Source organism: Sinohyriopsis cumingii, chromosome 10 (assembly GCF_028554795.1).
Source record: "Sinohyriopsis cumingii isolate HCF-2022 chromosome 10, ASM2855479v2, whole genome shotgun sequence".
In the NCBI taxonomy this organism is placed as follows: domain Eukaryota; kingdom Metazoa; phylum Mollusca; class Bivalvia; order Unionida; family Unionidae; genus Sinohyriopsis; species Sinohyriopsis cumingii.
The window spans coordinates 82,678,830-82,967,187 of record NC_142970.1 but is presented as its reverse complement, the minus strand read 5'-3'; the positions used below and the strand labels follow the sequence as shown (position 1 = coordinate 82,967,187).

At 32.7% G+C, this 288,358-nt stretch overlaps 1 protein-coding gene and 1 long non-coding RNA gene across 2 annotated transcripts; one reads left to right on the top strand and one right to left on the bottom strand.

Moving 5' to 3' along the window:
- The first annotated feature begins 163,287 nt into the window (after positions 1–163,287).
- LOC149790481 (uncharacterized) lies at positions 163,288–227,300 on the top strand. The gene is made up of 10 exons (XM_089972531.1): positions 163,288–163,600; positions 186,411–186,899; positions 190,222–190,328; positions 194,678–194,929; positions 202,180–202,301; positions 209,227–209,384; positions 215,722–215,849; positions 216,723–217,292; positions 218,433–218,457; positions 222,598–227,300. The coding sequence occupies exons 1-10, from the start codon at positions 163,363–163,365 to the stop codon at positions 222,891–222,893; spliced, it is 2,385 nt and encodes a 794-aa protein (XP_089828657.1). The 5' UTR covers positions 163,288–163,362; the 3' UTR covers positions 222,894–227,300.
- Positions 227,301–243,347: 16,047 nt separating this feature from the next.
- LOC149790480 (uncharacterized) lies at positions 243,348–275,775 on the bottom strand. Its single transcript, XR_016423620.1, has 5 exons — positions 275,471–275,775; positions 273,666–273,802; positions 262,641–262,768; positions 248,819–248,968; positions 243,348–243,663 (listed from the first exon to the last, which is right to left on the bottom strand). It is a non-coding gene; the product is annotated as an uncharacterized LOC149790480 (long non-coding RNA).
- Between the last annotated feature and the right edge of the window lie 12,583 nt (positions 275,776–288,358).

Here is a 288,358-nt window from a genome sequence, read left to right as displayed (position 1 = left end):
TTTCTTTTATTACATATTTACACATCTTTAGAAATAGAAGTAAAGCCAGTCATTGCCTGGTCGTCGCTACTGTGACATTGGGCTTGAATATTTTGTCGTTACAAACAGAAGAGCTGCTGACATAAGTTATAAGTAGTGAAGAGAATGGTTTACTTGAAATTTAAAGATTGATTGTATAATTTAATTTCTTTGTCTATTTTGACAACTTTGAAATAATTTCCAAACCTTGAATGCTTTCCAGCAGTATAACAAGTCACTACAAATATATCGATTCATTTGCGATTAATATCCAACATTAACCATATAAACTTGCTGAAAGTGATTAATATCCAAAGCACTTACCTGAACACGTTTGGTTTTGAAAAAATCCACAAATGAATACCAAAACGAGTATCGAATTGTCGATTTCAACGTTCGTGTTATGATACATAGAGACATATATGTTGTATGAGATATATAGCCATAGATAGTTTGTTAATAAATGCAGTGGACATTTGTTTTTTGCACAGTTAAAAAACCCAAAAAGGAATTTTGAAATACCTTCCAAAGAAGAATATATTATTTCATCATTTTTCTTTTATGTAGTCATATTGATTGCTTCTATCGAATTAATTAGTTTTACTTTCCTTTCCTTCCATTATCACCTTCGCCATAACAGGTCGTAAGTATTATGAATCCACATTTTCTAATACTTTCTATAGCCATCAGAGACACACAAAAAAAAAATCGATAATTTGATCAATGTCTCTTGTAATTCCCTGTTTAATATTTTGGAACTCTCTCTCTCTCTCGCTCGTGTAGCGGTCGAAAGTTGAAATGATAGAAAAGCAATAGATGAAAAACAAATCATAGATAACGTTTTGGGCTATACTGTTCCAATTACCATTTGTTTGCTGGTGTAAAGGCATTAATGTAATTATTTTCAATAATAGTCAAGCAAAGTAATAACGGTATCGTCCACTGAATTGGTTGTTAGTGTCTGACAATATGACGTAAAGATGATCCGAATGAGGCAGTGCAATTTCACCCGAATAATGTATAAGGATTTTGTTTACTTGTTGCTCTCATTTTGTTTGTATCTATCTACGGAATGATTTGGTATGCAGCACAAATAAGAACACTTTGTTCACATATGACGATTCTTTGCAAAATGCAATTTGCCCTTTCATTTTTCTAACTTTGAACCAATTTCCAAACCGAGAGTGCTATAGGGCAGAATATGAAATCCTTGCAAATGTAGTGATTCATGTCTGAATAATTTTACATACTTATATCATCAGTAAGTTAGATAAAATAAGGTAAAATAAAGATCTCACAATACATATATTTTGGGTACAATAATTCATAAATACGGTTAAGATATAGGAAGATCCCAGTGTATGGTAATCAGTTTCTTTTATTACATATTTACACATCTTTAGAAATAGAAATAAAGCCAGTCATTGCTTGGTCGTCGCTACTGTGATATTGTGCTTGAATATTTTATCGTTACGAACAGGAGAGCTGCTGACATAAGTTATAAGTAGTGAAGAGAATGGTTTACTTGAAATTTAAAGATTGATTGTATAATTTAATTTCTTTTTCTATTTTGATAACTTTGAAATCATTTCCATATCTTGAATGCTTTCCAGCAGTATAACAAGTCACTACAAATATATCGAATCATTTGCGATTCATATCCAACATTAACCATATAAACTTGCTGAAAGTGACTAATGTCCAAAGCACTTACCTCAACACATTTAGTTTTGAATAAATCCACAAATGCATACTGAAACGAGTATCGAATTGTCGATTTCAACGTTCGTGTTATGATACGTAGAGACATCTATCTTGTATGAGATATATAGCCATAGATAGTTTGTTAATACATGCAGTGGACATTTGCTTTTTGTATAGTCAAAAAATTCAATAAGGAATTTTGAAATACCTTCCAAAGAACAATATATTATTTCATCATTTTTCTTTTATGTAGTCATATTGATTGCTTCTATCGAATTAATTAGTTTTACTTTCCTTTCCTTCCATTATCACCTTCACCATAACAGGTCGTAAGTATTATGAATCCACATTTTCTAATACTTTATATAGCCATCAGAGACACACAAAAAAAAATTGAAAATTTGATCAATGTCTCTTGTAATTCCCTGTTTAATATTTTGGAACTCTCTCTCTCTCGCTCGTGTAGCGGTCAAAAGTTGAAATGATAGAAAAGCAATAGATGAAAAACAAATCATAGATAACTTTTTGGGCAATACTGTTGCAATTAGAATTTTAAGCAGGTGTACAGGCATTAATGTAATTATTTTCAATAATAGTCAAGTAAAGTAATAACGGTATCGTCCACTGAATTGGAAATCAGTGTCTGACTATATGATGTAAAGATGATCCGAATGAGGCAGTGCAATTTCACCCGAATAATGTATAAGGTTTTTGTTTTCTTGTTGGTCTAATTTTGTTTGTATCTATCTGCGGAATGATTTGGTATGCAGCACAAATAAGAACACTTTGTTCACATATGACGATCCTTTGCAAAATGCAATTTGCCCTTTCATTTTTCTAACTTTGAACCAATTTCCAAAACGAGAGTGCTATAGGGCAGTATATGAAATCCTTGCAAATGTAGTGATTCATGTCTGAATAATTTTGCATACTTATATCATCAGTAAGTTAGATAAAATAAGGTAAAATAAAGATCTCACAATACATATATTTTGGGTACAAGAATACATAAATACGGTTAAGGTATGGGAAGATCCCAGTGTATGGTAATCAGTTTCTTTTATTACATATTTGCACATCTTTAGAAATAGAAATAAAGCCAGTCATTGCTTGGTCGTCGCTACTGTGACATTGTGCTTGAATATTTTGTCGTTACGAACAGGAGAGCTGCTGACATAAGTTATAAGTGGTGATCAGAATGGTTTACTTGAAATTTAAAGATTGATTGTATAATTTAATTTGTTTGTCTATTTTGATAACTTTGAAATAATTTCCAAACCTTGAATGCTTTCCAGCAGTATAACAAGTCACTACAAATATATCGATTCATTTGCGATTAATATCCAACATTAACCATATAAACTTGCTGAAAGTGACTAATATCCAAAGCACTTACCTCAACGCATTTAGTTTTGAATAAATCCACAAATGCATACCGAAACGAGTCTCGAATTGTCGATTTCAACTTTCGTGTTATGATACATAGAGACATATATGTTGTATGAGATATATAACCATAGATAGGTTGTCAATACATGCAGTGGACATTTGTTTTTTGTATAGTCAAAAAAGTCAATAAGGAATTTTGAAATACATTCCAAAGAACAATATATTATTTCATCCTTATTCTTTCATGCATTCATATTAATTGGTTCTATCGTATTAATTATTTTTACTTTTCTCTCTTTGCATTACCACTTTTACAAAAACAGAACGTAAGTATTATGAATCCACATTTTCTAACACTTTATATAGCCTTCAGAGACACACTCAAAAAAAATTAAAAATTTGATCAATGGCTCTTGTTATTCACTGTTTAATATTTGGAACTCTCTCTCTCTCTCTCTCTCTCTCTCTCTCTCTCTATCTATCTATCTATCTATCTCTGTCTCGTGTAGCGGTCGAAAGTTGAAATGATAGAAAAGCAATAGATGAAAAACAAATCATAGGTAACTTTTGGGGCAATACTGTTGCAATTAACCTTTTTTGCCGGTGTAAAGGCATTAATGTAATTATTTTCAATAATAGTGAAGCAAAGTAATAACGGCATCATCCACTGAATTGGATGTCACTGTCTGACAATGTGACGTAAAGATGATCCGAATGAGGCAGTGAAATTTCACCCGAATAATGCATAAGGATTTTGTTTTCTTGTTGCTCTAATTTTGTTTCTATCAATCTGCGGAATGATTCGGTATGCAGCACAAATAAGAACACTTTGCTCACATATGACGATTCTTTGCAAAATGCAATTTGCCCTTTCATTTTTCTAACTTTGAACTAATTTCCAAACCGAGAGTGCTATAGGGCAGTATATGAAATCCTTGCAAATGTAGTGATTCATGTCTGAACAATATTACATATTTATATGATAGGGATGTTAGATAAAATAAGATAAAAAAAGATCCCACAATACATATATTTTGGGTACAAGAATATATAAATACCGTTAAGATATAGGAAGATCGCAGTGTTTGATAATCAGTTTCTTTTATTACATATTTACACATCTTTAGAAATAGAACTAAAGCCAGTCATTGCTTGGTCGTCGCTACTGTGACATTGTGCTTGAATATTTTGTTGTTACAAACAGAAGAACTGCTGACATAAGTTATAAGTAGTGATCAGATTGGTTTACTTGAAATTTTAAGATTGATTGTATAATTTAATTTGTTTGTCTATTTTGATAACTTTGAAATAATTTCCAAACCTTGAATTCTTTCCAGCAGTATAACAAGTCACTACAAATATATCGATTCATTTGCTATTAACATCCAACATTAACCATATAAACTTGCTTAAAGTGACTAATATCCAAAGCACTTACCTCAACACATTTAGTTTTGAATAAATCCACAAATGCATACCTAAACGAGTTTCGAACGGCCGATTTCAACGTTCGTGTTATGATACATAGAGACATATATTTTGTATGAGATATATAGCCATAGATAGTTTCTCAATACATGCAATGGACATTTGTATTTTGTATAGTCAAAAAATTCAGTAAGGAATTTTGAAATACATTCCAAAGAACAATATATAATTTCATCATTTTTCTTTTATGTAGTCATATTAATTGCTTCTATCAAATTAATTATTTTTACTTTTCATTCTTTCCATTATCACCTTCACAAAAACAGAACGTAAGTATTATGAACCCACATTTTCTAATACTTTATATAGCCATCAGGGACACACTCAAAAAAAATTGAAAATTTGATCAATGTCTCCTTTCACTCCCTGTTAAATATTTTGGAAGTCTCTCTCTCTCTCTCTCTCTCTCTCTCTCTCTCTCTCTTTTGGAACTCTCTCTCTCGCTCATGTAGCGGTCGAAAGTTGAAGTGATAGAAAAGCAATAGATGAAATACAAATCATAGATAACTTTTTGGGCAATACTGTTGCAATTAACCTTTCTTGCTGGTGTAAACGCATTAATGTAATTATTTTCAATAATAGTCAAGTAAAGTAATAACGGTATCGTCCACTGAATTGGATGTCAGTGTCTGACAATATGACGTAAAGATGATCCGAATGAGGCAGTGAAATTTCACCCGACCAATGTATAAGTATTTTGTTTTCGTGTTGCTCTAATTTTCTTTCTATCTATCTGCGGAATGATTTGGTATGCAGCACAAAGAAGAACACTTTGTTCACATATGACGATTCTTTGCAAAATGCAATTTGCCCTTTCAGTTTTCTAACTTTGAACCAATTTCCAAAACGAGAGTGCTATAGGGCAGTATATGAAATCCTTGCAAATGTAGTGATTCATGTCTGAATAATATTACATATTTATACCATAAGGAAGTGAGATAAAATAAGATAAAATAAAGATCTCACAATACATATATTTTGGGTACAAGAATTCATAAATACGGTTAAGGTATGGGAAGATCCCAGTGTATGGTAATCAGTTTGTTTTATTACATATTTGCACATCTTTAGAAATAGAAATAAAGCCAGTCATTGCTTGGTCGTCGCTACTGTGACATTGTGCTTGAATGTTTTGTCGTTACGAACAGGAGAGCTGCTGACATAAGTTATAAGTAGTGATCAGAATGGTTTACTTGAAATTTAAAGATTGATTGTATAATTTAATTTGTTTGTCTATTTTGATAACTTTGAAATAATTTCCAAACCTTGAATGCTTTCCAGCAGTATAACAAGTCACTACAAATATATCGATTCATTTGCGATTAATATCCAACATTAACCATATAAACTTGCTGAAAGTGACTAATATCCAAAGCACTTACCTCAACACATTTAGTTTTGAATAAATCCACAAATGCATACCGAAACGAGTCTCGAATTGTCGATTTCAACGTTCGTGTTATGATACATAGAGACATATATGTTGTATGAGATATATAGCCATAGATAGTTTGTTAATACATGCAGTGGACATTTGTTTTTTGTACAGTCAAAAAATTCAATAAGGAATTTTGAAATAACTTCCAAAGAACAATATATTATTTCATCATTTTTCTTTTATGTAGTCATATTGATTGCTTCTATCGAATTAATTAGTTTTACTTTCCTTTCATTAAATTATCACCTTCACCATAACAGGTCGTAAGTATTATGAATCCACATTTTCTAATACTTTCTATAGCCATCAGAGACACACAAAAAAAAATTGAAAATTTGATCAATGTCTCTTGTAATTCCCTGTTTAATATTTTGGAACTCTCTCTCTCGCTCATGTAGCGGTCGAAAGTTGAAATGATAGAAAAGCAATAGATGAAAAACAAATCATAGATAACTTTTTGGGCAATACTGTTGCAATTAGAATTTTAAGCTGGTGTAAAGGCATTAATGTAATTATTTTCAATAATAGTCAAGTAAAGTAATAACGGTATAGTCCACTGAATTGGAAATCAGTGTCTGACTATATGATGTAAAGATGATCCGAATGAGGCAGTGAAATTTCACCCGAATAATGTATAAGGTTTTTGTTTTCTTGTTGCTCTAATTTTGTTTGTATCTATCTGCGGAATGATTTGGTATGCAGCACAAATAAGAACACTTTGTTCACATATGACGATTCTTTGCAAAATGCAATTTGCCCTTTCATTTTTCTAACTTTGAACCAATTTCCAAACCGAGAGTGCTATATGAGAGTATATGAAATCCTTGGAAATGTAGTGATTCATGTCTGAAGAATATTACATATTTATATCATAAGTAAGTTAGATAAAATAAGATAAAATAAAGATCCCACAATACATATATTTTGGGTACAAGAATACATAAATATGGTTAAGATATAGGAAGAAACCAGTGTATGGTAATCAGTTTCTTTTATTACATATTTACACATCTTTAGAAATAGAAATAAAGCCAGTCATTGCTTGGTCGTCGCTACTGTGACATTGTGCTTGAATATTTTGTATTTTCTAACAGGAGAGATGCTGTCATAAGTTAAAAGAAGTGAACAGAATGGTTTACTTGAAATTTAAAGATTGATTGTATAATTTAATTTCTTTGTCTATTTTGATAACTTTGAAATAAATTCCAAACCTTGAATCTTTTCCAGCAGTATAACAAGTCACTACAAATATATTGATTCATTTGCGATTAATATCCAACATTAACCATGAAAATTTGCTGAAAGTGACTAATATCCAAGGCACTTACCTCAACACATTTAGTTTTGAATAAATCCACAAATGCATACCGAAACGAGTATCGAACTGTCCATACCAACGTTCGTGTTATGATACATAGAGACATATATGATGTATGAGATATATAGCCATAGATAGTTTGTTAATACATGCAGTGGACATTTGTTTTTTGTATAGTAAAAAAATTCCATAAGGAATTTTGAAATACATTCCAAAGAACAATATATTATTTCATCATTTTTCTTTTATGTAGTCATATTAATTGCTTCTATAGAATTAATTATTTTTATTTTCCTTTCTTTCCATTATCACCTTCACAAAAAACAGTTCGTAAGTATTATGAATCCACAGTTTCTTATACTTTCTATAGTCATCAGAGACACACAAAAAAAATTGAAAATTTGATCAATGTCTCTTGTTTTTCCGTTTAATATTTTGCAAATATATCTCTCTCTCGTGTAGCATTCGAAAGTTGAAATGATAGAAAAGCAATAGATGAAAAACAAATTATAAATAACTTTTTGGGAAATACTGTTGCAATTAACCTTTATTGCTGGTGTAAACGCATTAATGTAATTATTTTCAATAATAGTCAAGTAAAGTAAAAACGGCATCGTCCACTGAATTGGATGTCAGTGTCTGACAATATGACGTAAAGATGATCCGAATGAGGCAGTGAAATTTCAACCGAATAATGTATAAGGATTTTGTTTTCTTGTTGCTCTAATTTTGTTTCTATCTATCTGCGGAATGATTTGGTATGCAGCACAAATAAGAACACTTTGTTCACATATGACGATTCTTTGCAAAATGCAATTTGCCCTTTCAGTTTTCTAACTTTGAACCAATTTCCAAAACGAGAGTGCTATAGGGCAGTATATGAAATCCTTGCAAATGTAGTGATTCATGTCTGAATAATATTACATATTTATATCATAAGGAAGTTAGATAAAATAAGATAAAATAAAGATCTCACAATACATATATTTTGGGTACAAGAATACATAAATACGGTTAAGATATGGGAAGATCCCAGTGTATGGTAATCAGTTTCTTTTATTACATATTTGCACATCTTTAGAAATAGAAATAAAGCCAGTCATTGCTTGGTCGTCGCTACTGTGACATTGTGCTTGAATATTTTGTCGTTAGAAACAGGAGATCTGCTGACATAAGTTATAAGTAGTGAACAGAATGGTTAACTTGAAATTTAAAGATTGATTGTATAATTTAATTTCTTTGTCTATTTTGATAACTTTGAAATAATTTCCAAACCTTGAATGCTTTCCAGCAGTATAACAAGTCACTACAAATATATCGATTCATTTGCGATTAATATCCAACATTAAATATATAAACTTGCTGAAAGTGAGTAATATCCAAAGCACTTACCTCGACACATTTAGTTTTGAATAAATCCACAAATGCATACCGAAACGAGTATCGAACTGTCCATATCAACGTTCGTGTTATGATACATAGAGACATATATGATGTATGAGATATATAGCCATATATAGTTTATCAATACATGAAATGGACATTTGTTTTTTGTATAGTCAAAAAATTCAGTAAGGAATTTTGAAATACATTCCAAAGAACAATATATTATTTCATCATTTTTCTTTTATGTAGTCATATTAATTGCTTGTAACGTATTAATTATTTTTACTTTTCTTTCTTTCCTTTATCACCCGCACAAAATCAGTGGGTAAGTGTTATGAATCCACATTTTCTAATACTTTATATAGCTAACAGAGACACACTCAAAAGAAATTGACAATTTGATCAATGTCTCTTGTTATTCCCTGTTTTAATATTTTGGAACTCTCTCTCTCTCTCTCTCTGTCTCTATCTATCTCTCTCGTGTAGCATTCGAAAGTTGAAATGATAGAAAAGCAATAGATGAAATACAAATCATAGATAACTTTTGGTGAAATACTGTTGCAATTAACCTATTTTTGCTGGTGTAAAGGCATTAATGTAATTATTTTCAATAATAGTCAAGTAAAGTAATAACGGCATCGTCCACTGAATTGGATGTCACTGTCTGACAATATGACGTAAAGATGATCCGAATGAGGCAGTGAAATTTCACCCGAACAATGTATAAGTATTTTGTTTTCGTGTTGCTCTAATTTTCTTTCTATCTATCTGCGGAATGATTTGGTATGCAGCACAAATAAGAACACTTTGTTCACATATGACGATTCTTTGCAAAATGCAATTTGCCCTTTCAGTTTTCTAACTTTGAACCAATTTCCAAAACGAGAGTGCTATAGGGCAGTATATGAAATCCTTGCAAATGTAGTGATTCATGTCTGAATAATATTACATATTTATATCATAAGGAAGTTAGATAAAATAAGATAAAATAAAGATCTCACAATACATATATTTTGGGTACAAGAATACATAAATACGGTTAAGATATGGGAAGATCCCAGTGTATGGTAATCAGTTTCTTTTATTACATATTTGCACATCTTTAGAAATAGAAATCAAGCCAGTCGTTGCTTGGTCGTCGCTACTGTGACATTGTGCTTGAATATTTTGTCGTTACAAACAGGAGAGCTGCTGACATAAGTTATAAGTAGTGAACAGAATGGTTTACTTGAAATTTAAAGATTGATTGTATAATTTAATTTCTTTGTCTATTTTGATAACTTTGAAATAATTTCCAAACCTTGAATGCTTTCCAGCAGTATAACAAGTCACTACAAATATATCGATTCATTTGCGATTAATATCCAACATTAAACATATAAACTTGCTGAAAGTGACTAATATACAAAGCACTTACCTCGACACATTTAGTTTTGAATAAATCCACAAATGCATACCGAAACGAGTATCGAACTGTCCATATCAACGTTCGTGTTATGATACATAGAGACATATATGATGTATGAGATATATAGCCATAGATAGTTTGTCAATACATGCAATGGACATTTGTTTTTTGTATAGTCAAAAAATTCAGTAAGGAATTTTGAAATACATTCCAAAGAACAATATATTATTTCATCATTTTTCTTTCAATGTAGTCATATTAATTGCTTCTATCGTATTAATTATTTTTACTTTTCATTCTTTCCATTATCACCTTCATAAAAACAGAACGTAAGTATTATGAATCCACATTTTCGAATAGTTTATATAGCCATCAGAGACACACTCAAAAAAAATTGAAAATTTGATCAATGTCTCTTGTTATTCCCTGTTTGATATTTTGGATCACTATCTGTCTCTCTCTCTCTCTCTCTCTCTCTCTGGCTCTCTTGTAGCATTCGAAAGTTGAAATGATAGAAAAGCAATAGATGAAATACAAATCATAGATAACTTTTTGGGCAATACTGTTGCAATTAACCTTTTTTTGCTGGTGTAAAGGCATTAATGTAATTATTTTCAATAATAGTCAAGTAAAGTAATAACGGCATCGTCCACTGAATTGGATGTCAGTGTCTGACAATATGACGTAAAGATGATCCGAATGAGGCAGTGAAATTTCACCCGAATAATGTATAAGGATTTTCTTTTCTTGTTGCTCTAATTTTGTTTGTATCTATCTGCGGAATGATTTGGTATGCAGCACAAATAAGAACACTTTGTTCACATATGACGATTCTTTGCAAAATGCAATTTGCCCTTTCAGTTTTCTAACTTTGAACCAATTTCCAGAACGAGAGTGCTATAGGGCAGTATATGAAATCCTTGCAAATGTAGTGATTCATGTCTAAATCATATTAGATATTTATATGATAAGTAAGTTAGATAAAATAAGATAAAACAAAGGTCTCACAATACAAATATTTTGGGTACAAGAATACATAAATACGGATAAGATATAGCAAGATCCCAGTGTTTGGTAATCAGTTTCTTTTATTACATATTTACACATCTTTAGAAATAGAAATAAAGCCAGTCATTGCTTGGTCGTCGCTACTGTGACATTGTGCTTGAATATTTTCGCGTTACGAACAGGAGAGCTGCTGACATAAGTTATAAGTAGCGAAAAGAATGGTTTACTTGAAATTTAAAGATTGATTGTATAATTTAATTTCTTTGTCTATTTTCATAACTTTGAAATAATTTCCAAACCTTGAATGCTTTCCAGCAGTATAACAAGTCACTACAAATATATCGATTCATTTGCGATTAATATCCAACATTAAACATATAAACTTGCTGAAAGTGACTAATATCCAAAGCACTTACCTCGACACATTTAGTTTTGAATAAATCCACAAATGCATACCGAAACGAGTATCGAACTGTCCATATCAACGTTCGTGTTATGATACGTAGAGACATATATGATGTATGAGATATATAGCCATAGATAGTTTGTTAATACATGCAGTGGACATTTGTTTTTTGTATAGTCAAAAAATTCAATAAGGAATTTTGAAATACATTCCAAAGAACAATATATTATTTCATCATTTTTCTTTTATGTAGTCATATTAATTGCTTCTATCGTATTAATTATTTTTACTTTTCATTCTTTCCATTATCACCTTCACAAAAACAGAACGTAAGTATTATGAATCCACATTTTCGAATAGTTTATATAGCCATCAGAGACACACTCAAAAAAAAATTGAAAATTTGATCAATGTCTCTTGTTATTCCTTGTTTAATATTTCGGAACTCTCTCTCTCTCTCTCTCTATCTCTCTCTCTCTCTCTCTCTCTCTCTCTCTCTGGTGTAGCATTCGACAGTTGAAACGATATAAATGCAATAGATGAAATACAAATCATAGATAACTTTTTGGGCAATACTGTTGCAATTAAGCTTTTTTTGCTGGTGTAAAGGCATTAATGTAATTATTTTCAATAATAGTCAAGTAAAGTAATAACGGCATCGTCCACTGAATTGGATGTCAGTGTCTGACAATATGACGTAAAGATGATCCGAATGAGGCAGTGAAATTTCACCCTAACAATGTATAAGTATTTTGTTTTCGTGTTGCTCTAATTTTCTTTCTATCTATCTGCGGAATGATTTAGTATGCAGCACAAATAAGAACACTTTGTTCACATATGACGATTCTTTGCAAAATGCAATTTGCCCTTTCAGTTTTCTAACTTTGAACCAATTTCCAAAACGAGAGTGCTATAGGGCAGTATATGAAATCCTTGCAAATGTAGTGATTCATGTCTGAATAATATTACATATTTATATCATAAGGAAGTTAGATAAAATAAGATAAAATAAAGATCTCACAATACATATATTTTGGGTACAAGAATACATAAATACGGTTAAGATATAGGAAGATCCCAGTGTATGCTAATCAGTTTCTTTTATTACATATTTGCACATCTTTAGAAATAGAAATAAAGCCAGTCATTGTTTGGTCGTCGCTACTGTGACATTGTGCTTGAATATTTTGTCGTTACAAACAGGAGAGCTGCTGCCATAAGTTATAAGTAGTGAACAGAATGGTTTACTTGAAATTTAAAGATTGATTGTATAATTTAATTTCTTTGTCTATTTTGATAACTTTGAAATAATTTCCAAACCTTGAATGATTTCCAGCAGTATAACAAGTCACTACAAATATATCGATTCATTTGCGATTAATATCCAACATTAATCATATAAACTTGCTGAAAGTGACTAATATCTAAAGCACTTACCTCAACACATTTGTTTTGAATAAATCCACAAACGCATACCGAAACGAGTATCGAATTGTCGATTTCAACGTTCGTGTTATGGTACATAGAGACATATATGTTGTATGAGATATATAACCATAGATAGGTTGTCAATACATGCAGTGGACATTTGTTTTTTGTATAGTCAAAAAAGTCAATAAGGAATTTTGAAATACATTCCAAAGAACAATATATTATTTCATCCTTATTCTTTCATGCATTCATATTAATTGGTTCTATCGTATTAATTATTTTTACTTTTCTCTCTTTGCATTACCACTTTTACAAAAACAGAACGTAAGTATTATGAATCCACATTTTCTAACACTTTATATAGCCTTCAGAGACACACTCAAAAAAAATTAAAAATTTGATCTATGTCTCTTGTTATTCACTGTTTAATATTTGGAACTCTCTCTCTGTCTCTCTCTCTCTCTCTCTCTCTCTCTCTCTCTCTCTCTCTCTCTCTCTATCTATCTATCTATCTCTGTCTCGTGTAGCGGTCGAAAGTTGAAATGATAGAAAAGCAATAGATGAAAAACAAATCATAGGTAACTTTTGGGGCAATACTGTTGCAATTAACCTTTTTTGCCGGTGTAAAGGCATTAATGTAATTATTTTCAATAATAGTGAAGCAAAGTAATAACGGCATCATCCACTGAATTGGATGTCACTGTCTGACAATGTGACGTAAAGATGATCCGAATGAGGCAGTGAAATTTCACCCGAATAATGCATAAGGATTTTGTTTTCTTGTTGCTCTAATTTTGTTTCTATCAATCTGCGGAATGATTCGGTATGCAGCACAAATAAGAACACTTTGCTCACATATGACGATTCTTTGCAAAATGCAATTTGCCCTTTCATTTTTCTAACTTTGAACTAATTTCCAAACCGAGAGTGCTATAGGGCAGTATATGAAATCCTTGCAAATGTAGTGATTCATGTCTGAACAATATTACATATTTATATGATAGGGATGTTAGATAAAATAAGATAAAAAAAGATCCCACAATACATATATTTTGGGTACAAGAATATATAAATACCGTTAAGATATAGGAAGATCGCAGTGTTTGATAATCAGTTTCTTTTATTACATATTTACACATCTTTAGAAATAGAACTAAAGCCAGTCATTGCTTGGTCGTCGCTACTGTGACATTGTGCTTGAATATTTTGTTGTTACAAACAGAAGAACTGCTGACATAAGTTATAAGTAGTGATCAGATTGGTTTACTTGAAATTTTAAGATTGATTGTATAATTTAATTTGTTTGTCTATTTTGATAACTTTGAAATAATTTCCAAACCTTGAATTCTTTCCAGCAGTATAACAAGTCACTACAAATATATCGATTCATTTGCTATTAACATCCAACATTAACCATATAAACTTGCTTAAAGTGACTAATATCCAAAGCACTTACCTCAACACATTTAGTTTTGAATAAATCCACAAATGCATACCTAAACGAGTTTCGAACGGTCGATTTCAACGTTCGTGTTATGATACATAGAGACATATATTTTGTATGAGATATATAGCCATAGATAGTTTGTCAATACATGCAATGGACATTTGTATTTTGTATAGTCAAAAAATTCAGTAAGGAATTTTGAAATACATTCCAAAGAACAATATATTATTTCATCATTTTTCTTTTATGTAGTCATATTAATTGCTTCTATCAAATTAATTATTTTTACTTTTCATTCTTTCCATTATCACCTTCACAAAAACAGAACGTAAGTATTATGAACCCACATTTTCTAATACTTTATATAGCCATCAGGGACACACTCAAAAAAAATTGAAAATTTGATCAATGTCTCCTTTCACTCCCTGTTAAATATTTTGGAAGTCTCTCTCTCTCTCTCTCTCTCTCTCTCTCTCTCTCTCTCTCTCGTGTAGCATTAGAAAGTTGAAGTGATAGAAAAGCAATAGATGAAATACAAATCATAGATAACTTTTTGGGCAATACTGTTGCAATTAAGCTTTTTTTGCTGGTGTAAAGGCATTAATGTAATTATTTTCAATAATAGTCAAGTAAAGTAATAACGGCATCGTCCACTGAATTGGATGTCAGTGTCTGACAATGTGACGTAAAGATGATCCGAATGAGGCAGTGAAATTTCACCCGAACAGTGTATAAGTATTTTGTTTTCGTGTTGCTCTAATTTTCTTTCCATCTATCTGCGGAATGATTTGGTATGCAGCACAAATAAGAACAATTTGTTCACATATGACGATTCTTTGCAAAATGCAATTTGCCCTTTCAGTTTTCTAACTTTGAACCAATTTCCAAAACGAGAGTGCTATAGGGCAGTATATGAAATCCTTGCAAATGTAGTGATTCATGTCTGAATAATATTACATATTTATATCATAAGGAAGTTAGATAAAATAAGATAAAATAAAGATCTCACAATACAAATATTTTGGGTACAAGAATACATAAATACGGTTAAGATATGGGAAGATCCCAGTGTATGCTAATCAGTTTCTTTTATTACATATTTGCACATCTTTAGAAATAGAAATAAAGCCAGTCATTGCTTGGTCGTCGCTACTGTGACATTGTGCTTGAATATTTCGTCGTTACAAACAGGAGAGCTGCTGACATAAGTTATAAGTAGTGAACAGAATGGTTTACTTGAAATTTAAAGATTGATTGTATAATTTAATTTCTTTGTCTATTTTGATAACTTTGAAATAATTTCCAAACCTTGAATGCTTTCCAGCAGTATAACAAGTCACTACAAATATATCGATTCATTTGCGATTAATATCCAACATTAAACATATAAACTTGCTGAAAGTGACTAATATCCAGAGCACTTACCTCAACACATTTAGTTTTGAATAAATCCACAAATGCATACCGAGACGAGTATCGAATTGTCCATTTCAACGTTCGTGTTATGATACATAGAGACATATATGTTTTATGAGATATATAGCCATAGATAGTTTGTCAATACATGCAGTGGACATTTGTATTTTGTATAGTTAAAAATTTAAGAAGGAATTCTGAAATACATTCCAAAGAACAATACATTATTTCATCATTTTTCTTTTATGTAGTCATATTAATTGCTTCTATCGAATTAATTTTTTTTACTTTTCTTTCTTTCCATTATCACTTTCACAAAAACAGATGGTAAGTATTATTAATCCACATTTTCTAATAGTTTATATAGCCATCAGAGACACACTCAAAAAAAATTGAAAATTTGATCAATGTCTCTTGTAATTCCCTGTTTAATATTTTGGAACTCTCTCTCTCTCTCTCTCTCTCTCTCTCTCTCTGTCTCTCGTGTAGCGGTCGAAAGTTGAAATGATAGAAAAGCAATAGATGAAAAGAAATCATAGATAACGTTTTGGCCATACTGTTGCAATTAACATTTTTTGCTGGTGTAAAGGCATTAATGTAATTGTTTTTAATATTTGTCAAGTACATTAATATCGGCATCGTCCGCTGAATTGGATGTCACTGTCTGATAATATGACATAAAGATGATCCGAATGAAGCAGTGAAATTTCACCCGAATAATGTATAAGGATTTTGTTTTCTTGTTGCTCTAATTTTGTTTCTATCTATCTGCGGAATGATTTGGTATGCAGCACAAATAAGAACACTTTGTTCACATATGACGATTCTTTGCAAAATGCAATTTGCCCTTTCAGTTTTCTAACTTTGAACCAATTTCCAAAACGACAGTGCTATAGGGCAGTATATGAAATCCTTGCAAATGCAGTGATTCATGTCTGAATCATATTACATACTTATATCATAAGGAAGTTAGATAAAATAAGATAAAAGAAAGATCTCACAATACATATATTTTGGGTACAAGAATACATAAATACGGTTAAGATATAGGAAGATCCCAGTGTATGGTAATTAGTTTCTTTTATTACATATTTACACATCTTTAGAAATAGGAAAAAAGCCAGTCATTGCTTGGTCGTCTCAACTGTGATATTGTGCTTGAATATTTTGTTGTTACGAACAGGAGAGCTGCTGACATAAGTTATAAGTAGTGAAGAGAATGGTTTACTTGAAATTTAAAGATTGATTGTATAATTTAATTTCTTTGTCTATTTTGACAACTTTGAAATAATTTCCAAACCTTGAATGCTTTCCAGCAATATAACAAGTCACTACAAATATATCGATTCATTTGCGATTAATATCCAACATTAACCATATAAACTTGCTGATAGTGACTAATGTCAAAAGCACTTACCTCGACACATTTAGTTTTGAATAAATCCACAAATGCATACCGAAACGAGTATCGAACTGTCCATATCAACTTTCGTGTTATGATACGTAGAGACATATATGATGTATGAGATATATAGCCATAGATAGTTTGTTAATACATGCAGTGGACATTTGTTTTTTGTATAGTCAAAAAATTCAATAAGGAAGTTTGAAATACATTCCAAAGAACAAGATATTATTTCATCATTTTTCTTTTATGTAGTCATATTAATTGCTTCAATCGAATGAATCATTTTTACTTTCCTTTCTTTCCATTATCACCTTCACAAAAAACAGGTCGTAAGTATTATGAATCCACATTTTCTAATACTTTCTATAGTCATCAGAGACACACAAAAAAAATTGAAAATTTGATCAATATCTCTTGTTATTCCGTTTAATATTTTGCAACTATATCTCTCTCTCTCTCGTGTAGCGGTCGAGAGTTGAAATGATAGAAATGCAACAGATGAAAAACAAATCATACATAACTTTTTGGGAAATACTGTTTCAATTAACCTTTTTTGCTGGTGTAAAGGCATTAATGTAATTATTTTCAATAATAGTCAAGTAAAGTAACAACGGCATCGTCCACTGAACTGGATGTCACTGTCTGACATTATGAGGTGAAGATGATCCGAATAAGGCAGTGAAATTTCACCCGAATAATGTATAAGGATTTTGTTTTCTTGTTGCTCTAATTTTGTTTGTATCTATCTACGGAATGATTTGGTATGCAGGACAAATAAGAACACTTTGTTCACATATGACGACTCTTTACAAAATGCAATTTGCCCTTTCAGTTTTTTAACTTTGAACCAATTTCCAAAACGAGAGTGCTACAGGGCAGTATATGAAATCCTTGCAAATGTAGTGATTCATGTCTAAATAATATTAGATATTTATATGATAAGTAAGTTAGATAAAATAAGATAAAATAAAGGTCTCACAATACATATATTTTGGGTACAAGAATACATAAATACGGTTAAGATATAGGAAGATCCCAGTGTTTGGTAATCAGTTTCTTTTATTACATATTTACACATCTTTAGAAATAGAAATAAAGCCCGTCATTGCTTGGTCGTCGCTACTGTGACATTGTGTTTGAATATTTTATCGTTACGAATAGGAGAACTTCTGACATACGTTATAAGTAGTGAAGAGAATGGTTTACTTGAAATTTAAAGATTGATTGTATAATTTAATTTCTTTGTCTATTTTGATAACTTTGAAATAATTTCCAAACCTTGAATGCTTTCCAGCAGTATAACAAGTCACTACAAATATATCGATTCATTTGCGATTAATATCCAACATTAAACATATAAACTTGCTGAAAGTGACTAATATCCAGAGCACTTACCTCAACACATTTAGTTTTGAATAAATCCACAAATGCATACCGAAACGAGTATCGAATTTTCCATTTCAACGGTCGTGTTATGATACGTAGAGACATATACTATGTATGAGATATATAGCCATAGATAGTTTGTTAATACATGCAGTGGACATTTGTTTTTTGTATAGTCAAAAAATGCAATAAGGAATTTAGAAATAAATTCCAAAGAACAATATATTATTTCATCATTTTTCTTTTATGTAGTCATATTAATTGCTTCTATCGAATTAATTATTTTTACTTTCCTTTCTTTCCATTATCACCTTAACAATAACAGCTTGTAAGTATTATGAATCCACATTTTCTAATACTTTCTATAGTCATCAGAGACACACACACAAACATTGAAAATTTGATCAATATCTCTTGTTATTCCGTTTAATATTTTGGAACTATATCTCCCTCTCTCTCTTGTAGCGGTCGAAAGTTGAAATGATAGAAAAGCAATATATGAAAAACAAATCAAAGATAACATTTTGTGAAATACTTTTGCAATTAACCTTTTTTTGCTGGTGTAAAGGCATTAATGTAATTATTTTCAATAATAGTCAAGTAAAGTATTATCGGCATCGTCCAGTGAATTGGATGTCACTGTCTGACAATATGACGTAAAGTTTATCCGAATGAGGCAGTGAAATTTCACCCGAATAATGTATAAGGATTTTGTTTTCTTGTTGCTCTAATTTTGTTTGTATCTATGTGCGGAATGATTTGGTATGCAGCACAAATAAGAACACTTTGTTCACATATGACGATTCTTTGCAATATGCAATTTGCCCTTTCAGTTTTCTAACTTTGAACCAATTTCCAAAACGAGAGTGCTATAGGGCAGTATATGAATTCCTTGCAAATGTAGTGATTCATGTCTAAATAATATTACATATTTATATGATAAGTAAGTTAGATAAAATAAGATAAAATAAAGATCCCACAATACATATATTTTGGGTACAAGAATACATAAACACGGTTAAGATATAGGAAGATCCCAGTGTTTGGTAATCAGTTTCTTTTATTACATATTTACGCATCTTTAGAAATAGAAGCATAGCCAGTCATTGCTTGGTCGTCGCTACTGTGACATTGTGCTTGAATATTTTGTCGTTACAAACAGGAGAGCTGCTGACATAAGTTATAAGTAGCGAACATAATGGTTTACTTGAAATTTCAAGATTTATTGTATAATTTAATTTCTTTGTCTATTTTGATAACTTTGAAATAATTTCCAAGTCTTGAATGCTTTCCAGCAGTATAACAAGTCACTACAAATATATCGATTCATTTGCGATTAATATCCAACATTAACCATATAAACTTGCTGAAAGTGACTAATATCCAAAGCACTTATTTCAACACATTTAATTTTGAATAAATCCACAAATGCATACCGAAACGAGTATCGAATTGTCGATTTCAACGTTCGTGTTATGATACATAGAGACATATATGTTTTATGAGATATATAGCCATAGATAGTTTGTCAATACATGCAGTGGACATTTGTTTTTTGTATAGTTAAAAGATTCAATAAGGAATTTTGAAATACATTCCAAAGAACAATATATTATTTCATCATTTTTCTTTTATGTAGTCATATTAATTGCTTGTAACGTATTAATTATTTTTACTTTTCTCTCTTTCCATTATGACCTGCACAAAAACAGTCGGTAAGTATTATGAATCCACATTTTCTAATAGTTTATAAAGCCATCAGAGGAACACTAAAAAAAAAATGAAAATTTGATCAATGTCTCTTGTTATTCCCTGATTAATATTTTGGAACCCTCTAGATCTCTCTCTCTCTCTCTCTCTCTCTCTCTCTCTCTCTCTGGCTCTCGTGCAGCGGTCGAAAGTTGCAAATGATAGAAAAGCAATAGATGAAAAACAAATCATAGATTACGTTTTGGGCTATACTGTTGCAATTAACCTTTTTTTGCTGGTGTAAAGGCATTAATGTAATTATTTTCAATAATAGTCAAGTAAAATAATAACGGCATCGTCCACTGAATTGGATGTCAGTGTCTGACAATATGACGTAAAGATGATCCGAATGACGCAGTGAAATTTCACCTGAATAATGTGTAAGGATTTTGTTTTCTTGTTCCTCTAATTTTGTTTGTATCTATGTGCGGAATGATTTGGTATGCAGCACAAATAAGAACACTTTGTTCACATATGACGATTCTTTGCAATATGCAATTTGCCCTTTCAGTTTTCTAACTTTGAACCAATTTCCAAAACGAGAGTGCTATAGGGCAGTATATGAATTCCTTGCAAATGTAGTGATTCATGTCTAAATAATATTACATATTTATATGATAAGTAAGTTAGATAAAATAAGATAAAATAAAGATCCCACAATACATATATTTTGGGTACAAGAATACATAAACACGGTTAAGATATAGGAAGATCGCAGTGTTTGGTAATCAGTTTCTTTTATTACATATTTACGCATCTTTAGAAATAGAAGCATAGCCAGACATTGCTTGGTCGTCGCTACTGTGACATTGTGCTTGAATATTTTGTCGTTACAAACAGGAGAGCTGCTGACATAAGTTATAAGTAGCGAACATAATGGTTTACTTGAAATTTCAAGATTTATTGTATAATTTAATTTCTTTGTCTATTTTGATAACTTTGAAATAATTTCCAAGTCTTGAATGCTTTCCAGCAGTATAACAAGTCACTACAAATATATCGATTCATTTGCGATTAATATCCAACATTAACCATATAAACTTGCTGAAAGTGACTAATATCCAAAGCACTTATTTCAACACATTTAATTTTGAATAAATCCACAAATGCATACCGAAACGAGTATCGAATTGTCGATTTCAACGTTCGTGTTATGATACATAGAGACATATATGTTTTATGAGATATATAGCCATAGATAGTTTGTCAATACATGCAGTGGACATTTGTTTTTTGTATAGTTAAAAGATTCAATAAGGAATTTTGAAATACATTCCAAAGAACAATATATTATTTCATCATTTTTCTTTTATGTAGTCATATTAATTGCTTGTAACGTATTAATTATTTTTACTTTTCCCTCTTTCCATTATGACCTGCACAAAAACAGTCGGTAAGTATTATGAATCCACATTTTCTAATAGTTTATAAAGCCATCAGAGGAACACTAAAAAAAAAATGAAAATTTGATCAATGTCTCTTGTTATTCCCTGATTAATATTTTGGAACCCTCTAGATCTCTCTCTCTCTCTCTCTCTCTCTCTCTCTCTCTCTCTGGCTCTCGTGCAGCGGTCGAAAGTTGCAAATGATAGAAAAGCAATAGATGAAAAACAAATCATAGATTACGTTTTGGGCTATACTGTTGCAATTAACCTTTTTTTGCTGGTGTAAAGGCATTAATGTAATTATTTTCAATAATAGTCAAGTAAAATAATAACGGCATCGTCCACTGAATTGGATGTCAGTGTCTGACAATATGACGTAAAGATGATCCGAATGACGCAGTGAAATTTCACCTGAATAATGTGTAAGGATTTTGTTTTCTTGTTCCTCTAATTTTGTTTGTATCTATGTGCGGAATGATTTGGTATGCAGCACAAATAAGAACACTTTGTTCACATATGACGATTTGTTGCAAAATGCAATTTGCCCTTTCAGTTTTCTAACTTTCAACCAATTTCCTAAAAGAGAGTGCTATAGGGCAGTATATGAAATCCTTGCAAATGTTGTGATTCATGACTGAATAATATTACATATTTGTATCATAAGTACGTTAGATAAAATAAGATAAAATAAAGGTCTCACAATACATATATTTTGGGTACAAGAATACATAAATACGGTTAAGATATGGGAAGATCCCAGTGTATGGTAATCAGTTTCTTTTATTACATATTTGCACATCTTTAGAAATAGAAATAAAGCCAGTCATTGCTTGGTCGTCGCTACTGTGACATTGTGCTTGAATATTTTGTCGTTACAAACTGGAGAGCTGCTGATATAAGTCATAAGTAGTGAACAGAATGGTTTACTTGAAATTTAAAGATTGTTTGTATAATTTAATTTCTTTGTCTATTTTGATAACTTTGAAATAATTTCCAAACCTTGAATGCTTTCCAGCAGTATAACAAGTCACTACAAATATATCGATTCATTTGCGATTAATATCGAACATTAAACATATAAACTTGCTGAAAGTGACTAATATCCAAAGCACTTCCCTCGGCACATTTACTTTTGAATAAATCCACAAATGCATACCTAAACGAGTATCGAACTGTCCATACCAACGTTCGTGTTATGATACATAGAGACATATATGATGTATGAGATATATAGCCATAGATAGTTTGTTAATACATGCAGTGGACATTTGTTTTTTGTATAGTAAAAAAATTCCATAAGGAATTTTGAAATACATTCCAAAGAACAATATATTATTTCATCATTTTTCTTTTATGTAGTCATATTAATTGCTTCTATAGAATTAATTATTTTTATTTTCCTTTCTTTCCATTATCACCTTCACAAAAAACAGTTCGTAAGTATTATGAATCCACAGTTTCTTATACTTTCTATAGTCATCAGAGACACACAAAAAAAATTGAAAATTTGATCAATGTCTCTTGTTTTTCCGTTTAATATTTTGCAAATATATCTCTCTCTCGTGTAGCATTCGAAAGTTGAAATGATAGAAAAGCAATAGATGAAAAACAAATTATAAATAACTTTTTGGGAAATACTGTTGCAGTTAACCTTTATTGCTGGTGTAAAGGCATTAATGTAATTATTTTCAAGAATAGTCAAGTAAAGTAAAAACGGCATCGTCCACTGAATTGGATGTCAGTGTCTGACAATATGACGTAAAGATGATCCGAATGAGGCAGTGAAATTTCAACCGAATAATGTATAAGGATTTTGTTTTCGTGTTGCTCTAATTTTGTTTCTATCTATCTGCGGAATGATTTGGTATGCAGCACAAATAAGAACACTTTGTTCACATATGACGATTCTTTGCAAAATGCAATTTGCCCTTTCAGTTTTCTAACTTTGAACCAATTTCCAAAACGAGAGTGCTATAGGGCAGTATATGAAATCCTTGCAAATGTAGTGATTCATTTCTGAATAATATTACATATTTATATCATAAGGAAGTTAGATAAAATAAGATAAAATAAAGATCTCACAATACATATATTTTGGGTACAAGAATACATAAATACGGTTAAGATATGGGAAGATCCCAGTGTATGGTAATCAGTTTCTTTTATTACATATTTGCACATCTTTAGAAATAGAAATAAAGCCAGTCATTGCTTGGTCGTCGCTACTGTGACATTGTGCTTGAATATTTTGTCGTTAGAAACAGGAGATCTGCTGACATAAGTTATAAGTAGTGAACAGAATGGTTAACTTGAAATTTAAAGATTGATTGTATAATTTAATTTCTTTGTCTATTTTGATAACTTTGAAATAATTTCCAAACCTTGAATGCTTTCCAGCAGTATAACAAGTCACTACAAATATATCGATTCATTTGCGATTAATATCCAACATTAAATATATAAACTTGCTGAAAGTGAGTAATATCCAAAGCACTTACCTCGACACATTTAGTTTTGAATAAATCCACAAATGCATACCGAAACGAGTATCGAACTGTCCATATCAACGTTCGTGTTATGATACATAGAGACATATATGATGTATGAGATATATAGCCATATATAGTTTATCAATACATGAAATGGACATTTGTTTTTTGTATAGTCAAAAAATTCAGTAAGGAATTTTGAAATACATTCCAAAGAACAATATATTATTTCATCATTTTTCTTTTATGTAGTCATATTAATTGCTTGTAACGTATTAATTATTTTTACTTTTCTTTCTTTCCTTTATCACCCGCACAAAATCAGTGGGTAAGTGTTATGAATCCACATTTTCTAATACTTTATATAGCTAACAGAGACACACTCAAAAGAAATTGACAATTTGATCAATGTCTCTTGTTATTCCCTGTTTTAATATTTTGGAACTCTCTCTCTCTCTCTCTCTGTCTCTATCTATCTCTCTCGTGTAGCATTCGAAAGTTGAAATGATAGAAAAGCAATAGATGAAATACAAATCATAGATAACTTTTGGTGAAATACTGTTGCAATTAACCTATTTTTGCTGGTGTAAAGGCATTAATGTAATTATTTTCAATAATAGTCAAGTAAAGTAATAACGGCATCGTCCACTGAATTGGATGTCACTGTCTGACAATATGACGTAAAGATGATCCGAATGAGGCAGTGAAATTTCACCCGAACAATGTATAAGTATTTTGTTTTCGTGTTGCTCTAATTTTCTTTCTATCTATCTGCGGAATGATTTGGTATGCAGCACAAATAAGAACACTTTGTTCACATATGACGATTCTTTGCAAAATGCAATTTGCCCTTTCAGTTTTCTAACTTTGAACCAATTTCCAAAACGAGAGTGCTATAGGGCAGTATATGAAATCCTTGCAAATGTAGTGATTCATGTCTGAATAATATTACATATTTATATCATAAGGAAGTTAGATAAAATAAGATAAAATAAAGATCTCACAATACATATATTTTGGGTACAAGAATACATAAATACGGTTAAGATATGGGAAGATCCCAGTGTATGGTAATCAGTTTCTTTTATTACATATTTGCACATCTTTATAAATAGAAATCAAGCCAGTCGTTGCTTGGTCGTCGCTACTGTGACATTGTGCTTGAATATTTTGTCGTTACAAACAGGAGAGCTGCTGACATAAGTTATAAGTAGTGAACAGAATGGTTTACTTGAAATTTAAAGATTGATTGTATAATTTAATTTCTTTGTCTATTTTGATAACTTTGAAATAATTTCCAAACCTTGAATGCTTTCCAGCAGTATAACAAGTCACTACAAATATATCGATTCATTTGCGATTAATATCCAACATTAAACATATAAACTTGCTGAAAGTGACTAATATACAAAGCACTTACCTCGACACATTTAGTTTTGAATAAATCCACAAATGCATACCGAAACGAGTATCGAACTGTCCATATCAACGTTCGTGTTATGATACATAGAGACATATATGATGTATGAGATATATAGCCATAGATAGTTTGTCAATACATGCAATGGACATTTGTTTTTTGTATAGTCAAAAAATTCAGTAAGGAATTTTGAAATACATTCCAAAGAACAATATATTATTTCATCATTTTTCTTTCAATGTAGTCATATTAATTGCTTCTATCGTATTAATTATTTTTACTTTTCATTCTTTCCATTATCACCTTCACAAAAACAGGACGTAAGTATTATGAATCCACATTTTCGAATAGTTTATATAGCCATCAGAGACACACTCAAAAAAAATTGAAAATTTGATCAATGTCTCTTGTTATTCCCTGTTTGATATTTTGGATCACTATCTGTCTCTCTCTCTCTCTCTCTCTCTGGCTCTCTTGTAGCATTCGAAAGTTGAAATGATAGAAAAGCAATAGATGAAATACAAATCATAGATAACTTTTTGGGCAATACTGTTGCAATTAACCTTTTTTTGCTGGTGTAAAGGCATTAATGTAATTATTTTCAATAATAGTCAAGTAAAGTAATAACGGCATCGTCCACTGAATTGGATGTCAGTGTCTGACAATATGACGTAAAGATGATCCGAATGAGGCAGTGAAATTTCACCCGAATAATGTATAAGGATTTTCTTTTCTTGTTGCTCTAATTTTGTTTGTATCTATCTGCGGAATGATTTGGTATGCAGCACAAATAAGAACACTTTGTTCACATATGACGATTCTTTGCAAAATGCAATTTGCCCTTTCAGTTTTCTAACTTTGAACCAATTTCCAGAACGAGAGTGCTATAGGGCAGTATATGAAATCCTTGCAAATGTAGTGATTCATGTCTAAATCATATTAGATATTTATATGATAAGTAAGTTAGATAAAATAAGATAAAACAAAGGTCTCACAATACAAATATTTTGGGTACAAGAATACATAAATACGGATAAGATATAGGAAGATCCCAGTGTTTGGTAATCAGTTTCTTTTATTACATATTTACACATCTTTAGAAATAGAAATAAAGCCAGTCATTGCTTGGTCGTCGCTACTGTGACATTGTGCTTGAATATTTTCGCGTTACGAACAGGAGAGCTGCTGACATAAGTTATAAGTAGCGAACATAATGGTTTACTTGAAATTTCAAGATTTATTGTATAATTTAATTTCTTTGTCTATTTTGATAACTTTGAAATAATTTCCAAGTCTTGAATGCTTTCCAGCAGTATAACAAGTCACTACAAATATATCGATTCATTTGCGATTAATATCCAACATTAACCATATAAACTTGCTGAAAGTGACTAATATCCAAAGCACTTATTTCAACACATTTAATTTTGAATAAATCCACAAATGCATACCGAAACGAGTATCGAATTGTCGATTTCAACGTTCGTGTTATGATACATAGAGACATATATGTTTTATGAGATATATAGCCATAGATAGTTTGTCAATACATGCAGTGGACATTTGTTTTTTGTATAGTTAAAAGATTCAATAAGGAATTTTGAAATACATTCCAAAGAACAATATATTATTTCATCATTTTTCTTTTATGTAGTCATATTAATTGCTTGTAACGTATTAATTATTTTTACTTTTCTCTCTTTCCATTATGACCTGCACAAAAACAGTCGGTAAGTATTATGAATCCACATTTTCTAATAGTTTATAAAGCCATCAGAGGAACACTAAAAAAAAAATGAAAATTTGAACAATGTCTCTTGTTATTCCCTGATTAATATTTTGGAACCCTCTAGATCTCTCTCTCTCTCTCTCTCTCTCTCTCTCTCTCTCTCTCTGGCTCTCGTGCAGCGGTCGAAAGTTGCAAATGATAGAAAAGCAATAGATGAAAAACAAATCATAGATTACGTTTTGGGCTATACTGTTGCAATTAACCTTTTTTTGCTGGTGTAAAGGCATTAATGTAATTATTTTCAATAATAGTCAAGTAAAATAATAACGGCATCGTCCACTGAATTGGATGTCAGTGTCTGACAATATGACGTAAAGATGATCCGAATGACGCAGTGAAATTTCACCTGAATAATGTGTAAGGATTTTGTTTTCTTGTTCCTCTAATTTTGTTTGTATCTATCTGCGGAATGATTTGGTATGCAGCACAAATAAGAACACTTTGTTCACAGATGACGATTCCTTGCAAAATGCAATTTGCCCTTTCAGTTTTCTAACTTTGAACCAATTTCCAAAACGAGAGTGCTATATGGCAGTATATGAAATCCTTGCAAATGTAGTGATTCATGTCTGAATTATATTACATACTTATGTCATAAGTAAGTTAGATAAAATAAGATAAAATAAAGATCTCACAATACATATATTTTGGGTACAAGAATACATAAATACGGTTAAGATATAGGAAGATCCCTGTGTTTGGTAATCAGTTTCTTTTATTACATATTTACACATCTTTATAAATAGAAGCATAGCCAGTCATTGCTTGGTAGTCGCTACTGTGACATTGTACTTGAATATTTTGTCGTTACAAACAGGAGAGCTGCTGACATAAGTTATAAGTAGTGAACAGAATGGTTTACTTGAAATTTAAAGATTGATTGTATAATTTAATTTCTTTGTCTATTTTTATAACTTTGAAATAATTTCCAAGTCTTGAATGCTTTCCAGCAGTACAACAAGTCACTACAAATATATCGATTCATTTGCGATTAATATCCAACATTAACCATATAAACTTGCTGAAAGTGACTAATATCCAAAGCACTTACCTCAACACATTTAGTTTTGAATAAATCCACAAATGCATACCGAAACGAGTATCGAATTGTCCATTTCAACGTTCGTGTTATGATACGTAGAGACATATACGATGTATGAGATATATAGCCATAGATAGTTTGTTAATACATGCAGTGGACATTTGTTTTTTGTATAGTAAAAAAATTCAATAAGGAATTTTGAAATACATTCCAAAGAACAATATATTATTTCATCATTTTTCTTTTATGTAGTCATATTAATTGCTTCTATAGAATTAATTATTTTTATTTTCCTTTCTTTCCATTATCACCTTCACAAAAAACAGGTCGTAAGTATTATAAATCCACATTTTCTTATACTTTCTATAGTCATCAGAGACACACAAAAAAAATTGAAAATTTGATCAATGTCTCTTGTTTTTCCGTTTAATATTTTGCAAAAATATATCTCTCTCTCGTGTAGCATTCGAAAGTTGAAATGATAGAAAAGCAATAGATGAAAAACAAATCATAGATAACTTTTTGGGAAATACTGTTGCAATTAACCTTTTTTTGCTGGTGTAAAGGCATTAATGTAATTATTTTCAAGAATAGTCAAGTAAAGTAAAAACGGCATCGTCCACTGAATTGGATGTCAGTGTCTGACAATATGACGTAAAGATGATCCGAATGAGGCAGTGAAATTTCAACCGAATAATGTATAAGGATTTTGTTTTCTTGTTGCTCTAATTTTGTTTCTATCTATCTGCGGAATGATTTGGTATGCAGCACAAATAAGAACAATTTGTTCACATATGACGATTCTTTGCAAAATGCAATTTGCCCTTTCAGTTTTCTAACTTTGAACCAATTTCCAAAACGAGAGTGCTATATGGCAGTATATGAAATCCTTGCAAATGTAGTGATTCATGTCTGAATTATATTACATACTTATGTCATAAGTAAGTTAGATAAAATAAGACAAAATAAATATCTCACAATACATATATTTTGGGTACAAGAATACATAAATACGGTTAAGATATAGGAAGATCCCTGTGTTTGGTAATCAGTTTCTTTTATTACATATTTACACATCTTTATAAATAGAAGCATAGCCAGTCATTGCTTGGTAGTCGCTACTGTGACATTGTGCTTGAATATTTTGTCGTTACAAACAGGAGAGCTGCTGACATAAGTTATAAGTAGTGAACAGAATGGTTTACTTGAAATTTAAAGATTGATTGTATAATTTAATTTCTTTGTCTATTTTGATAACTTTGAAATAATTTCCAAACCTTGAATGCTTTCCAGCAGTATAATAAGTCACTACAAATATATCGATTCATTTGCGATTGATATCCAATATTAAACATATAAACTTGCTGAAAGTGACTAATATCCAAAGGACTTACCTCGACACATTCAGTTTTGAATAAATCCACAAATGCATACCGAAACGAGTATCGAACTGTCCATATCAACGTTCGTGTTATGATACATAGAGACATATATGATGTATGAGATATATAGCCATAGATAGTTTGTCAATACATGCAATGGACATTTGTTTTTTGTATAGTCAAAAAGTTCAATAAGGAATTTTGAAATACATTCCAAAGAACAATATATTATTTCATCATTTTTCTTTTATGTAGTCATATTAATTGCTTGTAACGTATTAATTATTTTTACTTTTCTTTCTTTCCTTTATCACCCGCACAAAAACAGTGGGTAAGTGTTATGAATCCACATTTTCTAATACTTTATATAGCTAACAGAGACACACTCAAAAGAAATTGACAATTTGATCAATGTCTCTTGTTATTCCCTGTTTTAATATTTTTGAACTCTCTCTCTCTCTCTCCCTGTCTCTATCTATCTCTCTCGTGTAGCATTCGAAAGTTGAAATGATAGAAAAGCAATAGATGAAATACAAATCATAGATAACTTTTGGTGAAATACTGTTGCAATTAACCTATTTTTGCTGGTGTAAAGGCATTAATGTAATTATTTTCAATAATAGTCAAGTAAAGTAATAACGGCATCGTCCACTGAATTGGATGTCAGTGTGTGACAATATGACGTAAAGATGATCCGAATGAGGCAGTGAAATTTCACCCGAACAATGTATAAGTATTTTGTTTTCGTGTTGCTCTAATTTTGTTTGTATCTATCTGCGGAATGATTTGGTATGCAGCACAAATAAGAACACTTTGTTCACATATGACGATTCTTTGCAAAATGCAATTTGCCCTTTCAGTTTTCTAACTTTGAACCAATTTCCAAAACGAGAGTGCTATAGGGCAGTATATGAAATCCTTGCAAATGTAGTGATTCATGTCTGAATAATATTACATATTTATATCATAAGGAAGTTAGATAAAATAAGATAAAATAAAGATCTCACAATACATATATTTTGGGTACAAGAATACATAAATACGGTTAAGATATGGGAAGATCCCAGTGTATCGTAATCAGTTTCTTTTATTTCATATTTGCACATCTTTATAAATATAAATAAAGCCAGTCATTGCTTGGTCGTCGCTACTGTGACATTGTGCTTGAATATTTTGTCGTTACAAACAGGAGAGCTGCTGACATAAGTTATAAGTAGTGAACAGAATGGTTTACTTGAAATTTAAAGATTGACTGTATAATTTAATTTCTTTGTCTATTTTGATAACTTTGAAATAATTTCCAAACCTTGAATGCTTTCCAGCAGTATAACAATTCACTACAAATACATCGATTCATCTGCGATTAATATCCAACATTAAACATATAAACTTGCTGAAAGTGAGTAATATCCAAAGCACTTACCTCGACACATTTAGTTTTGAATAAATCCACAAATGAATACCGAAACGAGTATCGAACTGTCCATATCAACGTTCGTGTTATGATACATAGAGACATATATGATGTATGAGATATATAGCCATAGATAGTTTGTCAATACATGCAGTGGACATTTGTTTTTTGTATAGTCAAAAAATTCAGTAAGGAATTTTGAAATACATTCCAAATAACAATATATTATTTCATCATTTTTCTTGTAATGTAGTCATATTAATTGCTTCTATCGAATTATTATTTTTACTTTCCTTTCTTTCCATTATCACCTTCACAAAAAACAGGTCGTAGTATTATGAATCCACATTTTCTAATACTTTCTATAGTCATCAGAGACACACAAAAAAATTGAATAAAAGTAAAGTAATAACGGCATCGTCCACTGAATTGGATGTCAGTGTCTGACAATATGACGTAAAGATGATCCGAATGAGGCAGTGAAATTTCACCCGAATAATGTATAAGGATTTTCTTTTCTTGTTGCTCTAATTTTGTTTGTATCTATCTGCGGAATGATTTGGTATGCAGCACAAATAAGAACACTTTGTTCACATATGACGATTCTTTGCAAAATGCAATTTGCCCTTTCAGTTTTCTAACTTTGAACCAATTTCCAGAACGAGAGTGCTATAGGGCAGTATATGAAATCCTTGCAAATGTAGTGATTCATGTCTAAATCATATTAGATATTTATATGATAAGTAAGTTAGATAAAATAAGATAAAACAAAGGTCTCACAATACAAATATTTTGGGTACAAGAATACATAAATACGGATAAGATATTGGAAGATCCCAGTGTTTGGTAATCAGTTTCTTTTATTACAAATTTACACATCTTTAGAAATAGCAATAAAGCCCGTCATTGCTTGGTCGTCGCTACTGTGACATTGTGTTTGAATATTTTATCGTTACGAACAGGAGAGCTGCTGACATACGTTATAAGTAGTGAACAGAATGGTTTACTTGAAATTTAAAGATTGATTGTATAATTTAATTTCTTTGTCTATTTTGATAACTTTGAAATAATTTCCAAACCTTGAATGCTTTCCAGCAGTATAACAAGTCACTACAAATATATCGATTCATTTGCGATTAATATCCAACATTAAACATATAAACTTGCTGAAAGTGACTAATATCCAAAGCACTTACCTCAACACATTTAGTTTTGAATAAATCCACAAATGCATACCGAAACGAGTATCGAACGGTTGATTTCAACGTTCGTGTTATGATGCATAGAGACATATATTTTGTATGAGATATTTAGCCATAGATAGTTTGTCAATACATGCAGTGGACATTTGTTTTCTGTATAGTCAAAAAATTCAATAAGGAATTTTGAAATACATTCCAAAGAAAAATATATTATTTCATCATTTTTCTTTTATGTACTCAAATTAATTGCTTGTAACGTATTAATTATTTTTGCTTTTCTCTCTTTCCATTATGACCTGCACAAAAACAGTGGGTAAGTATTATGAATCCACATTTTCTAATATTTTATAAAGCCATCAGAGGAACACTAAAAAAAAATGAAAATTTGATCAATGTCTCTTGTTATTCCCTGATTAATATTTTGGAACCCTCTCTATCTCTCTCTCTCTCTCTCTCTCTCTCTCTCTCTCTCTCTCTCTCTCTCTGTCTCTCTCTCTGGCTCTCGTGTAGCGGTCGAAAGTTGCAAATGATAGAAAAGCAATAGATGAAAAACAAATCATAGATAACTTTTTGGCAAATACTGTTGCAATTAACCTTTTTTTTGCTGGTGTAAAAGCATTAATGTAATTATCTTCAATAGTAGTCAAGTAAAGTAATAACGGCATCGTCCACTGAATTGGATGTCACTGTCTGACAATATTACGAAAAGATGATCCGAATGAGGCAGTGAAATTTCACCCGAATAATGTATAAGGATTTTGTTTTCTTGTTGCTCTAATTTTGTTTCTATCTATCTGCGGAATGATTTGGTATGCAGCACAAATAAGAACACTTTGTTCACATATGACGATTCTTTGCAATATGCAATTTGCACTTTCAGTTTTCTAACTTTGAACCAATTTCCAAAACGAGAGTGCTATAGGGCAGTATATGAAATCCTTGCAAATGTAGTGATTCATGTCTAAATAATATTACATATTTATATGATAAGTAAGTTAGATAAAATAAGATAAAATAAAGATTCAACAATACATATATTTTGGGTACAAGAATACATAAATACGGTTATGATATGGGAAGATCCCAGTGTTTGGTAATCAGTTTCTTTTATTACATATTTACACATCTTTAGAAATTGAAGTATAGCCAGTCATTGCTTGGTCGTCGCTACTGTGACATTGTGCTTGAATATTTTGTCGTTACAAACAGGAGAGCTGCTGACATAAGTTACAAGTAGTGAACAGAATGGTTTACTTGAAATTTAAAGATTGATTGTATAATTTAATTTTTTGTCTATTTTGATAACTTTGAAATAATTTCCAAACCTTGAATGCTTTCCAGCAGTATAACAAGTCACTACAAATATATCGATTCATTTGCGATTAATATCCAACATTAACCATATAAACTTGCTGAAAGTGACTAATATCCAAAGCACTTACCTCGACACATTTAGTTTTGAATAAATCCACAAATGCATACCGAAACGAGTATCGAATTGTCGATTTCAACGTTCGTGTTATGATACATAGAGACAGATATGTTTTATGAGATATATAGCCATAGATAGTTTGTCAATACATGCAGTGGACATTTGTTTTTTGTATAGTCAAAAAATTCAATAAGGAATTTTGAAATACATTCCAAAGAAAAATATATTATTTCATCATTTTTCTTTTATGTAGTCATATTAATTGCTTCTATCGAATTAATTATTTTTACTTTTCTTTCGTTCCATTATCACTTTCACAAATACAGATCGTAAGTATTATGAATCCACATTTTCTAATACTTTATATAGCCATCAGAGACACACCCAAAAAAAATTGAAAATTTGATCAATGTCTCTTGTCATTCCCTGTTTAATATTTTGGAACTCTCTCTCTCTGTCTCGTGTAGCGGTCGAAAGTTGAAATAATAGAAAAGCAATCGATGAAAAACAAATCATAGATTACGTTTTGGGCTATACTGTTGCAATTAACATTTTTTTTGCTGGTGTAAAGGCATTAATGTAATTATTTTCAATAATAGTCAAGTAAAGTAATAACGGCATCGTCCACTGAATTGGATGTCAGTGTCTGACAATATGACGTAAAGATGATCCGAATGAGGCAGTGAAATTTCACCCGAATAATGTGTAAGGATTTTGTTTTCTTGTTGCTATAATTTTGTTTGTATCTATCTGCGGAATGATTTAGTATGCAGCACAAATAAGAACACTTTGTTCACATATGACGATTCTTTGCAAAATGCAATTTGCCCTTTCAGTTTTCTAACTTTGAACCAATTTCCAAAACGAGAGTGCTATAGGGCAGTATATGAAATCCTTGCAAATGTAGTGATTCATGTCTGAATTATATTACATACTTATGTCATAAGTAAGTTAGATAAAATAAGATAAAATAACGATCTCACAATACATATATTTTGAGAACAAGAATACATAAATACGGTTAAGATATAGGAAGATCCCAGTGTTTGGTAATCAGTTTCTTTTATTGCATATTTACACATCTTTAGAAATAGAAATAAAGCCAGTCATTGCTTGGTCGTCGCTACTGTGATATTGTGCATGACTATTTTGTCGTTACGAACAGGATAGCTGCTGACATAAGTTATAAGTAGTGAACAGAATGGTTTACTTGAAATTTAAAGATTGATTGTATAATTCAATTTCTTTGTCTATTTTGATAACTTTGAAATAATTTCCAAGTCTTGAATGCTTTCCAGCAGTACAACAAGTCACTACAAATATATCGATTCATTTGCGATTAATATCCAACATTAACCATATAAACTTGCTGAAAGTGACTAATATTCAAAGCACTTACCTCAACACATTTAGTTTTGAATAAATCCACAAATGCATACCGAAACGAGTATCGAACTGTCCATATCAACGTTCGTGTTATGATACGTAGAGACATATACGATGTATGAGATATATAGCCATAGATAGTTTGTCAATATATGCAGTGGACATTTGTTTTTTGTATAGTCAAAAAATTCAATTAGGAATTTTGAAATACATTCCAAACAAAAATATATTATTTCATCATTTTTCTTTTATGTAGTCATATTAATTGCTTCTATCGAATTAATTATTTTTACTTTTCTTTCGTTCCATTATCACTTTCACAAATACAGATCGTAAGTATTATGAATCCACATTTTCTAATACTTTATATAGCCATCAGAGACACACCCAAAAAAAAATTGAAAATTTGATCAATGTCTCTTGTTATTCCCTGTTTAATATTTTGGAACTCTCTCTCTCTGTCTCGTGCAGCGGTCGAAAGTTGAAATGATAGAAAAGCAATCGATGAAAAACAAATCATAGATTACGTTTTGGGCTATACTGTTGCAATTAACATTTTTTTGCTGGTGTAAAGGCATTAATGTAATTATTTTCAATAATAGTCAAGTAAAGTAATAACGGCATCGTCCACTGAATTGGATGTCAGTGTCTGACAATATGACGTAAAGATGATCCGAATGAGGCAGTGAAATTTCACCCGAATAAAGTATAAGGATTTTGTTTTCTTGTTGCTCTAATTTTGTTTGTATCTATCTGCGGAATGATTTAGTATGCAGCACAAATAAGAACACTTTGTTCACATATGACGATTCTTTGCAAAATGCAATTTGCCCTTTCAGTTTTCTAACTTTGAACCAATTTCCAAAACGAGAGTGCTATAGGGCAGTATATGAAATCCTTGCAAATGTAGTGATTCATGTCTGAATTATATTACATACTTATGTCATAAGTAAGTTAGATAAAATAAGATAAAAAAACGATCTCACAATACATATATTTTGGGTACAAGAATACATAAATACGGTTAAGATATAGGAAGATCCCAGTGTTTGGTAATCAGTGTCTTATATTACATATTTACACATCTTTAGAAATAGAAATAAAGCCAGTCATTGCTTGGTCGTCGCTACTGTGACATTGTGCTTGAATATTTTGTCGTTACAAACAGGAGAGCTGCTGACATAAGTTATAAGTAGTGAACAGAATGGTTTACTTGAAATTTAAAGATTGATTGTATAATTTAATTTCGTTTTCTATTTTTATAACTTTGAAATAATTTCCAAGTCTTGAATGCTTTCCAGCAGTATAACAAGTCACTCCAAATATATCGATTCATTTGCGATTAATATCCAACATTAACCATATAAACTTGCTGAAAGTGATTAATATCCAAAGCATTTACCTCAACACATTTAGTTTTGAATAAATCCACAAATGCATACCGAAACGAGCATCGAATTGTCCATTTCAACGTTCGTGTTATGATACGTAGAGACATATACGATGTATGAGATATATAGCCATAGATAGTTTGTTAATACATGCAGTGGACATTTGTTTTTTGTATAGTCAAAAAAGGCAATAAGGAATTTAGAAATAAATTCCAAAGAACAATATATTATTTCATCATTTTTCTTGTATGTAGTCATATTAATTACTTCTATCGAATTAAGTATTTTTGCTTTCCTTTGTTTCCATTATCACCTTCACAATAACAGCTTGCAAGTATTATGAATCCACATTTTCTAATACTTTCTATAGTCATCAGAGACACACACACAAACATTGAAAATTTCATCAATATCTCTTGTTATTCCGTTTAATATTTTGGAACTATATCTCCCTCTCTCTCTTGTAGCGGTCGAAAGTTGAAATGTTAGAAAAGCAATATATGAAAAACAAATCATAGATAACATTTTGTGAAATACTGTTGCAATTAACATTTTTTTGCTAGTGTAAAGGCATTAATGTAATTATTTTCAATAATAGTCATGTAAAGTAATAGCATCATCGTCCAGTGAATTGGATGTCAGTGTCTGACAATATGACGTAAAGATGATCCGAATGAGGCAGTGAAATTTCACCCGAATAATGTATAAGGATTTTGTTTTCTTGTTGCTCTAATTTTGTTTGCATCAATCTACGGAATGATTTAGTATGCAGCACAAATAAGAACACTTTTTTTCACCTATGACTATTCTTTGCAAAATGCAATTTGCCCTTTCAGTTTTCTAACTTTGAACCAATTTCCAAAACGAGAGTGCTATAGGGCAGTATATGAAATCCTTGCAAATATAGTGATTCATGACTGAATTATATTACATACTTATGTCATAAGTAAGTTAGATAAAATAAGATAAAATAACGATCTCACAATACATATATTTTGGGTACAAGAATACATAAATACGGTTAAGATATAGGAAGATCCCAGTGTTTGGTAATCAGTTTCTTTTATTACATATTTACACATCTTTAGAAATAGAAATGAAGCCCGTCATTGCTTGGTCGTCGCTACTGTGATATTCTGCATGACTATTTTGTCGTTACGAACAGGAGAGCTGCTGACATAAGTTATAAGTAGTGAACAGAATGGTTTACTTGAAATTTAAAGATTGATTGTATAATTTAATTTCTTTGTCTATTTTGATAACTTTGAAATAATGTCCAAGTCTTGAATGCTTTCCAGCAGTACAACAAGTCACTACAAATATATCGATTCATTTGCGATTAATATCCAACATTAACCATATAAACTTGCTGAAAGTGACTAATATCCAAAGCACTTACCTCAACACATTTAGTTTTGAATAAATCCACAAATGCATACCGAAACGAGTATCGAATTGTCCATTTCAACGTTCGTGGTATGATACGTAGAGACATATACGATGTATGAGATATATAGCCATAGATAGTTTGTTAATACATGCAGTGGACATTTGTTTTTTGTATAGTCAAAAAATGCAATAAGGAATTTAGAAATAAATTCCAAAGAACAATATATTATTTCATCATTTTTATTTTATGTAGTCATATTAATTGCTTCTATCGAATTAAGTATTTTTACTTTCCTTTCTTTCCATTATCACCTTCACAATAACAGCTTGTAACTATTATGAATCCACATTTTCTAATACTTTCTATAGTCATCAGAGACACACACACAAACATTGAAAATTTGATCAATATCTCTTGTTATTCCGTTTAATATTTTGGAACTATATCTCACTCTCTCTCTTGTAGCGGTCGAAAGTTGAAATGATAGAAAAGCAATATATGAAAAACAAATCAAAGATAACATTTTGTGAAATACTGTTGCAATTAAGATTTTTTTGGTGGTGTAAAGGCATTAATGTAATTATTTTCAATAATAGTCAAGTAAAGTAATAACGGCATCGTCCACTGAATTGGATGTCACTGACTTATAATATGACGTAAAGTTTATCCGAATGAGGCAGTGAAATTTCATACGAATAATGTATAAGGATTTTGTTTTCGTGTTACTCTAATTTTCTTTCTATCTATCTGCGGAATGATTTGGTATGCAGCACAAATAAGAACACTTTGTTCACATATGACGATTCTTTGCAATATGCAATTTGCCCTTTCAGTTTTCTAACTTTGAACCAATTTCCAAAACGAGAGTGCTATAGGGCAGTATATGAAATCCTTGCAAATGTAGTGATTCATGTCTAAATAATATTACATATTTATATGATATGTAAGTTAGATAAAATAAGATAAAATAAAGATCCCACAATACATATATTTTGGGTACAAGAATACATAAATACGGTTAAGATATGGGAAGATCCCAGTGTTTGGTAATCAGTTTCTTTTATTACATATTTACACATCTTTAGAAATAGAAGTATAGCCAGTCATTGCTTGGTCGTCGCAACTGTGACATTGTGCTTGAATATTTTGTCGTTACAAACAGGAGAGCTGCTGACATAAGTTATAAGTAGCGAACAGAATGGTTTACTTGAAATTTAAAGATTGATTGTATAATTTAATTTCTTTGTCTATTTTCATAACTTTGAAATAATTTCCAAGTCTTGAATGCTTTCCAGCAGTATAGCAAGTCACTACAAATATAGCGATTCATTTGCGATTAATATCCAACATTAACCATATAAACTTGCTGAAAGTGACTAATATCCAAAGCACTTACCTCGACACATTTAGTTTTGAATAAATCCACAAATGCATACCGAAACGAGTATCGAATTGTCGATTTCAACGTTCGTGTTATGATACATAGAGACAGATATGTTTTATGAGATATATAGCCATAGATAGTTTGTCAATATATGCAGTGGACATTTGTTTTTTGTATAGTCAAAAAATTCAATAAGGAATTTTGAAATACATTCCAAAGAAAAATATATTATTTCATCATTTTTATTTTATGTAGTCATATTAATTGCTTCTATCGAATTAATTATTTTTACTTTTCTTTCTTTCCATTATCACTTTCACAAATACAGATCGTAAGTATTATGAATCCACATTTTCTAATACTTTATATAGCCATCAGAGACACACCCCAAAAAAAATTGAAAATTTGATCAATGTCTCTTGTTATTCCCTGTTTAATATTTTGGAACTCTCTCTCTCTGTCTCGTGCAGCGGTCGAAAGTTGAAATGATAGAAAAGCAATCGATGAAAAACAAATCATAGATTACGTTTTGGGCTATACTGTTGCAATTAACATTTTTTTGCTGGTGTAAAGGCATTAATGTAATTATTTTCAATAATAGTCAAGTAAAGTAATAACGGCATCGTCCACTGAATTGGATGTCAGTGTCTGACAATATGACGTAAAGATGATCCGAATGAGGCAGTGAAATTTCACCCGAATAATGTGTAAGGATTTTGTTTTCTTGTTGCTATAATTTTGTTTGTATCGATCTGCGGAATGATTTGGTATGCAGCACAAATCAGAACACTTTGTTCACATATGACGACTCTTTGCAAAATGCAATTTGCCCTTTCAGTTTTCTAACTTTGAACCAATTTCCAAAACGAGAGTGCTACAGGGCAGTATATGAAATCCTTGCAAATGTAGTGATTCATGTCTAAATAATATTAGATATTTATATGATAAGTAAGTTAGATAAAATAAGATAAAAGAAAGGTCTCACAATACATATATTTTGGGTACAAGAATACATAAATGCGGTTAAGATATAGGAAGATCCCAGTGTTTGGTAATCAGTTTCCTTTATTACAAATTTACACATCTTTAGAAATAGAAATAAAGGCCGTCATTGCTTGGTCGTCGCTACTGTGACATTGTGTTTGAATATTTTATCGTTGCGAACAGGAGAGCTGCTGACATAAGTTATAAGTAGTGAACAGAATGGTTTACTTGAAATTTAAAGATTGATTGTATAATTTAATTTCTTTGTCTATTTTGATAACTTTGAAATAATTTCCAAACCTTGAATGCTTTCCAGCAGTATAACAAGTCACTACAAATATATCGATTCATTTGCGATTAATATCCAACATTAACCATATAAACTTGCTGAAAGTGACTAATATCCAAAGCACTTACCTCAACACATTTAATTTTGAATAAATCCACAAATGCATACCGAAACGAGTATCGAACGGTTGATTTCAACGTTCCTGTTATGATGCATAGAGACATATATTTTGTATGAGATATTTAGCCATAGATAGTTTGTCAATACATGCAGTGGACATTTGTTTTCTGTATAGTCAAAAAATTCAATAAGGAATTTTGAAATACATTCCAAAGAAAAATATATTATTTCATCATTTTTCTTTTATGTAGTCATATTAAATGCTTGTAACGTATTAATTATTTTTACTTTTCTCTCTTTCCATTATGACCTGCACAAAAACAGTGGGTAAGTATTATGAATCCACATTTTCTAATACTTTATAAAGCCATCAGAGGAACACTAAAAAAAAAAAAATGAAAATTTGATCAATGTCTCTTGTATCTGTCTGATTAATATTTTGTAACCCTCTCTATCTCTCTCTCTCTCTCTCTCTCTCTCTCTCTCTTTCTCTCTCTCTGGCTCTCGTGTAGCGGTCGAAAGTTGCAAATGATAGAAAAGCAATAGATGAAAAACAAATCATAGATAACTTTTTGGGAAATACTGTTGCAATTATTTTTTTTTTGCTGGTGTAAAGGCATTAATGTAATTATTTTCAATAGTAGTCAAGTAAAGTAATAACGGCATCGTCCACTGAATTGGATGTCACTGTCTGACAATATTACGAAAAGATGATCCGAATGAGGCAGTGAAATTTCACCCGAATAATGTATAAGGATTTTGTTTTCTTGTTGCTCTAATTTTGTTTCTATCTATCTGCGGAATGATTTGGTATGCAGCACAAATAAGAACACTTTGTTCACATATGACGATTCTTTGCAATATGCAATTTGCCCTTTCAGTTTTCTAACTTTGAACCAATTTCCAAAACGAGAGTGCTATAGGGCAGTATATGAAATCCTTGCAAATGTAGTGATTCATGTCTAAATAATATTACATATTTATATGATAAGTAAGTTAGATAAAATAAGATAAAATAAAGATCCCACAATACATATATTTTGGGTACAAGAATACATAAATACGGTTAAGATATGGGAAGATCCCAGTGTTTGGTAATCAGTTTCTTTTATTACATATTTACACATCTTTAGAAATAGAAGTATAGCCAGTCATTGCTTGGTCGTCGCTACTGTGACATTGTGCTTGAATATTTTGTCGTTACAAACAGGAGAGCTGCTGACATAAGTTACAAGTAGTGAACAGAATGGTTTACTTGAAATTTAAAGATTGATTGTATAATTTAAATTCTTTGTCTATTTTGATAACTTTGAAATAATTTCCAAACCTTGAATGCTTTCCAGCAGTATAACAAGTCACTACAAATATATCGATTCATTTGCGATTAATATCCAACATTAACCATATAAACTTGCTGAAAGTGACTAATATCCAAAGCACTTACCTCGACACATTTAGTTTTGAATAAATCCACAAAAGCATACCGAAACGAGTATCGAATTGTCGATTTCAACGTTCGTGTTATGATACATAGAGACAGATATGTTTTATGAGATATATAGCCATAGATAGTTTGTCAATACATGCAGTGGACATTTGTTTTTTGTATAGTCAAAAAATTCAATAAGGAATTTTGAAATACATTCCAAAGAAAAATATATTATTTCATCATTTTTCTTTTATGTAGTCATATTAATTGCTTCTATCGAATTAATTATTTTTACTTTTCTTTCTTTCCATTATCACTTTCACAAAAACAGATCGTAAGTATTATGAATCCACATTTTCTAATACTTTATGTAGCCATCAGAGACACACCCAAAAAAAAATTGAAAATTTGATCAATGTCTCTTGTCATTCCCTGTTTAATATTTTGGAACTCTCTCTCTCTGTCTCGTGTAGCGGTCGAAAGTTGAAATGATAGAAAAGCAATCGATGAAAAACAAATCATAGATTACGTTTTGGGCTATACTGTTGCAATTAACATTTTTTTGCTGGTGTAAAGGCATTAATGTAATTATTTTCAATAATAGTCAAGTAAAGTAATAACGGCATCGTCCACTGAATTGGATGTCAGTGTCTGACAATATGACGTAAAGATGATCCGAATGAGGCAGTGAAATTTCACCCGAATAATGTATAAGGATTTTGTTTTCTTGTTGCTCTAATTTTGTTTGTATCTATCTGCGGAATGATTTAGTATGCAGCACAAATAAGAACACTTTGTTCACATATGACGATTCTTTGCAAAATGCAATTTGCCCTTTCAGTTTTCTAACTTTGAACCAATTTCCAAAACGAGAGTGCTATAGGGCAGTATATGAAATCCTTGCAAATGTAGTGATTCATGTCTGAATTATATTACATACTTATGTCATAAGTAAGTTAGATAAAATAAGATAAAAAAACGATCTCACAATACGTATATTTTGGGTGCAAGAATACATAAATACGGTTAAGATATAGGAAGATCCCAGTGTTTGGTAATCAGTTTCTTATATTACATATTTACACATCTTTAGAAATAGAAATAAAGGCAGTCATTGCTTGGTCGTCGCTACTGTGACATTGTGCTTGAATATTTTGTCGTTACAAACAGGAGAGCTGCTGACATAAGTTATAAGTAGTGAACAGAATGGTTTACTTGAAATTTAAAGATTGATTGTATAATTTAATTTCTTTTTCTATTTTTATAACTTTGAAATAATTTCCAAGTCTTGAATGCTTTCCAGCAGTACAACAAGTCACTCCAAATATATCGATTCATTTGCGATTAATATCCAACATTAACCATATAAACTTGCTGAAAGTGATTAATATCCAAAGCATTTACCTCAACACATTTAGTTTTGAATAAATCCACAAATGCATACCGAAACGAGCATCGAATTGTCCATTTCAACGTTCGTGTTATGATACGTAGAGACATATACGATGTATGAGATATATAGCCATAGATAGTTTGTTAATACATGCAGTGGACATTTGTTTTTTGTATAGTCAAAAAAGGCAATAAGGAATTTAGAAATAAATTTCAAAGAACAATATATTATTTCATCATTTTTCTTTTATGTAGTCATATTAATTGCTTCTATCGAATTAAGTATTTTTGCTTTCCTTTCTTTCCATTATCACCTTCACAATAACAGCTTGCAAGTATTATGAATCCACATTTTCTAATACTTTCTATAGTCATCAGAGACACACACACAAACATTGAAAATTTGATCAATATCTCTTGTTATTCCGTTTAATATTTTGGAACTATATCTCACTCTCTCTCTTGTAGCGGTCGAAAGTTGAAATGTTAGAAAAGCAATATATGAAAAACAAATCATAGATAACATTTTGTGAAATACTGTTGCAATTAACATTTTTTTGCTGGTGTAAAGGCATTAATGTAATTATTTTCAATAATAGTCATGTAAAGTAATAGCATCATCGTCCAGTGAATTGGATGTCAGTGTCTGACAATATGACGTAAAGATGATCCGAATGAGGCAGTGAAATTTCACCCGAATAATGTATAAGGATTTTGTTTTCTTGTTGCTCTAATTTTGTTTGCATCTATCTACGGAATGATTTAGTATGCAGCACAAATAAGAACACTTTTTTTCACCTATGACTATTCTTTGCAAAATGCAATTTGCCCTTTCAGTTTTCTAACTTTGAACCAATTTCCAAAACGAGAGTGCTATAGGGCAGTATATGAAATCCTTGCAAATATAGTGATTCATGACTGAATTATATTACATACTTATGTCATAAGTAAGTTAGATAAAATAAGATAAAATAACGATCTCACAATACATATATTTTGGGTACAAGAATACATAAATACGGTTAAGATATAGGAAGATCCCAGTGTTTGGTAATCAGTTTCTTTTATTACATATTTACACATCTTTAGAAATAGAAATGAAGCCCGTCATTGCTTGGTCGTCGCTACTGTGATATTCTGCATGACTATTTTGTCGTTACGAACAGGAGAGCTGCTGACATAAGTTATAAGTAGTGAACAGAATGGTTTACTTGAAATTTAAAGATTGATTGTATAATTTAATTTCTTTGTCTATTTTGATAACTTTGAAATAATGTCCAAGTCTTGAATGCTTTCCAGCAGTACAACAAGTCACTACAAATATATCGATTCATTTGCGATTAATATCCAACATTAACCATATAAACTTGCTGAAAGTGACTAATATCCAAAGCACTTACCTCAACACATTTAGTTTTGAATAAATCCACAAATGCATACCGAAACGAGTATCGAATTGTCCATTTCAACGTTCGTGGTATGATACGTAGAGACATATACGATGTATGAGATATATAGCCATAGATAGTTTGTTAATACATGCAGTGGACATTTGTTTTTTGTATAGTCAAAAAATGCAATAAGGAATTTAGAAATAAATTCCAAAGAACAATATATTATTTCATCATTTTTATTTTATGTAGTCATATTAATTGCTTCTATCGAATTAAGTATTTTTACTTTCCTTTCTTTCCATTATCACCTTCACAATAACAGCTTGTAACTATTATGAATCCACATTTTCTAATACTTTCTATAGTCATCAGAGACACACACACAAACATTGAAAATTTGATCAATATCTCTTGTTATTCCGTTTAATATTTTGGAACTATATCTCACTCTCTCTCTTGTAGCGGTCGAAAGTTGAAATGATAGAAAAGCAATATATGAAAAACAAATCAAAGATAACATTTTGTGAAATACTGTTGCAATTAAGATTTTTTTGGTGGTGTAAAGGCATTAATGTAATTATTTTCAATAATAGTCAAGTAAAGTAATAACGGCATCGTCCACTGAATTGGATGTCACTGACTTATAATATGACGTAAAGTTTATCCGAATGAGGCAGTGAAATTTCATACGAATAATGTATAAGGATTTTGTTTTCGTGTTACTCTAATTTTCTTTCTATCTATCTGCGGAATGATTTGGTATGCAGCACAAATAAGAACACTTTGTTCACATATGACGATTCTTTGCAATATGCAATTTGCCCTTTCAGTTTTCTAACTTTGAACCAATTTCCAAAACGAGAGTGCTATAGGGCAGTATATGAAATCCTTGCAAATGTAGTGATTCATGTCTAAATAATATTACATATTTATATGATATGTAAGTTAGATAAAATAAGATAAAATAAAGATCCCACAATACATATATTTTGGGTACAAGAATACATAAATACGGTTAAGATATGGGAAGATCCCAGTGTTTGGTAATCAGTTTCTTTTATTACATATTTACACATCTTTAGAAATAGAAGTATAGCCAGTCATTGCTTGGTCGTCGCAAATGTGACGTTGTGCTTGAATATTTTGTCGTTACAAACAGGAGAGCTGCTGACATAAGTTATAAGTAGCGAACAGAATGGTTTACTTGAAATTTAAAGATTGATTGTATAATTTAATTTCTTTGTCTATTTTTATAACTTTGAAATAATTTCCAAGTCTTGAATGCTTTCCAGCAGTATAGCAAGTCACTACAAATATATCGATTCATTTGCGATTAATATCCAACATTAACCATATAAACTTGCTGAAAGTGACTAATATCCAAAGCACTTACCTCGACACATTTAGTTTTGAATAAATCCACAAATGCATACCGAAACGAGTATCGAATTGTCGATTTCAACGTTCGTGTTATGATACATAGAGACAGATATGTTTTATGAGATATATAGCCATAGATAGTTTGTCAATACATGCAGTGGACATTTGTTTTCTGTATAGTCAAAAAATTCAATAAGGAATTTTGAAATACATTCCAAAGAAAAATATATTATTTCATCATTTTTCTTTTATGTAGTCATATTAAATGCTTGTAACGTATTAATTATTTTTACTTTTCTCTCTTTCCATTATGACCTGCACAAAAACAGTGGGTAAGTATTATGAATCCACATTTTCTAATACTTTATAAAGCCATCAGAGGAACACTAAAAAAAAAAAAATGAAAATTTGATCAATGTCTCTTGTATCTGTCTGATTAATATTTTGTAACCCTCTCTATCTCTCTCTCTCTCTCTCTCTCTCTCTTTCTCTCTCTCTGGCTCTCGTGTAGCGGTCGAAAGTTGCAAATGATAGAAAAGCAATAGATGAAAAACAAATCATAGATAACTTTTTGGGAAATACTGTTGCAATTAACCTTTTTTTGCTGGTGTAAAGGCATTAATGTAATTATTTTCAATAGTAGTCAAGTAAAGTAATAACGGCATCGTCCACTGAATTGGATGTCACTGTCTGACAATATTACGAAAAGATGATCCGAATGAGGCAGTGAAATTTCACCCGAATAATGTATAAGGATTTTGTTTTCTTGTTGCTCTAATTTTGTTTCTATCTATCTGCGGAATGATTTGGTATGCAGCACAAATAAGAACACTTTGTTCACATATGACGATTCTTTGCAATATGCAATTTGCCCTTTCAGTTTTCTAACTTTGAACCAATTTCCAAAACGAGAGTGCTATAGGGCAGTATATGAAATCCTTGCAAATGTAGTGATTCATGTCTAAATAATATTACATATTTATATGATAAGTAAGTTAGATAAAATAAGATAAAATAAAGATCCCACAATACATATATTTTGGGTACAAGAATACATAAATACGGTTAAGATATGGGAAGATCCCAGTGTTTGGTAATCAGTTTCTTTTATTACATATTTACACATCTTTAGAAATAGAAGTATAGCCAGTCATTGCTTGGTCGTCGCTACTGTGACATTGTGCTTGAATATTTTGTCGTTACAAACAGGAGAGCTGCTGACATAAGTTACAAGTAGTGAACAGAATGGTTTACTTGAAATTTAAAGATTGATTGTATAATTTAAATTCTTTGTCTATTTTGATAACTTTGAAATAATTTCCAAACCTTGAATGCTTTCCAGCAGTATAACAAGTCACTACAAATATATCGATTCATTTGCGATTAATATCCAACATTAACCATATAAACTTGCTGAAAGTGACTAATATCCAAAGCACTTACCTCGACACATTTAGTTTTGAATAAATCCACAAATGCATACCGAAACGAGTATCGAATTGTCGATTTCAACGTTCGTGTTATGATACATAGAGACAGATATGTTTTATGAGATATATAGCCATAGATAGTTTGTCAATACATGCAGTGGACATTTGTTTTTTGTATAGTCAAAAAATTCAATAAGGAATTTTGAAATACATTCCAAAGAAAAATATATTATTTCATCATTTTTCTTTTATGTAGTCATATTAATTGCTTCTATCGAATTAATTATTTTTACTTTTCTTTCTTTCCATTATCACTTTCACAAAAACAGATCGTAAGTATTATGAATCCACATTTTCTAATACTTTATATAGCCATCAGAGACACACCCAAAAAAAAATTGAAAATTTGATCAATGTCTCTTGTCATTCCCTGTTTAATATTTTGGAACTCTCTCTCTCTGTCTCGTGTAGCGGTCGAAAGTTGAAATGATAGAAAAGCAATCGATGAAAAACAAATCATAGATTACGTTTTGGGCTATACTGTTGCAATTAACATTTTTTTGCTGGTGTAAAGGCATTAATGTAATTATTTTCAATAATAGTCAAGTAAAGTAATAACGGCATCGTCCACTGAATTGGATGTCAGTGTCTGACAATATGACGTAAAGATGATCCGAATGAGGCAATGAAATTTCACCCGAATAATGTATAAGGATTTTGTTTTCTTCTTGCTCTAATTTTGTTTGTATCTATCTGCGGAATGATTTAGTATGCAGCACAAATAAGAACACTTTGTTCACATATGACGATTCTTTGCAAAATGCAATTTGCCCTTTCAGTTTTCTAACTTTGAACCAATTTCCAAAACGAGAGTGCTATAGGGCAGTATATGAAATCCTTGCAAATGTAGTGATTCATGTCTGAATTATATTACATACTTATGTCATAAGTAAGTTAGATAAAATAAGATAAAAAAACGATCTCACAATACGTATATTTTGGGTGCAAGAATACATAAATACGGTTAAGATATAGGAAGATCCCAGTGTTTGGTAATCAGTTTCTTATATTACATATTTACACATCTTTAGAAATAGAAATAAAGCCAGTCATTGCTTGGTCGTCGCTACTGTGACATTGTGCTTGAATATTTTGTCGTTACAAACAGGAGAGCTGCTGACATAAGTTATAAGTAGTGAACAGAATGGTTTACTTGAAATTTAAAGATTGATTGTATAATTTAATTTCTTTTTCTATTTTTATAACTTTGAAATAATTTCCAAGTCTTGAATGCTTTCCAGCAGTACAACAAGTCACTCCAAATATATCGATTCATTTGCGATTAATATCCAACATTAACCATATAAACTTGCTGAAAGTGATTAATATCCAAAGCATTAACCTCAACACATTTAGTTTTGAATAAATCCACAAATGCATACCGAAACGAGCATCGAATTGTCCATTTCAACGTTCGTGTTATGATACGTAGAGACATATACGATGTATGAGATATATAGCCATAGATAGTTTGTTAATACATGCAGTGGACATTTGTTTTTTGTATAGTCAAAAAAGGCAATAAGGAATTTAGAAATAAATTCCAAAGAACAATATATTATTTCATCATTTTTCTTTTATGTAGTCATATTAATTGCTTCTATCGAATTAAGTATTTTTGCTTTCCTTTCTTTCCATTATCACCTTCACAATAACAGCTTGCAAGTATTATGAATCCACATTTTCTAATACTTTCTATAGTCATCAGAGACACACACACAAACATTGAAAATTTGATCAATATCTCTTGTTATTCCGTTTAATATTTTGGAACTATATCTCACTCTCTCTCTTGTAGCGGTCGAAAGTTGAAATGTTAGAAAAGCAATATATGAAAAACAAATCATAGATAACATTTTGTGAAATACTGTTGCAATTAACATTTTTTTGCTGGTGTAAAGGCATTAATGTAATTATTTTCAATAATAGTCATGTAAAGTAATAGCATCATCGTCCAGTGAATTGGATGTCAGTGTCTGACAATATGACGTAAAGATGATCCGAATGAGGCAGTGAAATTTCACCCGAATAATGTATAAGGATTTTGTTTTCTTGTTGCTCTAATTTTGTTTGCATCTATCTACGGAATGATTTAGTATGCAGCACAAATAAGAACACTTTTTTTCACCTATGACTATTCTTTGCAAAATGCAATTTGCCTTTCAGTTTTCTAACTTTGAACCAATTTCCAAAACGAGAGTGCTATAGGGCAGTATATGAAATCCTTGCAAATATAGTGATTCATGACTGAATTATATTACATACTTATGTCATAAGTAAGTTAGATAAAATAAGATAAAATAACGATCTCACAATACATATATTTTGGGTACAAGAATACATAAATACGGTTAAGATATAGGAAGATCCCAGTGTTTGGTAATCAGTTTCTTTTATTACATATTTACACATCTTTAGAAATAGAAATGAAGCCCGTCATTGCTTGGTCGTCGCTACTGTGATATTCTGCATGACTATTTTGTCGTTACGAACAGGAGAGCTGCTGACATAAGTTATAAGTAGTGAACAGAATGGTTTACTTGAAATTTAAAGATTGATTGTATAATTTAATTTCTTTGTCTATTTTGATAACTTTGAAATAATGTCCAAGTCTTGAATGCTTTCCAGCAGTACAACAAGTCACTACAAATATATCGATTCATTTGCGATTAATATCCAACATTAACCATATAAACTTGCTGAAAGTGACTAATATCCAAAGCACTTACCTCAACACATTTAGTTTTGAATAAATCCACAAATGCATACCGAAACGAGTATCGAATTGTCCATTTCAACGTTCGTGGTATGATACGTAGAGACATATACGATGTATGAGATATATAGCCATAGATAGTTTGTTAATACATGCAGTGGACATTTGTTTTTTGTATAGTCAAAAAATGCAATAAGGAATTTAGAAATAAATTCCAAAGAACAATATATTATTTCATCATTTTTATTTTATGTAGTCATATTAATTGCTTCTATCGAATTAAGTATTTTTACTTTCCTTTCTTTCCATTATCACCTTCACAATAACAGCTTGTAACTATTATGAATCCACATTTTCTAATACTTTCTATAGTCATCAGAGACACACACACAAACATTGAAAATTTGATCAATATCTCTTGTTATTCCGTTTAATATTTTGGAACTATATCTCACTCTCTCTCTTGTAGCGGTCGAAAGTTGAAATGATAGAAAAGCAATATATGAAAAACAAATCAAAGATAACATTTTGTGAAATACTGTTGCAATTAAGATTTTTTTGGTGGTGTAAAGGCATTAATGTAATTATTTTCAATAATAGTCAAGTAAAGTAATAACGGCATCGTCCACTGAATTGGATGTCACTGACTTATAATATGACGTAAAGTTTATCCGAATGAGGCAGTGAAATTTCATACGAATAATGTATAAGGATTTTGTTTTCGTGTTACTCTAATTTTCTTTCTATCTATCTGCGGAATGATTTGGTATGCAGCACAAATAAGAACACTTTGTTCACATATGACGATTCTTTGCAATATGCAATTTGCCCTTTCAGTTTTCTAACTTTGAACCAATTTCCAAAACGAGAGTGCTATAGGGCAGTATATGAAATCCTTGCAAATGTAGTGATTCATGTCTAAATAATATTACATATTTATATGATATGTAAGTTAGATAAAATAAGATAAAATAAAGATCCCACAATACATATATTTTGGGTACAAGAATACATAAATACGGTTAAGATATGGGAAGATCCCAGTGTTTGGTAATCAGTTTCTTTTATTACATATTTACACATCTTTAGAAATAGAAGTATAGCCAGTCATTGCTTGGTCGTCGCAAATGTGACGTTGTGCTTGAATATTTTGTCGTTACAAACAGGAGAGCTGCTGACATAAGTTATAAGTAGCGAACAGAATGGTTTACTTGAAATTTAAAGATTGATTGTATAATTTAATTTCTTTGTCTATTTTGATAACTTTGAAATAATTTCCAAGTCTTGAATGCTTTCCAGCAGTATAGCAAGTCACTACAAATATAGCGATTCATTTGCGATTAATATCCAACATTAACCATATAAACTTGCTGAAAGTGACTAATATCCAAAGCACTTACCTCGACACATTTAGTTTTGAATAAATCCACAAATGCATACCGAAACGAGTATCGAATTGTCGATTTCAACGTTCGTGTTATGATACATAGAGACAGATATGTTTTATGAGATATATAGCCATAGATAGTTTGTCAATACATGCAGTGGACATTTGTTTTCTGTATAGTCAAAAAATTCAATAAGGAATTTTGAAATACATTCCAAAGAAAAATATATTATTTCATCATTTTTCTTTTATGTAGTCATATTAAATGCTTGTAACGTATTAATTATTTTTACTTTTCTCTCTTTCCATTATGACCTGCACAAAAACAGTGGGTAAGTATTATGAATCCACATTTTCTAATACTTTATAAAGCCATCAGAGGAACACTAAAAAAAAAAAAATGAAAATTTGATCAATGTCTCTTGTATCTGTCTGATTAATATTTTGTAACCCTCTCTATCTCTCTCTCTCTCTCTCTCTCTCTCTCTCTCTCTTTCTCTCTCTCTGGCTCTCGTGTAGCGGTCGAAAGTTGCAAATGATAGAAAAGCAATAGATGAAAAACAAATCATAGATAACTTTTTGGGAAATACTGTTGCAATTAACCTTTTTTTGCTGGTGTAAAGGCATTAATGTAATTATTTTCAATAGTAGTCAAGTAAAGTAATAACGGCATCGTCCACTGAATTGGATGTCACTGTCTGACAATATTACGAAAAGATGATCCGAATGAGGCAGTGAAATTTCACCCGAATAATGTATAAGGATTTTGTTTTCTTGTTGCTCTAATTTTGTTTCTATCTATCTGCGGAATGATTTGGTATGCAGCACAAATAAGAACACTTTGTTCACATATGACGATTCTTTGCAATATGCAATTTGCCCTTTCAGTTTTCTAACTTTGAACCAATTTCCAAAACGAGAGTGCTATAGGGCAGTATATGAAATCCTTGCAAATGTAGTGATTCATGTCTAAATAATATTACATATTTATATGATAAGTAAGTTAGATAAAATAAGATAAAATAAAGATCCCACAATACATATATTTTGGGTACAAGAATACATAAATACGGTTAAGATATGGGAAGATCCCAGTGTTTGGTAATCAGTTTCTTTTATTACATATTTACACATCTTTAGAAATAGAAGTATAGCCAGTCATTGCTTGGTCGTCGCTACTGTGACATTGTGCTTGAATATTTTGTCGTTACAAACAGGAGAGCTGCTGACATAAGTTACAAGTAGTGAACAGAATGGTTTACTTGAAATTTAAAGATTGATTGTATAATTTAAATTCTTTCTCTATTTTGATAACTTTGAAATAATTTCCAAACCTTGAATGCTTTCCAGCAGTATAACAAGTCACTACAAATATATCGATTCATTTGCGATTAATATCCAACATTAACCATATAAACTTGCTGAAAGTGACTAATATCCAAAGCACTTACCTCGACACATTTAGTTTTGAATAAATCCACAAATGCATACCGAAACGAGTATCGAATTGTCGATTTCAACGTTCGTGTTATGATACATAGAGACAGATATGTTTTATGAGATATATAGCCATAGATAGTTTGTCAATACATGCAGTGGACATTTGTTTTTTGTATAGTCAAAAAATTCAATAAGGAATTTTGAAATACATTCCAAAGAAAAATATATTATTTCATCATTTTTCTTTTATGTAGTCATATTAATTGCTTCTATCGAATTAATTATTTTTACTTTTCTTTCTTTCCATTATCACTTTCACAAAAACAGATCGTAAGTATTATGAATCCACATTTTCTAATACTTTATATAGCCATCAGAGACACACCCAAAAAAAAATTGAAAATTTGATCAATGTCTCTTGTCATTCCCTGTTTAATATTTTGGAACTCTCTCTCTCTGTCTCGTGTAGCGGTCGAAAGTTGAAATGATAGAAAAGCAATCGATGAAAAACAAATCATAGATTACGTTTTGGGCTATACTGTTGCAATTAACATTTTTTTGCTGGTGTAAAGGCATTAATGTAATTATTTTCAATAATAGTCAAGTAAAGTAATAACGGCATCGTCCACTGAATTGGATGTCAGTGTCTGACAATATGACGTAAAGATGATCCGAATGAGGCAGTGAAATTTCACCCGAATAATGTATAAGGATTTTGTTTTCTTCTTGCTCTAATTTTGTTTGTATCTATCTGCGGAATGATTTAGTATGCAGCACAAATAAGAACACTTTGTTCACATATGACGATTCTTTGCAAAATGCAATTTGCCCTTTCAGTTTTCTAACTTTGAACCAATTTCCAAAACGAGAGTGCTATAGGGCAGTATATGAAATCCTTGCAAATGTAGTGATTCATGTCTGAATTATATTACATACTTATGTCATAAGTAAGTTAGATAAAATAAGATAAAAAAACGATCTCACAATACGTATATTTTGGGTGCAAGAATACATAAATACGGTTAAGATATAGGAAGATCCCAGTGTTTGGTAATCAGTTTCTTATATTACATATTTACACATCTTTAGAAATAGAAATAAAGCCAGTCATTGCTTGGTCGTCGCTACTGTGACATTGTGCTTGAATATTTTGTCGTTACAAACAGGAGAGCTGCTGACATAAGTTATAAGTAGTGAACAGAATGGTTTACTTGAAATTTAAAGATTGATTGTATAATTTAATTTCTTTTTCTATTTTTATAACTTTGAAATAATTTCCAAGTCTTGAATGCTTTCCAGCAGTACAACAAGTCACTCCAAATATATCGATTCATTTGCGATTAATATCCAACATTAACCATATAAACTTGCTGAAAGTGATTAATATCCAAAGCATTTACCTCAACACATTTAGTTTTGAATAAATCCACAAATGCATACCGAAACGAGCATCGAATTGTCCATTTCAACGTTCGTGTTATGATACGTAGAGACATATACGATGTATGAGATATATAGCCATAGATAGTTTGTTAATACATGCAGTGGACATTTGTTTTTTGTATAGTCAAAAAAGGCAATAAGGAATTTAGAAATAAATTCCAAAGAACAATATATTATTTCATCATTTTTCTTTTATGTAGTCATATTAATTGCTTCTATCGAATTAAGTATTTTTGCTTTCCTTTCTTTCCATTATCACCTTCACAATAACAGCTTGCAAGTATTATGAATCCACATTTTCTAATACTTTCTATAGTCATCAGAGACACACACACAAACATTGAAAATTTGATCAATATCTCTTGTTATTCCGTTTAATATTTTGGAACTATATCTCACTCTCTCTCTTGTAGCGGTCGAAAGTTGAAATGTTAGAAAAGCAATATATGAAAAACAAATCATAGATAACATTTTGTGAAATACTGTTGCAATTAACATTTTTTTGCTGGTGTAAAGGCATTAATGTAATTATTTTCAATAATAGTCATGTAAAGTAATAGCATCATCGTCCAGTGAATTGGATGTCAGTGTCTGACAATATGACGTAAAGATGATCCGAATGAGGCAGTGAAATTTCACCCGAATAATGTATAAGGATTTTGTTTTCTTGTTGCTCTAATTTTGTTTGCATCTATCTACGGAATGATTTAGTATGCAGCACAAATAAGAACACTTTTTTTCACCTATGACTATTCTTTGCAAAATGCAATTTGCCCTTTCAGTTTTCTAACTTTGAACCAATTTCCAAAACGAGAGTGCTATAGGGCAGTATATGAAATCCTTGCAAATATAGTGATTCATGACTGAATTATATTACATACTTATGTCATAAGTAAGTTAGATAAAATAAGATAAAATAACGATCTCACAATACATATATTTTGGGTACAAGAATACATAAATACGATTAAGATATAGGAAGATCCCAGTGTTTGGTAATCAGTTTCTTTTATTACATATTTACACATCTTTAGAAATAGAAATGAAGCCCGTCATTGCTTGGTCGTCGCTACTGTGATATTCTGCATGACTATTTTGTCGTTACGAACAGGAGAGCTGCTGACATAAGTTATAAGTAGTGAACAGAATGGTTTACTTGAAATTTAAAGATTGATTGTATAATTTAATTTCTTTGTCTATTTTGATAACTTTGAAATAATGTCCAAGTCTTGAATGCTTTCCAGCAGTACAACAAGTCACTACAAATATATCGATTCATTTGCGATTAATATCCAACATTAACCATATAAACTTGCTGAAAGTGACTAATATCCAAAGCACTTACCTCAACACATTTAGTTTTGAATAAATCCACAAATGCATACCGAAACGAGTATCGAATTGTCCATTTCAACGTTCGTGGTATGATACGTAGAGACATATACGATGTATGAGATATATAGCCATAGATAGTTTGTTAATACATGCAGTGGACATTTGTTTTTTGTATAGTCAAAAAATGCAATAAGGAATTTAGAAATAAATTCCAAAGAACAATATATTATTTCATCATTTTTATTTTATGTAGTCATATTAATTGCTTCTATCGAATTAAGTATTTTTACTTTCCTTTCTTTCCATTATCACCTTCACAATAACAGCTTGTAACTATTATGAATCCACATTTTCTAATACTTTCTATAGTCATCAGAGACACACACACAAACATTGAAAATTTGATCAATATCTCTTGTTATTCCGTTTAATATTTTGGAACTATATCTCACTCTCTGTCTTGTAGCGGTCGAAAGTTGAAATGATAGAAAAGCAATATATGAAAAACAAATCAAAGATAACATTTTGTGAAATACTGTTGCAATTAAGATTTTTTTGGTGGTGTAAAGGCATTAATGTAATTATTTTCAATAATAGTCAAGTAAAGTAATAACGGCATCGTCCACTGAATTGGATGTCACTGACTTATAATATGACGTAAAGTTTATCCGAATGAGGCAGTGAAATTTCATACGAATAATGTATAAGGATTTTGTTTTCGTGTTACTCTAATTTTCTTTCTATCTATCTGCGGAATGATTTGGTATGCAGCACAAATAAGAACACTTTGTTCACATATGACGATTCTTTGCAATATGCAATTTGCCCTTTCAGTTTTCTAACTTTGAACCAATTTCCAAAACGAGAGTGCTATAGGGCAGTATATGAAATCCTTGCAAATGTAGTGATTCATGTCTAAATAATATTACATATTTATATGATATGTAAGTTAGATAAAATAAGATAAAATAAAGATCCCACAATACATATATTTTGGGTACAAGAATACATAAATACGGTTAAGATATAGGAAGATCCCAGTGTTTGGTAATCAGTTTCTTTTATTACATATTTACACATCTTTAGAAATAGAAGTATAGCCAGTCATTGCTTGGTCGTCGCAAATGTGACGTTGTGCTTGAATATTTTGTCGTTACAAACAGGAGAGCTGCTGACATAAGTTATAAGTAGCGAACAGAATGGTTTACTTGAAATTTAAAGATTGATTGTATAATTTAATTTCTTTGTCTATTTTTATAACTTTGAAATAATTTCCAAGTCTTGAATGCTTTCCAGCAGTATAGCAAGTCACTACAAATATATCGATTCATTTGCGATTAATATCCAACATTAACCATATAAACTTGCTGAAAGTGACTAATATCCAAAGCACTTACCTCGACACATTTAGTTTTGAATAAATCCACAAATGCATACCGAAACGAGTATCGAATTGTCGATTTCAACGTTCGTGTTATGATACATAGAGACAGATATGTTTTATGAGATATATAGCCATAGATAGTTTGTCAATACATGCAGTGGACATTTGTTTTCTGTATAGTCAAAAAATTCAATAAGGAATTTTGAAATACATTCCAAAGAAAAATATATTATTTCATCATTTTTCTTTTATGTAGTCATATTAAATGCTTGTAACGTATTAATTATTTTTACTTTTCTCTCTTTCCATTATGACCTGCACAAAAACAGTGGGTAAGTATTATGAATCCACATTTTCTAATACTTTATAAAGCCATCAGAGGAACACTAAAAAAAAAAAAATGAAAATTTGATCAATGTCTCTTGTATCTGTCTGATTAATATTTTGTAACCCTCTCTATCTCTCTCTCTCTCTCTCTCTCTCTCTCTCTTTCTCTCTCTCTGGCTCTCGTGTAGCGGTCGAAAGTTGCAAATGATAGAAAAGCAATAGATGAAAAACAAATCATAGATAACTTTTTGGGAAATACTGTTGCAATTAACCTTTTTTTGCTGGTGTAAAGGCATTAATGTAATTATTTTCAATAGTAGTCAAGTAAAGTAATAACGGCATCGTCCACTGAATTGGATGTCACTGTCTGACAATATTACGAAAAGATGATCCGAATGAGGCAGTGAAATTTCACCCGAATAATGTATAAGGATTTTGTTTTCTTGTTGCTCTAATTTTGTTTCTATCTATCTGCGGAATGATTTGGTATGCAGCACAAATAAGAACACTTTGTTCACATATGACGATTCTTTGCAATATGCAATTTGCCCTTTCAGTTTTCTAACTTTGAACCAATTTCCAAAACGAGAGTGCTATAGGGCAGTATATGAAATCCTTGCAAATGTAGTGATTCATGTCTAAATAATATTACATATTTATATGATAAGTAAGTTAGATAAAATAAGATAAAATAAAGATCCCACAATACATATATTTTGGGTACAAGAATACATAAATACGGTTAAGATATGGGAAGATCCCAGTGTTTGGTAATCAGTTTCTTTTATTACATATTTACACATCTTTAGAAATAGAAGTATAGCCAGTCATTGCTTGGTCGTCGCTACTGTGACATTGTGCTTGAATATTTTGTCGTTACAAACAGGAGAGCTGCTGACATAAGTTACAAGTAGTGAACAGAATGGTTTACTTGAAATTTAAAGATTGATTGTATAATTTAAATTCTTTCTCTATTTTGATAACTTTGAAATAATTTCCAAACCTTGAATGCTTTCCAGCAGTATAACAAGTCACTACAAATATATCGATTCATTTGCGATTAATATCCAACATTAACCATATAAACTTGCTGAAAGTGACTAATATCCAAAGCACTTACCTCGACACATTTAGTTTTGAATAAATCCACAAATGCATACCGAAACGAGTATCGAATTGTCGATTTCAACGTTCGTGTTATGATACATAGAGACAGATATGTTTTATGAGATATATAGCCATAGATAGTTTGTCAATACATGCAGTGGACATTTGTTTTTTGTATAGTCAAAAAATTCAATAAGGAATTTTGAAATACATTCCAAAGAAAAATATATTATTTCATCATTTTTCTTTTATGTAGTCATATTAATTGCTTCTATCGAATTAATTATTTTTACTTTTCTTTCTTTCCATTATCACTTTCACAAAAACAGATCGTAAGTATTATGAATCCACATTTTCTAATACTTTATATAGCCATCAGAGACACACCCAAAAAAAAATTGAAAATTTGATCAATGTCTCTTGTCATTCCCTGTTTAATATTTTGGAACTCTCTCTCTCTGTCTCGTGTAGCGGTCGAAAGTTGAAATGATAGAAAAGCAATCGATGAAAAACAAATCATAGATTACGTTTTGGGCTATACTGTTGCAATTAACATTTTTTTGCTGGTGTAAAGGCATTAATGTAATTATTTTCAATAATAGTCAAGTAAAGTAATAACGGCATCGTCCACTGAATTGGATGTCAGTGTCTGACAATATGACGTAAAGATGATCCGAATGAGGCAGTGAAATTTCACCCGAATAATGTATAAGGATTTTGTTTTCTTGTTGCTCTAATTTTGTTTGTATCTATCTGCGGAATGATTTAGTATGCAGCACAAATAAGAACACTTTGTTCACATATGACGATTCTTTGCAAAATGCAATTTGCCCTTTCAGTTTTCTAACTTTGAACCAATTTCCAAAACGAGAGTGCTATAGGGCAGTATATGAAATCCTTGCAAATGTAGTGATTCATGTCTGAATTATATTACATACTTATGTCATAAGTAAGTTAGATAAAATAAGATAAAAAAACGATCTCACAATACGTATATTTTGGGTGCAAGAATACATAAATACGGTTAAGATATAGGAAGATCCCAGTGTTTGGTAATCAGTTTCTTATATTACATATTTACACATCTTTAGAAATAGAAATAAAGCCAGTCATTGCTTGGTCGTCGCTACTGTGACATTGTGCTTGAATATTTTGTCGTTACAAACAGGAGAGCTGCTGACATAAGTTATAAGTAGTGAACAGAATGGTTTACTTGAAATTTAAAGATTGATTGTATAATTTAATTTCTTTTTCTATTTTTATAACTTTGAAATAATTTCCAAGTCTTGAATGCTTTCCAGCAGTACAACAAGTCACTCCAAATATATCGATTCATTTGCGATTAATATCCAACATTAACCATATAAACTTGCTGAAAGTGATTAATATCCAAAGCATTTACCTCAACACATTTAGTTTTGAATAAATCCACAAATGCATACCGAAACGAGCATCGAATTGTCCATTTCAACGTTCGTGTTATGATACGTAGAGACATATACGATGTATGAGATATATAGCCATAGATAGTTTGTTAATACATGCAGTGGACATTTGTTTTTTGTATAGTCAAAAAAGGCAATAAGGAATTTAGAAATAAATTCCAAAGAACAATATATTATTTCATCATTTTTCTTTTATGTAGTCATATTAATTGCTTCTATCGAATTAAGTATTTTTACTTTCCTTTCTTTCCATTATCACCTTCACAATAACAGCTTGCAAGTATTATGAATCCACATTTTCTAATACTTTCTATAGTCATCAGAGACACACACACAAACATTGAAAATTTGATCAATATCTCTTGTTATTCCGTTTAATATTTTGGAACTATATCTCACTCTCTCTCTTGTAGCGGTCGAAAGTTGAAATGTTAGAAAAGCAATATATGAAAAACAAATCATAGATAACATTTTGTGAAATACTGTTGCAATTAACATTTTTTTGCTGGTGTAAAGGCATTAATGTAATTATTTTCAATAATAGTCATGTAAAGTAATAGCATCATCGTCCAGTGAATTGGATGTCAGTGTCTGACAATATGACGTAAAGATGATCCGAATGAGGCAGTGAAATTTCACCCGAATAATGTATAAGGATTTTGTTTTCTTGTTGCTCTAATTTTGTTTGCATCTATCTACGGAATGATTTAGTATGCAGCACAAATAAGAACACTTTTTTTCACCTATGACTATTCTTTGCAAAATGCAATTTGCCCTTTCAGTTTTCTAACTTTGAACCAATTTCCAAAACGAGAGTGCTATAGGGCAGTATATGAAATCCTTGCAAATATAGTGATTCATGACTGAATTATATTACATACTTATGTCATAAGTAAGTTAGATAAAATAAGATAAAATAACGATCTCACAATACATATATTTTGGGTACAAGAATACATAAATACGGTTAAGATATAGGAAGATCCCAGTGTTTGGTAATCAGTTTCTTTTATTACATATTTACACATCTTTAGAAATAGAAATGAAGCCCGTCATTGCTTGGTCGTCGCTACTGTGATATTCTGCATGACTATTTTGTCGTTACGAACAGGAGAGCTGCTGACATAAGTTATAAGTAGTGAACAGAATGGTTTACTTGAAATTTAAAGATTGATTGTATAATTTAATTTCTTTGTCTATTTTGATAACTTTGAAATAATGTCCAAGTCTTGAATGCTTTCCAGCAGTACAACAAGTCACTACAAATATATCGATTCATTTGCGATTAATATCCAACATTAACCATATAAACTTGCTGAAAGTGACTAATATCCAAAGCACTTACCTCAACACATTTAGTTTTGAATAAATCCACAAATGCATACCGAAACGAGTATCGAATTGTCCATTTCAACGTTCGTGGTATGATACGTAGAGACATATACGATGTATGAGATATATAGCCATAGATAGTTTGTTAATACATGCAGTGGACATTTGTTTTTTGTATAGTCAAAAAATGCAATAAGGAATTTAGAAATAAATTCCAAAGAACAATATATTATTTCATCATTTTTATTTTATGTAGTCATATTAATTGCTTCTATCGAATTAAGTATTTTTACTTTCCTTTCTTTCCATTATCACCTTCACAATAACAGCTTGTAACTATTATGAATCCACATTTTCTAATACTTTCTATAGTCATCAGAGACACACACACACAAACATTGAAAATTTGATCAATATCTCTTGTTATTCCGTTTAATATTTTGGAACTATATCTCACTCTCTCTCTTGTAGCGGTCGAAAGTTGAAATGATAGAAAAGCAATATATGAAAAACAAATCAAAGATAACATTTTGTGAAATACTGTTGCAATTAAGATTTTTTTGGTGGTGTAAAGGCATTAATGTAATTATTTTCAATAATAGTCAAGTAAAGTAATAACGGCATCGTCCACTGAATTGGATGTCACTGACTTATAATATGACGTAAAGTTTATCCGAATGAGGCAGTGAAATTTCATACGAATAATGTATAAGGATTTTGTTTTCGTGTTACTCTAATTTTCTTTCTATCTATCTGCGGAATGATTTGGTATGCAGCACAAATAAGAACACTTTGTTCACATATGACGATTCTTTGCAATATGCAATTTGCCCTTTCAGTTTTCTAACTCTGAACCAATTTCCAAAACGAGAGTGCTATAGGGCAGTATATGAAATCCTTGCAAATGTAGTGATTCATGTCTAAATAATATTACATATTTATATGATATGTAAGTTAGATAAAATAAGATAAAATAAAGATCCCACAATACATATATTTTGGGTACAAGAATACATAAATACGGTTAAGATATGGGAAGATCCCAGTGTTTGGTAATCAGTTTCTTTTATTACATATTTACACATCTTTAGAAATAGAAGTATAGCCAGTCATTGCTTGGTCGTCGCAACTGTGACGTTGTGCTTGAATATTTTGTCGTTACAAACAGGAGAGCTGCTGACATAAGTTATAAGTAGCGAACAGAATGGTTTACTTGAAATTTAAAGATTGATTGTATAATTTAATTTCTTTGTCTATTTTGATAACTTTGAAATAATTTCCAAGTCTTGAATGCTTTCCAGCAGTATAGCAAGTCACTACAAATATAGCGATTCATTTGCGATTAATATCCAACATTAACCATATAAACTTGCTGAAAGTGACTAATATCCAAAGCACTTACCTCGACACATTTAGTTTTGAATAAATCCACAAATGCATACCGAAACGAGTATCGAATTGTCGATTTCAACGTTCGTGTTATGATACATAGAGACAGATATGTTTTATGAGATATATAGCCATAGATAGTTTGTCAATACATGCAGTGGACATTTGTTTTCTGTATAGTCAAAAAATTCAATAAGGAATTTTGAAATACATTCCAAAGAAAAATATATTATTTCATCATTTTTCTTTTATGTAGTCATATTAATTGCTTCTATCGAATTAATTATTTTTACTTTTCTTTCGTTCCATTATCACTTTCACAAATACAGATCGTAAGTATTATGAATCCACATTTTCTAATACTTTATATAGCCATCAGAGACACACCCAAAAAAAAATTGAAAATTTGATCAATGTCTCTTGTTATTCCCTGTTTAATATTTTGGAACTCTCTCTCTCTGTCTCGTGCAGCGGTCGAAAGTTGAAATGATAGAAAAGCAATCGATGAAAAACAAATCATAGATTACGTTTTGGGCTATACTGTTGCAATTAACATTTTTTTGCTGGTGTAAAGGCATTAATGTAATTATTTTCAATAATAGTCAAGTAAAGTAATAACGGCATCGTCCACTGAATTGGATGTCAGTGTCTGACAATATGACGTAAAGATGATCCGAATGAGGCAGTGAAATTTCACCCGAATAATGTGTAAGGATTTTGTTTTCTTGTTGCTATAATTTTGTTTGTATCGATCTGCGGAATGATTTGGTATGCAGCACAAATCAGAACACTTTGTTCACATATGACGACTCTTTGCAAAATGCAATTTGCCCTTTCAGTTTTCTAACTTTGAACCAATTTCCAAAACGAGAGTGCTACAGGGCAGTATATGAAATCCTTGCAAATGTAGTGATTCATGTCTAAATAATATTAGATATTTATATGATAAGTAAGTTAGGTAAAATAAGATAAAAGAAAGGTCTCACAATACATATATTTTGGGTACAAGAATACATAAATTAGGTTAAGATATAGGAAGATCCCAGTGTTTGGTAATCAGTTTCCTTTATTACAAATTTACACATCTTTAGAAATAGAAATAAAGCCCGTCATTGCTTGGTCGTCGCTACTGTGACATTGTGTTTGAATATTTTATCGTTGCGAACAGGAGAGCTGCTGACATACGTTATAAGTAGTGAACAGAATGGTTTACTTGAAATTTAAAGATTGATTGTATAATTTAATTTCTTTGTCTATTTTGATAACTTTGAAATAATTTCCAAACCTTGAATGCTTTCCAGCAGTATAACAAGTCACTACAAATATATCGATTCATTTGCGATTAATATCCAACATTAAACATATAAACTTGCTGAAAGTGACTAATATCCAAAGCACTTACCTCAACACATTTAGTTTTGAATAAATCCACAAATGCATACCGAAACGAGTATCGAACGGTTGATTTCAACGTTCGTGTTATGATGCATAGAGACATATATTTTGTATGAGATATTTAGCCATAGATAGTTTGTCAATACATGCAGTGGACATTTGTTTTCTGTATAGTCAAAAAATTCAATAAGGAATTTTGAAATACATTCCAAAGAAAAATATATTATTTCATCATTTTTCTTTTATGTAGTCATATTAAATGCTTGTAACGTATTAATTATTTTTGCTTTTCTCTCTTTCCATTATGACCTGCACAAAAACAGTGGGTAAGTATTATGAATCCACATTTTCTAATACTTTATAAAGCCATCAGAGGAACACTAAAAAAAAAAAAATGAAAATTTGATCAATGTCTCTTGTCTCTGTCTGATTAATATTTTGGAACCCTCTCTATCTCTCTCTCTCTATCTCTCTCTCTCTCTCTCTCTCTCTCTTTCTCTCTCTCTGGCTCTCGTGTAGCGGTCGAAAGTTGCAAATGATAGAAAAGCAATAGATGAAAAACAAATCATAGATAACTTTTTGGGAAATACTGTTGCAATTAACCGTTTTTTGCTGGTGTAAAGGCATTAATGTAATTATTTTCAATAGTAGTCAAGTAAAGTAATAACGGCATCGTCCACTGAATTGGATGTCACTGTCTGACAATATTACGAAAAGATGATCCGAATGAGGCAGTGAAATTTCACCCGAATAATGTATAAGGATTTTGTTTTCTTGTTGCTCTAATTTTGTTTCTATCTATCTGCGGAATGATTTGGTATGCAGCACAAATAAGAACACTTTGTTCACATATGACGATTCTTTGCAATATGCAATTTGCCCTTTCAGTTTTCTAACTTTGAACCAATTTCCAAAACGAGAGTGCTATAGGGCAGTATATGAAATCCTTGCAAATGTAGTGATTCATGTCTAAATAATATTACATATTTATATGATAAGTAAGTTAGATAAAATAAGATAAAATAAAGATCCCACAATACATATATTTTGGGTACAAGAATACATAAATACGGTTAAGATATGGGAAGATCCCAGTGTTTGGTAATCAGTTTCTTTTATTACATATTTACACATCTTTAGAAATAGAAGTATAGCCAGTCATTGCTTGGTCGTCGCTACTGTGACATTGTGCTTGAATATTTTGTCGTTACAAACAGGAGAGCTGCTGACATAAGTTACAAGTAGTGAACAGAATGGTTTACTTGAAATTTAAAGATTGATTGTATAATTTAAATTCTTTGTCTATTTTGATAACTTTGAAATAATTTCCAAACCTTGAATGCTTTCCAGCAGTATAACAAGTCACTACAAATATATCGATTCATTTGCGATTAATATCCAACATTAACCATATAAACTTGCTGAAAGTGACTAATATCCAAAGCACTTACCTCGACACATTTAGTTTTGAATAAATCCACAAATGCATACCGAAACGAGTATCGAATTGTCGATTTCAACGTTCGTGTTATGATACATAGAGACAGATATGTTTTATGAGATATATAGCCATAGATAGTTTGTCAATACATGCAGTGGACATTTGTTTTTTGTATAGTCAAAAAATTCAATAAGGAATTTTGAAATACATTCCAAAGAAAAATATATTATTTCATCATTTTTCTTTTATGTAGTCATATTAATTGCTTCTATCGAATTAATTATTTTTACTTTTCTTTCTTTCCACTATCACTTTCACAAAAACAGATCGTAAGTATTATGAATCCACATTTTCTAATACTTTATATAGCCATCAGAGACACACCCAAAAAAAAATTGAAAATTTGATCAATGTCTCTTGTCATTCCCTGTTTAATATTTTGGAACTCTCTCTCTCTGTCTCGTGTAGCGGTCGAAAGTTGAAATGATAGAAAAGCAATCGATGAAAAACAAATCATAGATTACGTTTTGGGCTATACTGTTGCAATTAACATTTTTTTGCTGGTGTAAAGGCATTAATGTAATTATTTTCAATAATAGTCAAGTAAAGTAATAACGGCATCGTCCACTGAATTGGATGTCAGTGTCTGACAATATGACGTAAAGATGATCCGAATGAGGCAGTGAAATTTCACCCGAATAATGTATAAGGATTTTGTTTTCTTGTTGCTCTAATTTTGTTTGTATCTATCTGCGGAATGATTTAGTATGCAGCACAAATAAGAACACTTTGTTCACATATGACGATTCTTTGCAAAATGCAATTTGCCCTTTCAGTTTTCTAACTTTGAACCAATTTCCAAAACGAGAGTGCTATAGGGCAGTATATGAAATCCTTGCAAATGTAGTGATTCATGTCTGAATTATATTACATACTTATGTCATAAGTAAGTTAGATAAAATAAGATAAAAAAACGATCTCACAATACGTATATTTTGGGTGCAAGAATACATAAATACGGTTAAGATATAGGAAGATCCCAGTGTTTGGTAATCAGTTTCTTATATTACATATTTACACATCTTTAGAAATAGAAATAAAGCCAGTCATTGCTTGGTCGTCGCTACTGTGACATTGTGCTTGAATATTTTGTCGTTACAAACAGGAGAGCTGCTGACATAAGTTATAAGTAGTGAACAGAATGGTTTACTTGAAATTTAAAGATTGATTGTATAATTTAATTTCTTTTTCTATTTTTATAACTTTGAAATAATTTCCAAGTCTTGAATGCTTTCCAGCAGTACAACAAGTCACTCCAAATATATCGATTCATTTGCGATTAATATCCAACATTAACCATATAAACTTGCTGAAAGTGATTAATATCCAAAGCATTTACCTCAACACATTTAGTTTTGAATAAATCCACAAATGCATACCGAAACGAGCATCGAATTGTCCATTTCAACGTTCGTGTTATGATACGTAGAGACATATACGATGTATGAGATATATAGCCATAGATAGTTTGTTAATACATGCAGTGGACATTTGTTTTTTGTATAGTCAAAAAAGGCAATAAGGAATTTAGAAATAAATTCCAAAGAACAATATATTATTTCATCATTTTTCTTTTATGTAGTCATATTAATTGCTTCTATCGAATTAAGTATTTTTGCTTTCCTTTCTTTCCATTATCACCTTCACAATAACAGCTTGCAAGTATTATGAATCCACATTTTCTAATACTTTCTATAGTCATCAGAGACACACACACAAACATTGAAAATTTGATCAATATCTCTTGTTATTCCGTTTAATATTTTGGAACTATATCTCACTCTCTCTCTTGTAGCGGTCGAAAGTTGAAATGTTAGAAAAGCAATATATGAAAAACAAATCATAGATAACATTTTGTGAAATACTGTTGCAATTAACATTTTTTTGGTGGTGTAAAGGCATTAATGTAATTATTTTCAATAATAGTCATGTAAAGTAATAGCATCATCGTCCAGTGAATTGGATGTCAGTGTCTGACAATATGACGTAAAGATGATCCGAATGAGGCAGTGAAATTTCACCCGAATAATGTATAAGGATTTTGTTTTCTTGTTGCTCTAATTTTGTTTGCATCTATCTACGGAATGATTTAGTATGCAGCACAAATAAGAACACTTTTTTTCACCTATGACTATTCTTTGCAAAATGCAATTTGCCCTTTCAGTTTTCTAACTTTGAACCAATTTCCAAAACGAGAGTGCTATAGGGCAGTATATGAAATCCTTGCAAATATAGTGATTCATGACTGAATTATATTACATACTTATGTCATAAGTAAGTTAGATAAAATAAGATAAAATAACGATCTCACAATACATATATTTTGGGTACAAGAATACATAAATACGGTTAAGATATAGGAAGATCCCAGTGTTTGGTAATCAGTTTCTTTTATTACATATTTACACATCTTTAGAAATAGAAATGAAGCCCGTCATTGCTTGGTCGTCGCTACTGTGATATTCTGCATGACTATTTTGTCGTTACGAACAGGAGAGCTGCTGACATAAGTTATAAGTAGTGAACAGAATGGTTTACTTGAAATTTAAAGATTGATTGTATAATTTAATTTCTTTGTCTATTTTGATAACTTTGAAATAATGTCCAAGTCTTGAATGCTTTCCAGCAGTACAACAAGTCACTACAAATATATCGATTCATTTGCGATTAATATCCAACATTAACCATATAAACTTGCTGAAAGTGACTAATATCCAAAGCACTTACCTCAACACATTTAGTTTTGAATAAATCCACAAATGCATACCGAAACGAGTATCGAATTGTCCATTTCAACGTTCGTGGTATGATACGTAGAGACATATACGATGTATGAGATATATAGCCATAGATAGTTTGTTAATACATGCAGTGGACATTTGTTTTTTGTATAGTCAAAAAATGCAATAAGGAATTTAGAAATAAATTCCAAAGAACAATATATTATTTCATCATTTTTATTTTATGTAGTCATATTAATTGCTTCTATCGAATTAAGTATTTTTACTTTCCTTTCTTTCCATTATCACCTTCACAATAACAGCTTGTAACTATTATGAATCCACATTTTCTAATACTTTCTATAGTCATCAGAGACACACACACAAACATTGAAAATTTGATCAATATCTCTTGTTATTCCGTTTAATATTTTGGAACTATATCTCACTCTCTCTCTTGTAGCGGTCGAAAGTTGAAATGATAGAAAAGCAATATATGAAAAACAAATCAAAGATAACATTTTGTGAAATACTGTTGCAATTAAGATTTTTTTGGTGGTGTAAAGGCATTAATGTAATTATTTTCAATAATAGTCAAGTAAAGTAATAACGGCATCGTCCACTGAATTGGATGTCACTGACTTATAATATGACGTAAAGTTTATCCGAATGAGGCAGTGAAATTTCATACGAATAATGTATAAGGATTTTGTTTTCGTGTTACTCTAATTTTCTTTCTATCTATCTGCGGAATGATTTGGTATGCAGCACAAATAAGAACACTTTGTTCACATATGACGATTCTTTGCAATATGCAATTTGCCCTTTCAGTTTTCTAACTTTGAACCAATTTCCAAAACGAGAGTGCTATAGGGCAGTATATGAAATCCTTGCAAATGTAGTGATTCATGTCTAAATAATATTACATATTTATATGATATGTAAGTTAGATAAAATAAGATAAAATAAAGATCCCACAATACATATATTTTGGGTACAAGAATACATAAATACGGTTAAGATATGGGAAGATCCCAGTGTTTGGTAATCAGTTTCTTTTATTACATATTTACACATCTTTAGAAATAGAAGTATAGCCAGTCATTGCTTGGTCGTCGCAAATGTGACGTTGTGCTTGAATATTTTGTCGTTACAAACAGGAGAGCTGCTGACATAAGTTATAAGTAGCGAACAGAATGGTTTACTTGAAATTTAAAGATTGATTGTATAATTTAATTTCTTTGTCTATTTTTATAACTTTGAAATAATTTCCAAGTCTTGAATGCTTTCCAGCAGTATAGCAAGTCACTACAAATATATCGATTCATTTGCGATTAATATCCAACATTAACCATATAAACTTGCTGAAAGTGACTAATATCCAAAGCACTTACCTCGACACATTTAGTTTTGAATAAATCCACAAATGCATACCGAAACGAGTATCGAATTGTCGATTTCAACGTTCGTGTTATGATACATAGAGACAGATATGTTTTATGAGATATATAGCCATAGATAGTTTGTCAATACATGCAGTGGACATTTGTTTTCTGTATAGTCAAAAAATTCAATAAGGAATTTTGAAATACATTCCAAAGAAAAATATATTATTTCATCATTTTTCTTTTATGTAGTCATATTAAATGCTTGTAACGTATTAATTATTTTTACTTTTCTCTCTTTCCATTATGACCTGCACAAAAACAGTGGGTAAGTATTATGAATCCACATTTTCTAATACTTTATAAAGCCATCAGAGGAACACTAAAAAAAAAAAAATGAAAATTTGATCAATGTCTCTTGTATCTGTCTGATTAATATTTTGTAACCCTCTCTATCTCTCTCTCTCTCTCTCTCTCTCTCTCTCTTTCTCTCTCTCTGGCTCTCGTGTAGCGGTCGAAAGTTGCAAATGATAGAAAAGCAATAGATGAAAAACAAATCATAGATAACTTTTTGGGAAATACTGTTGCAATTAACCTTTTTTTGCTGGTGTAAAGGCATTAATGTAATTATTTTCAATAGTAGTCAAGTAAAGTAATAACGGCATCGTCCACTGAATTGGATGTCACTGTCTGACAATATTACGAAAAGATGATCCGAATGAGGCAGTGAAATTTCACCCGAATAATGTATAAGGATTTTGTTTTCTTGTTGCTCTAATTTTGTTTCTATCTATCTGCGGAATGATTTGGTATGCAGCACAAATAAGAACACTTTGTTCACATATGACGATTCTTTGCAATATGCAATTTGCCCTTTCAGTTTTCTAACTTTGAACCAATTTCCAAAACGAGAGTGCTATAGGGCAGTATATGAAATCCTTGCAAATGTAGTGATTCATGTCTAAATAATATTACATATTTATATGATAAGTAAGTTAGATAAAATAAGATAAAATAAAGATCCCACAATACATATATTTTGGGTACAAGAATACATAAATACGGTTAAGATATGGGAAGATCCCAGTGTTTGGTAATCAGTTTCTTTTATTACATATTTACACATCTTTAGAAATAGAAGTATAGCCAGTCATTGCTTGGTCGTCGCTACTGTGACATTGTGCTTGAATATTTTGTCGTTACAAACAGGAGAGCTGCTGACATAAGTTACAAGTAGTGAACAGAATGGTTTACTTGAAATTTAAAGATTGATTGTATAATTTAAATTCTTTCTCTATTTTGATAACTTTGAAATAATTTCCAAACCTTGAATGCTTTCCAGCAGTATAACAAGTCACTACAAATATATCGATTCATTTGCGATTAATATCCAACATTAACCATATAAACTTGCTGAAAGTGACTAATATCCAAAGCACTTACCTCGACACATTTAGTTTTGAATAAATCCACAAATGCATACCGAAACGAGTATCGAATTGTCGATTTCAACGTTCGTGTTATGATACATAGAGACAGATATGTTTTATGAGATATATAGCCATAGATAGTTTGTCAATACATGCAGTGGACATTTGTTTTTTGTATAGTCAAAAAATTCAATAAGGAATTTTGAAATACATTCCAAAGAAAAATATATTATTTCATCATTTTTCTTTTATGTAGTCATATTAATTGCTTCTATCGAATTAATTATTTTTACTTTTCTTTCTTTCCATTATCACTTTCACAAAAACAGATCGTAAGTATTATGAATCCACATTTTCTAATACTTTATATAGCCATCAGAGACACACCCAAAAAAAAATTGAAAATTTGATCAATGTCTCTTGTCATTCCCTGTTTAATATTTTGGAACTCTCTCTCTCTGTCTCGTGTAGCGGTCGAAAGTTGAAATGATAGAAAAGCAATCGATGAAAAACAAATCATAGATTACGTTTTGGGCTATACTGTTGCAATTAACATTTTTTTGCTGGTGTAAAGGCATTAATGTAATTATTTTCAATAATAGTCAAGTAAAGTAATAACGGCATCGTCCACTGAATTGGATGTCAGTGTCTGACAATATGACGTAAAGATGATCCGAATGAGGCAGTGAAATTTCACCCGAATAATGTATAAGGATTTTGTTTTCTTGTTGCTCTAATTTTGTTTGTATCTATCTGCGGAATGATTTAGTATGCAGCACAAATAAGAACACTTTGTTCACATATGACGATTCTTTGCAAAATGCAATTTGCCCTTTCAGTTTTCTAACTTTGAACCAATTTCCAAAACGAGAGTGCTATAGGGCAGTATATGAAATCCTTGCAAATGTAGTGATTCATGTCTGAATTATATTACATACTTATGTCATAAGTAAGTTAGATAAAATAAGATAAAAAAACGATCTCACAATACGTATATTTTGGGTGCAAGAATACATAAATACGGTTAAGATATAGGAAGATCCCAGTGTTTGGTAATCAGTTTCTTATATTACATATTTACACATCTTTAGAAATAGAAATAAAGCCAGTCATTGCTTGGTCGTCGCTACTGTGACATTGTGCTTGAATATTTTGTCGTTACAAACAGGAGAGCTGCTGACATAAGTTATAAGTAGTGAACAGAATGGTTTACTTGAAATTTAAAGATTGATTGTATAATTTAATTTCTTTTTCTATTTTTATAACTTTGAAATAATTTCCAAGTCTTGAATGCTTTCCAGCAGTACAACAAGTCACTCCAAATATATCGATTCATTTGCGATTAATATCCAACATTAACCATATAAACTTGCTGAAAGTGATTAATATCCAAAGCATTTACCTCAACACATTTAGTTTTGAATAAATCCACAAATGCATACCGAAACGAGCATCGAATTGTCCATTTCAACGTTCGTGTTATGATACGTAGAGACATATACGATGTATGAGATATATAGCCATAGATAGTTTGTTAATACATGCAGTGGACATTTGTTTTTTGTATAGTCAAAAAAGGCAATAAGGAATTTAGAAATAAATTCCAAAGAACAATATATTATTTCATCATTTTTCTTTTATGTAGTCATATTAATTGCTTCTATCGAATTAAGTATTTTTGCTTTCCTTTCTTTCCATTATCACCTTCACAATAACAGCTTGCAAGTATTATGAATCCACATTTTCTAATACTTTCTATAGTCATCAGAGACACACACACAAACATTGAAAATTTGATCAATATCTCTTGTTATTCCGTTTAATATTTTGGAACTATATCTCACTCTCTCTCTTGTAGCGGTCGAAAGTTGAAATGTTAGAAAAGCAATATATGAAAAACAAATCATAGATAACATTTTGTGAAATACTGTTGCAATTAACATTTTTTTGCTGGTGTAAAGGCATTAATGTAATTATTTTCAATAATAGTCATGTAAAGTAATAGCATCATCGTCCAGTGAATTGGATGTCAGTGTCTGACAATATGACGTAAAGATGATCCGAATGAGGCAGTGAAATTTCACCCGAATAATGTATAAGGATTTTGTTTTCTTGTTGCTCTAATTTTGTTTGCATCTATCTACGGAATGATTTAGTATGCAGCACAAATAAGAACACTTTTTTTCACCTATGACTATTCTTTGCAAAATGCAATTTGCCTTTCAGTTTTCTAACTTTGAACCAATTTCCAAAACGAGAGTGCTATAGGGCAGTATATGAAATCCTTGCAAATATAGTGATTCATGACTGAATTATATTACATACTTATGTCATAAGTAAGTTAGATAAAATAAGATAAAATAACGATCTCACAATACATATATTTTGGGTACAAGAATACATAAATACGGTTAAGATATAGGAAGATCCCAGTGTTTGGTAATCAGTTTCTTTTATTACATATTTACACATCTTTAGAAATAGAAATGAAGCCCGTCATTGCTTGGTCGTCGCTACTGTGATATTCTGCATGACTATTTTGTCGTTACGAACAGGAGAGCTGCTGACATAAGTTATAAGTAGTGAACAGAATGGTTTACTTGAAATTTAAAGATTGATTGTATAATTTAATTTCTTTGTCTATTTTGATAACTTTGAAATAATGTCCAAGTCTTGAATGCTTTCCAGCAGTACAACAAGTCACTACAAATATATCGATTCATTTGCGATTAATATCCAACATTAACCATATAAACTTGCTGAAAGTGACTAATATCCAAAGCACTTACCTCAACACATTTAGTTTTGAATAAATCCACAAATGCATACCGAAACGAGTATCGAATTGTCCATTTCAACGTTCGTGGTATGATACGTAGAGACATATACGATGTATGAGATATATAGCCATAGATAGTTTGTTAATACATGCAGTGGACATTTGTTTTTTGTATAGTCAAAAAATGCAATAAGGAATTTAGAAATAAATTCCAAAGAACAATATATTATTTCATCATTTTTATTTTATGTAGTCATATTAATTGCTTCTATCGAATTAAGTATTTTTACTTTCCTTTCTTTCCATTATCACCTTCACAATAACAGCTTGTAACTATTATGAATCCACATTTTCTAATACTTTCTATAGTCATCAGAGACACACACAAACATTGAAAATTTGATCAATATCTCTTGTTATTCCGTTTAATATTTTGGAACTATATCTCACTCTCTCTCTTGTAGCGGTCGAAAGTTGAAATGATAGAAAAGCAATATATGAAAAACAAATCAAAGATAACATTTTGTGAAATACTGTTGCAATTAAGATTTTTTTGGTGGTGTAAAGGCATTAATGTAATTATTTTCAATAATAGTCAAGTAAAGTAATAACGGCATCGTCCACTGAATTGGATGTCACTGACTTATAATATGACGTAAAGTTTATCCGAATGAGGCAGTGAAATTTCATACGAATAATGTATAAGGATTTTGTTTTCGTGTTACTCTAATTTTCTTTCTATCTATCTGCGGAATGATTTGGTATGCAGCACAAATAAGAACACTTTGTTCACATATGACGATTCTTTGCAATATGCAATTTGCCCTTTCAGTTTTCTAACTTTGAACCAATTTCCAAAACGAGAGTGCTATAGGGCAGTATATGAAATCCTTGCAAATGTAGTGATTCATGTCTAAATAATATTACATATTTATATGATATGTAAGTTAGATAAAATAAGATAAAATAAAGATCCCACAATACATATATTTTGGGTACAAGAATACATAAATACGGTTAAGATATGGGAAGATCCCAGTGTTTGGTAATCAGTTTCTTTTATTACATATTTACACATCTTTAGAAATAGAAGTATAGCCAGTCATTGCTTGGTCGTCGCAAATGTGACGTTGTGCTTGAATATTTTGTCGTTACAAACAGGAGAGCTGCTGACATAAGTTATAAGTAGCGAACAGAATGGTTTACTTGAAATTTAAAGATTGATTGTATAATTTAATTTCTTTGTCTATTTTTATAACTTTGAAATAATTTCCAAGTCTTGAATGCTTTCCAGCAGTATAGCAAGTCACTACAAATATATCGATTCATTTGCGATTAATATCCAACATTAACCATATAAACTTGCTGAAAGTGACTAATATCCAAAGCACTTACCTCGACACATTTAGTTTTGAATAAATCCACAAATGCATACCGAAACGAGTATCGAATTGTCGATTTCAACGTTCGTGTTATGATACATAGAGACAGATATGTTTTATGAGATATATAGCCATAGATAGTTTGTCAATACATGCAGTGGACATTTGTTTTCTGTATAGTCAAAAAATTCAATAAGGAATTTTGAAATACATTCCAAAGAAAAATATATTATTTCATCATTTTTCTTTTATGTAGTCATATTAAATGCTTGTAACGTATTAATTATTTTTACTTTTCTCTCTTTCCATTATGACCTGCACAAAAACAGTGGGTAAGTATTATGAATCCACATTTTCTAATACTTTATAAAGCCATCAGAGGAACACTAAAAAAAAAAAAATGAAAATTTGATCAATGTCTCTTGTATCTGTCTGATTAATATTTTGTAACCCTCTCTATCTCTCTCTCTCTCTCTCTCTCTCTCTCTTTCTCTCTCTCTGGCTCTCGTGTAGCGGTCGAAAGTTGCAAATGATAGAAAAGCAATAGATGAAAAACAAATCATAGATAACTTTTTGGGAAATACTGTTGCAATTAACCTTTTTTTGCTGGTGTAAAGGCATTAATGTAATTATTTTCAATAGTAGTCAAGTAAAGTAATAACGGCATCGTCCACTGAATTGGATGTCACTGTCTGACAATATTACGAAAAGATGATCCGAATGAGGCAGTGAAATTTCACCCGAATAATGTATAAGGATTTTGTTTTCTTGTTGCTCTAATTTTGTTTCTATCTATCTGCGGAATGATTTGGTATGCAGCACAAATAAGAACACTTTGTTCACATATGACGATTCTTTGCAATATGCAATTTGCCCTTTCAGTTTTCTAACTTTGAACCAATTTCCAAAACGAGAGTGCTATAGGGCAGTATATGAAATCCTTGCAAATGTAGTGATTCATGTCTAAATAATATTACATATTTATATGATAAGTAAGTTAGATAAAATAAGATAAAATAAAGATCCCACAATACATATATTTTGGGTACAAGAATACATAAATACGGTTAAGATATGGGAAGATCCCAGTGTTTGGTAATCAGTTTCTTTTATTACATATTTACACATCTTTAGAAATAGAAGTATAGCCAGTCATTGCTTGGTCGTCGCTACTGTGACATTGTGCTTGAATATTTTGTCGTTACAAACAGGAGAGCTGCTGACATAAGTTACAAGTAGTGAACAGAATGGTTTACTTGAAATTTAAAGATTGATTGTATAATTTAAATTCTTTCTCTATTTTGATAACTTTGAAATAATTTCCAAACCTTGAATGCTTTCCAGCAGTATAACAAGTCACTACAAATATATCGATTCATTTGCGATTAATATCCAACATTAACCATATAAACTTGCTGAAAGTGACTAATATCCAAAGCACTTACCTCGACACATTTAGTTTTGAATAAATCCACAAATGCATACCGAAACGAGTATCGAATTGTCGATTTCAACGTTCGTGTTATGATACATAGAGACAGATATGTTTTATGAGATATATAGCCATAGATAGTTTGTCAATACATGCAGTGGACATTTGTTTTTTGTATAGTCAAAAAATTCAATAAGGAATTTTGAAATACATTCCAAAGAAAAATATATTATTTCATCATTTTTCTTTTATGTAGTCATATTAATTGCTTCTATCGAATTAATTATTTTTACTTTTCTTTCTTTCCATTATCACTTTCACAAAAACAGATCGTAAGTATTATGAATCCACATTTTCTAATACTTTATATAGCCATCAGAGACACACCCAAAAAAAAATTGAAAATTTGATCAATGTCTCTTGTCATTCCCTGTTTAATATTTTGGAACTCTCTCTCTCTGTCTCGTGTAGCGGTCGAAAGTTGAAATGATAGAAAAGCAATCGATGAAAAACAAATCATAGATTACGTTTTGGGCTATACTGTTGCAATTAACATTTTTTTGCTGGTGTAAAGGCATTAATGTAATTATTTTCAATAATAGTCAAGTAAAGTAATAACGGCATCGTCCACTGAATTGGATGTCAGTGTCTGACAATATGACGTAAAGATGATCCGAATGAGGCAGTGAAATTTCACCCGAATAATGTATAAGGATTTTGTTTTCTTGTTGCTCTAATTTTGTTTGTATCTATCTGCGGAATGATTTAGTATGCAGCACAAATAAGAACACTTTGTTCACATATGACGATTCTTTGCAAAATGCAATTTGCCCTTTCAGTTTTCTAACTTTGAACCAATTTCCAAAACGAGAGTGCTATAGGGCAGTATATGAAATCCTTGCAAATGTAGTGATTCATGTCTGAATTATATTACATACTTATGTCATAAGTAAGTTAGATAAAATAAGATAAAAAAACGATCTCACAATACGTATATTTTGGGTGCAAGAATACATAAATACGGTTAAGATATAGGAAGATCCCAGTGTTTGGTAATCAGTTTCTTATATTACATATTTACACATCTTTAGAAATAGAAATAAAGCCAGTCATTGCTTGGTCGTCGCTACTGTGACATTGTGCTTGAATATTTTGTCGTTACAAACAGGAGAGCTGCTGACATAAGTTATAAGTAGTGAACAGAATGGTTTACTTGAAATTTAAAGATTGATTGTATAATTTAATTTCTTTTTCTATTTTTATAACTTTGAAATAATTTCCAAGTCTTGAATGCTTTCCAGCAGTACAACAAGTCACTCCAAATATATCGATTCATTTGCGATTAATATCCAACATTAACCATATAAACTTGCTGAAAGTGATTAATATCCAAAGCATTTACCTCAACACATTTAGTTTTGAATAAATCCACAAATGCATACCGAAACGAGCATCGAATTGTCCATTTCAACGTTCGTGTTATGATACGTAGAGACATATACGATGTATGAGATATATAGCCATAGATAGTTTGTTAATACATGCAGTGGACATTTGTTTTTTGTATAGTCAAAAAATGCAATAAGGAATTTAGAAATAAATTCCAAAGAACAATATATTATTTCATCATTTTTCTTTTATGTAGTCATATTAATTGCTTCTATCGAATTAAGTATTTTTGCTTTCCTTTCTTTCCATTATCACCTTCACAATAACAGCTTGCAAGTATTATGAATCCACATTTTCTAATACTTTCTATAGTCATCAGAGACACACACACAAACATTGAAAATTTGATCAATATCTCTTGTTATTCCGTTTAATATTTTGCAACTATATCTCACTTTCTCTCTTGTAGCGGTCGAAAGTTGAAATGTTAGAAAAGCAATATATGAAAAACAAATCATAGATAACATTTTGGGAAATACTGTTGCAATTAACATTTTTTTGCTGGTGTAAAGGCATTAATGTAATTATTTTCAATAATAGTCATGTAAAGTAATAGCATCATCGTCCAGTGAATTGGATGTCAGTGTCTGACAATATGACGTAAAGATGATCCGAATGAGGCAGTGAAATTTCACCCGAATAATGTATAAGGATTTTGTTTTCTTGTTGCTCTAATTTTGTTTGCATCTATCTACGGAATGATTTAGTATGCAGCACAAATAAGAACACTTTTTTTCACCTATGACTATTCTTTGCAAAATGCAATTTGCCCTTTCAGTTTTCTAACTTTGAACCAATTTCCAAAACGAGAGTGCTATAGGGCAGTATATGAAATCCTTGCAAATATAGTGATTCATGACTGAATTATATTACATACTTATGTCATAAGTAAGTTAGATAAAATAAGATAAAATAACGATCTCACAATACATATATTTTGGGTACAAGAATACATAAATACGGTTAAGATATAGGAAGATCCCAGTGTTTGGTAATCAGTTTCTTTTATTACATATTTACACATCTTTAGAAATAGAAATGAAGCCCGTCATTGCTTGGTCGTCGCTACTGTGATATTCTGCATGACTATTTTGTCGTTACGAACAGGAGAGCTGCTGACATAAGTTATAAGTAGTGAACAGAATGGTTTACTTGAAATTTAAAGATTGATTGTATAATTTAATTTCTTTGTCTATTTTGATAACTTTGAAATAATGTCCAAGTCTTGAATGCTTTCCAGCAGTACAACAAGTCACTACAAATATATCGATTCATTTGCGATTAATATCCAACATTAACCATATAAACTTGCTGAAAGTGACTAATATCCAAAGCACTTACCTCAACACATTTAGTTTTGAATAAATCCACAAATGCATACCGAAACGAGTATCGAATTGTCCATTTCAACGTTCGTGGTATGATACGTAGAGACATATACGATGTATGAGATATATAGCCATAGATAGTTTGTTAATACATGCAGTGGACATTTGTTTTTTGTATAGTCAAAAAATGCAATAAGGAATTTAGAAATAAATTCCAAAGAACAATATATTATTTCATCATTTTTATTTTATGTAGTCATATTAATTGCTTCTATCGAATTAAGTATTTTTACTTTCCTTTCTTTCCATTATCACCTTCACAATAACAGCTTGTAACTATTATGAATCCACATTTTCTAATACTTTCTATAGTCATCAGAGACACACACACAAACATTGAAAATTTGATCAATATCTCTTGTTATTCCGTTTAATATTTTGGAACTATATCTCACTCTCTCTCTTGTAGCGGTCGAAAGTTGAAATGATAGAAAAGCAATATATGAAAAACAAATCAAAGATAACATTTTGTGAAATACTGTTGCAATTAAGATTTTTTTGGTGGTGTAAAGGCATTAATGTAATTATTTTCAATAATAGTCAAGTAAAGTAATAACGGCATCGTCCACTGAATTGGATGTCACTGACTTATAATATGACGTAAAGTTTATCCGAATGAGGCAGTGAAATTTCATACGAATAATGTATAAGGATTTTGTTTTCGTGTTACTCTAATTTTCTTTCTATCTATCTGCGGAATGATTTGGTATGCAGCACAAATAAGAACACTTTGTTCACATATGACGATTCTTTGCAATATGCAATTTGCCCTTTCAGTTTTCTAACTTTGAACCAATTTCCAAAACGAGAGTGCTATAGGGCAGTATATGAAATCCTTGCAAATGTAGTGATTCATGTCTAAATAATATTACATATTTATATGATATGTAAGTTAGATAAAATAAGATAAAATAAAGATCCCACAATACATATATTTTGGGTACAAGAATACATAAATACGGTTAAGATATGGGAAGATCCCAGTGTTTGGTAATCAGTTTCTTTTATTACATATTTACACATCTTTAGAAATAGAAGTATAGCCAGTCATTGCTTGGTCGTCGCAACTGTGACGTTGTGCTTGAATATTTTGTCGTTACAAACAGGAGAGCTGCTGACATAAGTTATAAGTAGCGAACAGAATGGTTTACTTGAAATTTAAAGATTGATTGTATAATTTAATTTCTTTGTCTATTTTGATAACTTTGAAATAATTTCCAAGTCTTGAATGCTTTCCAGCAGTATAGCAAGTCACTACAAATATAGCGATTCATTTGCGATTAATATCCAACATTAACCATATAAACTTGCTGAAAGTGACTAATATCCAAAGCACTTACCTCGACACATTTAGTTTTGAATAAATCCACAAATGCATACCGAAACGAGTATCGAATTGTCCATTTCAACGTTCGTGGTATGATACGTAGAGACATATACGATGTATGAGATATATAGCCATAGATAGTTTGTTAATACATGCAGTGGACATTTGTTTTTTGTATAGTCAAAAAATGCAATAAGGAATTTAGAAATAAATTCCAAAGAACAATATATTATTTCATCATTTTTATTTTATGTAGTCATATTAATTGCTTCTATCGAATTAAGTATTTTTACTTTCCTTTCTTTCCATTATCACCTTCACAATAACAGCTTGTAACTATTATGAATCCACATTTTCTAATACTTTCTATAGTCATCAGAGACACACACACAAACATTGAAAATTTGATCAATATCTCTTGTTATTCCGTTTAATATTTTGGAACTATATCTCACTCTCTCTCTTGTAGCGGTCGAAAGTTGAAATGATAGAAAAGCAATATATGAAAAACAAATCAAAGATAACATTTTGTGAAATACTGTTGCAATTAAGATTTTTTTGGTGGTGTAAAGGCATTAATGTAATTATTTTCAATAATAGTCAAGTAAAGTAATAACGGCATCGTCCACTGAATTGGATGTCACTGACTTATAATATGACGTAAAGTTTATCCGAATGAGGCAGTGAAATTTCATACGAATAATGTATAAGGATTTTGTTTTCGTGTTACTCTAATTTTCTTTCTATCTATCTGCGGAATGATTTGGTATGCAGCACAAATAAGAACACTTTGTTCACATATGACGATTCTTTGCAATATGCAATTTGCCCTTTCAGTTTTCTAACTTTGAACCAATTTCCAAAACGAGAGTGCTATAGGGCAGTATATGAAATCCTTGCAAATGTAGTGATTCATGTCTAAATAATATTACATATTTATATGATATGTAAGTTAGATAAAATAAGATAAAATAAAGATCCCACAATACATATATTTTGGGTACAAGAATACATAAATACGGTTAAGATATGGGAAGATCCCAGTGTTTGGTAATCAGTTTCTTTTATTACATATTTACACATCTTTAGAAATAGAAGTATAGCCAGTCATTGCTTGGTCGTCGCAAATGTGACGTTGTGCTTGAATATTTTGTCGTTACAAACAGGAGAGCTGCTGACATAAGTTATAAGTAGCGAACAGAATGGTTTACTTGAAATTTAAAGATTGATTGTATAATTTAATTTCTTTGTCTATTTTTATAACTTTGAAATAATTTCCAAGTCTTGAATGCTTTCCAGCAGTATAGCAAGTCACTACAAATATATCGATTCATTTGCGATTAATATCCAACATTAACCATATAAACTTGCTGAAAGTGACTAATATCCAAAGCACTTACCTCGACACATTTAGTTTTGAATAAATCCACAAATGCATACCGAAACGAGTATCGAATTGTCGATTTCAACGTTCGTGTTATGATACATAGAGACAGATATGTTTTATGAGATATATAGCCATAGATAGTTTGTCAATACATGCAGTGGACATTTGTTTTCTGTATAGTCAAAAAATTCAATAAGGAATTTTGAAATACATTCCAAAGAAAAATATATTATTTCATCATTTTTCTTTTATGTAGTCATATTAAATGCTTGTAACGTATTAATTATTTTTACTTTTCTCTCTTTCCATTATGACCTGCACAAAAACAGTGGGTAAGTATTATGAATCCACATTTTCTAATACTTTATAAAGCCATCAGAGGAACACTAAAAAAAAAAAAATGAAAATTTGATCAATGTCTCTTGTATCTGTCTGATTAATATTTTGTAACCCTCTCTATCTCTCTCTCTCTCTCTCTCTCTCTCTCTTTCTCTCTCTCTGGCTCTCGTGTAGCGGTCGAAAGTTGCAAATGATAGAAAAGCAATAGATGAAAAACAAATCATAGATAACTTTTTGGGAAATACTGTTGCAATTAACCTTTTTTTGCTGGTGTAAAGGCATTAATGTAATTATTTTCAATAGTAGTCAAGTAAAGTAATAACGGCATCGTCCACTGAATTGGATGTCACTGTCTGACAATATTACGAAAAGATGATCCGAATGAGGCAGTGAAATTTCACCCGAATAATGTATAAGGATTTTGTTTTCTTGTTGCTCTAATTTTGTTTCTATCTATCTGCGGAATGATTTGGTATGCAGCACAAATAAGAACACTTTGTTCACATATGACGATTCTTTGCAATATGCAATTTGCCCTTTCAGTTTTCTAACTTTGAACCAATTTCCAAAACGAGAGTGCTATAGGGCAGTATATGAAATCCTTGCAAATGTAGTGATTCATGTCTAAATAATATTACATATTTATATGATAAGTAAGTTAGATAAAATAAGATAAAATAAAGATCCCACAATACATATATTTTGGGTACAAGAATACATAAATACGGTTAAGATATGGGAAGATCCCAGTGTTTGGTAATCAGTTTCTTTTATTACATATTTACACATCTTTAGAAATAGAAGTATAGCCAGTCATTGCTTGGTCGTCGCTACTGTGACATTGTGCTTGAATATTTTGTCGTTACAAACAGGAGAGCTGCTGACATAAGTTACAAGTAGTGAACAGAATGGTTTACTTGAAATTTAAAGATTGATTGTATAATTTAAATTCTTTCTCTATTTTGATAACTTTGAAATAATTTCCAAACCTTGAATGCTTTCCAGCAGTATAACAAGTCACTACAAATATATCGATTCATTTGCGATTAATATCCAACATTAACCATATAAACTTGCTGAAAGTGACTAATATCCAAAGCACTTACCTCGACACATTTAGTTTTGAATAAATCCACAAATGCATACCGAAACGAGTATCGAATTGTCGATTTCAACGTTCGTGTTATGATACATAGAGACAGATATGTTTTATGAGATATATAGCCATAGATAGTTTGTCAATACATGCAGTGGACATTTGTTTTTTGTATAGTCAAAAAATTCAATAAGGAATTTTGAAATACATTCCAAAGAAAAATATATTATTTCATCATTTTTCTTTTATGTAGTCATATTAATTGCTTCTATCGAATTAATTATTTTTACTTTTCTTTCTTTCCATTATCACTTTCACAAAAACAGATCGTAAGTATTATGAATCCACATTTTCTAATACTTTATATAGCCATCAGAGACACACCCAAAAAAAAATTGAAAATTTGATCAATGTCTCTTGTCATTCCCTGTTTAATATTTTGGAACTCTCTCTCTCTGTCTCGTGTAGCGGTCGAAAGTTGAAATGATAGAAAAGCAATCGATGAAAAACAAATCATAGATTACGTTTTGGGCTATACTGTTGCAATTAACATTTTTTTGCTGGTGTAAAGGCATTAATGTAATTATTTTCAATAATAGTCAAGTAAAGTAATAACGGCATCGTCCACTGAATTGGATGTCAGTGTCTGACAATATGACGTAAAGATGATCCGAATGAGGCAGTGAAATTTCACCCGAATAATGTATAAGGATTTTGTTTTCTTCTTGCTCTAATTTTGTTTGTATCTATCTGCGGAATGATTTAGTATGCAGCACAAATAAGAACACTTTGTTCACATATGACGATTCTTTGCAAAATGCAATTTGCCCTTTCAGTTTTCTAACTTTGAACCAATTTCCAAAACGAGAGTGCTATAGGGCAGTATATGAAATCCTTGCAAATGTAGTGATTCATGTCTGAATTATATTACATACTTATGTCATAAGTAAGTTAGATAAAATAAGATAAAAAAACGATCTCACAATACGTATATTTTGGGTGCAAGAATACATAAATACGGTTAAGATATAGGAAGATCCCAGTGTTTGGTAATCAGTTTCTTATATTACATATTTACACATCTTTAGAAATAGAAATAAAGCCAGTCATTGCTTGGTCGTCGCTACTGTGACATTGTGCTTGAATATTTTGTCGTTACAAACAGGAGAGCTGCTGACATAAGTTATAAGTAGTGAACAGAATGGTTTACTTGAAATTTAAAGATTGATTGTATAATTTAATTTCTTTTTCTATTTTTATAACTTTGAAATAATTTCCAAGTCTTGAATGCTTTCCAGCAGTACAACAAGTCACTCCAAATATATCGATTCATTTGCGATTAATATCCAACATTAACCATATAAACTTGCTGAAAGTGATTAATATCCAAAGCATTTACCTCAACACATTTAGTTTTGAATAAATCCACAAATGCATTCCGAAACGAGCATCGAATTGTCCATTTCAACGTTCGTGTTATGATACGTAGAGACATATACGATGTATGAGATATATAGCCATAGATAGTTTGTTAATACATGCAGTGGACATTTGTTTTTTGTATAGTCAAAAAAGGCAATAAGGAATTTAGAAATAAATTCCAAAGAACAATATATTATTTCATCATTTTTCTTTTATGTAGTCATATTAATTGCTTCTATCGAATTAAGTATTTTTACTTTCCTTTCTTTCCATTATCACCTTCACAATAACAGCTTGCAAGTATTATGAATCCACATTTTCTAATACTTTCTATAGTCATCAGAGACACACACACAAACATTGAAAATTTGATCAATATCTCTTGTTATTCCGTTTAATATTTTGGAACTATATCTCACTCTCTCTCTTGTAGCGGTCGAAAGTTGAAATGTTAGAAAAGCAATATATGAAAAACAAATCATAGATAACATTTTGTGAAATACTGTTGCAATTAACATTTTTTTGCTGGTGTAAAGGCATTAATGTAATTATTTTCAATAATAGTCATGTAAAGTAATAGCATCATCGTCCAGTGAATTGGATGTCAGTGTCTGACAATATGACGTAAAGATGATCCGAATGAGGCAGTGAAATTTCACCCGAATAATGTATAAGGATTTTGTTTTCTTGTTGCTCTAATTTTGTTTGCATCTATCTACGGAATGATTTAGTATGCAGCACAAATAAGAACACTTTTTTTCACCTATGACTATTCTTTGCAAAATGCAATTTGCCCTTTCAGTTTTCTAACTTTGAACCAATTTCCAAAACGAGAGTGCTATAGGGCAGTATATGAAATCCTTGCAAATATAGTGATTCATGACTGAATTATATTACATACTTATGTCATAAGTAAGTTAGATAAAATAAGATAAAATAACGATCTCACAATACATATATTTTGGGTACAAGAATACATAAATACGGTTAAGATATAGGAAGATCCCAGTGTTTGGTAATCAGTTTCTTTTATTACATATTTACACATCTTTAGAAATAGAAATGAAGCCCGTCATTGCTTGGTCGTCGCTACTGTGATATTCTGCATGACTATTTTGTCGTTACGAACAGGAGAGCTGCTGACATAAGTTATAAGTAGTGAACAGAATGGTTTACTTGAAATTTAAAGATTGATTGTATAATTTAATTTCTTTGTCTATTTTGATAACTTTGAAATAATGTCCAAGTCTTGAATGCTTTCCAGCAGTACAACAAGTCACTACAAATATATCGATTCATTTGCGATTAATATCCAACATTAACCATATAAACTTGCTGAAAGTGACTAATATCCAAAGCACTTACCTCAACACATTTAGTTTTGAATAAATCCACAAATGCATACCGAAACGAGTATCGAATTGTCCATTTCAACGTTCGTGGTATGATACGTAGAGACATATACGATGTATGAGATATATAGCCATAGATAGTTTGTTAATACATGCAGTGGACATTTGTTTTTTGTATAGTCAAAAAATGCAATAAGGAATTTAGAAATAAATTCCAAAGAACAATATATTATTTCATCATTTTTATTTTATGTAGTCATATTAATTGCTTCTATCGAATTAAGTATTTTTACTTTCCTTTCTTTCCATTATCACCTTCACAATAACAGCTTGTAACTATTATGAATCCACATTTTCTAATACTTTCTATAGTCATCAGAGACACACACACACAAACATTGAAAATTTGATCAATATCTCTTGTTATTCCGTTTAATATTTTGGAACTATATCTCACTCTCTCTCTTGTAGCGGTCGAAAGTTGAAATGATAGAAAAGCAATATATGAAAAACAAATCAAAGATAACATTTTGTGAAATACTGTTGCAATTAAGATTTTTTTGGTGGTGTAAAGGCATTAATGTAATTATTTTCAATAATAGTCAAGTAAAGTAATAACGGCATCGTCCACTGAATTGGATGTCACTGACTTATAATATGACGTAAAGTTTATCCGAATGAGGCAGTGAAATTTCATACGAATAATGTATAAGGATTTTGTTTTCGTGTTACTCTAATTTTCTTTCTATCTATCTGCGGAATGATTTGGTATGCAGCACAAATAAGAACACTTTGTTCACATATGACGATTCTTTGCAATATGCAATTTGCCCTTTCAGTTTTCTAACTCTGAACCAATTTCCAAAACGAGAGTGCTATAGGGCAGTATATGAAATCCTTGCAAATGTAGTGATTCATGTCTAAATAATATTACATATTTATATGATATGTAAGTTAGATAAAATAAGATAAAATAAAGATCCCACAATACATATATTTTGGGTACAAGAATACATAAATACGGTTAAGATATGGGAAGATCCCAGTGTTTGGTAATCAGTTTCTTTTATTACATATTTACACATCTTTAGAAATAGAAGTATAGCCAGTCATTGCTTGGTCGTCGCAACTGTGACGTTGTGCTTGAATATTTTGTCGTTACAAACAGGAGAGCTGCTGACATAAGTTATAAGTAGCGAACAGAATGGTTTACTTGAAATTTAAAGATTGATTGTATAATTTAATTTCTTTGTCTATTTTGATAACTTTGAAATAATTTCCAAGTCTTGAATGCTTTCCAGCAGTATAGCAAGTCACTACAAATATAGCGATTCATTTGCGATTAATATCCAACATTAACCATATAAACTTGCTGAAAGTGACTAATATCCAAAGCACTTACCTCGACACATTTAGTTTTGAATAAATCCACAAATGCATACCGAAACGAGTATCGAATTGTCCATTTCAACGTTCGTGGTATGATACGTAGAGACATATACGATGTATGAGATATATAGCCATAGATAGTTTGTTAATACATGCAGTGGACATTTGTTTTTTGTATAGTCAAAAAATGCAATAAGGAATTTAGAAATAAATTCCAAAGAACAATATATTATTTCATCATTTTTATTTTATGTAGTCATATTAATTGCTTCTATCGAATTAAGTATTTTTACTTTCCTTTCTTTCCATTATCACCTTCACAATAACAGCTTGTAACTATTATGAATCCACATTTTCTAATACTTTCTATAGTCATCAGAGACACACACACAAACATTGAAAATTTGATCAATATCTCTTGTTATTCCGTTTAATATTTTGGAACTATATCTCACTCTCTCTCTTGTAGCGGTCGAAAGTTGAAATGATAGAAAAGCAATATATGAAAAACAAATCAAAGATAACATTTTGTGAAATACTGTTGCAATTAAGATTTTTTTGGTGGTGTAAAGGCATTAATGTAATTATTTTCAATAATAGTCAAGTAAAGTAATAACGGCATCGTCCACTGAATTGGATGTCACTGACTTATAATATGACGTAAAGTTTATCCGAATGAGGCAGTGAAATTTCATACGAATAATGTATAAGGATTTTGTTTTCGTGTTACTCTAATTTTCTTTCTATCTATCTGCGGAATGATTTGGTATGCAGCACAAATAAGAACACTTTGTTCACATATGACGATTCTTTGCAATATGCAATTTGCCCTTTCAGTTTTCTAACTTTGAACCAATTTCCAAAACGAGAGTGCTATAGGGCAGTATATGAAATCCTTGCAAATGTAGTGATTCATGTCTAAATAATATTACATATTTATATGATATGTAAGTTAGATAAAATAAGATAAAATAAAGATCCCACAATACATATATTTTGGGTACAAGAATACATAAATACGGTTAAGATATGGGAAGATCCCAGTGTTTGGTAATCAGTTTCTTTTATTACATATTTACACATCTTTAGAAATAGAAGTATAGCCAGTCATTGCTTGGTCGTCGCAAATGTGACGTTGTGCTTGAATATTTTGTCGTTACAAACAGGAGAGCTGCTGACATAAGTTATAAGTAGCGAACAGAATGGTTTACTTGAAATTTAAAGATTGATTGTATAATTTAATTTCTTTGTCTATTTTTATAACTTTGAAATAATTTCCAAGTCTTGAATGCTTTCCAGCAGTATAGCAAGTCACTACAAATATATCGATTCATTTGCGATTAATATCCAACATTAACCATATAAACTTGCTGAAAGTGACTAATATCCAAAGCACTTACCTCGACACATTTAGTTTTGAATAAATCCACAAATGCATACCGAAACGAGTATCGAATTGTCGATTTCAACGTTCGTGTTATGATACATAGAGACAGATATGTTTTATGAGATATATAGCCATAGATAGTTTGTCAATACATGCAGTGGACATTTGTTTTCTGTATAGTCAAAAAATTCAATAAGGAATTTTGAAATACATTCCAAAGAAAAATATATTATTTCATCATTTTTCTTTTATGTAGTCATATTAAATGCTTGTAACGTATTAATTATTTTTACTTTTCTCTCTTTCCATTATGACCTGCACAAAAACAGTGGGTAAGTATTATGAATCCACATTTTCTAATACTTTATAAAGCCATCAGAGGAACACTAAAAAAAAAAAAATGAAAATTTGATCAATGTCTCTTGTATCTGTCTGATTAATATTTTGTAACCCTCTCTATCTCTCTCTCTCTCTCTCTCTCTCTCTCTTTCTCTCTCTCTGGCTCTCGTGTAGCGGTCGAAAGTTGCAAATGATAGAAAAGCAATAGATGAAAAACAAATCATAGATAACTTTTTGGGAAATACTGTTGCAATTAACCTTTTTTTGCTGGTGTAAAGGCATTAATGTAATTATTTTCAATAGTAGTCAAGTAAAGTAATAACGGCATCGTCCACTGAATTGGATGTCACTGTCTGACAATATTACGAAAAGATGATCCGAATGAGGCAGTGAAATTTCACCCGAATAATGTATAAGGATTTTGTTTTCTTGTTGCTCTAATTTTGTTTCTATCTATCTGCGGAATGATTTGGTATGCAGCACAAATAAGAACACTTTGTTCACATATGACGATTCTTTGCAATATGCAATTTGCCCTTTCAGTTTTCTAACTTTGAACCAATTTCCAAAACGAGAGTGCTATAGGGCAGTATATGAAATCCTTGCAAATGTAGTGATTCATGTCTAAATAATATTACATATTTATATGATAAGTAAGTTAGATAAAATAAGATAAAATAAAGATCCCACAATACATATATTTTGGGTACAAGAATACATAAATACGGTTAAGATATGGGAAGATCCCAGTGTTTGGTAATCAGTTTCTTTTATTACATATTTACACATCTTTAGAAATAGAAGTATAGCCAGTCATTGCTTGGTCGTCGCTACTGTGACATTGTGCTTGAATATTTTGTCGTTACAAACAGGAGAGCTGCTGACATAAGTTACAAGTAGTGAACAGAATGGTTTACTTGAAATTTAAAGATTGATTGTATAATTTAAATTCTTTCTCTATTTTGATAACTTTGAAATAATTTCCAAACCTTGAATGCTTTCCAGCAGTATAACAAGTCACTACAAATATATCGATTCATTTGCGATTAATATCCAACATTAACCATATAAACTTGCTGAAAGTGACTAATATCCAAAGCACTTACCTCGACACATTTAGTTTTGAATAAATCCACAAATGCATACCGAAACGAGTATCGAATTGTCGATTTCAACGTTCGTGTTATGATACATAGAGACAGATATGTTTTATGAGATATATAGCCATAGATAGTTTGTCAATACATGCAGTGGACATTTGTTTTTTGTATAGTCAAAAAATTCAATAAGGAATTTTGAAATACATTCCAAAGAAAAATATATTATTTCATCATTTTTCTTTTATGTAGTCATATTAATTGCTTCTATCGAATTAATTATTTTTACTTTTCTTTCTTTCCATTATCACTTTCACAAAAACAGATCGTAAGTATTATGAATCCACATTTTCTAATACTTTATATAGCCATCAGAGACACACCCAAAAAAAAATTGAAAATTTGATCAATGTCTCTTGTCATTCCCTGTTTAATATTTTGGAACTCTCTCTCTCTGTCTCGTGTAGCGGTCGAAAGTTGAAATGATAGAAAAGCAATCGATGAAAAACAAATCATAGATTACGTTTTGGGCTATACTGTTGCAATTAACATTTTTTTGCTGGTGTAAAGGCATTAATGTAATTATTTTCAATAATAGTCAAGTAAAGTAATAACGGCATCGTCCACTGAATTGGATGTCAGTGTCTGACAATATGACGTAAAGATGATCCGAATGAGGCAGTGAAATTTCACCCGAATAATGTATAAGGATTTTGTTTTCTTGTTGCTCTAATTTTGTTTGTATCTATCTGCGGAATGATTTAGTATGCAGCACAAATAAGAACACTTTGTTCACATATGACGATTCTTTGCAAAATGCAATTTGCCCTTTCAGTTTTCTAACTTTGAACCAATTTCCAAAACGAGAGTGCTATAGGGCAGTATATGAAATCCTTGCAAATGTAGTGATTCATGTCTGAATTATATTACATACTTATGTCATAAGTAAGTTAGATAAAATAAGATAAAAAAACGATCTCACAATACGTATATTTTGGGTGCAAGAATACATAAATACGGTTAAGATATAGGAAGATCCCAGTGTTTGGTAATCAGTTTCTTATATTACATATTTACACATCTTTAGAAATAGAAATAAAGCCAGTCATTGCTTGGTCGTCGCTACTGTGACATTGTGCTTGAATATTTTGTCGTTACAAACAGGAGAGCTGCTGACATAAGTTATAAGTAGTGAACAGAATGGTTTACTTGAAATTTAAAGATTGATTGTATAATTTAATTTCTTTTTCTATTTTTATAACTTTGAAATAATTTCCAAGTCTTGAATGCTTTCCAGCAGTACAACAAGTCACTCCAAATATATCGATTCATTTGCGATTAATATCCAACATTAACCATATAAACTTGCTGAAAGTGATTAATATCCAAAGCATTTACCTCAACACATTTAGTTTTGAATAAATCCACAAATGCATTCCGAAACGAGCATCGAATTGTCCATTTCAACGTTCGTGTTATGATACGTAGAGACATATACGATGTATGAGATATATAGCCATAGATAGTTTGTTAATACATGCAGTGGACATTTGTTTTTTGTATAGTCAAAAAAGGCAATAAGGAATTTAGAAATAAATTCCAAAGAACAATATATTATTTCATCATTTTTCTTTTATGTAGTCATATTAATTGCTTCTATCGAATTAAGTATTTTTACTTTCCTTTCTTTCCATTATCACCTTCACAATAACAGCTTGCAAGTATTATGAATCCACATTTTCTAATACTTTCTATAGTCATCAGAGACACACACACAAACATTGAAAATTTGATCAATATCTCTTGTTATTCCGTTTAATATTTTGGAACTATATCTCACTCTCTCTCTTGTAGCGGTCGAAAGTTGAAATGTTAGAAAAGCAATATATGAAAAACAAATCATAGATAACATTTTGTGAAATACTGTTGCAATTAACATTTTTTTGCTGGTGTAAAGGCATTAATGTAATTATTTTCAATAATAGTCATGTAAAGTAATAGCATCATCGTCCAGTGAATTGGATGTCAGTGTCTGACAATATGACGTAAAGATGATCCGAATGAGGCAGTGAAATTTCACCCGAATAATGTATAAGGATTTTGTTTTCTTGTTGCTCTAATTTTGTTTGCATCTATCTACGGAATGATTTAGTATGCAGCACAAATAAGAACACTTTTTTTCACCTATGACTATTCTTTGCAAAATGCAATTTGCCCTTTCAGTTTTCTAACTTTGAACCAATTTCCAAAACGAGAGTGCTATAGGGCAGTATATGAAATCCTTGCAAATATAGTGATTCATGACTGAATTATATTACATACTTATGTCATAAGTAAGTTAGATAAAATAAGATAAAATAACGATCTCACAATACATATATTTTGGGTACAAGAATACATAAATACGGTTAAGATATAGGAAGATCCCAGTGTTTGGTAATCAGTTTCTTTTATTACATATTTACACATCTTTAGAAATAGAAATGAAGCCCGTCATTGCTTGGTCGTCGCTACTGTGATATTCTGCATGACTATTTTGTCGTTACGAACAGGAGAGCTGCTGACATAAGTTATAAGTAGTGAACAGAATGGTTTACTTGAAATTTAAAGATTGATTGTATAATTTAATTTCTTTGTCTATTTTGATAACTTTGAAATAATGTCCAAGTCTTGAATGCTTTCCAGCAGTACAACAAGTCACTACAAATATATCGATTCATTTGCGATTAATATCCAACATTAACCATATAAACTTGCTGAAAGTGACTAATATCCAAAGCACTTACCTCAACACATTTAGTTTTGAATAAATCCACAAATGCATACCGAAACGAGTATCGAATTGTCCATTTCAACGTTCGTGGTATGATACGTAGAGACATATACGATGTATGAGATATATAGCCATAGATAGTTTGTTAATACATGCAGTGGACATTTGTTTTTTGTATAGTCAAAAAATGCAATAAGGAATTTAGAAATAAATTCCAAAGAACAATATATTATTTCATCATTTTTATTTTATGTAGTCATATTAATTGCTTCTATCGAATTAAGTATTTTTACTTTCCTTTCTTTCCATTATCACCTTCACAATAACAGCTTGTAACTATTATGAATCCACATTTTCTAATACTTTCTATAGTCATCAGAGACACACACACACAAACATTGAAAATTTGATCAATATCTCTTGTTATTCCGTTTAATATTTTGGAACTATATCTCACTCTCTCTCTTGTAGCGGTCGAAAGTTGAAATGATAGAAAAGCAATATATGAAAAACAAATCAAAGATAACATTTTGTGAAATACTGTTGCAATTAAGATTTTTTTGGTGGTGTAAAGGCATTAATGTAATTATTTTCAATAATAGTCAAGTAAAGTAATAACGGCATCGTCCACTGAATTGGATGTCACTGACTTATAATATGACGTAAAGTTTATCCGAATGAGGCAGTGAAATTTCATACGAATAATGTATAAGGATTTTGTTTTCGTGTTACTCTAATTTTCTTTCTATCTATCTGCGGAATGATTTGGTATGCAGCACAAATAAGAACACTTTGTTCACATATGACGATTCTTTGCAATATGCAATTTGCCCTTTCAGTTTTCTAACTCTGAACCAATTTCCAAAACGAGAGTGCTATAGGGCAGTATATGAAATCCTTGCAAATGTAGTGATTCATGTCTAAATAATATTACATATTTATATGATATGTAAGTTAGATAAAATAAGATAAAATAAAGATCCCACAATACATATATTTTGGGTACAAGAATACATAAATACGGTTAAGATATGGGAAGATCCCAGTGTTTGGTAATCAGTTTCTTTTATTACATATTTACACATCTTTAGAAATAGAAGTATAGCCAGTCATTGCTTGGTCGTCGCAACTGTGACGTTGTGCTTGAATATTTTGTCGTTACAAACAGGAGAGCTGCTGACATAAGTTATAAGTAGCGAACAGAATGGTTTACTTGAAATTTAAAGATTGATTGTATAATTTAATTTCTTTGTCTATTTTGATAACTTTGAAATAATTTCCAAGTCTTGAATGCTTTCCAGCAGTATAGCAAGTCACTACAAATATAGCGATTCATTTGCGATTAATATCCAACATTAACCATATAAACTTGCTGAAAGTGACTAATATCCAAAGCACTTACCTCGACACATTTAGTTTTGAATAAATCCACAAATGCATACCGAAACGAGTATCGAATTGTCGATTTCAACGTTCGTGTTATGATACATAGAGACAGATATGTTTTATGAGATATATAGCCATAGATAGTTTGTCAATATATGCAGTGGACATTTGTTTTTTGTATAGTCAAAAAATTCAATAAGGAATTTTGAAATACATTCCAAAGAAAAATATATTATTTCATCATTTTTCTTTTATGTAGTCATATTAATTGCTTCTATCGAATTAATTATTTTTACTTTTCTTTCGTTCCATTATCACTTTCACAAATACAGATCGTAAGTATTATGAATCCACATTTTCTAATACTTTATATAGCCATCAGAGACACACCCAAAAAAAAATTGAAAATTTGATCAATGTCTCTTGTTATTCCCTGTTTAATATTTTGGAACTCTCTCTCTCTGTCTCGTGCAGCGGTCGAAAGTTGAAATGATAGAAAAGCAATCGATGAAAAACAAATCATAGATTACGTTTTGGGCTATACTGTTGCAATTAACATTTTTTTGCTGGTGTAAAGGCATTAATGTAATTATTTTCAATAATAGTCAAGTAAAGTAATAACGGCATCGTCCACTGAATTGGATGTCAGTGTCTGACAATATGACGTAAAGATGATCCGAATGAGGCAGTGAAATTTCACCCGAATAATGTGTAAGGATTTTGTTTTCTTGTTGCTATAATTTTGTTTGTATCGATCTGCGGAATGATTTGGTATGCAGCACAAATCAGAACACTTTGTTCACATATGACGACTCTTTGCAAAATGCAATTTGCCCTTTCAGTTTTCTAACTTTGAACCAATTTCCAAAACGAGAGTGCTACAGGGCAGTATATGAAATCCTTGCAAATGTAGTGATTCATGTCTAAATAATATTAGATATTTATATGATAAGTAAGTTAGGTAAAATAAGATAAAAGAAAGGTCTCACAATACATATATTTTGGGTACAAGAATACATAAATTAGGTTAAGATATAGGAAGATCCCAGTGTTTGGTAATCAGTTTCCTTTATTACAAATTTACACATCTTTAGAAATAGAAATAAAGCCCGTCATTGCTTGGTCGTCGCTACTGTGACATTGTGTTTGAATATTTTATCGTTGCGAACAGGAGAGCTGCTGACATACGTTATAAGTAGTGAACAGAATGGTTTACTTGAAATTTAAAGATTGATTGTATAATTTAATTTCTTTGTCTATTTTGATAACTTTGAAATAATTTCCAAACCTTGAATGCTTTCCAGCAGTATAACAAGTCACTACAAATATATCGATTCATTTGCGATTAATATCCAACATTAAACATATAAACTTGCTGAAAGTGACTAATATCCAAAGCACTTACCTCAACACATTTAGTTTTGAATAAATCCACAAATGCATACCGAAACGAGTATCGAACGGTTGATTTCAACGTTCGTGTTATGATGCATAGAGACATATATTTTGTATGAGATATTTAGCCATAGATAGTTTGTCAATACATGCAGTGGACATTTGTTTTCTGTATAGTCAAAAAATTCAATAAGGAATTTTGAAATACATTCCAAAGAAAAATATATTATTTCATCATTTTTCTTTTATGTAGTCATATTAAATGCTTGTAACGTATTAATTATTTTTGCTTTTCTCTCTTTCCATTATGACCTGCACAAAAACAGTGGGTAAGTATTATGAATCCACATTTTCTAATACTTTATAAAGCCATCAGAGGAACACTAAAAAAAAAAAAATGAAAATTTGATCAATGTCTCTTGTCTCTGTCTGATTAATATTTTGGAACCCTCTCTATCTCTCTCTCTCTATCTCTCTCTCTCTCTCTCTCTCTCTCTTTCTCTCTCTCTGGCTCTCGTGTAGCGGTCGAAAGTTGCAAATGATAGAAAAGCAATAGATGAAAAACAAATCATAGATAACTTTTTGGGAAATACTGTTGCAATTAACCGTTTTTTGCTGGTGTAAAGGCATTAATGTAATTATTTTCAATAGTAGTCAAGTAAAGTAATAACGGCATCGTCCACTGAATTGGATGTCACTGTCTGACAATATTACGAAAAGATGATCCGAATGAGGCAGTGAAATTTCACCCGAATAATGTATAAGGATTTTGTTTTCTTGTTGCTCTAATTTTGTTTCTATCTATCTGCGGAATGATTTGGTATGCAGCACAAATAAGAACACTTTGTTCACATATGACGATTCTTTGCAATATGCAATTTGCCCTTTCAGTTTTCTAACTTTGAACCAATTTCCAAAACGAGAGTGCTATAGGGCAGTATATGAAATCCTTGCAAATGTAGTGATTCATGTCTAAATAATATTACATATTTATATGATAAGTAAGTTAGATAAAATAAGATAAAATAAAGATCCCACAATACATATATTTTGGGTACAAGAATACATAAATACGGTTAAGATATGGGAAGATCCCAGTGTTTGGTAATCAGTTTCTTTTATTACATATTTACACATCTTTAGAAATAGAAGTATAGCCAGTCATTGCTTGGTCGTCGCTACTGTGACATTGTGCTTGAATATTTTGTCGTTACAAACAGGAGAGCTGCTGACATAAGTTACAAGTAGTGAACAGAATGGTTTACTTGAAATTTAAAGATTGATTGTATAATTTAAATTCTTTGTCTATTTTGATAACTTTGAAATAATTTCCAAACCTTGAATGCTTTCCAGCAGTATAACAAGTCACTACAAATATATCGATTCATTTGCGATTAATATCCAACATTAAACATATAAACTTGCTGAAAGTGACTAATATCCAAAGCACTTACCTCGACACATTTAGTTTTGAATAAATCCACAAATGCATACCGAAACGAGTATCGAATTGTCGATTTCAACGTTCGTGTTATGATACATAGAGACAGATATGTTTTATGAGATATATAGCCATAGATAGTTTGTCAATACATGCAGTGGACATTTGTTTTTTGTATAGTCAAAAAATTCAATAAGGAATTTTGAAATACATTCCAAAGAAAAATATATTATTTCATCATTTTTCTTTTATGTAGTCATATTAATTGCTTCTATCGAATTAATTATTTTTACTTTTCTTTCTTTCCACTATCACTTTCACAAAAACAGATCGTAAGTATTATGAATCCACATTTTCTAATACTTTATATAGCCATCAGAGACACACCCAAAAAAAAATTGAAAATTTGATCAATGTCTCTTGTCATTCCCTGTTTAATATTTTGGAACTCTCTCTCTCTGTCTCGTGTAGCGGTCGAAAGTTGAAATGATAGAAAAGCAATCGATGAAAAACAAATCATAGATTACGTTTTGGGCTATACTGTTGCAATTAACATTTTTTTGCTGGTGTAAAGGCATTAATGTAATTATTTTCAATAATAGTCAAGTAAAGTAATAACGGCATCGTCCACTGAATTGGATGTCAGTGTCTGACAATATGACGTAAAGATGATCCGAATGAGGCAGTGAAATTTCACCCGAATAATGTATAAGGATTTTGTTTTCTTGTTGCTCTAATTTTGTTTGTATCTATCTGCGGAATGATTTAGTATGCAGCACAAATAAGAACACTTTGTTCACATATGACGATTCTTTGCAAAATGCAATTTGCCCTTTCAGTTTTCTAACTTTGAACCAATTTCCAAAACGAGAGTGCTATAGGGCAGTATATGAAATCCTTGCAAATGTAGTGATTCATGTCTGAATTATATTACATACTTATGTCATAAGTAAGTTAGACAAAATAAGATAAAAAAACGATCTCACAATACATATATTTTGGGTACAAGAATACATAAATACGGTTAAGATATATGAAGATCCCAGTGTTTGGTAATCAGTTTCTTATATTACATATTTACACATCTTTAGAAATAGAAATAAAGCCAGTCATTGCTTGGTCGTCGCTACTGTGACATTGTGCTTGAATATTTTGTCGTTACAAACAGGAGAGCTGCTGACATAAGTTATAAGTAGTGAACAGAATGGTTTACTTGAAATTTAAAGATTGATTGTATAATTTAATTTCTTTTTCTATTTTTATAACTTTGAAATAATTTCCAAGTCTTGAATGCTTTCCAGCAGTACAACAAGTCACTCCAAATATATCGATTCATTTGCGATTAATATCCAACATTAACCATATAAACTTGCTGAAAGTGATTAATATCCAAAGCATTTACCTCAACACATTTAGTTTTGAATAAATCCACAAATGCATACCGAAACGAGTATCGAATTGTCCATTTCAACGTTCGTGTTATGATACGTAGAGACATATACGATGTATGAGATATATAGCCATAGATAGTTTGTTAATACATGCAGTGGACATTTGTTTTTTGTATAGTCAAAAAATGCAATAAGGAATTTAGAAATAAATTCCAAAGAACAATATATTATTTCATCATTTTTCTTTTATGTAGTCATATTAATTGCTTCTATCGAATGAATCATTTTTACTTTCCTTTCTTTCCATTATCACCTTCACAAAAAACAGGTCGTAAGTATTATGAATCCACATTTTCTAATACTTTCTATAGTCATCAGAGACACACAAAAAAAATTGAAAATTTGATCAATGTCTCTTGTTATTCCGTTTAATATTTTGCAACTATATCTCTCTCTCTCTCGTGTAGCGGTCGAGAGTTGAAATGATAGAAATGCAACAGATGAAAAACAAATCATACATAACTTTTTGGGAAATACTGTTTCAATTAACCTTTTTTGCTGGTGTAAAGGCATTAATGTAATTATTTTCAATAATAGTCAAGTAAAGTAACAACGGCATCGTCCACTGAACTGGATGTCACTGTCTGACATTATGAGGTGAAGATGATCCGAATAAGGCAGTGAAATTTCACCCGAATAATGTATAAGGATTTTGTTTTCTTGTTGCTCTAATTTTGTTTGTATCTATCTACGGAATGATTTGGTATGCAGGACAAATAAGAACACTTTGTTCACATATGACGACTCTTTACAAAATGCAATTTGCCCTTTCAGTTTTTTAACTTTGAACCAATTTCCAAAACGAGAGTGCTACAGGGCAGTATATGAAATCCTTGCAAATGTAGTGATTCATGTCTAAATAATATTAGATATTTATATGATAAGTAAGTTAGATAAAATAAGATAAAATAAAGGTCTCACAATACATATATTTTGGGTACAAGAATACATAAATACGGTTAAGATATAGGAAGATCCCAGTGTTTGGTAATCAGTTTCTTTTATTACATATTTACACATCTTTAGAAATAGAAATAAAGCCCGTCATTGCTTGGTCGTCGCTACTGTGACATTGTGTTTGAATATTTTATCGTTACGAATAGGAGAACTTCTGACATACGTTATAAGTAGTGAAGAGAATGGTTTACTTGAAATTTAAAGATTGATTGTATAATTTAATTTCTTTGTCTATTTTGATAACTTTGAAATAATTTCCAAACCTTGAATGCTTTCCAGCAGTATAACAAGTCACTACAAATATATCGATTCATTTGCGATTAATATCCAACATTAAACATATAAACTTGCTGAAAGTGACTAATATCCAGAGCACTTACCTCAACACATTTAGTTTTGAATAAATCCACAAATGCATACCGAAACGAGTATCGAATTTTCCATTTCAACGGTCGTGTTATGATACGTAGAGACATATACTATGTATGAGATATATAGCCATAGATAGTTTGTTAATACATGCAGTGGACATTTGTTTTTTGTATAGTCAAAAAATGCAATAAGGAATTTAGAAATAAATTCCAAAGAACAATATATTATTTCATCATTTTTCTTTTATGTAGTCATATTAATTGCTTCTATCGAATTAATTATTTTTACTTTCCTTTCTTTCCATTATCACCTTAACAATAACAGCTTGTAAGTATTATGAATCCACATTTTCTAATACTTTCTATAGTCATCAGAGACACACACACAAACATTGAAAATTTGATCAATATCTCTTGTTATTCCGTTTAATATTTTGGAACTATATCTCCCTCTCTCTCTTGTAGCGGTCGAAAGTTGAAATGATAGAAAAGCAATATATGAAAAACAAATCAAAGATAACATTTTGTGAAATACCTTTGCAATTAACCTTTTTTTGCTGGTGTAAAGGCATTAATGTAATTATTTTCAATAATAGTCAAGTAAAGTATTATCGGCATCGTCCAGTGAATTGGATGTCACTGTCTGACAATATGACGTAAAGTTTATCCGAATGAGGCAGTGAAATTTCACCCGAATAATGTATAAGGATTTTGTTTTCTTGTTGCTCTAATTTTGTTTGTATCTATGTGCGGAATGATTTGGTATGCAGCACAAATAAGAACACTTTGTTCACATATGACGATTCTTTGCAATATGCAATTTGCCCTTTCAGTTTTCTAACTTTGAACCAATTTCCAAAACGAGAGTGCTATAGGGCAGTATATGAATTCCTTGCAAATGTAGTGATTCATGTCTAAATAATATTACATATTTATATGATAAGTAAGTTAGATAAAATAAGATAAAATAAAGATCCCACAATACATATATTTTGGGTACAAGAATACATAAACACGGTTAAGATATAGGAAGATCCCAGTGTTTGGTAATCAGTTTCTTTTATTACATATTTACGCATCTTTAGAAATAGAAGCATAGCCAGTCATTGCTTGGTCGTCGCTACTGTGACATTGTGCTTGAATATTTTGTCGTTACAAACAGGAGAGCTGCTGACATAAGTTATAAGTAGCGAACATAATGGTTTACTTGAAATTTCAAGATTTATTGTATAATTTAATTTCTTTGTCTATTTTGATAACTTTGAAATAATTTCCAAGTCTTGAATGCTTTCCAGCAGTATAACAAGTCACTACAAATATATCGATTCATTTGCGATTAATATCCAACATTAACCATATAAACTTGCTGAAAGTGACTAATATCCAAAGCACTTATTTCAACAGATTTAATTTTGAATAAATCCACAAATGCATACCGAAACGAGTATCGAATTGTCGATTTCAACGTTCGTGTTATGATACATAGAGACATATATGTTTTATGAGATATATAGCCATAGATAGTTTGTCAATACATGCAGTGGACATTTGTTTTTTGTATAGTTAAAAGATTCAATAAGGAATTTTGAAATGCATTCCAAAGAACAATATATTATTTCATCATTTTTCTTTTATGTAGTCATATTAATTGCTTGTAACGTATTAATTATTTTTACTTTTCTCTCTTTCCATTATGACCTGCACAAAAACAGTCGGTAAGTATTATGAATCCACATTTTCTAATAGTTTATAAAGCCATCAGAGGAACACTAAAAAAAAAATGAAAATTTGATCAATGTCTCTTGTTATTCCCTGATTAATATTTTGGAACCCTCTAGATCTCTCTCTCTCTCTCTCTCTCTCTCTCTCTGGCTCTCGTGCAGCGGTCGAAAGTTGCAAATGATAGAAAAGCAATAGATGAAAAACAAATCATAGATTACGTTTTGGGCTATACTGTTGCAATTAACCTTTTTTTGCTGGTGTAAAGGCATTAATGTAATTATTTTCAATAATAGTCAAGTAAAATAATAACGGCATCGTCCACTGAATTGGATGTCAGTGTCTGACAATATGACGTAAAGATGATCCGAATGACGCAGTGAAATTTCACCTGAATAATGTGTAAGGATTTTGTTTTCTTGTTCCTCTAATTTTGTTTGTATCTATCTGCGGAATGATTTGGTATGCAGCACAAATAAGAACAATTTGTTCACAGATGACGATTCCTTGCAAAATGCAATTTGCCCTTTCAGTTTTCTAACTTTGAACCAATTTCCAAAACGAGAGTGCTATATGGCAGTATATGAAATCCTTGCAAATGTAGTGATTCATGTCTGAATTATATTACATACTTATGTCATAAGTAAGTTAGATAAAATAAGATAAAATAAAGATCTCACAATACATATATTTTGGGTACAAGAATACATAAATACGGTTAAGATATAGGAAGATCCCTGTGTTTGGTAATCAGTTTCTTTTATTACATATTTACACATCTTTATAAATAGAAGCATAGCCAGTCATTGCTTGGTAGTCGCTACTGTGACATTGTGCTTGAATATTTTGTCGTTACAAACAGGAGAGCTGCTGACATAAGTTATAAGTAGTGAACAGAATGGTTTACTTGAAATTTAAAGATTGATTGTATAATTTAATTTCTTTGTCTATTTTTATAACTTTGAAATAATTTCCAAGTCTTGAATGCTTTCCAGCAGTACAACAAGTCACTACAAATATATCGATTCATTTGCGATTAATATCCAACATTAACCATATAAACTTGCTGAAAGTGACTAATATCCAAAGCACTTACCTCAACACATTTAGTTTTGAATAAATCCACAAATGCATACCGAAACGAGTATCGAATTGTCCATTTCAACGTTCGTGTTATGATACGTAGAGACATATACGATGTATGAGATATATAGCCATAGATAGTTTGTTAATACATGCAGTGGACATTTGTTTTTTGTATAGTAAAAAAATTCAATAAGGAATTTTGAAATACATTCCAAAGAACAATATATTATTTCATCATTTTTCTTTTATGTAGTCATATTAATTGCTTCTATAGAATTAATTATTTTTATTTTCCTTTCTTTCCATTATCACCTTCACAAAAAACAGGTCGTAAGTATTATAAATCCACATTTTCTTATACTTTCTATAGTCATCAGAGACACACAAAAAAAATTGAAAATTTGATCAATGTCTCTTGTTTTTCCGTTTAATATTTTGCAAAAATATATCTCTCTCTCGTGTAGCATTCGAAAGTTGAAATGATAGAAAAGCAATAGATGAAAAACAAATCATAGATAACTTTTTGGGAAATACTGTTGCAATTAACCTTTTTTTGCTGGTGTAAAGGCATTAATGTAATTATTTTCAAGAATAGTCAAGTAAAGTAAAAACGGCATCGTCCACTGAATTGGATGTCAGTGTCTGACAATATGACGTAAAGATGATCCGAATGAGGCAGTGAAATTTCAACCGAATAATGTATAAGGATTTTGTTTTCTTGTTGCTCTAATTTTGTTTCTATCTATCTGCGGAATGATTTGGTATGCAGCACAAATAAGAACAATTTGTTCACATATGACGATTCTTTGCAAAATGCAATTTGCCCTTTCAGTTTTCTAACTTTGAACCAATTTCCAAAACGAGAGTGCTATATGGCAGTATATGAAATCCTTGCAAATGTAGTGATTCATGTCTGAATTATATTACATACTTATGTCATAAGTAAGTTAGATAAAATAAGACAAAATAAATATCTCACAATACATATATTTTGGGTACAAGAATACATAAATACGGTTAAGATATAGGAAGATCCCTGTGTTTGGTAATCAGTTTCTTTTATTACATATTTACACATCTTTATAAATAGAAGCATAGCCAGTCATTGCTTGGTAGTCGCTACTGTGACATTGTGCTTGAATATTTTGTCGTTACAAACAGGAGAGCTGCTGACATAAGTTATAAGTAGTGAACAGAATGGTTTACTTGAAATTTAAAGATTGATTGTATAATTTAATTTCTTTGTCTATTTTGATAACTTTGAAATAATTTCCAAACCTTGAATGCTTTCCAGCAGTATAATAAGTCACTACAAATATATCGATTCATTTGCGATTGATATCCAATATTAAACATATAAACTTGCTGAAAGTGACTAATATCCAAAGGACTTACCTCGACACATTCAGTTTTGAATAAATCCACAAATGCATACCGAAACGAGTATCGAACTGTCCATATCAACGTTCGTGTTATGATACATAGAGACATATATGATGTATGAGAGATATAGCCATAGATAGTTTGTCAATACATGCAATGGACATTTGTTTTTTGTATAGTCAAAAAGTTCAATAAGGAATTTTGAAATACATTCCAAAGAACAATATATTATTTCATCATTTTTCTTTTATGTAGTCATATTAATTGCTTGTAACGTATTAATTATTTTTACTTTTCTTTCTTTCCTTTATCACCCGCACAAAAACAGTGGGTAAGTGTTATGAATCCACATTTTCTAATACTTTATATAGCTAACAGAGACACACTCAAAAGAAATTGACAATTTGATCAATGTCTCTTGTTATTCCCTGTTTTAATATTTTGGAACTCTCTCTCTCTCTCTCTCTCTCTCTGTCTCTATCTATCTCTCTCGTGTAGCATTCGAAAGTTGAAATGATAGAAAAGCAATAGATGAAATACAAATCATAGATAACTTTTGGTGAAATACTGTTGCAATTAACCTATTTTTGCTGGTGTAAAGGCATTAATGTAATTATTTTCAATAATAGTCAAGTAAAGTAATAACGGCATCGTCCACTGAATTGGATGTCAGTGTGTGACAATATGACGTAAAGATGATCCGAATGAGGCAGTGAAATTTCACCCGAACAATGTATAAGTATTTTGTTTTCGTGTTGCTCTAATTTTGTTTGTATCTATCTGCGGAATGATTTGGTATGCAGCACAAATAAGAACACTTTGTTCACATATGACGATTCTTTGCAAAATGCAATTTGCCCTTTCAGTTTTCTAACTTTGAACCAATTTCCAAAACGAGAGTGCTATAGGGCAGTATATGAAATCCTTGCAAATGTAGTGATTCATGTCTGAATAATATTACATATTTATATCATAAGGAAGTTAGATAAAATAAGATAAAATAAAGATCTCACAATACATATATTTTGGGTACAAGAATACATAAATACGGTTAAGATATGGGAAGATCCCAGTGTATCGTAATCAGTTTCTTTTATTTCATATTTGCACATCTTTATAAATATAAATAAAGCCAGTCATTGCTTGGTCGTCGCTACTGTGACATTGTGCTTGAATATTTTGTCGTTACAAACAGGAGAGCTGCTGACATAAGTTATAAGTAGTGAACAGAATGGTTTACTTGAAATTTAAAGATTGACTGTATAATTTAATTTCTTTGTCTATTTTGATAACTTTGAAATAATTTCCAAACCTTGAATGCTTTCCAGCAGTATAACAATTCACTACAAATACATCGATTCATCTGCGATTAATATCCAACATTAAACATATAAACTTGCTGAAAGTGAGTAATATCCAAAGCACTTACCTCGACACATTTAGTTTTGAATAAATCCACAAATGAATACCGAAACGAGTATCGAACTGTCCATATCAACGTTCGTGTTATGATACATAGAGACATATATGATGTATGAGATATATAGCCATAGATAGTTTGTCAATACATGCAGTGGACATTTGTTTTTTGTATAGTCAAAAAATTCAGTAAGGAATTTTGAAATACATTCCAAATAACAATATATTATTTCATCATTTTTCTTGTAATGTAGTCATATTAATTGCTTCTATCGAATTATTATTTTTACTTTCCTTTCTTTCCATTATCACCTTCACAAAAAACAGGTCGTAGTATTATGAATCCACATTTTCTAATACTTTCTATAGTCATCAGAGACACACAAAAAAATTGAATAAAAGTAAAGTAATAACGGCATCGTCCACTGAATTGGATGTCAGTGTCTGACAATATGACGTAAAGATGATCCGAATGAGGCAGTGAAATTTCACCCGAATAATGTATAAGGATTTTCTTTTCTTGTTGCTCTAATTTTGTTTGTATCTATCTGCGGAATGATTTGGTATGCAGCACAAATAAGAACACTTTGTTCACATATGACGATTCTTTGCAAAATGCAATTTGCCCTTTCAGTTTTCTAACTTTGAACCAATTTCCAGAACGAGAGTGCTATAGGGCAGTATATGAAATCCTTGCAAATGTAGTGATTCATGTCTAAATCATATTAGATATTTATATGATAAGTAAGTTAGATAAAATAAGATAAAACAAAGGTCTCACAATACAAATATTTTGGGTACAAGAATACATAAATACGGATAAGATATTGGAAGATCCCAGTGTTTGGTAATCAGTTTCTTTTATTACAAATTTACACATCTTTAGAAATAGCAATAAAGCCCGTCATTGCTTGGTCGTCGCTACTGTGACATTGTGTTTGAATATTTTATCGTTACGAACAGGAGAGCTGCTGACATACGTTATAAGTAGTGAACAGAATGGTTTACTTGAAATTTAAAGATTGATTGTATAATTTAATTTCTTTGTCTATTTTGATAACTTTGAAATAATTTCCAAACCTTGAATGCTTTCCAGCAGTATAACAAGTCACTACAAATATATCGATTCATTTGCGATTAATATCCAACATTAAACATATAAACTTGCTGAAAGTGACTAATATCCAAAGCACTTACCTCAACACATTTAGTTTTGAATAAATCCACAAATGCATACCGAAACGAGTATCGAACGGTTGATTTCAACGTTCGTGTTATGATGCATAGAGACATATATTTTGTATGAGATATTTAGCCATAGATAGTTTGTCAATACATGCAGTGGACATTTGTTTTCTGTATAGTCAAAAAATTCAATAAGGAATTTTGAAATACATTCCAAAGAAAAATATATTATTTCATCATTTTTCTTTTATGTACTCAAATTAATTGCTTGTAACGTATTAATTATTTTTGCTTTTCTCTCTTTCCATTATGACCTGCACAAAAACAGTGGGTAAGTATTATGAATCCACATTTTCTAATATTTTATAAAGCCATCAGAGGAACACTAAAAAAAAATGAAAATTTGATCAATGTCTCTTGTTATTCCCTGATTAATATTTTGGAACCCTCTCTATCTCTCTCTCTCTCTCTCTCTCTCTCTCTCTCTCTCTCTCTCTCTCTCTCTCTCTCTGTCTCTCTCTCTGGCTCTCGTGTAGCGGTCGAAAGTTGCAAATGATAGAAAAGCAATAGATGAAAAACAAATCATAGATAACTTTTTGGCAAATACTGTTGCAATTAACCTTTTTTTTGCTGGTGTAAAAGCATTAATGTAATTATCTTCAATAGTAGTCAAGTAAAGTAATAACGGCATCGTCCACTGAATTGGATGTCACTGTCTGACAATATTACGAAAAGATGATCCGAATGAGGCAGTGAAATTTCACCCGAATAATGTATAAGGATTTTGTTTTCTTGTTGCTCTAATTTTGTTTCTATCTATCTGCGGAATGATTTGGTATGCAGCACAAATAAGAACACTTTGTTCACATATGACGATTCTTTGCAATATGCAATTTGCACTTTCAGTTTTCTAACTTTGAACCAATTTCCAAAACGAGAGTGCTATAGGGCAGTATATGAAATCCTTGCAAATGTAGTGATTCATGTCTAAATAATATTACATATTTATATGATAAGTAAGTTAGATAAAATAAGATAAAATAAAGATTCAACAATACATATATTTTGGGTACAAGAATACATAAATACGGTTAAGATATGGGAAGATCCCAGTGTTTGGTAATCAGTTTCTTTTATTACATATTTACACATCTTTAGAAATTGAAGTATAGCCAGTCATTGCTTGGTCGTCGCTACTGTGACATTGTGCTTGAATATTTTGTCGTTACAAACAGGAGAGCTGCTGACATAAGTTACAAGTAGTGAACAGAATGGTTTACTTGAAATTTAAAGATTGATTGTATAATTTAATTTTTTGTCTATTTTGATAACTTTGAAATAATTTCCAAACCTTGAATGCTTTCCAGCAGTATAACAAGTCACTACAAATATATCGATTCATTTGCGATTAATATCCAACATTAACCATATAAACTTGCTGAAAGTGACTAATATCCAAAGCACTTACCTCGACACATTTAGTTTTGAATAAATCCACAAATGCATACCGAAACGAGTATCGAATTGTCGATTTCAACGTTCGTGTTATGATACATAGAGACAGATATGTTTTATGAGATATATAGCCATAGATAGTTTGTCAATACATGCAGTGGACATTTGTTTTTTGTATAGTCAAAAAATTCAATAAGGAATTTTGAAATACATTCCAAAGAAAAATATATTATTTCATCATTTTTCTTTTATGTAGTCATATTAATTGCTTCTATCGAATTAATTATTTTTACTTTTCTTTCGTTCCATTATCACTTTCACAAATACAGATCGTAAGTATTATGAATCCACATTTTCTAATACTTTATATAGCCATCAGAGACACACCCAAAAAAAATTGAAAATTTGATCAATGTCTCTTGTCATTCCCTGTTTAATATTTTGGAACTCTCTCTCTCTGTCTCGTGTAGCGGTCGAAAGTTGAAATAATAGAAAAGCAATCGATGAAAAACAAATCATAGATTACGTTTTGGGCTATACTGTTGCAATTAACATTTTTTTTGCTGGTGTAAAGGCATTAATGTAATTATTTTCAATAATAGTCAAGTAAAGTAATAACGGCATCGTCCACTGAATTGGATGTCAGTGTCTGACAATATGACGTAAAGATGATCCGAATGAGGCAGTGAAATTTCACCCGAATAATGTGTAAGGATTTTTTTTTCTTGTTGCTATAATTTTGTTTGTATCTATCTGCGGAACGATTTAGTATGCAGCACAAATAAGAACACTTTGTTCACATATGACGATTCTTTGCAAAATGCAATTTGCCCTTTCAGTTTTCTAACTTTGAACCAATTTCCAAAACGAGAGTGCTATAGGGCAGTATATGAAATCCTTGCAAATGTAGTGATTCATGTCTGAATTATATTACATACTTATGTCATAAGTAAGTTAGATAAAATAAGATAAAATAACGATCTCACAATACATATATTTTGAGAACAAGAATACATAAATACGGTTAAGATATAGGAAGATCCCAGTGTTTGGTAATCAGTTTCTTTTATTGCATATTTACACATCTTTAGAAATAGAAATAAAGCCAGTCATTGCTTGGTCGTCGCTACTGTGATATTGTGCATGACTATTTTGTCGTTACGAACAGGATAGCTGCTGACATAAGTTATAAGTAGTGAACAGAATGGTTTACTTGAAATTTAAAGATTGATTGTATAATTCAATTTCTTTGTCTATTTTGATAACTTTGAAATAATTTCCAAGTCTTGAATGCTTTCCAGCAGTACAACAAGTCACTACAAATATATCGATTCATTTGCGATTAATATCCAACATTAACCATATAAACTTGCTGAAAGTGACTAATATCCAAAGCACTTACCTCAACACATTTAGTTTTGAATAAATCCACAAATGCATACCGAAACGAGTATCGAACTGTCCATATCAACGTTCGTGTTATGATACGTAGAGACATATACGATGTATGAGATATATAGCCATAGATAGTTTGTCAATATATGCAGTGGACATTTGTTTTTTGTATAGTCAAAAAATTCAATAAGGAATTTTGAAATACATTCCAAAGAAAAATATATTATTTCATCATTTTTCTTTTATGTAGTCATATTAATTGCTTCTATCGAATTAATTATTTTTACTTTTCTTTCGTTCCATTATCACTTTCACAAATACAGATCGTAAGTATTATGAATCCACATTTTCTAATACTTTATATAGCCATCAGAGACACACCCAAAAAAAAATTGAAAATTTGATCAATGTCTCTTGTTATTCCCTGTTTAATATTTTGGAACTCTCTCTCTCTGTCTCGTGCAGCGGTCGAAAGTTGAAATGATAGAAAAGCAATCGATGAAAAACAAATCATAGATTACGTTTTGGGCTATACTGTTGCAATTAACATTTTTTTGCTGGTGTAAAGGCATTAATGTAATTATTTTCAATAATAGTCAAGTAAAGTAATAACGGCATCGTCCACTGAATTGGATGTCAGTGTCTGACAATATGACGTAAAGATGATCCGAATGAGGCAGTGAAATTTCACCCGAATAATGTGTAAGGATTTTGTTTTCTTGTTGCTCTAATTTTGTTTGTATCGATCTGCGGAATGATTTGGTATGCAGCACAAATAAGAACACTTTGTTCACATATGACGACTCTTTGCAAAATGCAATTTGCCCTTTCAGTTTTCTAACTTTGAACCAATTTCCAAAACGAGAGTGCTACAGGGCAGTATATGAAATCCTTGCAAATGTAGTGATTCATGTCTAAATAATATTAGATATTTATATGATAAGTAAGTTAGATAAAATAAGATAAAAGAAAGGTCTCACAATACATATATTTTGGGTACAAGAATACATAAATGCGGTTAAGATATAGGAAGATCCCAGTGTTTGGTAATCAGTTTCCTTTATTACAAATTTACACATCTTTAGAAAAAGAAATAAAGCCCGTCATTGCTTGGTCGTCGCTACTGTGACATTGTGTTTGAATATTTTATCGTTGCGAGCAGGAGAGCTGCTGACATACGTTATAAGTAGTGAACAGAATGGTTTACTTGAAATTTAAAGATTGATTGTATAATTTAATTTCTTTGTCTATTTTGATAACTTTGAAATAATTTCCAAACCTTGAATGCTTTCCAGCAGTATAACAAGTCACTACAAATATATCGATTCATTTGCGATTAATATCCAACATTAAACATATAAACTTGCTGAAAGTGACTAATATCCAAAGCACTTACCTCAACACATTTAGTTTTGAATAAATCCACAAATGCATACCGAAACGAGTATCGAACGGTTGATTTCAACGTTCGTGTTATGATGCATAGAGACATATATTTTGTATGAGATATTTAGCCATAGATAGTTTGTCAATACATGCAGTGGACATTTGTTTTCTGTATAGTCAAAAAATTCAATAAGGAATTTTGAAATACATTCCAAAGAAAAATATATTATTTCATCATTTTTCTTTTATGTAGTCATATTAAATGCTTGTAACGTATTAATTATTTTTACTTTTCTCTCTTTCCATTATGACCTGCACAAAAACAGTGGGTAAGTATTATGAATCCACATTTTCTAATACTTTATAAAGCCATCAGAGGAACACTAAAAAAAAAAAATGAAAATTTGATCAATGTCTCTTGTCTCTGTCTGATTAATATTTTGGAACCCTCTCTATCTCTCTCTCTCTCTCTCTCTCTCTCTCTCTCTCTCTTTCTCTCTCTCTGGCTCTCGTGTAGCGGTCGAAAGTTGCAAATGATAGAAAAGCAATAGATAAAAAACAAATCATAGATAACTTTTTGGGAAATACTGTTGCAATTAACCTTTTTTTGCTGGTGTAAAGGCATTAATGTAATTATTTTCAATAGTAGTCAAGTAAAGTAATAACGGCATCGTCCACTGAATTGGATGTCACTGTCTGACAATATTACGAAAAGATGATCCGAATGAGGCAGTGAAATTTCACCCGAATAATGTATAAGGATTTTGTTTTCTTGTTGCTCTAATTTTGTTTCTATCTATCTGCGGAATGATTTGGTATGCAGCACAAATAAGAACACTTTGTTCACATATGACGATTCTTTGCAATATGCAATTTGCCCTTTCAGTTTTCTAACTTTGAACCAATTTCCAAAACGAGAGTGCTATAGGGCAGTATATGAAATCCTTGCAAATGTAGTGATTCATGTCTAAATAATATTACATATTTATATGATAAGTAAGTTAGATAAAATAAGATAAAATAAAGATCCCACAATACATATATTTTGGGTACAAGAATACATAAATACGGTTAAGATATGGGAAGATCCCAGTGTTTGGTAATCAGTTTCTTTTATTACATATTTACACATCTTTAGAAATAGAAGTATAGCCAGTCATTGCTTGGTCGTCGCTACTGTGACATTGTGCTTGAATATTTTGTCGTTACAAACAGGAGAGCTGCTGACATAAGTTACAAGTAGTGAACAGAATGGTTTACTTGAAATTTAAAGATTGATTGTATAATTTAAATTCTTTCTCTATTTTGATAACTTTGAAATAATTTCCAAACCTTGAATGCTTTCCAGCAGTATAACAAGTCACTACAAATATATCGATTCATTTGCGATTAATATCCAACATTAACCATATAAACTTGCTGAAAGTGACTAATATCCAAAGCACTTACCTCGACACATTTAGTTTTGAATAAATCCACAAATGCATACCGAAACGAGTATCGAATTGTCGATTTCAACGTTCGTGTTATGATACATAGAGACAGATATGTTTTATGAGATATATAGCCATAGATAGTTTGTCAATACATGCAGTGGACATTTGTTTTTTGTATAGTCAAAAAATTCAATAAGGAATTTTGAAATACATTCCAAAGAAAAATATATTATTTCATCATTTTTCTTTTATGTAGTCATATTAATTGCTTCTATCGAATTAATTATTTTTACTTTTCTTTCTTTCCATTATCACTTTCACAAAAACAGATCGTAAGTATTATGAATCCACATTTTCTAATACTTTATATAGCCATCAGAGACACACCCAAAAAAAAATTGAAAATTTGATCAATGTCTCTTGTCATTCCCTGTTTAATATTTTGGAACTCTCTCTCTCTGTCTCGTGTAGCGGTCGAAAGTTGAAATGATAGAAAAGCAATCGATGAAAAACAAATCATAGATTACGTTTTGGGCTATACTGTTGCAATTAACATTTTTTTGCTGGTGTAAAGGCATTAATGTAATTATTTTCAATAATAGTCAAGTAAAGTAATAACGGCATCGTCCACTGAATTGGATGTCAGTGTCTGACAATATGACGTAAAGATGATCCGAATGAGGCAGTGAAATTTCACCCGAATAATGTATAAGGATTTTGTTTTCTTGTTGCTCTAATTTTGTTTGTATCTATCTGCGGAATGATTTAGTATGCAGCACAAATAAGAACACTTTGTTCACATATGACGATTCTTTGCAAAATGCAATTTGCCCTTTCAGTTTTCTAACTTTGAACCAATTTCCAAAACGAGAGTGCTATAGGGCAGTATATGAAATCCTTGCAAATGTAGTGATTCATGTCTGAATTATATTACATACTTATGTCATAAGTAAGTTAGATAAAATAAGATAAAAAAACGATCTCACAATACATATATTTTGGGTACAAGAATACATAAATACGGTTAAGATATAGGAAGATCCCAGTGTTTGGTAATCAGTGTCTTATATTACATATTTACACATCTTTAGAAATAGAAATAAAGCCAGTCATTGCTTGGTCGTCGCTACTGTGACATTGTGCTTGAATATTTTGTCGTTACAAACAGGAGAGCTGCTGACATAAGTTATAAGTAGTGAACAGAATGGTTTACTTGAAATTTAAAGATTGATTGTATAATTTAATTTCGTTTTCTATTTTTATAACTTTGAAATAATTTCCAAGTCTTGAATGCTTTCCAGCAGTATAACAAGTCACTCCAAATATATCGATTCATTTGCGATTAATATCCAACATTAACCATATAAACTTGCTGAAAGTGATTAATATCCAAAGCATTTACCTCAACACATTTAGTTTTGAATAAATCCACAAATGCATACCGAAACGAGCATCGAATTGTCCATTTCAACGTTCGTGTTATGATACGTAGAGACATATACGATGTATGAGATATATAGCCATAGATAGTTTGTTAATACATGCAGTGGACATTTGTTTTTTGTATAGTCAAAAAAGGCAATAAGGAATTTAGAAATAAATTCCAAAGAACAATATATTATTTCATCATTTTTCTTGTATGTAGTCATATTAATTACTTCTATCGAATTAAGTATTTTTGCTTTCCTTTCTTTCCATTATCACCTTCACAATAACAGCTTGCAAGTATTATGAATCCACATTTTCTAATACTTTCTATAGTCATCAGAGACACACACACAAACATTGAAAATTTCATCAATATCTCTTGTTATTCCGTTTAATATTTTGGAACTATATCTCCCTCTCTCTCTTGTAGCGGTCGAAAGTTGAAATGTTAGAAAAGCAATATATGAAAAACAAATCATAGATAACATTTTGTGAAATACTGTTGCAATTAACATTTTTTTGCTGGTGTAAAGGCATTAATGTAATTATTTTCAATAATAGTCATGTAAAGTAATAGCATCATCGTCCAGTGAATTGGATGTCAGTGTCTGACAATATGACGTAAAGATGATCCGAATGAGGCAGTGAAATTTCACCCGAATAATGTATAAGGATTTTGTTTTCTTGTTGCTCTAATTTTGTTTGCATCAATCTACGGAATGATTTAGTATGCAGCACAAATAAGAACACTTTTTTTCACCTATGACTATTCTTTGCAAAATGCAATTTGCCCTTTCAGTTTTCTAACTTTGAACCAATTTCCAAAACGAGAGTGCTATAGGGCAGTATATGAAATCCTTGCAAATATAGTGATTCATGACTGAATTATATTACATACTTATGTCATAAGTAAGTTAGATAAAATAAGATAAAATAACGATCTCACAATACATATATTTTGGGTACAAGAATACATAAATACGGTTAAGATATAGGAAGATCCCAGTGTTTGGTAATCAGTTTCTTTTATTACATATTTACACATCTTTAGAAATAGAAATGAAGCCCGTCATTGCTTGGTCGTCGCTACTGTGATATTCTGCATGACTATTTTGTCGTTACGAACAGGAGAGCTGCTGACATAAGTTATAAGTAGTGAACAGAATGGTTTACTTGAAATTTAAAGATTGATTGTATAATTTAATTTCTTTGTCTATTTTGATAACTTTGAAATAATGTCCAAGTCTTGAATGCTTTCCAGCAGTACAACAAGTCACTACAAATATATCGATTCATTTGCGATTAATATCCAACATTAACCATATAAACTTGCTGAAAGTGACTAATATCCAAAGCACTTACCTCAACACATTTAGTTTTGAATAAATCCACAAATGCATACCGAAACGAGTATCGAATTGTCCATTTCAACGTTCGTGGTATGATACGTAGAGACATATACGATGTATGAGATATATAGCCATAGATAGTTTGTTAATACATGCAGTGGACATTTGTTTTTTGTATAGTCAAAAAATGCAATAAGGAATTTAGAAATAAATTCCAAAGAACAATATATTATTTCATCATTTTTATTTTATGTAGTCATATTAATTGCTTCTATCGAATTAAGTATTTTTACTTTCCTTTCTTTCCATTATCACCTTCACAATAACAGCTTGTAACTATTATGAATCCACATTTTCTAATACTTTCTATAGTCATCAGAGACACACACACAAACATTGAAAATTTGATCAATATCTCTTGTTATTCCGTTTAATATTTTGGAACTATATCTCACTCTCTCTCTTGTAGCGGTCGAAAGTTGAAATGATAGAAAAGCAATATATGAAAAACAAATCAAAGATAACATTTTGTGAAATACTGTTGCAATTAAGATTTTTTTGGTGGTGTAAAGGCATTAATGTAATTATTTTCAATAATAGTCAAGTAAAGTAATAACGGCATCGTCCACTGAATTGGATGTCACTGACTTATAATATGACGTAAAGTTTATCCGAATGAGGCAGTGAAATTTCATACGAATAATGTATAAGGATTTTGTTTTCGTGTTACTCTAATTTTCTTTCTATCTATCTGCGGAATGATTTGGTATGCAGCACAAATAAGAACACTTTGTTCACATATGACGATTCTTTGCAATATGCAATTTGCCCTTTCAGTTTTCTAACTTTGAACCAATTTCCAAAACGAGAGTGCTATAGGGCAGTATATGAAATCCTTGCAAATGTAGTGATTCATGTCTAAATAATATTACATATTTATATGATATGTAAGTTAGATAAAATAAGATAAAATAAAGATCCCACAATACATATATTTTGGGTACAAGAATACATAAATAGGGTTAAGATATGGGAAGATCCCAGTGTTTGGTAATCAGTTTCTTTTATTACATATTTACACATCTTTAGAAATAGAAGTATAGCCAGTCATTGCTTGGTCGTCGCAACTGTGACATTGTGCTTGAATATTTTGTCGTTACAAACAGGAGAGCTGCTGACATAAGTTATAAGTAGCGAACAGAATGGTTTACTTGAAATTTAAAGATTGATTGTATAATTTAATTTCTTTGTCTATTTTGATAACTTTGAAATAATTTCCAAGTCTTGAATGCTTTCCAGCAGTATAGCAAGTCACTACAAATATAGCGATTCATTTGCGATTAATATCCAACATTAACCATATAAACTTGCTGAAAGTGACTAATATCCAAAGCACTTACCTCGACACATTTAGTTTTGAATAAATCCACAAATGCATACCGAAACGAGTATCGAATTGTCGATTTCAACGTTCGTGTTATGATACATAGAGACAGATATGTTTTATGAGATATATAGCCATAGATAGTTTGTCAATATATGCAGTGGACATTTGTTTTTTGTATAGTCAAAAAATTCAATAAGGAATTTTGAAATACATTCCAAAGAAAAATATATTATTTCATCATTTTTCTTTTATGTAGTCATATTAATTGCTTCTATCGAATTAATTATTTTTACTTTTCTTTCTTTCCATTATCACTTTCACAAATACAGATCGTAAGTATTATGAATCCACATTTTCTAATACTTTATATAGCCATCAGAGACACACCCCAAAAAAAATTGAAAATTTGATCAATGTCTCTTGTTATTCCCTGTTTAATATTTTGGAACTCTCTCTCTCTGTCTCGTGCAGCGGTCGAAAGTTGAAATGATAGAAAAGCAATCGATGAAAAACAAATCATAGATTACGTTTTGGGCTATACTGTTGCAATTAACATTTTTTTGCTGGTGTAAAGGCATTAATGTAATTATTTTCAATAATAGTCAAGTAAAGTAATAACGGCATCGTCCACTGAATTGGATGTCAGTGTCTGACAATATGACGTAAAGATGATCCGAATGAGGCAGTGAAATTTCACCCGAATAATGTGTAAGGATTTTGTTTTCTTGTTGCTATAATTTTGTTTGTATCGATCTGCGGAATGATTTGGTATGCAGCACAAATCAGAACACTTTGTTCACATATGACGACTCTTTGCAAAATGCAATTTGCCCTTTCAGTTTTCTAACTTTGAACCAATTTCCAAAACGAGAGTGCTACAGGGCAGTATATGAAATCCTTGCAAATGTAGTGATTCATGTCTAAATGATATTAGATATTTATATGATAAGTAAGTTAGATAAAATAAGATAAAAGAAAGGTCTCACAATACATATATTTTGGGTACAAGAATACATAAATGCGGTTAAGATATAGGAAGATCCCAGTGTTTGGTAATCAGTTTCCTTTATTACAAATTTACACATCTTTAGAAATAGAAATAAAGGCCGTCATTGCTTGGTCGTCGCTACTGTGACATTGTGTTTGAATATTTTATCGTTGCGAACAGGAGAGCTGCTGACATAAGTTATAAGTAGTGAACAGAATGGTTTACTTGAAATTTAAAGATTGATTGTATAATTTAATTTCTTTGTCTATTTTGATAACTTTGAAATAATTTCCAAACCTTGAATGCTTTCCAGCAGTATAACAAGTCACTACAAATATATCGATTCATTTGCGATTAATATCCAACATTAACCATATAAACTTGCTGAAAGTGACTAATATCCAAAGCACTTACCTCAACACATTTAGTTTTGAATAAATCCACAAATGCATACCGAAACGAGTATCGAACGGTTGATTTCAACGTTCGTGTTATGATGCATAGAGACATATATTTTGTATGAGATATTTAGCCATAGATAGTTTGTCAATACATGCAGTGGACATTTGTTTTCTGTATAGTCAAAAAATTCAATAAGGAATTTTGAAATACATTCCAAAGAAAAATATATTATTTCATCATTTTTCTTTTATGTAGTCATATTAAATGCTTGTAACGTATTAATTATTTTTACTTTTCTCTCTTTCCATTATGACCTGCACAAAAACAGTGGGTAAGTATTATGAATCCACATTTTCTAATACTTTATAAAGCCATCAGAGGAACACTAAAAAAAAAAAATGAAAATTTGATCAATGTCTCTTGTATCTGTCTGATTAATATTTTGTAACCCTCTCTATCTCTCTCTCTCTCTCTCTCTCTCTCTCTCTTTCTCTCTCTCTGGCTCTCGTGTAGCGGTCGAAAGTTGCAAATGATAGAAAAGCAATAGATGAAAAACAAATCATAGATAACTTTTTGGGAAATACTGTTGCAATTATTTTTTTTTTGCTGGTGTAAAGGCATTAATGTAATTATTTTCAATAGTAGTCAAGTAAAGTAATAACGGCATCGTCCACTGAATTGGATGTCACTGTCTGACAATATTACGAAAAGATGATCCGAATGAGGCAGTGAAATTTCACCCGAATAATGTATAAGGATTTTGTTTTCTTGTTGCTCTAATTTTGTTTCTATCTATCTGCGGAATGATTTGGTATGCAGCACAAATAAGAACACTTTGTTCACATATGACGATTCTTTGCAATATGCAATTTGCCCTTTCAGTTTTCTAACTTTGAACCAATTTCCAAAACGAGAGTGCTATAGGGCAGTATATGAAATCCTTGCAAATGTAGTGATTCATGTCTAAATAATATTACATATTTATATGATAAGTAAGTTAGATAAAATAAGATAAAATAAAGATCCCACAATACATATATTTTGGGTACAAGAATACATAAATACGGTTAAGATATGGGAAGATCCCAGTGTTTGGTAATCAGTTTCTTTTATTACATATTTACACATCTTTAGAAATAGAAGTATAGCCAGTCATTGCTTGGTCGTCGCTACTGTGACATTGTGCTTGAATATTTTGTCGTTACAAACAGGAGAGCTGCTGACATAAGTTACAAGTAGTGAACAGAATGGTTTACTTGAAATTTAAAGATTGATTGTATAATTTAAATTCTTTGTCTATTTTGATAACTTTGAAATAATTTCCAAACCTTGAATGCTTTCCAGCAGTATAACAAGTCACTACAAATATATCGATTCATTTGCGATTAATATCCAACATTAACCATATAAACTTGCTGAAAGTGACTAATATCCAAAGCACTTACCTCGACACATTTAGTTTTGAATAAATCCACAAATGCATACCGAAACGAGTATCGAATTGTCGATTTCAACGTTCGTGTTATGATACATAGAGACAGATATGTTTTATGAGATATATAGCCATAGATAGTTTGTCAATACATGCAGTGGACATTTGTTTTTTGTATAGTCAAAAAATTCAATAAGGAATTTTGAAATACATTCCAAAGAAAAATATATTATTTCATCATTTTTCTTTTATGTAGTCATATTAATTGCTTCTATCGAATTAATTATTTTTACTTTTCTTTCTTTCCATTATCACTTTCACAAAAACAGATCGTAAGTATTATGAATCCACATTTTCTAATACTTTATATAGCCATCAGAGACACACCCAAAAAAAAATTGAAAATTTGATCAATGTCTCTTGTCATTCCCTGTTTAATATTTTGGAACTCTCTCTCTCTGTCTCGTGTAGCGGTCGAAAGTTGAAATGATAGAAAAGCAATCGATGAAAAACAAATCATAGATTACGTTTTGGGCTATACTGTTGCAATTAACATTTTTTTGCTGGTGTAAAGGCATTAATGTAATTATTTTCAATAATAGTCAAGTAAAGTAATAACGGCATCGTCCACTGAATTGGATGTCAGTGTCTGACAATATGACGTAAAGATGATCCGAATGAGGCAGTGAAATTTCACCCGAATAATGTATAAGGATTTTGTTTTCTTGTTGCTCTAATTTTGTTTGTATCTATCTGCGGAATGATTTAGTATGCAGCACAAATAAGAACACTTTGTTCACATATGACGATTCTTTGCAAAATGCAATTTGCCCTTTCAGTTTTCTAACTTTGAACCAATTTCCAAAACGAGAGTGCTATAGGGCAGTATATGAAATCCTTGCAAATGTAGTGATTCATGTCTGAATTATATTACATACTTATGTCATAAGTAAGTTAGATAAAATAAGATAAAAAAACGATCTCACAATACGTATATTTTGGGTGCAAGAATACATAAATACGGTTAAGATATAGGAAGATCCCAGTGTTTGGTAATCAGTTTCTTATATTACATATTTACACATCTTTAGAAATAGAAATAAAGCCAGTCATTGCTTGGTCGTCGCTACTGTGACATTGTGCTTGAATATTTTGTCGTTACAAACAGGAGAGCTGCTGACATAAGTTATAAGTAGTGAACAGAATGGTTTACTTGAAATTTAAAGATTGATTGTATAATTTAATTTCTTTTTCTATTTTTATAACTTTGAAATAATTTCCAAGTCTTGAATGCTTTCCAGCAGTACAACAAGTCACTCCAAATATATCGATTCATTTGCGATTAATATCCAACATTAACCATATAAACTTGCTGAAAGTGATTAATATCCAAAGCATTTACCTCAACACATTTAGTTTTGAATAAATCCACAAATGCATACCGAAACGAGCATCGAATTGTCCATTTCAACGTTCGTGTTATGATACGTAGAGACATATACGATGTATGAGATATATAGCCATAGATAGTTTGTTAATACATGCAGTGGACATTTGTTTTTTGTATAGTCAAAAAAGGCAATAAGGAATTTAGAAATAAATTCCAAAGAACAATATATTATTTCATCATTTTTCTTTTATGTAGTCATATTAATTGCTTCTATCGAATTAAGTATTTTTGCTTTCCTTTCTTTCCATTATCACCTTCACAATAACAGCTTGCAAGTATTATGAATCCACATTTTCTAATACTTTCTATAGTCATCAGAGACACACACACAAACATTGAAAATTTGATCAATATCTCTTGTTATTCCGTTTAATATTTTGGAACTATATCTCACTCTCTCTCTTGTAGCGGTCGAAAGTTGAAATGTTAGAAAAGCAATATATGAAAAACAAATCATAGATAACATTTTGTGAAATACTGTTGCAATTAACATTTTTTTGCTGGTGTAAAGGCATTAATGTAATTATTTTCAATAATAGTCATGTAAAGTAATAGCATCATCGTCCAGTGAATTGGATGTCAGTGTCTGACAATATGACGTAAAGATGATCCGAATGAGGCAGTGAAATTTCACCCGAATAATGTATAAGGATTTTGTTTTCTTGTTGCTCTAATTTTGTTTGCATCTATCTACGGAATGATTTAGTATGCAGCACAAATAAGAACACTTTTTTTCACCTATGACTATTCTTTGCAAAATGCAATTTGCCGTTTCAGTTTTCTAACTTTGAACCAATTTCCAAAACGAGAGTGCTATAGGGCAGTATATGAAATCCTTGCAAATGTAGTGATTCATGACTGAATTATATTACATACTTATGTCATAAGTAAGTTAGATAAAATAAGATAAAATAACGATCTCACAATACATATATTTTGGGTACAAGAATACATAAATACGGTTAAGATATAGGAAGATCCCAGTGTTTGGTAATCAGTTTCTTTTATTACATATTTACACATCTTTAGAAATAGAAATGAAGCCCGTCATTGCTTGGTCGTCGCTACTGTGATATTCTGCATGACTATTTTGTCGTTACGAACAGGAGAGCTGCTGACATAAGTTATAAGTAGTGAACAGAATGGTTTACTTGAAATTTAAAGATTGATTGTATAATTTAATTTCTTTGTCTATTTTGATAACTTTGAAATAATGTCCAAGTCTTGAATGCTTTCCAGCAGTACAACAAGTCACTACAAATATATCGATTCATTTGCGATTAATATCCAACATTAACCATATAAACTTGCTGAAAGTGACTAATATCCAAAGCACTTACCTCAACACATTTAGTTTTGAATAAATCCACAAATGCATACCGAAACGAGTATCGAATTGTCCATTTCAACGTTCGTGGTATGATACGTAGAGACATATACGATGTATGAGATATATAGCCATAGTTAGTTTGTTAATACATGCAGTGGACATTTGTTTTTTGTATAGTCAAAAAATGCAATAAGGAATTTAGAAATAAATTCCAAAGAACAATATATTATTTCATCATTTTTATTTTATGTAGTCATATTAATTGCTTCTATCGAATTAAGTATTTTTACTTTCCTTTCTTTCCATTATCACCTTCACAATAACAGCTTGTAACTATTATGAATCCACATTTTCTAATACTTTCTATAGTCATCAGAGACACACACACAAACATTGAAAATTTGATCAATATCTCTTGTTATTCCGTTTAATATTTTGGAACTATATCTCACTCTCTCTCTTGTAGCGGTCGAAAGTTGAAATGATAGAAAAGCAATATATGAAAAACAAATCAAAGATAACATTTTGTGAAATACTGTTGCAATTAAGATTTTTTTGGTGGTGTAAAGGCATTAATGTAATTATTTTCAATAATAGTCAAGTAAAGTAATAACGGCATCGTCCACTGAATTGGATGTCACTGACTTATAATATGACGTAAAGTGTATCCGAATGAGGCAGTGAAATTTCATACGAATAATGTATAAGGATTTTGTTTTCGTGTTACTCTAATTTTCTTTCTATCTATCTGCGGAATGATTTGGTATGCAGCACAAATAAGAACACTTTGTTCACATATGACGATTCTTTGCAATATGCAATTTGCCCTTTCAGTTTTCTAACTTTGAACCAATTTCCAAAACGAGAGTGCTATAGGGCAGTATATGAAATCCTTGCAAATGTAGTGATTCATGTCTAAATAATATTACATATTTATATGATATGTAAGTTAGATAAAATAAGATAAAATAAAGATCCCACAATACATATATTTTGGGTACAAGAATACATAAATACGGTTAAGATATGGGAAGATCCCAGTGTTTGGTAATCAGTTTCTTTTATTACATATTTACACATCTTTAGAAATAGAAGTATAGCCAGTCATTGCTTGGTCGTCGCAAATGTGACGTTGTGCTTGAATATTTTGTCGTTACAAACAGGAGAGCTGCTGACATAAGTTATAAGTAGCGAACAGAATGGTTTACTTGAAATTTAAAGATTGATTGTATAATTTAATTTCTTTGTCTATTTTTATAACTTTGAAATAATTTCCAAGTCTTGAATGCTTTCCAGCAGTATAGCAAGTCACTACAAATATATCGATTCATTTGCGATTAATATCCAACATTAACCATATAAACTTGCTGAAAGTGACTAATATCCAAAGCACTTACCTCGACACATTTAGTTTTGAATAAATCCACAAATGCATACCGAAACGAGTATCGAATTGTCGATTTCAACGTTCGTGTTATGATACATAGAGACAGATATGTTTTATGAGATATATAGCCATAGATAGTTTGTCAATACATGCAGTGGACATTTGTTTTCTGTATAGTCAAAAAATTCAATAAGGAATTTTGAAATACATTCCAAAGAAAAATATATTATTTCATCATTTTTCTTTTATGTAGTCATATTAAATGCTTGTAACGTATTAATTATTTTTACTTTTCTCTCTTTCCATTATGACCTGCACAAAAACAGTGGGTAAGTATTATGAATCCACATTTTCTAATACTTTATAAAGCCATCAGAGGAACACTAAAAAAAAAAAAATGAAAATTTGATCAATGTCTCTTGTATCTGTCTGATTAATATTTTGTAACCCTCTCTATCTCTCTCTCTCTCTCTCTCTCTCTCTCTTTCTCTCTCTCTGGCTCTCGTGTAGCGGTCGAAAGTTGCAAATGATAGAAAAGCAATAGATGAAAAACAAATCATAGATAACTTTTTGGGAAATACTGTTGCAATTAACCTTTTTTTGCTGGTGTAAAGGCATTAATGTAATTATTTTCAATAGTAGTCAAGTAAAGTAATAACGGCATCGTCCACTGAATTGGATGTCACTGTCTGACAATATTACGAAAAGATGATCCGAATGAGGCAGTGAAATTTCACCCGAATAATGTATAAGGATTTTGTTTTCTTGTTGCTCTAATTTTGTTTCTATCTATCTGCGGAATGATTTGGTATGCAGCACAAATAAGAACACTTTGTTCACATATGACGATTCTTTGCAATATGCAATTTGCCCTTTCAGTTTTCTAACTTTGAACCAATTTCCAAAACGAGAGTGCTATAGGGCAGTATATGAAATCCTTGCAAATGTAGTGATTCATGTCTAAATAATATTACATATTTATATGATAAGTAAGTTAGATAAAATAAGATAAAATAAAGATCCCACAATACATATATTTTGGGTACAAGAATACATAAATACGGTTAAGATATGGGAAGATCCCAGTGTTTGGTAATCAGTTTCTTTTATTACATATTTACACATCTTTAGAAATAGAAGTATAGCCAGTCATTGCTTGGTCGTCGCTACTGTGACATTGTGCTTGAATATTTTGTCGTTACAAACAGGAGAGCTGCTGACATAAGTTACAAGTAGTGAACAGAATGGTTTACTTGAAATTTAAAGATTGATTGTATAATTTAAATTCTTTCTCTATTTTGATAACTTTGAAATAATTTCCAAACCTTGAATGCTTTCCAGCAGTATAACAAGTCACTACAAATATATCGATTCATTTGCGATTAATATCCAACATTAACCATATAAACTTGCTGAAAGTGACTAATATCCAAAGCACTTACCTCGACACATTTAGTTTTGAATAAATCCACAAATGCATACCGAAACGAGTATCGAATTGTCGATTTCAACGTTCGTGTTATGATACATAGAGACAGATATGTTTTATGAGATATATAGCCATAGATAGTTTGTCAATACATGCAGTGGACATTTGTTTTTTGTATAGTCAAAAAATTCAATAAGGAATTTTGAAATACATTCCAAAGAAAAATATATTATTTCATCATTTTTCTTTTATGTAGTCATATTAATTGCTTCTATCGAATTAATTATTTTTACTTTTCTTTCTTTCCATTATCACTTTCACAAAAACAGATCGTAAGTATTATGAATCCACATTTTCTAATACTTTATATAGCCATCAGAGACACACCCAAAAAAAAATTGAAAATTTGATCAATGTCTCTTGTCATTCCCTGTTTAATATTTTGGAACTCTCTCTCTCTGTCTCGTGTAGCGGTCGAAAGTTGAAATGATAGAAAAGCAATCGATGAAAAACAAATCATAGATTACGTTTTGGGCTATACTGTTGCAATTAACATTTTTTTGCTGGTGTAAAGGCATTAATGTAATTATTTTCAATAATAGTCAAGTAAAGTAATAACGGCATCGTCCACTGAATTGGATGTCAGTGTCTGACAATATGACGTAAAGATGATCCGAATGAGGCAGTGAAATTTCACCCGAATAATGTATAAGGATTTTGTTTTCTTGTTGCTCTAATTTTGTTTGTATCTATCTGCGGAATGATTTAGTATGCAGCACAAATAAGAACACTTTGTTCACATATGACGATTCTTTGCAAAATGCAATTTGCCCTTTCAGTTTTCTAACTTTGAACCAATTTCCAAAACGAGAGTGCTATAGGGCAGTATATGAAATCCTTGCAAATGTAGTGATTCATGTCTGAATTATATTACATACTTATGTCATAAGTAAGTTAGATAAAATAAGATAAAAAAACGATCTCACAATACGTATATTTTGGGTGCAAGAATACATAAATACGGTTAAGATATAGGAAGATCCCAGTGTTTGGTAATCAGTTTCTTATATTACATATTTACACATCTTTAGAAATAGAAATAAAGCCAGTCATTGCTTGGTCGTCGCTACTGTGACATTGTGCTTGAATATTTTGTCGTTACAAACAGGAGAGCTGCTGACATAAGTTATAAGTAGTGAACAGAATGGTTTACTTGAAATTTAAAGATTGATTGTATAATTTAATTTCTTTTTCTATTTTTATAACTTTGAAATAATTTCCAAGTCTTGAATGCTTTCCAGCAGTACAACAAGTCACTCCAAATATATCGATTCATTTGCGATTAATATCCAACATTAACCATATAAACTTGCTGAAAGTGATTAATATCCAAAGCATTTACCTCAACACATTTAGTTTTGAATAAATCCACAAATGCATACCGAAACGAGCATCGAATTGTCCATTTCAACGTTCGTGTTATGATACGTAGAGACATATACGATGTATGAGATATATAGCCATAGATAGTTTGTTAATACATGCAGTGGACATTTGTTTTTTGTATAGTCAAAAAAGGCAATAAGGAATTTAGAAATAAATTCCAAAGAACAATATATTATTTCATCATTTTTCTTTTATGTAGTCATATTAATTGCTTCTATCGAATTAAGTATTTTTACTTTCCTTTCTTTCCATTATCACCTTCACAATAACAGCTTGCAAGTATTATGAATCCACATTTTCTAATACTTTCTATAGTCATCAGAGACACACACACAAACATTGAAAATTTGATCAATATCTCTTGTTATTCCGTTTAATATTTTGGAACTATATCTCACTCTCTCTCTTGTAGCGGTCGAAAGTTGAAATGTTAGAAAAGCAATATATGAAAAACAAATCATAGATAACATTTTGTGAAATACTGTTGCAATTAACATTTTTTTGCTGGTGTAAAGGCATTAATGTAATTATTTTCAATAATAGTCATGTAAAGTAATAGCATCATCGTCCAGTGAATTGGATGTCAGTGTCTGACAATATGACGTAAAGATGATCCGAATGAGGCAGTGAAATTTCACCCGAATAATGTATAAGGATTTTGTTTTCTTGTTGCTCTAATTTTGTTTGCATCTATCTACGGAATGATTTAGTATGCAGCACAAATAAGAACACTTTTTTTCACCTATGACTATTCTTTGCAAAATGCAATTTGCCCTTTCAGTTTTCTAACTTTGAACCAATTTCCAAAACGAGAGTGCTATAGGGCAGTATATGAAATCCTTGCAAATATAGTGATTCATGACTGAATTATATTACATACTTATGTCATAAGTAAGTTAGATAAAATAAGATAAAATAACGATCTCACAATACATATATTTTGGGTACAAGAATACATAAATACGGTTAAGATATAGGAAGATCCCAGTGTTTGGTAATCAGTTTCTTTTATTACATATTTACACATCTTTAGAAATAGAAATGAAGCCCGTCATTGCTTGGTCGTCGCTACTGTGATATTCTGCATGACTATTTTGTCGTTACGAACAGGAGAGCTGCTGACATAAGTTATAAGTAGTGAACAGAATGGTTTACTTGAAATTTAAAGATTGATTGTATAATTTAATTTCTTTGTCTATTTTGATAACTTTGAAATAATGTCCAAGTCTTGAATGCTTTCCAGCAGTACAACAAGTCACTACAAATATATCGATTCATTTGCGATTAATATCCAACATTAACCATATAAACTTGCTGAAAGTGACTAATATCCAAAGCACTTACCTCAACACATTTAGTTTTGAATAAATCCACAAATGCATACCGAAACGAGTATCGAATTGTCCATTTCAACGTTCGTGGTATGATACGTAGAGACATATACGATGTATGAGATATATAGCCATAGATAGTTTGTTAATACATGCAGTGGACATTTGTTTTTTGTATAGTCAAAAAATGCAATAAGGAATTTAGAAATAAATTCCAAAGAACAATATATTATTTCATCATTTTTATTTTATGTAGTCATATTAATTGCTTCTATCGAATTAAGTATTTTTACTTTCCTTTCTTTCCATTATCACCTTCACAATAACAGCTTGTAACTATTATGAATCCACATTTTCTAATACTTTCTATAGTCATCAGAGACACACACACACAAACATTGAAAATTTGATCAATATCTCTTGTTATTCCGTTTAATATTTTGGAACTATATCTCACTCTCTCTCTTGTAGCGGTCGAAAGTTGAAATGATAGAAAAGCAATATATGAAAAACAAATCAAAGATAACATTTTGTGAAATACTGTTGCAATTAAGATTTTTTTGGTGGTGTAAAGGCATTAATGTAATTATTTTCAATAATAGTCAAGTAAAGTAATAACGGCATCGTCCACTGAATTGGATGTCACTGACTTATAATATGACGTAAAGTTTATCCGAATGAGGCAGTGAAATTTCATACGAATAATGTATAAGGATTTTGTTTTCGTGTTACTCTAATTTTCTTTCTATCTATCTGCGGAATGATTTGGTATGCAGCACAAATAAGAACACTTTGTTCACATATGACGATTCTTTGCAATATGCAATTTGCCCTTTCAGTTTTCTAACTCTGAACCAATTTCCAAAACGAGAGTGCTATAGGGCAGTATATGAAATCCTTGCAAATGTAGTGATTCATGTCTAAATAATATTACATATTTATATGATATGTAAGTTAGATAAAATAAGATAAAATAAAGATCCCACAATACATATATTTTGGGTACAAGAATACATAAATACGGTTAAGATATGGGAAGATCCCAGTGTTTGGTAATCAGTTTCTTTTATTACATATTTACACATCTTTAGAAATAGAAGTATAGCCAGTCATTGCTTGGTCGTTGCAACTGTGACGTTGTGCTTGAATATTTTGTCGTTACAAACAGGAGAGCTGCTGACATAAGTTATAAGTAGCGAACAGAATGGTTTACTTGAAATTTAAAGATTGATTGTATAATTTAATTTCTTTGTCTATTTTGATAACTTTGAAATAATTTCCAAGTCTTGAATGCTTTCCAGCAGTATAGCAAGTCACTACAAATATAGCGATTCATTTGCGATTAATATCCAACATTAACCATATAAACTTGCTGAAAGTGACTAATATCCAAAGCACTTACCTCGACACATTTAGTTTTGAATAAATCCACAAATGCATACCGAAACGAGTATCGAATTGTCGATTTCAACGTTCGTGTTATGATACATAGAGACAGATATGTTTTATGAGATATATAGCCATAGATAGTTTGTCAATATATGCAGTGGACATTTGTTTTTTGTATAGTCAAAAAATTCAATAAGGAATTTTGAAATACATTCCAAAGAAAAATATATTATTTCATCATTTTTCTTTTATGTAGTCATATTAATTGCTTCTATCGAATTAATTATTTTTACTTTTCTTTCGTTCCATTATCACTTTCACAAATACAGATCGTAAGTATTATGAATCCACATTTTCTAATACTTTATATAGCCATCAGAGACACACCCAAAAAAAAATTGAAAATTTGATCAATGTCTCTTGTTATTCCCTGTTTAATATTTTGGAACTCTCTCTCTCTGTCTCGTGCAGCGGTCGAAAGTTGAAATGATAGAAAAGCAATCGATGAAAAACAAATCATAGATTACGTTTTGGGCTATACTGTTGCAATTAACATTTTTTTGCTGGTGTAAAGGCATTAATGTAATTATTTTCAATAATAGTCAAGTAAAGTAATAACGGCATCGTCCACTGAATTGGATGTCAGTGTCTGACAATATGACGTAAAGATGATCCGAATGAGGCAGTGAAATTTCACCCGAATAATGTGTAAGGATTTTGTTTTCTTGTTGCTATAATTTTGTTTGTATCGATCTGCGGAATGATTTGGTATGCAGCACAAATCAGAACACTTTGTTCACATATGACGACTCTTTGCAAAATGCAATTTGCCCTTTCAGTTTTCTAACTTTGAACCAATTTCCAAAACGAGAGTGCTACAGGGCAGTATATGAAATCCTTGCAAATGTAGTGATTCATGTCTAAATAATATTAGATATTTATATGATAAGTAAGTTAGGTAAAATAAGATAAAAGAAAGGTCTCACAATACATATATTTTGGGTACAAGAATACATAAATACGGTTAAGATATAGGAAGATCCCAGTGTTTGGTAATCAGTTTCCTTTATTACAAATTTACACATCTTTAGAAATAGAAATAAAGCCCGTCATTGCTTGGTCGTCGCTACTGTGACATTGTGTTTGAATATTTTATCGTTGCGAACAGGAGAGCTGCTGACATACGTTATAAGTAGTGAACAGAATGGTTTACTTGAAATTTAAAGATTGATTGTATAATTTAATTTCTTTGTCTATTTTGATAACTTTGAAATAATTTCCAAACCTTGAATGCTTTCCAGCAGTATAACAAGTCACTACAAATATATCGATTCATTTGCGATTAATATCCAACATTAAACATATAAACTTGCTGAAAGTGACTAATATCCAAAGCACTTACCTCAACACATTTAGTTTTGAATAAATCCACAAATGCATACCGAAACGAGTATCGAACGGTTGATTTCAACGTTCGTGTTATGATGCATAGAGACATATATTTTGTATGAGATATTTAGCCATAGATAGTTTGTCAATACATGCAGTGGACATTTGTTTTCTGTATAGTCAAAAAATTCAATAAGGAATTTTGAAATACATTCCAAAGAAAAATATATTATTTCATCATTTTTCTTTTATGTAGTCATATTAAATGCTTGTAACGTATTAATTATTTTTGCTTTTCTCTCTTTCCATTATGACCTGCACAAAAACAGTGGGTAAGTATTATGAATCCACATTTTCTAATACTTTATAAAGCCATCAGAGGAACACTAAAAAAAAAAAAATGAAAATTTGATCAATGTCTCTTGTCTCTGTCTGATTAATATTTTGGAACCCTCTCTATCTCTCTCTCTCTATCTCTCTCTCTCTCTCTCTCTCTCTCTTTCTCTCTCTCTGGCTCTCGTGTAGCGGTCGAAAGTTGCAAATGATAGAAAAGCAATAGATGAAAAACAAATCATAGATAACTTTTTGGGAAATACTGTTGCAATTAACCGTTTTTTGCTGGTGTAAAGGCATTAATGTAATTATTTTCAATAGTAGTCAAGTAAAGTAATAACGGCATCGTCCACTGAATTGGATGTCACTGTCTGACAATATTACGAAAAGATGATCCGAATGAGGCAGTGAAATTTCACCCGAATAATGTATAAGGATTTTGTTTTCTTGTTGCTCTAATTTTGTTTCTATCTATCTGCGGAATGATTTGGTATGCAGCACAAATAAGAACACTTTGTTCACATATGACGATTCTTTGCAATATGCAATTTGCCCTTTCAGTTTTCTAACTTTGAACCAATTTCCAAAACGAGAGTGCTATAGGGCAGTATATGAAATCCTTGCAAATGTAGTGATTCATGTCTAAATAATATTACATATTTATATGATAAGTAAGTTAGATAAAATAAGATAAAATAAAGATCCCACAATACATATATTTTGGGTACAAGAATACATAAATACGGTTAAGATATGGGAAGATCCCAGTGTTTGGTAATCAGTTTCTTTTATTACATATTTACACATCTTTAGAAATAGAAGTATAGCCAGTCATTGCTTGGTCGTCGCTACTGTGACATTGTGCTTGAATATTTTGTCGTTACAAACAGGAGAGCTGCTGACATAAGTTACAAGTAGTGAACAGAATGGTTTACTTGAAATTTAAAGATTGATTGTATAATTTAAATTCTTTGTCTATTTTGATAACTTTGAAATAATTTCCAAACCTTGAATGCTTTCCAGCAGTATAACAAGTCACTACAAATATATCGATTCATTTGCGATTAATATCCAACATTAACCATATAAACTTGCTGAAAGTGACTAATATCCAAAGCACTTACCTCGACACATTTAGTTTTGAATAAATCCACAAATGCATACCGAAACGAGTATCGAATTGTCGATTTCAACGTTCGTGTTATGATACATAGAGACAGATATGTTTTATGAGATATATAGCCATAGATAGTTTGTCAATACATGCAGTGGACATTTGTTTTTTGTATAGTCAAAAAATTCAATAAGGAATTTTGAAATACATTCCAAAGAAAAATATATTATTTCATCATTTTTCTTTTATGTAGTCATATTAATTGCTTCTATCGAATTAATTATTTTTACTTTTCTTTCTTTCCACTATCACTTTCACAAAAACAGATCGTAAGTATTATGAATCCACATTTTCTAATACTTTATATAGCCATCAGAGACACACCCAAAAAAAAATTGAAAATTTGATCAATGTCTCTTGTCATTCCCTGTTTAATATTTTGGAACTCTCTCTCTCTGTCTCGTGTAGCGGTCGAAAGTTGAAATGATAGAAAAGCAATCGATGAAAAACAAATCATAGATTACGTTTTGGGCTATACTGTTGCAATTAACATTTTTTTGCTGGTGTAAAGGCATTAATGTAATTATTTTCAATAATAGTCAAGTAAAGTAATAACGGCATCGTCCACTGAATTGGATGTCAGTGTCTGACAATATGACGTAAAGATGATCCGAATGAGGCAGTGAAATTTCACCCGAATAATGTATAAGGATTTTGTTTTCTTGTTGCTCTAATTTTGTTTGTATCTATCTGCGGAATGATTTAGTATGCAGCACAAATAAGAACACTTTGTTCACATATGACGATTCTTTGCAAAATGCAATTTGCCCTTTCAGTTTTCTAACTTTGAACCAATTTCCAAAACGAGAGTGCTATAGGGCAGTATATGAAATCCTTGCAAATGTAGTGATTCATGTCTGAATTATATTACATACTTATGTCATAAGTAAGTTAGACAAAATAAGATAAAAAAACGATCTCACAATACATATATTTTGGGTACAAGAATACATAAATACGGTTAAGATATATGAAGATCCCAGTGTTTGGTAATCAGTTTCTTATATTACATATTTACACATCTTTAGAAATAGAAATAAAGCCAGTCATTGCTTGGTCGTCGCTACTGTGACATTGTGCTTGAATATTTTGTCGTTACAAACAGGAGAGCTGCTGACATAAGTTATAAGTAGTGAACAGAATGGTTTACTTGAAATTTAAAGATTGATTGTATAATTTAATTTCTTTGTCTATTTTTATAACTTTGAAATAATTTCCAAGTCTTGAATGCTTTCCAGCAGTACAACAAGTCACTCCAAATATATCGATTCATTTGCGATTAATATCCAACATTAACCATATAAACTTGCTGAAAGTGATTAATATCCAAAGCATTTACCTCAACACATTTAGTTTTGAATAAATCCACAAATGCATACCGAAACGAGCATCGAATTGTCCATTTCAACGTTCGTGTTATGATACGTAGAGACATATACGATGTATGAGATATATAGCCATAGATAGTTTGTTAATACATGCAGTGGACATTTGTTTTTTGTATAGTCAAAAAATGCAATAAGGAATTTAGAAATAAATTCCAAAGAACAATATATTATTTCATCATTTTTCTTTTATGTAGTCATATTAATTGCTTCTATCGAATTAAGTATTTTTACTTTCCTTTCTTTCCATTATCACCTTCACAATAACAGCTTGTAAGTATTATGAATCCACATTTTCTAATACTTTCTATAGTCATCAGAGACACACACACAAACATTGAAAATTTGATCAATATCTCTTGTTATTCCGTTTAATATTTTGGAACTATATCTCCCTCTCTCTCTTGTAGCGGTCGAAAGTTGAAATGTTAGAAAAGCAATATATGAAAAACAAATCATAGATAACATTTTGTGAAATACTGTTGCAATTAACATTTTTTTGCTGGTGTAAAGGCATTAATGTAATTATTTTCAATAATAGTCATGTAAAGTAATAGCATCATCGTCCAGTGAATTGGATGTCAGTATCTGACAATATGACGTAAAGATGATCCGAATGAGGCAGTGAAATTTCACCCGAATAATGTATAAGGATTTTGTTTTCTTGTTGCTTTAATTTTGTTTGCATCTATCTACGGAATGATTTAGTATGCAGCACAAATAAGAACACTTTTTTTCACCTATGACTATTCTTTGCAAAATGCAATTTGCCCTTACAGTTTTCTAACTTTGAACCAATTTCCAAAACGAGAGTGCTATAGGGCAGTATATGAAATCCTTGCAAATATAGTGATTCATGACTGAATTATATTACATACTTATGTCATAAGTAAGTTAGATAAAATAAGATAAAATAACGATCTCACAATACATATATTTTGGGTACAAGAATACATAAATACGGTTAAGATATAGGAAGATCCCAGTGTTTGGTAATCAGTTTCTTTTATTACATATTTACACATCTTTAGAAATAGAAATGAAGCCCGTCATTGCTTGGTCGTCGCTACTGTGATATTCTGCATGACTATTTTGTCGTTACGAACAGGAGAGCTGCTGACATAAGTTATAAGTAGTGAACAGAATGGTTTACTTGAAATTTAAAGATTGATTGTATAATTTAATTTCTTTGTCTATTTTGATAACTTTGAAATAATGTCCAAGTCTTGAATGCTTTCCAGCAGTACAACAAGTCACTACAAATATATCGATTCATTTGCGATTAATATCCAACATTAACCATATAAACTTGCTGAAAGTGACTAATATCCAAAGCACTTACCTCAACACATTTAGTTTTGAATAAATCCACAAATGCATACCGAAACGAGTATCGAATTGTCCATTTCAACGTTCGTGGTATGATACGTAGAGACATATACGATGTATGAGATATATAGCCATAGATAGTTTGTTAATACATGCAGTGGACATTTGTTTTTTGTATAGTCAAAAAATGCAATAAGGAATTTAGAAATAAATTCCAAAGAACAATATATTATTTCATCATTTTTATTTTATGTAGTCATATTAATTGCTTCTATCGAATTAAGTATTTTTACTTTCCTTTCTTTCCATTATCACCTTCACAATAACAGCTTGTAACTATTATGAATCCACATTTTCTAATACTTTCTATAGTCATCAGAGACACACACACAAACATTGAAAATTTGATCAATATCTCTTGTTATTCCGTTTAATATTTTGGAACTATATCTCACTCTCTCTCTTGTACCGGTCGAAAGTTGAAATGATAGAAAAGCAATATATGAAAAACAAATCAAAGATAACATTTTGTGAAATACTGTTGCAATTAAGATTTTTTTGGTGGTGTAAAGGCATTAATGTAATTATTTTCAATAATAGTCAAGTAAAGTAATAACGGCATCGTCCACTGAATTGGATGTCACTGACTTATAATATGACGTAAAGTGTATCCGAATGAGGCAGTGAAATTTCATACGAATAATGTATAAGGATTTTGTTTTCGTGTTGCTCTAATTTTCTTTCTATCTATCTGCGGAATGATTTGGTATGCAGCACAAATAAGAACACTTTGTTCACATATGACGATTCTTTGCAATATGCAATTTGCCCTTTCAGTTTTCTAACTTTGAACCAATTTCCAAAACGAGAGTGCTATAGGGCAGTATATGAAATCCTTACAAATGTAGTGATTCATGTCTATATAATATTACATATTTATATGATAAGTAAGTTAGATAAAATAAGATAAAATAAAGGTCTCACAATACATATATTTTGGGTACAAGAATACATAAATACGGTTAAGATATAGGAGATCCCAGTGTTTCGTAATCAGTTTCTTTTATTACATATTTACACATCTTTAGAAATAGAAATAAAGCCAGTCATTGCTTGGTCGTCGCAACTGTGACATTGTGCTTGAATATTTTGTCGTTACAAACAGGAGAGCTGCTGACATAAGTTATAAGTAGCGAACAGAATGGTTTACTTGAAATTTAAAGATTGATTGTATAATTTAATTTCTTTGTCTATTTTGATAACTTTGAAATAATTTCCAAGTCTTGAATGCTTTCCAGCAGTATAGCAAGTCACTACAAATATATCGATTCATTTGCGATTAATATCCAACATTAAACATATAAACTTCCTGAAAGTGACTAATATCCAAAGCACTTACCTCAACACATTTAATTTTGAATAAATCCACAAATGCATACCGAAACGAGTATCGAATTGTCGATTTCAACGTGCGTGTTATGATACATAGAGACATATATGTTTTATGAGATATATAGCCATAGATAGTTTGTCAATACATGCAGAGGACATTTGTTTTTTGTATAGTTAAAAAATTCAATAAGGAAATTTGAAATACATTCCAAAGAACAATATATTATTTCATCATTTTTCTTTTATGTAGTCATATTAATTGCTTCTATCGAATTAATTATTTTTACTTTTCTTTCTTTCCATTATCACTTTCACAAAAATAGATCGTAAGTATTATGAATCCACATTTTCTAATACTTTATATAGCCATCAGAGACACACTCAAAAAAAAATTCAAAATTTGATCAATGTCTCTTGTAATTCCCTGTTTAATATTTTGGAACTCTCTCTCTCTCTCTCTCTCTCTCTCTCTCTCGTGTAGCGTCGAAAGTTGAAATGATAGAAAAACAATAGATGAAAAACAAATCATAGATAACGTTTTGGGCCATACTGTTGCAATTAACATTTTTTTGCTGGTGTAAAGGCATTAATGTAATTGTTTTTAAAATTAGTCAAGTACAGTAATAACGGCATCGTCCGTTGAATTGGATGTCACTGTCTGACAATATGACGTAATGATGATCCGAATGAGGCAGTGAAATTTCACCCGAATAATGTATAAGGATTTTGGTTTCTTGTTACTCTAATTTTCTTTGTATCTATCTGCGGAATGATTTGGTATGCAGCACAAATAAGAACACTTTGTTCACATATGACGATTCTTTGCAAAATGCAATTTGCCCTTTCAGTTTTCTAACTTTGAACCAATTTCCAAAACGAGAGTGCTATAGGGCAGTATATGAAATCCTTGCAAATGTAGTGATTCATGTCTGAATCATATTACATACTTATATCATAAGTAAGTTAGATAAAATAAGATAAAATAAAGATCTCACAATACATATATTTTGGGTACAAGAATACATAAATACGGTTAAGATATAGGAGGATCCCAGTGTATGGTAATTAGTTTCTTTTATTACATATTTACACATCTTTTGAAATAGGAATAAAGCCAGTCATTGCTTGGTCGTCGCTACTGTGATATTGTGCTTGAATATTTTGTCGTTACGAACAGGATAGCTGCTGACATAAGTTATAAGTAGTGAACAGAATGGTTTACTTGAAATTTAAAGATTGATTGTATAATTTAATTTCTTTGTCTATTTTTATAACTTTGAAATAATTTCCAAGTCTTGAATGCTTTCCAGCAGTATAACAATTCACTACAAATATATCGATTCATTTGCGACTAATATCCAACATTAAACATATAAACTTGCTGAAAGTGACTATAATCCATAGCACTTACCTCGACACATTTAGTTTTGAAAAAATCCACAAATGCATACCGAAACGAGTATCGAACTGTCCATATCAACGTTCGTGTTATGATACGTAGAGACATATATGATGTATGAGATATATAGCCATAGATAGTTTGTTAATACATGCAGTGGACATTTGTTTTTTGTATAGTCAAAAAATTCAAAAAGGAATTTTGAAATACATTCCAAAGAACAATATATTATTTCATCATTTTTCTTTTATGTAGTCATATTAATTGCTTCTATCGAATTAATTATTTTTACTTTCCTTTCTTTCCATTATCACCATCACAAAACACAGGTCGTAGTATTATGAATCCACATTTTCTAATACTTTCTATAGTCATCAGAGACACACAAAAAATTGAAAATTTGATCAATATCTCTTGTTATTCAGTTTAATATTTTGCAACTATATCTCTCTCTCTCGTTAAGCGGTCGAAAGTTGAAATGATAGAAAAGCAATAAATGAAAAACAAATCATAGATGACTTTTTGGGAAATGCTGTTGCAATTAACCTTTCTTGCTGGTTTAAAGGCATTAATGTAATTATTTTCAATAATAGGCAAGTAAAGTAACAACGGCATCGTCCACTGAATTGGATGTCACTGTCTGACAATATGACGTAAAGATGATCCGAATGAGGCAGTGAAATTTCACCCGAATAATGTATAAGGATTTTGTTTTCTTGTTGCTCTAATTTTGTTTGTATCTATCTGCGGAATGATTTGGTATGCAGCACAAATAAGAACACTTTGTTCACATATGACGATTCTTTGCAATATGCAATTTGCCCTTTCAGTTTTCTAACTTTGAACCAATTTCCAAAACGAGAGTGCTACAGGGCAGTATATGAAATCCTTGCAAATGTAGTGATTCACGTCTAAATAATATTAGATATTTATATGATACGTAAGTTAGATAAAATAAGATAAAATAAAGGTCTCACAATACATATATTTTGGGTACAAGAATACATAAATACGGTTAAGATATAGGAGATCCCAGCGTTTCGTAATCAGTTTCTTTTATTACATATTTACACATCTTTAGAAATAGGAAAAAAGCCAGTCATTGCTTGGTCGTCGCTACTGTGATATTGTGCTTGAATATTTTGTCGTTACGAACAGGAGAGCTGCTGACATAAGTTATAAGTAGTGAACAGAATGGTTTACTTGAAATTTAAAGATTGATTGTATAATTTAATTTCTTTGTCTATTTCTATAACTTTGAAATAATTTCCAAGTGTTGAATGCTTTCCAGCAGTACAACAAGTCACTACAAATATATCGATTCATTTGCGATTAATATCCAACATTAAACATATAAACTTGCTGAAAGTGACTAATATCCAAAGCACTTACCTCAACACATTTAGTTTTGAATAAATCCACAAATGCATACCGAAACGAGTATCGAACGGTTGATTTCAACGTTCGTGTTATGATGCATAGAGACATATATTTTGTATGAGATATATAGCCATAGATAGTTTGTCAATACATGCAGTGGACATTTGTTTTCTGTATAGTCAAAAAATTCAATAAGGAATTTTGAAATACATTCCAAAGAAAAATATATTATTTCATCATTTTTCTTTCATGTAGTCATATTAATTGCTTGTAACGTATTAATTATTTTTACTTTTCTCTCTTCCCATTATGACCTGCACAAAAACAGTGGGTAAGTATTATGAATCCACATTTTCTAATACTTTATAAAGCCAACAGAGGCACACTAAAAAAAAGATGAAAATTTGATCAATGTCTCTTGTTATTCCCTGATTAATATTTTGGAACTCTGTCTCTCTCTCTCTCTCTCTCTCTCTCTCTCTCTCTGGCTCTCGTGTACCGGTCGAAAGTTGCAAATGATAGAAAATCAATAGATGAAAAACAAATCATAGATAACTTTTTGGGCTATACTGTTGCAATTAACCTTTTTTTGCTGGTGTAAAGGCATTAATGTAATTATTTTCAATAGTAGTCAAGTAAAGTAATAACGGCATCGTCCACTGAATTGGATGTCACTGTCTGACAATATTACGAAAAGATGATCCGAATGAGGCAGTGAAATTTCATACGAATAATGTATAAGGATTTTGTTTTCTTGTTGCTCTAATTTTGTTTCTATCTATCTGCGGAATGATTTGGTATGCAGCACAAATAAGAACACTTTGTTCACATATGATAATTATTTGCAAAATGCAATTTGCCCTTTCAGTTTTCTAACTTTGAACCAATTTCCAAAACGAGAGTGCTATAGGGCAGTATATGAAATCCTTGCAAATGTAGTGATTCATGTCTGAATCATATTACATACTTATATCATAAGTAAGTTAGATAAAATAAGACAAAATAAAGATCCCACAATACATATATTTTGGGTACAAGAATATATAAATACGGTTAAGATATGGGAAGATCCCAGTGTTTGGTAATCAGTTTCTTTTATTACATATTTACACATCTTTAGAAATAGAAGTATAGCCAGTCATTACTTGGTCGTCGCTACTGTGACATTGTGCTTGAATATTTTGTCGTTACAAACAGGAGAGCTGCTGACATAAGTTACAAGTAGTGAGGAGAATGGTTTGCTTGAAATTTAAAGATTGATTGTATAATTTAATTTCTTTGTCTATTTTGATAACTTTGAAATAATTTCCAAACCTTGAATGCTTTCCAGCAGTATAACAAGTCACTACAAATATATCGATTCATTTGCGATTAATATCCAACATTAAACATATAAACTTGCTGAAAGTTTGATCAATGTCTCTTGTTATTCAATGTTTAATATTTTGGAATTCTCTCTCTCTCTCTCTCTCTCTCTCTCTCTCTCGTGGAGCTCTCGAAAGTTGAAATGATAGAAAAGCAATAGATGAAAAACATATCATAGATAACCTTTTGGTCTACACTGTTGCAATTAACATTTTTTTGCTTTTGTAAAGGCATTAATGTAATTATTTTTAATAATAGTCAAGTAAAGTAATAACGGCATCGTCCACTGTATTGGATGTCAGTGTCTGACAATATGACGTAAAGATGATCCGAATGAGGCAGTGAAATTTCACTCGAATAATGTATAAGGATTTTGTTTTCTTGTTGCTCTAATTTTGTTTGTATCTATCTGCGGAATGATTTGGTATGCAGCACAAATAAGAACACTTTGTTCACATATGATAATTCTTTGCAAAATGCAATTTGCCCTTTCAGTTTTCTAACTTTGAACCAATTTCCAAAACGAGAGTGCTATAGGGCAGTATATGAAATCCTTGCAAATGTAGTGATTCATGTCTGAATCATATTACATACTTATATCATAAGTAAGTTAGATAAAATAAGATAAAATAAAGATCTCACAATACATATATTTTGGGTACAACAATACATAAATACGGTTAAGATATAGGAAGATCCCAGTGCATGGTAATCAGTTTCTTTTATTACATATAATTTAATTTCTTTGTCTATTTTGATAACTTTGAAATAATTTCCAAACCTTGAATGCTTTCCAGCAGGATAAAAAGTCACTACAAATATATCGATTCATTTGCGATTAATATCAAACATTAACCATATAAACTTGCTGAAAGTGACTAATATCCAAAGCACTTACCTCAACACATTTAGTTTTGAATAAATCCACAAATGCATACCGAAACGAGTATCGAATTGTTCATTTCAACGTTCGTGTTATGATACGTAGAGACATATATGTAGTATGAGATATAAAGCCATAGATAGTTTGTCAATACATGCAGTGGACATTTGTTTTTTGTATAGTCAAAAAAATCAATAAGGAATTTTGAAATACATTCCAAAGAACAATATATTATTTCATCATTTTTCTTTTATGTAGCCATATTGATTGGTTCTATCGAATTAATTAGTTTTACTTTCCTTTCTTTCCATTATCACCTTCACAATAACAGCTCGTTAGTATTATGAATCCACATTTTCTAATACTTTCTATAGCCATCAGAGACACACACACAAACATTGAAAATTTGATCAATATCTCATGTTATTCCGTTTAATATTTTGGAACTATATCTCTCTCTCTCGTGTAGCGGTCGAAAGTTGAAATGATAGAAAAGCAATAGATGAAAAACAAATCATAGATAACTTTTTGTGAAATACTGTTGCAATTAACCTTTTTTTGCTGGTGTAAAGGCATTAATGTAATTATTTTCAATAATAGTCAAGTAAAGTAATAACCGCATCGTCCACTGAATTGGATGTCACTGTCTGACAATATGACGTAAAGATGATCCGAATGAGGCAGTGAAATTTCACTCGAATAATGTATATGGATTTTGTTTTCTTGTTGCTCTAATTTTGTTTGTATCTATCTGCGGAATGATTTGGTATGCAGCACAAATAAGAACACTTTGTTCACATATGACGATTCTTTGCAATATGCACTTTGCCCTTTCAGTTTTCTAACTTTGAACCAATTATCAAAACGAGAGTGCTTTAGGGCAGTATATGAAATCCTTGCAAATGTAGTCATTCATTTCTGAATAATATTACATATTTTTATGATAAGTAAGTTAAATAAAATAAAGATCAAACAATACGTATATTTCGGGTACATGAATACTTACATACGTTTAAGATATATGAAGATCCCAGTGTATGGTAATCAGTTTGTTTTATTACATATTTACACATCTATACTAATATAAATAAGGCCAGTGATTGCTTTCTTGCTGCTTGTATATTATGCCGATACAAAAAAGATAGATGCTGATAAAATTTTAAATAGTAAAGAGAATGATTTTCTTGAAATATCATATAATCTTTGATTATTTTGATAACTTTTTTTGAAATAATTTCCAAACCTTCAATGCTTTGCAGCATTTTATCAAGACAGTATACATATATCATTTCATTTGCGGTTAATATCCATCATTTTGCATATTAGCATGTTGAAAGTGAATAATATCCAAAACATAGACCATGATATATATCATTTTTAGTAAATCGACACATTTTGACTCCATAGTTTCTGTTACTTTCTTTAAGTAATCATGTATGACAAACAACAAACGACCTGAAAATCTGATAAATTCGTCTTATGAATCTTCATTTAATCTTTTAGAACTCTCCATCGTCTAGACGGAGAAAGTTGAAAGTATAGGAGAGCAGTAGATGGAAAACATATCATAGATTCCTTTCAGGATACGAGAGTTGCAATTAGACATTATTGCTGCTGAAAATTTTACATTATAGTCAAGTAAAGTAGAAATGGATTCGAACGCTAAATTGAATGTCAGTTTCTAGTTTTATCATGTAAAGATGATCCGAATGAGGTTGTGGAATTGCAACCGAATAGGATATACTGATTATTGTTCTTAATGCTCTAGTTTTGTTTGCATCTTTTTCTGGAATTATGTCGCAGGCAGAGGAAACTAGAAAGCTTTGTACACATTTAAAGATTCATTGTATAGGGCAATTTACCCTTTCATTTTCCTAACTTTGTTTAAACGAATCTCCGAAAGGTGCGTGCTGTTGTAACTTTGTTTGAAATAATTTCCAAAATGTCAGTGATATCCAGCAGTGTATCAAGAAGCTGCAAATATATCAATTCATTTCCGATTAATATCCAACATTTTTCATATTAACAAGTTGAAAGTGAATAATATCCAAAATAATGACCTGGATATATATCATTTCGAATAAATCGATAAATTAATGCCGCTAAATGTATGGAACGTTCTATTTCAATGAGTTTATCATGATATATACAAACATATATGATGCATGGGATATTTAGACACAGGTAGCTTCTCGATAGCTGCAGTGCACGTTTGTTTTATTTTATAGTGGAAACATTGAATAAGTAATTCAGAAATATATTCCTAACAACATAACATTATTTCATCATTTTCATTTTATTTAGGCATATGACACGCTTTTATCATAGTATTATTTTTTACTTTTCTTTCTTTCCATTATAACCTTCACAAAACAGAAGGTAATTATATTTACTCCATAGTTTCTGATACTTTCGTTAAATAATCATGTATCACACCACCAAACAAATTGAAAATCTGATAAATTAGTCTTCTAATTGCATGTTTAATCTTTTATAACTCTCTGTCGTCTAGACGGAGAAAGTTGAATTTATAGAAAAGCATTAAATGAAAAAAAAAATCATAGATTTCTTTTAGGATACGAGTGTTGCAAATGGCCAGTCTTATGCTGCGAAGGCATCAATTTAAATATTTTACATCATAGTCAAGAAACGTAGAAATGGAATCAAACAGTAAATTGAATGTCAGTTTCTGATTTTATCATGTAAAGATAATCCGAAGGAGGTAGTGGAATTGCAACCGAATAGGATATACTGATTAATATTCTGGTGCTCTAGCTTTGTTTGCATCTTTTTCTGGAATGATGTCGCATGCAGCAGAAACCGGAATGCTTTGCTCACATTTAACGATTCATTGTATCAAACAATTTCACCTTTCATTTTCCTCACCTTGTTGAAACGAATCTACTACTGCGCGCTTTTGTAACTTTGTTTAAAATAATTTCCAAAATTTCAGTGATATCCAGCAGTGTATCAGGAAGCTGCAAATATATCATTTCATTTGCGATTAACATCGAACATTTTCCATATTAACAAGTTGAAAGTGATTAATATCCAAAAGAATGACCTGAATACATATCATGTCGAATAAATCGACAAATTCATGCCGCTAAAAGTAGCGAACGTTCTATTTCAAACGAGTTTGTCATGATATATACAAACATTTATGATGCAGGGGATATTTAGACACAGGTAGCTTCTCGATAGCTGCAGTGAACGTGTTTGATTTTATAGTCGAAACATTGGATAAGTAATACTGAAATACATTCCAAACAACAAAACATTATTTCATCATTTTCATTTTATTTAGGCATATTAATCGCTTCTATCATATTATTAATTTTTACTTTTCTTTCTTTCCATAATAACCTTCACAAAACAGAACGTAAGTATATTAACTCCATAGTTTCTGATACTTCTTTTAAAAAGTCATGTAAGACACACAACAAACGAATGGAAAATCTGATAAATTAGTCTTCTAATTGCATGTTTAATCTTTTAGAACTCATTGTCGTCTAGACGTAGAAAGTTGAAATTATAGGAAAGCAGTAGATGACAAACAAATCATAGATTCTTTTAAGGATAGGAGTCTTCCAAGTAGCCATTCTTACTGCTGCAAAGGCATTAATTTAAAAATTTTGCATTATAGTCAAGTAAAGTAGAAATGGAATCGAACACTAAATTGAATGTCAGTTTCTGATTTTATCATGTAAAGATAATCCGAATGAGGTAGTGGAATTGCAAACGAATAGGATATAATGATTATTGTTCTTGGTTCTCTAGATTTGTTTGCATCTTTTTCTGGAGTGATGTCGCATGCAGCAGAAACTTGAAAGATTTGTTCACATTTAACGATTCATTGTATAAGGCAATTTCCCCTTTCATTTTCCTAACTTTGTTTAAACGAATCTCCTAAAAGTGCGTGCTGTGTTAACTTTGTTTGAAATAATTTCCAACATTTCAGTGATATCCAGCAGTGTATCAAGAAGCTGCAAATATATCATTTCATTTGCATTTAATATCCAACATTTTCGATATTAACAAGTTGAAAGTGAATAATATCCAAAACAATGACCTGAATACAATCATTTTGAATAGCTTGACAAATTCATGCCGCTAGAAGTATCGAACGTTTTATTTTAACGAGTTTGTCATGATATGTACAAACATATATGATGCAGGGGATATTTCGACACAGGTAGCTTCTCGATAGCTGCAGTGAACGTTTGTTTTATTATATAGTCGAAACATTAAATAAGTAATACTGAGATACATTCCTAACAACAAAATATTATTTCATTAATTTCTTAAATAGTCATCTAAGACACGCAACAAACGAATAGAAAATCTGGTAAATTTTCGTCGTCTATTTCCCTGTTTAATCTTTAACATCCCTATATCGTGCATAAATTATAGGAAATCAGTAGATAAAAACAAATTATAGATTCCTTTAGGATTCGAGTGATGCAATTAGCCTTTCTTGCTGCTGCAAAGGCATTAATCTAAAAATTGTAAATCAATGTCAAGTAAAGTTGAAGTGGAACCGCACACTGAATTGAATGTCAGTGTCTGCTTTTATCATGTAAACATGATCCCAGTGAGGGACTGGAATTTACACCGAATTGGATATACTGATAATTTTTCTTGTTGCTCTAATTTTATTTGCATCTTTTACTGGAATTATATTGCTTGCAGCAGAAATAAGAAATCTATCATCGCATTTGACGATTCATTGTATAATGAAATTTCTCCTTTTATTTACCTAACTTTGTTTAAACGAGTCTCCTAAAAGTGCATCCGGTCCAACAGTATATAAAATCCTTACAAGTGGTGCGATTCATTTGAGACACATATTAAACATTTGTGTCATAAACAAGTTGGATACTAAAAATATTGAAACCATATATTTTAGTACATGAATACACATATACGGTTAAGATATAGTAAGATACCAGTGTATGGTAACCAGTTTGTAGCATTGAATATTCACACATCTAAAGAAACAAGAACAAGCCAGGCATAGGTTTTTCATTGCTACAAAAACATCTTGTTTGAATATTATGGTGGATACAAAGAAAGAGAGCAGCTGATGGCATAAGTGTCAAATAGTAATGTGAATGTTTTTCCTGAAAATATAAAGATTGATTGTATAATTTAATTTCTTTGTGTATCGTTGTAACTTTGTTTGAAATAATTTGCAAAACTTCAGTGCTTTTTAGCAGTGTATCAAGACGCTGGAAATATATCGAGTCCTTTGCGATTAATATCCAACATTTCCATATTAACAATTTGAAAGTAAATAATATCCAAAACACTGACCTGAATACACGTAGTTTCTGATAAATCGACAAATGCATACCGCTAAAACTATCGAACGGTCTATTTAAACTTTTTTGTTATGATACATACAGACATATATGGTGCATGAGATATTTAGACATAGATAGCTTGTCGGTAGCTGCATGGAACGTTCTTTTATTTTATAGTGAATACAGTGAATAATTAATAATGAAATGCAATCGAAACACAATATATTATTTTATCATTTTCATTGTATTTAGTCATATTAATCGCTTCTATTATATTATTAATTTTTACTTTTCTTTCTTTTCATTATAACCTTCACAAAACAGGTGGTAAGTATTATGACTCCTTAGTTTCTAATTCTTTCTTTAAATAGTCATCTGAGACACACAACAAACGAATTGAACATCTGATAAATTCGTCTTCTAATTCTCTGTTTAATCTTTTAGAACTTTATCCTGTAGACGAAGAAAGTTGAAATTATGGAAAACAGTAAATGAAAAACAAACCATTAATTCATTTTAGTTAAAGGGTGTTACAAATAGCCTTTTTTGCTGCTGTAAAGGCATTAATTTAAGCTTTTGTAAATCATAATCAAGTATTGTAGAACTTGAATCAGATCTTGAATTGAATGTCCGTTTCTGATTTTATCATATAAACATGATTAGAATGAAACAGTTGAATTTCAACCGAATAGGATTTACAGATTTGTTTCTCTTGTTGCTCTATTTTGGTTTGTACCTATTGCCGGAATTGTGTCGCACGCAGCCCTTTGTTCACATTCAACGATTCGTTCTATAATGCAATTTCCATTTCATTTGCCAGCTTTGTTTGAACGAATCTCCTACACGTGCGTGCTGTCAAACTGTATATGAAATCCTTACAAGTTCTGTGATTCATTTGAGAAACATATTAAACATGTGTGTCATAAACAAGTTAGATCCAAGAAAAATATTCAAACCATATATTTCTGTACATGAATACGTAAATACGGTTAGGATATAGGAAGATACCCGTGTATGGTAACCAGTTTGCAATATTATATTTTCACATATCTAGAGAAACAAACAAAAAGCAAGTCTTTTCTTGTTCATTGATTGAATATTATGGTAGATATAAAAGGAAAGAGTTGATGTCATACGTTTTAAATAGTAATGGGAATGTTTTTCTTCAAAATAGAAAACTTGAATGTATAATTTAATTTCTTGGTTTATATTTGTAACTTTGTTTGAAATATTTTTCAAAATTGTTGTGCTATTCAGCAGTGTATCAAGACGCTGCAAATGTACCGATTCATTTGTGATTAATGTCCAACATTTCCCATATTAACAAGTTGAAAGTGTCTAATATCCAAACCACTTACCTGAATACATATAGCTTCGGATAAATCAACAAATGTATACCGCTAAGAGTATCGAACGGTCTATTTCAATGAGGTTGTCATGATACATACAGACAAATATGTTGCATGAGATGTTTAGACATAGAGAACTTGTCGATAGCTGCAGTAAACGTTTCTTTTATTTGTATAGTCGATACACTGAATAATTAATACTGTAATACATTCCAAACAACAAAATATTATTTCATCATTTTCATTTTTAGTCATATTAATCGCTTCTTTCATATTAATTTTTACTTATCTTTCTTTCCAATCTAACCTTCAAAAAGCAGGTGGTAAGTGTTATGACTCCATTGTTTCTAATACCTTTTTAAATAGCCATCTAAGACACACAACAAACGAACTGAAAGTCTGGTCAATTATTCTTATTCCTCGTTTAATCTTTCAGAACTCTCTATCGTGTAGACGAAGAAAGTTAAAATTATAGGAAAGCAGTAGATGAAAAACAAATCATAGATTCCTTTTATCATAAGAGTGTTGCAATTAGCCTTTATTGCTGCAGTAAAGGCATTAATTTGAAAAATTTAAATCGTAGTCACGTAAAGTAGAAATGCATTCGTGCACATAATTCAATCTCAGTTTCTGATTTTATCATGTGAAGATGATTCGAATGAGGCATTGGAATTTCAACCGATTAGGATATACTAATTTTTTTGCTTTTGGCTCTAGTTTTGTTTGCATCTATTTCCGGAATTATGTCGCATGCAAGATATATAGGAAACCTTTTAACTCTTCTAACGATTCATTGTATAATGCTATTTCCCCTTTCATTTTTCAAACTTTGTTTGAAAGAATTTCCAAAACAAGCGTGCTGTCCAGCTGTATGTGAAATCCTTACAAGTGGTGCTATTGATCTCAGAATGATATTAAACATTTGTATTATAAACAAGTTAGATGCAAGAAAAATATCCAAACCATATATTTCCCTACATGAATACATTAATATGGTTAAGATATCTCAAGATACCAGTTTATGGTAACCAGTTTGTTATGTTACATAATCATAGCTGCTAGCATAAGTTTTGAATAGTAATGGGAATGTTTCTCTTGAAAATAAAAAGATCGAGAGTGTATAATTTAATTTCTTTTTTTTCTTTTTTTTCTTCTAACTTTGTTTGAAATAATTTACAATACTTCAGTGCTAGCCAGCAATATATTATATCTCTAAAATATATGAATCATTTGTGATTAATATCCAATAGTTCCATATTGACAAGTTTAATGTGATTAAAATACAGGACACTTACATGAATACACATAGTTTCTGATAAATCGACAAATGCATATCCTTAAGGTATCGAATCGTCTATTACATATAGCTTCGAATCAATCGACAAAATTCATACCACGGAAGGTAACAAACGGTCTAGTTCAAAGAATTTGTTATAACACATACAGACATTTATGGTGCAGGAGATATACATTCATAGAAAGCTTGTCTATAGCTGAAGTGAACCTTTTTGTATAGTCGATAAATTGAATAGATAATACTAAAATTCATTCCATACAACAATATATTATTTCATCATTTTCATTTATTTAGTCATATTAACTGATTCTATCAAATTAGTTTTTACTTTTCTTTCTTTCCATTATAACCTTTACAATACAGAATGTACGTATTATAACTCCAAAGTTTCTAATACTTTCTTTAAACAGTGATCCAAGACACAACATACAAATTGAAAATCGAATAAATTTATCTTTTAATTCCCTGTTTATTCTGTTAGATCACTCTTTCGTTTAGACGAAGAAAGCTAAAAATATAGGAAAGCGGTATATGAAAGAAATCATAAATTCCTGTTTGGTTCAGACTATAGCAAATAGACCTTTTTGCTGCTGTAAAGGCATTAATTTAAAAGAATTACATTATTGTAAAATAATTGATAACAGTATCATCCACTGAAGTGAATATCAGGTTCTCATTTTATCACATAACGACGATATGAATGATGCGGTAAAAAGATATATTGATTTTGACTTTTTTGGTTGCTTTATTTTGATTTCATCTATTTCCAGAATTATATTGCAGTCATCACAAATATAAATGATTTGTTGATATATGACGATTGGCTGTATGATGCAATTTTTTCTTTCATTTTTCTAACTTTGAACGAATTTCCAAAACGTGAGAGCTTCAGGGCAGTATATAAAATCTGTGCAAGTGTAGCGATTGATTTGAGAATTATATTAAACATCTGTATCATAAACAAGTTTTATCCAGAAAATAATACTCAAAACACATTTCCTTCAATGAATACATAAATACGGCTAAGAAGTAGAAAGATCCTAATATATGGTAACCAGTTTGTTATAACACATATATACACAACCGAAGAAAGAAATATATATCCATTATCAGCTTGTTTATTACTACAATGACATTTTGCTTGAATATTATGGTCGATACAACGAAAGAGAGCTGCTGACATAAGTTCTAAATAGTAATGGGAATATTGTTCTTTAATATAATGATTGATTGTATAATTTAATTTCTTTGTTTATTTTTCAAACATTGAATTAATTTCCAAAACCTACAGTGCTATCCAGCACTATCTGAAGTCTCTGCAAGTATATTGATTCATTTGCGATTCATGTTACACATTTTTGTCATTAGCAAGTTAGATCTGGAAAAAGCACTACAATACATATATTTCGGGAACAGGAATACATACATACGGTTAAGGTATAGGAAATTACTAGTCTATGGTAACCAATAAGATATATTGATTTTTTTCCTGTTGCTCTAATTGTGTTTGCATCTGTTTCCTGAAGTATGTTGTGTGTTGCAAAAATAGGAAGTGTTTGTTCATATGAAATAGTTGATAATATAATGTAATTTCTTCTTTGATTTTTATAACTTTCTATTTGCTAATTTCGAAAACGTGGTTACTGTTAAACATTATATGAAATCATTGCAAGTATATCAATCCATTTGCGAATCATAATAATTTTTTTATCATAAACAAATTTGATTTTGGAAAAGTACCACATTAGATTTCACTCACATTCTTTATCTTTATCATTGTATCACTCTTGATGCCACCATTGCCCCTATCTTCTATCCCTTTAACCATCTCTTTCCCAGTCTTAGAACACTTACTAGAAAGGGGTGGCTTAACGGGTCAGTCGGGAGGTAATTTTACCGACTGATTATATCTAACGGGATGAATCGGGAGGCAATTGTGCCTATTGAGAATAGCATCACTGTATCCCTGCCACTTGAAAAGTTTCTCCTTGTTGGGCTCGAAGAGGGAGCACGGGCACTGAATTTTAAACAAACCAACATGTATAATTCCAAAAGAGATAGAAACAAAATCTGTATCGGACTCGGATCACGAACCATGTAGTGTTGAGTCATGTCCACGCTTTATGGTTATGCAGTCTAAACATGCCTCAAAACCGCTTGCCGCACTCTCTCCCTTTGTGATTGAAAAAGACAATTACGGAAACAATCGGAACACCTAAATATGTAACAAAAATGAAATCGGGTTGCCTTCTTGTTGAGAGTCATTGACGAGGTCAAACAGAAATTATCAAGAAAATGAAAACTTTCTTCCATATTCCAGTGACCTTATTCACTCACAAAACTCAATAGGTCCAAACGCATGATTCGCTGTCGTGACTTGGCTGGTGCCAGCGACACATACAATTGAATGGATGAAAACGAAGGTGTCACTGCAGCCCGCAGAATACGTATTAAACGTACTAAGAATCTGCACGACACCAACAACATTGGACTCACCTTCAACAAATCATCAGTACCAAGAGTGGTCAAAGTTGGCTTTATGCACGTGAAGGTCGAGATCTACATACCGAACCTCCTTCAATGTTATAAGTGTCAGAAATGTGGCCATTACTAAGACCCTTACTCAAAAAGCTAAATATGTAGTCGATGCGTAGACCATTCCCATCAGACATTTGAATGTAGAGCAACTCCACAGTGGAAAGCAGCACCATGCCAATTCCAAGGATTGTGATACCTGGAAACAGAAGAAGGAAATACATTGGGTAAAGTACAAATCTAACATTCCCTATCTATAATCCGGACAACTTGTACAGGCCAAAACAGCCCATCATGACCCATCCTTCTCCGCTTTAGTGAAGAACAGTCGCAAAACAACGAAAGACCCTCAAACACAAATATATCCACCCGATTCAACATCCAGCTCTAACACCCCCCCCCCCATTACCAAGCACACAAAAACACATATACTCAAACACATTTCAATAATACACCGCCACCAAAATCACCAATAAATATAAACAAATCTAAAGGAAATAGGTAGCAAAAGGGATCGGATGATCTCATCAAACTCTATAACAGGTTTGGAGACATTCAGGACATGGATGCAGAAGCAACTGCTCCATGTGCTCAAGGTGGCTCGAGACCTACCAACAAAATATTTTCATCCCCATGCTTCCTTCAGAGAAATAACCACACAGATTTCCTCCTCTAAGGTCTAACCTAGCTCCACAGTCTTAAATTTAAACTTATGATGAAGAACACCATCAGATAATGGAACTGTCGAGGACTTAAAGACAACGAACATGATCCTGCAGTAATATGCCTTCAGGAATCATTCTTGAAAGATACGGATAACTTCACACTTCAAAATTACTCCCTGTTTAACACCTGTTTTCAAAATGTTGACAGGGCCTCAGTAGGAGTTTATGTTGATATGAACAATATAAACCCTGATAGCGTCATCCCTTTATCCGTTTAAACACAAATTTGCAGGTCATTGCTGTAAGCGTCACTCTACACCGAATGATTACCTTTTCTTTTATTCACATACGACCAAACACCAACCTAGTACCAAACAAATTAGACAATCTTGTTCAATAACATCCCACGCCCTTTGCTTTATTTGGGGATTTTAACGCCCAAAACATTTTATGGGGATCGAATCGCATAAGTCAAAGAGGCCACAAAATAGAAAACTTCATTTCTAGACTCGATTTATGTCTATATATCACCAAATCATCCAAATAGTTACACCAAGGAACGGGTACATACACGTTTATCGATTTGACAATTTGTGCAACTTCGTTACATTTAGACTATGAATGGAAGGTCGCTGATGACCTTCACAGCAGCGATTACTTTCCAATCTCTTTCCGATCAAGGATGAGAAAAAGGCTGCTGCAACCTTTTTTAGTGGAAAACACACAACAAAAGTTGGCTTTGACAAATGGTACATCAATATTTCAGCCGAAACCAGAGCAATAGGCCTTGCTCTGCAGTATATCGAAAACAAATGTAGTTTAAAAAGCATCATCTTCTCCGACTTACTATCAGTACCTCAGTCGCTACACAATAGAAACTGGAGAACCCATTATTGACCAATATACTCGTCAGAAATACTGAAGTGAATACCTCCCACAATATAATGTCGGTTACCCAGCCATATTGGTATCAAAGGTAATGAAAAAGCAGATCGCGCTGCGAAAATGACCCTAATCCTAGAACCATCTGATTTTGAAATACCGTATACTGATTTTAAACCTAGTATCAGTGAATAACAAACTTCATGCAATCAAACCATCCCTCGGAGAATGGACTCCTTCCTACAGAAACATCCGTAGGAAGGCGGTAGTCATTTCAAGAATTTGAATTGGTTATAACTCATTGCCATATACTAAAAGGCGAAGACCCACCAGAGTGCATTTCTTGCAATGAACCATCCACAATTAATCGTTTGTGACGGAGTGTTTCGACATCCAACCTATGCGCGATCAGTAATATAATGTGCCTGACATGTTGGAACTTTTTGATAATATAAACGTGACTTGTATTATTGAATTCCTGAAAGAAGTCAACATTTATTACTTTATGCCATCATCTTGAGTAGTTTTGTGTAATGTATACACCGTCCCTTACTTTCAATGCCTTTTCATCTGTCTTCATTAACATACAACATTTAATTCCCCATTGAACGGGAAGATTTATTTATTACCGTTTTCATCTTGTAGTTTTACTTTCAACTCTTTTGTTTTATATCGCTGGTCGATGTGAAACTTATTACCACTTTTAAATGATCCTACATATAAACTTTTGTATGGCGCTAAATAATCTAACAGTGCTGAAACGCCGTAAAAAATATAATCAATAAATCAACATATATATCTGGTGAAAGATATATATTGCCATATATAGCGTGTTCAATATTACAGTGATATTTTGCTTTAATATTATTTCGGTAGAATGAAAGAGAGGTGTTGTCGTCAGTTCTAAATAGTAAAAATTATGACATCAGGTTCCTTTAGTATCTTTTTATTTATTTTTACGTTTCATTATATTCTAACAAAAGAGAGAAAGGGAGCACTATATCTCCCTATTTTCTCATGCTTTCTTATAACCATCATCTGTCACACGGTTCAAAACAATAGAAAATGTGATATCTTTTTCTTGCAATAGCCTGCTTCGTGTCTAATTCATTAAACAAAAAGAAATGTCATAACATGGGAAAGAGTAAATAACATATCTATCTATCTTGAGAGGGAGAAAGCTGAAACTAGCAACGATCTAGATTAAAAAAGTTATAAGTTTCATTTGGAGCAATTGTTTTACCTTAAGTTGAGTTCATTACTGCACAGAAAACAATAATATATATGTCTTGACTCAATGTGCAGTAATGTAATGTCGGTATTGTCAACTAAATTTGGTTGTTCAAATTTTAATTCATTGAATTTCAAAATTTGTTTGCATGCAGCCGAGTTTGGATATTTTTTGACATATAAAGATTGATTGTATAATTTAATTTCTTAGTTTTTCTCACTTGTTTGAAAGAATTTTCAAACTTTTAATGCTATTCAGCAGTATATCTATACTCTGCAAATACGTCGATTCATCTGAGAATCATTTTCAACAGGTTTGTAATAAACAAGTTGAGAATAACTAATGTCCAGGAAAAAATGTCACAATACATATATTTCGATTAAAAAACAGATGAATGGGGATCAAGATGTCAGAAGGTTTTAATGTATGGAAGCGAGGTTGTTATAATAAATATTGACACGTTTGGTGAAAGAGGTATATATAAATATCTAGCTTCGTGATTGCAACGATATAAGTTTAATTTGCTGTTATGGTCAATGCAACGAACACGTAATGCTGAAATAATTTCTAAATAACAATATATTGTATTATCAGGTTCCTCGTTATAATGATATTAATCGGTAGTATCATATTATTGATTTTTATTTTTGTTTCTTTTCATCATGTCCTTCACGAAACAGTCGGTTAGTATTATATCTGTATATTTTCTTATACTGTCTCTTAACAGTCACCAAAGACGCGGAACATCAGTATATGAATTATCTGTGTATATATTGATTCATTTAAGATTCTTAAGTAAAATATGTTTCTCCGAAAATATATACCCAATCATATTGGATAAAAACCTTCCCAACCTCTCCGACATGCAAGCATCCTCGTTAATATCTCGCTCAGCAAAATTCTAGCGACACCTGGTCATACGAAGGGGATGTAAAGGAAAGAGTTATTGCCCTCCATCTATTGAAATAAACAGAGCAAGAAAAGGTTAGTCTTCTAATAAGGGTGGATTCGGGAGGTAGCAGGCTAATATTCATAGAGTAATGCGATTGGGTAAATTTTCTAGGAGAAACATAATTTACTTAAAATCTGCTTTCTGTAGAGTAGCAATATTGATATATCTATTTTGAATTATGGTCCAGTAATTAAATGATGGTATTTTTAAATGAATATTTGCTTACACTTTGTGAATATATCCAGTAAATATAATCTGAATGAGGTAAAAAAAATCTCATTTGCATCAAATAATTAGATTTGTATTTGTTCTTGATGCTAAATGTTTGCTTGAGTCTATTGTCATAATAATGTTGTATCCAGCAGAATGAGAAAACAATCTTCACTTATAATGATTGATTGTATAATTAAATATCTTATTTTGTTTTCAACTATTCTGTTAAATCTCCTCCAAAACGTGAGTGCTATTCAGCAGTATGTGCGGGCTCTGAGTATATATCGATTTGGTGTGAATAATAGCCAGCTTTTTCACAAAAAGTAAGTAGAGCATGGCTAATAACCAGTAAAAGCAATACAACAATATATATATTTTCGGGTACACAGATACATGCATACGGAGAAAGAACAAATGCAGAACCTGTGAAATAAGAACTAACAGGTCAACCAATACTATAGAGGACGAAAGCTTAAATTGTAGATAACAGTGAGACAAAAAACAAATTCGACATACCATTACAACCAATAATTCTACATTTATGTTTTTTCGTTTCTGTAGAAACATTAATATTTATATTATAAATCATAGCCCGGTGGTGTAATGTGGATAACGTTTACTGATGCTTGTGTATGTTTGTGTTTATATCCAGCATAAAGTATCCGAATGAGGTAAAGAAATCGCAGCAGCAGCATCTTATTTGATTTTGTTCGGTTGTTGGTCGAATATTTATTGAATCTTTCTCCAAGGTTATTTTGTATTCAGCAGAATAAAACAATTTTGTTTAAAATATATTGACTATTTGCATCAATAATTGTTTTTATTTCTTTTTTAAACTTTGAAATAGTTTACAAAATGAGAGTGCTTTCCATGTGTCTGAATGATGTGGGAATATATTGATTCGTTTGCGAATTAAATCCAACATTTTCATCATAAGTAAGTTGAGAATGACTAATATCCGGTACAAAATACCACAATACATACATTCTCGGGTACATGCATGTTAATACAGATATCTCAAGATCCTAGACAATATGAAGGTGTTTGTTATATTATATACAGACAACTATGGCGAAAGAGATATTTAGTCATATATCCCTCCTTGGTCCCAACCATGAAATTTTACTTTGTTATTATGGTCAATTCACTGAATAAGCAATGCTGACATAAATTCTAAATCAGAACATTTTATTTTCTCATGTTACCCTTTGTAATGATAGCAATCAGTACTCTCATATTATTCACTTTTATTTTAATTTACAGAACACATTTTATATTACTTTCCCTCTGAATAGTTACCTTGCACAGATAATAAAAGAGTTGAAAATATCATCATTTTATTCAACAATAAACTGTTTTTGGTGTCACAAATATCATAAACGTCCCTGAAAATAATTAGAAACTGCCGAATCTGTAAGAGAACATTGCGAAGATCAAATAGACTGTAGCCGACGATAATTGAATTTGTTGAAAAGAGATGAAACACAAACTGTAGACGCCATTTGTAGCATTTATTTTCTTTTCTTTAACGTTACAATACCCATACGTCTAGTTTGAATTGTGGTGCAGTACCGAAATGTCTGTAGCGTCCACTGAATATTTGCTGTGACGTTGTGAAAATATCCAATAAAGAAGAGATCTGGGGTAGTGAAATCACTTTCGCTTCAAATAATTTGATTTGGAATTGTTCTTGTTCAAATTTTGATTTAATCTGTTTGCAAAACTACATATGTCAATCAAGTGTAGAAGTCAAATTTTCAGTTTATATTTTTGTAACTTTATTTAAAATTGTTTCTAAAATTAGGTTTTTTCTACATCAGTACACAATCTCTCCAAAATATATCGATCCATTAGAGAATGATGTCCCAATTTTCGAGAATGCCTAATATCCAGGCAAAAAATACCGCATTACATATAGTTACCACATTACTTATACTTTCATGTACATGGATTAATGCATACTAAACATATGTATAATGTGAAAGATATCCAATGATCCTAGTCGATGGGAACTACTTTTGTTATGTGATATATAGACATATATATGTTTAAATAAATAAAAATTATATATATATATATATATATATATATATATATATATATATATATATATATATATATATATATATATATATATATATATATTGTTCAATGGTAATTTTGCTTTAAATTACCGTCCAACAAACAATACTGATATAAGATCTGATCATGAACACATTACACCCTCGTCAATGACGCTAACCAGTAGCAACATATTGTAAAGGTGTATTTTTCTTTCTTTTCATTATATCCTTCTCAAAACAGAGCGTAAGTATTATGCCTCCATATTTTCTAATACGTTCTCTAACCAATCACCTAAAACTCAGAATAGCATGTCTTTCCTTTGAGTTTGCTTGTATTGTGTCTAAAAAATGATCCTTAAGAAAAAAAAATAAATAAAATACAAAACTTGTGAAAGAACAATAAGCAAATCAACATACAATGTAGAAGCCGAAAGCTGAAATTGTAAAAAAGAGAAGAAAAACAGATTGTACACGCCATTCAAAGAAATGTTGTTACATTTAGTTTGTATTCGTAATAATATAAATATGCCTATATTCATTTATAGTCCGCTATGCTATTTTGATGTCTCCGTTAAATTTGGTCTCGCTTTATGATTATATCTCGCACAATTGATTCAAAAGAGTAGTGGAGTTTGATCTGCATCAAATAATTTGATTTTTGTGGTTCTTCTTCAACTTTTGATGAAGCAATTTCCATAATTATGTTGCGTCCAGAAGAATGGAATCGTTTTGTTGTTGATTGTATAATTCATTTTCTTCTTTTATTATTCCAACGTTGTTTGAAATAATTTGCAAATCTTGAGTGCTATCCAGTAGTATAGGAAGACCCGGCAAATTTATCGATTGATTTGAGAATCATATCCAACAGTTCATGATAAAGAAATTGATAATGAGAAATATCCTGGAAAAATGCCATTATACACATATTTTCCGTTATATACATACTGATTAAGATCTTGGAAGATCATACTATATGTGAATGAGTTTATTGTAATACATATATAGCATGTTCTCAAAAAGATATAAAGTCATATATTGGTTCTTGGAATGGAAAGATAGAATTTTCTATTGCATGTTTCTGTTACAATGACGCTTATCAGTTGCACAATATTTATAGATGTTTGTGTTTCTTTTCCATATATTCTTTACAAAACAGAGAGTATGTATTAGATCTCCGTATTTTATAATATTTTATCTCAACAGTCACCTAACACAATGTATAAGAACATAGATAATATCATCTCTTTCCTTCGAATACTCTGGTATAGCGTCAAATCCATTTTTGAAATAACTAAACAAGCAACGGCAGTTGCTGTAAAAGAATCCGGAGATTATTCTATTCAGTTAAATTTATAGCTATTTCGGTAACGTCAATTATGTTTGGTATATATTTGTTCCTTCTTTTCCTTATATCCTTCATAAAACAGATAGTAAGCGTTTTATCTCCATATTTTCCAATAGTTTTTTAAACAGTATTTTTTTTCCAATACTCTTGTATAGTGTATACACGCTCCCAGACAAAAGGAAGAAAAATATGCAGAATCTTTGAAGAAAAAAACAATTAGCAGGTCAAACTGCACTGTAGATGACGAGAGTTGAACTTGTAGAAAAGCGCTTGTTGCAAAACAAACTGAAGCCGCTAGAGACAGTAATTTCTTCCCCTGAGTTTCTGTCAGTTTATTATTATATCTATTAAAGATGATTCAAATGGGGTAGTGGAATCTCATCAACATAAAAAAAATTTGATTCTATGTGGTCGAAATTCTAATTTTGACTGAATCTATTTTCAATCTACGTATATTTCTAATACTTTAATGCATGTATACGGATACATATATCGGAATATCCTAGTATATAGGAAAGAGTTTCTTATAATACACATATAAATATACAGTGAATTATGCACATTCACACACACGCACATATATATATATATATATATATATATATATATATATATATATATATATATATATAGAGAGAGAGAGAGAGAGAGAGAGAGAGAGAGAGAGAAAGATTGATAGCTTGTTGATTGCTACTAGGGAATTTTGCTTTATTATTAATGTGGACGTACCGAATAAGTAATGCTGATATAAGATCTAAGTTACAGCATATTATTTTTTCATATTATTCAGTAGTGTTACCTTTTACATTTTTAATATTTTTATTTTTAATTCTTTAACATTCTTTCATTACAAAACAGTTGGTAAGTATTATATTTCCTTATTATCTAATACTTTTTGTAAACAATAGTCTTGTAAGACTCGTAACAGATTGGGCAAAATTGGATTTCTTTTTCTGCGAATACCCTGTTTAATGTCCAAGAGGAAACTTCAGAACCAGTGGAAGAAGAGTCAAGAGCTCAAACTGTACTGCAGACGACTTAACATGGACTTGTTTAAACGAGTCAGTGGAAAGCATTGTCGACGATGTTGAGTGAAAAACTGTTATGTCTGTTTTATTTGCTAACTTTAATAATATGACTTTTTTTAATTCTAGTCTTGTAGTGTAATGTAGGTATCTTCGACTAAATTTGGTTCCAATTTATAGTTTTGTCTTGTAAGGATGATCTAAATGATGTGGTGGAATCTCATCCGCATAAAATCACTTGAATTTGATTTGTTGTTTTTCAAAGTTTTATTATGTATATTTCCAAACTGCTATTTTCGGTTGAATATGAATGCTTTGTTCACATATACCGATCGATTGCCATAATTGAAGTTTTTTCTCTTTGTTTTCAAACTTTTTTACATATCCAAAACTTGAGTCGAATCCAACAAGATATGAAGTCTCTGCAAACATACCGATGCTTTTGAAATTCATATCCAACCTGACTAATAAATCGGAATACATAACATCATGACTTCAAATGTTAACATATGGATTAGCATATGCGTAATTATATCGAAAGGTCCAAATCATGCCCGTTTGCTGTATAGACAAGGAAACAACATCACAATAACTTATAACCAGAGACATATAGCTGCATTGCTTGTGTATATCTTTTTATGTAACAATAAAGATGTTTTAGTCTATTGTGAGTAATAGGCTAGCAATATAATGTCGGTATGGTTCATTTTGTTCTGTCGATTAGCTGTGATTTTTAAAATCATATTGTTTTCAGCAAAGAGTATAAAACGATTCTCCATAGAATTCACTCTCATATTTAAGTTTTCTTATATCGAATTATTTGCGAAATAGAACATGCAATTTCATTATGCAGAATTTGAGAGCGAATAATTGCACTCGACAAATTCAAATGAGTACAATGTACAAGAATATTCTTTCATTAGCCTTTTTTTTTGTATCCTATATCCGATTTTTAAAACATAAGGAATATATGGAATATATATATATATATATATATATATATATATATATATATATATATATATACTCAAATCTTTCATTAGTTGATAATTTTTAACCTGGTTTCACCAGGGGCTCCCAAACGCTGTAAACTTGGTGGAATTTTCACTCAAGCAGGGGTTTATTTGTCAGCACTCTCACCATATTTGCATTATCCAGTATATTTGTTTTCAAGCAACATATGTGATGTAGATTATTGTCTTTGATGGTCTCAGTAATTCCGAAACGTAAGAGATGCATTTCCTTGAATACATGGATACAAAGCTATTCAAATTTATTTGTGCAATTAGTTTTAGAAATATCATAACTGAGCATTATAAATATTGGACGCAGACGACAACATTTGTACTGAAATTGACTATTCGAGAAATAAGAAAAGGATAGGGAACAGCATGTCTGCTTGTTTACATTTGTATCTTGAAATGCCAGAATTTTGACATTGTTACTCACCTGTTTTTGACATTCAGGTTAACAATTATAAATCAATGTAGTAAATGACAATGTTCCGTGCATTTTTTATATCCTTGATCCCATTCGATATTAAAATCCATCGGTAGTACAAACAAACATGAGCTATGGGAGCCACTCACAATTAGTTCCCAGAACAACCATCACGCGAGGGGCATAAACTCATGAACAAATATTGGAAATGCAAAGTGATTAATATGTCCCAATGGGCATGGGTCAACAGGGGATCTGGACATGGGTATTGTTGTGGACTTTATTCCCCTTCAGTTTTCTCTTTTGAAGATATATATATATATATATATATATATATATATATATATATATATATATATATATATATATATATATATATATATATATATATATATATATATATATATATATATATGGGTGTGTACTTGTATGCGTGTGAGATCCGACATTAAAATAATAAGAACTTGGGAGAATTCTTTTCAATATAGAATCAGTGTAGGTTGGCATGACAATGTCCTAAATAGTTGCCAAACCTTGCCATGGACAATGCTGATATTAAGGTACCTCGGTAATGTTGAATCTTTTCCACATGGCAGACATAACTTTGGTTTATATCATTAAGGGTAGTATTTTTATGAGTTTGTAGCCCAATTTCGTAAATATATGTTGTTAGAATTTATTTATAAACTTAGAGTCAATATAATTTTGAATTTAATTTGCTTCATTTTAGGTCCAGGTGTTCCAACAGAAATTTTACAAATGGATGAAAGATCTCTCAAGTTGTATAGAGACGCGTTGAAATATGGAAAAGAAAAGGTTTACAATATTAGGATAATGGTTGTTGGCCATTATGGCGTCGGGAAGACAACACTAGTACGACGTCTTCTTGGAAAAGATGTAAATATTTCCGAGAGAACAAGTACTGAAGGCATTGACATCCATATGCACTGTGTGGACGTTTCCTTAACTAGCCAGGAATGGTCTGTGCAAGAAAAAGGTATGCATGACTTTTTTAGACAGTTTAAATACAGTTAGGCAGATTACTTCAAGATGTTGTCATCTCTATAGAATAAGGTATGGCTAATTTTCTTAACACATTTGAAATACAGACTGAGAGCAAGTATCAGTTTATATGTTGTGTTCTTCATCTGCTAAGTATACTCCTGGATCCATTTTAAATTTAAATAACTTGTATAAAGCACAGAACATTATGCTATGATGCTGTCTGGCATCCATTGTGCCTGCTTGTCCTTTTTTAATTTCAGTATCGCACATATGTATTGAGTTTCTGCAAGGAGAGGGATTGTTAACTTTTTCATAAAAGGTACTAGGTCAGGGTTACATTTACTGAACAATAAAACTCTTTTTACACCAGAACGTTTCTTTATACCAAATATCTTGGCCAAACGTTGTCAATCATGTTCATCTGAGATGAGAAAGATGCCTATCAATTTTGGTGATCAATGGTGCCAGAGGTTTCGTCATGATATATACGGTCGTATCCCCTACTTTGACAAAACTTGCATTGAGTCATTGAAATTACCTATTCATTTTGGGATCAAAAGGTCAAGGTAACAGGGATTAAAAAAGGCACGTCCACACAAGTCCTTAACTTCAGCACATGTTTTGAATAAACTTTGCATTTGGCTTGCATTTAAGACGCTAAGGACATCTTTAGCTTTTTATTTGACAAGCAAGGTCAGGTATAAAAGTCAAAACGATTTCAGAAAGGAGAATGGTCTTCATACTATAAGCAAAGCCCGGTTCTACAAACGTTGTGTATGTAAACCAGAATTTGTTTGCGAATGTTGTGGTCAATGACATCATCAACCACCAATGTCTGCCTGGGTTAATATCTCGGGTCGGCCAGCACGGCTATACGAGAAACCTCGAAGGTGACTGCATCTGAGTCTTTATCGGGATTTCATTCGGGTTCATCCTCTGCCAAATAAGCTGGCCACCTGGTATAGCCTATAAGGTTTCGTAAAATGTTTCTAAACACAAAACAAAGCCCACGATATTTGTTTCTTTTATATTCCCACATTTAAGAACACAATTTAATATTTCCAGCTTAATGGTATTACAGGGACAGACCGATTGCTTTTATATATTATCTAACTGAAAGTGTCCTTTAATAAATTAGAAATGTAACCGCAACTTCATAACTTAAACAATAGCTCAACAGTATTTATAGAGGCAAACAAGTGGAATAACTGGAGCGTCATGAGACGATGAATGAATATTTTTTCATTTATGACATGCATTTCATCTAAATTACTCCCAATATCATTAATAAGTATTTGCTCCCTTTATGGCAGAATCATTTGCCCCCATTTTAAAAAGCAGCCTCTACCAAGATTTTGATATATTAAAATTTTGATATATCAAAATGGTTTTAGCTTACGACTCATAGAAACAACATTTTTATTTTGGGATACAGCTCATGAAGTAAAAACATTACACGGATTTGGCAGGTAATATAGGCGCAAGCTTTTAATACCGCATGCCTTTTACCCTTAAGCAAGTGCACCTAAACTAGTGGTAAGCCTTTACCTCATTGGTGTCCGCAAGTAAAGTTATCATACAAAAGCAAAATATTGGCAGAGTGATTAATGCATTCTAAGAAATAGTTACTTGATTTTTACTATTTATAAATCCGTTATTTTTATTTGTCAGGACGTCTTGGTCCCGTATCTGTGCACGAAATCATCGGGCATTTTCAATTTCTGTCAGTAGACATCAAGAATAATTATTAATTGCATTGCATTTAAGTTGTGCTGCGGCGAGAAGTGCCAAATAAACACGTATTCGTGAACGCAGGCGCATTGAAATTATTGTAACATCACCGCTAGCCACACTGGCTATTAGGGATGTAGCACTGACAGCACATTTGCTTGTGAAACTATAACGGTTGCTGTGGTCTGTGGTCGCTCAAAAGAATCCGTAAATAGCATCTCCCAACAACCTTTCTTATATTTCAAGAGAAAAGAGGTTCTCATGGTCACTTCATCATGTAGCTGTTCAGCTTTGATTATTTCTTTAGTCCGTAACAATTAGATTATAACATGGTTATTCGATAAAGTACGTAATCGAGTAGAATTACTGTTTGAAAATCTTAACTTCTTCAGGTGCAAGACACAATCGCACTTCAATCCATGTACTTTTTTTTAATTGTGCACCTGGCATACAATTTTAGCAAATATTGGCCTGAGGAATATTTAAAACTTTTGATATTATAAGGGCTGGGTACATATGACCACGTTAATATATAAACAGATCAATTACATCATTAAATGATGTCTGAACTGATTTTCTTTCCTCTTCTCTAAATGATTGTTAGCGGAGCGAATGCATCCTTGTTAAATAACAGCCAAGATTTGTGTCTTCCATGCTTAGTCAGTGTGGTATTACATAATAAATAGGGAATGCAACCATACATTTCTCTTCATCGTAGTAGAAACAATCGATAATTACTTTTTAGTCCTGGTTGTATTGTCTAAAATTAAGCATCTTTGCTGATAGTAGTTAAGTGGGATACACTACGGACAATGGAAAAATACATTACAGACCCACTTTGGGAACGTATACAGAAGATATTTTTCGGATCACCCTGGGAACGTTTACGGACAATGGGAATTGAACATGGGGAATATTGAAACTGTATACGGACATGGGAAAGTTGGGTTGTTGTATAGGGTAGCGGGTAGGGGATAAGATCACTGGGCACGATTTGCGTCAATGGGAAATAAACATGTGGAATATTTGGCTTGCATACCGACAAGGCAAAGTCGGAATGTTGTATAGGGTGGCAGGTAGCGGGTAAATTCAGCTAGTTCAGCGGGTAGCTGGTAGCGGAGTGGCAAGTTCAGCCAGTTCATAAACAATACAAATATTGAATATCCTTGACCAAACCTGACGGAGTATCTTCTGTATCTGCTTGCCCATATTGACTGAATAAATAAACCATATGCCTTGACTCATATTCAGAAGAAGAAAATTCCAAAGAAGGTAAATCACCTTCAAACCCATTGTAACGCAAGCACGAAGGATGAACTGTCCAGCAATGAAAGTCCCTACGGGACCCGAAAGATTCTTCTGTCACTCAACATTTACCCGCCACCCTCCAATCGTCCTTTCCTGCGATGACAGTCCCTACAAGACCCGGAACTTCTTTAGACAAAGAAAATAAATATCTTTTCAAGGCATATGAGTGGCCCTGAAAAGGGATTTAAGTTTTCTTCTTGTTCTCTTAATTTCTTCCTTTTCTCCACCAACTTCATATTCTTTCCCCTTCTTTCTTAACAAACCCCAAATATACTATCCACACACGGGAAGGAGAAAACAAGAAACCAAAAATATACTATCCACACACGGGGACGAGTAAAAAAAACAAACCAAAAATATACTATCCACACACGGGAAGAAGCGAAAAATCGAACCCCCATATATACTATCCACACACGGAAGGATGAGAATAAACAAAACCCAAATGTACTATCCACACACGGGAAGAGGAAAAATAAATCCCAAAATATACTATATTCACACGGGAAGGAGAAAATAAAAACATCATTATACTATGCACACAACGTACACGAACGCATACAAACACACACTCTACTATCCACACAAAGATACGTGAACGCATACACGTACACACAATATATATGCTATCAACACAGAAGGGGGAGAAAAAAGCCAATATCTACTATCAACATAGAAGAGGAAGAAAATAACCCAATATCTACTATCAACACAGAAGGGAAGGATTGATTGATCGATTTTAGTTTTAACGGCGCATCAGCACTGTAAGGCTATTTAGCGCCAAACAAAATGTTATAGGTATAATCTTTTAAAAATTATGATAAGTCTCATATCGACCAGCGATATTAAAACACAAATAGTTGAAATTAAAACTTTAAGATGGTAACGGTGAAAAATAAGCTTCCCGATCAACGGGGGATGTAAATGTTGTATGTTAATGAAAAATGATGAAAAGGTATTAAAAAGCGACGGTATATATATTGCATAAAACTGCACAAGGTGACAACTTAAAAGTTAGAGTTTAGAGTAAATATTCACTGCTTTCAGGAACTCTATAATACGAGTGATGTTTATAGTATCAAAAAGTTCTTTCATGTCATGGACTATGTAATAACGATCGCGCGTAGGTTGCAGATCAAAACGCTCTATCATAAAGTGCTTGACAGTGAATGGTTCATTGCAAGAAATGCACTCTGGTGGGTCTTCACGTTTTAGTAGATTGGAGTGGGTGATATAAGTATGACCAATTCGGATTCTTGCAGTGACTACCTCCTGTCTACGCATTTTTCTGTAGGAAGGAGTCCATTCTCCTAGAGTTGGCTTGATGGCATGAAGTCTGTTATTCACGGCATCATTCCATGATGCCTGCCACTTCTGACGATAGAACTTTCTGATACAAGGTTTAAAATCAGTATACGGTATTTTAAAATCAGATGGTTCTTGAGTAAGGGCCAATTTAGCAGCGCGATCTGCTTTTTCGTTACCTTTAATACCAATATGGCTAGGTAACCAACAGTATATTATATTGTGGGAGACACTCAGCTCGGTATTTTTTACGAGTATGTTTTTCAATAATGGGTTCTCCAGTTTACTATTGTGTAGTGACTGGAGTACTGATAGCGAGTCGGAGAAGATGATACTGTTTAAAATATGTTTCTTTTCTATATGTTGCAGAGCAAGGTCTATTGCTCTGATTTCGGCTGTAAAATTGATGTTCCATTTGTAAGCGAACTTGCGTTGTGTGATTTCCACAAACAAAGGCTGCAGCAGCCTTTTCCTCATCCTTTGAGCCGTCGGTATAAATTCTTGTGTAGTTTTTATATTCGGTGAGAAGTTCTTGATAACAGCTGTGGAAGACGGAAGGGTTTGTCTCTGACTTTTTTCCATCGTGTAGCGTAAAAAGTACTTTTGGTTGTTTAAGTAGCCAGGGTGCTGTTTCGGAGATGGACGTTTTCTGAATTGTAGAAAGATCAATTTTTGTGCTGTCAAGGCTGGATGATATTTTAATGCCAAAGGAAGGTATGGCGTTTGGTTTGTTTTCGTATAAGGTTTTGTATTTGGGTTGGAAAAACAGCCGAAACAGCAGGATTCAGAGGGTTTGATTTTTATTTGAGAGCATACTGTGCGGAAAGCATTTCTCTACGATGCGAAAGCAGTGATTCATTCGCTTCAGCTAGTAGGCTTTCACACGGGGATGTTTTAAATGCTCCCAGAGCCAGTCTTACTCCCTGATGATGAATTGGGTCAAGCATTTTCAAATATGATTTTCTGGCTGAACCATACACAACGCAACCATAGTCCAGTTTGGACCGTATAAACGTTTTATATAAATTGAGTATGACTTTTCTATCAGCACCCCAGTCAGTGTGCGCTACTACTTTAAGTAGGTCAAGTGCTTTTGAGCATTTAGCTTTCAAGTTCTTTAGGTGTGGAATAAAAGTCAGTCTTCTGTCAAAGATAATACCTAAAAATGTTGTTTCCTCAACAACTGGAATAGGTGTTCCATCCAGCGTGAGGTGAGGTTCGTCGTGATGTCTTCGTAACTGACAGAAATGCATGCATACTGTTTTGGACTTCGAGAATTTGAAACCGTTTGCACTGGCCCAATTTTGAATCTTGTTTATATTTTGCTGAAGTTGTCTTTCAATTGTATGCATGTGCTTCGATCGATAACATATGAGAAAATCATCAACATATAGCGAGCAATCCACACCAGGAGTCAAACATTTGGTGATGCTATTAATGTATCATGGGCCTTATCTAAAGCCTCCCTAAGCTCCGATAGTGAGAACAATTGATTATAACTTTCCGAGTTGTTGGATGTGAATTTTAAACGTGACTTTTCTTTTTGACTTTTAAGTTTTCGGAAGGCTTCTGAATAATTAGATGATGAGGAATTGTTCGAGAAACTGTCAGCAAGAGTATTTGCAATGTCACGTTTTGAACTAAAGTTGTTATTGTTCAGTGTCAGATGTCGGAGAGGGTTTTGTTTTCTCTTTCCGTTTATTTTGCGTATAGTGTCCCAAACTTTCTTAACAGAGGAACGAGAGTTAAAGAAGAAACATATTTCTTCCATGATGCTCTTTTACTTTCTTTGATTGTGCGGCGAGCTTTGGCCCGGACAATGCGATATATATTTAAGTTTTCGGGCGTCGGATGATTATTAAATTTTTTTAATGCTTCTCGGCGTAGTCTAATGGCTTCCTTACATTCCTTAGTGCCCAAGATTTTTGGGTTCTTTTACAATACGGCGAGGACTTGGGAACGGATTCTTCTGCAATCTCTATTAAAATAGATGTAAAATGCTGAATGGGGTCGTTAACATTGAAAACTGTATCCTCATTCAGCCTAGTTTTACAGAGTGTTTCAAACTTGGACCAGTCGGCCTTCTTTAAATTCCATTGTGGAATTACTTCATTAATTGAAGAGTTAAGATTTACAAGGGAGATTGGGAAGTGATCGCTGCTGTGAAGGTCATCAGCGACCTTCCATTCATAGTCCAAAAGCAGCGAAGGAGAACAAATTGTCAAATCGATGCATGTGTATGTACCCGTGCCTGGGTGTAAATATGTTGGTGTTTTGGTGTTATATAGACACAGATCGTGTCTAGAAATAAAGTCTTCAACTTTGTGACCTCTGTCACTTATATGATTTGATCCCCATAAAATGTTGTGGACATTAAAATCCCCGAGTAAAATAAATGGCGCGGGAAGTTGTTGAACAAGGGTGTCTAATTCGTTTGGAACTAGGTTAGTGTTTGGTGGTAAGTAAATAGAGCAAAATGTAATCACTCGATGAAGAGTGACGCTTACAGCAATGGCTTGTAAATTTGTGTTTAAAGGGATGACGCTATGAGGGGCTCTGTTGTTCACAATAACAGAGACTCCTCCTGAGGCCCTGTCAACATTTTGAGAGTAGTTGTTAAACAGGGAGTAGTTTTTAAGTGTGATGTTATCTGTATTTTTCAAAAATGTTTCCTGAAGACATAGTACAGCAGGATCATGTTCGTTTAAAAGCAGAAGAATATCATTGTAGTTGGCTTTAAGTCCTCTACAGTTCCATTGTAAAATGGTGTTCTTCATTACAACTTTATATTGAAGATTCTGGAGCTAGGTTAGACCTTTCGCGGAGGCAATCTGTTTGGTTATTTATCTGGAGGAAGTACGGGGGTATATTTTTTGGTATTAGGTCTCGAGCCACCTTGAGGACATGGAGCAGATTCTTCTGCATCCATATCCTCAAAGTCTCCAAACCTATTGTGCAGTTTTATTGGATCATCAGAACCTTTTTGCTGCCTATTTGTTGTCGACTTTTTTTTACTGTTTGGTGATCTTGGTGTTGGAGGATTGTTGAATGTTGTTTGTGTCGATGTTGAGTTTTTCTGGGGTTTGTAAGGCGGAATGTTTAAGAAGGAAGGGGATTCAGGTGGGTCTGTTTGGGTTTGGGCTTCTTTCGTTGCTTTTTGGTTGCTCTTCACTATAGATGAGAAGGATGGACCGTAGAGTGATGTTCTAGCTTGTACAAGCTTCCTGGCCTCTGGATATGGAATGTTGGATGTATATTTGACCCTTTCGATTTCCTTCTCCTGTTTCCATGTATCGCAATCTTTTGAATTTGCATGGTGTTCCTTGCCGCAGTTGACACAATGCGGAGTGGCTTTGCACTCGGATTCCCGATGAGAAGGGTCTCCACATCGTCCACATACTTGGTTTCTGGAACAGCGGTCTTCATGATGACCGTATTTTTGACATTTGTAGCATCGGAGGGGATTTGGTATGTATATCTCAACCTTAACTTGTAGGAAACCAACTTTGACAACTTTAGGTACCGTTGGTTCAGAAGGGAAGGAACAAAACCACATTATTTGTCATCCACATAGTGTAGGAACAAGATCTTTGTTAAGATAAAACATACACACACACCCACACACACTTACGCGCATACTTACAAAAACACACACATACACATACACACGTGCACACACAATATCTACTATCAACACAGAAGGGAAGAAAAAAGCCAATACCTACTATCAACATAGGAGGGGAAGAAAATAACCCCACTATCTGCTATCAACACAGAAGGGAAGGAACAAAGCCACATTATTTGCCATCCACATAGTGTAGGAACAAGATCTTTGTTAAGATAAAACACACACACATACACACACACACACACTTACGCTCGCACACACACAATTGTTACTGCATTAGATGACAGTAAGTCTGGAGACTAGTATTTTGAGAGATGGGCAGACAGATTTAGCATTAAAGAAAGAATGGCAAAACAATCCAGAAAAAAGCACACCATTTTTGGTTCTGTTATTTGTTTGCGGTATTATAGGACAAAGACAATTAAGAAAACCATATATTATATGTGAAATATGTTCATTGTTTTCATTCATCCATCAATTTCATAAAAAGGTAGTAAGATATTTATTGTTGACCGACTGCCTAACATTTGCTTAACATATCCCTACGCAGGGTTATACAGTATAATGTCACTCGCGTCTTTCTTGAAAAAGTCGTGAGTTTCTTTCCTTTGTGAAAAACTCTAAATCTAATGCTAGAAATGTATTCTGTAACACATTGCAGTGCCAAAATAAGGATAAAACTAAGATATCTGAATTGTACAAGCTTGTTAACTCAAGATTTTATCTCATCCAACTATTTACTGACTTACAATTTGTAAGGGTGTACGTTTTTAAAATCATGGATGACAAACAGTAAAGTTCACATAATTATGGTAACTATTGATCACATTTTTGGAGAGGCATCTTCAAACGGAACAAATACCATTAGGATCTCAATCAAACTTATTACGACGGAGAGAGAGAGAGACTAAGTTATTCCTACTTTTATAAAGTATGAAGACACTTATGTTTGTTTTTGATGGTAAATATTCGCTAAAAACGTTTTGTTCGAAACACACATTTAACTTAGATTACCAAATCCATAAGAAAAATCCTCCATTAAAAAGAAACGAACAAAACAGAGTGAATTGATGACGAATGCGACTATAACAGTCTCACAGAATAGTACAATAAAACATTCCTTGAGACATTTTACAATACGATTGACACGATTTCCATGGATCGCCCATGGTACGATTGCTCGTGCATTAGTTGAATTTTTTAATTATTTTTGTAAACCGCCTAGCGACAAAATCCAAAAGAAAACATGGCCTATGTGAAGAGCTATTGAAGTCAATTCGAAGCCAACGCAGTAAGAAAAGAAGACTATCTAATGAAATGGCTTGCAACGAGTGATGCATTGTTTTGTTCCAAGGCAGTGTGGCACAATAATGCCTACGCTCTTGCGTTGTTACGTTACTATTGTATTGCAGACAGACTGGATGTGAACTTAAATCCCTCTGTTGTGTGTGGTACCATTTCTTCTTACCACATCAACTACTGAACGGGCACAGTACTGGTCCGCGTTTTGAAACTGACATTTATTTTTTTTCCTCACTTAAACATTTTGACATTCACAGTCACACTATCATGATAGAGTCAGAAGTGTAACAGTATTGAGTGGTATGGTATTTTTTGTTTGTATGAAGTAAAGAAGATAAATTTCAGTGAACGTCAAGGATAATGACCCAAGCTGTCTCTCTATTGATTGGTATATTTACTTAAGAAGAAATATGACCTCTAAAACACAAAGATATAAGGCAAGCATGATTAGAATGAACACAATAATATCTAACTGCAGTAACAAACGGCGGGTTTTCATTCACGTCCTGGAAACTTTCAATGTTCTTTCAAGACAAACTTGGTATTTTTTGTAGGGCTTGAAATATGAAAACTGAACAAACTTCAGCACTTTGCTATATATATTTTTAGCAACCGAATAAACAACATAAATAACATTACAATAATTGAAAGCCTTAAATCTTCTATAAAAAGAAATGATTTATAAACTAATATTAAAGATGAACGATGACTAACCAAACTAAAAAACAAATTTATCAAAGGCAATGCCATGTGTAGAAATGCCTCTCCCTTTGAGAAGGTATATGGATGCTATCTGCCAAACACCAACAACTTGACAAAATGTATGAACAAAGAGAAACCTCAATTGAAAACTATTTTTTCAAAATTGTTTTTGTCTTTTGGGAACATACCTAAACACTAATAATGGGTGAGAAAAGAAAATACACATCAAAGCGTTGACATTTCTGTATAAAAAATTAGGGGACATTCCTAAAGTTCTTAATCAGCTCTATATGCTGGAACAGGTCTGTGGGATATCCACAGATAAAGAAGTACAGATTTTCAGGTCAAATTGCAAGTGTGTGCGGGATTTCAAAAGTGGCATAACTTGAACAGATGCTTTTCTCGTGACACTGGTAAAGTGTAGAGCCTGTCCAAGTGTCATAAAGCAAAAGTCACATAACTTTATATCGTTTGTAGGCATTTCGACTTTAGAAAATGTGACGTATCCCAAACGATTATCATAAAAAGAAGTAGAATATAGGGATTTGATAGTTGTTGTTTAGATAATTCAGTAAACTTTAAAACACACCTGCTCTGTTTTTTACTTTTGTCTTACATCTACATCAGCTGTAGAATCAGCCTTATCAGCAAGAATATCGTCGCTGCTGTTGAAGAAGTTCTTTAAGAAAGGGGTTTAGTATTTTTGTTAAAATATCAAATGAGGGAACACGAATGTTAAATCAGGGTTGGTTGGCATCGTGGCCAAAGATAAAGAGGAAGTGACTAACAGAAGGAGATATCGTTGCTGAGAAAGATTTTCTGGAGTGCTATTTTGAGCTGTCAAATATGTTCTTGACAAGTACGGTCTCCAAAAGAAAGTTCTAACAAATATGAATCGAATATCCTTGTTCACTTGAGCAACCTTTCTCCTATGCAACTCTCGGCCAAGATTATCTTTATTCACTAGCTTAGACATGTCCTTTCCTCTTGATTTGTAATGAAAATTGACGATATATTCTTGTTATTACATTGGTTAGCTTTTCATATCACTAGCTACATTCCTATCACGTAATGGAATATTCACTCCAATCCAGGCCATGTTAATTCGAAGGATGCTAACCGGGCAATGACCAAAAAAGCCTAAAACTCACGTAGATATATCCCATATTTGCTTCAGCCACATTTAGGACGATTCTGAAGTAGATTCTACTGATCAATCTCCGTCTAAAAGAAAATCACGAAGATGAGTTATGTAAAGTCTAGAGAAGAATTTCTGAGCAGTTATATTTATATGAACCAATTCCTTCAAGAGACTGGTGTGTTTTATTTAAGTAAAAATCCTGAGCCATCACGTGACAATGAACCTACTTCCTGGTTTAAGAGGAATCAACATTGCTACGCAACGGAGTTCTTGTATTCGAAACCTATTGCTAGGGATGAAGAGACTAGTAAAAAAGGATTTTATGTGTTAAGCAGTGTATTCAAGTTGGATAAGTGGTTGGATCCCACTCTACATGGTGACCATAACTTTACTATTAAACATTACTGGTTAAAATTCAAGGTGATGCATTCTTACTTCGTGTGAAATAGGGTTATCCGAAAGAGTTTGTATATACTTTGAAAGCTAATACAGATTATGAAGCTACAGGAATTGCTGATGCTACTGCATTTTCTAATATCAGTATGTTTCAAGATTATCCTCATCTGAAGGTTGTAAAAGGACAAAAGATTAGTCACACAGAGAAAGGAGCTACACCCTGGTATCCTCTGGGAAAGGTTAACATATATAATTCGTGTTATGCTAACAAAGACAGTTCAAAGTTCAAAGATATTTTAGATGATTTCTTCAAGACAGCTGTTTCCGGTTATTATTTTACAGCAGGAATGGATTTCACACCATTTATTGGTGTGATAGAAACTATCAGTATGTTTCAAGATTATCCTCGTCTGGAGTTTGTAAAATGTCAAAAGATTCGTCACACAGAGAAAGGAGCTACACGCTGGTATACTCTGGGAAAGCTTAACATATATAATTCGTGTTATGCTAACAAAGACAGTTCAAAGTTCAAAGATATTGTAGATGATTTCTTCAAGACAGCTGTTTCCGGTTATTATGAAGAACGGCTGTCAAATTGGGTTTGGCAGGCATCAGAAGTGTAAGAAACCGAGGCTACTGGAGACGCGGTCACCGTCGCTGTAGGTCGTGACCTCTTGCGGGAAGAATCTGTTTTCTGGAGTCTTTTCTGTGGGCTTTTCTTTTCTTTTGTATTTTTTATGTTGCTGTGACCTGGTCTTGAAACCACTCTTTTTCTTCTTTTGGATCCGTTAGGCTTTGTTGGGAATATTTCTACTTGGGGAGAACTTTGGGGGCATTGGAATTACATTTTATGAGCGAGCGAATGGTGACACCTCCTAGAGAACTGCTACCTCCAGGTTTCAAAATGATTTGCTTTCTGGTTTGAATGTCGATGTGAGGATCGTCCAAGTACGTCAAGGCTACTTTGTTCCTCTCAACAGCCAAAAAAAGTTTGGTTTGATGTGGGATGTGAATGATGCCTTGCAAGAATTGACGTGCTGTCACCGTGAACCATCGTAAGACTTCTCTGAAACTGGCTTCTAATACACGAACACGTATTTGTGAAGTTTTTCTCGACTGATGGCGTACAAGGCTCGAACCAATTTGACGGGAATATGAGACTGAAGGGACGTCATGTTGACGAGGTGTGAAACAGACTCAAAGTGTTCGAGCTTTTTATAGATGTTTGTTTATTGGGACGTGTACACGACAGTCCCTCGGTCTTGGCACCAGTCGTGAAACAGATGGGCACGAAATCGCAAATAATCGGGGGTGGTGGGTATTAAATCCACGAGTAAATATGCGTGAGGAGTTTGAGTGGCATCGTTATACGCACGAGTCCTCCAAGGCGTTCCTAACTGGCTGGCTAAGACTTGCACTTGCGATTTATCTCCTGGGCTTTTAAACAAGACCACGTAATGAGCAGTGTTACTAATGGCGCGATGGGCTTTACTTTGTTGAATCAAATTTTGAGTGATGTAAATGACACTGGCATTCCGATGATGCCCTTTGCATGTAAACCACAGTTTAATTTCTTCTTCGTCTTCTCATAACATGTCGGCGAATATGAATAGATGAGTTTGACTGGGATCGTCTTCACTAGGAATGCCTACCACAAACGCGATGGAAGTGTCTTGACTTTCTCGCAAGAGACTCTACGCTGATTTCCACTCTTCGTAACACCACACGATCCGTTGAGGTGGACGAACGATTAAATGATGTTTATTTTCGATCAAACGTTTGACAAATTCAGTTTTCCTGAACCTCTGGGTCCGGCATTTAACATGTTAAGGGGATGGCGAAGATACAAGGCCTCCCAACTGGCACGATCTAAGTGTTCGTCGATGACTTTGAAAGTGGAGGAAGAGGGAGCAGAGACAGCAGAGGTAGCCATATTAGTGAAAGGATTATCACTTTTGACACGAAGACAGGCAAGACAAGAGTGTTTGTACTTTTTTCAGGACACGTTTATTGCAAGTTAAAATGGAACAACACGAAAGACAAAAATACATAAAAGCCAAACGGTATAGTAGAGGGATAAAATACACATCACAACGTATAAAGTGGAATATAAACAAGTCACTGTACAACATAGTTTTGGTAACGAAGGTGTTCTAGGGACAGTGTGTAATGTTTTAAAGTCTCTATATTTGGTAGAGTCGCACATGTGGCCTCTCGGAATGGTCTTTCGGGAATGGTCATGACAGTCCTGCTCTGAAGGGAGTGGTTGCCCTCGGTGACGGGTTCTTTTCTGGCACTGTCATTAATACAGGTTTAAAAGTTGCCCTTTTCACTGGACGTTTGAATTTAGGATCACAACTCTTGGCCTTTATAATTACAATGAACTATTGGTCTTGGAAGTTTTCCCTTTTTTATATGCTGACCAATACCGACGTGTCCATACGGCAAAGTGAAGTAATTGGGAAGTCGCACTCTCTTCTATTATACGATTTTATACACTTTTTCCAAAGGCCGACTGACGATTTGGTGTGTGGGTAAACGTACAATTTTGTGCGGTTCGCAGGTGGTTCCTTTAAAGTTTTCATCCTGTCCAGATTGCAAGGTTTCTTTCAATACTCCAAAGCTCACCAGTCGACTGTTGCGATAATTGAGAGTCAACCATTTCACTTAACGCTCCGTGTTCACATTTCCTTATGGATCCCCGTATTCGTAGCCGTAATGTTTAGGACCGCCACTAGCAAAACTTATAATCTTGTCGTCGGAGTGCTTGTCCGTGCAGACTCCTAAACGGTCACCTTCAATGTCAGGGGGCCGGTGACCCAGCCAATCGATGTAGATGCAACTGTCCGTGTCAAAATACAGGACACGATATCCTAACAGTTCCTAAGCTTCGTACATTTTTAACCGATTGTGGGCTGTCACGTAAACTGCAATGATGCCATTTCCAAATTCGTCAGCTTCTACAAAGTCCAGTTCTTTCTCGTAATTGACTAATATGAAGTCCTCGGGCGTCCGCGTGTTTCATGCATTTAGTTTTGCCGTTAATCATCTGGAAGTAGCGGAAACGTTATGTCAAATGATCCCTCTTATTGAAACACGGTCGTTGTGCCATTTTAACCCACAAGCAATTTAACATCACTTTGGCAAGCGATCGCCTTCCTTCGTTTTTCTCGATGTGGTCTAAAGTGATGTCTTCCTGCTCCCAGTATTTCTCCTTGAATTCCTTTTGGTCTTCCGGAGTGTGGCACCAGGAAGGATAGCCGCTGGCGTATTGCTTCAGTTTCAAAAAAGCCCCCATGTCATCTGCAGAAAAATGCCTTTCTCAGTTTCGTCGCCCTTGTGGTATTTTTCTGTCTTGGGAAAGTGGTAAATTTCGTACACGTCTAACAGTTGGTATCCCAAGTCCAGAGCTTTGAATAACTCCACGCTGACCCACATTCCTGTCAAGACGCGTTATTCCTGGGTGTACTGACATATCTGGTCTTGATTGCGCGTTTAGGCAAAAGTAAGACTACAAGGGAAACATCAGTTTTCCGTGGCTGTAGTTAGGTTAAACGGGATGGTACAAGTCCATGGGAGGCAAGACTTTGCACTTGATCAATCCTTCGTATTGTCGAATGTTGTCCACGTTCATGTGTTCGGTCAGCAATTGTGGGTGTCCTGCTGGAAAGCAACAAAATATGCATTCGTATGGATGCAGCAAACACACGTCCAAGTATCTGTTTTCTTCTCCTTTCTCCTCGTCGGCGTGGTACAGCAAACATGTGGCATTCATCTGTCCTCGTACAAAATGTCCTGCAGAATCAGAGGGTCCACCAACTAGTAACTTTCCGCGATACATTTTAACTCGGGATCGGTTTTCAAACGGTGATCGTACTCGTGTTCCCACATTTCCACCACTTGGTATCCTTGCTGTTCTATTTCAAACTTCAAGCATCGCTGAAAAGTGGCCTGGTGAAAGTCTTCCATGGTATGTTGTAAAAATTGATTTTTAGTGCCACGTTGAGGGTAGAAGAGAGGACATACGTGAAATAAGCATCCGGTAATCTCGTACACGATCTTGGGGTTTTCTAAGTCCCAACCCTCCACCGAATACCTTCCGATGGTCTTCTGGCCTCCTACGTTTCGTCATAAACGTAATGTAGCCAGCGTAGGACTTTGACAGAGTATTGATGTTTGACAAAATTCGTCGTTTGAGGGCTTATGCCAGCCAGTGTGTTTTGAAGCATGAATCGTTGGCGGTACACTAAGGAACTCGCTTAGGCGATAGTGCAGGCTTCTTTCAAAGGATCGATTCCTCCGTGCTTCATGAATATTTCTCGAAATTTTCCACAGCAACGCCGTAAAATGACCACATCGGAACGACAATACTTTAACATTTATTCCTGAAATTCGAAAGGGTCCGAGTGTGGTACCGAGCGTAGAAAGCTTCTCGTTGCTCGATGTGTATATTGTCGGGTCGTAGTAGTGATCCTCATGCAAGTGGGATAGAACGGCATGTTGATTTGCTTCGGTATTGAAAAAGTGTGGAACGTAGCCTTAGGCCATTTCTGTCATTCAAAACGTTTTAGGCATTTTTCCCAATGTCATAGTCAGGTAACTCATCGAATCTTCAAACTGTACTTGTCCCACTTGCACGGAAATGATTTTGGCTCCGTTCAAAGTCACTTTCAGACGTTCGGTACTTTGTTCCGTATAGTATCCGAGAAGAAACTGTCCATCGTACACCAAGAAATTTTTTGCCATCACTATAGCATGGCGATGACAATCTCCGTAGCGTTCGATGTCCTCTTGGCTCCACGTCTCGTCGATGAGGTCTAAGATTCATTGGGCGAAATCAGCTAGTGTGTTGGGTCCCCGAAAGATATTTTCACATCCTCCAGGAATCTCAATGCAGTGAAGGCAATGACTAAAGATAGGCTCTTGGATGCACTTCTCGCACGTTTGATGTGCCACACAGAAATGAGGAATGTGAATGCCGGTCTAATGCATATATTCGAAATCGAAAAAGATGAAATACCATTTCTTCTGGTCATCTTCTTCTTGTTGGGGTTGGAATTTTTGAATGTAGCATTCGTGTTCCAAGTCCACGATTGGCGACAAATGTGACATCGTTTCTTTCCTGAACATACGTGCGCCTTGGCATTATTACTACGTATGACTTGTTCACAAGTAGGACACAATCGAAGGAGTTCACAACCACTTTTCTGATGTGAACCTTGCGTCTTCAGATGTTGATGGTAACAGTCAGGGCTAACGAAAGTGCGCTGACAAGCAGGACAACGCACTCGTTCTTGTCCTTTGTCCAGACAGGGTTGAGCAACCAAACATCCTGAGCATTTCAATCAACAATGCTTGCGTTGCTCTCGACTGTTATAGCCATAGTCACATTTCTCACAGTAATTTTTCGTCTCGAAATATATGCCTCGAAACAATAGAGGTCCACGTACTTCTTGAGCGTGTATTTTCAAAGTGTAGCGTGGAGCCAACACGTCTTTCAATTGTTGCATTTCAGGAATGCCGCAGGGTGTGTCTATAGGTAGCCCTGTTTGCTGCAACAGAAGTTTTGCATTTCTTCGTTCTTTGGCTTGGTTCGATATTTTAATAGTTTGTCAGGATCTTTACCGTTCTACTGTGTCATTCTTGTCGGAATATGTTCGTCTTACGACGATGGCATGGGCTAAACACATCTTGTCTTGAGGATTGTTAATTCGGACGTGACTCGTTTTCGTGCTGCGAAGGTCATCAACCAATAACACCTTTGTGCATCCTGTCCTTAGGGGAAGAGACATGTGGGTCATGAAAAGTGTCGCCTTTCCATCGGTGATTTGAAACGTATCGTTGGGTTCTTGCACGTGCTGAATCTTTACGATGACTTTGGAAGGTGTTAATTCTGCTGGCTGCTAAACTCGATCCAAACGCGGAACTTCAAACTGTCGAGATGAAAGGAAAGTCTCAAACGATCTTATTCTTTGGCTTGACATTGCCGTTTCAGTGTGGTTAACAAAGAATCCCACACCTCGGTGATGAACCCTCTGCCTTCTCCAATGTTACTTTGGACTTGAAATCTTTAAACTTCACCGTGTAAGTGTAAGACATTTTTCTAAAATTTCTAGAGGAGCGATTTTCCGTCTCTCAAATGTGATATTAGTTTTGAGGGGTTAACGGTGGAGGACTTTGGTTGGGCGTATAATCTCTGGGTTTGAATTCTGGCTCATTTATGTCATCTTCAAAATCGCCGGCATGAGTTTGAGCCAAGACTTCCGTTACTGTGCGAGGTGATAAGTCACGTTTCTGCCTCTTACTTTCTTCTTCTTTCTCCACGAAATTAGGCGATCGTTACAACTTGACTTCAAAAAGTCAAGTAACTACATTTTAAACGATATGGGTCCCTTTATATCCATGTCAGACCAGTGTATATATAAAGGGTCAGTCTTTCCTTCCAGTATTCAGTTCACTCTCAAACCGACCTGAACCATGGAAGAGCCAACACAGATCGAACTTCTGATCAGAGCTTTGCGATTTTGTGTGTGTGTGTGTGTGTGTGTGTGTGTGTGTGTGTGTGTTTTTATGCATGCGCGTCATTAGTGTGGATTGTAATTTGTATTTTTTTTTCTTCTTCCCTCTGTGGTGTGTGTGTATTTGTGTGTTTGTATGCATTCGCGTACTTTTGTGTGGAGAGAATATTTGGGATTTCTTTTTCTCCTTCACCTGTGTGGATAGTATATTTGGGGTTTGCTTCTTTTTGCTCCTTCCTGTGTGTAAATAGTATATTTTGGGGTTTGTTTTTAGCTCCTCTTCCCGTGTGTGGATAGTGTATTTGGTGTTTGTATGCGTGCGCGTACGTTTGTGTGGATGGTAGAGTGTTTGTTTGTGTGTTTGTATGCATGCGGGTACCTTTGTATGGATAGTAGAGTGTGCGTGTATACGTGAGCGTACGTTTGTGTGGATAGTAAAAAAAAATCCCTCTGTGGTATGTGTGTCTATGTGTGTATTTGTGTGTTTGTATGCATGCGCGTACCTTTGTGTGGATAGTATATTAGGGGATTGTTTTTTCTCCTTCCCGTGTGTGGATAGTATATTTGAGACTGGTTTTTTCTCCTCTTCCAGTGTGTGGAAAGTATATCTGGGGTTTGTTTTTTCTTCTCTTCCCGTGTGTGGATGGTATATTTGGGGTTCTTTTTTTTTTTTTTTTTTTTTTGCTCCTTCCAATGTGTGAACAGTATATTTTGGTGTTTGTTTTTTGCTACTCTTCCCGTGTGTGGATAATACAAAAGATGTTTTATGCGCGCGCGTACGTAGATAGTACAGTGTGTGGTTATCTGGATAGTAAAGTGTGTGTTTGTGCATGTCTGCTTACGTTTGTGTGGATAGTATATTTGGTTTATTTTCCTTCTTTCCTCCGTGGTGTGTGTGTGTGTGTGTGTGTGTGTGTGTGTGTGTGTGTGTGTGTGTGTGTGTGTGTGTGTTTGTGTGTGTATTTGTGTGTTTGTATGCATGCGCGTACGTTTGTGTGGGTAGTATATTGGGGGTTTGTTTCTTTTCCTTCCCGTGTGTGGATAGTGTATTTGGGATTTGGTTTTGTTTTCTTCTCTTTCCGTGCTTGGATACTATATTTGGGGTTCTATTGTTTGCTCCTTTCCGTGTGTTGATAGTGTATTTTATGGTTTGTTTTTGCTCCTCTTCCCGTGTGTGGACAGGATTTTTGGTATCTGTATGCGTGCGCGTACGTTTGGGTTGATTGTAGAGTGTGTGTTTATGTGGTTGTATACATGCACGTACGTTAGCGTGGATAGTAGTGTGTGTGTTGGTGTGTTTGTATGCATGCGAGTATGTTTGTGTGGATGGTATCTTTGGGTTTGTCTTTTTTCTCTTCTGCCATCTGTGGTGTGTGTGTGTCTGTGTGTATGTGTGTGTGTGTGTGCATTTGGGTGTATGAGCTTACGTTTGTGTGGATAGCTTATGGGGTTTGTTTTTTCTCCCTCCCTTGTGTGGATTGTATATTTTGGGTTTGTTTTTTTTTCTCCCTCTTTCCCGCATGTGGATAGTATATTTTGGGGTTTGCTTTTTGATTCTCTTCCCGTGTGTGAAAAGTATATTTGGAATTTGTATGCGTACGCGTACATTTGTGTGGAGAGTTGAGTGTGTGTATTTGTGGATAGTAGAGTGTGTGTTTGTATTCGTGTGCGTACGTTTGTGTGAATAGTATAATTGGGTTTGCTTTTTTCTTCTTCTTCCCCTATGGTGTTTGTGTGTTTGTGTGTGTATTTGTGTGTTTGTATGCATGCGCGTACGTTTGATGTGGATAGTTTATTCTGGGGTTTGTTTATTTCTCCTTCACGTATGTGTATAGTATATTTGGGGTTTGTTAAGACAGTAGGGGAAAGAATAAGAAATTGGTGGAGAAAAAGAGAAAATTAAAGGACGAAGCAGAATAAAACCAAAGGCCCTTTTCAGGGTCACTCATATTCCTCGAAAAGATATTTATTTTCTTTGCCTAAAAATGTTCAGGGTCTCGTATGGACTTTCATCGCTGGACAGGGCGGTTGGCGGGTAAATTTATAGTGACAGGATAATCTTTTTGGTTCCCTACGGACTTTCATCACTGGATCGGGCGGATGGCGGGTGGCGGGTAATTTTAGGGATAGTTGCATCTTCCGGGTCCCGTAGGGAATTTCATCGGTGGAGAGGGCGATTGGCGGGTGGCGGTTAAATTTAGAGTGACAGGGGAATCTTCCGGGTCCCGTTGGGACCTTCATCGTTGAACAGTTCAGCCTTCCTGTGTGCCATACAATGGGTTTGAAGGTGAGTTTCCTTCCTTGGGATTGTCTTCTCCTCAATATTAGTCCAGGCATATGGTTTATTTATTCAGTCAATATATGCAAGCAGAAACAGGAGATACTCCGTCAGGTTTGGTCAAGAATGTTCAAATTGGTACAGTTTATGAAGTAACTGAACGTACACGCCAGCCCGCTACCCGTTGAACTTACTCGCTACCTGCTACGCTATACGGTATACAAGCCCACTATTTAACATATTCATTTCCCACTGACTCTAAATGTGCCCACTGAACTTACCCGCTACCCTATAAAATAACCCAACTTTCCCTTGTCCGTATACAGTCCTAATATGCCCCATAATCAATTCCCATTGTCTGTTAACGTTCCCAGGGTGATCTAAAAAATCTTGTCCGTAGAAGTTCCCAAAGGAGATCTGTCATGTGTTTTCCCATTGTCCGTATGGTATCCCACTTAACTATTTATGATGCTATGACATAATGATGACCTCGATTAGGTATTTGTACATTGTGTTGGTCCCAAATGTTATTATCTGTTTGACTCTTAATTAGATTGCATTTAAGTGTATACGAAGGATTTTAATACACCCATGGCGCGATATTCATTGACATGTGGAACAAAATCATTATCGATGATGGCATTTGCTTTAAACCGGTCCAACATCCGCATTTGTTTGAACACGAGGCAAGATGGTGGTTTCAATTGCATTTTCCAGAGTCATTTATGAAGCATTTCCGACAGCCCTTAATACAGCCGCGTCTGCAAATATGTGTAAACGATGCCATGTTAGCTATCCAAAAATTATATAGCAAAATAGCTGCGATGTTCTCTGATAGAGCCGGGCCAATAATAAACATTTGAACTGAATTTGGAAACTTATCACCTCCTTGGACAATTCAGGCTTTTCCACGTTAGGAGAAGGCAATGAGGGTAAAATGTGTGGATCAGTTACAACGTTGTTAGCAAAACGCAAAGTGCTCGATTTGCCGGACATGTTGATATATATCATGATAAGCCAATGTAGTACCATTTAAAAGTATGTATGTATGTATGTATGTATGTATGTATGTATGTATGTATGTATGCGTTTTATATGTTGTATTGGTTCATATTAAGGTAAGATTTAAAAAAAATAACGCTTTTTCATGCCAAACAAAGAAAAGCTAAGTTACTCTTCTATTGACAAACCTAGACATCTGGACAGGGCTGAGACGTTCAATAGCATTGCATCCGAGACCCTTAGAACACGAATCGTAATCTTCAGTAAGCACGAAATCGCTATCTAAATCATCGTGCTTATCTGTGCATCATATTTTAAATCATCATATATTTTTAATTCCACACAGAGTTCACTATTTTGGTTTAGTTTTTCTTTTGTATGAATCACACATCGGTTTTAGAAGCTATCACTGGTGGATGCCTTTGGAATTTGATGTGACTCGAACCTAAATCATGTGAGTCCCCATTGTGGAACCTATTTGAACTCGAACGTTCATGATCCAGTTTCTTTATTGTGGTTGCTATTGAGGACTTGGCAACAACGTTGTATCGAGTTCAGCAGAATCTGGCTCCAACACACATTACATGCAATTGCAGGTGTCTTTAACATATATCTTGCATCTTTAGTTTATGACGCTTGTTGAATAACCTGGGAGGAAAGAGTAGTTTGATTTTGTAGTATCAGTACAGTATTTATGCAACAGTGGTATGGTCTCACGGCAACGAATTGTTCATTAGATTTACGGCCACATAAAAATGGGAAATTAAGTGTGGGTTATTGATTCGTACTTGACGGTACAGTATTCATTCCATTCTATTCGAAATACAAAATAGCATGTTCCGATGATAACATCTGCAGGAAAATAATGAAGTCTGTTTAGGCTATTACGAAATGTGCTACACGACACATTTAAATTCCTGGTCACATAGGATAAGTGTTGGTGACAAAGCAGTGAAAGCAAACAAATTGTATTAAACAAAAGTTTTTCATATGCAGGTAAGTTATCTAATTTCTACATTGAATGAAACTGATATGTTTTGATATGGGACACGTTGATTTTCAGATGCATCGAAATATAAAAGTTTGCAAAGAATCACAAAGCTGTTAAATGAGAAATCGCAAATGGATTATATAGTCATTATCAAGACAAGGTTAAGGATTTAGAGCAACAGGAGAGATCTTGGTGGTAATGCTAGTACGTTAATGTCAGCCCTGAACACAACTACTTATCTACCAATGACCCTTTAGTTACATTTATTATGTTTGGAAATAAGCATTCACACTAAAGATAAACATTGTTTTAACGCTGAAGGCAAATTATTTCGCATTCCACTTTATTGCAAAATATTTCCTCAGACAGTGTATCAGTCATTGCCGGGAACTTATTAGCAGGGTTGCAGTGCGAGATTGCGTTCTGAACAGTATATTCTGATTAATGTGACTATTCTGCTGATGCTTAATAAAGTTGTTATGGGACACATTCATTTTCAGATGCGGATAAATACAAAACATTACAACGTCTCGTGAAACAACTAAATGAGAAATTGAAAATGGATAATATGAGTCATGAAGACGATCAGGTTCAAGACTTCGAGCAAACAGGGGGAACACATGCTGCTTATGCAAGTAAAGGCCCTGGCGAATATGATGTTAAAAAGGTTGATGTCCGCCGTCAACACAAGGAATCAACTGAAGCGAGAATTCCCAATGTGAATGTGAAAGGTAATGCTGAAATGGAAATTCTGCAACTGTTAGTAGAAAATGCAGATAAAATTAAGAGAGTCGAAGAGGATAAAGCAGCATTGTCGATGTGGGACTTTGCAGGTCAGTTTATCTATTACACCACTCACCAGGCATTCTTGACCAGAAGAGCTGTATACCTCTTGGTTATTGACCTCAGTCAACAAATGACAGATATCATAGAGGGAGAGGAGTGCTTTTTTGATAGTAAGGGGATCATCAAGGCATGCAAAGTTAAGGGTAAGTCTGACAATCATTACTGAATTATCATTGTCTCAACCTAGGAGAAAAATACAAATAAATATATCACATCTCCTCTATTTTCAAATTTATTACAAGACACAAATTCGCAAATTATTAATTACTTGCATGTTGCTTTTGAGTAATATTTAGACCAATTAAGATAACAATTTCTTGGACTCACATTGCAACAAGTCATTTCTTCATGCATATACGTATGGATGAAGAAAAAAGTTATACTATCCACATTAATACATTGTTGTATATATGACAACAACAATGTTGACACAGCTTGCAATGTGCAAACTTGAGAGCACACATGTAAAACTTATATAACAGTAAAATGGTTATGTACTTTCAAGTAATGTTACGGCCTTGAGTGCCCATTCGAGAACTTGCATCTTGAACGTTGGTATCAATACAAAATGTAATAATTAAGGACATATCACCACGCAAAGAATTAGATGCAAAATAAATTAAATAAGACGGATACTGATGTTACCCGCAGATAATGCACATGTGCAATTATTTTTCTGACACATTGTTAAAGGAGAATCATTTAGAAAACGTTTTCGTAGTAAACAATTGTGGTAAAGCTTCCCATATTGAATTTTATCACAGCCCAACTTTGCACTCATCATGACTTACATATTAATCAAATTGGCTTCCTTCAAGAATTGCCTTGATATTTGCCTTTCGTGGTGTCTTTATATCCTCTTCAAATGTCAAATATCAGAATGGAAATTCCTCTGTCCCTTTTGTATTTTATATTTCCAATAAGAGGAACATCTGAGACCCCCACCGAATATCGTTCCTACGCAGGGGTGGACATAACATTGCCAATTAGACAAAATGAGCAATGTTTCAGATAAAATGAGACTTTATTCGAGCAAATGTAGGAAGTCTTACCGCCTACGATGTACATTTTGCTTAAATATTAGACTCTTTTTCACAACTCTACATTTGATTATCTCTAAATGCAGGTGGGAAACAAATTCTCACATATGTTTTATTCAACCAAGATGGTGACATGGTCCACAAACCTACACTCAAATATATCACATCCCCAGCAGGTTCACTGTTCAACCAGACTGCCTATCATGGGGTTTAGTTTAGCTATTCAAGTGGAATTGTAAATTCATCCCCTTCTTCAACTGAATCCACGCACAATAGAGTGAACCCACAATGACTCAATTTTCAGCAAGGTTGAACTCTTTAACACCTATTTGTTATCTCTTAAATCTCAAATCAGAAAACATGTCCATTCCATTCCCTTTCTCTGTTCTGGAATCGCATCCATGCGTGTGCCTCTCACCAAATCCCCTCTGATTCCTATACTGTTTAAAGTTGTGTTAACCGAAGTATAAACTAACCTTAATGGCACCCCTCAGGCGAGAGATTTCTTGAATCCAGCAGTGGAGATTATCAGACAATTGCTGCTGAATCTACGACGCATGAAGATTTTACATACCAACTCCAAAATTGTTGAACTAGTACTATTCAAATAATTTGCCAGGCAGAATATCTCATCTGTTTTGTTTATAGAAGTCAGACCAAATATTTCCATTGCCTTTTGGAAAATTTTGATTTGCCTCGAATTAAGGACTTTCACCATTTGTCAAAAGTTAAATCTATTGGGTGTTCCGAGATGAGTGAGGAGGATGCCAATCCAAACGCCGTCAATGCGTTTTCAGAAACATGGTTAGCCTACATGGACATAACCCAAGACCAAACGATTGTTTGTGCATTTTGGTTTGCGAGCTTAAGGGCATTGCTTCTAACATATCATACAATCATTAATATTAAGGTCGCGGGTAAGGGTCTTGCATGACTTTCGCGTGTTTCTATATGAAAGACTTTTGATTTCAAAAGGGTTAACCTGAACTTGTAAGAGTGAAAATCACGCGTCTTATCGAACCAGTACAATCCTTTGTTTCACAAAACAACCTCAGGTTCTCTCTCGTCATTTATGATACTATAACCATGACCAACTTTAGGGTTAGGGGATGTCATTCCAGCCACATCTTATATATGTACCTAACATGTTAGTATTGGATAATGTATTGAAGAAGATAACAATTTGATTTGTAAAACGTTTACTCGATACTACTGATGCAATAATATATTTTCCTCTAACCATTCCCAAAAAAGGGCAAGCACCTTTGTCCGAACTGTTGAATGTTAAATAGTGGCACTAATCTAACTATCAAATGGGAAAACACTCTCAGCAGAGTTCGGTGATTAAAATAAGCAAATACGTTTGTGCTATTTTGTATTGTTAACCCAAAGTAAAATACACGATTAATACATTTATTTTCGCTTCGTCCACCTGATCTGCCTTATAGCTGAAGAATGTATTATGTTAGGGATTTCACTATCAAATACACCATTTTAATCCAAACACTAGTTTCACCAGTTTGTTATTGCGATGCCGTTACGACAGTGCCAAAACATTATCTGATACTTTCAGACCCTTCTTATTCATAGAAAAATGTACGTTATTATTTTAAAGCAATACAATTAAAATGTCTTGCTTTAAATAGTTCTCTTGCATCAGTCCATGATGTCAAATCGTGCATTTCAAACTAGTGTTTCAGTTTGTGATGGATTGTTTGAAACATAGTTTTCGTCCATCAGGTGAGGTTTCTGAAAAGGGATCGAATGTAATGAAGAGATATAGGTTGGCTTGAAAATATTATGCACTATTTGTTCACATTCTGTCAGATTTTGTGTAATTTTTTAGAATCTAGAATGGAACTTGCTAGCATGACCTTTTGTCTTGACTACTGTTCAATGTGTTCGTGCATTCAGCTCAATGTTTGGAATAATGTTGTATGTAAAATCATGCAACTTGACCATCTTAATCATTAGGAAGTATATATATCATACAAAAAACATATTTGACAGTATCCCACTATCTCTAGCCTGTGACATCCAAGTCTTTTGTGATTATAAAATGGATTGAAAGGTAAGACACTGCATGCAGGAAAATGTTTGACTTGGGAAGTAATGGTCTGTTTTGTATATAATTTGTGTGACATTAATCTCTTAATGTTTACCTCTCATTTTGATATCATTGACTTTGTTTTGAACCACCATATCGAAATATGCATTTTTAACCTTAAGCTAGTATAATTTTTCAGGCATTTACATTGTTTTAAACCTTTCTTGAAATATTTTCTATACTCTGATTCTTATCTGTTGCTGTAACTTTAGTTCAGCTCATATCTCGATTATTTTAGTGTGTTTGCCTGTGCATCTGCCTGTTAATAATAAATGTCTTTCTTCGGCTATGCCATCATCTATTTACTATTCATTTCAGAGTTCGTTGAGGTATGGATGAATTCCATACACACCTGTTCTCCATCACCCAAAGCAGGTATTCCACCTGTGATACTGGTAGGCACACATGCAGACAAGATTCCACAGGTATAAATCGTACCCAATCAATTAGACATTTTGCGATTGTATTAATAAACTATTTTATTCTGAAGAAAAGACTGAAAGGAATTAATATAACTCGAATAGGGATTACAATAGAATGCCGTACTATGTATACGGTACATGTATGATCAATGCTATCGTAGCGTGCATTTCATAAATGTTTCCAAACTTATTTCTACAAGAAAAGCATGGCATTGTGTATTACCATACAATTTAAAAAAATGATATTCTGTAGATCTCCCCCTCAGCCTTGAAAATGACTTACCAGAGCGTATGGCAATTTTCAATGCGCATAGTTGCGTAAGCTGCATTGGCTGTTGAATTTTGAGTTCCATCATTGGTTCATGTCATGTCACAAACAAAGTGATTGCAATGAATATAGTTACTGCCTGTCATCGTTTTGTTTTGTGAGTTTAAATGCATCTAAAAACACTGGCAGATGAAGGACATTTTAGTTTGAGGTCAACCACTATGCCCGTTACTTTGGCGTCTTGCTGCAAGTAAAAACTGGTCACTCAGGAGAACTCCAACAAGCTATTGTTTAATGGCGTTCTTGAATGTTGAATACATATGTCAGAATGTCGGACTATACATAAAAGGTTTAATGACTTTGATTCACATGTAACCATAGTTCCCTTTTAACAAAAAATGCAGATGGTGAGTATTCATTTCAAGCTATATCCCGTCCCCTCGGACATTTTCTCCCATCCAATCTCCCAGTGTGAGAAGCAGGTATATTAAAAATCTTAAATCTTCTCCTAAGGATAAAGAGCATATTTAAAAAAAAAATGACATAAATCAGGCAGTTTCTGTCTGCAAGTGGTCAAAGTTTTACATTCATGTTTCAATATAAACATTTACTGCTAACTTAAAATGTTTGTTGGTGTCACAACAATAACCACGGTTTGCTAGTGCAAACTGATATGGAAATGTTTAGCCTTTAGTTCTGATATGTCCCGTGCAACTGGTTCCTTGCAATATATAAATTAAAACATGTATTATATTTGTATTATACCAACCACATTAATTATTTGAGAGTATGTCTTTTTGTAAGTGCACTTCATTATATACTGATATTAAGGGATTAATTAAAGTGATTAAAATAATTGAATTAAAGCGAATCTCTATCAGTGACTGTTCGTGCAATAAAGAAGGTATTTTTCATGAAAAAGATATCGTTGATCAACATTTTGTTGACATTCTATCATCCAGCACCAGTAAAGGAGGAAGATATTTACTTTGAAGTTAGCAGCTACGCTTGTAACCAATTGTCAGTCAAGAACGTGTCAATCTTCGGCGCTATTTTTAACACTGATCTCTCAAAAGATAAACTACCTTATGAATGAAATATTTATGTTTGCGGGAAAAATTATTTTTAATTTGTAATATGAACTGCAAAACTTTATGAGGTCAAATTGTTATATTTTGGTAAACAGTTGGTTTCCAGGCTTTGTTACACTCCGGGATTTTTTTTCTTCATATTTGCGTCCGTTTTAACTAACCCAGAAACAGGCATAGATTATTAAGACTATTCACTTTTTTTTTAAATGTACTGCAATTATCTTAAGTTTTAGAAATTCATATGTTGACATAATTTTAAAATGAACATTTTATGCTGCATGCTTTTGTTAAAAGTTCCAAAGAAATTGATTCTTAATAATTTATTCTGTATTTAAAACGAAGATGTAATATTGTTTGGGTTATTAACCTACTATAAGTGTGATTTCGTATTTTCTTGTTATCTGTAGTCGAATCTTGTCATAAATAACATATAATATCTTATAGTTTTAGATATGTTTATGATTAAACGTTGAATGAGCCAGTATTACAGCTAATATCAAACTTTACGCAGTAACAGTATTTGCGATGATCTTAAATTAATGTGATTGAAAATGATTAAAAATAAACAGGACAGAATTGGATTTAAAGCCTTTGAAAACGAAACATGTTCCACTCTCATGTTGCAGAGATACAAATGTTTCATCAGGTCTTTCGGCTCTAGGGCACTTTGAAATAAGAAACCATGCGTCAATACGAATCAGTGCAATTAGAGTTGGATTTATATCCTTGGCAAACACATGGCTTTGCAATTTTGGGCAATATACAAGGCTCAATGTTAGATATCATGTCCGTTTGTATGCATAATACAGTACAAGTTCAATAGATTGACAACTATTATGATTGAGGAGAAACTCAACTTTTCAAAGACGATTTCAAAACAACATGCAAAATATGATGACAATTATTTTACAATTTGTACAATCGTATATGTCGCAATGCCCACTTCACGAAGTAGTTTGTAAACTAATGGGCATTTCAGTTGAATCACAAAAGATAAAGGATGTCCTGAGGATATCAACTACTACAGTAATCAAAGAAAATACTTTCCCACCCATCCGACCATGCTAACTGACATCACACACCCATTTTTATGTGTGTGTACATTTGACTTGAATGTTAGTCCAAATGTGTTCATACGTCTTTCGGTTTTGCTTTGGTTCCAAACACAGACGCCGCTTGGGCGATCCTGAAAATACTTTATATATGTGGGATAATTTCTGCACGAGTAGGTTTGAAGAAAATGAAAATGTTTCCTTCTTTTTTATACAATGATATATAACTTTTATGGGCTTCTTTTCAAACCTTGAAAAAACCGTTTTCTAAATAACTTACCCAAATTAGCATTTCCAGGTGAGCAGAGTAAAGATTCGTGTTTTGTTCTGTACACTACAACGAGTTAATATGAATATCAATGGTTGTAGTAACTTGGTTTTAACAAATATATCCAATGGATTTCAGCATATGGTCATATTTCTAATTCAGATGTTATGTGAGACCATAAAAGCAGAAACAGGTTCTGCTTTTCAGGATACACAATATTATAGTGCAAATGTTGTTTGTTTAATTTTAGTTCATCTGGAATCAGAGGCTAACCTATAAAAACAATTTCAAGGAGGAAAAAGTAAATGGAAATGACTTAGAAATGTTTGTTTAAAATAGTCGCTGATATTTTCCTCTATTCCTCTCAGAAGAGATAACTTGCTCTATTTATATTATAAAGCCTATAGGGCAGCTGCATCAAATACACTCAAATACCTGGTCAGCTGTTCAAATTCTAAAATTCTGACTTTGCCAGGTGCATTCAGCTGCAGAGGCCGGTGCCTCAGTATCTGATATCCAGATTGAATCTCTAATGCATATTGTGATCTTTAGCACAATCCTCACATAAAGTTTTGGATGAAGCGAGAATTGTAAGATTAGCGTTGTGTTTTTGCTCTCCTTGGTATTTGTGAAAATAATGAACAAATTTTGAGTCTGTGTATACAACAAAGGTGTATACGATTAATTGGCAATTAAGATTCAGTGGCTTTCCTTTGCAAACAGATTTTTAGGAAGTTTTCCTCAGTAACACCAATACATATAGATGTCGCCAATCTTAGTCGTATCTATGCCGTAGTGTTTGAGATCGACTGATGATTACATAGGGCTTTGTTGTTTTATTTGGCTACTTTTAAAGGGAGACAAAAGGCTAGAAAGCATCTTCTCCTTACCGTAAAGGTCGCAACACTTGTTTATGCTATGTATATCTAGGCGCCATAATAAGCAAGGCAATATATCAGTCCCTTACTGAGACGGAAGTTTTATTCGTGACAAGATAATACTACCTCATGAATCAATCTAACGCATTCACCATTGGCGCATGTGATGACGCTCTCGTTATTGCGGTCTCTAACTACCTTCGTATTCTATCTTTAGCACGCTAGAGCAAGAGTACATTGTTTCAGGGGATTTTAGTCTTAATAAACGACGTGACCTAATCAGATGTAATATTAGAGTAGTGGCCAAGGGTCTGTAATTCCTTAGTTGTGTCAATTCTTTTATTGAAGCTATTTCATTCCCACTGATCTGGTAAATTCAACTATGCAGTTGTGTCAGGTATCGTATTACTGCTATTATAATGTGGAGTTGGGGCGGGGGTAACTCTAATTTAAAGGTACAATAGTTACTTGTCTCTATTGCCAGATTCCCTCTTCCAACACTGATCTGATGTTCCTCAAATACCATGTGTTATTAAAACTGACGATGATTACTGCATATAAGCCTGTGATATGGATAACAAGCTCGTTACATGTTATACTAGTCTAACATCTCATGAATGTTTAACGTCTTAGAGAATGAAATCTTATTTTATACTCTTGAAGGCTATTCCCTCCTGGGCAATGTAAGCTTTATCACCCTTCAAAAACCTATATTTTATTCATTACATTTATTTGATAAGGACTTTGAAGGATTATAATAGAAAACAAAAATGTTTTATTTCCCATCTTCTTCAGTCGTCACGTGAGAAGGTATGCGAATCGGTCTTCGCTCAGATTCGTTACCAGCTGCGAGACCGACCAGCTAAATTTCATCTTACTGATGAAGATTTCGTGATTGATAACACCCACCTTGATCCTAAGTTGAAGGAGTTAAAGAAGAAGATTGTGAAGCTGGCCTCTCAGCAACCGTTTTGGGGGGAAGAGGTTCCTGCACGATGGCTTCATCTAGAGAATGCTCTGATGAAGCTAAAGACTGCTGGTGTGAAGGTACACGTAGGAATAAACTGCAAATTAAATGGGAATGGGTGTGTAGAAAGTGATTCGTCAGTCAACATGACTTCTCATTTTCTGCTTTTAAAAGCATGACTCAAACGTGTATTGCTCTAATTTGTTCTAAATTAATTTGCGCGTTATAGGAAATCTGCTTTTCTAGGTGTTATACATATAGCAAGAATACACTTAGGACCCGTCTTTATCTAAGCTGAGTATAAGTCAAAGACAGTTTATGCTTCGCTTCTTGTCTTTCATGCATCATATGTCGTTCATTCACAAATGTTATGCAGATGTCAATTTCCACACTATATGGCACATTACATTCTGTTTAATTAACTTTATAAACGCTGCCCAAAATTTTTTTATTAAATTTGACAGAAATCAACATGCCATGGACGCGAAGATCAGTCATTTTGTTTCTCATAGCAAAGCCATTATCAGCTAAGGCAACTGTGACTAAAATTGCAAAAACCCCCAAAACATTGTCAGCAAGCTATAAAACTTCAAAACAAAATTTGTAGAAATCATCATGATATGAAGGTCTTCCATCTTCATGAAATGCCAAGAAATTATTGTATTCCAATAATGCTAAGCACAATTTGACCAGATTCCTGACTTTAAAAATATTCAGGTTTGTACGAATAATGTTGATCCACAATTGGTTGATCGATATAACTAATCTTTCAAAAAAGGAAACATTAAAGATCTTAGTGTATAGGATAGTAGATAACTTTTGGAAGAAGAAAGGCATTATACAACATTTACTCGAATATAATTATGCATCTATAATAAATGTATTTTCTCCCAGTCATTCCCCTAAATAAGCAGCAAATTTGTCGTAACCAGTGAATGTTAGAATATGACACTAATCAAGCAAGGCGCAGACAATTCTTGCAAGATTTCCATGATCCCAGTCAGCAAAAGTATTTGCGCGATTTTGTAAATGCTTTCTTTTTCTGCCTCTCGTTCTTCCTGGATTCTTTCTTTTTCAGTGCGCGCGCTTAGTTCTAGTTTCTCGCGTTCTTCCTGGATTCTTTCCTTTTCCATGCGCGCGCTTAGTTCTAACTTCTCGCGTTCTGCTTCAAATCTTTCTTTTTCGGCTTCCTTTTCCACCTGAATTCTCTCCTGTTTACGTTGAAACCTTTCTTTTTCGGCCTCTCGTTCTTCGACGCGTCGCTCTCGTTCTCTATTTTGTTCATCCTTAATAAATTGTCGAAAGGTTTCCCCTTCATATCCCAATTGTTTACCAAGCTCTGCCAATTGGCTAGTGGACGAAATGATTTTAAATACTAGTACGTTCTAAAACAAGCGTCAATAAATTAAATGCTTCTCTGATTAAAGATAAAAATTCAGTTTCGTTTACAATCAAATATACAATATTATTTCTCAAAACACTCCTGTCTCAAAGGTTTCCCCGACACTGTTGGATGTGCAAACTCAAATTAACAATCCAAAAGTTTTCTCGGATAGAAAGTTGAATCCCACCGCTGCCACCAAAATTGTGACGTAGTCGAGCTGACCCTTTGAGACCGGGCAGGGTTTTAAAGAAACAATAAACACGTTCGTGGATGACAAATGACAATATATTAAACACTGGTACTAATAATATGAAAATAACACAGAAAAGCATATAAAATGAATATAAAACACGTACGAAATATACTTTGACTACTATGTCACATTTAAGTAGTCAAAAAGTTCTAGAAACTCCATGTAAACTTCATGTATACAAATATCTCTAGCAAACTTTCATATAAACAAATGCTTGTTGCAAACCCATATAATCAACTACTGGTTGCAAACATTTATATAGTCAGACACTACTGTCATAATTCACATGTAGTCAAACATCTACTTGTTATTGTTCTTTTACTTGTAGTCAATACACTACTTGTTATTGTGCTTTACTTGTAGTCAAAACACTACTTGTTACTGTGCTTTACTTGTAGTCAAAACACTACTTGATTGGAAAATACACGTTGACACGGCCTTCTCTCTAGCACGGTCACTTTCTCCTCCGCACTTGTACCCGTACACTGGTACTGAATTGGTGGGTTATACTAGTAATGGTACACCAGACGTCATGGTATTCACAAGCCCATCCGGCTGCTCATAACCGGCGAGCTGAATATGGAAAATAAACACACCTTTCCAATAGTCTAATTTAATTGGAATGGGTTTTGTTGCAACTACTTTAAGAATATACGATAGGTACGAAGTATGACATAGGAATGCTATGCAATAAAAATAAATATGCGTAATGCTATGACATTAATACATACATAATAAGTTTTCGAAATTAGTCGTGACAGCGACTAGATGAAATTAACTCGCTACCACATTGCCTAGGTTATATCTTAATAGACTGAATTGAAAATACGATAAACGATGTGACCACATAATACAACAATGAACGTGCTTTTACGAAACTGAATAATTATTGTAAATAATAAAAAGAGTTGACTAAAAAAACATTCGACGCACCCAACTGTTTGGCTTTAACTAAATTACAATGGCACCTGCCCGACAGCTGAATATGTTTAAGAGCTTCCCTCTATATTGGCTGTGCCCTTCAATATATCTACCAGATATATATATAGCAGTACGCAATAATACACTATTTCGCACTTGCCGCGCGAGCAATAAAAGCGTCACGCGATACGACGAAAAATTACATTTACAGAAATATTACGGCGCGTGAAACAAGACAACCTGATTTAAATGAAAAGTATGGACGACTAAATGAGCCATATCGGGCATTTCGTAACACATATGTTGTTCAATAAATGCATCCATAAATGTGTATAAAATAAGTAAGATGGCCAGATTTCATATGTGCTTGTAACACGTTCACTGGATTTCATTAAATTAAATGTAGATAAATAAGGAACTGTAATATCCGTACGTAAGCTGTAATATCCGTATGTAAGATGTCATAAAGAAACTTCCGGTTTGTAAAGATAATGTCAATCCACGGTCTAATAATGTGCATAACATTACTGAAAATAGAAAAACATTTTAACAAAAAAATGTTTGACAGAAATAATCTGCTAAACAGATTTAGATTATTTGTAACAGGAATAATCATGACATAAAATATATAGAAACATCTAACACAACTGTCCTCACAGCAAACGCAGTCAATTCCAATTGAATAAGTCTGTATAGTAGCAAGCTACGGATCCTGAATTTTGGACTAATTATGTTAGTCACTTAGTGATGTCAGTTACTCTTGTCCCTCTTTTCAAATATATCTAAAATTAAGTACCATACTACGCGTAACATTCCAATGTGCTCACCAGAAATGTTTGTTCAAATAATATTTCATTAATTTACATACCACTATATTCTCTTCATTTTCATAAATCCTACATAATTGTCACAGTCACAGTTCCTATTGGCCCTACTGAGCACAAAAATACAACTGACAATCACCATATTTCCTTATCAATCTGGTGACCTGTGAATACATGTGCCAGCAATTATTGGCTCACTTCAGAACTATGGGAGCAGTAGTAATCTGATGTTGGAATTGCTGAACAATGAAAATCAAGGGAACACGTTGGTGGGAATGATACACATTTTTTTCATTTTGTCGCTGTATTATGTATCATTCATTTTAATTAATTAACTATAAATGTATTAACTATTAATTAATGAATGCATGGATCGGCTGTAGTATTTTGAGCTACAACAAAAACAGATGTCAGAGAACATGGCTGTTAAGTGTGCTAATATAATAGATATAAGGTTCATGCATCTTAGAATTATCTGTGAGGTTACTAAACACAGGTATGTTTAATAAACATATTCAGTAATACTTCAGTATAATATCAGTTCATATTCTCCATTTCATTGATGCAGTATTTTGTTTGAATTTCTTCTGACTTGGCTATTTATGCTGTTTGGTTTCATAAGCAGTATATAAGTACATATGTACTTGATTGATAATTTTTCATTAGATCATTCTACCCAATGTCTCAGTTTAACCTGGTTGGACTAATATCGTCTCTGAGCTGTACACCCAGGCTACCTTCCTAAGTTGCTCAACATATTTTCAATAACGTTGCTTACTCTAGTAACACTCGATGTGTAGGAGACTCTTTTCAATGACACTTGTAAGCCATAGACACTACATAACTCTAAATTCAAAACAGCTTCACGTTTGTTAAGCATCCATAAGCGAAATAAGGTGAAGTCAGTCCCCTTGTCTCTTATATTTTCTCTTAGTGTATTATGACCAAGTAGCACATTTAAGGAAGAAGCCGAGATTACAGTAAAATATGATTCTTTAGTAATAATTATCATCTCACTGTCGGCCTGTGCTCTCAAGCCATCATTGATGTTGTATATCTGGAAGAGCATTCGGATCTGCTCTAGTAGTAAGTGTTGATTGATGGGAGTTGGTACCAGTCCTTCCATGGTGGGACCACTCTAATCTGACTTCTGTCTCAGCAAGCAATGGATATTTTATAACACACCTCTAAAGAGGCGGTATATATTTTATTCACCGTGTCTTGCTATATGTTAGTTTGTCGACCTATCAGTCTATCTCTTGGTTACTAATTATTGCGACTAGTCCCACAGAGTTTGATTAATTGCCGTGAAATCCGCTAAAATCATGGTCATCAACTGAAGAGATACATATCGATAAAACACTTTGCTCATGCCATTTTGCTACAGTTATCGTCTTTTCGGTCTTGCCAATGTGTATGACACAATCTCATTAGTACTACTAGTCCCGTAATATTTTATAATTTGTAATGACACTTGGTAAATATTATGGTCATCGCCAGAAAATGCACATCAATTAATAAATCACTTCTGCCGTGCGACTCTCGTTAAAGTTCTCTCGTTTAAGTTATTACACTTGAGTAGCTATTGTAATTTTCGTGAGACAATCTCGTAATCACAACCTGTTCCAAAGTTTACCTTATGTTCTTTTTCTGCTTCGTCTTCTTCTTCTTATATATATATATATATATATATATATATATATATATATATATATATATATATATATATATATATATATATATATATGTTAGTGTCACTAAGAAGTTTTGTACAATTTAACAAACAATTTAATTATCACGTTTATATAATGCATATTTGAGAGGAGTTTCTGAACTGAATCCCAAATAATCTTTGACAAGTTATACTAATGTCCAAATGACTTCAATAGTAAGCGTATGTTTCAGATTTCCGAGTGTTCTTTTCCGCCCACAAATATAACGTTTCAAAATGGTGCTCTTTAGCAGAACTCATTTGAATAATTCACAACACTTCCAGACAGTAAAATATTGCCGACCAATGATCACTTTCCATTTCAACAGAATAATCCAAACACACGTTGTCCTCTGATATAATACATAAACACAACATAAAATCCGTCAGCAGACTTGATTATACAACAAAAACACAACAAATAAGAATAATGAATTGCTCAGTACGTGTGGCTTATATACAGAAGAAATGGTAAAAGATGCATTTCTCCCAACTCATACGTGACAAACCGCATTTCTCCAACATCGTAAAAGAACGTCAAATTATATAACCCATTAATTCACTTAAGAACACACCATATCGATCTGTCCAACTGGAAACAGCCCGATAACTATCAATATATTTACCACTAATTTTATTATTAGTAACTGTCAACACATACATAAACATTCATTTATAGAGCCTATGTAATTGTACGATCGTAGTATAGTAAAATAGACGCTATACACGTATGCCAAATCTAGCCATAGATCATCACTAAAATGTACAGTAATGATTAGAAATTATAAGAAATGATAGATATAAATGACAATCTAACAATGACCATGTTGACAAACCTTTGTATGACCATGATGTTTGTAAGACTTACAGCCATTACTACCTCCAGCTGGATATAATGGTTAATATAGCTTTGTGAATGATTTGTTTAAAAGAATGCTATGAATCTTAATACAACCTTAGGTGATCAGGAAAAGATATACATGTTTATAAATCACTCTTATATATTTATTCATTACGCAGTAAATTACTCACCTTTTATATAATTAACATCTTGTTCATCAAACAAGCCATAACACATGGTGAGTACATTTGCCAGCTTCGAATGGCAGGATCCGTTAGTTAGCAGATAAAGTCCTACTCTATTATGATTGTGCATGTATAAAGAAAGAGAAATAAATGCTGCTATATATACCTCTTGCAAAAACTACTCTTTATCATCTTTAACAAACAACCATCTTCTGCGGATTTTAAATTTGTTCGCATGAGTATTCTGACTTATTTTTAGGCGATTACAGCAATGTTTTTGTTACATATTTGCCAAATTGTTATGATTGTGGACTTGAGTTTGAAGACAACATTGTCAGGAAAAATTAGGGCAACCTATGCTTGAGATGGATAAATCAAGTCCGCATGCATGTTAGTACACATACTTAGATGCCATTCGTATAGCAAGCTTTCACTTTTGTTTACATATTTGTATCGGTTATACTTTTTTGTCCACGCTTGCAATCTTCTATGGTCCGTACTTTGAACAATAATCAAATCTATAGATTTTTTGCAATTCTTAATTGTATGCTATTCTCAGTTGTAGCAGAGCGGTTTGGTCTTACGAAAGGAATAACATAAAGGATTAAAAATTCCGGGACATTATATGTTACACTCCATTGAACATACAGTTTCATTTCATTGCAAGTGTCATATGAACTCTACAGTTGCAATGCTGGGCTGGTTGTTTGGGATATGGCCATGATTGCAGAATTAATATATTGTATTGTGCATATTGTTTAAGTAACATCCTAATCGTTTTAATTAATTTCTTATACAACTAGTAAAGTACTTTCTTACTTCTACCCAATTTCTCAGGTAACTCAGATTCTGATCACATTATTCATAAGTTAAACATATTGGATCATATAATCTTTATTTACTTAACAAACATTACATTATAATATAGGTTAGTTAAAATGTAGCTTGCAGTAAAACTAACTTAAATGTTTGATATTTGAAAGTCTCAACATAACGTACGTTTAAACTTCTAACGTTTCCGAGTGCTTTATAGTCACATACATAGCATGTAAAGTCTTTGGCTATACTCGAGTCAGATGGTAAAAGGTCAATGTCAGATTAGGTACATATGTTGTTAAAGAGACGAAATATTCAAACTTTTATTGATTGTTGTAACTTTGTTTTCGCCAATGTTCTCGTCTCAATATTACTTATCTTCATGTTAATTTTAGGTGATTCCATATAGCTTAGTGGAAAGCCTGAACACCAGTGGAACAATTCAGATTAAGACAAAAGAAGAACTAGACGTTTTCCTCAGATATCTTCACGAGATTGGAAGCATACTCTATTTGAAGTAAGATATCGACATATATGATTACATCTGCTGCGTATGTTTGGATATGAAGCTCAGTACTTACCTATAAGTACCTGACAAGCAATATCAGTGTGCCAGCAGATCGGGTTCGTCACTGGTTGTTATTCAAACAAAGCTGCAGTGGGAAGTAGGCAATTATAACAACGTGTATACTATTATCAAGTAATTTTAGATTATGCTTTGAAAAAATGTAATCACCTGGACATTTGTGGGAGAATTTCAACAAAATTGATAGTTTTGAAAAATAATAAATTAACTAGGATGATAAACATTTCTTAGTCTAAAAGGCAATATTTTGTGCACACAAATAGATTTTCTTTTAGTGGGATTCGGTGCTTATTTCAATTTCCAACCATATAGTTTTAATATCTCATCGTGTTGTCTTCTATGTCATATCTCTTTTGTATAATGCTCATATATTCATGGGTTTTTTTCTTCCTTTCTTGCTTTATTTATAACATCACAATTGAAATAATGTTAAAATTATCATTTTGCAAAGGCTGCAATAAATGTGTTTAATTTGATTTCATTATTAAGTGGTTGACAAAATAATATTCACTTTGATATTCAAAACATGAAATAGAAGCATGGCCAGTGGAGCTTATCTATGGTTCTTGAGTCTGCCCTGTGTAATGCATAGTTTCTTCATCCACAATTATTTATTTCGTCTGTGAAGGAAGTCCACTTTTCTGATCCAATGTCTATCAAACGTGAAATATGATTGCCTGAGACTGTAAATGCTGTGTAGGCCATATTTCCGTTCTGATTTTGATCAAACTTGGAATATATATATATATATATATATATATATATATATATATATATATATATATATATATATATATATATATATATATATATATATATACATGCATATTTATAATTTAAATTTATTACCACTCTAGGAAGCAATATTTCTGATTTGATATTGAACAAACTTTGAATATATGGCTTTTTCTGACATTATATACATATATGTATATATATATATATATATATATATATATATATATATATATATATATATATATATATATATATATATATATATGAGAATCTAGTTTTAATCAATATGAAATATGGGTTTATAACATCAATATATAGTATATATTCGATTTTTACCAATATGCATTTATATTGACGTTGTATTGTAGTATCTGCGTAGCCGAATATATCAAAACTCTTCATGACACATGTGCTTGAAATGATAAAACGAATTGGAAGCTTCTGTTCTTATCGCTTAAGAACTTGGCTGATATTGTATCATCCGCCACATGCAGGTGGACTGTCCTTACTCACATAATAGCTTTTCTGTCTCTCATCGAGAGATACCTTTCCTTCATGAGAACGAAAATCAGTGAGGAGAGGGCAGCTGCTACTTCATCGGCATACCTAACATACCTCATTTTACATTTGATATTTTACAACACTGAGTGAAGGCATTGTTTGTTGTGGTAATTAGCAATGCCAGAAAAAGTGACCCAACCCTCCAACAACTTATGCCGTGAAATAGTGAATACCACTACCGTAAGGGTAAGTACAATATTATTTTATGCCAGTTTTCCGAGGCCATTGAATCCTCCTAAATCTGACAAATTCAGCAATGCACTAGTGGTAATAAATGCATTACTATTACTATTAAAATGTAGTTTCTTGGGTGAATAGGGAGGTAAAATGAATTTTAATTATATACATTTTTCCTGCCACTATTGCAAATATTCTCTCTTCCATTTCTGGTCTGATGTTCTAAGTGTAATCGTGGCCGAAGAAAAGAGTAAGTCTATTCCATATGAGCCTATCCTGCAGTTCAATTGTGGCTGTGTTTCCTCTATTCAAGTGTGCTAGAACATTTTATACCAATTGGAGGATGTACGTTTGTAGTTTTGATATAAGGACTAACATAATTATTTTCACCCCATCGATAAACTATGTTTCAAGTCTTACCATATGGTGTTCTGCTCTTTAAAGAAAATAGATACAAAAGAGCTCATAAGATTTTGTCTAAAATCCTACGCCTTGTGTTTGTGGACTTAATCCGATTCCGTTTCGCTTTACTATTGCTCTCCACGGTGGAGGGATATAAACCTTCAAATAAAAATTGCCTCAAGACATTCACGCCGACATCAACCCCACCATGTACAACTAATGAATGGATAGCATGGAAATACTGATGCGTCAAAAGTGATTTACACCGAGTTACTGTTTAAAGACTAGATACTATCGGTAACATATTTGAACAACAGATAATAATGTTAAACATGTGTTGTATATTCTGTAATGGTATATTTAGAAAAGGGTGATCAATTTCTTACGCAACAATTTTACGCTTTTCCCTTATCCAAATAAATCGGAAGAAACGTACGCATTGACGTGACGATAAGTACAACTTACTGAGATTCTTGAAGAGAATTAATGTATTATTGCAACTTAAATGTACTCCTCGGAAATGTGGAAAATTAAATTCCAAATTGACAACCACGTTTGCTTAAGAAAGCAACGAAACAAACAGAAAACACTGACCTTTAGTGAGATATGAAGCACGTGCTTAAAACTTAACAAGTAATGCACAGACAAACAGCTCAATATAAACAAATTTCAACCATCCTAATTATGACTGTTTGTGTAATGCAAGGAACTGACCTTTTAATATATTGGGTTAAAATGTTCCTTCCGACGGGTATCTTTCCTTTTCGTATCTTCACTACAATGTTATACAATATTAACCACGATTAGTATCAGCTTGGGTAAGGTGTGTTTCCTGATAGAAACCATGCGAATCGATGCGTTGCACTTAACAGTCTCAATTAATAATGCTCAGTACCATGAGAAATTGTGTACCGTGGTACTCTGCGGTATTTATTTAAATTCCTCGATTTGTTCGACAATAAATTGCAATTATATTGGGAACCAACAATTGCATGTTCTGAGTCAAGATTAAAACACTTTCTAAGTTTATCTTTGACGATAGCCGGAATAAAATATCTTGCTCTCATTGTTATGGAAAATAAGTTTATATTATACACATTATATTATATTTTTTAAATTTGTTCGAGATAAGAGAAAACAAAATATTTCAGCTCAAACAAATGTCGCGTCCACTCACACACCCCAATGGTAAATGGTTAATGCCTAATGGTAGATAAATTTGTATGTACTATTATTACTCAATAAGTTGTAATCAAATACTTTTACTAAAGTTGCACGATTAAGCTAAAATATACTGCGATAACATTAGAGATCATGTCGATAAGAACAGGAAGTGTTGACACCGAAGCCTAAAATACTGATATAAGATACAGAGAAACCTTAAGCTGGTTGCCAACAACTGAATGAGATACTTTTTTAAGGAGGACCACTAAAATAAAACAAACTTATTCAGAAAAAGAGAACATATTTAGTAAAAATGAGAAATTACGTTTTTTTCAAGCAGATAACAATTCTGCTCCTAACAATCTTAGCATGCTGCACAGTCATACAAAATAATACATATATACATCAAAGTATACTTAAACAAATGATATTCTGTTTTCAAATCCATTTTTTTAACGAAATTTGCATTTGCTCATAATGTCGTACCCATTTGGCCACATCGTTTGTATATATGTTAAACATGTGATTAAATAATCATAAATATAAATATATTTGTATTATTCAAAGTCAAGATTTGACAAGTACGGCTGTTTTGTATTTAAAAAAAAATCATATTAAGTTTATGGATTATTTCCTCATTAAAAATAGCATATATTGTTTAATTCATAACAAGATCACCATGGAATTCATGTAGATTCCTTACCGACTGAAAGTACTAAATTACCAGTAAAGTGAAAGAGTATGGTAGAACCTATCACCAGAAGAGAGTAGCTGTAATCTAATATACCTGTAAAATCGTACACATGTACGAAGTATAGTCCCGCCTTTAGAACAAGAAGATTGATAATTGTTCATAATTATTCTGAAATAAACTTCTCGCTGAAATGATCAAAAATAATGTGGAAATTGGAAACTTTCAGACGTTTAGAGATTTTAATTTCAACAATTTCATGGCCTTTTTCAAGTATGTATTCTCTCCATATACGGTATATTACTTTACCGCTGTGCTGTGGTTACCTAAACTAAGTGGATAGAATGCACGACATAGACACATAAACGAACTTGAATTTTCAAACCATGACAAAACTTTTTCTGATTATAGTTTATGTACCTGAATATGTATAACCATTGACTTTTTATTATTTTAATTCGTAAGATTGTACAAAATGTCCAAATGTCAAATATCGAAAATTTAAATAATTGTTTAACTTTGATAATTACATTGGAGAAACATTCTTCAAAGCATAAGCAGAATAACGAAAACCATTAATGTGAACGATGAGGCCACTAGATGAAGAGCACTAGAGAATAATAAAATATATAAATTGCTATGTAAGCACGTACAAACAAGAGATGTTTCAAATGATAGGTGCAACTTATTAAGATTACACATGCGGAGGCGATTTTGTATTCCATCATATTGAAAGGAAGAGGATAAACTTCACTACTGCTAGCAAATTTCACCGTTTAACATTTTGGATACAATAAAAGCCAGGTCATGTATATAGGTGGGGTGGCTAAGAACCTCCAGCAAAGATTATACAAGTGACAATAAAGAACCCTATATCTTCATAGCTTGGTAATACGAATGGCAATGCATATACCTACATTTCTGCAGTATGGATTTCCTCAAAATATACTTACTTACTTTGTTCCACAAATCCGAATTACATGACATGAGTTATGGGTTCCAAACTTTGATACACTTTGCGAAATTGTACTGTAATTTCGACTTCATTTCCTTCAGATATCACATTCTTACTTTACTGGATACAAAACGAAAGTGATATTCCAGAGCGTCTTTTTGATAAATTGAGCCAACATAATGCATATTTATCCCACATCATGATTAAAAACAATCAATGACAGAACAAAAACACAGTTTCAAATGATCCCTCAAAGCCGACCCCTCCACTGCTCAAATTATCTGTATATTGTACATAATGGACCCAATAAATACAATCCATGAAAAGCAGACAAGTAAAATTGTGATGCAAGCAAAACTCATCCATTCCAGACCAACTGGAAAAGTTATTCCAGTGCGCATTCATTCACAATATGACTCTAAATTTCAATTTTAAGTAGGTCAAAATAATCATTATTACACTAATGCTGAGCGTGCAACGAAGTTCAATGAACTCTGGGCGGTGCTGTGTGCGCATTAATATTGTTACTGTGTATTGGTGAATCTACAGTTGTGTATTTATTTTAGAATACAGCATACATCCAATTGCTTTGTTTCTTGTGGTGTATTATTGTATTATTAAGCCTTACATCAGAACATTAAATGAGTATATAATAAAAAGTTGATTAGTTCATAATATTTTATTCCATCACTGATTTATCATTTACCATCATCTACCAGTATAATGGCCTGTTTTTTTTATCACATTGCTTATTGTTAACATTAATGGGAATGAAATCAATCCAGAAGTAAAATCGCTGTTGGTCTGTTCGGTTATAAGTTCGCTCATTTAACAGTGCCACTAAGTTCTGTTTGTGAATTATGTTGTTCCATGCTATTAGTTTGCAACTGAAAATTTATCATAGAAAGGTTTATATTTCATACTACATGTAAATGGAATAACTTTAGCTACTGTTTGTGAAAAATCCCGCTACTTTCATAAATAATACAAAATGGTAGTTTAAATTATAAAAATGGAAACGAAATCTCAATAATGCATTTAATTTTGTTTATGCATATACAGTCATCAACATCAGATATCATCCTTTAATTAATTTCAATTATCAATATATGATTGTATGACCAATTGTCATTGCATTTTGTTAATATTAACACAAAAATTTATTTGGCAGTATGGATCTTACATTATTTGCGTCTGAACTAGGAAATATTTTTTATTAAGGTAATGATCACGCACCTTACTTTATAAAAGTAAACAAATTGTTCTCGAAAGATGGAGGTAAATTGGTCATCCTCTCTCTCTCTCTCACTCTTTCTCCCTCTCTCTCTCACTCTTTCTCCCTCTCTCTCTCTCTCAGCCTCTTTATATCATGCATCCTGGATTCATGCTGGATTCATAACCTTTAAACAAGGCCAATATTATTGAGACCACGCCCATTCCGCGATGTGTATCGAATGCGACCCCCTCAGAAGGCGTGGTGTGAATACATATTATCCTCGAGACGCCGTTGCAACTTCATCAGGACTTTGGGGGACATGGTGGAAAGATCTTGTTAATCTTTTCCACTCTGTTTCCACCAGTTCGCGAAGGGTACGAATTCAACAAATCTCATGAGAGACACAGTCTCTTAGGCATATTCAGAAAGTCGGTGTCTCTGTCTGTGTTTAAAAATGTTAACGTAGCAAGTTTACAGTAATGTCTAGCACTGGAGCATCATCCAGCAAGCATGTAGAATCATGTCCCACCCAGTCAAATTATCCTGACAACAGGCCCCTCAGCCCTAACACGTAACTGTTAAACACTACCTTGCATACCGGGGCAGCTGCTAGTACCATTTTATACGCTTTTGAGACGGACGATTCAACCACTTATTCCACAGGAGAGGTTATTCAGGAAGAAAGGATACTTGAGAATTTGTATATCTTTCAAAACTACAAGACCAGGTACCCACGAATGCAAATAAATCCAGGGTATTTCAAGATAAAGTAGAACCCATCCTGATTAAGAAGAATCTAAAGTTAACCTGTATACATTCACTTTTTACCTTTATTTTGGTCATAATTTTACATTGCAAAATCATTATAAACTATTATGTATATCGTTTCCTCTCTTTTCATTAAGATACAACATTAATTGTGTGTATTAGTGTTAGATATTTTAATTTTCAGCACCACGAAATTGAAGGATAAAGTTGTACTGGACCCCCAATGGTTCATTAACGCTCTGAAGTCCCTTATCACTGCTGACATGTTTGTTAAAAATCAAGCCATCATCGACATGTGGCGTGAGTTCAAGGAGAGTGGAAAACTGACCCCAGAGCTGATAGGTTTGTAAATGCATTGTAACAGCCCATTCTGCTGTCTGTCTCAAGACATGTGACACTACTTATTTCACACTGAAAAATATATGTTTGGAAATGATTTGTATGAATTCATAATATTATGTCATAGTAAAGCATAAATGGTTCTGAATCACGGACTCATGTTTGCAAACAAAGGAAATTCACTTTTGCTATGTGTTAGCAATATATGTCATAGAAGATCAGAAGAATATAATTCACGGTCGATTGTATCTCATGCAGTTCTCGGTAGCAATTAAACCAATATTAATGAGGCAAAAATGGGCACAGCATGCAATTATTTTAAAAGTTTCCTTTCGAAATGTTCAGCGTTGAAAGTGTTTACTGTTTTTCTGACAAACCGTATTTACTGGTGAAACCTTCTTAATTGTTTATATTTCTATCTCCAATGCAATATCATTATCAGTTATGCTTCCAAGGGCAATGGCAAATGCTGGGCACATTAGTATGAAACGAAATGAGTATGGGCGTATCATTCCTATCATGCTGATTAATATTATCATTTGGTATGTATATCTATATGCTTTAACCTCTTGGTACATTATTTTATCTATACTGTTTGTAACATTTATTCATGATTGTAAATTATAGTCATTTTCTTTAGTTAGATTTTGCCTACATGTCTAGCTCTATTTTTATAGATATTAAGATAAAGAAATTGCATTGGACCTAGATGATTTCGTATATGTTGAATATTAATAATAATACTCTTAATAGTAAGACTTGCTGACGACTTTGGGGTAATTTCTCAACGGCTGGTGGAGTTGGACAGTTATAGAGGAATTATATTTCCCACTGTGTGGTTTAGGTCGCATGAATGGAAAGTTTGAAGCATTAGAAAAGTATATGATATGTCAGGTGGAGGTATGTGGTCGTAATGCATATATATATATATATATATATATATATATATATATATATATATATATATATATATATATATATATATATATATATATACAAAGGAGAAAAATGAGCAATCAGATTCATTCCTATTTTGGAGACATTTTGATTTCTTGTGTTCCTGCTGTAACTCTGCAGATGTGTTTTATATTGAACTTTGATATTATTTAAAAGGATATCATTTGTTTGGACTGTTCAAGGGAAAAGGAAAGTGCTTTTTATTTGACTATCACAATACTCTGGAACTATTGTGAATTATTCGAAGTGGTTCTATACAGCGTCATTTTTACAACGTCACGATTCATGGCGGAACAGTACATATACGGTTCTGAGATTTATTTGCAATGTTTAGACTTTAAAATAACTTTTCAGGATTAGTTTGTATTAAGTTCATCATTCTGTAAGTTTCTCTCACATTTTTATTTATAACATTTTTAATTAAATTATTTGTTAAGTTTTGCAAACGTTGTTCAATGTGCTTCCTTCTGTTACTTAGTGCATGACCATAAAGTCGTAATATGTTATTTCCAGTGTACATATTCAACTTTATGGCGTTTTCTTGTTAACATTACTGGCGTTAGACTAGTGACTGCCAGGGACAAATAACTACACACGTCACTTTTGCTCTTGAATGCGCGCGTTCCAATATCTGAATGGTACCAATTAGATGTAAAAATGAAACAATCACTGATTGCTAAAATAAATAGCTCCAAATTCAATTGGTAACTTCAACATTGGAAAACTGAACCATATTCCCTGCGTATGCTTGTTTGCATTAGGAGGCCGTCACATGCACAAACAACTTGTATAATCAGCTGGCCACATAACAGTTAATCTATGTACTTGTTCGGATGATAGGGTTCTGCCAAGAATTCGGATTTTTATAAAATTGCTTCCTCACACTACTTTCAAATATACTATATACATCAACTGGATCTTTACCTACAGCGAGTCTGCCTACATGGATTTGTATCTGATTAACCACATTGATTTGAAACATAATACATTACTTATTTATTTATAACAATATTTGTTAAAATACTGTATGCTGTACGTTGGTAATGAAATCATATCTTCAGGATAAGACTTAAAGTGTTTTCGGAATACGAATGTATAACTCATAATCTGTCAGTTCATATTATTGAATATCAATTATGCTCATAGAAAAAGATTGTATTTGAAAAGACCATGTTAGATTACTAAATCTGTATCATTTTACAGTTATAAGCAGCGTATTATCCGACGATTAGGAGCAATTTCTTAGCATAAGCACTGCCCACATATACCTGATGGTACACCTGCTACAATTATCACACTCTATCCAATGAATGCCTTCGATTCTCATGAGCATCAGTGTCCCTTCATTATAACAGCTTCTACATGTATTTCTATTATTGATACTTACTATTAACTATGGCGACTTTTTCTTTCATTTTTATTTTGTTTCTGTATCTTTTCCCTTTCTATTTCTCTTCTCTTTGCTCTATTCTTCTCTCGAAATCAATCTGGAACATAATTGATATTAAATAACATTTATGTAAGGTTTGCTTATCCATATGGTAATCAGATTTATTGTTTGTGTTATTACATTTTGCTTGTTTATTTAAATTTTACATAGTGTTTAATGGCTTTACTTTAATTTTCCAATCACGAATAATATGCGCAAAAACACTTGTATGATTGGACAATGATGGTTTTAATTAATCAAACAAGATTCAAACTTGTTATGCTGGAATAACAAAGATAAAATCAAACGTTTGTGAAGAAAATATTAACTAGTTAGCTTGTAAGCAAACATCCACATACTTACTTAAACTTCTAACATTCAAAAGCTTTCAAATTTGTTGTCGAAGGTCTACTGATCAATCACACATTTTGTAACATTTTATAATATCCTTTACAGCAAGTACAAATTAGTTTCACCAATTTTAGGTACCACCAAACTTAAAGACACTTTTCGGCAATGGTGACAATTAAGGAACTAATAATGGAACAATTTTTTAGATATATATTTGTGAAATAACAGTGATATAATAACGTCATACGTGAGGGTAATCCCATAAAACAAAATGTATTTATGTTCATTTTAATTATAAAATGTTAGTACGGTGTAATATTTTTGAATGTAAAAGATCAAATAGAACAAAATTTAAAAATATAACATGCCTAACTTAACCATGCAATATCCTTTTATATATACGTAGCAAATAACGTTATTACTCTCTCAAACGTTTCTCTGTTTTGCTCTCTCTCTCTCACTCATACACTCATATATACCTATATGTATAAATTACTATACTTTGTAGGGAAAGCTTTACTTGCATCCATATCTAATTTCACTTTTAAAAACTCTCGTGCAACCATGTTCATGGTCCCAGGTACATGTGTAGTGACATTGTTGTGCTACATTCAAAGAAAATATCTGCGAAAGCGAAAATGCTTTGATGTGCACTGTTTACAACATATCTTTGTAGTAAATATGAACAGTAACACATTTGTTACCTAGAAACGTATCAAGTCCATGCTAAGTATAGAAGTTTTCAACAGAAATAACTTTAACCTATACTGGTCAATATGTCCAACATTGACAGCTAATTTCGATAGTAATATCAGACAAATGTTGCTAAGTTAATCTTATAATGAGTTTTAATTTCTAAAGTTTAGGTTTTTGTAGATGACAATAATTCAGTTTTCAATATTTAAGGAGAAAATTAATTAAAACAGAGTTTTAGACGCTATTTTAGTCTAACCATATGTAGTGGCTTTACATATAAAGTTTTTACATGATCCGGGAAATAAGGTCTGAATAGTTTCTCCCAAAATGCAATCCTCCTGACATCACACATGTATCTTGACATTTTCATTATTTTCATGTTCGGTAACATTACGTAATTGAAACTGTCTATATGGAGATGGCTTTGAATGTCAACAGTTATCTAGGCCAACTACAACCCATGCTTCTTTAGCTGTCCTGAGAAATATCAATATTTTATATCGGTACATGTGTTGTAACTCCTAAATCTTGATTTGCACAATGCATCTTATTCTGAAGCAACACAAGACCTACCATATTTCCATACAATGTCATGGTTCACACAATACATGTCAAATTGCCACCCTACATCATCATTCACACAATACAGCGTAACCCCGACATAAAACGTTTCATTATAGCACCAAGTAAACAATAGTTTCACCCGATTTTGAAAAATTACACCGCCTTAAGCCAAAAGAAAAAATCTATTTGATTTAATATTTTGGAAAAATATTTTGTATTCTCAAAGAACTAAGGTATATTCTTGCCTCTGTTTGGAAAGACGAATTCTTTAAATGCTGATAATTGTTAAACTAAGTATTATCGAGCTATCAACAATTAAGCTGTGAAGTCTTTGATTTTGTCTTCAGTGCATCCTCTATACAGTTGTTGGTCAATGCAGGAAATATAACAGCCAATAAGCGTTTTCGTAGTCATCTTATATAATCAACCAAGCAGTACAGACGACTTAAATGTGTCTAACACAAAATTATATACTAATTTACTCACATGTTTACGTGAAACAATAAACCGTAAATGCCATCCTAGGCATCTACTGACAAGGACAAAATACAGTTCCAAATTACTCCTAGACAAAATAAACGGTAATACTAAATTAACATACAAATAGCTGGTACTACTTCCGTTGATCTTTACTTAAATGAAGCCATTTGATCTGCTTAATTTGCTAAAATAACTAAACATAAAACTCCCAATTTTCATCTCAATAGTGCACATTCATAGTTTTAAATACATTTTTAATTAATGCAGCATATACTGTACGTATTCTATCATCGTCTCTAATAGACTGACTCAAATGGTTGAAGGATTTTACTCTTTACCCATGCAATTGAATGGCTTGCTCTCTTACTGGGTCCCGTCAATTATATGCGATGGTTGCAGTGTTAATCGAAAATGCATTAAAAAAGTAAATAACTGCATGATTCTTTATAGAAACTACCAATGCCTGATTTATGTCTTTTCTTGCTGGTTAGAAATCTAAAATTTAAGACATGTCCAACAAATGTTTCCTAAATACAGAGTTTCAAATTCAGTGTGATGGTATTAACTCGATGTTGTCAAATGGATCTAGGCACACTTGCCATAGAATTAATATTAATAAATATAATCAGATTGGCTGGCGATTGGTCAGTACACATACTTTATTTACAAGTAATTTGCTCATTATGTATACATTATATGTTTGTACCAAAATTTATATCAATATGTAATAACTACTTTAAAGAACTCTTGTTTAATATGCTATAAAATGAGTACCGTGTCGATAAATTCCAAAGTTTTGTTCCCACCATCGCTAATCTTGTATAGCAAATAGGATGCACATAAACTATTGTCTTCAGTTCACCGACATGTGTGCTTATGGCGCAATGTAATACATAACATGATGGGATGGCGTTCTGCAGACCCGGGTATCGTCTTATAGCAGGGTTTCACTGTACATTTCATATTGTCACCCAATACCTTCACTCACAATACAGATCATATTCATGCCCGTGTAATTAGTTACACAGTGCATAGCATATTGACATTCTGGATCGTGATTTTCATATATTGTCATATTGGTATCCAATTACCTTTTGAAGCTTATTTCTGATATGTTCATACCATTTATTTGTCCATGCCTTTATCTATTATCTTATCTCATCATAAAAAACTAGGTGGAAAGTCATGTCATTGTGTAGGTATATTGGCCTAATGGTAACTATCTGCATGAAAATTCTCATTGTTATTGACTAAGCAACTGGGGTGATGGGTTGGATGTAAAATAACAATTACATTTCCAAATTTTTTGAACAGGCATCATATATACACCCAAAGCTTCGGCCACTGCTTAGTGGTTTGGAGAAATTATGAGGGGCGAGATGGAATTGCATGGTATTGAAATTGTTGCATTATAATATTGCATCAGTTTTAACCCTTGCAAATGTTTTGGGAATGTTCAGATTTACAGACTGATGTGATATCATTTAATATAAGATCTTGGTAGAATATGACAGAGCGATCACATTGCATCTGTATCTCAATTGTTTCCTTCTCCACCCTAGATGTCATCAACATTTCGATAATGTTGAGTGTTAAATTGTTATTTCTTTCTGATTTAAAAAGGAGCTTGGCCATAATATAGTCTCATCTGGCTTTGTTTCATATTTCATATATTGTTCGATTTTGTCAAATTATTGCTCATTTGACAATGCAAGTTACATACGTGCAAATTACGTATTTATAAACTTGTAACATCATGACCTCTGTATGCTGAATTGATTATAAAATAAGTCGTAAATTATAAAAAAAGTTTTTTCAAGTTACATTGATCTGATAATGAATTACATTTTCACCTTCTCCTAGATGCTGTTTGGACAAAACGAGAAAACCCAGAGCTCTTTGACAACAAAGAGCATATCCTCCTGCTAATGGAGCAGCTGAACATTGTGGCAAGGCCAAGAGCTTTCAGTGAAAGTGGAGATGAGGTCAAGGTTAGTGAACATAACACATGGATGTTCTGATAGGTGATGCAAGACTCTTGTATAATGTTTGAAACGGTATTTCATTACCTCTTCTCAGTTAAATTAATATTCGATGCTAAAGTTGCTGCGATGAATTCAATAATTAGGACAATGCTGCTTTCAAGCCTAATTCTTGTAACCTAATGAATACAATTGGACTAGTGATTAGTATTCTGGACATGAATGTGTAACATTTGATACCCATTAGACCTCACGTCGGCTTATAGTGTATGTCCTTTGGCAAAGGGTTTTACATCCACTGCCTCATTGCAGTGTTGCCATTCAATACACCATTTGAAAATGTGCGTGCCCTGATAAATAATTCACCAAGTTGGGTAATTACAAAAAGGATTACATAAGACAAATAATTGCATGTCTTATTTGATATTCTGATGTGAAGTAACAATAAAACATATTTTCAAATGGTGTATTTAGATGAATTCAAATCTATGGAAAGGAAGGCTAACATTGGAGTTTTTGTTTTAGTCATACTCGTTATATAATTAAAAATAAGCTATACAAATTATCGATATACCTAGCAACAAATTTGAACATGTCCATCTGTGTTGGACAGTGAACAAATTGTTTTCAAATTGATAAGATTACGCTGTTACACATGTCTCCACTTTACTGACGATCAGAGGGTTAAAAGTGCCATGCATGACCATTGAATTGCAGCCCGAGTGGGGGACAATCAAGAAAAAGTAATATTATTATAATGGCTGGGGGATGGTGGGCGCAAACGTTGAAGTGACAAAACTGCTTGCGATTACTGTTTGAGGAAACTCTTAATATCTTTACTTATGTATTATATTAAATGATCATATCCTTTACATTTTCTAGGTAGAAAGTTATTGCATTGCTCCCTGCATGCTTCGCCAGTCAACTCCTAGACAATTTATCATCCCAAAACCAAACCCTCAGATGGGGAGCACTTCAGTTTTGTGTTATGCCTTCAAGGAGAAATTTTTGCCTCCTCCCATTTTTCATAGGCTTATCGCTGCATGTTTGGCTTGCTGGCCAATTGCCAAGCAAAAGTCAGAAAATCTGATATTTTGTGGCTGCTGCATATTTGACCTTGACCTTGTTCACAGGCTATACTTGCACTTCACGGAGTATGTCATATTTGCAAGGATCACCAGACTGGGAATCAAGGAGAGAACGCCAAACACCAAGGTCTGTAGCAAAGTCAGGGAGTTCATCACTGAGAAAATCTCTGAAATTCGTGGTTGCTTTTGCTTGAGCCTGGAATTTGAGTTGTGTATCCAGTGTCCTATGTGTGATGGAGGTTCCGTGGACCACGTTAAACCGGTGCCAGTGCTCCAAGTGAATGAAGAACTGCCTTGTCATTGCCAAGACCAGAGTCATGTGATCGTTTCACAGGACCTGCTCAAATGTTGGTTTGAGGATAAGGTTAGTGATGAAGAAAACATTTTTCGAACACTATACGATAATGTATACGACAGAGAACTTTATGCATGAAAATATAACTTGTTCTCTATTTTATAATTAGTGTAAGTCATCAAAACTGACATGGTGCAGATGGGTTGTAGGTTGACAATTTATGTTTGTCCATATAGACCCGTGTTAATACTTAATAAAATAAACCAAAACTGTCCACTACTATAAACATAGGAATATTTGTTTTCCCAAACGTTGGCTGAGACCAAAACATTTATTGAAATGCATCTTTAATGGTGAAAGATTTACTAATGGACCTATTTATTTTAAGATACATGTGAATTTCAATATACTGATACAAATTTTATTAATATTAAACATATGTATGTGACATTTTAGAATTAGCAAATTCTTTGACAGCAAGAAATGTAATGATTACACAGAATATCAAAACGTTGGCACAGATAATTGTTATCCTCGAAGAACTTCAATCCCATCAATTCCTTCGGGATTGTGGCAGTGTTCATTCTTTTTACCAGATATAGTTTATATTACTCATAGCATCAACACTGTATGTTTTTTATAACATCACTAACAAAATTATAGATCCAAAAACCTTTCATGCAACGTTTGTAGCAAGGAATGCAACTAAAATATAGGTATATAATTAAACTAGTAGCAGCTACTAATGATAACATATTAAAAATACTTTATAAAGTAAATATCCACAATAATTTCGCAGACTAAGTTCAAATAAATTCCCACGTGACACATGAAAATAACCATGGATGGCAATATCAATGGTTATATTCTTCCATCTGATCGCATATCAGTTAATAACAAGCAAACCCTCCAGTTTGTCAGTGTTTTCAATGCTTTGTTTCTTTTTATGAAATTCTTGGTGCTTCCAGCAAGAATATCCTGTTAAGTATACTACGTAATCAGCGATGTTTGATATTTATTATTTGAAATTGGTGGTTGCTAATTGTCCGATTACAAGGAGATATGATTTTAATGATATTGTCAACTGTATATGGTATTTGTTTACTCAGCGTATCTCACTAGTGGAAGGTATGTATTCGTTTGCAGTGAATAGCTTCTTTATTATTTGTCGTAATGCAAGTATAACTTATATGTGTTATCGTTTTTCAGGTTTCAGCAGGACACGTTCAAGTTGGTGAGTTAATATTTGTACACGCATTAGCTCTACTGGTCATATACGAGAAGCTTATGGGGTCGTTTATCAACCATACGTCATCCATTCATCTATTAGCAAAACTGTTGATTGTACTTATTCTAACCCTCTTCGAGAATTATTAGGAAACTTTACATACATTTTTTATGCTAAAATTGTCCTAAATGAAATATATTTGCTCATACATCCAGAATGATCAACATGGCCGTCATCTTGAAATGAGTCTTTTTATCAATGTGAGATTCTCACGGAAGACCTTTGACGATGTGTAGTTGTTCCTAAATAAAATGGTGCTGACCAGACGTTCCAAATTACCAACATGGCAGCCGTCGTAAATACCATTGTACAATAAAGCATGTCTTCACTGACCTCTTTTGTATGCGACCATCTGCTATGTAAGACCACACGTGCTCCATGTGTTGATTTTATTATATAAACACACCGTCGTCAGCGACTGCCTACATAATTCAACCAGCGACCATGTTTGTCTGCCAATAAATGCATTTCGACACTGTTATCAACGACATTTTTGTAGCACCATGGACATAGAAGGCGTTAATTTAATCCGTCGTTACCGTGAACGCTTAGGTGTGTTGACACACACAGTGCTAAATCATCTGAAACACTACTGTCATGTGTAGAAGCGTCGCAAAATCAGACGTAACACTACTATCATTTATTTAAATTTTTGAAGCCATGACCATTTATGAGGGTGAAGCTGCTAAGAAGACACCATGAAGCGAAAGTTGAATACGTGCTCCAAAAACGTGTGTTGCAGGTAGAGATCGTATATTAGAGTCCGTAATCTAGACTAAAGTCCATGCACATGTCATCAACAGCCATTGTAGTGTAGACGTCCTGTAAATCCCAAGCATCACAAACCATTACTCCTTCAAAACTAGCAGTCACAAATACGTAGATAAAATTTCAAACGTTTGTATTGTTATTTGCCTTGTGTGAAACCACAAACGCGAAAATTGCCCTGATTATAATTATTTTGAATGGGTTTCACTTCAATGATCGGGTATATTGTTTGACAATGAAATGGAAACATAATGCCTGGTGTGAATGAAGACTATCTCCTTATCATTACAAATGTGATTTTTGTTTTCCATACCCGATTCTCATTTTAAAACATTCTTGTTTTTTGTTCATTTTGTTCATATTACCGTTATTTAAACCCAAATAATCAGCCTCCATTTGTTCACTGTGGTGCAGTCTGTTTCATGTTTTCTTATTCGCGTTTATATATTTATGTAGTCGGAGATTTAAGTGTTTTAGTTGTGCGTTTAAATAGATCTATTTTATTTAAGGATATGTTAGTTTTGTCTTTTGATTTCATTAACTGGTATATACATAATCCACATTTACTTGAAACATGATCAAAACCGGTACATTCCAATTCATGCACAGGACGAATAGCTCTTTATCGTACCTAACTAAACAAAAAGTGATTTGGAGATGTATGAACATATCATGGTAAACTCTGGACAGGGGAAAAATATATTACCTTAATTCTGAAACATAGGAATAAAGAATAAAATGCATGTGTAGTAATTGGGAATATTTTGTTCTCTTCCACCTGTTGAAATTGACCTTCAAAAATTGGTACTCTTCTATAAATATGAAAATACACCCATCTTGGGACACCGTTTTTCGTTGTCAGAAAGGGTAATGTCGCAAGACAGGTTTCATCGACTATACCAATAATCCTTTTGAACGAACGTCATATTAACATGGGAAATTCACCAGAAGTCTTCGTCTGAAACCAAGCTGGTTCTAAATGAAATTGGTGCCTATCTGATATATTTGTTATCTTGTAATACAATATCATAGTTCCAAGAGGGTTTTTAACTAAATATCTTTTGTGCCAGGTCATGTTTGTCTTAAATGCAAATTGCTCTGCTAAAGCATCCGGTACAGCTGCAACTGCTGACAATTGCAAAATCTTGTTATGGCTACACCTTCTGAATTAATATGGGGATTTTAATAAAATGCTTCTTATAATGTATAGCTTGTTCAGGTGCATATCGTGGTTCTTACACATACAATGTGGCCACCGCAGTAACCACCTTTACAATCTTATTGTAATTACTTCTCCTGAATGAATGATCATATGAACATGATGGTTTTACTACAGCACGTATTATCATGCATAGATGGTCATAAATGAAAGTGGTGCCAATTCTTAATTGAAAGTAGGTGCATTTCAGTTAATTAAGATGGTGTCCAAAACACAGGTAGGTAGGGAAACCAAGACTTGCATATATTGATGTGATTGAAGTAACAATTAAATGAATGGACAAAACTACATATTGCTAGTGATCTTTGCTTCACAGAACACAAACTTCAATCTAGAATTTCAAGGTCATTTGGGATGACTAGCATGTGGGATACATGATGTAGTAAGACTAAGAATCTGATGTAATTCCGTTATTAGTAATTGGTTTCAATGTACCAATCGAAATACATCAGGCAGTTTGCCAATATTACATTTTGCACAAATTAGAGTAAACGATGAGACCAAAACAGCAATACAAGTCTAGAACTGAATTTCAAACCTTCATCAATAACATAAATCATAATTAATTACGTGGTAATAGTTCTACGGCCACGTCAGTATAGGGCAAAGCGGATGGACAATAGTAATAAAATAGTGTCAAAATCAAAATGTAACGAGTAGAACACTTTTGTTTTAAACAGCCATTTTTCTTAACTTTTGAAGCAAACACTATTAAAGCAAAATATATACTCATGATATATCGTTGACAGCTTTGGAACTATTACATATTTTAGGTTCAGCAACATTGATGCACGATTTGACAATAAATTCATAGATTTAAGGGTGACAGGTATCGATGTATAAGGCCCATGAGGATACATTTTGCAGTATGACATATAACCTAACTTGCTTTGCTTTACTAGCAATGAATATATAGACCTTAATATAGTAATAGTGTACTTGTTACTAGCTGGAAATTTTCACTCATTCCAAGTTTCCGGCTTAAAGTTTCTGCAACAATACCATAGTCTGAAACATAACGGCAGTTCAATGTACATTAATAATGCAGTTGTCACAATCGTTTATCAGAAGCATGCATATACCATGCTTTATTGTACTTTGAACAGAAAAAGTTTATATTGTAATTTGCATATATTATTATGAAGCTAAGACGTTAATTCTTTGACATACTTGTTCACACCTTATTCCTTACAGTGAAGGTCCCAGTAATAGATAATTTGTTTTTAGTTCAAGTTACGGTTGTATTTGCTAATATTTCCCAAACACATTAATACATGGCAGTAATTATTAGGAAGCTAGGAATATTGATTTCCATAACATGCTTGCTCATCTGTTTGACCATGGAGTCAAAGTCAGTTATGAGCAATATGCGGTTTGCTTAAACATTTTTCTCCATGTATTATGTCGGGGTGTTGTCCATGCATAAATCTGTTTGTCTGCTATCAGTTTGATTTCTGCACAATAAATAGTGTTGTACACCATATACACCTGTCAAAGGTTTTAGATATTTTACAGCTTGGGTAATGACGATACCTATTGATCTTATAAGATCAATTATCAAGTTCAACTTGACTGAAAGAAAAAAACTTGGTTTCTGAGAACTTAACAAACTTTGTGAGTGACTTGCACATGGGTAAGGAATATAATAAATAGTTCACGGTACAAAGACAAGGGCACTGCAACTAATACAATACATTGCTTTTTGCACAACGAATTAGGTATAGATTACATACGTGGAGAAATCTTTTTGGATGGCTTGCACTGTAGGTAAGGAAGAAGCACATTGGTTGTTGTGTCAGACGGTCACTGCCACTGTAAATAATAGAGAAGAAAATATTTCTGCACAGGCAACATGGGATGGTCTTACGACAGTATGACGTACTGTTAACGATATGCGTATGTCCTTTCCTTAACTTTTATATGGAGCATTGTTCATGCATTGGATGAATCATGATGAAGAATGCTCATGCATTCTGTGACATATATGCCCATCCTTATGTAATGTTTCAAGGTCACCTAACTGCAATGTTTTTTATCATTGTTTCTTGCTGAAATGTTTATCATATGTCATCCACTAACTATAATTTACTATATTTCAGATTCCGTACCTTCATGCCTTCCCGTCAATATCCAGGATACAGTTCCTCTGGAGAAGCAACTGAACCGACTTTCCATGAAAATTGGCAAGGAGTTTCTTCAGTTAGGTCTTGAATTGGATGTTTCGTTGTCCAGAATTGAGCAGATACAAATGGAAAACCCCACCATTTCAATGCAGTGCTTTAAGATCTTGCAAGAATGGGTACACAAAAATGCGGCCCAGGCCACATTTCGAAATCTGGAGAGAGCCTGCAGATGTGTTGGCATTGATGTCAGTATCCTGAACACGATATTTTAATTTGTGGTTCAGGGATTTTGTGTTTAAGATGTCCTGAACTTAATCGAATTTGTGGATAAAGCCTTGTTGTTTACTAACACGTTTAAGCATTATATACATGTCACTTTTCTTACAATAAACAATAGTTTCTTTTGTCATCTGTGAAAAAGCAGTGTTCTCTTTGACATGTCATTTAAGATATATGTCTCATAGCTTTGATCAAAATTCAGTCAAGTGCAACAATGAAATATACAGACAAACTAACAACGGAAAGTAATATGCCTAGATGTTAGAATCAAGAGAGTAATTAGTTATCTCACTGGCTGTAAAGCAATACCAGCTGCTGATCGCATGGCCCTTCATACATGACGTATTGTACTTCCATTGTTTGTCAATAATTTATATTTTCAACATCGTCTCAAACACCACTTGATTATTTTCATTCAACTAGGTAATTGGCCAGAACAAACATTTACATTTCTAATTCATGCAATTTATTTCGATCAACCATCATATAGGGTTGCAATTACAAAATAATAGTAAAATCTTTAAGCAGCTTGTTTCTTCAAAATCAAACTTATTAGAAAAGGTACATCAGATGAAGCCCTTTCAAATGTATACAGGTGATGCCAAACCTCTACCCATTGTGATCCCCATTACCAAATGTAGAACTCTCTTCGAGTGGCGTGTCCATAAGTACTGAACAGAATTTAACCAAATCTTTCTGTTTTGTACAAATAATGCCATAAAACGTGGCCACCATTAGCAACAAAAAATGACTTTTCCTACACCGATTATTAAACAAAATTAACAAATTAAACAAAACCTTTCATAGAGAAAGACCTTAGAAACTTGTACAGGCGAGTCAGGTTCTCCCCCCCCCCCCCAAAGAAACGAATAGCAAAACCATAGAAATTACTAATCCCAACTGTTAAATATACATAATTTGGTCAAAATGATCGGAATCAACTATGCATAAAAGAATTCAATTTTTATAAAAGATAATAGTATTTCATAAAGGATGGTCACCGTTACTACAAATAGAAACGTCTTTGAAAGGCTTCCTCAAAGGACCGCTGAACATAATTGACTCAAGTTGATGGAATGCATCCTGGCATTAAAAAAGTTAATTTTGTGCAGATCATGATGCTGATCTGTCGTCATTTTTGTGCCACAATCACTAAAAATGAAGCATATTTAAAATGACTTCCCAAAAACAAAGAAGCTGAAAGTTAATATGTTTAACAAAAATCAGTTGTTCCTTTGGAACTACAATAGGTCAGGATGGTATGATGGTAAACGTACAATAATGTTCTAAGCAACATTGCTTGGAAGGACCGCATTGCAATAGACATAAGCCCACGACCTTATATTAGGTGGGACTGTTCTAAGACAACAATGGTAGAGTACTGCTACTAGTTTTCTAAGACCTACAGGTCAAAATATAGCATTGTGTGCCACAGATTGTAAGCCGGTGTTGAATTAATATCATTATTCCATTAGTGAATTAACACATGTATTTTGTCTTTAAATGGGTTAATTCTGTTTATTTTATTTAATCATTAGTGCATATATATTCCATATTTACCAAACTCCTGATCAAAATCATTAATTCATTGCCTTGATGAGCAAGATTTATCATAGCTGTGTGATTCGCATGCTTCATTTCAAGTAACCCTGAACTGTATGGACATGTGTACTTGACTTGTAGACAGGATAACACATATTATTATATTTAATTTTGCGTTTCATGTGTTATTACATGTAGACTAATCATTAAATAGAATCTTCAGTGTTTGATTATCGATGTAAATCTTTATGTTGTATAGCATTATTTTGATATGAAATCAATGTATTATTTTAGCAAGAGTGGATTAGAGACAAAACAGCTTGCAGTGTATCACAGATTTCACTTTGTGACAGAAAATAATTATTCATTACTCACTGCGCACTATTGTCAAAATGCACATAGACAGCCTCACAATATTGATTAAATTCTAAAGAACGAGTACTTAACATTAAATCAATACAAAGAATGCTCAAATGAAACTTAGGCATAATCAAGTAAATTACAGAGGAATATATCCACTCTAAATACACTGGGAACATTTTTGTGGGTACTGACCTGCAAGTAAAAATTTTGATCTGTGTCTGATACTGCCAACGTCTTTTCGAAAAACTGCAGTGACATTTTTATATTTGCATGCAACACTTCTTTCAAACTCACTCACAAAGTATTGTTTTTTAATTTTCATTGCAAACAAGGTTTTTGACAGCTGTCAGAAAATGAGTACTAATAGTGCACAGCAGGGTGCATGTTTCAGACAAGGTGCTAAGAGATACCAAAACCAGCATTGTCATGTCTTCTTTAATTTTAGGATTTTTTTAATGCAGGTAAAAATGTATTCCCGTACAAAATACTGTATAACTGAAAATATGACTAAGATGTAAAATATTGATATATAAAATGTAAATTAAATTTGTTTAAACAAATGTAAATTCAGAATTATTTTATACATGAATTCAATTTTCATATATACTGTACAAATTAACTTAATTGACAGCAAAGGTGACCAATGACCGTATTTGAAACTAATGGCCGCATGGGTGTATACAAAATACATCATTTTGCTCGGGAGTAAGAAATTCAAAATAGCTCTGTGATTTTTTCGGCAAATTGCAATATGCTTGTTCAAATGCATATATATGTACTGGCTGATAAAACAATGACAAGAACTTTGTTTTAAGTTTATTGTGTGAGATAGTTAGGCACGTAAGTATACACATATTATTACATTCAAAATGTCCATTCTGATGGAACCAACAACATGTATTTTAAGCACAATCCCTTGAGTTTAAATGCTATTAACCACAAACAATACTAGTATGATAGAAAATGTCCATTCTGATGCAACCAACAACATGTACTTTAGGCACAATCCTTTGAGTTTAAATGCTATTAACCACAAACAATGCTAGTGTGATAGAAAATGTCCATTCTGATGCAACCAACAACATGTATTTTAGGCACAATCCTTTGAGTTTAAATGCTATTAACCACAAACAATACTAGTGTGATAGGAAAATACAGCTCATGGGTGGCCTACCTCACGGAAACGTGGTGCCGATGCGTGTAAATAAGTTCTAGGCTATGTCATTGACAGTGCTAGATAAGAGTGCGATGGTATGTAATAATTATGGTAACTTATGGCGGAAACATTTCATCGTCTTAATGAAACATTGGTATGATCACCTGACTCATGGAAAGCTTCCATGCTAATCCAAGTATTCCACCTTGTTAAGTGTAGCAATCCAGACCTGAACATCTATAAACTAATTTACCTAATATGAAAGATCTGTATGATGTAGGTAAATGAAGATAATTTGTAATATATGTGGATATTTCAAAATTCTATTCAGAGTGAAAGCACATGAAAACAAATCATTAAACAGGACATAGTTACATGGAAATGAAGTAACTATTCCTCTAAAAATACACGAAGTTTCCAGAAATATGTCTATCATAATCTGTTCAGCCATTTACAGATTAAATAACTAATAAGGTACAGTAGTTATCATAAAGTTTAAAGTAATGTTGGGATAGTGAGGTTTGATCATTGGTGCAACACTTTGTACAATCCATTATGTAGGGACGTTAAGTGATTATGAACTAAATTAATGGATTTTACCATAAGTAAGCTAATTAGTGAATGACGTAGAGTTGGGGTATTTCAAGTGCATTCAACGGATTATGTGCCTCACAGATCAAATATACGAACACATATATTCTGTAGCACGTTAATCCGAAATTCGGAACAACAAACATAAGTACGGATGACTATTTGCACACGTGGGATATGTACTACGAGCCTGTTAAATTTATCCTAAAACGTTAATTCTGATGTTCTTTTTGAACATTTCTTGCCCATTAATAATATTATCAGCTAACACCTGTTTAGCAGAATGGTTCAGTAGAATGTAATATGAGCTGATGCTACCGTGTCACATTCTTTAAAATAAATAAACTATGGTATATTAACATGTATTACATAGTAATAACAGTTTTGAATATTTCAAGTGCATACATCCAAACATGCATCTAACCTGTCAATAAAAGGTACACTTAGATTCAATACAATGTACAGAATGTGACATTTCGATCGTAAATATTCTAAAAGGTTTGGAGACTTGCTCATGTGGATAAGAAAAAATTACAGTACATTAAGAAAAGTTGTACTACTTAATTCAAATGATCCATTGAAACATTTAGTGTGTAATTTCCAGTGTCAGTTACAGTTATCATTAGCAATTAATAATGATTAATATAAAAACTTCATTAGAGTAAGATATCAGCTTATGTCACAATGCTTCTTTTTGTCAATCAATGTCTTAACCAAAATTAACAATAAAAAGGATGTATTCTTGTCAGACTTGTTTCTTTTTTGTTTTTCTTCAACTAAAGTAGGGGCCCCGAGTGGCCGAGTGGTATAAAGCGCTCAACGTTTCTGATCATTACCATCTCACCACTGTCTGCGTGGGTTCGAGTCTCAGATTCGGCCAATGTGGGTATGTGAGAAAGCTTGCCGTTAGTTTCTCGTGGGTCGGTGGTTCTTTCCGGGGTTTTCCCGGTTATTCCTCCACCATTTATACTGGCCACCATATATAGCCTACCCTGTGCTGAAAAATGGCGTCAAAAATCCTACAACAATAACAATCAACTAAAGTAACGAGAGGGTAGGGAAGTACTTTTTGTCCCTTTGACTGGTATTTTTGTTGCACCGAGGATACCCTACCGTACAGTTTTCATCCACATCCTCTCATTACATACTATATAGCTATGTTTATAGACAAATTACTGAAAGACATTCTTGCAGATTTGTGTTACTTGTTTTATCAACCGTTCATAAATACATACATTAACTGTTTGGACGTTAAGTGATCATGAACTAGATTAAGCGATATTACCATAGTTACGCTAATTCGTTATGAACGCAAATTTTGGAGTACTTAAATGCATACAACCGATTATGCGCCTCAAAAGTCAACTATAGGTAAAAGTATATTATGTATCATCAAGTAAATCTGAAATTCTTTTTGAGTTCATCTAGTGTAGCCAAACATTTCAGAATATTAGCCCTTCTTACCATGACATAGCACATACACATTAACGAGGCAGACAAAGGTAGTATCATTCTGTCTGCTTGACACTGGAACTCGTTGAATCCCATTCAGAGATTGACCAGTGGATTGATTATTGTCTTTCTCTAAGGAATCTAGCTTCGCAACTCTTTTTCATTTTGCTCCTTTTATGCGATTGGGATCTCTGCACACATTTTGCCATGAAATAGTGATATAAAAATTGGTCGTCTAATATGTGTTCCTCAAAATTGAAGTGTTAAAACTGAATAGTTTGAGAGTCTTTGCAGTCTGTTGGATGTACACACTGTTGCGTCTGTAAATTGGCCCTACCTAGGTGACATATGTTCTCAAAAGTTGATGCTGCTGAGGCATGGTTTTGGAAAGCTTGAGTGATGACTGGTAAATGATTATACAGAAATGTCTGAGATATTATTGGTTGAGTAAAAACTATTGGCTGTAGATGGGACATTAGTTTTCTTTATATGTGCACACTATGGACCAAAATTGTCTCTGAAAGCTGTGAGTTGAACCTTGTGGTGCAAATGTATCATTCTTGACCTGTCCTGTTTCGCCCTGTGATGCATAGCTGTTGATCTCTCCAGCCCAGTTGATATTTGTTGTGGTGTTCCACAGGGGTCTGTTTATGGACATGTTCTCTTGATTATATATACTCAGTCGCTGTCAAATGTCATAGTTCATCGTCTAGTGTCTCACCAATTGTACGCTGATGATACCCACACATACAAATCGAGCCACCTTACTAAAGTTGATGATGCCATCGAATTTATAGAGAGACGCATTTCCGATGTTAAATTCACAGTCAGTACGAAACCTAAGTGTTACTCTCGACAATACTCTATCATTGCACCATATCTTGAACATATGAAAGGCTGTAAGTCTTGAGCTGAGACGCATCATCTCCATTCGCAATTATATTTCAGCTGATGCCACTAAAACACTTGTGTGTTCCTTAGTACTTTCAAAACTTGATTATTTTAACTCAATTTTCTCTGGTTCAACTCAATATCTACTTCAGAAACTTCCAAAAGTTCAAAACACAGTTGCTCTGATCATCCTTAGAGTACCACGATCAGAGCACACCTCCACCTGCTCTGTACCCTACACTGGTTATCAATTCGATCCGGAATCAAACACAAAATGTATTCTCTGTGCTACGTTTCATTAACGGGCTCCAGTCCAACATACCTATCCGACTTCATCAGTGAGTACACACTAACAAGATACTTACGTTCATCCTAAGACACTAGTATTCTCATTCTTCCCACTATGAAAATGAAGTTATATGTTCAACGTTCTTTTACTTACCAGGGCACAGCAACGTGGAACTAATTGGCCACTGAACTTAGACGAAAGACACAGTTATTGCATTCAAGAGCGCTCTTAAAACGCACCTAGTTCGACTGCAAGAACAGACTTGAAGACCTAACAATGTTTCTTTGCCATAAATATTTTCAGTATGTTTTATGTTTTCTAATTTCATCGTGTTTACTTTTTTTGTAATCATTATCATTATGTAAGTTTTTTAGGTGTTGTATAATGTTGTAAAGCGCTTAGAGCTTCTACATATTAGGCGCTATACAAAGTCCACGTTTTTAGTATTATATACATGTATACATGTTTTCCGTTTGTAGTAACATGGTATCTATCTGCTGAGGTGCTGCATTTTCTTGCATATTAGAGAAAAATTGTTGTTCTTTCTAACTGAATTATTTCAAACAATGGAAGGAGTAGCTTGTGATGTTTGGTTTGTTAACTGTAATCTTGATAATAGACTGGTGGTGTGGCCATGCACTATTGTCCTGGTTGTTGTCAGAATCGGGTGATAATGTTTCGTGTAATCCATTATATGTTCCTATGTAAGAAAAAGAAAACAAAACGACAGGCACGAAATGGAAGCATCAACGTTAATAACCCTATTCAGCACTTTACTTCTATTTTAACCAAGATTGCAGAAGAATCCATTCCCAAGTCATCACCGAACTGTAAAAGAACCCCAAAACCTCGGGTCACTAAAAATATAAAGAAGCCATTAGACAACGCCGAGAAAAATTGACACTCGTCCGACCCCCGAAAATTTAAGTAAATACCGTATTCTCCGGGCCAAAACTCGCTGCAAAATCAAAGAAAGCAAACTAATATCATGGAATAAATATGTTTCTTCTTTAAACTATCGTTCCTCTATTAAGAAAGTTTGGGACACTATCCACAAAATAGAGAAAACGTAATTCTCTTCGACATCTGAAAATAAACAGTTCAAAACGTGACAAAGCAAATATTCTTGGCGACAGTTTATCGAAAAAGTCCTTAGCATCTGATTATTCAGAAGCCTACAAACTCAAAAGGGAAAAGTCGTGTTTAAATTCACATCCAACAACTCGGAAAGTTATAACCAACTGTTCTCACTATTGGAGCTTATGGAGGCTTAATCAAGGCCCATCATACATCTCTTGGGCCTGACGAATTACATTACCAGGTTTTGAAACACCTTCCAGAATCATCATTAACACTTCTTTTGAAAATTTTCAATGATTTATGAATTACTGGTAATGTACCTAATATTTGGAAAGAAGCAACAGTAATACCAGTTTCCAAAACCTGGTAACTATAGCGCAGAGCCTACTAGCTATCAACCCTTGCATTGACGAGCAATGTGCGCAAAACAATAGAATGAATGATCAATTCTCGGCTTGTATGTACTTGGAAACTAACAATTTAATATCTCCTTTCTAAAGTGGTTTTTAATATAGCCGTAGCACCAACGATCATCTGGTTAGACTGGAACATTTATTCGCTACGCTTTTATCAAGGAACATTTAATAGCGGTTTTTATTGATTTAGAAAAGGCCTATAACACGACATGGACATACAGGATACTAAATGACTTGCCGTCTTCCGTCTTTCATATCAAACTTTCTCTCAGACAGAGAATTCAAGGTACGAGCGGGCTCCACCCTCACTGACATGCACGAGCAAGAAATGGGTGAGTCCCAGGGCAGTATTCTATCTGTGACACGTTTCAACATCAAAATCAATAGCATCACCAAGTATTTGGCTCCTAGTGTGGATTGCTCCTAATAAGTTGATGATTTTCTAATATGTTATCGATTAAAGCACATGCATACCACTGAAAGACAACAACAGCAAAATATCAACAAGATTCAAAATTGGGCCAGTATTAACGTTTTAAATTCTCGAAATCAGAAACGGTATGTATGCATTTATGTCAGTAACGAAGACATGATGATGAACCTAAACTCACGCTTGACGGAACACATATTGCTGTTGTTGAGGAAACAAAGTGTTCGGTATTATCTTCAACAGAAAAGTGACCTTTATTCCACACCTAAAGAACTTGAAAGCTAAATGCTTGAAATCTCTAGATCTACTTAAAGTGGTAGCGCACACTGACTGGGGTGCTGATAGAAAATTCATCCTTAATTTATATCGAAGGTTTATTCGCTCCAAACTGGACAATGGTTGCATTGTTTATGGTTCAGCTAGAAAGTCATACTTGATAATGCTTTACCCAATTCATCTTCAAGAAATAAGACTCGCTCTGGGAGCCTTTAAGACTTCCCCTTGTGAACGCCTTCTCGCTGAAGCAAATGAACCACCTTTATCACATCGTAGAGAAATGCTTTCCGCACAGTATTTCTCAGATAAAGATCAAACCCTGGCTTGTTGGCTGTTTTTCAACCCAAATACAAAACCTTATACGAAAACAAACCAAACGCCATACCTTCCTTTGGCATTAAACTATCATCCAGCCTTGAAAGAATCAAAATTGATCGTTTTAAAATTAGAAAACGTCCATTTCCGAAACACTTACCTGGCTACTTAAACAACCATACTTACACTAAACGAGGGAAAGAAATCTGAGACAAATCCTTCAATCTTCCACTACTCTTATCATGAACTGCTCACCGAATTTGAAAACTACAAAAGAATTTACACTGACGGATAAAAGTATGAGGAAAAGGCTGCTGCAGCCTTCGTTAGTGGAAAACATACAACACAGGTTCGCTTACCAAATGGTACATCAATGTTTTCAGCCGAAATCAGAGCAATAGATCTTGCTCTGCAATATATCGAAATCAAACGTATTTTAGACAGCATCATCTTCTCAGACTCACTATCAGTAATTCAGCCACTACATAATAGAAAACTGGAGAACCTTTATCAACTAATATTCTTGTCCAAAACAATGAGCTGAGTACCTCCTACAATATAGTAAACTGTTGGTTACCTAACCACATTGGTATTAAAGGTAATGAAAAAGCAGATCTTGCTGCTAAAATGGCTCTTACTCAAGAACCATCTGATTTAAAATACCGTACACTGATTTTAAACCTAGTATCAAAGAATGTTTATGTCAGAAGTGGCAGGCATCGTGGAATGATGCATTGAATAATAAACTTCAGCCATCAAGCCAACCCTTGGAGAATAGACTCCTTCCTACAGAACCATCTGTAAAGAGGAGGTAGTCATTGCAAGAATTCGAATTGTTCATACTTATTTAACCCACTCCCACATGCTAAAAGGTGAAGACCCACCAGAGTGCGTTTCTTGTAATGAACCATTCACTGTTAAACACATATGATAGAGTGCTGAGACCTGAAACATGTGCTTGACATGAACGAACTTTTTGATACAATAAACGTCACTTTAAAACAACTAAACATTTACTCGAAGCTATAACGTTTATGCCATCGCCATGAACTATTTTATGTACTGTATATATCGTCCCTTATTTTCAATAACTTTTCATGTCTTTATTACCATACAACATTTACATGCCCTGTTGATCTGGAAGCTTTGTATGTTGCCCTTACCATTACTTTCATCTGGTTTTGATATCGCTGGTCGATATGAAACCTTTTATCATTTTTAAATGATCATACATATAACCTTTTGTATGGTGCAAAATAGCCTAACAGTGATGGTGCGCCGTAAAGTATTCAATCAATCAATCATTTCGGATAATTCCTTTTTAATGAATGGTTCTTATTGTTTATGAAATCAATAAATAATATCATCAAACGGAGTTGTCATCCAGGAAAATTTATTTGATTTGTCTATAGTTGATTTGCGTAGGTCCTGTAATGATACGATCTACCTGATAGGATGCATCTTAGTAGAGTGAAGCATTACAGTTTCAAGTTGCTTTGTTATCTGGTTGTGTGCCTCTATTTGCACCCCCCCCCCCCATTAATGTCCCTATTCTTCTGTGTTTTATAGATAATGAAGATTATTTGTTGCAATTTGGATCATCTTTACGATTATAATAGTTGAGGAAAATGAGTTTGTATGTTTCAAACACTCCTGTGATAAATTCGTATACATGATTGCCAATTGTTTGTTAGGGTTTTGTTTTTATGTTTGGATAGTGGTTACAGGACTGCACCGTTCTGGTGAGAGCACTCTTCGTGTTTTATATTGGGATTGGTACTAACTGGGCTGTCTAAGAGGTGTGATGGTAGCCTAGCAACCGTCAGTTCAGCTAGTGCTAAATGATATGTCTAGAGGGAGTTTAGTGGTAGGAATATGACTGTAGGTGCTTGCTTAATGACAGTGGCAAAAGTAAAATGAGACAAAGAAAACATGATTTGATAGATACAAAAAGGCACATTGTAGGGGAGTGTATTGCATGTATAATTGGGAAATAGTATGTAGATTGATGAATAAGAATCGAGTAATTAATTAATAGCAAATTATATGTAAAGGGTTATATCATTAGGAAAAATGAATTGCTACATTATTAGCATGAGACTGCAATAGAGGAAAGAAAAGCAATGTGAGAGTCCGAAGGCAAACATGATCCAGGTGTGCAACTAATGGTGTGGAAAGGCATCATGATTTATTGTAAGTTCCAAGAATGCGTAATATGATACATATGTTGTAGATTTCAGAACGTTGTCAGCCTTGTAAATACATTAATTTTATATATAGTGTTTGTGGAATTCTTGATTTGTATTTGCCATAGAAACTTTTTATTCTTAAATGTGTTGATTTGTTAATGGTTATATTTTCTTTCTTTATTGAAGCTATGAATAAGCTCTTTCACAATTCTCTTTATGTTTCATGTTTCTGCTTTTGTTTTCACGTTCATGCTCCTTTCGTCTAATGGTATGCGTAGATTGTTAGACACTGCACAAGACGTTTCAGATTATGTGTGTGGGGGTATTGGATAGTATACGTGATACATTGGATATATTTGTGCGATTTCATCTTCTTCAGTTACATCCCACCCGTTTCGTACAGTAGTAGGGGATTTTAGAAACTATGCAAGATGTTTGAAATAGTGTGTATTAGATGTTAGATGGTAGAGGTGATGTGATCGATGGTATGTTTCATTGCTTTCATCTCCTTCTTTACATAACCTTTCTTCTGGTAAATGGTGTGGTTATTTTAGACACAAGGTTTTTGGCTGGGCATTTTGTGTTGTGTGTATGGCTTGTTAGATGGTGGATAGATATTCCCGTATTAAATTCCCATAGACGTCTATAGACATCCATAGACATCTATACATTTTGGAAAGCTATTCCGGTATTAAATTCACACAGACACATATATTTTGCATAGTAATCAAACTATGGGTGCTGGATTGTAAGGTGTCTGTTTGGATTTTAATAAATATATTAACAAATATTACTCAAACAAATGTGTGTTAGAGAGTTTCTAAATATCTTAACATTACATTTTCGTTATGTCCCATAACTGATACCACAAGGAAAGGGTCATAATAATTATAAAGGTGCCATTGTATTTTTGCCCTTGCCTTTATAAACACGTTGTCCCCATAACTACTTTGTCCCTATATACACTTTTGTCTCCGTAATCACTTTTGTCCTTATATTACAGTTCCCATGTTAAGCCTATGGACAAATTTAACATGGGATTTCTCATACATACCTATAGTGCCGCATATTCAGTTCAACCCTAACAATGTTACTAAGACACCCCCGTTGAGGTCAGCCACTTTAACAATGTTATCATGTATCCCCATACATACCTTTGTCCCTATAATTCCTTTCACATGTTAATCTTACAGACAAATTTATCATAGGATGTACAAGCAATTCATGTCATTTTATTACAATGCATCAATTTCCCCAAAAGTCGAACAATGTCATTGCTGATGTGTTATATGTGGTGTTAAAATTAGTGCTTAAAACATGTATGCTAACCTTGGTGCAGATGAACATTCAGATAATGTACTGCATTCTCTTCAAAATGAGGAAAGCAAATAAAATCTAAAAGAAAATTAATAAAGTTTAATGATGCATAACAGTACTTAGTGAGTCAAATTACATTTGTATCTAGGTCTATGTCCACTGAGCTAAAGGCTGTTTCATTTTAGTAGACTATTACATCACTCTGACAATCGAAATTGAGCAAAAGCCAGGTGTAGGTCGGATCACAAGCTCTTTTATTTAAAAAAAAACAATAATTTTGCTATTGTCAAGAGACTTACCCATTCTGTACAGGATATGTATCCGGAGTAAATATTAGAGGCACTGTTCTGAAAACCACTCTTTGTAACTGAAGTAAAACACAGAAATAATCCCCAAACATTTCAATATATTTTAGATAATTCTTTATTTATTTGCTACATAAATATAAAAGGTTCTCGTGTTTTGGGAACACACATACGATATACATTTAAAACATACAAACTTTAGGACACTAAAAAACACATTTCACACAAATGAAAATTTAAGGAAAGATATTTATTTCACAAAGATAAAGTATGCATCAGTGTATAACAATACTAGATTAAAATAAAACATAAACACATAATGCTTTATACGAATATCATATTATAGTATACTGCAATCTCATTGCTATTCAATATGTTTAGCTAAGATAAATAATATATAATTCAAACACACGCACATATATGTCCAGATATGTTCGTGTGTACTACATGACTACAGTACAAGAAGGTAACGCAAACAAGTCTTCCACTATTTTCTTTTCCGAGTTATCTTATTTGTTTGTGTTTTGGAGTTAAGCTCATTTCAGAGCGCAGGATAGGCTATGTATGGTGGCCAGTATAAATGGTGCAGGAAGAACAAATGAAGACCCCATTAAGAATCCCTGACTCAGGTGAAGCTACTGGCGGCTTTCTCACATCTCCACATTGGCCACGTCCAAGCCTCGAACCCACACATACAAAGGTGAGATGACAGTGATGTGTAAAGATGAGCTCTTTAGACCACTTGGTCACCCTGAGCCCTCTTTTCTTAATTAAGACATCCAAACATCATTTTTGCTGCATGGTTTGCAACAATCATATCTGCTTCTAACAGTCAGCATGTATCAAGAATCACAATGATAGAAATCATATCATTGAGGAAGCAGCTCGCAGTAAAAAGTATTGTAAAAATGGCACAATGACTGTCAATAAAGGAAATGTAAAAGTCTAACAACCCTACAACGTCTATTGAAGCAAAGAAAGTATGTCAAGAAATGAAATAAAAAAAGTCACAAGTACTCTACAAGACATTATAAATCAATGAAATTACTGGCAAGAAATGAAATAAAAAGTCACAAGTACCCTACAAGACATTATGTGTCAATGAAGTTACTGTCAAGAATGAAATGTAAAAGTTATAGCAAGCCTAAATCATGTTATGAAACAAACTACTAAACTAAGCAAAAGCTAACACAAATTAACAATTTCACTAATTCTGTGATCAGTTTAATATTGTAATTGAAAAGTATACAACGCAGAGATTGCAAATTATTTTTAAATTCTCATTCCAAAATAAAGTAGATTACACAAAGTAACGAAAATATTAAAATAGGTATAAATTATTTAAAAAATCACCTTCAAGATATCATGTTGTATACATAATAGCTAACGATAAATAAAAACGTCTATATACATTGTTCAGTGATTTAACGTACAGGTCATTGACTATCTGACAATAATAAGGCCAAGTTTCATGAACATTCTTCCAATTCCAGATATCCGAATTCCTATGGTGTCATTATGTGTTATGCTACTGAAGTCTTGTCAGCTATAATAAACCAGTCATTGAAACATTACAACTGAAATCTACCATTACTATGTGGTTTAGCTATAGGTTATATTAAAGTGTGTCAAACATTTTTGAAAGACAGCATGATGCTAAATGCAGGTGAACATGAAGTTATTAAAACTGTTAAAGTTTTCCATCACAGAGGTGAAAGGCAAAATTAACATTGTATCTCTTTACTCCATGAATATAAGTGCATAATGGGTTTAACGGCTGGTGGTATCAGAAAGCAAATCTGCTAATAAATGACACAAACATATTTCATATTGACACATGCAATACAATTATAATAACAAGTAATTGCTATGGTAACCATGGAAATTGTTGAAATTAATCCAGAGCTATTGTAATGTAATGCTGATTAACTGAAGATGAGAAAAGATATAACTGACATAAAATATTTAAAATTTACAACATTAGTAATGGGAGGTATGAAGGTAAGGCATATAATACAAATCTCATCTATGTGATATCTAGAGACAATGTTTAGCCATGAGATCAGTTATGATTCTATACACCCTGCATGCTCAACAACACTAACCCTGTGACACGACAATGCATTTTCTTAAGTCACTCTCCACTGCAAGAGTCAGCATCATTAAATCCACATATTTATTCTGAAGTGCATTAGTTGAACATAACTTAAAGAGGCAAATATGATGTAGCATGCAGCACAGCAGTTCTAAAAAGTTGTTGATGCCCTTTGTACTGCACACTCAACACAAAAAGAACCCTACCAAATGATGACCCTCTTTGATAAGACACTCTCACATTCTTTAATTGAGAAATACACATAACACAAGTACAAATATACCATTTGTATGAACACTGAACCTTTTAAAATTTAACCAAACTTGAATTATCTGCTGTTTTAAATTCAGCAAGTCTGGACAAGTGAAAAAATCAAAATGCAGAGTTGAAATTAGCAAATCAAATGCTGGGTCTGAAGCCACTTGAGGATACTAAAAAAAACAAATTCCCTAATAGCAACATTATAATATTATTATAAGCCGTCAAGGCAAAGAGGTGTAAATATGAATAAGGTGTTTACCTAGGAAACTGGCAGCCATGACTTTAATCCCATGCTGAGGAAAAACAAACTGGCTGATTATATTAGGTTTTACAAATATATTTTGATCAAAGTATTAAGACATATATTTTGCTAGACAAAGAATGAGGGCAGTTTGCAGAGACTCTGACTTGGTGCTGCATTTTAAGTACAATAGTGATTAATGTCAACCAGATGCATAATCCTCTGCTGCCAATGTTCTTATGAATGACTAGCATTATTAGTTGTTTGCATTGAACAATAACTAAAAAGCAGACATATTGAGTAAATATTTGGATTTTTATATCTGATATTTATTAATCAGTGCAAAACATAAAACATGTGGTGAAAGAGGAAAACTGTTTCAGTTAGAATATTTTTACTGTACGTATTCCTAATTTCCAGACATGTCAGAACTCAAAACACCACTATCCTGGGGTATGATATATATCCCTCATATCAAATGTTGTTGTAGACTGGTGGTAGGGTTGATGAATAGGAGCTGAAAAAAGGACTTTCTATGAGATTGATACATTTGATTATATAGGCACTTAACTGTTTACTAATAGATAAAATCTTACTACCAGTGTGATATGTATCTTGCCATTATTCCCAAAAGCATAACATTTAGTGATACATGTCAGTGAAGTCATACATTTTGTATTTTATGATAAAAAGGGGGATTACAGCTGTTTAGTAAGTGAAATCATAAGAATATTTGCAGTTTACGACACAATGTATGGATACATACATTTAGTGACACACGCAAGTGAAAACATAAGAAACTTTGAAGTTTATGATAAGATGGATGAATACAAAGTCTACTGCATCTGAAAACACTGTTAATGGAGAAGAAAATGAGACAGTGCTAACCATAACCTGGAAAAGTTCAACTTGTGACAAAACTACATGCTGAATTTTATATGTACTTTATAATGTTTCATTGATTTACTACCTGACAGTTTGTATTTGAAACATTTATTAAAATAAAGTGACCTTGTCCGACACCATTGACTGTCTTACCACATATGACCAGATGAATAAAATTAATGAAAAGTGACGTACTCCAAAATTACCTATTCCATTACCACGTATCTTAAAAGGTATTGTAGAGTAACCTAGCCCCAAATTACTGAATGCCTTGCCTCCTCTGACCAAAGTTGTGTAGTGACCTAGTCCAAAATTACTGAATGCCTTGCCTCCTGTGACCAAAGTTTGTGTAGTGTGACCTAGTCCCAAATTATTGAATGCCATAACGTCCTTTGACAAAAGTTAATGTAGTGTAACCTAGTCCCAAATTGCTTAATGCATACGTTCTGTGACAAAAGTTAATGTAGTGTCACCTAGTCCCAAATTACTGAATGCCTTGCCTCCTGCGACCAAAGTTTGTGTAGAGTGACCTAGTCCCAAATTACTGAATGCCTTGCCTTCTGTGACCAAAGTCTGTGTAGAGTGACCTAGTCCCAAATTATTGAATGCCATACGTCCTGTGACAAAAGTTAATGTAGTGTAACCTAGTCCCAAATTACTTAATGCATACGTTCTGTGACCAAAGTTAATGTAGTGTCACCTAGTCCCAAATTACTGAATGCCTTGCCTCCTGCAACCAAAGTTTGTGTAGAATGACCTAGTCCCAAATTACTGAATGCCTTGCCTCCTGTGACCAACGTTTGTGTAGACTGACCTAGTCCCAAATTACTGAATGCCATACGTCCTGTGACAAAAGTTAATGTAGTGTCACCTAGTCCCAAATTACTGAATGCCTAGCCTCCTGTGACCAAAGTTTGTGTAGAGTGACCTAGTCCCAAATTACTGAATGCCTTGCATCCTGTGACCAAAGTTTGTGTAGGGTGACCTAGTCCCAAATTACTGAATGCAATATGTCCTGTGACAAAAGTTAATGTAGAGTAACCTAGTGCCAAATTGCTTAATGCATACGTTCTGTGACAAAAGTTAATGTTGTGTCACCTAGTCCCAAATTACTGAATGCCTTGCCTCCTGTGACCAAAGTTAATGTAGTGTGACCTAGTCCTAAATTACTGCATGCCTTGCCTCCTGTGACCAAAGTTAATGTAGTGTGACCTAGTCCCAAATTCCTTAATGCTTACGTCCTGTGATAATAGTTAATGTAGAGTGACCTAGTTCCAAATTACTGAATACTTTGCCTCCTATGACATCAGTTAATGTAGAGTGACCAAGTCGCAAATTACTGAATGCCTTGCCTCCTGTAACCAAAGTTAATGAAGATTGATTTGCCCAAACATTACAGACCGTGCTAAGAACTAAATTTAATGTAGATTGGCTTAGTTCAACATTTAAAGCTGTCTTATGATCAATGACTAAAATTATATATGCTGTTATGTGTGATTTCATTGCATAATACACCCGGTACCTTTTACTGTAAACCAGTATTAATGGAATGGTTGACCTGGTTGGAGATAATGATTCTTATGCAATGCATATGGTCAAAACATGTGAGCAAGAATGGTAAATTTCATTTGCCTTTTTCATACCTGCCATCGCAAGAAAATATGGATCAAATGATGAAAATGAGGTGAACTTAAAAGTATCATTAACAAGATTGCAAGTCGAAGTGACTCAGACATATTGTGCCAACAACTGAAACCTTACTTATTTTGATATAATGGTGAAGAAAAGGAGCAAGAGAAAAGAAACCAAATGAAATAAAGGAAATAATATTAAACTATACAGAGCCACATGTAGCAAAGAGTTACAATTAAAAAGAACATTCTATATTTAGCCTTAACTCACATCTTACATAACAACTATGGAGAGATACACAAACAGCAGATATCAAGTAGAACAATATGAAAGGTTACTGAAAGAAATTCATTTTTGTTTCTATGTGACTAATAACCACAGAATTTAAAAAATGAAAACAGAGATTGAATGTAGCACTGGGTAATACAATTACATTTCTGCACATTAATTCAAATTATTCCATTTGTTTATTTTGCTATTAAGTCCAATTGATTAGTGGCTACATGACAAGTAGGTAGATAATACACAAGGATGTTAAACAATGCCAGACTAAAACGACTCTTTATGTTTTAGTCTTACTGGAATCTCTACTGATAATATGTGATTAATTCAGAGATGCTGCCAGGGCTTTGTGTACAGCCAGGATCTACCCATGACAACGATCAGAGCGAATAGAGGAAAGGAGAACGGATGAAACATACACATTTCTCTATTTACCTAACACTTATGTCTCACTTTCTTCCACTCCACTCTGAGATTCTATATGATTGTCCACGACTCATAGGTATTGACTTTTGGATACTTCTGCAGCAAATTAAGAATTTTCACTAACAAAAGCTCTGCCAAGTTTCACATTCTTAAATCAGTGATTTGCTGACTAGCATGCCAGATTTCTTATCTGTTCCATAACGCTATTTTAGGGATTTAAGTCGATCAATGTCATAGTATCGTCTTTAAGAGTGTGATATTTTGATCAAATACAGGCATAACATGTTCAATACAGGGATAACATGTTCAATACAGCGATAACATGTTCAAACCTTTGAGCACAACCACACACAATTGCTTCTCAATGTTCATGTCACTGAACAACATGGTGTGTGGTATTGGACATAATTGATACACGCTACAGTATGGAAACATACGCTACTTATACGGATTTCGTGGAAATATTTTATTCTGTAATGCTCATGTTGAAAAAAGGAATAAATGATAACAACACAAGATTAGTTTCTTTCCTTTTATTATCAACTAAGCATTTTATTTACATATTTTTTTGCAACCTGCAGTTGGGGTGGGGGAGCAGAAATGCAATACAAATTTATTTCATTTCTTAAGGCTTGGGACATATGACCAAAGTGAAAAATTGTTTCACCATAAGTTCTGGGACAGGAAAATAAATAATTATTTGATCGTGAACCAATATATGCAGTAAATACGGTGTTATACATTCATTTTCCAGTATTACACATTTATATTCCAGTATTATAAATTCATTTTCCAGTAATATACATTTATATTATAGTAGTATACATTCATGTTCCAGTATTATACTTTCATCTTACAGTATTATACATTCATGTTCCAGTAATATACATTTATATTATAGTAGTATACATTCATGTTCCAGTATTATACTTTCATCTTACAGTATTATACATTCATGTTCCAGTAATATACATTAACATTCCAGTATTATACATTCATGTTCCTGTTCCAATATAATCCATTAGGTTTTCAGTATTATACATGCCTATTCCAGTAATAGACTTTCATCTTGCAGTATTATACATTCATGTTACAATATTATCCATTCATGTTCCAGAAATATACATCCATGTTGAAATATTATACATTAAAAGTAGAAACTTGTTAGAACAAAGTTGAACTTATATCATTAGATACAAATTAGAAGCAAAATTAAATAAATACCACTATTTTCTACACATTTATAAATAGTTGAAAAATCAAATACGCTTTAGGGTTTGTATTTACAACTCTGCATCTCAAAAGAAACTAACAGTCTATTACATGACAACAAAATAAATTACCAAAACTACAGCTAAAGTAAAAAAAAGAAAAACAATTTGTATATTACATGTCAACAAAATAATTAAATGTAGACATATCTGCAAAACAAGCCTCTTTTCAGCAAATTACAAATATTGTGATGTGTGCACTGTTGCAGTTTTTATTTTTGTATCATTTAAATGAATTTAATAGTTTAAAACTGATTTATTCATACATGCAAAAACTTGCTTGAGATGATGAAAATTTGAAGTCCTATTACTTACCCTGTAATAATCAAAGAACTGATAATACTGATGCCTTGGAATGTTGATACAATATTATATTAATCAGGTTCTTAGCAGTTATTGGCTGGATGATTGATTTATTAACTGACTAAGAATCAATGGCACATCAGTGCATTCTAGCCTACTTTTAGTACCATCAAAAAGCATGATAATAATGTAAATAATAAAACAATATTTATAAATATAAGTATATAAATGGTAGAAAGGTAACAGTTGCAAAGCAATGAATGAAAACATGCAAAACATCAATTTTAATATTTCAGTACTTCATGACTGTAGCAAAATAAAATCTACTGTTATAAATCTGCACCATATATATATATATATATATATATATATATATATATATATATATATATATATATATATATGTGTGTGTGTGTGTGTGTATATATATATATATATATATATATACATATATATGCCAACAAGAGGTCGAATTACTGAGAATACTGATTGTATGGAGGGTTGATTTGATATTAATTTATAGACGATCGGGAATATAAATCCAGACATACTGTTATTTATGGTCCTTTTACATCCAGTTCACAAAGGGTTACTACATACGACTGACATTTATATTTTACAAGTAAAAAACCAAATAAGACAATATATGAGCTTGTAACTGAAATATGTTGAATATTGCATGGACATATAATTTTTGCTATCTCTTTGACATCTTATTCAGGGGCTGCCTGGTTTGTGGGTTCAGCAAAGAAACTCTGAAAGAAAAGCTATTGTGAGATTCTGATTTTACATTGATCAAAGCCATTGATATTTGTAAAATAAGTAAAGGTAGTAATCAGAGTTTAAAGTTTGTATATAATGAAGAAAAATCAACTTATGTATAAATACAAAAACACTTCAAAAGTGCACCAGAAAGGGAGAAGAAAGGGCAGTTCAAATGCTACATCAAACTTGCAGATAGTAACATTTCCATAATAAATGCACTTCTGTGGGATAAATTTGGAGAAAAGACAAACTGAGGAACCACTTTGCATGCATGTGCTTGACGTCAGCTGATGCCAATCAGATTACCTCATCAGTGTAAATTATTTGGAATTTGCCCATTATTGATCCCATCCAAGATCTCAGTGATATATGCATATATTTTACACATCATCAAAATAAGTTCTAAATGTGGATTTGAGAGGGTAACAAGCTCCACCAATGCATGGTCACATCATAATATGCAGGGATTTAGCTCATTAATGAATGCATCCGAGATCGTCATAATATTAGTACACCAGTCCCTTGATAACTCGCGCCCTGATAACTCACGAACACACTTATAATGCGGCGTCAGATGTGGATCCCATTTGTTAAACCAGAAAATACACAAAAATGTATCCCAAGTTCTTGAACTTGAAAAACATTGCAATCGAAATTGGTAACTGAAACATTGATATATTGCTCATTTTATGGTTGAAAATGGTGATAGGACCTGTAAATTTTAATCAACATTTTGAAATTATCAACTTTTAATAAGAAGTCATATAACTGGTTAGATTTTGTTCCAAACGACATTCTTAGTACATCGTAATTAAAGAAATTCAAGGAAATTTTGATTAATGATAATGTCACTTATGTCTTGTTGAAGGCAGTGCATAAATATTTCAATTCCAATTAAATAATTTGTATTAAGTGAAATTTATGTTTTAATTTTATCTTTTCATTCCTCTTAAGTGTAATCATCTTAAATACAATGTGTATTTAAATGTAAAATGTGGCAAACTACCGCAACAGCCATGTCTGCAAGCATTTCTCTGAGAAACTAATTAAGTGCCGACCATGTTTTGGTAACTGATTTGCGGAAGTATTTGTATTGTTGCACTTAATTAAAATATGGCCTCCTCTGTATTATCTTGCTAATTATGTATTTTGAATCAAATATAGGAGGTGCAATAAAAGGAAAGGTAAAATGCATGTAAATCCTACAATCTTAAAATCTAGCGGCCCTGGTTGTATGTCGGGTGAACTCACTTCATTCGATCAATCGAACACTGTTATAAATGTTATTGTGTATGTATTATAAACTACCTTAAATTAATGGACTCATTCATAACTTATCAAAGATAGCAAGGCAACCAAGCAAAACAATTAATTCGTAAAATAATGAGCTTGGTTTAACATATACAGACCATTGTGGGCAAGCGAGTTTTAGAGACTTCCTGAACTGGCACTTAGAGATATCCTCAAGGATGATACGAAGTTTCACTATTACTTCGAATGAATTTTTTCAATTTTTGGAGGTCCTTCGGTAACTTGCGCCCTTGTTCATAGTGCGGCTTATGTTTGTGGACCTCGTTGTGCATGAGTTATCGAGGGAGAGGTGTATATATTCCATGCCTGATCATAATTGGAAACCGAAAGTAAGCTTCCCGAGTGGTAACAAACTCATCCCAACTTGCAGATCCAACATCAACTCATTATTACGTGTGGACCTCTATCATTACAGAAATCAAAATGTATTGAATAATCCAAATTGTATCAAATCTGGATAATAAATACGTCTTCCAAATTGGTAACAAGGTTAACCAATCAGGTGCAAGACAACCACACTGAGATGTATGGCTCTCATTCATTATTTAACTGGACTATGAATTTTTTTATATAAATCCCTATTCTAATTTTGACTTCAGTCAGATCAAAACAATGGATTTCAGCATAGCAACAAGCAATTGTTAATGGACCCAAGGGGTCATGGCCATGGGTTTGATACCCGTCTAGGGTATATCAAGTTTGATGCTATGTCCTCGGGAAAGCATTTAGCTCCTATTTCCTGAGCATGATATGAACAATAATGTGTTTCAAGTGCCATTAAGAAAACATCCAACTGCCCAACCATATCACAGTGAGTGCCAGTGGCATTGTAATGTTGTGCTACAGCTGATGTGGAAATAATGAAATCATTATGAGTCATTTTTCATGAGCCAACAGACTGAGTAAGCTCAATGGCTTTAATACGAAAGGAAAAAACAAGTATTTTATTTATAACTGATCCCCAAAAGTTCAACCAAGCAAGCAAGCTTAATGTTTTGAGGGGATGTACGAACACTGAGCTGGATGAGCTGAGCAATAAACTCTGTACACTTAATACATATTTTGGAGGGAAACTAAATTAAATGCCACTAACTCAGAATCTCATCTGCACTCATTGTGTTCTGAAGAGATTCAAAATACACTGCAAGAAAATATGTGTTCTAAATACACTGTACAAATGAGAATTAAGGTGTTTTAAAGAGACTGTAGATACACACTGTGAGAAATAAGGTACTCTAAAGACACTAGAAACACAATATGAGAACCATGGTGTTCTAAAGAGACTGTATTAATATAACACACTGTGAGGACCAAAGTATTCTTAAGGTGTTCTAAAGAGAATGTAGAAGAAATTCACTGAGAGAATCAAGGTGTTTTAAAAAGACTGAAGAAATGCTCTGTAAGCAACAAGGTGCTCTAATGGGACTGTACAAATGCACTGTGTGTGTTCCAAAAGGCTGTAAAAATACACAGTGTTCTAAAGAGACTGTAAAAAGTCACTGTGAGAACCAAGGTGTTCTAAAGAGGCTGTAGAAATACATTATGAGAAACAAGGCATTTTGAAGAGACTGAAGAAATACACTTTGCAAACCAATGTGCCCTAAACAGACTGTAGAAATGCACTGTGAGAACCAAAGTGTTCTAAACAAGCTATAGAAATACACTGTGAGAACCAATGTGTTCTAAAGAGAATTTAGAAATACAGGGAAAATCAAGGTGTTCTAAAGAGACTGTAGAAATACACTGTGAGAACCATAGTGGTCTAATGAGACTAGTAATAATGCACACGATATGGACCAAGGTGTTTTAATTAGACTAGTAATACACTATGAGAACCAAAATCATATGGTCTTGCACTATTAGGACTAGAAATACACTGTAGCAACCCCCAAAAATGGTCTAACACTCTTGAGACTGTACAAATACACTTTGATTGCCACATTTCTTGGGACTGTAGAGGTACAATTTAACAACCAAATCTAGGATCATCCATGCAGAAATAAACGGAAAAGATAATGCATGATCACCTACCAAAATTAGAAGCCCCTTTCGGGCCACAACTCACAAGCAGTGTTAAAGGTCAGATAGAACTAAAATGTGCATGCTCAAAATGTACCACTTGTTCAACTATGATAATGTGAGAGTGAGGATTGGAGATTCAAGCTGGTGATGAAGTGAGAGTGAAGATTGGAGATTCAAGCTGGTGATGAAGTGAGAGTGAGGATAGGAGACTTATTCAGTCCAGGTCATGATCATGAAAATATGATCTGTCTTGTCAATTTATTCTTTAAAATGAATGATATTTTTACCTTAGTTACAGACATAATTTAATGAGAACAAATAGTAACTTGTTGATACTCACAGTCATTCAACATATCAATACAAAACTGATTGGTTATCAAGCCAATCACCAAACAGAAGGGAACTAAAAATGACACTACATTAAGTCACTAATCCAAAACCTTTATATATGAACTGAAACAATACAATATCAAGTGACTAATCCAACACTAAAAATATACTATATCAAGTGACTAATTCAACAGTAAAGAAGAGAGAACTGAAAACAATACTACATCATGTGACTAATCCAGCACTAAACAGGAGGGAACCAAAACAATGCTAGATGAAGTGATTGATCCAGCGCCATTATATAAGAAATGAAAATAATACTACATTGAGTGACCAATCGAACATAAAACAAGAAAACTGCAAACAATGTTAGATCAAGTGACCGACACCAACAGCAAACTTGAGGGGACTGTTAACAATATTACATCAACTGACCAATCCGACAATAAACTGGCGGGAACCGCAAAATACTATATAATGTTTCCAATCCAACACCAAATTGGAGGATAATGCAACCAATACTACATCAAGTGACCAATCCAACATCACCACACTGCAAGTGAATTCTAATGTGTCTGGAACATCCTGGTGAAGTATGATCCATATGTCTGCATTCTTAAAGGAATGTGTAACATACATTTAAACATGCCGTTTAGTAAGGACTGTTCAAGAAGCTTTATCCTAAGTATATAAATCAATCACTGATTATTTAATTTTTCTAGGCTGTAAGACTTTTCCAGAACTCATTCAATGACATTACCTTTAACCAATCTGCTCATTCAATTAGTCATTTGCAAGCACTTTGATTTTAGTTGCTTTATTACCTCTGTGATATCAAGCATTCAAAAGGATAATAATGTAATCTGCAATGTGCAATAATGTGAGAGGACACTAATGTTAAAGCCACATTAATTGTAGTTATCTCATTTTCAACATTATTGCTTCACATAAAAAGGAAATGTTACAATATTACTAGTAAACTTTATTAGGAACTAGATGGTGGTACTCCAGAAAAAAAACCAGTTCTGCTGCCAGCCGCTACTGTGTGTAATATTTACAGTAAATTCAGTTTATATTCTTGCCATGAACCTTGATTAAAAAAGAAAAAAAAAAACATAACTACAGTAATGATAGCACATTACTAATAGTTAATTGCTCACATGATAATCATATGGTAACACTACAGATGCATGGTTAAGCAGTAATTACATAGTATGATTGTAATAATATGGTTGTACAGAAATTATATGGTTACATGAAATGATATCTATTTCAAGCATATGCAATGCAGACAAGACAAAAATTGACAATACAAACCTGGAATGATAGAGTAAAGTGTGTGCTGGAGAAGTTCAAAGTGCATTGCAGTGCACAGAAGGATACTTGACATGAGTGACATGTATATTCTACAACAAGTCGATGACCAAATGAGACCATATACCAATATGTAACTGATAGAAAACACAAATTATGAACACTAACCTGGGCTGACAGAATATGGTAGGTCACCAGGAGCCTCTTGCCCATATGCTGCACCAGATGGCTCTGATTGCTGAGATTCTGTAGCTCCTGACTGAGGGTAATATGGAGTTGAAGCTGGGAATGAGGACATTTGTGTGGTTTGAGTTGAACCTGAAAAAAATGGGAATGAGGACATTTGTGTGGTTTGAGTTGAACCTGAAAAAAATGGGAATGAGGACATTTGTGTGGTTTGAGTTGAACCTGAAAAAAATGGGAATGAGGACATTTGTGTGGTTTGAGTGGAACCTGAAAAAAAATGGGAATTTCGATCGAATCTGAAATTTGATTATTTGATATTTAATTTAAAAGGGTTGAATGGGAATATGCATGCTGACATTGTTGGTAATTTTCCATACAATGTTTTTCAAATTATTTATAAGATGTATAAATAATAATGGGTAACACAAACATATTTAACTAAACTAATTAATATTTAATTAAACTATTTAACAGTATTTACAGTTAAAGTATTTATTAAGTAATCATACCAAAAAATTAATTGATATCTACAATTATACAAATGATTAATATTTACCATTAAAACACTTATTAAGTACAAAATTTGCAAATGTCTGATAAAAATTTTTTTAAAATATAAAGCAAGAGTACAACAAATGTTATATGAAAACTCCTTCAAAATATGGTTAGTTGTTTGCATATAATTACTACAATACACACTGATGACATATGAAAAGACATGTACGGATATGAACGTTGAATACACATGAAAAGACAAGTATGGACACGCACATTGAATAAACATGAAAAGACAATTATGGACTTGTACACTGAATACACATGAAAAGACCAGTATGGACTTGTACATTGAATACACACGAAAAGACAATCACAGACAGGGTTCTGATAGTACCATTAAGTCAATCTTCACCGTATTTGGGGTTCATTCCCAAAATAAAATTTCACCAAGACTTGAGATGTTATTCTGTGCTTAGTTACATAAGTAGTAGACCTGATTGTAAGTAGAGGTATGCAGCCTGCTTGTATGGGATGAAAGGGTCACAGGAAGCACTTAAGTGTACGTTATGGAATATAAAGACTGACTAGTTGACTAGTTAGTTTTATCATCAATTTTAATAGAATATGTTAAACATGGAAGGCTTGATATATATAAAAGGTTTTTAAAAGTGGTTAAAACTTAGCATTTAAGAATGAAAAAAGTAATAGCAATTATATCAAACAGCAATTACAGAGAACATACAACTATACCATAAACAGTTTGCAGTAAAGTGTATACTTTATTAATGTATTACTGAAAACAATTAGATTTGTAAAAACTGTTCATATTAGAGTGGTAACACTTCAGCTGCTATAGTTACAAAAGAAGCAACAATACAACAAAAGATGAATACATGGGCACTATCAGTCTGGCAGTATGGTGTATCCTCCAAGGAAATTGCTATTTTCCTCCATTATTATTCAATTCAGCAATAAATTGAACATAGTTTTTTATACTAATAATTACTGATACATTATCCATTGTTAACTGCTGGGCTACAATTGGGCTATTAAATATGAGGCTGCAAGTCAGACAGCTTTGTATAATAACAATGATACCTTCTCCAAACAGAATCTGAAATTATCGATTATCAGTTGTCCGATTACGAAAACTTCCTCTCTGAATTAATTGTTGGGCTACAAATGGGACTGTTAAATATTATACTCCGTCAGATGGCTTCATGAATTGTGAATGATGCCTAAACATGCATGTAATCAATATGTCTCTTTGAAATGATTTCCTTTTGTCCAAATATATAATCAACTTATTGTATGCTCATTTTTTTCTCCGTTAACTTTACATTGTCAGAATCATTCAGTATTTTAAGATATTGCATACTTTCATATTGCATTCATGTGCATAAAGAAACTTCTTTCTATTGTTAACAAACAATGGATGCAAACGCCAGCACTTTTGATTTGCAAACAAATCATGTACACTCACGTAGTAGGCGCTTTATGTTGTGGTTGTTTAAATTTGTTTCTGAATAATGTAAAGCAGATGTTTCCTGGACTGTCACATACCAGCTGCTTTGGCACATTCCACGTTAATATTTTGATACAGTGTTTCGGATATAGCCTAGATATACAATGGACGCAATAAATGGTCCTTACAAATAACATAACAAATAGCATACAAGTGACAAGGCATAAACTGTCTTCTTTAGCTGGTGATAAGAATGGCAGCAAAAAATATACTTACAGTTTTACATCCTGAATTCCTCAAAATGTACTTTCTTAGTTCTACAAATCTGAATTACATGAGCCATGTCATATGTTCTCAATCTTGATTACTCATTTCGAAATTGTAAAGTATTTTCAAACATAAGTGCAATTACATCCTCCTTACTGCACTCAAAATGAAATAAGCATTAAATTCCATAGCATATTTTTGATAATTGCAATTGAAAAACTTCATATTATTCCCCACATTATGATTTCAAACATTCAATGACAGAAACAGAAACACATTGCAGATGTCAACACGCTTCTCCCTCGCTTCTTCAATCTAATGTATTTCATGTGGAATTGTCACATATAAATCCAGTCCATAATCATAAAATTTTGTAGAATCAAAACAAATACCAATATCTACTCATTCCAGATCAAATGGAAAAGTTGTTCTAATGCGCATTCATTCACAATATGACTCCAAATTTCAATTTTAACTACACACTCCATTTTCTTTCGAAAATTTTTGTCGTGCATGCGACTAAGTTCAAATTTATCTGGGCGGAGTTATGTGCACAGTAATAATGTTGTTGTGTAATGATGAATCTGCGCTTGTGCATTTAGTTTGGAATACGGCATACATTTAGTTATTTTGTTTCTTGTTGTGTATTTTGTTAATATAATTAAGCATTAGGTAGAAAAAAAAATGAGCGTATAATAAAAGGTTACTGCATTTGCATGGGAAAGCATGAACTCGTTTTGTTGGATGGATATACTTCACCCCCAAGATCGTGCAGTATTTACAGCCAAAAAACTCGTTCATATTTCCCCATACAAATGCAGTAACCTATAAATACAGTCTATTCCGAAGATTCTGATATGCAAGCTGAATATGAACAAAAGTAAAACATTTTCATGAAAATGGAAATCAATGTCAGAGGTAGTCAAATATACCTAATGGAAATACACATATCAATTACATAATTTTGTGAAACAAAAGCAAGATTTATTGGTACTTTTGTTGACTGTCACACCAATAAGTCATGTTGCAAGCAAACCTGTGTTATTTCTGTCATGTGACAAGTCCACATATGCATATTGGTCTGTTTACAAAATGTCATTCAGCTGATTCAATGAAGGTTGCATCAAGAGGTAATTAAATAGCTACATTTCCTAATGCAGAGAACAAATGTGTTTCACATCATTATAGTGTACAGGAAAGGTCTAACAAATGAAGATTTCTGATTGTGTTTTATATCATTCAGTTCTCCCTTTAGTATAAAATATATCGTTCAGTTAAATTGGATTAACCGTACAATTATATTTTAACAAAAAAGCTCATTCCAATTATGCTTTATGAGAGATTCTTCACTAATTGCTAAGAGATAATATGTACAGTGTTTACTCAGTTTGCAACGAATCTGACCCTGACACTGATAATTGAAGATGGCCAACACATTTACCATAAAAATCCAATTAGTGCTGGGTAATTAGACCTGTAAAAATAAATCAGATTATCAATCTTAATCTATGGTCAAATACTACATACATGTATATTCAGTGATATCCTGAGTCCACCTGTAAACAATATAGAACTGGGTTTGTCATCACATACTGCACTGGCATATCAGGGTCACGTTTGCTCTTCTGATTACTCTAAAAAAAGCATACACACAGGCTGGCCAGTACATTATGCAGTGGCAGATCAGTATCATGTTTGTTCTACTGGTTACTCCATACAAAAGGCATAGACACAGACTGGCCAGTGCATTATGTGGTGACAAATCAGGATCATGTTTGTTCTAATGATTACTCCATACAAAAGGCATAGACACAGACTGGACAGTACATTATGTGGTTGGTGATCAGGACCATGTTTTTCCTACTGGTTACTCCATACAAAAGGCATAGACACAGACCAGCCAGTGCAATATACACTGACCAATCAGGGTCATGTTTGTTCTACTGATTACTCCATACAAAAGGCATTGACGCAAACTGGCCAGTGCATTATGTGGTGACATATCAGGGTTATGAATGTTTTACTGATTACTCCATACAAAAGTCATTGACACAAACTGGACGGTACATTATGTGGTAGGTGGTCAGGGTCATGTTTGTCTACTACTTAATCCATCCAAAAGGCAGAGACACAGACCGGTCAGTGCATTATGTGCATTATGTGGTGGCTGATCTGGGTCTCTGCAGTTTGCAGTTGGAGAGTACATACAGTAAGCGATTTCTACTAATGATTCACAAAGGTCTTTAAAAGAGACAGAATGTGTAAGGTAGAAAATAATAACTTTTACATAAAATATACTTATGATAATTTTATTTCCATTACATGTTCTATTGACTGGTAAGGAGAATAAGACAAACCAGTTGCCATCTTCATTCCTTCAAGACAGATCAAACGATCAGACACTTCTGATCAATATGAGATATTCACCAGTATTTTCTAGGACAAGGTCCATCACATGTTTGCCGGTGTCCGAATCTTTTGCCAGTATTGCTTTGGATAAGATCATTACATGTATGGCATGATCAACATGAGATCTCAGCCTGAATTTGTTGAAACAAATACATCAAAAGTATACCATTTTCATGATCTGTATCAGGTCTTCACCTTTATTTCTTTGCATACATACATCACAGATATATCGCTTTCATGATCTATATGAAATCTTCACCAGCATTTCTTTGCAACAGATCCTCCACATGTTTCACAAAAGTATCATATACAACAGATTTTTTAACAAAATTCAATGTTGAGATACCTCTGTGAATATGATGTATCATATAAGTAAAGACAGGAAGTTTACAGGTTTACTTCAAGTCAGAAGTGAATGGAATTTCCTGCTCTCATTCGTAGAGAGCTGCTGAGCTACTATTAAGGCTACCATATTTATGTAGCCATTTTGTAAGTCATTTAGTCTCTCTTCTTTCTTTTGGTCAGATTCCATTACCCAGGAAATGGTAATTATCATGCATATATTCAAACAAGAATGTTAAAATGACATTCTTGCACCAAGATTAAGGTTGCTGGTTTCAGAGAAAGTGTGAGAATTTAATGACATGTGAAAAAAGCTGTATTAAAACTATATTAAACATTGACTATCTATTTTTAGTAAGCCATTACCCAAATATCTGACTGATTATGCCAGCCCGAATTTTAATACTAGTACAGCTCTCCCTTATTATGACATGGTATTAGGGGTCATCACAGTGTTTCCCTTTACGCACATTTGTTGAAAATTGATGCACACATTTTGTTGCCGTGCGTTTTTTTGACACAAAGGATTTGCATAATGCAATCAGGATTTATTTAATATCTAATGCATTGGACGAGGGGTGGCATCGTGTATACTTCAAGCATAGGCATTGACTGGTTCCCTGCTTTGTTTACTGCCTGTGTTGTGCTCCTCTATTCGTATAGCGGAGTGCAACGCAGGAACATAAGAAATAAGGAACCAGACTAGCATAAGCAATGTTATGACGTTGTAGCTTCCCCATATCTCGAGAGCTCTCACATGATTTCCATCGAGCTCAGCAAGATGCCACCTCGATGAAAATATTTTGAAAATTTGTCAGTACAGTTTTTTACCATCAGTTTTACACCCCTGGCTGATACACTGCGCCGGTCATCCATCACCACTGGAAGTGTTAAGTATGGATCTGCATTATAATGAGAACAGTGGTATGTACATAACCATGTTATAATGAGAACAGGGGTATTTACCAAAAATGAACTATAGTGGGAATGATCAAAATTGTCAAACAATAGTGTTATAAAAAGGAAATAAAGTTAAAACATGAAGCTAAATGATGTTTTCTTTCAACCCATATTGCCATTTTGGGCTCCATAGCAGTACCATGTTGTACGTCTAGAACCATGTTTAAACAACATAAGTCACAATGATGGAGAACTGCACATGTTTTAGTAAGTCAGATGGTGTAAATAAATATTAAGAATGTGTGAAAGGAGGTGCAAATTAAATGCTGTCTCATCAAATCTTAAAGGAGACAGCAGAAAGTCGTCATATTCACATTTGTTAGAAGGTTAGTAGTAACAGCTATTTTAGCAGCTGACCTCAAACGAATATTAACACATACATGCATGCAAGCAAATATTCATGGATATGAAATATTTAGAATACAAATATCCAAAATATATGTTCCCAAATTTTTGTTCTGCAAACAAGTAATCATTTATATTATATATGCCCTTTCTACACTGTTCTTTGTTCTACTGATTACTCCTAAGAAAATGCATAGACCAAGATTTGCCAGCACTGTGTTGCTTATATGGGTCTATGCAATTTGCAGTTGGATCTGTCTTACAAGTAAACAAATGGTATGCATATAAATATGTGGGACTGACAAGACCAAACTAAGACTAAATCAAGATGACAAACTGCAGTGGGGATGCACATACAAGTTATAAGTGTATAGTACTGAAACAAATGCCACTAATTCACACATGGAAAAGTAAATGCTGCTATATTTCACATGAAGGAAAAAACATGCTTGTAAAATGTATGTTATCTCCCATGAATTATCTATCAGAAAAGCAAGTTTTCTTACATGGAATTTGTAACACAATATTATTGCCACTGCATAACATTTAAACAAAAATGTAGTCTTATTGTTTTGTAGGAAGGCAATTTTTTTGTTGTGTAATTTAATTTTTTTAAAGAATATTTACCAAATCATATTAACATTAGGAATATAACCCTGCTACCTCCTGAATCCAGCCCTGCTACAAGAAGAAAAATTTGTCTTGTCTGTTTCTATCATATTGACAAAGGGCATTAATTCTTGCCCATTACCTCCCTTTGCCACCACCAGATGTAAACAGTTTTAGGGTGTGTTAACTAAACATGCAGATAGCAGGGTGGTTGGGAGGGTCTTCAGGTAATGAGGTCAGGTAAGTATGCTTTAGAAAATCAACTTGTTTTCTTCTTTCAACACATTCCCCAAAATCACATTAAGACTAGCAGAGTAGGTAACAGGTGGAGACAATCCTGAGCATCCTACTCGGGTATCATTTTAGGGAAGAATGACTGGATTTCCCCATGAGAATGATGAACTGTTCTCTTGCTTAAAAAACAATGTATGTGGTCACATGATCCATGTCTGATAGGCTATCAGGTTAAGATGATTATGTGAAGCATTCTTACCATCAAACTTCACTGGTGAATCCAGCAAAGCTAAGAGGCTGTGTTGGTTTAATTAGGTCAGATGGACATCTGGGCCACAGCCACATGACTAAATTCATATTATGTCTTTCAGAAAGTAAATCCCTGAGATAAAATATGCAGAAGATTGACCCTGCATGCCAACCTACAGCTTCTGTGATGTCTTGTATTGAAACATTGCATTTAAACATGAGGCTCAGAAAGAAAGCTATAATTTCACAAGCTGAAATTTTCACAAAGCAACTTTTATCTTTTGAAACATCAGCCATAAAGACTGCACTTGAGAGGTAATATCCTGCTTTGCTGCCTTCATGGGAAGAATGAGTGTTTTACTGTTGCCCAAACCAAAACTGGTATCAGTGCAATTTACATATTGCTTGAGGTCCTGGACAAAATCTTGCATGGCCACAACACCTATGTGTTCTCTTCATGATGAATCAGCTTTTTCCAGGCTGCTACAAGGTGTTTTTAGTAGTTGTTATCTGAATAAAAATGATGGAAATTATGTTGCCTTGACTTTTTTAATGAAAATTATGACATTCACTTAATATGCTGATTTTATTTTACAACATTATAATATTGTTTTCTGTTTTCTGTTCAGATCACATATTAGACCTCTGATGTCATTGACATGTAGTTTGCGAGATTTGTGTAGTCATTTGACTAGGCCTGTAAATGGCAACATCTAGGTCAAATTTCATCAACGCTGATAACATAAATCATATTCCAATTGATTGCAGGTATATCTCACAGGTATACATGCAGGTATATCTCGATGAAAGGTCGTTAAAGTCTGCTAGGTCAGCAAGTAAGCGACTATCCTTTGTCGACACCTAATGGTGTCGGTGAGTTCCAACTTTTCAATAAGCAATGGACTATGACCCTACACCCCAACAAAAATGTCCAAATATAAAGAACGGGGTGTTAAGGGTCAGAGGAGAATTGGATTATTGGCATGTGTAGGAAAGCAACTGGCATAATCTAGTGATGGAGATTATATTTTTGCTGTAGCAAATGTAGCAATATTTATACCCATATAGACTCAGTTTGGGTTAAATATCTAGAACAACCATTTAGCATGCTGTGTTATTGTCTTTGCAAGTAAAATAAACTGTCCATTCCCAGTGAACAAGACTACCCTTTATCAGTAAGTGCATGTACACTTCCTGTAGTTATTTGGCATTTGGTTTGTTCATTGTTCATGCCATCATTCCTTTGAACTGCTCTGAAACTTCTGTCAATGAGAACAAAAGTATTTATGACAGAGAAACTGGCATTTCCTGTAATTAGATAATACCATTTCACAATATCCTATGGGTAGTCTCATTTCAAAAAGGACAATTTACAAATTAGGCAGATGTGATGCCACACATAATGACATTATACCTAGAAATAGCCTGATGTGGACAGTGTATCAAACAGTACTGAAAAACATAACATGCCTACTAAGTTTCACTATATTGATGTTCCCAATGTGAAATTACCTAACAGCATAATAATAGGTCACTTATGCAGCTGAAAGGGGGTATTACAATGTTATCAACATAAAAGTGGAAATCAGCTACTATCTTGTAATACATGCAAAAAGGTCACTATAGTGGTGTGCAATGCATTTGTTATAACTGTCAGATGTTATGTACACGGTTTGGACTAGCTAATAAATGGTATATAAACTTTGGACTTGGAGACATAATCAAGTTTATGGCAAGATCATCAAACACAGAAATGTTGGGAGTAGTATTTCTCTGTATAGATATTTCTCAACATTATATTATGGCATGCATTCTTTAAAATAATTATATTTTGTTGACTGATTTGCCTTCTCATGACAATTTGGTCACATACTAATCTTTTAATACCTGAAAAGTTAATTCATGAGAAGTCTTTTATTGTGCATAGTTTTTCTCTTCATAAAAATTCAAATAATGTTCCAAAATTCCTCCACCAGAACAGTATCAACAACTATGTGGCCTAAGATTCTTCTGACGACTTATATTCACCTGTCAGTTTATAATTAAATGGAATGCACAATGAAATGGATGAACAAAGGGAGGTAGGTCCATATAGGTTGGTAGGTTAAAGTGTAGGCATAAGAAAAAAAGAAAAAGGAATGAACAAACAAACGAAGGAGCAATTATAATGCATGCAAGAAAAGATTAGGAAACATATGAAATATATCAATTTACACTAAATGGGAATAAATAAGATGACAAAAAAGGACCATATGATTTTGGAAAATTTTATGGAAACCAAAATTATCAAAAATTGAAATAAAACATGCCAATTAAAATAGTAAAGGAAAGCTATTATTTAATGGGGTCTTTATTTACTGTTTCATTAAACCAAAGAATGCAACAGGTATCTTCATAGCCGATAAATCACTAGTATCCCCCATCCCAAATTTTTAAGTCTATTAAGCAAGTCTGTATTTGTAACTACTCAATTTGTTTAATATTTTGTATTTTTGTGTCACTTTGTGCACATTGATGAACAATGTCAGTTGGAATGACTCTGCCAATGCTGTGACGTGTAATTAGCATGTAAGTAACACTGCAATGACATGCGGTTCTTGGGACAATGAATATCATAATTAAAAGTAGAAGTAATTGTTCATTCAGCGATATTAATTGATAATTGAATATCTCTCCTTGTATGTCAGCAAGATCACAATCATCAGATAACTGAACAATACAGATCACTATCTTCATGAAACCTACCTCTCTCTCATACACTGGCCCTGGAGCATGTTTTATTTTGACCATATTTACCAAATTAGCTGGACATGTTTATCCCAATCATGCCAAAACCAATCTGCAAACATTTTGTCCCACATTAAATGTGCTGGTTTGTAAATTGGACTGTGTCAAAATGAGTTTCTTACATATGATGATCTTAACTAACAAATTTATCTCAGCCTTTGTCTAAGCACTCATGAATATGAAATAGCTACAGCCAGGATTTGAACCTGGGACCTTCTGTCGTGTAACAGATGCTCTTCCACTGAGCTACTGGAGCAAGTACTCAAGTCCTTGTGGTGACAAAGGGCTTATGTTGCTTAGCGACTGACCATTTATATTTCCAGAAGTAGGGCTGTTTTTTTTCTCAAAACATTCTAGCCTTCAAACAGGTTAAAAAATTGTATTTGCTCTGATTTATAGCCAAAAACCCACCTAGCATCAAACAAAAGACCCAACATTATTTTGAGGTAAAAGAAGAAAAAGTATCCAAAATCAAAAGACAGCGGGTCACAACTGCAGTGGACTCATAAATAAGTGATTTTCTGTTGCCAGTCAATGTTTGCATAAATACATCCTTTCCTTCAAATACACCTGGAAGGAATTCTTTCTGGTATGTAGTCAGACTTTCAATATTAAACTTACAAAGTATCCTTTTTTGAAGCCAATGTCCTCAAGAAATCCAATAGATGTCTTTAGTGCAAAGTACACAAATATCAGATCGATCCACCAAGGTACAGACAGGGCAACATATTGGAACCTTGACTAGAGAAGATAAAGGAAATTGCACTATTCTATTTTGAATATATCTCCATAATGACATCCAAGCTTAAGTGAAGACATGAAATTGGAAATATCATTTTTAAAGCATTCATACAATACAAAAGTAAGGGTGATGGCCAAGAAGAATAATGCATCGGATCAAATGGGGATGAGAATTGCATATTAATAGATGCTACGTCTATATCTGTCACTGTTATCTTCATACTGGAAATACAACCAATATGTCAACACACATCAAAGCACATCACCTTCCAATGACGGACATTCTAAAGACAGAAAGACAATCAAGCTGACGTTTATATCTATAATGTATTATGTTGTATGGTGTGTAGCACAAATCGTATTGGTACATAGCACAGGTGCATCATTTCATCCCAATCAGCTTGTGAAAAGAAACATGAGGCAGTGTTTGGATTGGCTGTATAATGGAAGTGGCCAGCTATAATTGTTTGGTGTTATGGTGGCTGGGAAAGTTTGCTTAACAAAACAAACAGGAGACAGAGTTTGGTGTTCATAGTTAGCAGATAGCATTTTGGCTTGTCGAAAGAAACACAAGGTGTGTAAAAAGAAATAAAGGAGACAGAGTTCTGTGTTTATCTTGATCAAGAAATAATTTGGCCCAGCAAAAGAAATAGGAGACAGGTTTAAAACTCACAATCTTCAATTCACAATCTTCAACATGTTCAAACTGATCCAGTGTTGGTGAAATAAATATTGTAGAGGAAAACTAAGACATTATGGAATGGATGGGATAAAGGGGTATTTAGTAATTAATGTCAGGTGATAGTAGGTCATAACAGATTAAGCATCTGGAGAAACAAAATAAATGTTTAATATCCCTGGCCAGTTCTCATAACATACAGTGTTGAAAGCATCTCTGACATTCTTCACCAATACCAAGATTTTAGCCACTGTGGCAGTCATATTGGATTTAAGATTTGTACCATTTTCATCTAGGATGAAGTAGACATCATTAAGTCTTTTGGTGGAAAGCCGATGTAAATATGACCACTCACTAATAAGGAGCATAAATAACATTATCCAGAAGGCTACCATGGTGTCTATACTGTATGTCAAATTAGCACCATTTTCATTTAGATCCAACTAAACATTTTAAGAAATGTTTTGTGAAATCCCCATATAAACAAAGACATCATATAATTATTATGTTGAACATATTATGTGTTAGTATGGCAGGTATTAATATAATGAGTTATCTCCCCTGTTCCATCATCAGTGATGAACTTGTAAAACACGCAAAAAAGAAACAATATAATGCTTTTCAGCATTTAACATAAATGAAAAAGATATCGCTCTCATGCTATTTTTGCAAGGAATAATGTCTAATCCTTGACATAAATCATTTTTCATTTCCAGTGTCACAAGTAGTCTTCTCAATATGAAAGTTATACTCAGAGTAATTGTCTAGTACTAGATGCCAAAGTTTTTTCATAGCAAAGGATTGGCCTCACCATCATATCAAATATTTCAAACATACCATTGTTTTATGATTTTGAATCTCTGTGCATTGGAAAAAAGATATAGGGTTTTCATATAATAAAGCATTTGCATCCAATTTTTGAGATTATCTGTGAATCTGCACTAACTCTTCCAGAGAAAACTGACTGATTAGGAGGTGCACAAGACAGAAACAGCAACAAAAACACCAATCCATTCAGGATTCACTTGTACAAAGCAAATCATGTAGCTAAAAGGTGGAGCCAAATTTTATCTGCCAATAAGATGAACAAACCAAAGGACATGGAAATTAAATGCCACGGCTTTCAACTTTTTCATAACTGACAAACAAATATTTGCAAATGGTGACTTTATTTTTATGTTGGTAGCCAGTCTGTGACCATTAGACCTACTGTACTTGGGGTCTTGGGATTTGCTTCAGTTCAGGAAACATTTTGTACAAAAGTCAGGTGCTGAATAGCATAATATATTGTTATGGATACTGTTGTCGTTAACGATATAATTATTGTTGTCTCAAAAGCAATGCCTATCTCTTGACATTTACAAGAAAGTAATAAAATACAAGCAAAGGTAGTCCATGGCATAATCACGGTGACAAGTTCCATCTGACTGACCAAGACCACACAATGAATCTCAATTACAGCCTGCAGTACAGTACTTTGGAAAACTGCTATGTTGTAATATAACACAATAAACACTGGATGAGGTTTGTTAATAATACAGAACTCAAGTTGATGATGACGATTATGATGATATCCATGACAAGCAATAAATTATAGCTCAAGTTCTGCACACTTCAAACATATAATTTAGATCAAATGAATGCAGTCATCACTAAATAATACTAGCAGTATAGATGAAATAAAATTAATTACTTATTGTATTCAGTTGAATACAGCAACTGATGTAGAATATATATTGTTGATGTCATTCATGTGATTGCTGCTGATATACTTTGGAAATATTTGATTTAAAAAGGTTACTGTAGCTCCCCCTCCCTTACATCAGTATAATGTGGGATTAACATGTTAAGAATAGCAATTGATTTTATGAGTCCTTTACCAAAACCATTGTAGGGCAGGGCAAAAGGTATTTGCACATTATTTTAAAGTGGACTGAAGTCATTCCATTACTATAAATTGAAACTTATACTGTGGCTAAAGCATAGATTGAAAACTTTATATCTAGGTCTAGAGTACCATTACTCATACATACAGAATAGCGATCTAATTTTGAAAGTAATTTGTTTCAAGAGATATGTCGGATTCTGGGTTTTAAGAAAACCAGAACTACAACTGCAAGACCCCAATCAGATGTTATGGTTGAAAGAGCCAATCACAACAATGAATATGCTTTCAGCTCTTGTGTCTGATCAACAAAGAGATTAGAATGAATACGTACCTTTGGCAATGATGGCCTAGAGGTCGAAGTTCAAGAAATTACTGGAACAAGTCCATTTTTAATGACCTTTGGATGGGATATTACTTAGCCCATAGACTACTTATTAGGTCACCTTGAGAAACTGCAGTCTGAAAGTCAGAAATATAAAACGAATCAGATGAAATACATGAACTTTCCAGCACAAAAATGCAACTTTCTGATGAAAGCATGAAAAAGAATTATGATCTGATGGTCAATTTCCATAACTACAATTTAGGTAAAAAAGTATCTTGACCCCAAAAGAATAAGAGGATTGAGTCCAAATTTACCAAGACCCTGAATAGGTCCATTTAAAACCATGTCAAAACTTAATGATGTGCTATTTAGAGTACAAGAAAGCCCAGTGCACATGCCAAAGACTGGACATGATGACAAATTCAAATCAATTCATGGGTAATTTGCCACCTCTTGGTACAAGATTACTAACTACTGCATAAAACATGACATGCTCCATGGCCCACAATTTATCCGAGTTGACTGAAAGTTTATTTTGATTCTTTTATTACAATTTATTATTCATTTATTTTTTACATAAACTGCTGAGTGAAGCTTACTGAACACAAATTGCTTTCAAGCAACAGATGAAATGTAGTTTACCATCATTTTTTAAGTCTGATAATCTCAATAATTCCATAAATTTTGGTGTTACATCAGGAGATTCCATTTGCTTTGAAATGCCAATAAGTCAACAGTGTTATTGACCCCTTGGTAACATTCAGGGTAGAAATAAAAATCAATGAAATGAATAAGTTTTGTTCATTTTTGATACCCTGGATGCTTTCTATTTTTAGTAGTTTTGAGGGTGGTTTCAAACAAATGAGAGAGTCTGTGAATACTATAACAGAAAACTGTTCATGAACAATCCTTATATTTTTTGGAAAAGTATGAATTTTCTGATGTATATAAAAAACTTTATTCTTTTACTGAAATATTAACAATGCAACTGTTCAATCTATGTTATTTTTTTAACGCTTGATATACATTTATGAAAGTCTTCATGTAAGCAATATTGTTTAACAACTTGCAAACTTATGTGGAAAAGTACAATCCTCTATCCATTGGCTAGATTTGGATCAGACGTACGGCTTCCAAAGTGGTGATAAGGAAAACCAATCAGGTACAAGATCACTACACATGGATTATGTCTCTCACTCATTATTTAACATGTCGAAGAATTCAATGATATAAACCCATAAGTTTGGTTGAAACCAGATCAGATATATGGACTCCAGATAGTAACCAGCAATTGTTGATGGATGAAGACACATCATGCATGGTGGATGACACCCACTGGGCCATACCATAAATTCACTTGGCCTTATGGAAATGTTAGCTAATATCAGTTGGCAGGACCTTAATGGACTGCTAATCAAAGAAGAAATGTCATATTCTGCAGTCCCAAGTTGTGGACCATGAGGTCATACCTGTGCTAGATTACAGTCCTGCCTGAGTCAAAATATAATCCACACAAAAATGTACACCATGATTACACATCAAACTGTACACAATGATGTCATATAAATTGATAATAATAATCTAGATAACTACGCATGTATTCAAAAGACTTATATCCCTATTGCACTTTAAGTGCAATTAACCTTATATCCCAAATCATCTGAATAATACTGAATCTTGAAAGATACTGCTCCTAATTATTGTTGGGTTCCATTAAAACCAGGTAACGTTTATGTTTCATCACATTATGACCTATGTAATTTTTCCCCCTAAAAATAACAACCCAAGCCATTTTTTTTGCGTGTATGAATTAATCCAATGTTGATCGGTGACATCTGTGGATAAACCGATTTCATTTGAAAGCTGCAACACAATATTTGATGAAGTCACCATGGAACCATAAGAAGCCAACACCTGCTATGTTGGATTGTCTTCAGCCCATGTTCACCCTTCATAGCATTCTAGGGGCCAGCTGATCACCAGTATTCACCCAAGTCTTATTTTTATCTAATGCATGCTCTTTCTTTTTAGATCCACTTAAAAATGCAGGCCTGCATCTCTTCCTTCCCTTTTGAACCAATCTGTGCATCATGTGTGAATATTTGTATTATTAGATTAGTCACTAATGGTATTTGTCCAATGGATCAAGTCACTACTTTTGGAGCAAAAAAGAATGGAATTATGAGCAACTTTGCTGACTAAATTAAGGGGTGTCATTTCTTAATTTGAAGCTGAATATTTGAACATCATTTAAGCCTATCATCTTTATTATTTCAAAGAATGGTTTATATCAGATAGCTTTTAAACAAATCATTTCCTTCCTTCCAAACATGAGTTAGATTGGAAGAATGGCAACTGTTTCATTAGCATCATACTAAACTTCATCATTAGGTTGTTGTTGTGGGGTTTAACGCCATTTTTCAGCACACGATAGGCTATACATGGCGGCCAGAACACGGGAGAACCCCGGGAAGAACCACAACCCACGAGAAGCTACTGGCAAGCTTTCTCACATACCCACATTGGCCGAATCTTAGACTCGAACCCATGCAGACAGAGGTGAGATGGCAGTGATCCATAACGGACAGCGCTTTAGACCACTCGGCTACTCAGGGCCCCTCACCATTAGGTACCAACTTGCTAACTAACATCGACCACCCACACTCAGCAATAGTTGTAGAGAGTTGGCAGACCAAGGGGTCACAGCCACAGGTTTGATACTCATCCAGGCCATATAAGGATTTTTGTTTTTCTGTGTCCTTGGAAATGGCACTTAACTCCCACTTCCTCGACAATAACGTGTTCCAAATGACATGTAAAAACAATTGCCAAACCCTGTCCAAGTGTGGCAGTTGCATTGCAGAGTTGTGCTAAAGCTGAAATGGAAAGAATGGAATCACTATGAGTTATATTTCAGGACCAACAGACTGGGTAAACCAAATGGCCATATTTGTAAAGAAAACAAGTAAGCATCTCATTTTTAGTGATTCCCAAGATCTCAACCAAGCAATCAATCACAAACACTAAACCATGTAAACCACTCAGGAAAGCATGAGTATCATCCAAATGTAATGTTCAGAGGGGATAACCATAACTCACCATAAATGTTAAAGGTCAGATGGAAATAAAATGTTTAAACCATAAGCAATACTTTTGACAGGCATGCAGAAGATTTATTATTTGTTAAAGCTGTTGATAATTTGAGAGTGCAGAGATTGAGATTCATGCAAACTAGGTCAGACATGAAAATATGGTTTGCCATGTCTATTCTTTATGAAATAAGACACTTTTATCATAGTTACAGACATCATTTAATGAAAACAAAGAGAAATGTGTAGATACTCACAATCATTACAAATACAGACTGTTTTATTTAAAAGTAATTCAACAAACTGGAGGGAACTGAAAACAATACTACATCAAGTGGCAATCTAACACCAAACTGGAGGGAACTGCAAAATACTGCATTAAGTCACCAGTCGAACACCAAACTGGTGGGAACTACAAAATACTGCATCAAGTGACCAGTACAACACCAAACTGGAGGGAACTGCAAACAACACTACATCAAGCCAACAGCAACAAGTAGAACCTAATAACATTCAGAGGAAGTGTAAAAGATGTGGTATGCTAGAATGCCAGTTAGGCTTGGCTGGAGGTTTCTGTGAATCAAGTTGGTTTGCTCTGAAAAGGTATATTGTTTTATCCAGCTGATTGGTTTTGCTGTATGGTATGTTTGGTGTAAAATACTGTAGCTGTTGGAATATGTGACTGGACAGCTGGCTGGCTGGTTCCCAAGTCTGAAATAAGTGAATTGTGACCAATATTTTGGTATATGGCTAGCTACGAGTTCGTAGCCTCAATTTGATTTGTTGTGGTTGAGGCTACAAACTGATCCCATATCATGTAATTTGAGCAAAAAAAATCATCACTAAAGTCAGAAAAACAAACCGTGTAGAAATCAACTACATAAGTATAATCATGTTGTGAAAGAAGTTTGGCTTATTTTGAATTTATTAAGCCCTTACACGATAAAATAGATTGGCATGGTTACTCTAACCTTATTCTGTCCACCATGACAGATAACGCGAGACTCTCGCCGTAACCCCTTTTCTACGTAAGGCTTGCCAGACCATATTTTGGATATTCTACGCTATATTATTATCAATCAAGTGCGAATAATTGCTTCTTGGTGGAATTTCAAAGTTGCCAATAAACCGTATTTACTTTTAATGCTCAGAATTTATGATGCAATCAGCGCCAAATTTTTACTACGATTTGTTTACATTTCCAAATAAGGCGACAATGTCCTTATATGGCACACAAACAAACAAGGCTGAGAACGCAAGTAATCATTATTTGAAATAATATGGTGGACAAACTAAACGAAAATATCGGCTAAAAAAGGTAAACGAGATTTACAACTATTTCTACAATGATTTTCGATACTTCCGGTATTAAATAAGAGGACTACTCAATTTATGGGATTCTATGCAAGGAATGTGTTTAAAGTGTTATTTTTAGGCTAAAAGAGCGCCGGGTGTGAATCACACCCTGCTTGCTCCATTAACACATATATGCTCATGTTAGTACCCTGTCCACGAGGTACGAGTAAGGGTACTAATATTAGTACTAGTATATGGCATGTTCATATGGCTGGACCATCTGTTTGACAGTCATAATGACATACGGAGGATGATAAATGCCATGATTATTGGGAGGTACACACAGCAGGTCATACATCCATCTGTACACATCAAACTGTAGCTCCGCGTAGCCACACAAGTTAAATAATACACCATCACATCAGGCAAGATCATGCAAGGATGGTTTATGGATATTGTATATTCACACCTTATTGCGTGATTCTGCACCATCAGCCCCCATAGGAGGGGGTCGTGTTTGACATAGAAATGTCACAACATGTGGGACAAGCAAAAGGACTATCTCCAATGGACTCCTAAACGTGTTCCTGTTCTTTCACAGACAATCTTGACAATAAAGCCCCATTTATTAGATAGAGCATGCTCAATTCAAAATCTTGATTGGAATCATCTCTATTTCCAACCATATTAACATCTGGGGGTGGATGGTGCAACTAGCCATCCCCCATGGGACTTGTCATAGATTCTGAAGTAGGACAGAGGCTCAGTACTTTATGCCGAGAAGAAATAGATATTCCTCTTTTTTGCACTGCAACAATATATATATATATATATATATATAAAATTGAAACAAATGGCAAACATGTTGTAAACAATTCTTGCTTAGAGCAAATGCCTAAAGATAGCACCTGAGAAATTCAACCAGTGATGTATATGTTGCTGTTCTATGTCAAATGTGACGAAAATTGTTATTATAATTTTAAAAAAATATCAATAAATCCACTTACAAAAATGTGCATGCTATATAAAACATCTTTACTTAAAGTACCACCAAAACTAAAAAGAGTTTGAATTTAACACATATATTCAATACAATTAACTGGCTTGTATGGAAAATATCCCAGCTCAGAAAGCTTAAGTGAAAAAAAAATGGTTTAAATTGGATACTGGCAACTAGTGGGAAGCAAAGGGAGATAACCTGTAAGAGTTGCTTCCTTTTGTTTATATAATCTATAAAAACTGAAAAAGCTTTTGTTCCGTCTTTCTAAAAGGGCTGGATCTGCAGGAAGCAAAGACAGGTATCATAATCTAATGTGTTCAGCTATTTTCATACACTTTCCCATCATTCAAATAGCTGCACTTGTAATTAGAATTGTGTTACAATGGGTTTGGTTCCTGTCTTGACCTTAATTAAGAAGTTTATCTCAGCCTTTGTCAATGCACTGGTAACTTTGAAATAGCTACAGCCAGGATTTGAACCTGGGACCTTCTGTCTTCTAACAGACGCTCTTCCACTGAGCTACTGGAGCAAGTATTCAAGTCATTGTGATGACAAAAGGACTTTGTTGCTTAGTGGCTGAACCTTTATTATTCCTGCTCTAAAATAGCTTAAAAAACCATTCTAGCTCTGATTTATAGCAAACAAAACCTAATATATCCATTATCCCATGTCAAAAGAAAATCACAGCCCCTGCCCCCAGCATACCTCAATGCATGTGTTATCTACCATGCAACCAAAAGGGTAATTATATTTATGGTTATAAAGGTTAGACATGACTGATGTTGGTAAATTTTTCTTAGTAGCAAAAATTTTGTCATTTTTATTTCTAGGAACAACAATTTGCAAAAATAATAGACTTGTCTCTGATTATAATATTTGTAAATGTCCAGATAAATATCTCTGAAATGATATGTTCTGAGGAAATGCTTGACCATACATGACTTCTATGATTTATTTCACATCAATTATGAGCAATGGTTAATGTGATGTGATGTGATTTTGATTTTTAACATAGCTTTAACAATTTTTCAGTCATATCGCTATGATGTCTGCAATGAGGCGTTTATAGTGATGTCTAGCACTGGGGCATCATGCCGCAGACATGAAGCATGATGTCCCACCCAGTCACATTAACCTGACACCTGGCTGGCCAGTCCTAACACTAACCTCTTAATGCTGAACGCCAAGCAAGGGAGTTGTAAGTACCATTTTTTAAGTCTCTGGTATGACTGGGCCGGGGATCGAACCCACGACCTCCTGCATCCGAGGCGGACACTCTAACCAATAGGCCACCGGAGCGGTGAGCAATGGTTAATACACTATGTAATACTTCATTCTGATGGAAACATTTCCCACATAAAGCAAAATTTTGAATCAAATATGGGATGCACATGTGGGATATATGAATATTTTGCAAAAATATTATTGAATATGAACAGCAAACTGAAACCCCCCAACCTAATTCCAGACCTGCTAACCATAGCAAGAGTGTCTCAGTAAATCTGACCAGTTTTCAGTAAGGTGTAACAAAACTCTATTGTAATGTCCAAAAACATGTACTTAAAAGGTTCAGTGTTCAAAACTAATGCAGTGACAGTAAACATGTTCCACAGAAAAGTTTGTAAAGTACACATATACCTTATTTACCTCTAATACAGTTGCACAGACTTCAGTTCCAATCTTCATGCAGCTCAATGGCTTGTTCCTATGTCTGTATTTGACTAAATTCATGAAATTATTTTTTTCCATTTCACAATTTCAATTAAAGCATGTCGTACAAATTTCCAATGGATAAATAATTCAGTAAAATGGACTAAAGTGACGTGACCTGATGTCCACAACTATCTCACATATACTCATGGTAATGTTTTTTTACAAACTTTTTCCTGAAGTAATTGTACACTTTTTGTTTAACCTATTCTTCTCTTAGAAATTCAACTAGATCAGATATTAAAATATAGATGCTGTTATTACTTATGATCTATAATGATATAAGTCATTACAAATGTTTAATTAATAAAAATAATAATAAAGTAATAACAACAATACTTATGTGGTAGTTTATTATTACAAATATTTAATCAGATTATTATTATTATTATTATTATTTTTGGGGCCCCGAGTGGCCAAGTGGTCTAAAGCGCTCACCGTTACGGATCACTGCCATCTCACCTCTGTCCGCGTCGGTTCGAGTCTCAGATTTGGCTAATGTGGTTATGTGAGAAAGCTTGCCAGTAGCTTCTCCTGGGTCGGTGGTTCTTTCCGGGGTTTTTCCGGGTTCTTCCTCCACCATTAATACTGGCCGCCATGTATGGCCTATCTTGTGCTGAAAAGTGGCGTTAAACCCTACAACAACAACAACAACATTATTATTTTTAAACATGCTACAACTATGTTGAAAGGTCTACATACTTTACACTGTAAATCTTCGGCATATCTATAAATTTCTCCCACACGCTATGCAGGTCACTTAGAATGGCAGATATTTTCACCTCGACAGTCATATATATGAACTGAAAATGGCTGGATGGGAAAAAGTGCCAGGATTTCTGACCCAACCTATTACAGAGAATCAGACTGTCACTTTCTCAATCTCGCAGGAATCCCAGAAGTTGACCATCCGAGCCCTCCTGGGGTGATGCAGCACCTAATAGCCCAAGGGAGAAGGTCAGCAATATTCTCGAGTTACAAAATGGAGGAAGCGGGAAATACCTCTGTTTGTGCGGTGTGACATTTCACTGTTTACAAATGGCATTTTCCTAGTCAAGGGTAGGAAAATTGGTTTCAAACCCCACTGCCCTTTGTGAAAATGCATTAGTAAAAATCATTACAAATTCATTTCTCTGGATTACCCCTGGAAGTGCCTACAAAAGAACTTAGAATCAAGGTAGAATAAATATATGGGGTGAAAGTCCTCACAGTAAGAATGGCGACATTTTGGGATTTCCCCACCATTTATGCAGGTATAAAAATCCTGTAAATGACCGAGGATGATGCTAAGAAAGTTCCCTCATTCATGCAATGGGATTTCTAGTTAAATCGTGGCACCATGGGTGTTACCAACACCAGACATGTAACAGATGCGGTACAAAAGGTCATGCACCAAAAGAGTAAAAATCCAGCACTATATCTCACTATCTGGAAATAGCACATCAAGAAAAACATCTCCAACGACAAGGATATAAACATGGAACACAAACCTCAGTGGGAGAACTCCTCATTTTTCCCTGCAAACTTTGATGCCTAAATTATCGCTAAAGTGAAAAGAACTCTGTCAATAGAGGTTGTAGATTAAATACATTTTACACCACAGAGGGAAATAAAGTAAGTATAGTAGACTGTAATATCTTGGGTGATAAGGTAGCTGACCAGAAACCGGTCAGTCTAAAAATCAAGACAACTAATTTGACTCCCTGGGGGAATGGGGCATGGAAACTGAATGATGCTCAAATGATCTAGATTATGTGAATCTTATTCACCACAAACTATACCAATTTAGAGATGAAATAAATACAGAGTTAGCACACCATTGGGAAGTTTGAAAGAACAAATGAAGGCACTCAATTACACTGCAAAACAAGAAAATAAAGAGAGGTTGGATCAAAGAAAAATATAAAGAAATACAAAGCAAACATGGACATAAAACAGATGTCGAGAAGAGGACACAATAGCAAATGAATGAGACTGAAAACTATATAATGCAATAGGCCAAGAAAAGAGTGGGCAAAATTAATGACATAAACACAAAGAGGAGGGAAAGAGGAAAGGACAAGAAAATAGACAAGACACAGGGAAACGTGATATATTAAATGAGATAAGAAATTGAATAAACAAATATACAAATCCCAAAATATCGATCCAGAAACCATCTAAGATTATATTCAAAGCACACATTTAGAAAAATAAACCAGACCATGCCAAAAACATGTGATAATTTTATCACATGAAGAGGTATTAAAATCTATAAATGACCTATCAAGGGGAGGTAATCCCCTGGGTCAGAGGGCTTGACATCTGACTTTATATAACGTTCCCCAATAAACTGGTTAATATTCTTGAATTGCTCTACAATAATATTGTATTTAAGGATGAAATGACCAAAACTATGAGGGAGGATATAATTAATCTACAAGGGAACAGGAGAGCACCACAAAATAAAGAATTGTCATTTGCCAACCCTCCAAAACACTGATTATCAAATATTCAGTCAAGTTATTACAACTAGGTTAAAAGTATGTAGAGGTTGAATTGTGCATACTAATCAAAGTTGTGAGGAGTGGAGAGAAATATCTTAAACAATACTCTCTCAATAAAAGCAATAATAGAATTAATAGCAAGCAGAGGGGAGAAGGGAGCCATGCTCCTTTTCGACCAGGAAAAAGCCTTTGATTGAATCAGCATTGACTTCATTGTAAACAATTTATATAATGGTGGGCTTGATGAAAATTTTGTAAATGGATCAAAACCATGTATAATAAAATTACTTCAAAAATTTACATTAATGAAGCTTTGACAATGGACTTCCCAATAGAAAGATCAGTGAGACAGGGATGCCCGTTGTGAATGCTCCTGCATGTAATATCAATAGAGGCATTAAGCATAAACATTAATAATAATAACAATAAACAGGATATACAAATCCGGAATCTATTGATATACTTACAAGTATTATTATATGCAGATGATTGTGCTAATTTCATTCATGATGACTCTTCATTTAAATATTGTCAAAAAGATTGCACTGAGTTTGGGAAACTACTGGGCTCAGCCATAAACCATGATAAGACTGAAATACTTCTAATAAGGAACTGGAGTGCATACAGGTTGTTAAGGCCTACACATATAGTCAACTTACATATATTACTCAGAATACTGACCTCAATGACTCCATGCTAACAAAATCAAAGAGAAAATAATTTGCTTCATTTGGAACCTAAGACTGTACTATGTGCCTAGAAACTATACAAACCAAAGAGTGAAGGAGGTCTAGTTCTTATACACCTACCAACTATATGTCACTACCACATGTGATTCCTGCACCTCCTAGCAGGATTTAGTTAAATTTTTCTTAGATAGGTTTTGAAATAAATAAATAAAGACAACTCTTAGAATGATTTGCTCCTTTTATAAAGCTAGTCCTCACATATACACAAGGGATATAGGCAATAATAATAGCACCACGCACACACATCCATCCCAGGCAAGGATCACAAAATATAGTTAAAGACATAGAAACCAGCCCCGGGAAATACGAGCCTTATGAAACAAAGCTGGGTTTGAGCAGCTGAGAGAACCTTAATTCAAAATTAAATGAAAATTCTTCTCAAAATTCTTTTTGATTTTTTTCAACAAGACACACAACAAACGACTAAGAGGTGAAACAAACATACATAAAAGCCTTCAAAGCTTTCAGGCAAAGGGTTCCTCTCAAAGCTAGCCACCTTAATCACAGGTGGAGGATGGAGAGGGGTCCATACCAATAAACATAACTAAGCTGCGATTAACTATTTGGTAGCTATTTCTTAAAGAATGATGACATTTTATGCTGCCTTGTTGGAATAATTTGTATTTTCATCTCTTACTGCCTCCCAGACAATGCTTTACTATTTTTACAGTGGCACCATATTCACCAGCATTCTTACTTACTGAGTGTAAGGTGGCAGTGTTCCCTTCTCCAGTAACCAAACATCCAAGATTCCCCCAAGGGTACAGAGTGTATGAAATAAGGCTCAGTTGTGCAAGATTTCAGATGGACATCGTTTATGTTCTCAGTCATCTATCTCCTTTCAAAATAAAAATTTGTGTGTAAATTCCAATATTACAGGAATAAAAATACACAATCAACAAAAACAATGCAAAATGCTGCAACATGCAACAAACTTTATAAAAGTTTCCAAGTCATACCAAGAATTAATGAAAGAAAATGAACTATTCAGTAACACCTAGGTTCTCAAATCAATCATAGCAAAACATAAATTGTATTAATTGGACATTTGAAAGGAAACCACCCCATTCTAACCCCAGACAAAAATTTAAATTAAACTAAGAGCACATTGACTCTATTTTGGCAAAAACTGCAAATACATAAAGTACTTATGAATAATAAATAACTAAAAAACATACACAAGCATGGGATTACAGACATATCAATGTGCTAGACAGAATACAAATTACCACAACATACTTTTATAGTAGCATATGGTATGAATGTGACATAAGAGACTTTGAAATATATCAATAAAACTAAAAAGTTAATAAATGAAATATATCTATAAAATTGAGAAGTTAATAATAAACTATATATGGACTAATAAAATCCACCAACTTGAAAAAGCAAATCTAAATATAGAAAAAATTGAAGGAGGGGTAAAGTTACACAATCTCATATGCAGACAACCAACCACACACATAAATAGAATTAAAAACATGCAAAACAATGAAATACTGCAAACCCATATAAAGCCTTATACATGGATTGGTTTGAACTAATTCTAAATAAAATACCTGAAATTTACAGAACTAAGCACATAATCAAAACCTTGAGGGCACCACAATTAAAGTACTGAATCACAGACATGATAATGGAAAATGAATACGACAGGTACCAATATATGTTAAAGAAACAACACCATAAAAAAAATACACCCATTGCCATATTGGAAAATTATAACACCTATGATGCATGTTGGACAGGAACAAGCATATAGGAAAAAAATAATTTTAAAAAATTCCTTCCATGCCAGGTATGCAAAAACCAGAAACAGACAATAAATATCATATAACATTACACTGTCAAAAATTCAATCAAGAAACAAACAAAATCAAACAAGCAATAATGAACCACCTACGAACAGTAAATAATAACAATTTACTATATACAGAAAAAATTAAGAGAGTTCACATATCACATTATAAACACTAGGAGAGAAACTTTTGGAATGGCGTAAACACATATACAATACAAACACATATGGGAAGGCAACACCTGTTACTAACATACCTTAAAAGGGGCTGACCAATCCATCAAACAAAAGGAGTTATACGAACCACTAAAACATTATAAAACTATATTTCACAATAAAGAAGCACACTAAGCCCTTTATTCTCACAACTTTTACAAAACAATAAAAAGCAAAGGCAGAAAGGAAAAATAGGATATACTCCCCAAACTTGGGGAATCCCTGAAAAGGACATCTCACCCCCACCCTCTGAAAAAGAAATTCTAAACAAATCTTAAAAAATCTAATACCACACCTGCCAACCCTGACGAGTATGGCAGTTGATTTTTGTCCGTAAGTTTTACCAGTTTTCAGTAAGGTGTAACAAAATATCAGTTACTGCTAGTGTGAAACTGGAAAACGTAATTAAAAGTTCGGTATTCGAAACATGCAGCGACGATAAACATTATGTTCAACTGAAAAGTTTGTAAAGTACACGTAGACTGTATTTACCACTAGCACATTTGCACAAACTTTAGTTCCAAACCGTATGCACCTCAATGGCTTGTTACTGTCTCTCAGCTTGACGTAATTGTTGGAAATTCTTTTTCCATTTCACAGGACGACGGCAATCATATCTCCCACCACGAGTCATATTCAAACTGGCATGTGATGTCCAATAAGCATAACTGTGTCCCTTCTAGCTTTTTTTTCACAAGAATATGAATATCCCTTTTCTTCTTCTGTGTTGATTATTAACACTTTTCATTAGGCTTATTTTCCATCTTAAACAGGCATTGCTTGCTTGACGACATTTTTAAAACAATTCTATAATCAACAGTTTGATCATGCAGACGCTTCATATGAACAAATAGGTGCAATTTAAAGCGTCTGAGGTGCCACGTTAAAGTTAGTCTGATTCCCTCACTAATTTCACTAATTCTAATATGAAATCCAAATCCAAACCAACCACAGATGAACAAATTTTCTAGATTTTTTGGCAATGATCTTTTCTCCATAGTTTTTGCTTTTATGCCATAAGTCTGTATTTTATGGGTAATTTTCGTAAGACTTACAGCAAAATCATAAGGGTTGGCAGGTCTGTAATACACAATGAAAAACAAAAACTTGTTTTTCTTTTTCAAATTTAACAAGTATTTTTTAAACAATATAATGCAAAGGAAGGGAGGAAAAAGAAGGTATACTCCCCATACTCATGTTATGGATCAATGGTCTAGTATTCCATCTTCTATACAAGAAACATTGTGAAGATAACTGTCAGGTTTCCTTTCCAAATATTGCTTGTCAAAGCATTGCTATCGTGAACCTGTAAATTATAGATTTAACCAAGGATTTCTTTTATTATCTGGATAATAATTAGCATAAAACTATTATAACTAAATAATGAATAAAAACAGCATCAGCAGCAGCATCCTTTTGGTTAAGATGTATATAGAATGTGTCCATTTATAATGAACTCTTAATTCATCAAGTAACCACTTCAAATTTAAATTAGAAATTTACAAATATTTTCAAGTGAAACATTTTTTTAATAATTTTAAGATGTTATTGACCATTTGCAATTAGCACTAAACAGTAAAAGATACATCGTTCTTTCATGTTCCATTAAACTAAAATTAAATCTTTATTAGGGTAGAAAATGTAACACATGTAACAGGAACAGACAAACAACATTTTATTTCTCTATTTAAAATTCATAAAATACTTGGGAGCCAGTGATAGACAGGTTTGGTGATGAAGTAGCTACACCACATTTGTTAATAATATCTTGCATTCAGGTTCTTCACTGCCCCTTAATTTGCCAACTTGCTTGACAGATTTAGCCACCAGTAATATTTCTGGTGTAATCTAAAAATATAAATAAGTATGTAAAATGTTTTATTTAGTATATTGGGTTTGTAATGTGCTAGTACATATACTTTAAAATACTGATATAGTCCTATATTGATATTTTATTGCATTATTTTCATTTACAATATAAAATATTGATTCTTTATGCACACCTTGACTTTTATATATGCTCAGTGGTATGCCAACTTGCTTAGGTTGACTTCTGAACTAAGCACATCATGTCAAATGAAACTGTTTGGCCCTCACTGTTGACCTAATGCCACTATTTCTATAAAGTCTTTTAATTTCTTATTTTATTTTCTGAAAGTTTTGTTTAAAATTGCAGTCAAAAAGATTTCTAAACTACTTTGAAACAACACCTGTAACATGTAAATAGGAGCAATTCATACCATACAGTTTGTAATAAGTTCATTGTTGCAATAGAACATCACCGTAACTATTTATCGACAGCACACTAAAGCATTAAAGCATTAAAGTCGACATATGACTAAACTAGAACCTTCTTTCCAAACGAATCAGCACAACCATGAACACACCATGTGAATGCATACAGAATCCTTAGTAATGTCATTTTGGTGTCACCCCCTCTGATGGTGTCACCCGGTGCAGTCCGCACCCCCCCCCCCCCCGCATCCCCCTAGCGATGCCACTGCTGTGCCTGCTAGTCATGTATTTAACTATGATCGGTTATCCGCTTATGAAATCCGACTAGACCGAGCGGTGTGTACTCTGTAAAATGTACAATTTTTCATTTTGGTGTCACCCCTCTGAGATGGTGTCACCCGGTGCAGTCCGCACCCCTGCACCCCCGTAGCGACGCCACTGCTTCATTACAACAATTAATTCATAGGACTGCAAATTTATGGTTTTATTATTTGTCTACATACTTGTTGTAACGACATGTATTGGTTAAATGGTATCTGTTTCACTGCCAGAAAACAACACTGACCTTATCAGCGGTATTCGAATTCCATAACATATCATTGTTCCATATGTTTGTGACCTACATGAATAAATATGTACGCTAAATCTGCTAACACATAATATGTACACCTTATTTTCATTGAATTATACATTTTACTTAATTCTTTTCCCCAATTATTTACAGAAACAGACAATCTAATAATATGGTATTTAAAAGACACAGCAACGTCTGCCATTAAAGGTTCACTTACTGTTTCAAACTGATTTTATAAAGCAAATAATGCAAACACAGCTGTTAAAATCTTCATTTAAATAAAAATCAAATACATAAGTGCTCTTCACTGATTATATTCTTAAACAAAATTACTACTGACATACTGTAGTTTAAATTTTGAAACAGAAGTTGTTGTATTTTCATCATCAAATAGTACATTACAGCTAATGAGAATATCAAAGTCATAAGTTACTGTTGTTTAAAGAATTTCCCTGGATTTCCTCACTTATTGTTATGGCTATTTATACCAAACGTTCAATAAACATTGTTAAAAGAACTTGAAATTCACTTTATTTTCGGTTTCAGACCGATGTGTCTAATTTGTTTTATAAAGCATAGTTTGGCCTTACTTCAGATGTGCATCTATCAAAAGCTGCTAGCTCAGCTTTATCATTTTCACTTCCTATACTTGAAAGATAAATTGTGATAAAATAAGTTGATTTAGTTTTACTTTTTATATAAGCTTGTATTGCTCCTCTGACAAACTTTATTTTCCCTGATTTGATAACTGCTAAATTTAGTTTACTTTAATTAATTCAGTCTGATGTTTTAAGCTCATGTGGGCAACCATTTTGGTCAGCTATGGGCTTATATCAATTGCAATTTACAGATTCTTTATGAAACGAAAAGATATCCACAATACATGAAAGTAGCACGGAGGTATGTCAACATTCTCTCCACTGTGCATGTTGCAACTTCACCTTACATCTGTCACTCTCAAAGATGTGTACTATCTCAAGAGAACAACCATAGTTTTGTGTAGTATGTATTGATATTGGCTTATTTAGTTCATATTTACTGCATTTTAGCAATTAAAATTTTCCATACATTCTAAAAAAATCCACTTTATTTAATAGGCTGCATGCAGGCTTCAGAAGAGTTATGGCCCTTGGCATGGTAATCAATATTGCAATGACTAGGAGAGAATGGATCCCTGTGTGTAATGATAGTTGTTTTTATAAGTATTTGTATTAATATCTCTTTTTTGAAGTAATACACTATCAGTTCTTCTTTGAACTGATAACAGTTTGGATATATACTCTTTTATATTGACAAATAGAAAAATATTTTTAAGTAAAAAAAGGACGGATTTCATTGTCACTGTCTTTAATACTTTTTGTTTACATTTCTGTATTATCATATGGCTTTGGTGAGTGCAGTAATATCAGAACTATTTAAAACCAGCTCATAAATTAAAGACATAAACAAATACCTTATCACAAATTATACAAGTTACAATCCACAAACAAATGTCACATTTGTCAGGTTCAAATGATTGCTTTGGATATGGAATACTTTATTAAACCATCTGTTGTTGAAACAAAGATTGTTTTTGCTCACCGAATAATGTTCTATATAGAAACCGGCACGCACTCCCTATCATCTATGTGCGAGATTTCAAACAGATGCCACTTATCTCTTGAACCAAAGAGAGTAAATATGGCGGGAAAATTATGTCAAGCCAATGGTGAATGCCAAGGCCATTGAGGCTATGGTATGTGCATACTGTGATGTTCAGGAATGTTTAATAAGTGTTGACTTGTGAATGTTCATTGGTTACAGGATTATTTGCTGAATTGGCAAATACTGAATTTTGAACAAGCACTCTGCTGCATTTCTAGCCTCATTAGATGTAGCATGTACAATTTTTTCTCCTTCTTCAAATGGATTAGAAACAAATAGTTATATGCAAACCAAAAAGGTCTATGAGCTTTTTTAAAAGAGAAATGCGCCAATAGTTATCTTCTGGAAGCAGAACAGGTTGCCTTTACCAAGATGGGTCAAGATTCGAGAAAGAGGGGCCTAGTCACAGGAAACTTAAATGAGACTGCACCGTCTTGCTTCAAAATCAAAGCTGGAGTGACTGGCCTGAGATTTGTTGTCCTGCATCAACATTCAACATCACCTACAACTATTTGTGGACTGTACTTTGTACAATACCCAGTTTGTGTATTATTTGTAATAATTCCAGTATAAAATTTACTTGTGATATATTTATGATCATTTTTCCACTTGTATTGTCTACCTCATATGATCCACTAAAGAAAGTTTTTAATGTTTTGTTTTCAGGAAGCAGCTTTGACAGCAATTAACTTGGGCCACAGAAAGACAATGACTTTTCATATACACTGAATTTTGGGTGCTTTATAAGTGTAAGGGCAGATCCAGTTTGCCAGCTGGATATCAGTGGGTCACTCTTGGATCCCCAAACTTTCCATGGTTATCTATGCTGTAAAAACTCTTTATTATGCCTAGTTCTTTTTTCAGGTGTTCATACAGCCACGTTTTTGTAGAGGGTATGTAGGTTAATGTAGCAGTAATGTCATGGTTACGAATTGTTCTGGTTGTGACGGATCTCAGTATGTTATATAATAGTCAGGCTGTAGCTTGAAATTGTTCAAAAAACACCCTCCGCAGTCTTCAAAAGTCTAAAAGTTGTGTTGGTTTTATTTATCTAATAATTAATTCAAATCTTCTTCAGTTTTCGTTGTAATAGTTTATTATGGATGTAACCTTCAATCACCCTCCTTCTCTACTGACTAGTCTCATCAAGAGGTAACTCCCCTTTTCCTTTCACTTCAACACAAACACATGAAGGGACAAAGCTACAGAGTAATGTGACCAACATTGGATGGCATACAACAATTTCATCTATTTTTAATGACTGTCACAAATATTGGGTTGGAATGGGAACAGTGGCGTAGCAGCCTTCACAACTACAAGAGAGGTTAGAGCTGGCCAAGTGGGGGCCCAAATTTCCATCAGTTATGCAAAATTGTATTGGAAACATTGGCATGGAAACTTCAACTGCATGATAGGTTGAGGTAAACATGCATTATTATATTGAGAGGGTCTCAAAAATAAAGTTTTGTGTAGAAAGGGAATGGTGGGTAAGAAGTGAAAATGATCTTGCAGAGCTAGCAGCTTTTGATATGTGCACATCTGAAATAAGGCCAAACTGTATACTATATTAAAACAAGTTACACTCATCAGTCTCAAACCAAAAATAAAGTGAATTATAAGTACCTATAGAACATCTGTTATATAGAGCCATGACAAGTGAAGAAATCCGGGAAAATTCTTTTTCTTAATCAGAGTAGAAAACTATAACATGCCACATTACCAAAAGTATGTCACTATGACTTACTTTCAAACTTGATTGACTTTTGAAGGTTGATGGGTATGGGTTTAACAACATTTTTCAGACTGTCTTGCCACATATACACTACTGAACATGCTAGATGTGAAAAAACAACTGCGGCTACTACAGTAGAAAGTCATGGTTTCAAGTAAGCATTAAGTTTATTGAAGATGCACATCCCATAATATTTAATGGAAATAGAAAATTGGATTGATTTGACAGAGACAACTGGACAAAATATACAATGGAGCTTTACTTCCAACCTATATGGAAAATAGACTAAAATAAAGTTAATACAACAGAACTAGGGGAATCTCAAAACCATTATACAAATGCTGAAATAATATTGCTCTGGATTCTTGATGGTATAATTTCCAATTGACGCTTACAGCAAATATAAATCACAATGATATTTTACATCAATTATGGAGGAATGCATATGCATTAAATATGATTAATAATGTTACTGTTACTAGAATTGAATGTGGAGAGTGAAGATATACTTTCATCCATTTGACCACTGACTGAGTGCATGGCTGCAGTTTATTGCTATCTATATAATGAAAAAACTTTAGTTTGTCATTAATATTGCAGAATTCAAATAAATGTTGCTGTTAAACTACAATTCATTTACCTTACTCAACATTTCTTTATTGTGTATATTGGTCCTTTTGAGTATGAACAACTGAGAACACCTATTCCCTGCTCTGTAATCTTCTCTGGCTACCTATTCAATCCAGAATAAAATACAAATTCTGTTCATTATGCTACATTTCAATGAATGTCTCCTGTCCAATATACCTATATGACTTCATTCATGTGTACACCCCAACTTGAAATTTGCGCCCCTCTTCGGATACATGTTCACACTGTTACAATGAAGTAGTACAGACAATGTTCTTTTGCATACCAGAGCCTAGATACATGAAACAAATTACCCATAGATCTTAGACAGAAAGACAGTTATCTCATTCAAGAGCATTCCTAACACTATTTTGACTACAAGAAAAGAAATAATAAGGCTCTAATAAACATTAACAAAGAAAGAGTGAAAACATCAAGCTTTGTAAAATTTAACAAATTATTTATTTCCCTGGAAAAACAATGTAAAAATGAAAAAATAAGAACTTATGGTTTTAAGAAATCAGTCCAGAAATAATCCACGATTTAAATTTTAGAAGTCCTAGTAATGAAATTGTCTAATTAATTCCAGTTCGAGTCCCAACAAAAAATCCCAAATGGAAGGCGATGACGTTTGCTGTAGCCTTGATATTACAGATGTGTCTACAGTTCTTTGTTGATCCACAAACAATATTCTGTTGTTTGAATTTCCAAATAAATATTAAATAAATGTCTTTGTCCAAAAATTCTGTATGATCACTCAAATATTTCCAGGAAAAAGAATTAATGTTTTAGAATCCAAAGAACTTGAATACAAATTGAAGTTTAACTCCAAACTGGTAACAACAAAACACTTTCTCAGTGTTCAAAGTAAAAGCCCAACTGACATTATCTCTCTATAGACAAAGGTTATACAGTCAAACAATGCACAAAACAGATACCCGAATGAGGGTCACGTGATAAAATTGCAGAACAATTTAGAAGGTATTCACATGTCTAAAGTCATGTATTCCAGTAAAACCTCGATTTCACTGATATCATTCACACATTATGAATGAATTGTTTAAAAAAAAGTTGTTTACTTGATCCTCAATCAAGGCCAGGAACTAGGTCAGCAAACAATAAAAAGTTCGTTGGTTACGACTAAGCAATCAGGTCAAACTAATTTCTGGAAAATATCAAATTCCTAGTAAACAAAATTACATTACATTGACATGTAATGAAATTAAAAATAAAAAGATTTTAAAACTTACAATTAAATTAAATCAAATATACCTAACATAACTTTGTTGACTGCTCCGGTGGCCCAGTGTCTGAGCATCCACATTGGATGTGGGAGGTCGTGGGTTTGAACCCTTGAATGATTTATACCAAAGACTTATAAAAATGGAACAGGCAGCTGCGTTCCTTGGTGCCTAGCATTAAGAGGTTACTGTTGGGACTGGTCAGCCTGGTGTCAAGATAATGTTACTGGGTGGGACATCATGCATGATACCCCAGTGATAGCACTAGTATAAACTGCCACACTGCAAACATCATAATGATATGACTAAAATAGGAACATTATCACAAAGCCTTTGAAATTCGGCCATGGAAATTAAACTTTAACTTTATAACAAAAAATATTTTATCCAAAAATATAATAAAGTTTTTACTGTGTTGATTATCTCAACAAAATTGTTTATTTTATCATATTTTACAAGAATATGTACATGAGGACACGTGTTATATCAGAAAATCATGAAAATCTTGGTTTATTATAAAGTTAATTGTGAAATATAAACTTATTGGCAAAATAACTGCCATATTTGTTTCATTCCGGTATATTCACATGTGAAAAATATATCCTTACATTTACACATGTAACAATATAAGACTTACCAACACGCCATGCAATATTCAATTGAACGTTCCTACAGAGTTGTACCTGCAGCAACAAAAACGAGTACTTTGTGCAAATGAACAAATATAAACTGCAAAACCTTTCAGACCTGGAACTTAATCTTTGGTAAAGATATTTCACCAGATACCGTTTGCATTTCTCAAAAGATATCTCCCATTGCTTCCTTGACAATAACAACAAACCCATTGCAATACATTGCTTGCTGAATCACACTAACACTGTTTTCAGATAGGGTCCGAAAGTTTACAAACTGACAAATATAATTTAGTGTGAAAGATTGGGTCAACCAAATCCTACCCCTTACTTAGGTTATGTATATTTATATGATAAGCCTATGAACATTAAGTACATTTATGGAAATGGCAATGGGGGAGGCAGGTAAGGTAAGAATATTCTGTGTACTAGTGAATTTAATCTTTTAAACTTCAGTTCTGGAACATGTTTTGGTATATAATAAAAAGAAATTTTCCTATGTGAATACATGGCATACTTCATCATGTGGTACCAAAAATGTGATATTATAAGGAGTAGAGAAATGTACATGTATTTAACTGTAATTAAACTGTATAATTTGCACTTATGTTATTTTGATAAACATAGTATTAAATATAGTTTGTTGTCATGGAGTTATAGGGTTTAACGCCATTTTCAGCACAAGATAGGCTATACATGGAGGCCAGTATAAATGGTGGAGGAAGAACACAGGAAAACCCCAGAAAGAACCCCCAACCCACAAGAAGCTACTGGCAAGCTTTCTCACATACCTACATATGCTAAGTCAGAGACTCGAACCCACACAGACAGAGGTGAGATGGCAGTGATCCATAACTGTGAGCACTTTAGACCACTCGGCCACTAGGTGCCCCGATTATACTTTGTTGTGTATATTTAATTTGCTTTGTTTGTTAAGGGTATTTTGTATTCATTATCTGCTATGATAAACACTTGAAATCAACTAATTAGATTTAGTCGAAACATAAATCTATAAAATACTAGGAATTATACTTGTCTGTTAGAATTTCCACAAATATTAAATTGAAAATATGATACATGTGTGTATAGGAAAATTGTAAATTATATTAAATTTTCATGACAATTTAAAAACTGTTTCATTACCTAAAAATGTTACCTATTCAAGAAACTCTGAGGCATAAGTGCATTCAACAATACAGAGACTGAATAGCAAACTGGAATCATCACTGACAACAAAAGTAAAACACTTGGGATTTATACTATCACCAAGGAGTCTCAGATCATTGGTGACAATGGATAAAGACTGTACTCACTATCAGTTGTATCAAAATCATCCAGAAACAAGGCAAATTATTCTAGCAAGACGAAGAAATATGATACAGGCTCATCTGAGGTACAGAACGCAGAATGGCAATAGAAAGTCTGACCACGGCAAAGGACTGATCGGCTGCAAGGGCGATCACTTCTATGCACAAGTTTAGCAGAAGCCAATTGACAATACAGACAGAAAATATGATCTTAATTAATGTGCAAAATGATGGTGTGCAAAAACACCATGAAGAATACATGATACAGAAGGAAAAAATGTTGTGAGGAGTTTTGTAAGTAACACAATGCTTGTTATATGCAGTTGTGTTACTTACTACCACCTGATAAGAATTACTGGAGAGGTCAAAACAGAATATGAAGACAATATTAAAGAAATCAGAAAGCAAAATAAAACTTAAAAAATTATAAAATAAAATGAAATGACTGACACTGATTGAAGGAAGGAATGTATTTAAGACAGAATTGTCACATCAGCATGGTCTAGTAAAATGAAAACCACCCTGAGTCCTCTATCCATCTCATTCAACACAATCATCCATGCTTGTCATCAATCAATAATCTCCATTTCGTCCATGCAAGCAGTAAGACAGACATGATTCGACATGGGTGTACAGGAGATATCATGATGCCTCTTGTATTCCATATCACAATTTCAATTCTAGCATGCAGTCTGGAAAATCACCATGCCCAGTGCAATGCTCATAACCGTTGCAGCACTGCCTACTGTTGCTGATGGAATGGGATTCTAGAATCAGGTCATCAACATTCACACACAAACACAAACTACTCTGGCATAAATTGGATGCATCAAGCTCATTTGGAATGTTCATATGTCTCAGCTTTACCATTAATGCCCTTCTAAGGACATGCTTTTTCTTCCATATGTTTGTCTCAGGATCCCTATATGACAATAGGCCATATAACCTATTGGATGTTGCATTTCCTGTCCACATTATACAATCACTATTATGTGCTGACACAGAATTTAAAGATAATTTCTGACAGGCTTTGAAAAAATTCCTTCTTAGCAACTTCTATACGGTGTAGGAATACATTGCTGCTAATAATAATGAGTGTCATCTCCAACGGATACCATGTATATTAATTATGGGAGACAAAAATTGGACTGTAAATAGAGTAAAGTGCAATGGAACGCAGATTTCACTTCCAGATCAACACAAAGGTCATTGTGCACTGTAGCCAAGATACACACAGACAACCACACCATAAGCTCACATTCTAAAAACATACAATTACCTTTAAATCCTTACAAATAACACCTAAATCTATATATGTTATCACCAACAAAATGAGAGGGTAAAAAGGTTCTAAAAATAGATTAAATTCATGGGTACTGAACTTGACATAATTGTGAGCTGATTCTGTATGTCCAGATTTAAATTTGTCCAGATTTTGAGCTTGTTCCAATTTTGGATTTGTCTTGCTGTTGGGTTGTCCAGATTTAGAGTTTGTCCTGATACAGGATTTGCCCAGAGTTTGAGATGTCTAGATTTAGTATATGTCCAAGTTTTGGATGTGTCCATTTTATGGATGAGGATTTTGGATATTTGATGTTGATGTGAATGGAATGTTCTCATGGAGTAGTATTGTAGATATTTTTGTAATGAGTGCCTATTGTGATTGATGGTGGCGACGTGTCCGACGACGGGTTTAGCGACTCCTTTGACTTTTTGCATGATGGCACCATCTTCAGGGTTTTCGCTTAAAACACAATTAATTCCGTGATGGGTACGCCTGGAGTTTCACCTTTGAACCATCTTAGCACTTTCTTATTGTCAATAAAGTTGAAGGGGCTGTCTTGTGGATAATCGCTGAGATCGAAGAATGTTCAATACCAATACAGGTGTAGACATCGCCTGTGTGAATTCTGTACACAAGTCTGTATCGGTTATGAGCAACATGGCGTTGTCTCCGTACGTGAGTTTCATAAAGTTGTAATAACACTTGAGCATGACTATTTTGGAGAGAGACAAATTGACGATGTAGATGGGTTGGTTCAGCACAAGATTGGTTTTCCTGGATTCAATCGCAACGAGTTCTTCGTAGAAAACGTTCATGCTGACAAAGGCATCGTTGGCCACAAGCTTATATTGTCATCGATGGATATTGACGATCTGGATTTTCTTGCGGTGTTGAATGTTTTATGTTTTTTTCTAAACATGCTATTGTTTGCGAGTTTGAAGAAGTCTTTGTTAAACGCCGTGGTGGCAATGGTTCGTTGTATTGTGTTGAAGCAGGAGTACATCCGCTTTGAGATATACATCGTCAAAATCACCGAGGATTTTGCACCTTAATTCATTAAATATATTGCACACATTAGTGATCCCTGATAGGTGCAGATGGGAGTAAAAGTTATCTTGGATGGCAGAGAGGTTTCATCGAATCTTCACCACGCATTGATGTATTAGTAGGGATAAACTCGTTTTTGTTTGAGCAAATCCGCATTGACACCAATGATCTTTTCGTGATGTGTAAACTTAAGACAGTTTTCAGCGAATTCTCCCAGCGATGCTGCCATAAACTGTGTGTTTGTCATAGACATTTACTTTTCAAAATTGTTAGGGATGCATCTGAGTTCTCACTTAGGCCAGAAGTTGTTTCACATGTGGATGATTGCGTGCTGCCACAATAAAATGTCCATCGCCAACTCATAGATAATCAGCGATCACCAGGATGAAGTCTGGATATTTGACACGCATATTACAGTGGTCGCAAGCAGCAGCTCCTCAATACAGACCAGTGACATGGCAATGATCTCTGACCTTTCTATCGTGCGGCTGAAAGTACTCCTTGCAGATGTGCCATTGCTGTGACAATGTGTGTTGTCGCACTTGTTGTGCTGTGAGTAGAATGATCTGTGCCAGAATTTTTCGGAGGTCTGTGGTGCAATTCCCTTCAGCCACAAGATGTCCAAAGAACCATGGGATACAGTCCTCACTTTGATGATGTTGATACAGTGACGACAAACCTTTATCGACTGAGCAGCAGGTTTATATCTGATTGTGTACGGTATGTATTTTTTTCCATTTTGGTGAATGAATAATCTGGATCAGTTGAGGGTCCTTGTAATTTTTCAAGGATAACAGCAGAGGCAATATGAAACATCTGCACGTTTTTTTTTTTTTTTGTTGTAGTGGTGTTTGAAGTGTAGTGTTCAGTTTGTAGTTCTTCACAGTATCCCGATGAGATATGGTCATGTAGATGCTGCTGCTGTGGGAAGCATTGTAAACAAAGTTAAGAGAAATATTCATGATTTGTATGCTGCGTGTAATCTGATCGGCATAACCGGCTGAAATCTTTTGATGTGCAAAAAATGGTTTTGGTAATAAAGTAATATGATGC

Bases quoted from the DNA above. Each gene is read 5' to 3' on its own strand.
- LOC149790481 (XM_089972531.1), top strand. From the start codon at position 163,363: ATGGATGAAAGATCTCTCAAGTTGTATAGAGACGCGTTGAAATATGGA. The intron at 202,302-209,226 runs GTAAGATATCGA...TTTAATTTTCAG, and splicing joins GGAAGCATACTCTATTTGAA to CACCACGAAATTGAAGGATA. The intron at 215,850-216,722 runs GTTAGTGAACAT...TACATTTTCTAG, and splicing joins AAAGTGGAGATGAGGTCAAG to GTAGAAAGTTATTGCATTGC.